This window comes from Acinonyx jubatus, chromosome B3, assembly GCF_027475565.1.
Source record: "Acinonyx jubatus isolate Ajub_Pintada_27869175 chromosome B3, VMU_Ajub_asm_v1.0, whole genome shotgun sequence".
NCBI lineage: Eukaryota > Metazoa > Chordata > Mammalia > Carnivora > Felidae > Acinonyx > Acinonyx jubatus.
This window is the reverse complement of record NC_069386.1, coordinates 132,171,805-132,460,162: the sequence shown is the minus strand read 5'-3', so window position 1 is coordinate 132,460,162 and position 288,358 is coordinate 132,171,805. Positions and strand designations below refer to the sequence as shown.

General features: G+C 39.7%; 4 protein-coding genes and 1 pseudogene across 18 annotated transcripts; 4 read left to right on the top strand and 1 right to left on the bottom strand.

Moving 5' to 3' along the window:
* Positions 1 to 16,250: 16,250 nt before the first annotated feature.
* TC2N (tandem C2 domains, nuclear) lies at positions 16,251 to 60,967 on the top strand. 8 transcript variants are annotated; one of them, XM_053224845.1, is made up of 13 exons: positions 16,285 to 16,383; positions 22,606 to 22,738; positions 30,205 to 30,327; positions 31,691 to 31,924; positions 38,533 to 38,700; positions 40,274 to 40,365; positions 41,569 to 41,644; positions 42,410 to 42,510; positions 42,891 to 43,007; positions 46,911 to 47,102; positions 53,448 to 53,562; positions 55,832 to 56,031; positions 57,947 to 60,967. In XM_053224845.1, exons 3-13 carry the CDS (start codon positions 30,261 to 30,263, stop codon positions 58,055 to 58,057), a joined length of 1,473 nt encoding a protein of 490 aa, XP_053080820.1. In that variant the 5' UTR covers positions 16,285 to 16,383; positions 22,606 to 22,738; positions 30,205 to 30,260; the 3' UTR covers positions 58,058 to 60,967. The 8 variants fall into 8 exon arrangements, with proteins under 8 accessions (XP_026922241.1, XP_053080820.1, XP_053080823.1 ...); XM_053224848.1 differs by lacking the exons at positions 16,285 to 16,383; positions 22,606 to 22,738 and adding exons at positions 17,174 to 18,966; positions 20,988 to 21,083; XM_027066440.2 differs by lacking the exon at positions 22,606 to 22,738 and having other exon boundaries at positions 16,251 to 16,383.
* On the top strand, positions 43,138 to 46,622 carry LOC128316103 (40S ribosomal protein S3a-like; annotated as a pseudogene).
* A 33,157-nt stretch (positions 60,968 to 94,124) lies between the features above and the next one.
* On the top strand, positions 94,125 to 201,326 carry CATSPERB (cation channel sperm associated auxiliary subunit beta). Of its 7 annotated transcripts, XM_053224840.1 has the most exons (28): positions 94,125 to 94,370; positions 98,266 to 98,344; positions 100,982 to 101,070; positions 101,618 to 101,716; positions 103,513 to 103,653; positions 108,411 to 108,471; positions 119,475 to 119,570; positions 123,914 to 124,063; positions 128,948 to 129,043; positions 129,181 to 129,299; positions 131,096 to 131,128; positions 135,130 to 135,196; positions 135,467 to 135,513; positions 136,143 to 136,295; positions 137,833 to 137,985; positions 145,186 to 145,330; positions 157,671 to 157,825; positions 160,223 to 160,377; positions 171,686 to 171,876; positions 174,072 to 174,410; positions 179,437 to 179,576; positions 182,142 to 182,339; positions 183,157 to 183,267; positions 187,296 to 187,406; positions 188,742 to 188,877; positions 190,403 to 190,503; positions 191,187 to 191,261; positions 200,575 to 201,326. In XM_053224840.1, the coding sequence occupies exons 2-28, from the start codon at positions 98,266 to 98,268 to the stop codon at positions 200,776 to 200,778; spliced, it is 3,444 nt and encodes a 1,147-aa protein (XP_053080815.1). In that variant the 5' UTR covers positions 94,125 to 94,370; the 3' UTR covers positions 200,779 to 201,326. The 7 variants fall into 7 exon arrangements, with proteins under 7 accessions (XP_053080815.1, XP_014941773.2, XP_053080818.1 ...); XM_015086287.3 differs by lacking the exon at positions 101,618 to 101,716; XM_053224841.1 differs by lacking the exons at positions 94,125 to 94,370; positions 98,266 to 98,344 and adding an exon at positions 98,636 to 99,699.
* A 38,252-nt stretch (positions 201,327 to 239,578) lies between these two features.
* On the bottom strand, positions 239,579 to 249,070 carry LOC106987922 (translation initiation factor IF-2-like). The gene is made up of 5 exons (XM_053225106.1): positions 248,934 to 249,070; positions 247,953 to 248,873; positions 242,802 to 246,321; positions 241,090 to 241,236; positions 239,579 to 240,846 (listed from the first exon to the last, which is right to left on the bottom strand). Exons 1-3 carry the CDS (start codon positions 249,068 to 249,070, stop codon positions 246,303 to 246,305), a joined length of 1,077 nt encoding a protein of 358 aa, XP_053081081.1. The 3' UTR covers positions 239,579 to 240,846; positions 241,090 to 241,236; positions 242,802 to 246,302.
* Positions 248,383 to 286,077, top strand: PPP4R3A (protein phosphatase 4 regulatory subunit 3A). 2 transcript variants are annotated; one of them, XM_027066436.2, is made up of 15 exons: positions 248,383 to 249,367; positions 260,109 to 260,164; positions 263,475 to 263,573; positions 266,959 to 267,576; positions 271,423 to 271,500; positions 271,582 to 271,698; positions 272,134 to 272,250; positions 274,104 to 274,235; positions 274,337 to 274,439; positions 276,103 to 276,261; positions 281,474 to 281,643; positions 282,774 to 282,916; positions 283,496 to 283,686; positions 284,067 to 284,293; positions 285,348 to 286,077. In XM_027066436.2, the coding sequence occupies exons 1-15, from the start codon at positions 249,226 to 249,228 to the stop codon at positions 285,456 to 285,458; spliced, it is 2,463 nt and encodes an 820-aa protein (XP_026922237.1). In that variant the 5' UTR covers positions 248,383 to 249,225; the 3' UTR covers positions 285,459 to 286,077. The 2 variants fall into 2 exon arrangements, with proteins under 2 accessions (XP_026922237.1, XP_026922236.1); XM_027066435.2 differs by having other exon boundaries at positions 272,134 to 272,289.
* The last annotated feature ends 2,281 nt before the right edge of the window (positions 286,078 to 288,358 follow it).

Genomic DNA, 288,358 nt, shown 5'->3' with positions numbered 1-288,358 from the left:
GAAATGATTTTTAATATCTAAGAGCTCTGCAAAGCCAGGCTGGACTCTGGGCAATTGCATCATTTCATCAACCTTTTGATCACAGGTTTTTCTTTTTTTTAAAAAAAATTTTTTTTTCAACGTTTATTTATTTTTGGGACAGAGAGAGACAGAGCATGAACGGGGGAGGGGCAGAGAGAGAGGGAGACACAGAATCGGAAACAGGCTCCAGGCTCTGAGCCATCAGCCCAGAGCCTGATGCGGGGCTCGAACTCACGGGACCACGAGATCGTGACCTGGCTGAAGTCGGACGCTTAACCGACTGCGCCACCCAGGTGCCCCGATCACAGGTTTTTCATGTGTGTATGTGTATGCATGTGTGTGTGTGTGTATGTGTGTGTGTGCATGTGTGTGTGTGTATGTGCATGCGTGCATGTGTCTGTATAATTTTTTTAAACAATCCAAGCAAACATTTCAAGGAGAGGAAGCATAAACTCTTTTTTAAATGTTTATTTATTTTTTTAAATTTACTTTGAGAGAGAGAGAGAAAGTACAAGCAGGGGAGGGGCAGAGAGAGAGGGAGGGAGAGAGAGAGAATCCCAAGGAGGCTCTACACTCAGCACAGAGCCCAACTTGGGGCTTGATCCCATGACCACAAGGTCACAACCTGAGATGAAATCAAAAGTTGGTTGCTTAACCTGGGCCACCCATGCACCCCAGAGCACAAACTCTTTAGTTTTGACTCATTTTCAGTTTATTTTGGTTGCTCTATGCAGAAATGTTCAAAAAGTTCCTTTTCTAATCCTGATGTTGACTCTTACTTGTAACCACACAGCTGGGTCTGCCATTTGATCACCCAACCCTGTATTGATGAGTCTCGGGGTTCAGAATGCCATCATACATGATAATATCCTGCATCTACTGGGGGCTGACTGTGCCAATCGCTGTGCTGTGTCTTTGCTCGTGTTGTATCATTCAACCCTCACACCCATCACCTTCACACCTACTACTTTGGTCCCAGCCACCCTCCTGTCTTGCTTCCATTATAATTAGTTGACTATCTAGTCTTTCTGCTTCCACCGTTTCCTCCCGGCTCCCTGCCATCTCTTCTCAACCCAATAGCTGGGGTGATCCAAATAAAAGTTAAATCTTTTAATGTCATTCCTCTACCCCCAAACCGTTCAATGTCTTCTCAGCCTATTCAGAATAAAAGCAAATGTCTTTTTGATGGCCCATGCTATCTCTCTCGCCCCAAACCTTACCCTATGCTCCTCTGTCCCTAATTTCCCCTTCTCCCTCTCTTTCTCTTATTCTAGTTGCTGTGGCCCTCTTACAGCTCCTCAGATATGCCAGGCAAGTTTCTTCTGGATGGCTCAATAGAGCAGTAGAAGTTCAAGCACGCATATAATATTACGTCTATTAAGGAAAGTGGAAGATAATTTGTTTCAAACAGTTAACAACAGGTTGGTGATGTACTGGTGGAAATTTCAAAAATAAGTTCAGCAGAGGTTAAAGCACACATAATATTATGCCTATTTAAGGTAGGAAAGTGGGAGATAATTTGTTTCAATTAACAATAAGTTAGTGATCTACTGGTGGGATTTAAAAAAAATATCTAAAGCCCATGAGAATTCACATTTTTTCAACAATCTTTGTTATAGGAAATTTGGCCAAAGGCAAGTGTCCCTTATAAATACAAAAAATTAAAATTAGTGGGGCAAAGCATTTTTGTCCCAACAGCATACACTTAGTTTTGGAGGACTGTTCATTTCACCTACTGTGCAATGTTAAGGGTTGGGAGCTTTAAGTTATGGGCATTTAGTACCTGCAACTAACATACTGAACCAATGAATGAGCAATGATACCCAAAAACTAAGGCTCTCTTAAATAGCCGGAAAATAAATCATTTTGGGAGATGTGTTTCAGATCATTCAGAACACACTTTTTAAAGCACTGAAACTTTGAAATAATTGTAGTCATTCTGATGGATCTTAAAAATAAAATATTGTCCACTTTCTTGTCTTGGTAGCCAGACTATGCCATATGGGAAGTTTTACTTGATGATGATTCAGGATTATCATTATAAACATTGGTGGCTACACTCCGCTGCATTATAATATTGGTGTATAAGTCAGTTTGTCCATACCTTGAATGGTCCCAGGCAATGGTGCTTCTTAAATCCCCATGTCTTCCTTGTATAATTAAAAAAATTTTTTTTTCAATGTTTATTTATTTTTGGGACAGAGAGAGACAGAGCATGAACGGGGGAGGGGCAGAGAGAGAGGGAAACACAGAATCGGAAACAGGCTCCAGGCTCTGAGCCATCAGCCCAGAGCCTGACGCGGGGCTCGAACTCATGGACCGCGAGATCGTGACCTGGCTGAAGTTGGACGCTTAACCGACTGCGCCACCCAGGCGCCCCACTCCTTGCATAATTTTATAATAGGCATGTCGGAAGGGAAAAAGGAGTCACAAATGGGCAATTTCCATCCTGAGAGTTTTGTGGGAGACTTAGCTGTGTTGGTGCTTCAGAGGGAGAGGTGAGCTTTATGTGCTAATCATAAGCAAAAGGGCCTTGGATCCTTTTAACAACCATTTTCTTCACCATCATTTCCGTCTTGATGCTTCTGCAACACCATCCAGCAGCTCCAAAGCATTGGCCACATTTAGAACTGGGGACCAGAGACACTTTGACACACTGCCTGGACCAAAAAGAGGGAGAATAACCAAAGGGAGGGTGGGGGCGTACCGGACACAAGTTCCCTTCACTTCACATCTAGTTTATAGGAAACTTATATAGGAAGGTACAAAATTGTCGTTCAGCCCAAAGATCAACTTAACCTGCCAACATACATCTTTAAAAAAAATTTTTTTTAATGTTTTTTATTTATTTTTGAGACAGAGAGAGGCAGAGCATGAGCAAGGGAGGGGAAGAGAGAGAGGGAGACACAGAATCCAAAGCAGGCTCCAGGCTCTGAGCTGTCAGCACAGAGCCTGATGTGGGGCTCGAACTCACAGACCGTGAGATCATGACCTGAGCCAAAGTTGGATGCTTAACTGACTGAGCCACCCAGGCGCCCTGCCAACATACATCTTTATACATATACTCCACCATTGCAACATGGTCTTAATCACTTTAATTCACACTTAAATAGTGCTTTGGTGTACAAAATGCTTTGTATTTTTTTCTTTCCCTCATCGAATATTTGTTCAGTATCTACACCACTGTCCCAATACTTTCTGGTAGACATTAGGAGTACAAGGACAAATATGGCCTGTCCCTCCCCATTTTCTTCTTTTGAGCATCATAATGACCCTGAGAGGTTGCTAGGGCAAAGACTATTATCCCCACTTTGCAGGAAAGAGATTGAGGCTCAGGTTCTCGCACTGTCACAAAAAAGTACAAGAGCCAGAAATTAAACTCGGGTATTCCGCCTGTAAACCCCATGTTTTTTCCAGTACGTTATGCCTTAAACCAATACTGAGAGGCGAGCATCATGCAAAGCAAATGAAAATGTATGCGCATCACAACCGAATGAAAATGCCAAAGACTCAGTTCCAAAGAATCTTGTAAGGACCTAGTTTTTGGAGAATTCCCGTTAAGTGTCTCGTGTTCAAGTGACAGAAACCAAACATGTGTTAACTTAGGCAAAGATGTAATTTGTGGGTTTATAACTGGTGTGGCTTATGTATTAGAACAGTGGTAAAAACAGGGTGAATCTTCCCTAAGGACTGAATGCAACCAAGAAATCTAGTGCAGACTGAATTCAACCAAGAAACCTCCTATACCACTTTTGCTTCTCTTGGCATATCTCCTTTATTTTCCTTTATTGTATATTGACTTCTCTCTTGGAGATATGGCCCCCAAAGGGTCTTCCATCACCAAAACAGAGGACTGACTGCTCTTTTCTGGTTACAGTTTGAAAAAAAATATCCTAGACAAAGATTCTGATGGACGTTCCTTGGGTTTAGGTGCCTTCTCATGAGCCAATCAACTCTGATTGGGGGGGGGGTGGTGAAATCATGGGAAAATATAGCAGCTGCTGCTGGAAGTCCACGTTTGGAGTAGAGGACAGGGTGTAGAGGACCAAAGGGACAGGAAGAGAGATGTTTGTCTGGAACAATTGATCTCTCAAGATTGGTTCTGGGGAATTCATTCTATCCCCCTCATCTGAATTGAAGAAAAAAGGTCTGATTGTCCATGTCAGCCATTATAGAAACATGAGGGAGGTCAATTTAGGGTAACGTTTACATAATCTCAAATCTCAGAGCAAAGGGGAAGAAAACATTCGGTGGTAAATGATCAGATTGGGGAAACAGTGACTTGGAAGTTCAACCTACCTTTGCACTTCCTTTCAATGATCTGTGGTTGTGCAACAGACCTTTCCAAGATGTAGAGGCTTAAAACAACAATGTTTTATCATTATTTAGCTCCTAAACACAATATGGGCAGGGTTCAGTGGGGAAGGCTCATCTCTGCTCCATAAGGTGTCAGTGGGGGTAGCTCAACCAGGAACTGAAGGATCCACTTCCAAGGTGGCTCACACACATAGCTGGAAAGTTGGTGCTGGCTCTGTTGGATCAGAGGGTCCTGGCCCTTGGTTCTTTTTATGTGGGCATCTCCATGTGGGTTTCTCTGCAAACTGCTTTGGCTTCCTCAGAGCAAAGGTGGCTGGATTCCAAGAACAAGCACCCAAAGACAGCCAAATAGAAGTTGTACTGCCTTTTATGACCTAGCCTTAGATGTCCTATTTCGTTATTTCCACATTCTGTAATTGACGAAGTATTCTCTTGGTCAACCAGTCACTATGGTTAGCCTACATAAAGGACAGGGGACATAGAACCCAACCTTTGAGAGGAGTTTCAAAGAACTATGAACATGATTTAAGTCACCACACAAGTTAATACATTTCCTTACTTTTATGACTACTTCAGTTGGGTTTTTTTGTTACTGGTGGCCAAAAGTATCCTCATTGATACGGTTAGTGTCATCTCAGCTGTTGACAGTAGAGTGTCCTAAATTCACAGCTTCCAAGCACAATGCCAATTGTAGCATGGTTTCCAATAATTTGTTACTAGTAATTTAATAACAAGGTTTCAAAACTTTTTATGATTTTTTTTTCTGTTTGCAAATCAGAGCAGAATCAAGCTGACCACTATAATAGCAGAACCGTCATATATTTTAATTCTATTAGACTTCTCTGAATGGGTAATTAAGGGATAGAATCAGAACAAGGATATGGTACATAGGAGCATTATTCTAGGTTGAGGGCCATTGGCCTGGATGCCTCTTTTAGTAAGAGTGAGAAGAAACTCTGGGGTGCCTGGGTGGCTCAGTTGGTTAGGGCGTCTGACTTCAGCTCAGGGCATGATCTCACGGTTCATGGGTTCGAGCCCTACGTCAGTATCTGTGCTGACAGCTTGGAGTCTGGAGCCTGCTTTGGGTTCTGTGTCTCCCTCTCTCTCTGCTCCTCCCCCACTTGCACTCTGTCTGTCTCTGTCTTTCTCAAAAATAAATAAAACATCAAAAAATTAAAAAAAAGAGAGAGACGAAACTCTATATAGTCTGTGTGCTTAGGGTCAAATTCTTTTTCTTCTCCATTATGCTGCAGCTAAGCTAGTGGGGTTAAAGACTTGTGATCACATTTTATATTCTCTATCTAATTCTTTTGGCCTTTCTGTGGGCAAGAAAAAGAATGAAGACATTCTTCTCGGTCATCTGCATTGTCCTGCCCCGCGATGAACCCTAACAAAGCAAATAATGTTTAAGTGTCCATTGTGTTCTTAGCACTTGGCTAGGCATTGCAGGTATAAGGATAAGATGTGGTTCTCTAGGAAACTAGAAAGTGAAAGGCATTTGGAGAGCAAGAGGAAGCAACTTAAAATTAAACCAGGTGCATAAGCCAGCCTTGTAAAGAAAAGGAGAGTGAGTAAGAGCTGAGCACTTCTTGGATTTTAGGGTGCTTCCTGCCCAGGTATAGCAGCAGATCATGTGATTCTCCCTTCCCTGCTGCCTCTGACTGAGCCAAGGTCAACATCTGACCCAGAGTGCCCAACTGTGTGCTGGGAAGACCGGCCAGCAGCCTGTGCCTTGTGTCTGGAAAGTCTGAGCTGAGCCCATCAGATTGCTGGAATCTGAAGGGAGCCGCAGTGTCTTCTTTTGGGCGGTAGGCCCTAAGCTCAAAGTTCTAGCAGATTTGCCACCAAGGCATGCAGCATGGACTCCGGTGCAGGCTGCAGCTCTGAGGGGTCAGAGACCCCAAGAAGCGGGTTGGGGTGTGCAGGCATGCAGAAAGAAGCAGACTCTGGGAGATGAGGGGCCACAGGGTGTCTGGACATCCTTGGGTTCTGCTCTTCCTGGGGCTCACTTGTCAAGATTCCTGAAAAAGTATGTTCCCTTCGTTTCCTTGCCCAGAGTGCCATGCTCTGTCTTTTACTTGAACTAATTTGAGTGGGTTTCTGTTCCTTGTAACCATCGGAGCTCTGTCTAGAACAAGTCAAGAATTCGTAGAAGAGATGGCCATTTCAATGGGCCTTGAGTTATGAATTGGATTTATGTAAACATAACTCCTATGTCTGGACTTTCCAGTTTGCTGACCGAGCCTGTGATTTAATGAAAGGAGCTTGACCTTTAAAGTCATACACACACAGCCTTAAGGTCAAATCCTGACTCCCTCATCACTTCCTTGTGATCTTGGAAAAGTTACTCATCTATAAAGTTTAGACAATAATCCCCACTCTGCAGGGTTGTTGGAAGAATTAAAAATAAGTCTATTCATATGTGTGTGTGTGTGTGTGTGTGTGTGTATACACACACACACACATACATACCATTAACAGTGCTTGGCATGTCAGCAGAGAATGGCAGCTATTATCATTCCAAATGTATTTGGATGGGAGAAGGGAAGTAATTTTTAACCCCGTTCTCAGTAATGCAAAGTGGTTTTGATTGAGGCATTTTATGTTTTTCAACTTTTTCTTGAGTTTATTTATTTATTTTGAGAGAGACAGCTTGAGTGGGGGAGGGGCAGAGGGAGAGAGAGAGAGAGAGAGAGAGAGAGAGAGAGAGAGAGAGAATCCCAAGGAGGCGCTCCGTGCTGTTAGCACAGAGCCCGAAGCCGGGCTTGAACCCACAGACCGTGAGATCGTGACCTGAGCTGAAACCAAGAGTCAGATGCTTAACCCACCGAGCCACCCAGGCGCCCTACATTTCTTCACATTTTTAAGTGGCTTTGTACGCTGGGGGCAAGTGTGTGGGCATGTGGGCATGTGTGTCTGTTTGGCAAGGATATTGTTTGTTCCCCTTGCCTTCTTTCCCACTGAAGTTGTATCCACTATGTTCTCCGACTAGTTATTGTTATTAATCAGGCTTGCGGTATGAGACGAACAGCGGTGATGAGTTGGTCAGGCTTCCAAGCAAGCTCATGTTTTGCAGGAAATGCCAAATTGTTTCCTGAGGGGATGTTTTTTAGGAATGGAAGGGTATGCTTCATTGGCCCTCACAGACCCCGTGCTGTCCCCGGAGTGCTGTCACCTCCCAGGGTGATACAATAGCTCTTTAAAAGCCAGTGTGCAGAGCTGCTGTCCAGTTTTGCTGGAAGTGTGTTTGCGTTGTTGTTTTTCTTTTTTCTTCTGGTAAATGAGGCTCAAGTAGGAAATGGATTGCAGACCTCCCACATTTCCTCAAGAAAGATCCCAACTTCATCCGTCCCCTCATAAACTAGAAGGGTGGGGGAAGCTAACAACAGGCAGGGAGTCATGGAGGGGAAAGGAATGCCCGAGAAAATAGGACTGAAAGTGTTTTGAAGACACTCCTTCCCCAACCGATGCCTCTAATTAATAAAAAGATCAATGCGTACTTCAAACTAACAAATTAAGACGCAATTGTCGTAAGAATACGTCTTTGGATATTTGGCTCACCTGCCAACCACATTTATTCGTGAATTCTTATGGAGCAGTTTTAAAGAGAAGGAAAGAAAGTCTTGGCATCCTAAACTGCCTGGGGATTTTTCTGGGCGTATGAGTTTTCCTCAAATTCTGATGAAAGCAAAAATCACAAATAATAGCCTTCAAATTTTATTTCAGATAGTGAGTTTGAGTTGCATTTGTAAACAACCACTAATATTCAGATGTAGTCGTCCAAAGAGTTTTTAAATCTTTCTCTTTTCTGCTGTGACACATATTTTGATTCCATATCTGACCAAAAGGATAGAAAATTGTTAAACAGAATTTTACTGAAGGTTATGAGGCTGAATCCTCTGATTTACCGTTGGCCCAACGGGAGCCCCCTAGTGGCACGAGAGGGGGTCTGGGCACACTGGTCTGGAGCTCTCCTCCACCTCACCACAGAAAATCATGGTTGGAGGGTGTGTCAGGAAACCATTGCCCTGCGATGGTCCCAACACGCCAAGGCATGAAATGACAATCATCTATTGTTTCTCATGTGTCTGCTGGTCAGCTGGAGATTAGCTCATCTCGTCTGGGTTTATCTGGAATGACTCTCATTCCATGTCTCTCATCCTCATTGGACCACCTGGCTTGGCCCAGGCAGAATCTTCTCATGGCTTTGGCAGAAGCACAAAGGGCAAGTGGCAACATACAAGGCCTTTTCAGCTAAGCGCTGACATGTAACACTCTTGGTCCTATATCACTCTATTGGCCAGAGTGAGCCGAATGGCTGAACCCATAATCAAGGGCTAGGCAAATCTAGTCCACTCCTTGAGTGGAAGGAAATTCAAAGTCATGGCCAAGAGTATGGGTACAGTGAGGGATGAAGGGCTGGTGCCAATACTGTAAACGGTCACAGAGAAGAAGTTCTATGACTACTCTTGGTGAGTGAAACCATACTGCTCGCCTGCAACTGTGACATGCTAGTCTGTTCTGTGGCAGTGATGATGGCTATCATAACTTGGTGCTTTTAAGCCCTCAGTATTTCTCCTAATTTCTCTAATTTTGGTTCCACGTGTCTCCCTGGGCAACCCTCTGATTATCACTCAGCTTCCTATATGGTTGTTTCTGTAGGGTATAGTATAATGTTTGGACCATGAGCTAGAAGCATCTGGGACCCATAGCTATGGTTTGTCTCATGTTCTGTTCACAGACAGGCCCTATTAATATTGGTAGAATCTATTGTCTACCTCAGTCCCTAGGGAGCTTGGCTGAGCCTTCTTCTTCAACAGAGTTTCACTTAAAATGCTAATCGTGAAAAGACACAAGTTTCTAAGCTTGCAAAGTCAAAAGTCAGTTTCCATACTCCAGTGAAGTCATTCTGTGAAGCCAGTGAGCAACTAAATAACTACCCTCTCTTGGGGAGACCCCTGTTGGTGTATGATTCTACCCAAATATTTGTAGTTCCTACTTATAATACCAGGACTTTTTCTTTCACAGGGGAAGGGAAGAAAAGTATAACCCATGTAATCATCCTGTTGGGCAGCCAAGGACACGCCTGGCGAATGAGAGGGCTCCAGCCAGGGAAGCAGAAGCACTAAAGTGTTACTGATACAAGAATAGGATCTTACAGAGTTATGGGAGAAACTTGGGGGAATAAAGGTCTGGAAGTGGGGTTGAAGAATCAAAGCCTAAACGGCCCCCTATGAGGTACTGGTGCAGGTGAACGTACTGGCTCAGAATTTGCATCTAGGAAACTGGGCACACCTGGCTGCACAAGCAGACTCCACAGAAGAACTGTGGAAAAATCTAGGGATAGCTCTCAGCTCTGTAGGTCTTCGGCCAGGCTTTGGAGGACGGCCTGGGAGGACTGGCTGTGGAAGCTGACAGCATCTCTGTTGGTCTGCCACTGTAATCTTGGGGGGTCTTCCAAGAGGAATAGCTCTGTTTCATTTATACCTTCCAGATCTTGTCCACATTCCTCTTGCGCTCAGTCTAACATAGAGCCATACATAGGGAAAGAAATTTTGGGAGATGTAGTTACAGCTTAAGCAAGTTGACACAGTTTAAGCCATTGTACATGGGAGTCCAGAAGAATGCAGACACATTTACTTTAGGTTTGAATCATTTCTTCCAATCCGTACAAAGTTCACAGGAAGTAGGAATTTAGATGTTTCTCTCCTTCATTAAGGGAGTCTGGGGGCATTTGTTCTGGAATCCTGGGGCAGTTCCACATGATGTGCTCCACGCGTCTTTCATTCTCTTTAGACCAGCTTCCCAGTCTGGGTGAGTTGATGAGGTGGTTGGTAGAAAATCCTCCTTTTTTTTTTTTTTCCTGAATCCTCTCTTCTTTTCCTCTTTTATAACCTTCCTTTGATTCCAGCGGTGCTATTGCCTCTTGTCCTAGGGGCTGAATAATTTTCATTTAGGCTTCCGTGAAACTGTCAGCCTCTTGGTGCTCTGAAGCTTCATTGATTAATGGGGCTTGGAGAAGGAGGAGGATGGTGATGTGTTGGGGAAGGGCTTTGGGGCGAGGGCACTGGGAAAAGAGGACTTCATCATGCTAGGTCTCTTGGTGGAGCATCTATGACCAGCCATTTTCCCACTGTTCCCTAGCTTTGGTGGGTACTAGTTATCCAGGAAAGAAGAGGATGGGGGAAGGAAAAGAAAAAAAAAAAAGAAGCTCACTCCATCGCAAACAGTCCTGGTTTATTCATCACGTGTCCTGGAGATCAGTAGACAAACTCCCTGGTGGGATCCTCAAGAGCCTTCAGAGCCAACTTCTCACACTTAGTTTCTATCTCTCAATATACAGTTGACCCTTGAACAAGGCAGGGTTAGGGATAGGACACATTGGGCAGTCAAACATCTGGGTGTAACTTCTTTTTAATGTTTATTCATTTTTGAGAGAGAGAGAGAGTAGCAGAGGGGCAGAGAGAGAGGGAGAGAGAGAATCCCAAGCAGGCTCTGTGCTGTTAGCGCAGAGCCTGAGGCGGGGCTTGATGTTATTAATGGTGAGATCATACCTGAGCCGAAATCAAGAGTTGGATGCTTAACTGACTGAGCCACCCAGGCACCCCTGGGTATAACTTTTGTCTCCCCAAAACCTTAGCTGCTAATAGCTGTTGACTGGACGCCTAACTGACAACAAAACCAGTCAATTCACATGTATTTTGTATATTATATGTATTATATGCTGTACTCTTACAATGAAGTAAGTTGGAGGGAAAAAATGTTACTAAAAATCATGAGGGAGAAAAGATACATTTACAGCACTGTACTGTACCAAATTCACGTGTAAGTGGACCCAGGCAATTCAAAACTGTGTTGTTCAAAGTCAACTATATTCTCTGAGTGACACCAGACCTCCTGAAGCTCACTCAGGGAAATTCTTCAACGTGCAGGAAAGAGATTCACAAGGGCTGCTGAGTGATGGTGACTCTATGCCAGTTTTCAGGTCAAGTTGTCAGCATTCTGATCAGGTGGCCACCCAAAAGAGAGCACAAAGAGCTGTGCATTCATAAAGATATTTATTTGTCCAATTGGGACAAACTTAAAGTCTGTGGCCTTAATACCTTTGAAAAATTTTCATGTTCCGTGTCTCCCATGCAATGGTTAGAGCAGGAGACAACATTTTCTGGTGTCTTATGTAATCTATATGCCATCATTTCTGACAGTGTTAATCAGGGTAAGTAAAGATACCTGCTTGGTGGGGGTGGGGGGGAGCAGAATCCCTAAATGTTAGGAGTTCACACCATAAAGTTTATTTTTCACTCCCATCACAATCCCGTCAAGATTAGCGGGTGGTGGGGAGAGCTTTGTTCTGTGAAGTCAATCAGGGACCTGGCCTCCCATCTGGTCACATTTTCAGCTTCAGCAACGGTCTAAGGTGGTCAGGGAGAGAGTGGGGAGAAGGCTCACCAGTTCTTAATTATCTAGACCCAGAAGTAAAACTCTACCTCTGCTCAAATTCTATGGGTGAGAACTGGCCCCATGTGAAGGGGAAAGGACAAAGTAATTCAGCTTTGTGTTCAGGAAAAGGAAAGGAAGTTTGGTGAGCATTCATGGCTCTGCTGAAATGTCACTTTCCCTCTGAAGCAAGTGCTTAGGATTGTTCCTGATGTACCACTGGTACTCAAGAATGTTAGTTGAACAAGTACATAAATGAATGAATGAATGAATAAATGAATGAATGAATGAATATGTACAGGCTTCTGCTTTTCTAAGGCAGAAAATGAGAAGAAAATAATTTGGGGGGAAGCAGAAATCTGTCTGCCACCTCCATTTTATTCATATGGCTATTTGTATTTGTGGTATTACTTCACGAGCACTCTAGGAATTCATATTCTTTTAAAGACTTTTTTTCTCATTCATTCAACAAATATTTGAAGGGCTTCTATGGGTCAGGTGCTAGGCTCAGGAAGTTATAATTCCTGTCTATTTGGTAACTCACGTAGGATGAGGTTAGTAGGAGGAGGGCAAAGAAGCCAACAATCACAATGATCGTGTAGGTGCCATGATCGAAATACGGATGGCTGGTGGTGGGAATGCTGGGGTTAGGCACCTAATTCGCTCTGGGATGGCTGTTACGGCGTTTCATCTTCCAGAAGGGGTGATACGAACGTGAATGAATAAACGTGAATTTGCCAACTGAGACCCATACAATAGAGGTAAGGGAAACAGTAGTGCAAATTTGGCAATTGAGGGAACAACAGTTGGTTCAGAAAGTCAAAAATATACCCCAAAATGGGTAGTGGAGGGGAGGCTGAAGGGGTAGGACTGGACTGAGTCATTCATCATTTATAAACTGCACTAAATGCAGGATGAATGAAAAGGGATTGGGACAGGGATGAGGTGATTTCTCTCTCAAATGAAAGAATATGAGTAGGAAAATCTAAGCAGCAATGTTATCCACACCAACCTGGTTATATTTTTCTCCTCAGATCTGCTTCAAAGAGTATAAGACATTAAACATTAACATTTAACATTAAAACTAAGCCAACAAAAGCCACTCAGAATGTTGCAAGAACCATCACTTTATGGGGAGAGTTTAAAACACAAGGGCACAGAGAAAGGTACACAGTATCCTTTATTCCTATCTTGCCTCTGGAACAGGAAGGAGGCCCATTTCGAGGAAAACAAAGGACACGGTTTCATTGTTTTCAAAGAACTATCTTTGTCAACAGAAGTGTTCTTTTAAGGACACCTTTTTAGATGGAAGGTGGAAGGAAAGAACATTTCAGGGAATGCTTTCTCTTGGGACTTTGGTATCAGCGAGGAGGTTGGTAAGATTGTTCAGGTAGGGACCCAAGGGCTCAGTCCAGTTAATAAGTATTACTAAGCATTCACTCATTCTTTTTTCCTTCAGCACATCTGAGCGACACTTTTATGCCCTGCATTATGATGTCAGTTGCTGCAGGAGAGTAAAGGATAGGTGAAGGTCCCTCGCCTTGAGAACTAACACGTGCAGCTAGAGGTTTCTAGCCAAGGATGTGCTCTATTGAAGGGTGTGAGATGTTAGAAAATAAATATCGGTCTCTTAGGAGTGCCTGGGTGGCTCAGTGGGTTGAGCATCTGACTTTGGCTCAGGTCATGATCTCGTGGTTCATGGTTCATGAGTTGGAGCCCCACATCGGGCTCTGTGCCAACACCTCAGAGCCTGGAGCCTGCTTCAGATTCTGTGTCTCCCTCTCTCTCTGCCCCTCCCCTGCTCGCACTCTGTCTCTCTCTCTTTCTCTTTCTCAAAAATAAAAAAAATATGTATCTATATCTATATCTATATCTATCTATAGACATATCTATCTATCTATCTATCTATCTATCTATCTATCTACCGTATTGGTCTCTGCCCCAGGTTCCTGGCTCAGGAAATCCTAAAATCCTTGTAAATTTCCAAGTAATAAGAGCACTAGGTGACTCTGTGTGGGCTCCTGGATGAGGAATGGTCACCAGAAAGACCATGATTAAAAACTTGCCAGAGGGGAAAGTGGCTGGAAGTGGGGCTAATACGTGATCATGCCTATGTGAGGAAGCCTCCATAAAATCCCAATAGTGCAGGGTTTGAAGCCCTTCCAGGTTGGCAAACACATCCACACTGGAAGGATGATGCACCCCAACTCCACGGGGACCCTTCCAGACCTTGCTCTATGTATCTCTCTTCATCTGGCTGTTCACCTGCATCCTTTATCATATCCTGTAATAAACTGGTAAAACTAAGCATTTCCCTGTGTTCTGTAAGCTGCTCTAACAAATTACTTGAACCCAAGGTGGGGGGCGGTTCATTGGAAACTTTGACCTATAGCTGGTTGGTCCGAAGCACAGGTGATAACCTGGCATGTGATGTGGGGGTGGGGTGGGGTGGGGGTGCCGGAAGACAGTCTTGTGGAATTGAACGCTTCACCTGTGGGATCTGATGCTCTCTCCAGGAAAGTGATGTCAGAATTGAGTTGAATTGTGGGACATGTATCTGATGTTGCAGAGAATTACTTGGTGTGGGGGGAAAACCTCCACATATTTAGTGACCAGAAATGTTGGAAATGAAATGTTTTATATGAGGAGTAAAGGAGATACACGGGCAAGAGATAATGCAGGAGGAAAGAACTGGGTTTTCCCCTACAACAGGTGGGAAACTGAGTTTTTCTAATACAAAGTGTCAGAGAAAATATACATATTCTCTCTCTCATTTGACCTATAAATAGAGCACATCATGTGTGTATATACACACGCACACATTTTATATAATATATATTTAAGAGCCTTGGAGTCTGAAGTCCAGAGTCGGTCTTGACTCTATACTCAGGCAACCACCATTTGTTTGACTCTCAATATTTTCAACTGTAAAACAAGGATAATAACAGTCACATTGTAATTGTGAGGGTCGAATGAGATGACTCATGTGAAAGCTTTGTGTAAACAGTACAGAACTTTGCAAACATTTGTAATAGAGAAATGATTGAAGGTGAATGTACGAGGACTTTTAAGCAGTGTTTATCAAAGTGTGTGAGTTGAAACACTAATTCCCCAGGATGGCAACAGGCATCTCTCAGAAAGAGAGTTGTGTGGTGTGTAAGGGAGGCGAAATTTTACTGCCACCCTTTTAGGGTTTCTGGCTGGGACTGAGAATTAAATTGGCATAGATGAACAGGAGTGAAGCATACAGCTCTTTCACATGGACACAGCAGCCCTTATGGGAGAATGAAGATCCAAAGAAGCAGTTAGAGATGAACATTATATACTAAGTTGAACAAAGGGTGCTAAATAATGGAAAAGGGGCTTGAGCTGGGGCAGACAATGGTGAAGGGACTAGGAAGATCAGGGTTAGTTTCACAAGGTTTGTGGGTATAGACTTCCTTTATCCTCTACTCCCTGGTGATAAGAATGTTTCTTGCCTCCCAGTATAGGGAAGACATCTTTCACTCCGGAGTTTCATCTTCCACTTTCAGGAAGAAAAAAGAGGGTCAGAGTGATCTTCTTGTATCTGCTGTTGTTCAAGTGCCTTTAACTTAAAAGAACCCTTATGTCAAAGTGGCATATTTTGGCCTACCATCCTTCAAGTCAAATAAAGTTGGGAACTACAGGATGATACAAAGCAAAACACAGTTCTTAAGCGTGTTAAGTGCCCGTGACTCTCAAGGAGGGTAATTATACTGTGTCTGTTTCCCAGATTAATTTGATCTTGGGATCTAGCCCCCCCTCCACCTGCACTCCAGCATCTGTAGGGCCTGGAGATGAGCAGAACCCACTTACCCCCTTTGGGACAGACTGCTCCTTGGGAAGAAAAGGCTGACCTTTACTTCAATTCGTACTTCCTCAGCCTTTCAAAAGCTGAGCCATTCATCAACAGGTAATCTAGGAATCCACTCAACAACTTTCCAGGAACTGGGCTGAGACTCCCACCGTGGGAGGCATAAAAGAAAAGGGCGAGCCCACTCCTTGCCAAGGTGCTAGAGTGGATTGTAGCATAATATGGGGGCCCGGGCACTGTAGTAGACACCTTCCAACAGACCTATTGCTAGCGAGGTGGTAGTAGCTGTGAAGCCACAAAAGTGAAGAGAAGCGGGCTGATCCTTAAAGAATTTAAAATTAGGGTGTAAAGTCAGGTGACGCTACAAGGCAGCTAAGAAAAGCTTCTTCCGTTTCCAAGGGTGCAGCCACACCTCTGGCAAGAAAGACTGCTCCTCCGTCCCCTCTACATAAAAGTTCATCAGGCCCCAAACGTTCCCTCTGTCCCTAGGTTAGTTTTTATCTCCCTTCTGACCCCTCCAGGCACTCCAAAGACCTCTCCGGAGGGGCCCAGGGCCGCGGCTGGGAGAGGCGGGGAGGGAGGGGCCGAGCGCGCAGACTCGCGCGCTCAGGTACCGGCCGGGCGGCCCCGCCCCGCCCGTCGGCGCGCACCTCTGGAGGGGCGGGGCGGACTTGGAGGGACCGGGGGCGGGGTCTCGGGGCGCGGCCGCACGAGGTGACCCCGGGCCCGGCTCCCGCGGGAGGCCACGGCGGAGCGCCCGCTGGCTGCAGGAGGTAACCGGCCTCGGCCGCGCGGCGCCGTCTCAGCGCGGCGTGGAGCGGGGGGCGCCCGGGAGCGGCGCGTGGAGACCCCGCGCGGGGCGGCCGGGCGGCACGTCTCGGGCGGGGAGGGGGCCTTGGGCTCAGGTGCGCCGTGGGGCCGCTCCCGGGCGCGCAGCGTGGCGCGGGCCTCGAGCGGCCGCTGTCGGGGGCCTCCGGGGGTGGGGGACGCGGTGTGAGAGCGGCCCCTGCCCCAGCCGCCCGGGGCTTGCGGATGTGTACGGTTTTTCGTCTCCTTTCACTCTTTAGAAACGTCGCCTTGCTTGGGGGCTGGGGGTGCGGGGGGGGGGGGCGGTTTCCCGAGTCTCTCGGGGACACCTGCTTTCCGGAGCCCTCGGGGAGGTCTGAGGTCCCCGGACAGCCGAGCTCACCGTGGCCTGGGCGGGGAGGGGCTCAGTGACTCGGGGGTGGGGGGCGAGGCCAGGCCCCTGCCCTGCCCGGGTCCGCTCACTGGGACGCCCGGACGGGAGGGAAGGGTCCCCGGCCCGCACCCTGCACCCCGCTCTCTGCCCGGTACAGGTGGCCTCTGGGCAAAGAGGGAAGCGAACTTCCTTTGCCTGGAGAGTCCGGTAAGAACACATTAGCGGAGTGTCTTTAATCTGTGACGTTTCTGAAACTTGTAGAAGCAGAGAAGGGGTATTAAAATGTCACTTCCCTATGGTTTTTGCAAAACAGGAATTATACACCCAGCTTGATTTTAGATTTGGCTTCTGTCCCTTACAGTTTTTCTTCTTCTTCTTTGCTGTGGTTTCCTTTAAATAAAGGAAAGTAGGATGGCTGATTTGTGGGGTATATTGCACACAGGTAGGCGTCCAGGGATAGGCAAGATAGTTGCCAAGCCAAAAACACCGATTCCTTTAGAATACTAAAAAATACAGCATGTAAAAGGATTGCGTTGGTTTTTAGAATATTACTAATCTTCTCACTCCAGGTAGGCATGTAGTAGAATTTTGTCTTCTGATTAATACTGCAAAAAGTAGCCTGGAAAATACGAAGAGTTAACAACAACACCGTCTATTTACTAATTTGATATTTTGGTATGTAACTTCATTGTGGTGAAAACTGCTTCTTCTGGAAGGACATGTTAATATTGCTTGCCTTTGAGAGCTGGGATTGGAGGAGATTTGCCTTTTATCTCTTGTGTTTTGTAGTTTTGGTTACTATGAGTTACCTTCATAACTGGAGGAAAGTCTTTATAAAAATTTGTGTTTCTTTAAACCCTTCAAGAAAAATATTTCAAAAGTATCTCTTGTATTTTATTGGCTCCACTTGAATTATAATTGTATTCACGCATAAAGCTAACAGACTGAGAGATTAATTCAGGCTGAGAGAAAAGCAGTGAGATTCTTGGAGACCATCTGGCAGACCTGTCTAGTATTGGGATTTTCTGAAGTCAGGATAAGAGTTGTAAATGTTGGAAGCATCATGGATTTGTGTAGTTAGTCCCGTGAGAGTGGAAGAAATCTTCCAGTAAGAACAAGAAAAGAAGACCAAGCATGGGAAACCAACATTGAAGTGCTGTATAGAGACAGCCATGGAGAGTGAGGAGGAGAATTCAGGAAAGAAGGAGGAAAATCTAGCAGATAATGGTGCTTAGAAGCCGGGAGAGGAAAGAGTTTTAATCAGGAGGGAAATCTATCTCAGTCAAATGAGTCAGAAGGATATAGAAGATAGGCGCTGATTAAATGTCTCTTGGCTTTGGTAGTCAGGATAGGAGGAGGTCATTGACCTCAGCAAACACAATATAAGTAAAATGATAATGATAGAAGCCAAATATGAATGAATTTGAGGAGTAAATAGAGAATGAAGAAATAAAGATAAGGAGTGTAGAGTCCTTATTTTGAGAGACAAAGATTAGAAGAAGTTACAGGGTGGTAGAGGGGAGTTTATGGTCCGTTTGGAAAGAATATAAGGACAGTCGAATACCTTTATGTTAAAGTGCATCTCACAGCATTGTTCCCCTCTTGTGGTTAAGTAGCAGAAGCTGAGAGCAAGTAGCTGAGCAGACTGAATAGAACTATTGTGAGAAAGATTTTCATCATCCCTCATTCAAATGATCGCGATCTTAGTGGTATTTTGGTCTCTTGGGGTCTGGTGTTATCTGTGTTAAAGTCACACTTTCACAAACTGTGTTGGATTGTATTTCACCTGAGTTCCAGTACTGTGATACTCCCAGCTTGCATTAAAGTCATGTGATTCCTCTTATATATTTCAGTGATTCTTCTAAATCTCTTATGTGGAAATCAGACGTCTTTACTAAATCGGAATCCATGAGGCATGTACCAAGGGCTTTGCTTCAGTTATTACCATGCATTCAAGGGAAAATGCCCTTAACGTGAAAATTTCTTTACAATGAGTGTCACTTCAGTCATCATTGAAGTTTAATTTTTTTCATTGCCGTTCAGACAAGTAGTTTTATGTATATTTACCTGGGGAATATGCAAATAATCGCTACAATGGAAAAGGCCAATAACCAAATGTTGCAAAGGATATGGAGCACCTGGAACGCTCATTCTCTGCTGATGGAAGTGTAAATTGGTAAAGCATTTTGGAAAACCTGTCAGTGTCAAGTGAAGTGTGACATATGCATAAAGTGTGTTCAAACCTGACAAAATCCTAGAAAATGCAAAGTAGCCTAAAGTAACAGACAACAGAGGATGGGTGCAAAGGAAAAGGACTGGAAAGGGGTGTGAGGAAACTTTTGGGAATGGTGAGTGTGTTCACTTTCTTTTTTTTTTGTTTATTTATTTTGAGAGAGAGAATGGAGATGGGGGTGGGGAGAAGGGCAGAAAGAGAGAATCCCAAGCAGGCCCCGCACAGGGCTCGATCTCCTGAACAGTGAGATCATGACCTGAGCCGAAATCAAGAGTTGGGTGCTTAACCGACTGAGCCACCCAGGCACCCCTTCATTTTCTTGGTTGTAAAGATGCTTTCACCAGTGTATACATATGTTTGACTCATGTAATTATACATGCCTGGGTGGCTCAGTCGGTTGAGCTTCCGACTTCGGCTCAGGTCATGATCTCACGGTCTGTGAGTTTGAGCCCCGAGTCGGGCTCTGTGCTGACAGATCAGAGCCTGGAGCCTGCTTTGGATTCTGTGTCTCCCTCTCTCTCTGCCCCAACCCCTCTCGTGCTCTGTCTCTCTCTGTCAAAAGTAAATAAACATAATAAAAACCTTTTTAAATGTGTATAATTTACTGTAAGTACCTCAATAAAGCTGTAAAAAAATAAATAAAAATAGTGGAAGATGGGGTGCCTGGGTGGCTCAGTCGGTTAAGCATCCAACTTCGGCTCAGATCATGATCTCGCGATTTGTGGGTTGGAGCCCCGCATCCGGCTCTGTGCTGACATCTCAGAGCCTGGAGCCTGCTTCAGATTCTGTCTCTCTCTTTCTGCCCCTCCCCTGCTTGTGCTCTGTGTCTCTCTCAAAAATAAATAAACATTTAAAAAAATTTTTAAATAGTAGAAAAAGATATGCTAAATATATTTTTTCTTTTAAATACTGTAGTTATCTCAGGGTGATGGGATTATTGATAATTTTTATTTTCTTCATATAGTTTTCTGTAATTTTCATGTTTTCAACCACAGCCATGCATTTACTTAATTTTTAAATGAGAAATTATTTCATATGTACAAAATAGTACTTTTCACACAGCTATAGATTTAGAGAATACAAATAAAATAAATGCCCCTGTACTCCTATCATGCTTTAGAAATAATACTTATTGGGGCACCTGGCTGGCTCAGTCAGTTTGGTGTCTGACTCTGGCTCAGGTCATGATCTCACAGTCCATGAGTTCGAGCCCCACATCGGGCTCTGTGCTAACAGCTCAGAGCCTGGACCCTGCTTTGGATTCTCTGTCTCCTCTCTCTGCCCCTTCCCCACTCACACTCTGTCTCTGTCTCTGTCTCTGTCTCTCAAAAATAAACATGAAAAAAAATTTAAAAGAAACAACACTTATGAATATTTTCAAAGCCCTGACTGTGTCTCTCTCTTTCCATGCTGCTACTTTTTTTTGGTATATTATATTTATGAGATTCATTGATGTTGCTATGTTACAGTTCATGTACTTTTTATTGCTCTATATCATTCCATTGTATGACTTTACTGCTGTTTATCCGTTTTCCTGTTAATGGATATTTAGGGACATTTTCCATTTTCTTTTTTTTTTTTTTTTTAATTTAATTTTCACTCTTTGCCACTAAGAGCTGTTTTGTTATGGCCATTCTAACGCATGTCTCTTTGCCCAGAAGTAGAGTTGTGGATCTTCAGTTTTGCTAGAACATACTGAATTTTTCTTTTTCTTGAGAGAGAATGTCAGTGTGAGTGAGGGAGGGGCAGAGAGAGAGAGAGGGAGAGAGAGAGGGACTCCCAAGCAGGCTCTACTCTGGCAGTGTGGTCTATCTGCACTGCCAGACCCGGGGATCTGTCTCACAAATGGTGAGTTCATGACCTGAGCTGAAACCAAGAGTCAGACGTTTAACCGACTGAGCCACCCAGGTGCCCCCATACTGAATTGTTTTGCAAAGTGGTTATACCAGTTTATACTTCCACAGGCAGTGTGTTCAATGTTCACTTTGTTCCCTTCCTCAACATTTGAGACGTTTGTACAACATTTGTAATGATCTGAATTGTTTCTTTTCGACAATCTGGTGGGTGAGAAATGGTCCTCCATTGAAGGTTGAATTTTACATTTCCTTAATTACTGATGGTGTCAGATGTTCCACAATTCTGTTATGTCTATGTCTTTTGCCTATTTTTTTGACTTAAAAAAATCTCCTTCTAGAAGTTGTATTTATTTATTTATGGTACTGAGTCTTATTGGTTATGCATGTGGGAAATATCTTCTCCCCAGCAAGTGGCTTGTCTTTTACTTTATATGGTTTTTGATAGATGTATTCCATAGTTTAGAGTACTTGAGTGTTTCAGACTTTGTCTTTATGGTGTATGCTTTTGGCATCTTTTTGTTTTTAAGCTTTGGCTTTTTTTTTTTAATGTTTATTTGTTTATTTTGAGAGAGAGAAAGTGTGTGTGCGCCTGTGAGTGGGAGAGAGGCAGAGAGACAGTGAGCGAGCGAGCGAGAGAGAATATCCCAGGCAGGCTCTACACTCAGTGCAAAGCCCCAAGCAGGGCTCAATCTCACGACTTTGAGATCATGACCTGAGCCGAAATCCAGAGTCAGACACTTAACCAACTGAGTCACCCAGGTGCCCCTTGGCATCTTGCTTAACACATTTTTCTCTTCCTTGAGGTTAGAAAGATGTAGTCTTATATTTTCTTCTGAAAGCTTTAAAATAGTATTGCCTTTTGTATTTACGTCTTTAATCCATATGTGATTGGTTTTTGTGTCATATGAAGTGGGGGTCCAGTTCCATTTTATTTTCCAGACGGGTAATCAGTTTTTCCTAGCATCATTTATTGAACACTCTGGTTTTCCTCCTACAGATCTATACGCATCATATGCCAAGTTTCCATATATGTGTGCATATGTTTTTGGGCTAATCTTTCTTTGGTCTCTTTGTGTATTCTTGCTGCAATCATATTTACTTTAATTGTGTAAAGAGCCTTGATACCTAAGAGAAGGAGTCACCTACTTACAATTCTTTTAAAACTAGACTCCCCCTCAAATTAATTTTTTTTCTAAAGTAAACTTTCAATGGAATATATTTTAAATCTTAAATATCTACTGTAATCAGCTGAAGTCACAAGGAATACTGAAGCTACTTTAATGTAGACTATATCAGGCTTTTTGTTTTTGCAGATCCTGTCCTAACTCATTAGAGTTCATTCTAACTTGAAAAGTAAATAGAGAATTTTCATTTTGGGAATATAGTTAAGATTTGGAAAATCTTTCACACTGAAAATAGCTAAGAATGCTGTAGTGCAATTTTTAAAAAAGGTACTTACGAATTAATATGCCAAAATCAAAGAGAAAGCTGAAAATCAGAGACTAAAGGAGCCCTTAATTCTTATTTGCTCTGAGTGCATTTGCTAAACTGGGGAGACTTGATTAGACTTGATTAAGAATTTGGTGGATTTGCAGGACAGGAGGCGTAGTTAGAAGTCAGCCTAGGGCTCGTTCAAGATAAGCTAACAGGAGACTCTCTGCCTCTAGTTCTGGAAATCCCAAAGGTCTGTGGCCTCAAGGACTAAAACTCACTCTACCTCTTTTAGGGAACCACAAGGACAGTTGCCTTGACGCCAAGTAAAACAGGAGAAGAAAACGTGTCCTTGGAAAGTTGTAACCATGGATGGTGGTAGAGAGGTGGTTCACATCACCTTGGTGGTCCCCCCAAAATTCCAAGATGTAATTTTTTTAATATCTTATTTTTCTTTAGATACAATTCACATACCATAAAATTCACCCTTTTGAAGTGTACACTTCAGTGGTTTTTCATATATTCACAAAGTTGTACAACCGTCATCACTAATTCTAGACCATTTTTTCCCCCGGAAAGAAACCTGTACCCATTAGCAGTCACTTCTCATTTCCCCCTTTTCCCCCAATCTCTGGAAATCACTAATGTGCTTTCTATTTCTATGGATTTGCTTATTCTGGGAATTTCATGTAAATGAAATTATACAATACGTGGCCTTTTGTGTCTTGCCTTTTTCACTTAGCGTGTTTTCAAGATTTATCTGTTTGGTAACATGAATCTGTACTTGATTCGTTTTATTTTTTTTTATTATTTATTTATTTATTAAAAAAATTTTTTTTTAATGTTTATTTATTTTTGAGACAGAGAGAGACAGAGCATGAACGGGGGAGGGTCAGAGAGAGGAAGACACAGAATCTGAAACAGGCTCCAGGCTCTGAGCTGTCAGCACAGAGCCCGACGCGGGGCTCGAACTCACGGACCGCGAGATCATGACCTGGGCCAAAGTCGGCCGCTTAACCGACTGAGCCACCCAGGCGCCCCAGTACTCGATTCGTTTTAATGGCTGAATAAGATTCTACCATATTTTGTTTTTGTATTTCTGTTTGTTAGTTGATGGACATTTGGGTTGTATCCGCTTTTTGGCTATTATGAATAATGCTGCCGTGAGCATTTGTGTACAATTTTTGTATGGAAATATAGTTTTCATTCTCATAGCTGTTACCTACGGAGTGGAATTCTTGGGTCATATGGTAATTCCATGGAGGAACTCCCGAACCATTTCCCAAAGCAGCCGCACTAGTTTTTATTCTCACCAATAATCTTTGAGGGTTCCGGTTTCTCTAGATCTTTGTCAACACTTGTTTTTGTCTGTCTTTTTGGTTATAGCCGTCCTCAATGTATGTGGATTGGTATCTCGTGGCTTTGATTTGCATTTCCCATTACTGCTGATGTTAAACACCTTTTCATGTTGTTTATTGGTCATTTATCTGTCATATTTCTTTAGAGAGTCTATTCACATCCATTGCCCATTTTTAAATTGGGTTATATGTCAATGTATGAATTTAAAATAATATGGTAAACAAATGCAGATATTCTCTGTGGCAATGTATTTTTATCTTTGTCTCTAAAAAGTTCTGCGAATAAAGTTTCAAAGTCACTGAATAATTTGTCAAAGATAACCAAGTGCACAGGAAATAAGACAGCCTGAACAAGAGTCAGCAGAAACAACAGATAATAAGAAGTAAACTTACAAAAGCTTACATATTGGAATTACTACTTATGGATTATTAAAATAACTAGGATGGGCTCAGGGCACCTGGGTGGCTCAATCAGTTAAGCATCCGACTCCTGATTTTTCACTCAGGTCATGATCTCAGTCATGGGATCAAGCCCCGCGTCAGGCTTTATGCTGGTAGCACGGAGCCTGCTTGGGATTCTTTCTCTCCCTCTGCCCCTCTATCCCGCTTGCCCTCTCTCTCAAAAAACAAACGAACAAAACTATGATAGGCTATATTTAATGAAGTAAAATACAAGTCCTTCCTTTTTTCCAGCTGCTTTTGAAATTTCCTCTTTATCAACTGGCTTTGAGCCATGTTATTGTGATGTGTCTTGGCATAGTTTCCTTCATACTTTCTATGCTTAGTGTTTGTTGAGGTTCTTAGATCTGTGGTTGGTAGTTATCAAATGTGAAAATTTTGGGTATTATTTCTTCAAATATTTTTTCTGCCTCCCCCCATCTCCTTCATGGATTTCAATTACACATTTATTAGGCTGCTGGAAATTATCTCATGGGTCACAGATGTTCTTTTTATTTTGTCTTTGTTCTTTTTTCTCTTTGTTTCATTTTGGGTAGTTTCTGTACCTGTGCCTTTAAGTTCTTTAATCTTTTCTTTTGCAATATCTCATCTGCTATTAATCCCATCCAGTGTATCTTCTACCTCAGATACTATAATTTTCATTTTTAGAAGTTGCATCTTTTTTGTATCTATCATGTGACTTCTTAACTTTTTGAACATACAGTGTCAGAAATGTTTTAAAGTCTAACTGTCCATGTATTTCTGTGTGGTTCCAGTTGGTTGATTTTTCTCAGTGTTTTTTTTTGTTTTTTTTTTTTTCCTTTTTGCATGTTTGGTCATTTTTTTATTGGATGCCAGATATTGTGAATTTTACCTTGTGTGCTGGATGTTTTTAGATTTTTAGAAGTATTTTTTGCTTTGGGACATATTTGTTTATTTTGAAAGAGAGAGAAAACCAGTGGGGGTAGGACAGGAAGAGAGGGGGACAGAGGATCTGAAGCAGGCTCTGTGCTGACAGCAGATGCAGGGCTCGAACTCATGAACCATGAGATCATGACATGAGCTAAAGTCCTCAGGTGTTTAGCCAGCTGAGCCACCCAGGTACCCCAGGACATAGTTTTTTTTGAAAATGGTTTGATCCTTTTGAGTCTTGCTTTTTAAATTTGTTGGTTGGAAAGCAGACTAGCATTTAGTTAGGGCTATTTATTACCCCACGGAGGCAAGACCCTTCTAAGTATTCTACCCAATGTCCTGTGAATTATGAGGTTATCCCAGTTTGGTTGGTGGGAACAGACATGAGTCCTGACCTTGGCGAGAGATGGTATGGTTTTTGTAATCTTTTCTGGTGGTCTTTGCCCAGTCTTGTGCGATTTGCTTGTGTGCATGCTCTGAGCAGTGCCCTGCTGAATCCTGGGGGGTAGGGGGAGGCTTTGCTGAGGTCTGTGGTTGTCTCTGTGTGTACCTCTCTACTCTCCAGTAGTCTGTCATGCAAACTCTATCTGCGTTCTTTTTCTTTTTAAGTTTTTATTTACTTTTGAGAGAGAGAGAGAGAGAGAGAGAGGGAATGAACACATGAACTGGGGAGGGGTAGAGAGAGATGGAAAGAGAGAATCCCAAGCAGGCTCCATGCTATCCACGCAGAGCCCAATGCAGAGCTTGATCTCATGAATCATGAGATCGTGACCTCAGCCGAAAGCAAGAGTCAGAAGCTTAACTGACTGAGCCACCCAGGTGCCCCATCTATCTGCCTTATTCATATTCACATAAAGTTGTTTTCTTTTCTGCATCCCTCCCCCATAGTCCCCAGTTCATTTTGGATGACTCAAGGCCATCAACTTTGAGGACCTTTGAGAAGCAGTAATGGTTTTTAACCAGTCCTCCCACATTCCTTTCATGATTAATGTAAAGTATTTGCAGGCTGGCTGGGGGTTAGAAATGTGGTTTGATGAGTTCATTAGGAGTTTTTATATGAGGTAGTTATACTTTGTTCCCTTGTTGATCAACTATATATTTGCTGAGTTCCTCCTATGTTCCCAGTATCATATAAGGTGCTGAGTGATAAGTAGAAAGTAAGTATAATATTGTTTCTGAAAAGTTTATATTTTAGAAGGGGAGAGAGAACAAGTATTATAAATGTCAAGAAAATATATATACATATATATATATTTTAAGTTCACTGGATGTTTAGAAATGAGAGAATTCAGTATGACCTGAGTGGTCAAGGAATATATCCTTTAAACTAGGGCTAGGGGCACCTGGGTGGCTCAGTTGGTTAAGCGTCTGACTTCAGCTCAGGTCATGATCTCCCAGCTTGTGGGTTCGAGCTCCGCATTGGGCTCTGTGCTGACAGCTCAGAGCCTGGATCCTGCTTTGGATTCTCTGTCTCCCCGCCTCTCTCTGCCCCTCCCCCACTCATACTCTGTCCCTTTCTCTCTCTCTCTCATAAATAAACGTTAAAATGTTTGTTTTTTTTTAACTAGGGCTAAAAAAGGGATTTTGAAAATGTATCAATTTTTAAAACAAATCAGTTACAAGATATAATGGAAGAAAAGATGCCTTTGCTGATAGCCAAACAGATCTTAAAGGCATACACTTAACAAGAAAAGTTCTACATTTATATGAGAAAAACTACAAAAACTCTTCAAAATACAAACACAGGGCACCTGGGTGGCTCAGTCAGTTAAGCGTCCATCTTCGGCTCAGGTCACGATCTCACAGTCCGTGAGTTCGAGCCCCGCGTCGGGCTCTGTGCTGACAGCTCAGAGCCTTTAGCCCGTTTCAGATTCTGTGTCTCCCTCTCTCTCTCCCCCTCCCCTGTTCATGCTCTGTCTCTCTCTGTCTCAAAAAAATAAATAAACGTTAAAAAAAAAAAAATTCCAAAATACAAACACAGACTAGAACAAATGTTCTGGGTAGGCATGCACAACATCTTAAGAATGTCAGTTTTTTATCTAAAATCATTTATAAATATAACAGAATCCCAACAAAAGTACCATTAGATTTTTCCTCCTGGGGCTGGACAGATTATAAAGTTCATTAGTAAGAACAGACAAGCAAGGAAAGCTGGGAAAACCTTGAAATTAAAGAGCAGTAAGGTTGAGGGGGCCTGCCCTGCTGCATATGAGAGCATATTACTGTAGGCCATTATCATTTTATTTATTTTTTATTAATTTTTTAATGTTTATTTTTGAGAGGGGGGAGGGGCAGAGAGAGAGAGGAAGACACAGAATCTGAAGCAGGCTCCGGGCTCTGAGCTGTTGGGCACAGAGCCCGACACTGGGCTCAAACTCATGGACCATGAGATCATGAGGTGAGCTGAAGTTGGACATTTAACCACCTGAGCCACCCAGGTGCTCCTGCACTTTAAAATGTGTTACAGGAAAAGACAGTCCAGTTGAAGAGAATAGAAAATATATAAATATCTCAATTATATGTGGAAATTTAGTCTATAATAAAGGCAGCATTCTAAAATCATTGGAGAAAATACAGAATTTTAAATAAATGGTGTTTGTGATACTGGAGTAGCCAACTGGGAAAGGTAGGATTGAATCTACTTCTCATACTGTATGTACACTGGGGTGTTAATATAGAAAGTAACACCATACTAAGTATTAGAAAAGACCATGGGTAAAGTCTTTTATGACCTATGTATGAGGAAAAGTTTCCTGTGAGTCCAAATCCAGAAACAAAGAGGGAAAACATAGGTAACCATAACTACGTGTATGTGTATTCACACATTCATGTATGTTTTTATGTGTGTATATATATACACACACATGCCCCCCCACGCACCCTGCCCCCCCCCCCCCCCCACAAGGCAGGAAATACCTCAAAAAGACAATGACAGACTGGAAGAATGTTTGCCACTTATATCATGGACAACGCATTAATCTCTCAATTATATAAAAATCCTCTAAAACTGAGGCAGGAAAGGACCAATAGCTTTATAGAAAGATGGGCAAAAAAGGTAATGAACAACGAGTTCATAGAAACAAATACAGATTAGCCTTATATGAAAAGGTGCCCAACCTCACGTAAAAGAGATGCTAATTAAAACAACACAAGATATCATTTCTTTCCTATCAGATTGGCATTTTAACAAATACTTTGTTGGTGTCTGTATTTGGAAGCTGGAGCTAGAGTATTGCATTAAGAATTTGCAGATTATGGCCTGCTGAATGGGGAGGTACGAGCCACCCGCAGGGGTCTGCAGGTAGTTAGTTCCCTCATCATCTGAGCTCCCACTTTGAGGAAATGAAAACCCCCCGGGGTCGTTTTGATCGAAGGCACAGTGTCAGTACACCCACACAAAGGAAGTAAAGTCAGCAGATGTATTACTTACAGATCCCAGAAACGGAAGTGGGAAGGTAGAGATGAATTAAGATTTGCTGTGAGTTGATAACTCTTTCATCTGGGTGATAGGGATTTTCTTACATCATTTTATCATCTTTTGTATACATTGGAATTTCCTATGAAAAATGTACAGAGTTTAAGTAGGCATAAATGAAGAGAGTGCATTTGGAATAAAGTCCGTGAGCCCAAGGTGGGCAATTGGACATAAAGTTCTTAATACAAACTTAAGTTCCTGGTAAATTTAAAACAGACTCCCAGGGCGCTTGGCTGCCTCAGTCGATACAGCATAGTACTCTTGATCTTGGGGTTATAAATTCAAGTCCACACTGGGTGTAGATATTACTTAAAAATAAATCTTAAAAAAAATAAGACAGACTCCTTTTATTTCCATCTTATGTTATATGTGACTTAGTTAGCTGGTAACTCTGTGTGTGTGTGTGTGTGTGGGTGTGGGTGGGTGTAATACAGTGTTTATTTTTATTTTTTATGGCAATCACCTTTTATTTTTTTTCTTTGCTTCTCTTTATTTTTTTTAATATATGAAATTTATTGTCAAATTGGTTTCCATACAACACCCAGTGCTCATCCCCAAAGGTGCCCTCCTCAATACCCATCACCCACCCTCCCCTCCCTCCTACCCCCCATCAACCCTCAGTTTGTTCTCAGTTTTTAAGAGTCTCTTATGCTTTGGCTCTCTCCCGCTCTAACCTCTTTTTTTTTTTTTTCCCTTCCCCTCCCCCATGGGTTTCTGTTAAGTTTCTCAGGATCCACATAAGAGTGAAACCATATGGTCTCTGTCTTTCTCTGTATGGCTTATTTCACTTAGCATCACACTCTCCAGTTCCATCCACGTTGCTACAAAGGGCCATATTTCATTCTTTCTCATTGCCACGTAGTACTCCATTGTGTATATAAACCACAATTTCTTTATCCATTCATCAGTTGGTGGACATTTAGGCTCTTTCCACAATTTGGCTATTGTTGAGAGTGCTGCTATAACATTGGGGTACAAGTGCCCCTATGCATCAATACTCCTCTATTCCTTGGGTAAATTCCTAGCAGTGCTACTGCTGGGTCATAGGGTAGGTCTATTTTTAATTTTTTGAAGAACCTCCACACTTTTCCAGAGTGGCTGCACTAGTTTGCATTTCCACCAACAATGCAAGAGAGTTCCTGTTTCTCCACATCCTCTCCAGCACCTATAGTCTCCTGATTTGTTCATTTTGGCCACTCTGACCGGCGTGAGGTGATATCTGAGTGTGGTTTTGATTTGTAATACAGTGTTTAAGATATATTTTTCTGTTGGTGTAATTCTAAATGTTAAACCAACTTATAAAGTATGAAGTTGTATATTGGCTCCATTTATAGGACCTTTGGATTACTAAAAGAATTGATTTGGAGGAAGTGAAAATTTTTCTCAAACTTTTTATGAGTGCCATATTTTCTTGCAAATTTTGCTTGGGCATTGATTTGGCAAAAAAGAAGGCTGAGAGTGGAATTTTCCCTTTTTTTCAGGTTTAACATTGGGATTTTTCATCTAGTGATTTTTGAGTATCTCATTTTAATAACTTATAAGAAGCCTAGCTTATACAAAATTATATATAAGATAAAAAATCTATCTTCCTTGAAACATTTTTGCTTTGTATTCCTCATTACATCTTAGAAAGACAGATAATATGATTTATTTAGTGATACCTAATGCATTAAGCCTGATCATGTTAACTTGTTTTCTGTTCTGCCAACAGATTGATACTAAAATTGGAAGTTTGTATCAATTGCTGACTGTTAGAAATTGTATGTAATGGCAACAGAATTTCTAAAGAGCTGCTGTAGAGGATGTTTCTATGGTGAAACAGAAAAGCACAATTGTGAGTTTGGCTTCTTTTTACATCAACAAACATTTATTTAATATCTTTTTTAAATGTGGCATTTTGTAATATAAAGATAAATGAGAAATATTTCCTGACATCATGGGGGAAGCAGACATAAATGTAAGGCACACCAGGTAAGTAATAAGGTACCCTGGGGCATAAGAGACAGAGAGAAATTCAACCCGGCGGACACCCTGGGACATGACCACTGAGAAGATGGCATTCGGCATGGGAGTCTGAAGAGGACTTCAGCAACTGCGTGGGAAGAAGAAAGTCAGAGAAGGTGAAGATTGGACACGAGGATTAGTAGGTGGATGAAATTGCACAGGCAAAGGCAGGGAGAGAAGAGAACTGTTGAGTGTTTGGGGACAGTATACTCCGGCAAATGTTTTAATTCGAGTAAAGATAGTTCTAGTTGATGACAATGCATTAAAAAACGCCTTTCACAAATGAATGACTAACGGAGAAGAGACCCATTATTTCATCAAGACCCCATATTTATGAAGGACTTCTGGAGATTTCCCTTTCTATTTAATGGTCTCTTCATTTTCTTCAGAGTTATGGCTGGAACTTTATTTGTCTTTGGCTTTTTCTTGTGTTTCATTGTCTGGAGCATAGCTCCCTAGTATATTTGAATAGGAAGGCTTCTTTTTGCATTAAAACATTTCACAAATTCCTACACAGTAGTAGTTGGACTTTCATCCAGTCAACAGACAATACCGTTCATACATAAAGATGAACTCTGGGTGTCCCTTACCTCCCCAGCCTAAGTCACCAGCTTAGGAAACACATATAATTTGAGACCAAGGACAAAATAGGTCACAGAAGCTAATACAGGGAGAGTTGCTAGTGTATTAGGGTAAAAATACATTTTATTTTGTGATTCAGTAAAGATTTTTGGAGACTTGGGTGACCTTTAGCTTCTTTTCGGAATTGCTTTATATATTTAAGACTGATATTAACCACTAGTACTGACAACAAGAATTGCTTCGTTGGCAGTATTTTTAAATGCCTGGCTTTTACTTGAAAGTATTGTGGAATTAACTACAAAATAAACTTATTTTCCATCTGTGAACTCTTTTTGTGGGAATGAGTTTCTTTAAAAACTGCTTTTACCATTATGATAAGTTAATATACTTTGGCAATGGTATGCTAATTTTGCAAATATTGCCTGGACAGAATTAATGTAGATTCCAGAAGTGCTTGATAGGACCTAGAAGTGGTAGTTTTTCTATCAGCAGTTTCTTCTAGGAGATTAAGTAAGTGCAAAAGCATGATAACTTTAGATTATTATATATAACTCTACATTCATATTTGTGATTTTTCTTTTTCTTTTCTTTTTTTCTTCTTTTATATGTAGTTTCCACAGAAAGAGACTTTAAAGCAGCAGTCTCAGAATGTCAGAATACCACTGTCTGTGTACCTCCATTGACTTCTGTCTCCGTAAAGCCTCAGGTTGGCTGTACTGAGGATTATTTACTTTCCAAATTACCGTCTGATGGCAAAGAGGTACCATTTGTGGTGCCCAGGTTTAAGTTATCTTATATTCAGCCCAGGGTACAAGGAACTCCTTCACATCTGGAAGAACTGGAAGGTAAACCATAAATGGCAGGATTTAAAAATCAACATGTAGCATTTAAATGCTATTGTTTCTGTTACTTTGTTCTTTCATATGTTTAAAGATATAAAATCCTTTTATATATAAATTTTATATTTTGTTTCTTATATGTTTTGCTCTTTCTGTAAAGGAACTTAATGTATAATATTTTTGAAAGATCTCATTATGAAATCTGATCACATTCAACACATCTGTGTATAGATGTATCCTTTTTGAAAGGAATCATGTAATATCTCAGTTATCTTTAACACGTCTGGAAAGAAAATGAGGAATTTGTTTTTATTTGATCAGTAAATATAGAAAGCATTCTTAAATTTTTTTTGTTTGAGGATAGTTCTTATTTTCTATCTTCTAAAATGTGGTGTAAAGAGGAGAAAGGAAGCAATGGAGTAGTCTTTCTTCACCACTACACTACATGACCCAGTCTCAATAGCCACTTGAATGAAATAGTCATTGTGTAGATTTTGGTTGATGTTGTTAGAGGCCAAGAGAGTAATGGTAAGAAGAAACAACATGTAACTCTTGTATTTTAAAAATAATTTGCTTCAGTCCATTGAAACACTCTCACAGTGTCCCCCCCCCCCACCTCAAAGTTTTATTATGAAACATTTCAAACACACAGAAAAGTTGAAAGACTATAATGGTGAATGTCCACCACATAGAATCATAGAATTAATCATAGAATTAATATTTTACCAAAATTAATCACACGTCTGTCTATTGATTCTTCTATCCATTATTAATCCTCTTTGGGGCATGGGTGAAGAACACATTTCAAAGTAAATTGCAGACATTAATATACTTCTAAATACTTAAGCATATATGTAATTTATTAGAGTTCAGTATCTGTTTATAGTTTTCTTCTTTTGATATAAATGTTATACATAATGGACTACCTAAGTTTTAAGTTTGTATTTGTTGAGTTTGGTTAAACGCATGTAACAGTGTAATCCAGACTCCTGCCAAAATCTAGAATATTTTTCCAAATAGTCTTTTCTGCCCCATCCTTCTTCTCTTCTTTTTAAAAAAATTTTTTGACATCTATCCATTTTTGGGAGACAGAGACAGAGCATGAGCAGAGGACAGGCAGAGAGAGGGAGATACAGAATCTGAATCAGGCTCCAGGCTCTGAGCTGTCAGCACAGAGCCCGATGTGGGGCTTGAATCCACAAACCGTGAGATCATGACCTGAGCCAAAGTCAGACACTTAACCGATTGAGCCACCCAGGCACCTCCCATCCTTTTTCTCTTCTCATTTTGGGATTCCAGTTAGACACATGTTGGACCTTTTTATATTGTTTTATGTGCCTCTGAGACTTTTTTTTTTTTTTTTTTTTTTGCTGTTCAACTTTTTTCCCCCTCTGTCAAGATTGGGTATTATTGACTGTCAAGTTCACTCTTTCCTCTGTCATCTCCATGTAGCTGTTAAGCTCATCCAGTTAATTTTTATTTTAGACATTATATTTTTCAGTTGTTGAATTTACATTTAGTTCTTCTTTTGTAGATTCTATTCTTTTGCTGTGATTTCATTTTCTTTTTTTTTTTCATTATTGTGAGCTTATTTTCTCTTATGTCTTTGGACTCTAGCATCTTTGCTAATTCTAACATCTGAGTCACTTAGGTGTGGATTCTGTGCTTTTCTTTTTTGAAAGTGGGTCAACTTTTCATGTTTCATTGTGTATGGAGTAATTTTGGATTATATTCTGGATGTGGGGTGTTTTGTTGTAGACACTTTAGAATCATATTCCTCTGAGAAGGTTTTTTTTTTTTAACAGGTGATTAACTTAGACTATACTGCAAATTCTGGGTCTTTGGTGGCAACTCTTAGCTCATATTATATTACTCTGAGAGGGGTTTTTTATTTATTCATTTATTTATTTAATTTTTTTTTAATTAAAAAAATTTTTTTTAATGTTTATTTATTTTTGAGACAGAGAGAGACAGCATGAACGGGGGAGGGTCAGGGAGAGAGGGAGACACAGAATCTGAAACAGGCTCCAGGCTCTGAGCCATCAGCACAGAGCCTGACGCGGGGCTTGAACTCACGAACCGTGAGACCTGAGCCGAAGTCGGACGCTTAACCGACTGAGCCACCCAGGTGCCCCGAGGGTTTTTTTTTTTAAACAGGTGATTAACTTAGACTATGCTGCAAATTCTGGGTCTTTGGTGGCAGCTCTTAGCTTAGTTTTTGTGTCTTTTCTTAAATTGTTAAATTTTTGTTTTTTAATGTTTTATTTTATTTTTTGAGAGGCAGAGCCAGAATGAGCAGGGGAAGGGCAGAGAGAGAGAGGGAGACAGAATCAGAAGCAGGCTCCAGGCTCTGAGTTGTCAGTACAGAGCCCGATGTGGGGCTTGAACCCACGAATGCAAGATCATGACTTGAGCCAAAGTCAGATGCTCAACTGACCGAGCCACCCAGGCGCCCCATGTATCCTTAGTTGGGGTCCGTCCCATATATGTGTGGCTCAGGGATCAGCCAGATATTTGAGCAGACTGTATTCACAGAATTTGGAGCTTTCTCCTTTCCAAGATTCCCACCTTGCTTTCTAGCAGCTGTGGTTGCTCTGAACTCCGCCCTCTGGTTCTTCAGGCCAGAAAGAGTGTGGATTTTTCTGTTGGAGTTTATCCGCCCTGTGCAGCACCAACTTTGGCTTGCCCTCAGGCTAATAGTCATTAAAACAGGCGGCCCTGTTCCCTTTCTTCCAAGAGTCAGTGCTCTCCAGAATCTGCACTGCTTTTGATCACTGTCCAGTCCCTTCAGGGTTTTTGTTCATTTTGTTTTTGGTCTACAGTGTACTGTTGTTATCTATAGGAGAGTTGGGTTTGGTAGGAGTGATCTTTTTTCCTTCCTTCGTTCCTTCGTTTTTTCCTTCCTTCCTTCCTTCTTTCCTTCCTTCCTTCCTTCCATCCATCCATCCATCCATCCTTTCTTTTTTTCTTTTAGAGAAACAAGGAAAGAGGAACCGTGTGCCTGGCCCACCACCTTGTTTTACACATATCAGTAGTATCTCTCACAAACAGTGTTTAAAAGCTTTGTGTCACAGGATACCTTGATAATTGGTCTTTCTCCTTTTCTTGTGCTTGTTAACAGCATTGAGATTAAGCCATACAAACAGTTTTGTAATCTGTTTTATTCCTATCACACATTGTGAACATGTTTTCATACTCATTGCTTTTTAATGGCCCCATAGTATTAAATCTATAGATGTCCCATAATTTGTTTAATAAATTTTGTCTTCTTAAAACATTTAGGGTATTTTATGTATTATTTTCATAATAAAAATGAGAAATACCTACCTAGCAATATGTGATAATTTTTCTTTTGTTTTTTCATTAAATCACTAGAAAACAGATTGCTTTTTGGTTTGAATGAGTGGGAAATTGGTTTACACTTAAATTATAGGCTCAGTGAAGATGTGGTAAAGCCATCTGATTTTTATTATATTGGAGAGAAAATCATTAGAGTCAAGAAAGTATTCTTGGTGCCTAATTATAGAAATCAGACATGCGCAGGTTGTATGTGTATGTGCCTGTGAATGATGGGTTGACAAGGAAATTTTGAGAAGACAGGACAGAGCACTGTCAGTAATGACTAAAATTATGTTTCAAGTATTCGAAATGTGTTTTGTTTCATTTCTTACTTACTGATGTGTCTGATGACAACCATAGGTTACTGCTTTGTAACCCAGAGATCCCATCGTTCACATCTTACTGGGCTTGCTCTATCTCATATCTACCTATCCATTAAGAGAATGTGTTTTGAATAAATATTGAAATTTTAAATAGAGCTTTTGAGAGGTGTAAAGTAAATGTTACTTTGAATTTAGTTTTATATTTATAGCACTGTGGTTCTGTAAATTGAGAGACATTCCTTTTGAGCTTTAAAAATAATAACACTGTATACTGTTTGAGAGGAAAATTGGAATTCTGTAAAGGAAAAATGAAATCAGAATATTCTTTTTTAGGTATAGCCCATAAAGGTAGTGAGTCATTTTTGGTACTACTACTCCTGACAGCATATTCTTGTTACCATAAACAGACTTGTAGCAGTGTTTGTGTGCTGAATGATTTAAGGGTTAGCTTATAAGGTGCACAGGCTCCTTAACAAAGCTCTCTGGCATCAGAACCCCCTCTTGGCGCCCCTCTGCCTATGTATTATGCTTGGATTGCACACATAGCTATTTGAACTGGGGTGAGGATAAGATCTCACCTCATAACCCCATATTTTATTTTTCTTTTCTGAACTCAGTGTGAAGCCACCTGTTTTATTGTTTAGCTCAATTCAGAAAATATTGGTTTATACTCTGGGTTCTATTTTAAATGGGACAAAAAGAATGAAAAGATGGCAATAATTTAAACTCTTAAAAACTTTATGCCTCTGTGTTATTTCCAGTGTGATTCTTAACTTTGAAAGGAACTTGATCTATTGTTTTACCCTTTTTAAATTGTGAAATATGCACATGTAGAAAAAAGGAACAACAGAAATATGTAACTCAGTGATTTACTCCAATGCAGGACATGTGTATGGTCACCACTCGAGTAAACAAATACGCACTGGCAGCAACCTAGATATAGTCTTTTGTTTATGATAGGTCCTTTCATTCAGCATTATTTTTGTGAGCTTCACTCAAATTGTTGTCAGTAGCTTCAGTTTTAGTATCTGTACAGGAAATACATTTATTTTCATTTATTATAAATGGCGTGGTATAGTGTTTCTGCATAGCATACAAAAGGTCTTTTTATGTAGTCTATATAGACTACTGTTCATTTTACTGTTAATGGGCATTTGAGTTTTTTCCAGTTTTTGGCCATGACGGATAATAATGCCTCTGAGAGTTATTGTACTCGTCTGTTGGTGCACATGTGCGGGCATTCAGTGGTGTGTATGTCCCCAAATGGCACTGCCATTTCATAGGGCATACGTCTCCCTCAGTCTTGGTGGAAATTGCCAAACTGTTTTCCATAGTGATTGCCTCCGTTTATATTCCCTCCGGCAGGAGTGCGATCTTGTCAACGCTTGCTTTTATCAGGCTTTTTAGTTGTAACCCATGCTGGTGAGTTTGTAGTGGAATCTCACTGGAGTTTTCATTTGCGTGTCTACCCCATGACTAATGAAATCGAGCACTCACTCATGGTATTGGCTATTTGGATGGCTTCTCTTCTGAAGTGCCTGCTTGAGGCTTGCAGCCAATTTCTGTTTGGGCTTGCCTTTTTCTTATTGATTTGTGGGAGTTCCTTATACATTCTGGATATAAGCCCTTTGTTGGTTATATGTGTTGCACGTAACTTTTCCCACTCTATGGGTGACCATTTCACTCTCTTCAATGGTCTCAAAAAATGGAAAATTTCAATTTTTAATTTAGTCCAGTTTATTAAAAAATGTTTTTTATAATACTTCTGTGTTGCATTTAAGAAGTTCTTGCCTGCCCTAAGGCTGTGTAAACTTTCTTATAAATTGACTGAAATGTAGACGTTTTATTGGTTTGCCTTTAGCATTTAATTTAGATCTGCAGTCCACATGCAATTAATATTTTATGAATTTTTTTTAGTTGGGATAAGGTTGTTTTTTTCTTCTGTATCAATATCCAATTGTCTTAGCACCTTTTAGTGAAAAGACTGTTCTTTCTGCATTCTTATCCAGTGCTGCATTGATTGTAAATCTAATGTCCATAAAAAAGTGTCTCTTTCTGGTCCTCTGTTCTGTTCAGTCTTATTTTATTGTGTACCAGTGTTCTGTTCTTAAAACTCAGTAGCACAGATCTTTCCATCTTGTTTTACTTCTTAAGGTGGATTTCGTTTTTTTGTTTGTTTTTGTTTGGTTATCCTAGGCCCTTTGTGTTTCCATGTAAATATTTTCTAATAATCTTTTTGTTGATTTCTAACTTTATTGTATCGTGGTTAGAGAGCACACTCTGTGATTTCTGCCCTTCCAAAGAATTGCTCTGCATATCTCAGCATGTGGTCAGTTTTTATAAATGTTTTGTGTCTTCATCAAAAAACGATCTTCTTTTTACTTGAAAGATGTTCTTTATGCAAGTAGAAAAATAAAAGGAAACTCAGGGATGCCTGGATGGCTCAGTTGATCGAGTGTCCAACTTAGGCTCAGCTCATGCTTTCACGGTTCGTGGGTTCGAGCCCCGCGTCAGGCTCTGTGCTGACAGCTGGGAGCCTGGAGCCTGCTTTGGATTCTGTGTTTCCCTCTCTCTCTGCCCCTCCCCTGTTCATGCTCTGTCTCTCAAAAATCAACAAACGTTAAAAAAAAAAAAAAAAAAGAAAAGAAAAGGGAAACTCAGATTAAAAAAATACAGGAAAATACAGGATTGTGTATAGGGCAAAGAGAAATGCCGCAGCACAAGAGAGAAATTACCAGACTGTCTTGAGAGCAGGTTTCATGGCTGATCCCTGGCAGGATGCTCCATGCAGAGCACAGTAAATAAACATGTGCAGATTCTATTTTATATCTCAAGCACATGTGATTTAGTGTTACTTGAGGAAAATTTTTTTCTTCCTCTTGCGTTGGATACGCCAGCTGTTAGTTAATAACTTCAAGAAAAGGGTAAAACTGTAGAAACACTTACTTTCAGGATCTGCCAGAGCATCTTTTGGAGATCGAAAGGTAGAACTTTCCAGTTCATCCCAGCACGGAGCCAGCTACGATGTATACAACCCATGCTATAGGTATCAGCACATTTCACCTGATTTGATCCGGCGCCTTCCTCCACGTTCAGAAGCAGCGAGACTATATGGATCAGGTATGAAAATTTTTTGTGTTTTTTCTTTGTAGAATGTAGGAATCAAATAAATGTAGAAATCAAATGTAGAAATGTAGAAATCAAATAAAGTCTAAGACCCTGGAAGAGATGATTCTCATGATGAAGAACAAAAAATAAGATAGAGAAAAGCAAGGCTTCAGAAGTGATATGAAAAACATTATGGCTTCTCTGTGGTATTCTATCTGATGTAAAAATTGAAAGATTAATGAATTATGTGTATTGAGAGTTCCAAGTTCCATTTTCTTTGTCCTTTTCTGACAAGTTTCATTTTCAGATTATTTCTGTATTTTATACATCATCTGCCTATTCAGAAATTCTACAACAGGTATTTATTAGCTTTTTCTTTCCTGCTCTGTTCAGTGAAAATGATAAATTTACAAACTCATGATGAGATGACAAATGTAAAGAAAGAAAATAGAAAATGCCCAAATAAGGAGTGCCTGGGTGGCTCAGCCGGTTAAGCATCTGACTTCGGCTCAGGTCATGATCTCATGGTTTGTGAGTTCGAGTCCCACGTCGGTCTTTGTGCTGACAGCTCAGAGCCTGGAGCCTGCTTCAGATTCTGTGTCTCCCTCTCTCTGCTCCTCTCCTGCTCACTCACTCTCTCTCAAAAGTAAATAAATGTTAAAAAATTAAAAAAAACAAAGTGCCTAAATGATTATAGAATTTTCTCGGTTTAATATTTGAGGACTGTATCAATTTTAGACTGGTATAAATGTACATATCTGATTCATAAAATCCTGTTTTTCAAGACTTTAATGTTATATATAGCTACCTCAACAACTGAATTCAGGGTGAGGTACTGGAAACAAAGCAGAAGTATTTATTTAAATACTTATTTCAGCACTGTGTTAGAATACACAGTATACAGAGTTCCATTCTTTAAGAATCTCCTAATTTAGGAGAGAAGCTAGAAATATAGACTAGAAATATAGGAGCACATGGAATTCAGTATTTTTTTTTAATGTAATAAGTACTCATTAAATAGTTGAATTGCATTTAGCACAGAGGACCTACGTTCTCTTATATCATTCCTATGGGATATAGAATTGAGTAATGAAGCAAAAAGAATGAATATTTCCTGCTTGATAGTTGATGTGGATGTGAAAATGTATTGTTTGATTTATATTGGTTTCTGTTTGGAACAAAAGTAAAATAATTGTAAAAAGTTTAAAATTTTATTAGAAGAGGTTTTTTTTTTTTTTCTCATGTTTATTTTGAGAGAGAGAGAGAGTGGGTGTGTGCACGCACGTGGGGGCGGGGCAGAGAGAGAGGGAGAGAGAGAATCCCAGCAGGCTCTGTGCTGTCAGTGCAGAGCCCAACTTGGGGCTCCATCTCAGGAACTATGAGATCGTGACCTGAGCCCAAATCAAGAATCAGATGCCTAACCGACTGAGCCACCCAGGTGCCCCGAGAAGACTATTATCTCTTAAATCAATTGCATTAATATTCATGATAGATAGAACTAAACAGAGATTTAGTTCATGGTGAATAAGTAAAATTCCAATGTTTCTTCTTTAATGTAAAGACATTTTTCCATGTCCATTCGTAGTTTGTGATTTAAGGACCAGCAAACTTCCCAGTTCCCCTGGGCTAAGCAAGTCTATGTTTGATCTTACAAGTTCATCCCAGCGGTTCATCCAGGTGAATTACTTATATAAATGTATACAATAATTTATTTTCAAGCTAAAAACTCAGAAATGTGTGAATTACATTAGAAACAACATGTATAAATCTTTTGTAGATAAATCTATGGTAATATCTGAAGAGTTAACACTTGGCATTTCCCGTGTATATTATTTCAGGAAGCTCTCAGCTGAATGGTAAAAGGCAGTAGTTTTTTTGTTTTTTTGTTTTCTTTTTAATGAATCTTACATCTCTTGGTGTACACTCAGGCATTCTTGAAGGCAGTTGGAATTTAAAATGGTCTGGTTCAAAGTGCTTATTCATTTAACCTTCCTTGTTGATCGTAACTACCTAGTAAATAAAAAATACTATTTCTATTCAGACATAGGGCCTAATTAACATTAACACAGCATCCTCCTGTTTTTTAAATGGAATAACTTTTCGATGTTTAAAAAAGTTTCTTCTAAAAATATAAGTAAATTGTAATCATTAAAAACTGGAAGATAGAGTTAAGCAAAGTGAAAAGACAAATCACCTATATTCCTGTAACTGAGAATAAAAGCGCGATGAAAATATTGTTGCATATACTTGCAGGCTTTTTTTCCATGTAAATGTATATGCATACATTTTATTCAAATGGAAGTGTATTCTAAATAATCCTTAGCATCCTCAGTGGAGTTAATATTTTACAGAATTAATTCTTCATAACATCAACTTTTTAATGTGTATCAGAATTGGTTGGAGAACTTGTTAAAATACAGATTGCCAGGCCTCACCCCCAGAGCTTTTGAGTAGCCCTGCACTGGGGCCGGAGTTTGTATTGCTAACAAATTCCTGGATGATGTTGATGTTGGTGGTTCAGAGGGACTGTGCTTTCATAACCACTACCTTGCAAGTTTTTAAGTAACAGGGCACTTCCAGATATATTCTTATTTTTACTTGTACTTTCAAGTATGAACGCAAACGGTGATCTCTTCCTCCTTATTATAAAACCAAACCCCAGACAGCAAAGGCTTTCCCCATGTATGATCTAGTAAGCTCTTTAAGACTTTCCTGTTAACACACACACAAAGCTTTTCTTCCTCTCTACTATCTGACCAGTGACACTGTTGATGGTTAGCATGCAGTTTGATGCTGGGGGTGTGGGGAAGTTGGGGCATAAGTTTCAGATCGTTGAACTTTGCTGTGTGACATCTGACTAGAGGCCAATTTTATCTGTAGAGACATGATTCCCTGTCCAGTGTGCCTAGCAGCTCTTCTTCCAGGAAGAACTCCCAGGGGAGTAACAGAAGCCTGGGTAAGGAGTAAAGTACCTTCTTTTTATATTCTGAGGGGAATGAATTCTACCGAGTCGTAATTTGAACATATATTTGCTAAAGTAAAAAAGGACAACTCTAGATGGTTATATCCATGTTACCGGCATATGAATACTCAGATTAGATGGCCCACTTCTTGTGTTTGGGCATGAATGCATCTTTAAAAAAGGCATAGCAGTTGCACACCTCTTGTTTGTTTGATATAAAGTATACTAGTGAAGGAACTTCTGGCAGCATATAGGATTAAAGCCATATCATTGTTTTGTGGGAAAGTTTATCTTAGTTTTAACTTAAATCTCTCACGCTATACTTGGGTTAAGTTCTTAAGCCAGGCACTTTTGACAGCAGGCCTTCCCCTGCTATAAAACGTTGATGTGTCATTTTTGTCTTATTAAAGTGGCAACTTAAAAGAGTAATTTTGCCATTTTTCAGTTGTACTCTTAAAATTGGATTGTATTGGGGCGCCTGGGTGGCTCAGTCGGTTGAGCGCCCGACTTCAGCTCAGGTCATGATCTCGTGGTCCGTGAGTTTGAGCCTTGTGTCGGGCTCTGTGCTGATAGCTCGGAGCCTGGAGCTTACTTCGGATTCTGTGTCTCCTTCTCTGTCTGCCCTTCCCCTGCTCATGCTCTGCCTCTCTCTGTCTCAATAATAAATAAAAACATTAAAAAAATTGGATTGTATCAAAGCATGATTGGATTAGAAGGATTGCATAACATTTCAAATGTCCCTGTCCTTTTACAATTCAGATACAATTACTCTGTCAGGAGATGAAAGAGATTTTGGGAGATTGAATGTGAAAGTGTTTTATAATTCTTCAGTAGAGCAGATCTGGATCACAGTTTTACAGGTAAGTTAACTTAGTTAATACCAACTTTGCTTACAAAACTGAATATTTTCACTATAAGCATCTACTGTTTCTCTCTCTGGGGAATGTGACAATACTTTTTTGGAATTTAGGATTCTGTAACATTTTGCATAAAACTGTATTTAATAAAGACTAAAGAAAATAAATCTGTAGGTATGATGGAATTATGGTTTTAACCTCAAGAAGGAGATTGATATGATGTCTAGAACATTAAATGTCAAATTATTTCAATGTAGATGAAATGAGAGCTCAGTAGATTAGTTTACTTTTATAGTTTGTATTTAAGTCATTAACTCAAGAAATATATCAAATATTTGTATTGTCAGAGTCCTTTATAAAATCTGTACTTTTAATTTTTTTAGTGCAAAGATTTAAGTTGGCCTTCTAGTTGTGGAGACACTCCTACTATTTCTATAAAAGGAATACTAACATTGCCCAAACCAGTGCATTTCAAATCTTCAGCAAAGGAAGGCTCTAATGTAAGTGGCTGTTTTTGTTTGAATTTCTTTTTATGGGTTTTTTTTCCATATTTGTTACTATAAACCACTTAAAGAATTGGCATAAGAAAGTGTTTTTTTGGGGGAAATTGCAAATTATATACCTCTTGCTTTTTAAAGACAATTTTGAGCCTTAAAAATATTTGATACTTCAGTGCCCAATATTAAGATGTATTTAAAAAGAAAATCTTTCTTTTTTTTTAAGTTTATTTAATTTGAGAGAGAGTGAGAGAGTGAGCTGGAGAGGGGCAGAGAGAGAGAGAGAGAGAGAGAGAGAGAATCCCACGCTGCTCCACACTGCCAGTGCAGAGCCAGATGTGGGACTTGAATTCCCAAACCGCATGATCATGACCTGAGCTGAAATCTAGAGTTGGACGCTTAATTGACTGAGCCACCCAGGCACCCCTAAAAAGAAAATCTTAATCATTAAAGTATGTACAAGATAAACAATATCTAAGAAGATTGTTTTTCTTGTATGAAAGGAAAATGAATGTCTGTATTTTTATCGTCCCTCCTCCTACCCCGCTTTGGCTTTGTGAAATAATTGCTTGATTGCAATAAATTTCTTTTAAATACTTCCAGCTATTATAACTGGAAGACTTATCCTGACTTAGGTTTTATAGATTTCAGATTTCACATTAGTTTAAATACATCTTCATTTTTGTCTCCTGATACATGTTGAGAGGTTAGTGTTTTTCCATGCAAATGAAAGGTGTTTTCTGTAAGTACATATAATTTAAAAATAAGGTTTCTCAAATGACTAATACCATGAAAAAATTTACTCTCACTAGTAATTATAGAAATATGAATTTAAATTGCATATTGCTTTCTCTCTTTTTTTCTTTCCTTATTAAAATGAAGAAAAAAATTCATAAATACTCTAGAATATAGAACTTTCTGGAAATTATTTTGACAAAACACATTGAAACCTTGAAATATTTATGTGCTTTTACATAGTAATTCTACTTGGAATGTGTTCCATGGAAGGAGTTTAAAAGGCAAATAAAAAATGTGTCAAGTATCCTTGGCAGTTTTGTTCATAGGGGAAAAGTTGGAAACTATCTACATGTCTTAATAGGGGATTGGTTGAGAAAATTCATGGTATATATACCATGTGTATTAGTTTCCTCTGGTTGCTGTAACAAAGTACCACAAACTGGATGGCTTAGAGCAACGGAATTTTCTCTCCCACAGTTTTAGAGTAAGTCTGAAATCAAGATGTCATTAGTGTTGGTTCTTTCCTTCAGCAGTGAGGGAAAATCTGTTCCATGCCACTCTCCAAGCCCCTGGTAATGGTTAGCAGTCTGAGTCATTCCTTGACTTTATTTCATGCTTCCATCTTCCCATGGCATTTTCCTTCTGTCACTGTGTCTTCATGTGGCCGCCTTCTTACGAGGACTCTAGTCCTAGTAGATTGGCAGTCCACCTACTCCTGGATGACCTCACCTTAACGTCACTAGCTACATCTTCAAAGACCCTATTTCCAAATAAGGTCACATTCTGAGTTACTGGGGGTTAGAACTTCAGCATATCTTTTGGAGGCCAAATTTAAACCATAACACTGTGTGATAGAATACTGGGCAGCTGTAGAAGATTTTTAGGTAGAATTTTTGAGGACATGGAAAAATGCTCTTAAGTAAAAAGACAGTAATCAAAGTTGGTTTATATGTATTAGTATCTCACACTGAAAATATGCCTTTTAGAAAGTCTAGATGGAAATAAATTTTAATTGGTTATGATGCTGACACTCAAAATGAATCCTTCCTGAATTAAACAATTTCACTTTCTGATTTTCAAATGAAACTGTGAGTTAACTTAGGAAAAGTTAGGAAAAATTGTTCTTATATTAAAGTTGGCATGGGATCTTACTTTTAAGATTTATTACTATTTATCAACTTGTTTACCTCTATTATAGCAAAATGTGAAGTCAGCCAACACACTTATTACTTCATGTGTAATCTCATTGCATCTCAATTTAAAAATTAAACATTTTATGTATACTTTATTGTTGGTGTGGTCCTGTGGTTGAGACTCTGAGAGAAAAAGATAGCTCTGGTGGCTGGGAGGCTCTCAGAAACAATTTTGACTATACAGACATAAGCAATTACAATAAAAGTGAAAATTTGGGCACTGTATCTAAGATACTGATTTTAGTTACCCAGATCAGATATCTTGTCTTTTCAAAAGGAAAAAAAAAAAAAAACAACAAAAACTCCTTTTCAAACGAAAGCATTAAAGATGGGAAGAAGGAAGTGTATAGCGAAAATCAGTCTAGTGTCAAGAAGATGTTAGAATAACAAAATATTAAAAGTAACAAAAAGAACATTTGGGAAGATATTCTGAGCATGAAAAACACTGACTTGCTGCCTGGACTGGATGCTAATGAGAGAAGATAGGACTTTTTAAGGAGATTGATTTTCAGATTGGAGAGAGTGGAGCAAACATCACTAAAAGAGAAATCAAATCCCAAGGTAGGTGGGAAGAACATTAGAAAAAGAATAGAAATAATTTAGGTCTCTTAATGTGAATGGATAGATTTGGGGTACTTCCTGAGAGAGCACATGTGAGATTCTTGAACCACTTACTGTTGAAAAATTGCGGTGGATAGCAGGAATGAGGCCCCAGAACCAAAGATGGAAAACAAACCCAGTTTTCAAAAAGGAGAAAAGCTATATTCTGCTAAAGTTGGTGTTGATATTGACCTGAATCCCTTAGTAATTAAAAGGATAATTTGTGACTTCTGCCCTTTTGGCTCCCTGAGCAGCGCCATGGCGGTAGGCAAGAACAAGTGTCTTATGGAAGGTAGCAAAAAGGGAGCCAAGAAGAAAGTGGTTGATCCATTTTCAAAGAATGGTATGATGTAAAAGCACCAGCAATCTTTAATAGAACAAATATTGGAAAAACACTAGTCATGAGAACTCAAGGAAGCAAAATCACATGATGGCCTTAAGGGTCGTGTGTTTGAAGTGAGCCTTGTTGATCTGCAGAATGATGAAGTTCCATTTAGGAAATTCAAGCTAATTACTGAAGATGTTCAGGGAAAAAACTGCCTGACTAATTTCCATGGCATGGATCTTACCTGGGACAAAATGTGCTCCATGGTCAAAAAATGGCAGACTGATGATTGAAGCTCACGTTGATGTCAGGACTACCAATGGGTATTTGCTTCGTCTCTTTTGTGTCGGTTTTACTAAAAAACACAACAATCAGATTCGGAAGACCTCTTATGCTCAGGACCAACAGGCCTGCCAAATTCGGAAAAAGATGATGGAAATCATGACCCGAGAGTTGCAGACAAGTGACTTGAAACAAGTGGTCAATAAATTGATTCCAGACAGCATCAGAAAAGACATAGAGAAGGCTTGTCAGTCTATTTATCCACTCCCTGATGTCTTTGTTAGAAAAGTAAAAATGCTGAAGAAGCCCAAGCTTGAATTGGGAAAGCTCATGGAGCTTCATGGTGAAGGTACTAGTTCTGGAAAAGCTACTGGGGATGCTAAAGTTGTGCTAAAGTTGAACGAGCTGATGGATATGAACCACCAGTCCAAGAATCTGTTTAAAATTCAGACATTTAATGGTGACAAATAAAAAATCTTATTTGGGATGTTTTAAATAGATAGATAGATAGATAGATAGATAGATAGATAGATAGATAGATAATTTGTGACATTTAGAAAGGCAGTATCCAGGATAAATTCTGGAAAAACAACTCATGGTCATTGTCATCTTAATTTACACTGAAAGATATTTTTTTGTTGTAAAAAATTAGATCTTCCTTTCCTAGATTACAAAATGTTATTTTCATTTCTTTGGTATTGCCATATCATCTCTTTTTCTGTCCTTTTATTTATATATTTTATATTATTTTCCTGCATTTTTTTTTAGAGTATTGAATTTATGGAAACTTTTGTATTTGCTATTAAACTCCAAAGTCTACAAACCGTAAGGCTTGTATTTAAGATTCAAACCCAGACACCCAGGAAGAAAACCATTGGAGAATGCTCACTGTCACTCAGAGCTCTTAGCACACAGGAGATGGATTACTCTTTGGATATAACGCCACCTTCAAAAATTTCTGTAAGTGATAGTAGTATCACTATAAAAGTGTTTTATACTTTAAGAATTATTTTGTGGATGACCTTCTGTTGGAGTATAACTTGAACACTCTAGAATATATTAGAGGATCGGGAAGGCTCTCAAGAAGCAATAATAATAGTAATAATAATGATGTCATTGTTTAATAAGGCTTTTTACATAAGTGATAAAAGGTTAACAGAGACCCTTTGCTTTCTCCATTGAAAAATAACCTTAGGGTTACCTTCTCCTAGGACATTTTTATTAATGTTTCATGTTTTATACTTCAGGAAAATAATCCTGAAGTTAGGAATCATTTTATTAAATTTTTAAAAATTTCTTTTATAGCTGATAATTTAGGAAGAGCAAGAAAGAAAGTTGGGAATCATAAATTCCAAATTCAAACAAGATTGCCTTAAAAAAAAAAATTCTGTTGGGGCACCTGGGTGGCGTTGGTTAAGCATCTGACTCTTGATCTCAACTCAGGTCTTGATCTCAGGTCATGAGTTTGAGCCCAGCACTGGACTCCAGGCTGGGTGTGAAGCCTACTTAAAAAAAAAAAAAAAAAAAAAAGAGTGCCTTAAAAGAGATTAGGAAAGTGATTTTAATCATGAGCAAGCTCAATATCTATCCATAAATTGGGTAGAATGGAGGTTCTTAACAGCTAGTTTGTCTGTTTTTGTAAAGAACTTGATTATCTGTAGTGCTGATTGATTTTTGAGACCTGATAATTTGTTTCTCTCAACTAGCCAGCTGAACACTATCTTAAAATTGTTTAGAAATCCCTAATAATTTACTTATATAGTTTCTATGTCAGGATAACAGTTATAGAAATTTTTTAATCTTTAAATCTTTATAAGCTTTTATAAGGTCAAGCCTGTATGTAATTTTAAATTTATATAGGATTTATATTTTACCTGCCTTCAAAAATACTTAATGTGACTTAAAGTGGTTCTTATCCTGGCTACACATTAAATCAGAATTTGGTGGGGGGTGGAGAGGGTGGGGGGAGATGGGAGGTGGGAGGCCAGAATCATCTATAGTTTTTTTTTTCTATAATTTATTTATTTTTTATAATTTACATCCAAGTTAGCATAGAGTGCAACAGTGTGTTCATGAGTAGATTCCTTAATGCCTCTTACCCATTTAGCCCATCCCCCCTCCCATAACCCCTCTAGCAACCCTCTGTTTGTTCTCTGTATTTAAGAGTCTCTTGTTTTGTCCCCCTCCCTGTGTTTATGTTATTTTTGCTTCCCTATGTTCATCTGTTTTATATCTTAAAGTCCTCATGTAAGTGAAGTCATATGATATTTGTCTTTCTCTGAATAATTTTGCTTAGCATAATACCCTCTAGTTCCATCCACATAGTTGCAAAGGGAAAGATTTCATTCTTCTTGATTGCCGAGTAATACTCCATTGTATTTGTATCCCACATCTTCCTTATCCATTCATCCATCGATGGACATTTAGACTCTTTTCATACTTTGGCTATTGTTGATGGTGCTGCTATAAACATTGGGGTGCGTGTGTCCCTTCAAAACACATACCTGTATCTCTTGGATAAATACCTAGTAGTGCAATTGCTGGGTCATAGGGTAGTTCTATTTTTAATTTTTTGAGGAACCTCCATACTGTTTTCTAGAGTGGCTGCACCAGTTTGCATTCCCACCAGCAGTGCAAAAGAGATCCTCTTTCTCCGCATCCTCACCAACATCTGTTGTTGCCTGAGTTGTTAATGTTAGCCATTCTGACAGGTGTGAGGTAGTATCTCGTTGTGGTTTTGATTTGTATTTCCCTGATGATGAGTGATGTTGAGCGTTTTTTCATGTGTCGCTTGGCCATCTGGATGTCTTCTATGGAGAAGTGTCTATTCATGTCTTTTGCCCATTTCTTCACTGGATTATTTTTTTGGGGGGGGGTGTTGAGTTTGGTGAGTTCTGTATAAATTTTGGATACTAACTCTTTATCTGATAACGTCATTTGCAAGTATCTTCTCCCATTCTGTCAGTTGCCTTTTAATTTTGCTTATTGTTTCCTTCACTGTGCAGAAGCTTTTTATTTTGATGAAGAAGCATCTGTAGTTTTTAGAAGCTTCCCAGGTGATTCTACTCTGCACTCTGGCTTGAGAACCAGCGAATTAGAAGGGAATCAAAGTAGAGATTAAAAAATAAAAAAGGATTTCTATAACTGATCAAGAAGTGAAATTTTTAGATAGATCTTTCTTGTCTATTATTTTCTGTCTCCATCTCCAATGTGTTCTCTGTATGGTATTTATTACAACTTAGAATTCAGTTACTTGGTCTAAACAAAACAAGGCTCAAGCTTCCATCCGTTTTCTTTATGTTTTACTGTGTTCTTAGCAAGGGCCTAATTATATTCTTGGCATTGACCGTTGGTACGTAGGTAGGAATGAAAGAATAAATGATTAAACGGAAGCATGCTATATTAGATTATTTTTATATTCTGTTTAAATGTAGGAAATTTGCTTTGTAACTGTGACAAGGAGTTTGTCACTTGCATCTTTGAAACTAGGTTTGGTAGACCTTAAGCTGCAACCGTAGTTTACAGAAGGCACAAAATATATTATTCAAATGGATAATTCATTTACTAAAACTTTAAAGACAGAGTATATCAGAAGATAACTCAGCAAAGGTATTTTCTGGAGAATTGAGTTGTTATAATCTTATCTGCCTTGGAGAATCTGAGTGAATGATTTTGGCTAAGTTTCTACCAAATTACTTCATGTTTTAGAGGTCTTGCAACAATTGTGTATCTGTTGTGTGTTAGGTCCTAGGGGTACAAAAAGATTGATGGCCTGAAAGAAGAACTTAGGGGCTATATGGGACCAGTGGGTTTATATTAGTGTGAATGTTTCAGATTATTGGCCAATGCAAAAATAGTATGCTTTGTTTCCTGTGTCGAGGAGGGAAATTGATATTCTAGTTGACAGAGCCGGACTTTCACACCCATCCTCCACGGTGACAATTATGCCACCACACACAGCAGAACTTTCATGTAGAGCTAACGTCTTAGTAGAGAGTTCTTGACCCTGACAAATAGTAACGTATTTATTTGAGAACCCAAGTCTCTGTGTTGAATAATGCGGAAAAGATGAGATTTTTATTTACAGAGCCTTACATACAACTGATGTGGTGTTAGGTGATTTAATGCTCACACTCAAATCTATGAGCTTTCTGCTCTCGGTATCCCTACTGAGGGCACCGACACACGAAAGCACTTGCATGATTTCCTCCAGCCAGTAGTTGGCGAGCCAGGATTCGAACAGAAGCATTGATTCCAGGACCAGCTCTACCATATGTCACTTCCCCCCAAGAAGATATTCTCAGAGATCACCAGATCATGGTTTTCTCTAACTATGCTTTTCACTTTCAACAACGATTCAAGGAAGGCTTGGAAAGTTTTCTTTTCTTTAAAAAAGGATCCATGTTGCAGGATTAGAGATCACGTATCTTCCATAGTTTTGTGCCCATTAAAAATGCACTTTATACGTGCTAATTGATTGGAATTTTATTTTATTTTATTATTTTTTAAAAGTTTATTTATTTTGGGAGAGAGAGAGCATGCACAGTGTGCACGAGCTGGGGAGAGGCACAGAGAGAGAGCGACAGAGAGAATCCTAAGCAAGTCCTGTGCTGTCAGCTCAGAGCCTGACGCCATCCTCAGTCCCACAAACTGAGATCACGACCTGAGCCGAAGTCAAGAGTTGGACACTTAACTGACTGAGCCACCCAGGTGCCCTGATTGGAATTTTAATTTTTTGGTTATAGGGACATTGAAAACCACTTTGAATAGTTTTTCACGATCTGAATTAATATCCTGGAACATAATAAATAAGTTGAATTCAGAAATGACACTGGCAAATTAGAAATAGCAAACCTTTGCCAAGTGCTGCTTTGTTTTGTGAGAGTGAGCTCTACAAGTGTGTAACACTAAGGGAAGTTTTGCCACCTTTAGGTGTTTTCATAAGTGTTGTTACATTGTGGACACAGAACCATAATAACAAAAAAATTTTACCCATAGTTTCCTTGGTGTTTTGTAAATAATAAATAGCTGTCTTTGTTTTTTTAATGTTTATTTATTTATTTTGAGAGAGCACCAGCAGGGGAGGGGCAGCGAGAGAGGGAGAGGGAGAGTCCCAAGCAGGCTCTGCACTGTCAGCACAGAGTCTGACATGGGGCTCCATCTCACAGTTGGAAGATCATGACCTGGGCCAAACTCCGGAGTCGTGCTCTCAACCGACCGAGCCACCGAGCACCCCAAGTAACTGTATTTAATCTATTTTTTTAAATGCCAAGAACAGCAGCATTTTTTTAAATAAGAAAGAGCTCCATTTTATATATGGCTACCAAAAAAGATTTATTAATCCATTCTTAAACTCTGATTACAAAAGCAAAAATAGTACTTTCACTTTTTTATTAGAATTCAGCATTTGTTGCCAAAATAGACAAGTTTGATCATCATTTTAGACTTTTCAAGGGGGAGTCTAACCTTGACAGTTGAGTTTATACTTTAAAGTGGTTCACTTTTCACTGCCTCGCTCTCGATTTATGTCATGACCAATTTAATTTTAAAATTTTTATTTATTTATTTATTAAATATAATTTATTGTCAGATTGGTTCCATACCACACCCAGTGCTCACCCCAATAGGTACCCTCCTCAATGCCCATCACCCACTTTCCCCTCTCCCCCACCCCCAGAAGCCCTCTTAAATCCAGGTATAATTGGCATACAGTGTTATATTAGCTTCAGGTATACACCATAATGATTCAGTGATTCTGTACATTACTCTGTGTTTACCACAGTAAGTGTAGTTACCATCTGTCACATGCAGTGCTATTATAGTATTCCTGACTATATTCCCTATGCTATACTTTTCATCTCCATGACTTCTTTATTTTATAACTGGAAGTTTGTACCTCTTAATCCCCTTTATCTACTTCACCCATCCCCTCACTCACCTCTCTCCTGGCAACCACCAGTTGGTTCTCTGTATGTGAAAGTCTGTTTGTTTGTTTTGTTTTTTAGGTTCCACATATGAGTATCATCATGCAATATTTGTCTGTATCTTATTTCACTAAGCATGATACCCTCTGGGTCCATCCACGTTGTAGCACATGGCAAGATCTCATTCTTTTTTATGGCTGAGTAATATTCCACTGTGTGTGTGTGTGTGTGTGTGTATGTGTGTGTGTGTGTGTGTGTGTGTGTGTGTGTAGACACACGTACAGATCTTTTTAATCCTGGCATGAGCAATTTTAAAATGCCGAATCCTGTTTTGAAGGAAACGCCCATGATTCAGTCGATGGCAGATACATGAAAAGGTTCTTTTTCAGTGAGTTATGTGCTGATGGTTGGGGAATACTTGGTAATTATCAAATACAAATCTCTTCATCAAGTGTCATTCAGCCATTCTGTAGCTTTGTTGGAATCCATACTCACAAAGATTTTTGTGCCTGTCTGTGCTGGGCCCCAGGGAGGTCTGTTAACCTGATGTTCTTTCTTCTCAACATGTGAACAGTAGTATTTTTCTGTTTGGATGACTTTATGTTTCTCTCCTTGATTTTTTACTCCAAGGACCTTGAAATCCACATAAGTAGGCTGGCTTGTGTTCCATCTCACGGATTACTAACTTTCTTCTTTAGTCAGTGCTATAGAAGAGCACATTTTAACTTTTTCCCCTCTGAGTCTCCTTCATTTCATTGTTTGCCTCAGGTTTTCTTTGACCTTTTCCTTATTATTTACTGCCTCCATCTCTTTCATTAGCTTCCTTTTTGCCAACTTTCTTGGCTGGCTCTCATTCAGCATAGTAATTCAGCTCTTAACCTACACATTTATTCCTTGTAGTAATCCTTTGTCTTCAAATCTTCTAATCTGGGTAGCATCTACTGCTGTGTCTATAGTCAGAAAAAATAATGGTGATTCTCATATATGAAGCTTTTCATTATAGTTTATGTATTCTTAAAAACAATTCAAATGACTAAGTGTTTTGAAAGTGGCCTTTTTTGGTGTTTATTTCATGGACATTTTCTTTACAAAAACTGCTGGAGAATTTCATTTGTTTTCAATTTGAAATATCTTTTGGCCTCCCTGGTTTTGAAGGATCAAGTATGTAGGTTTAACTTGGCTTTTCAGAATCCGTGAAAGTGAGTACCTCATATTTACAGAATCCATGCATTTATCCTAACCATATTTTCTATCATAATTTTGTGTGTCAATAAAAAGCATCGCTTTCAAAACTTAAAATTGTACCTCTTTGCTTTTGAATTTTTGAAATATCTCCAAAACTTTATTCTTAATTATCAAATGGCACTTTTTTGATACCTAGGTTTGCCATGCAGAACTTGAATTGGGGACTTGTTTTCAAGCAGTAAATAGCAGAATTCAGTTACAGATTCTCGAGGCACAGTACCTTCCAAGCTGTTCATCACCTCTCACTTTGAGTAAGTATATCTGTGGTTCAAAGTGAAATCTTCAGAAAATATTAGTCAAAGCTAGTTTTTCCTATATTTCTTAACAATGGAAATTAAAATCATACTTTTGTTATTTAACTTAAATACTTACCTTTTAACTTAAAATACTTTATTGGATTTCAGATTTTAGCCATGTGTCTACTCCATAGTCTCTTAGATTTTTATCCATTTGATGCTATTCCTTATTTGGGTCATTAGTTTATATAGGTTGAGTGTCCAGAGGACTGTCAGATATATTTCACCAGCTTAGATAATTTATCTTTTCTCTAGGTCTATGCCCATTGTTGAGTATTCTGCTAACTAGAAACTTAATTCAAAAAACCCCAAGAAAATATCACACATAAACCTTGAAACACTTTTCCTTCCCTGTGCCTTTGGGCACCAGAAGGGGCTCTGATGTTTTGGTTGCGTAGGCCTGGTTTATATGGCTGTTCCTAGAGCTGGAGGTGTGAAGTCAGTCCTCCCTAAGGGCTAAGAGTGGGGTAAAAGTGCTCCTTCATTCGGCTACAAGAAGAGAAGATCCCTGCAGGTGGGCAAAAAGCAGTGGATGTCTGAAAATAAACGCACGCGACCATTCAGCTCAGGAAGTTAAGAAAAAAACAGCAAATACAAAGGAAAGTAGAGGTAAGGAATTGAAGGTAAAGCCAAAGTTGATAGATACAGAGACAACAGCAAAAGACATAATCAATAAAGCCAAAAACTTTTTCTTCGAAAAGGTCAGTAAAATAGACAAACCTACAGTAAATTGGATCGAGCAAAAAATAAAGAAAACAGGCACAAGGAAGAAGATAACATTTCAAATTTGAAGGTGGTTCAATAATAAATAAGACAACGCCATTTATAACTATATCAATTCATTTGAACATCTCTGTAAAATAATTGATTTTTGGAGAAGAAAATTGTTGAAATTCACTGCAAAAGAGGGAGAGCATCTGAATAAAATGATAACCATGTGTAGGTAGTTAAAGAATTTCCTCTAATAAAAGCACCAGGCCAAGATGATTTTACTGGTGGATTCCACCAAACTTTCAGGGAACATTTAATTCCTATTTTATATAAGCTGTTCCAAAGCATGAGAAGCGATGGAAAAAGTAACTTTATGAGGTTAGCATATTCTCGATATCAAAACAGAAAGGATAGTGCACACAAAAAATAGCTATAGACTGTTACCACTTATGTAGATAGATGGAAAAATCATAAAATAAAAATAAGCAAATAAAATCTAACGTGGTATTAAAAGAATAAATTACCAGGGCTACATAGGGTTAATTTTCTAGGAAATAAGGACATCAGTAGAAATCCACAGATGGAATTTATTTATGACATTAATAGGGTCTTTCTTTGATCAAAACTGCTATCAGGATTATCATAATCTCCATGTTGGAAATCTGATGGTCCGTCTAGGTCCTCACTTGGCAGCTCCCTTTTTTCTGGAAGTTCCCTCCTCACTCTCTTGCTGCCCTGGCCACCTCAGCTGTATCCCATGACTACTCAAACTAGTCAGACTGCCCTCTCTGCCTGAGCTGTAGGGACCACGTGTCAGTGAGACGGGGGAGACGGGGGAGACGGGGGAGTATGCTTAGGGGAAAAGTTATATAAACCTGAATTTTACCCAGTGCAGTTCCCATCTGTAAAAGCTGACTCTCCTCCAATTTCTTCCTGCTTTTGGTCAAACTTTAGTGGCTTGTGCACTTGTTTTTTATATTTTTTTCCCCAGAATTTATAATTTTAATCTATGGGAAGGTTAGTTTCTACAACTATTCTGCCATTACTGGAAGCTCTCTATCTCCATTTATTTAAAGAGTAAATTTTCTCTAGTGGGTGTGTGTTTAACCTCAGGAGTCTCGAGCAAAGAATTTTATCTGTGTAAAACCGTGAACTAAATTCCTCCAGCTGTCCAAAGAGTTGGCCCCTCTCTTTTGTATAATACTTTTCAGTGTGTGCTGCCCTATTGCTGACTGTCATGTATGCCTCCAGTTTCCAGTCTTTAATGGCATTCAGGTTAGAGAAAGATTAGATTCATTGGAGGTTGCTGTAGTTTTTTGTAAAGCGTGATGAGAACTATAAAGTTTACTAGAGATGTTTTCCGTTATGCCAAGAGCTCGTCAGATCTTTTTTTTTTTCGTCAGATCTTGAGAAGCGGCTTATCTGTATTTTCACACCAAATATAACATATAGATATGTATCTTTTATGACATTTAAAATAAAATTTTACATATCAAAATTTCTTATTGTTTAGGTTTTTTTGTGAAGGTGGCAATGTTTAGTTCAGGAGAGTTGATTTATAAGAAGAAGACACGCTTACTGAAGGCCTCCAGTGGCAGAGTAAAGTGGGGAGAAACTATGATTTTTCCACTCAGACAGAATGAAAAAGAAATTATTTTTCTCATTAAGCTTTACAGTCGGAGCTCTGTAAGAAGACGACACTTTGTGGGGCAGGTTAGTAGGGATTTTTTATCTTGAATTCTTTGCTTGCACTTTTGTATGCTCAAAGCAGTTAGTCATCAAAGGGAATACGGGATAAAATTGAAGTTGAATAGAGTAAAATTCTTCAGCATCATAAAATTTAATGTTGCCACAAAAATGAAATCTTGTCACACTTTGCTTTAATACAAATAGTTGGAATTTCTGAGTAATCAGGCTTCTTATCTTGAAATAAGTCTATTTCTGAGCTTCTCAGCTGTAAACACTATAAGAAAGGTCAGTTTTTCAGTACTGTTGAGTTTGACGCTAAGTATTTAAATCAAATTTTGTAAGGCTGGAGATATCCAACTTTCTTCTTTCTGTGCCCTGTTCGATTTAATGTTTAACTCTGTATGCTATTAACTGAATAATGTTAGATTTGAATTTGAAAACATTAGTGTTAGCAGTGGTTGTGGTGGTATTTAGATAGTTAGTATTGGTGTCTAGATTAATCTATTTAAAAATTTTTAGTCATCTGTGTAAGACAACAGAACACTTGCTTACTTGCCAATCCTATAGGGACTTGTTTCCTTTGTAGTTTCCAAAAGTAGCTCATTATCTTTTATCTTAATTATGATTGTTTGGCTTGAATTTAAATTCCAAAATCTACATTACTGGTTTAAAGGCTTCTGTCTGCTTGATAACAAGATGTTATTAGCAGCCTATGTGAAATCCTTAAATTATATGTGAATTTTCAAAGATTGATAATAACTTTTTGACCCACTTCTTCATGTGTTTTACCTAAAACATTTATTTAAAAAATTACAGTTTTGTCGTTCTTCATTTATTCCTATTTGGGAAAGAGTTTGGACTCAAAAACTCATAGGTAGCATACTTTTCAAAGCCGTGAGGCCCATGAAGTTGATTCAGTTAAGGCTTCCTATCTCACTAAGCCTCAGCGATCATGTAGGAATGGAATGGGAGATTTCAGGTGATTTTCAGCATAACGTTTTTGGTGATTCCATTTTCTTGGTTGAGAGTCCAGTTAAGAATAATAATTCTGGAAGGGTTCTGGCTGTCCATCTGTTCCCTCTGGCTTCTCTGGTGTCCTTAGTAGCCATCATGATGGGGTAGCCAAATGTGGACTCAAGGTCTCCCCACCCTTACATCAGCCAGAGCATGCTGGCGTTATCTGATTCATATCATATATTAAGGTTCTTTGTAAGATTTTATATGAAGGTAAAGTTCTTCAGATCAGGAAATTAAGGGGGAAAGGTTGAAAATCAGTGGTCTGCTCCAGTTTCTTTATTTAAAAGAATTAGAAACTCCGTCTCACAGAAGTTAATTCCAAAGTAGCGGCACTTGGTAGTGCTAAAGCTGAGGTGAGAATTCAGGCTTTGGGTTCCTTGCCCACCTTGCCTCTGTGGTATGTAACCAGTGTGATGTCTTACATTTGCATAATGCTTTGCAATTTTCTCAAATTCATTCATGTCTATTACCTAAAGTTAGTTTAGATTTCAATTAAAATCACAGCTTTATCTAATGTAAAAGGTGCTTAAAATGGACATTTCTTACCAGTGTAACTTAAATCATGATTAGTCTCCATTAATCCTCACAGAAGTGTTTCAAATGATCAGGATCAATTGTAAATTGAGCTCCTAGGCTTATTGAATAACAAAAGATACTAATTACTGTTTTGGGAGAAATGATTTTTATAATCTTTCATGTTGAATTTTTAAATTGGATTGATTCATATAAAACAGTCTGCAGGGTGACTAGGTTAAGTATTTTAACATTTACGTTTCAAATAGAAATCAAACAAAATTTTGGAAAAATGGAAAGATGTTTAATTGAAAGTACGTGAACCAAACTTCCACTCGTCTTTCATCCATAAGAGTTCTTAGCAGTTTGAATTCAGACTCTGTTAAATGGTTGTGCTGTTCCTTTCTAGATTTGGATAAGCGAAGACAGTAATAACACTGAAGCAGTGAATCAGTGGAAAGAAACCATTACAAATCCAGAAAAGGTTGTTATCAAGTGGCACAGATTAAATCCATCTTGAAGACTTCACACATTAATTTGATGAAGAATTTGACATTCTTTTAGAAGACTTAGGATTCCAATTTGCTACCAATGAAAAGAGACAAATCAATACATTTCTCAGTTTATTTATGGAGGTCATAATTGTAATGTGTAATGGATCTTATAGAAAATTAAATTTGATTAAAGAAAATGGGATGACTTATATCTGATATCCAAAATAGAGGGGATGTTTTAAAACTATGCCAAAATAGACAGTGAAATAAAGAGTAGTATTTCTAGGGCAACTAAATAAATTATAAAATCAATGAGAATTTCAACCATAGGTGGTGATTGCTATCTTACATTTACGGGTTTTTTGAAAGCTTTCCCTAGATATTTAAAATCTAGTATATCAAGTCTCTGTTAGTACTGTTAGACATGTAGAAGACTTTACTGCTGACTGTTTCAGTGCCAGTCATTCTTGATTAGATCTTGACTCCACTGCTTACCTCCTGCTACCTCTCTTCTCTCAGAAAACAAATATGAATCATCGAACCACTTCAGCTCTTAGGTATTCGGGGAAGAGTTGTGCCCTAGGTTTCTTACTTCTTACCCATAAGGCGTCACATTGCCACTGTATAAATTATTTATCTCCGAGAAACTTCAAATATAGAACGCTATGTTTTGGCAAGAATAAACGAAAACACCAGAAGGTTGAAGTTTAATTGGAAACCTTGTGTGTACACATTTTGCTGTGTTTTCCTCCCTCAAATATTTTACCTTTTGTTTTAATTGGAGTTGGAATAAGATTATCCTCCATATAGCTCCTCCTAATTAGCAGAACTAAATGAGCTTAATTAGCAAGTTCAATATTTTATGATAATTATTTCCCTTTTTTTAGTGCTTATATATATCTCTATAGATATAGAGATATATAGATATAGATATAGATATATGAACTACTTGTTCTATAATCCACAGTGCTATTTTCCCATGTTTTTTAGGAAACTGTACGTGATAGCATTATATAGCACATATTTTCTATTGCAGTTTCTCTCAGGAACTCACTAGAAGTCAGTATGTGGGCCTAATTTCAGGTTAGTCAGCTATGCAAACTATGCCCCAAAAGAATAGCTGCTTGGAGAAACAGATAATGCCTTCCTTGATCTTGGCAAGTCTGACTTTAGTTTTGCTAATGAGTAGACCAACTGCTCTGTGGTCATGGTCTTCCATTTTTCTTTCTCTCTTACCTTGTCCACACATGCCAGGAGGTAGATGGTGATATTTTAGACCAGAAGATACTTTGGTATAGCTTTAGAATACCCTCTTCATTCTAGTTCTTATGTTCTGTATGTCTCATTAAGATTTTCTCAAGTAAACCCTTAATTCCTTTTTTCCTAGGCATCATCTCCACAAGCTACAAAATATGCCTAATTTACACGTTCTTTGCTTCTATTCCCTAGAGTTTATGTTATACTGGTGGTGTTGCCAGTGTGCATTTGGAAATAATTTTCTGAGATTTGTGAACAATGAAATATTGGTCAGTACTCACGTGAACTTTCAAGAGAAATCACCTTGACTGTAGTGTTTTACATCTTTGAGACAAATGACTTTATTTTTTTAGAGCAGTTTTAGGTTCACTGCAAAATTGGCAGGAAGGTACAGAGAGTTCCCAGGTACCCCAGACCCCCACATACACACACCTTGCTCATCATCAACATAGCCCACCAGAATGATACATTTGCTAAAATCAGTGAACCTACATTGGCATAGTGTTATCACCCAAATTTAGGGTTCGCTCCTGGTATTGTCCATTCTGTGAGTTTTGACAAGTGCAGAAGGTCGTATAGTCACCACTGTAGTATCATACAGAGTAGCCTCACTGCCTTAAAAATCCTCTGCAAATACACCTATTTTAATAGCCACCAAATAGGTATTTTGGCTTTTGGACAATAAATAACAGACTTTATTGGTTTTTTTTTTAATCTAGAATTTAATTTGAGCAGTTTTTTTGTGTTCTATTAATGCTTCCAATTCCTAAATTTGTTATATGTAGTCATGTATTTAACTCAATTTAAATTATTTAATGTTTAATGTTTTGCAATACGTATACAATGTATAATTTCAGAGAAAGTGTGATTTTTTGGTTTCTTGCATGTCTTAGAATCATAGGTAAATAAAAAAAATTTAAAAAAAAAATCTTTTCACTTAAAAGACCTTTCAGTTAGAGTAGTATTAACACAACTAAGTTCCCAAATATTTTAATTAGTTTTAGTTAAGCCTTTTTCTGGTGCGAGAGGTACCGAATACAGATGATATTCTGGTTGTCTTTGAAGCTTTACATGAAATATGAAAAGAAACACACTTTTTTGTTAATAGCTACTCAAATTATGAGAAAAAACATTAGCTGGTAATAAAAACATGAGATAGTAAGCAAAAATCACTTGTCTTTGTTTTTACTCGGGTATTTCTTGACCTTTACCCACTTATCACAAGGACAAGGGAATCAAAATGGTGCTAGATGACCAGAGAAAGCCATGGAAGGGTTCACACTGATAGCTGATAGTTTATACAATGCTAATCCCTAACACTGTGCTTATTTATGTATAAGCTTTCAGATTGATACAATTAGGTAGCTACAGCCCATGTCAAAATACAACATCACTCTTCAGCTTTCATTTGGTTTTGCATGACTTTTTCTTTTAGCAGACCTCCTAGGGAAATTATCACTGAAGTATATCAGTTCCAGCATTTACCAGACCGTTAAGAAGAAACCAATGGCATTTTGAACATATGTAATTATGAGCTGAAAATAAGCTAAAGTGAACTTCTGCTTAAATCTAGTTATGTGAATTTCTGTGATACTATTGTACTGAAACCATATTTCCCAAAATTTCCCCCCAAATTGTTACTGTTTGTTTAATAAAATAATTGTTTATTTTTGAAGGATTTTAGAAATTTTCAGTAAATTTCACTATTTTATATCATGATGGCAGTATTTCAAAAGATACGTTATTTCCTTTTGGTATTTGATGGGGTATATTGAGGGAAGTACCAGATAAAATATCTCTCTGTATACTGTATTAGGGTTTTTTCAGAGAAACAGAACCAACAAGGTGTAAATATACATTTTTAAAAATATATATTTTTTTAATTATGAGAAGTTGGCTCATGTATTATGGAAGCTAAGAAATCCCACGATCTGTCATACAGGCTGGAGACCCAAAAAGGCCAACAGCATAATTCAGTCTGAACCTGAAGGCTTGGGAACCAGTGGAATCAATGGTATGAATCCCAGTATGAGGGCAGGAGAATATGAGATGCTCAGCAGTGAGGCAGGAAAAAAGGGATCAATTCCTTCTTCATCTCCCTTTATTTTATTCAGGTTCTCAGCAGACCAAAAGATGCCCACCCACATTGGGCAGGGAAATTTTCCCAGCCCAGTGATGCAAATGCTAATCCTGTCCAGAAGCATCCTCTCAGACACACCTAGATATAACATGTAATCTGGGCACCCCTGGCCAGTCAGGTTGACACATAAAATTAACAGACATCTACTTGTGTTCTCTTGGTGGGTCAGCTGAAATTACTGTTCAACAATTTCAAATGCTTGAAGTTTTGGCTGAAACATTGAGTTGAGGAAAGAATTATGAAAAGTGAGTATATATGAAGTACCATGTCCATTTTGAAATAGAGGTTTAATATTTTAAAAGATATTAGAAGAGTTAGTGTTACCCTCCAGAATTGGGTATTTTGGGGGTAAATTGTCTGAAGATGAATGCTGCCTGCATTTTTAGTCCTTTCCTGGTGGGATTTCTTTAACTTGGCAATTGCTGATTTTTAAATTTTTTTCATGTATGGAAGATCTGATGTCTAAAATAACTATTTTATTAGTTAAAACTGGTAAGTAAATTAAATTATATAATGATAACTATATTAACTATCTAACTATATTAAGCCATAGGACTCTGATAACAGCAGCAGATGTCCAGAAAGTTCCGTATGTCTTCTCGGATGACTGAGAGGTATCTGATTCCATACTGAGCTAAATCACTGAGTAAGATAGATGATGATGTTTATTTAGTATTGATTTTCATATTGTCGTGCCATGGAATTTGTTTTCTGAGTCACCATTCTTTAGTTTCTGAGGCAGGAGAATGATAAAAAAATATCTGCCCTTCATGATAGGACTAGATTTATTTAAAAAAAAATTTTTTTTAACGTTTATTTATTTTTGAGACAGAGAGAGACAGAGCATGAACGGGGGAGGGGCAGAGAGAGAGAGGGAGACACAGAATCTGAAGCAGGCTCCAGGCTCTGAGCCATCAGCCCAGAGCCCAACGCGGGGCTCGAACTCATGGACCGCGAGATCGTGACCTGAGCTGAAGTCGGACCCTTAACCGACTGAGCCACCCAGGCGTCCCAGGACTAGATTTATTTTAACAGATTTTGTTGACTGTGGCTCTTGCTGTCTTTTAATTTAATTTCTCAGTCTTTAGTATTTCTTGATTATACAGTATATGGAGACTTGATCTTGAAACAACTAAATTTTTAAATGAGCCATTTTGTGCACTTCATAACTGTAAAAATGTCTATATGTTACCTTTTGCAAAGAACTGTTGTAGGTGCTTTTAGGGGTAGAGGTGGCTAAGCCATCACTCTTTACTCTGGGGTTTTATATTTTAGTAGGGGAATAAAATAGCATAAAGCAGAATTGTAGTAAAAAGCAGGATTAGAGGTATGGTCAAAATGCTTTAGGGGCTCAAATAAAGAAAATCAAATCAGCTGAAGGAATTAGGAGCATCTCTGATTTTTTTTTTTCTTTTTTTTAACACACATAGCCCCCACACACAACATGGGGCTTGAACTCACAACCCTGAGATCAAGAGTCACATGCTCCACATGCTAAGCCAGCCAGGTGCCCTTCTCCCTCCTGGAAACCATGTCTTCCCTTAGTTTTCATGTTATTATGCTCTGTTTGCTGTCTTATTAGCCTTCTAGCCTTTTCTTTCTTCTCCGTTGGCTCATCTTTGTGCACTTTAAACACTGGGACTTCTTTAGGACTCAGTCCTAGACCATTTTCTCTTCTCACTCCACTTTGCCCCTCAGGGCAATCTCTTCTATTTTCATGGCTTCAACTGCTATTTACTGGCCAAAGGCTGCCAAATATAAATTAAAAAAAATTTTTGAACGAGAGAGAGAGAGAATCCCAAGCAGTCTTTATGCTCAGTGTGCGCTCCATCCCACAACCCTGGGATCGTGACCTGAGCCGAAACCAATAGTCGAGCACTTAACTGACTGCACCCCAAGGCTGCCAAATTTATATCTCTACCCTAGTTTGCTAATGAGCTCCACTATCATTTGGCTGATACGGACATCCTGTCTCGAACATATCCCAAGCGAAACTTTGGATTTCCCATTCTCCCACAATCTGGCCTGCACTGTTCTTAATAAAAGGAGCCTGGAGCCACCTTGGAGCTTCTCTGTCTTTCATTTCCCGCACTCAAATCAGTCACCCTAGTCAGTAGCATACGTGCTACGGAGATCTTGAATCCACCTGCTTTTCCGTCCCGACTGTAAATTCCCTAGTCAAACCCAGCATCGCCTCCCACCTGTAAGTTCTATTCTCACCCCCTAATTGGTTTCCTGCCTCCCTCTGTTTTCCCTCCAAACCATTCTCCACGCAGTGGCCAGGGTGATAATTTTTTAAATACAGATATGATTGTCACTCCTTAGTTCCTATTGCTTTTGGTGTGAAGTCCAAAATGTTTAAGTCTACAAGGCCCTGCGTTATCTGAGCTCTGCCTTTGACTCCAGCCCCATCTTTCCCACTGATCTGCTTTCAGTTCTTGGAAGGCAATACGCCCCTCGCTTCTTCAGCATCTTCACACATGCCATTTCATCTAAGTGTAGTAGTCGTCCTTTTCACCCTTCCCTTTGCTAAATCCCTTGTTTAGGTGCTCACTTAAATATCTGTTCCTCAGACGTCTTTGCCTTCTCATCTTAGGCAATGTTAGAGGCTATTTTCGGATGTAATTTTCTTTTATTGATTTTATCATAGTTGTCATTAAATAATTACACGATTTTTGTTCAATGTATCTTCTACCCTGCAGTTTCCATGAAAGTTTTCATGTTTACTGCTGCATTCCTGAGGCCAGCATCGTACCTGGCACATAGGAAGTACATATCTGTTTACTCATCCACTTAACTGATAGGCAGTGGTCTGAGTGTTTGGGATACAGCAGTGGACAAACAGAAGAAAAATGAATGAACACATTGAGTCATGTCTTATTGCACAATAGAGTGGGCTTAAAGACTAATATCATCTTGTGGAGAGAGATAATGCTGGATTATTTAGCAAATTTACTTTTAAAATTCATTGACGCATTTCTTAATTATAGAAAAGAGGAACATGATAGCCTCACACTATGAGTTCTGGCCTAGGAAAAAAAATTCTGAAATTCTCAGCAGTGTTTAAAACCTATGATTCTATTCAGTAACACTTAATTGTAAATTTTGTAGATTGCTGAGATAGTAATCACATTTTACCTTATTATTGCATGACAACAGCTTCATGTATGTCATTACCAAGCACAAAAAGTATATTAATTTGTCTAAAACATTTGTTTTTTTGCAGTTAAGTTTGCTTCCTGTATAAAATAGGAAGGTTACTTAGATTGTATCCAGCTTTGAACATTTCCTGTGAGATGTAAATAACCTCTTTAAATTAGCAGCCCAAACAGGATCCGTATGACTTCCGTAGAATAGGTGAGTAGAAGATTGGTTTGTTGACAGTTCTAGTCCTGGAGGATAGAATGAGAGATTTGGAGGCCTACTGTGTTAGAATTTGGGGAAGAGACTCAAGCAAGATGCTGTCTGAGAAGCAAGCCTAACCCCGTGTATGTCTCAGTGGTAAGGACGTGTCCTCAACAGGTAATGAGTCTGGAGATGAGGCAGGTGGGGAGGATTGCTGAGGAATGTTTTCTCATTCATAATGGAAAAGGAGCCCCGGGAAGGAGGACTGACAGTCACCAGAAGGAAGAGAGGCCTCGAGGAGGAAGGAAAGCCTGTGGAGAGCAGTGAAGGATAGAGGTGGGAAGGTAAGGATGTGGTTATATGAGGTGCCTATATGCTTCCTGATACTGTGTCTTCTTTCTTTTTATAGAAGACACTTGTAATTCAGATTCCCTTCAGTATGCAGAATTGTTACACTGTCCCTTCCTCTCCTCCTTTCCTCCATCCTGTTCCTGCCCCTCATTCCTCCCTCTCTTCCCCTCCCTGCCATTTACCAAAACCCGTGCTCAGTTTTCACTTTCTTTCTAGAAAATCTGAAAACGAGTTTGGCCTAAGATAGTAAAGTCATTGACTCTGACTTCTAGTAGAGTCTTCCAGGGTAAATGCCCATCATCCTGGAACACAGGGATATTTATTCAACAACTAACTATTGAGTAACTACATTGTGCCACTCATTTTAGGTGCTGGGAATACACCCAACACGCAACACCTCCACTCCCACCACCGAGCTTCTATTCAAGCAGATGTGTCAGAACATACAGAATATTTCCATATAGAATTTGATGGATTTCATGCAACGGGCAAGCAAATAGAAGATCAGAAAATCTGTTCCTGGTCTTTCCTTCTGTATGACTGCTTCATATACTAATCGTCCTAATTTAAATTCCTCCTGTCTTAGTTTATTTCAAATACTCATGTTCATAATATATTGATGAGTTACTATGTAGGGTTTTTTACAAAAGTACATTTTTTAAAATATTTATTTTTGAGACAGCGCAAGCAGGGGAGGGACAGAAAGGGGGGAGAGAGGATCGGAAGCAGGCTTTGCGCTGACAGGCTGACCGCAGCAAGCTCGATGTGGGGGCTCGAACTCACAAACTGCGAGATCGTGACCTGAGCCAAAGTCGGACGCTCAACCGACTTGAGTCACCCAGGTACCCCTAAAAAAAATACATTTTAAAATGCTATTTTCCTTAAGTTACTCTGAGCTAAAACAGGACATACTGAGATGTCAAGTGACCGTCTGAAAAAGAAGAAACTCAGAATTCTTAACCCAGGCAAGTATTGTGATTATTTTAAGAAAAACCCACTTGTAAATAAATTTTTATCTGTGTTGCTTTTGTGTTTGGGTTTTCTTGGCTTTAAAAGACAGCAGAGATGAAGTTTATTTTCTAAATGTGATTTTGTTTTTATTGAGTTTAGACAAAAAGAGGCAACAGACATCTTTGTATTTTCTGCATTTACTTCCTGTGTGTGTGTGTATTCATATTTATAAACCTCACTGTAGTCCCATGTCAGTCCTTTTCTGTGTTGTAAGGCTGGGGGTAAAAGGAAAAAAGGCAAAAGGTATCAAAAACATTTTCTTAAAATGTTAAAACTAGATTGTTTAATAACTAAGTATAGTTTCTTCTCTGGGACACTGAAAAAAGGACTTGAGTCTTTTCTAAAAACATTTCATTTCTTTTTTTCTTAAAGAAATTTTTATTGTTTTGAAGCCTATGGGCAAGGCAGCAGGAAGGGTGGACTGAGATAGTGGGCTTTTGCAGGGAAACGGTGACATCAGGGGTCCAGAAAACTGCATCAGGTGGTGGGATTTGGCTTATGGGGTGCATGTGTGTCTGTCTGTGCACTCTGCACATGTGTCCATTATCTTGTAGAATTAGAAAAACGACATCTGTTTTCTTGAAAGGAATGGGAATAGATGATTCCAACAGGACTGGGAGAGTGAGGGAAACATTATGACAGATTTGATCTACGGTCCAGTTTGTTTCTTTTCCCAGTCCAGAAAAAAATAAACTTGAGAAATAACAAAGGGAAAAGTTTTCCCTTTCCTAGTCCAGAAGAAAGTAAGTTGCAGAAACAACAAAACAGGAAAATGTTTGGAATGATGCCTCTGTTTATTTGGCTTAGAGAGTGTGGTTCCGAGAGGCAGGAGTTGCTCATTGAGTCTAGTGTTCTAGTTCTGCTGTGTGGGTAATAAATAGTATATCCTATTCCTGGCTCCTTCTTGAAAGCTGAAAGAGTTAAAACGGTCTTATTTTTTTTCCCCTAATGATATTACCTGGGTATATGAAACAAGATAATGGTTTTTGGCTTTTTTTTTCTTCCCCCACGTGCCTGAGGGTGTGACACACTTCCGTCACTAACAATGAGTCACAGTGGCAATAATTTGCACCAGCTTGTGAATCTTGAAGGAAGTCCTCTGGGTGATTTCTTGAGTTATTGAAGTCAATAGACCATGGTGAAATTCACACACATACCTAGACTTTGTAGTTTTCTGATTTTTCTTTGTGTGTGTGTGTGTGTGTGTGTGTGTGTGTGTGTGTGGTAAAATAGACATAATATTTACCATCTTAACCATTTGTAAGTGTAGAGTTTATTAGTATGAAGTATATTCATATGTTCTGCAGCCATCGTCACCATCCATCTCCATAACCCTTTCCATCTTGTAAAACCCATGCTCTGTACTCTTTAAATTACTCCTATTTCTCTACCTCTCCCCCAGCGCCTGGCAACCACCTTCTACTTTCTGCCTCTAGGATTTTGACTGTTCTAGGTCTCTCATGTAAGTGGAATCCTATAGTGTGTATCCTTTTGTGACTGGATTATTTTACTTAGCATAATATCCTTAAGGTTTGTCCATGTTGTAGCACATGTCAGTATTTTCTTTCCTTTTTTTAAAAAAATTTTTTTTTCAACATTTATTTATTTTTGGGACCGAGAGAGACAGAGCATGAACGGGGGAGGGGCAGAGAGAGAGGGAGACACAGAATCGGAAACAGGCTCCAGGCTCTGAGCCATCAGCCCAGAGCCTGACGCGGGGCTCGAACTCACGGAACGCGAGATCGTGACCTGGCTGAAGTCGGACGCTCAACCGACTGTGCCACCCAGGCGCCCCTCTTTTTTTTTTTAAATATGAAATTTATTGTCAAATTGGTTTCCATACAATACCCAGTGCTCATCCCAACAGGTTCCCACCTCAGTACCCATCACCCACCCTCATCAGGGGCACACGTCAGTATTTTCTTCCTTATTATGGCTGAATAATATTCTATTACATGTATATACCATACTTTGCTTATTCATTCATCCCATAGGGTATATTTGGGTTGGTTATATATTTCAGCTATTGTGCATCATGCTGATATAAACATGGGTGTGCAAATATTTCTTTGAGATTCTACTTTCAATTCTTTTGTGTATATATTGGCAAGTGGAATTGCTGGATCCTATGGTAATTCCATTTTTGATTTTTTGAGGAACCACCATACTATTTCCATAGCTGCTAAACCATTTTACGTTCCTATCAATAGGGTGGGAACAATAAAGCTTCCAATTTCTCCACATCCTTACCAACACTTGTTATTTTCTGTTTTGTTTTGTTGATCATAGTTTTGTTTTGTATAAGGTGATATCTCATTGTAGTTTTGATTTGCATTTCCCTGATGATCAGTGATATTGAGCATCTTTTCCTGTGCTTATTGGCCATTCGTATTTCTTTTTGGAGAAATGCCTATTCAAGTCTTTTGCCCATTTTTGAATTGGGCTTTGTTTGTTTGTTTTTTATTCAGTTTTAGGAGTTTTCTATATGTTCTGGTTATTAATCCCCTACCAGATACATGGTTTGCAAATATATTCTTTCATTTTGTGGACTGCCTTTTACTATGCTGATACTGTCTTTAGATATACAAAAATTTTAAATTTTTATTAAGTCCTATTTCTCTGTTTTTACCTCTGTTGCCTGGGCCTCTGGTGTCATATCCAAGAAACATTGACAAATCCCAAGTTATGTAATTTTATCTTTAGGCAGTTCAGACATTAAAATGTAATTTATCCTTTTGAATGTTTCAAAGTCCTTATTCCTTATTAATATTATTATGTAGATATTTTTTAAGTCCTGTGGCTTAATGAGGAATGTGGAAAATAAATTCATATATTTTATTTTTAAAATCAAGATGTTGGAAGGTTAATCTTTTGGACTTTGGGCCACATTTGAGAAAAATTGATTTAATTACTTTTTTCCTTTAAAAAGTAGAAAAACTTTTTTCAAGACCTTGTGTCATTGAAGTAGATAAAGACAGTAGATAAATGTGGTTGTTGCTGAAGAAGGGAGGTGGAAATAAGGGGAGACCAGCACTGCTCAGGACAGCTTCACCTGAGTGAAGTCTCTGAGTGGAGCGTCTGGGCCCTCAGCTTTACAGGGCTTGAATTTTCATTCCATCAGAACACTAATAAATTCGGGCAGTTGGCTAATGAAACTTTCCAAAGGCCAATGTACGAAGTACAATACCAGTTTACTAATTTACAAAGGAAACCTAGTCCCTTCTGTTAACAGAAATATTTACGTCTGCCTTCACAATCGATGACGAGTTGAATTTTGGAAGCTAGATGATTGGGCGGAGAGCACGAAGTCAAAGCAAAGGGACATGGATTGTATTACCCAGGCTCTGGCATGGCCGGTCTAGCATTGTGCCCCTAACAGGAGACTGCTGAAGAGCCTTAACTTCCGATGTCTTTGTTTAACGCCTTTCTCCTGGAGGGCACAGGACTCGCACACTTCATTCTGCCTCTTCGGCTTTCTGGTTTGCGATAGATCATTCTAATCATCCGTACCTATTCAGAGTCTCTGGCTAGGCAAGTTTTCACTCACTTGATGAGGTTTCAGCTTGCTGCTAAATTATAATCCCCTTTGATGGCGCCTCCCAGACACAGGTCCTCTGAAGTGCAGCTTTACGAATTCCCCTCACATTTTGGTAATATTTAAACGTATGTCCAAAGTCTCCAGGTTTGTAATTTCTGTTTTATTAGTAGTGTTTGAAGTATTTGACGCGGTTGATTACTCCCCACTTACAAAAACACTTTTCTTCATTTTTGAGAAACTTTTTTTTCCCCCCATGTATTCCTGCATTTGTGGGAGTAGCTGTAAGCACTCTATGAGATAGGAAGGAAAATATGGCCCTGTCATCCACAGGGTAAGGAAATTCGACGGGGTTTGCATTGTGCTTGTTTGAGAGCCTTCCTAGCGCAAGGAGGGGAAGAGAAATTGATCAATGCAGAATTCCTCTCTGGCTTGTCAACAAACATCTCCAGTCGTCATCGTCCTCGTGGGAAGCTGCATCCCAAGAATATGGCATTTTGAGATTTGGATGACTGGAGCTCACATCATACAGCTCCAATAATGATCTGTTTCCCAAAGATAACAGGGAAAACGTTGTTATGAAACACCTGACTCGTCTTTGTGTGCTTCTCACAGTCCAGCAAGATTTCCATTTTTATTACCAGGTCATTTGAAAGTGCTCAAAGTGTACTTTTGATACCATTTGTCGTCTCAGTTTACTTATCTGGAAGTGACAGTGTTCTGCTGTTTTTCTGCCTGAGGAAGAAAATGATGAGAAACAGGTTTGTCACTCCAAGTATGGTGTAGAGCTGTTTTGAAAGAAATTAGTCTTATATTGGTATCATGTTTTCAAGATTGACTGAAATTCCTTTACTGTTACAGTAATTCTCTGCAAGTTTCAGAAGTAGAGTTTCCTTATTATGAGAACATTAATTCATAATATAAAACTCTAAATTTTATATTTAAAAAATATAAATTAGTGGGTTGCCTGGGTGGCTCAGTCGGTTAAGTGTCTGACTTTGAAAGCTCAGGTCATGATCTCACAGTTTATGAGTTTGAGCCCCACGTCAGGCTCTGTGCTGACAGCTCAGAGCCTGGAGCCTGCTTTGGATTCTGTGTCTCCTCTCTCTGCCCGTCCCCTGCTCATGCTGTGTGTGTGTCTCTCTCTCTCTCAAAAATAAATAAACTTTAAAAAATATATATAAATTGGTTTATATGTTCATAAATTTTAAAGAAAGACTCCTTCAGTCAATGCTGCCTTTCCCGCTTCTGTGGGGTGGTGGTACTGAAAGTTATCTGCGAGCAATTTATCTTCTGCATTATTAGCCCACATGGCAGGTTGTCACCAGCCACTTGGCATATTACCACGGTGTTTGCTAGAGAAGTTACAGGTTCTTACAGCTACAGCTGCTGAGGAGTGTGCTAACTCTAAGGTTAACCTTTATGCTTGCTGTCTTTAGGATATGGCCACAATTACAGGAACCATCAATAATGTTTTTGGAGGGGAGGAGAGTTACTATAGTGTACTTACAAAACACAGCTGAAAGTTTACGTTTATGGAAAGGACTGTTATCTGCTAAGATTCCAAAGAATTTTGTCATGGAGGTGGGGTAAAAATGAGGAAACACTTACTTAGCTCCCAAGCATGGAGAAAAAACATCGCTTGTCACCAAGCTTATTGGTTTTAAGTGTAATCGTTCCATTTGAAGAGGTTAATGTCCATAAGAAAAGAAAATGTTAAATTATACACACATGAGAAATAGTTTATCTTATATAGATAAGTGACTTTCAAATTAACCAAAGTATACTGAGCGTCTATCATATGTGGGATCCAGAGAAGACTGTATCTCTATTTTTTTTTCAGTTTTACAATTAAAGCTATTTGCCAGTCATTTAAAATGTTTAATTTTTAACTTATTCAGCATGTGTTTATACGCTGCCTCCCACACATGTCTAGGGGAATGAGGTGGGAAGGCTCAGCTGTGTTTTGTGTAACAGAAGGATCATTAATGGTTGGAGAGCTTCCAAATTGAATCTGACTCAAGTTAAATAGCAACAGTTAATAATAACCAAGAGAGATTAGTTGCATGCCAGAAGTCTCTTAAAATAGGCTGTCCTGGGAAAAAGAGAAGTAATTTGATAATATGTAAATCCCATCTTCTTTGGGAATGCTTATTTCTCATTTTCTCAGGACACAGTATAAGAGACAGACTCTGATCACATCTCAGTTCCTGGTATCGTTAGCTCAGATCTTGGACTTTATATATGGGTGCCTCATCTACAGTCTTGCCCTTTGGGGCCATGCTCATGGTGCTTTCCATTGCCTTCCTTTTTCTTCCTTTCTTGCCTTCCTTTTCTCCACCTCACTACCCAATTCTATGTGTTGTGAGAGTCTCAGAATCACTTTTTCTAGGAAACCTTCTGTATTAGGGTTCTCTGGAGAAACAGAATCAATGGGGGTATATCTATATCTATATATATGTATATGTATACACACATATATCCCATATGTATAATTCCTTATTATATATAAGGAATATATAAGGAGTATATTACTCTATATTGTATGTATAATATATAATACGGAATTAGCTCACAGATCTGCAGTGTAGGCTGGCAGGCTCAAGACCTGGGAGAGCAGATGGTGCAGTTTTGGTCCAAAGACCAGTGGGCAGAGATCCAGGAGAGCCAGTGCTACAGATGAAGTCCAAAGGCAGTATGCTGGAGAATTCTGTCTTGCTCTGGGAGGCTGATCTTTTCATTCTATTCAGGCCTTCGGTTGATTGGATGAAACCCACCCACATTACAGAGGGCAATCAATCCTCTTTACCAAAATGCACCAATTTAAATGTTAACCTCAAGGAAAACACCTTCCATGTTGACACATAAAATCCGCCGTTACACCTTGCCTCTTCTCAGGCTGGCCCCAGTTTGGGCGGGGGCCCTGGATGCCTGAATTAATGTTGTCAGTGCTGTGCTTGTGCTTTTGAAGAAACCCTTAGCAATAGCTTATTTTATAAAGTTAAGAAATCGTAGCGTTTATGGTTTGAAGTTATACTGAATGTTCTAGATGTGATCTCACTGGCTCATAGCACTTGCCACAAGATTATTCTCTTCTGTGGTCTGGCTGCTATACTTCTGTTCATGTGACCCAGGGTTTTATTCATTTCCCCCCATTTTGTCACTGTTTGAATTTGCGATTAAACCACTAGTTCTTTTTCTCTATATGAACTGTCATTAGACCAATTTGCTTCCTCTCCTTCCTGTCCTGTTTTTCAGTACTTGATGGCATTTAACATTAAGTATAGATTTCACATTATAATTCCTATCTTAAAATATTATGATTTAGCCCATCTGGTTGATTTTAGAACCATGGAACCATAGAGGCAAAATGAACATTTCTGTAGCAAAAAATTGGGATCCAAAGTCAATGTTGCATAGATTTCTTTAGCTAATTAGTGCCAAAGCTAAATCAAGGATACATATTTACTGGTGTCTAGTCCAGTGATTCAACAGACATCAAGTACCTGTTATATCTCCAGGTAATGTGTTAAATTTTGGTTAATGTGCTGTATTTTGGTTAAAATAATTTTAGAATATATAACAACTTTATAACATAAGTCACTGTCCATTTTAGTTACAGAGAAGGAAATAATGAGGGATCAGTTTTTATTCAAGCCTATGTCTTTGTATAATTCAAAATTCAATCGTTTTGTTATATCTTTGCCTTAGTTGTTAAAATTCTTTTCTTTTTCTTGTTTTCTTTTTATTTATTTATTTTGAGAGAGAGAGAAAGAGAGAGAGAGAACGAGCAGGGGAGGGTCAGAGAGAGGGAGAGACAGAATCCCAAGCAGGCTCCGCACTGTCAGTGAGGAGCCCGATGCGGGGCTTGAACTCATGAACCGTGAGATCATGATCTGAGCTGAGATCAAGACTCAGGCACTTAACTGATTGACCCAGGTGCCCATGTTGTTAAAATTCTTAAAGCATCCAAGGTAGATATGTTGCTCTACTGTCTGTTACAAGGAGCTGTTGACTTTAATAAGTATGCTTTAAGTATCATTTACTTAACAATAATTTAATCAAATAGAGATCTACCTAGTTGAATTACATTACTTCCCTTCTCTGTCCTTTATTTTTAAAAAACTTTAAGTAGACTGCATGCCCAACTTGAGGCTTGAATACATGACCCTGAGATCAAGAGCTACATACTCTACCGACTGAGCCAGCCAAGGACACCCCCCCCTCCCCGCCCCGTCTCTTCTTTTTCAATAATGAAATGAGGCTATTTGGATATGATTGGACAGGAGACATACCTTACCATGACGTTGTGCTTTGCCTTTTTGTTTCCACATCAAATAAGGGTTGACATGTCAAACTGTGAAGAAGTCAAGAGAAACTTGTTTTCAGGTTTATTACTGTTTCTTAAATACTACAAGTGGCAGCAAAATAGCCTCCATTTGAATCAGTACCCTCAGTCGCCCCACACTTCCAAGAATAAGTGCATTTTACTTAAACGTATTGGAGAATTTGAAGTTGAATCTCAATAAGTGTTACTTCCTTTCTCTTTGGTTATACACAGTGTCCCCAAGAGATGAAAGGCATAACATGGATTTTTTAAAAATGCCATTTAGGTTTTTTTTTTTTTAATGTTTATTCATTTTTGAGAGACAGAGTGCGAGTGGGGGAGGGGCAGAGAGAGAGGGAGACACAGAATCGGAAGCAGGCTGCATGCTCTGAGCTGTCAGCACAGGGCCTGACGCGGGGCTCGAACTCATGAACCATGAGATCGTGACCTGAGCCAAAGTCAGACACTTAACCAACTGAGCCACCTGGGAGCCCCTAGGTTTTTTTAATTTTGCACTTAGTAACTGTAAGCAGTGTGAACACAGCTTAAAATATTTGCTTTTCTGCTGACTAAAACATGGGCAGTTGTATTATTGAGAGCAAATGCTCAGCTTTGAGATCTTAGATCTGAAAAGTCAAAACTGTATTTCTGTTAAACATGTTTTGGTTTAACGATTGACAGCAGGTAGTTGAAGTGCCGTGTGGTGTGAGTTGTGGTAGTTAGTATCCAGGCCCTTCTCCTAATAAGAGGATTTACCAAAGAACCAGAGAGAGGACAATATGCCTCTCTTTGCCCAGTTCCTGCTGAGTCAGACTTGGATGAAGTATGGGGTACAGGCCGTCCATTTCTGGAGCCAGATGAAAACTTTTGGCCTTCATTCCAATTGTCACCCTGCCTTTCAACTGGTAGCCACTAGTCTTTGATTAAAAAAATTTTTTTAAGCCCCTTAGAAGGTTTTCTGATGCACAGCCCAATCTATCATTATCAAAGATGAGAGGGAATTCATTATGTCAGACCTACTTCAAAAACTATAAGTTTGGTTTTAAATCACTTTCAAAGAAATCAATAATCCAGGAATGAATGTTTTCATTTTAGCCTACCTATTATGGTTACCAGAACAGGGCGCCTATCTGATAATGAAACTGAGAAACCTTTTCATTCCTGGAATTTCCTGTTGGGAGTGTAGAGTTTTCTAAGCAATATGTACCACTGGCTAGTTACACAATATGTTGGATTTTACTGCCAGCTCTTTGTTTAAAAAGGGCGTGAGAGGTTTGGCCCAACAGGAATGTGAAGTCAAAGTTAACTATGACGTCATCTTACTGCTTGTCACTTGAATGAACCGGATTCGTAAGTAAATACATATATATTAAAATTTTTTATCAGCTCTGATGAATCAGTTATAAAATAATTAGCTTTCCCTAGCACTTCCCTGCATATGATTTGGGGAAACTTTTTCTTTTTCACTCCAGGAACGTGTTGAGAGGGGGGAAAAAACGTGGCCCCCAAAGTTGCATCCACAGGTTAAGGGACATGTAAGGGAGGTTTCTTCGGTGATTGTAGCAGAGAGGAATGTGCACTCATAGAGTATTTACATCCCCAGACGTGGCTGGAGGTTGATTCTTCATAGTCCTGTCCAACTTGCTGAGCTTCAGGCCCCTATTCTCCTGTCTCTATGTGCACAGGTGCTTTGTCTGCCACAAAACATTTCAAGTTCTGTTTAGAATAAGAATCTTACACAGAAAAGTGTCTACAGTTTGTGCTGCTTTTAGAGGTGTATTTAGAGACCATGCTAGAGAGTCTCCTTCAATAACACATCGCCTCATTTAATAATTGTAACCATGAGGAATTCCTTAGGTTAATACCTAACATCTCTATAAGGCAGGGTTTCTCAACCCCGGCACTACTGATATTTTGGTCTGGAGAATTCTTCTTCTTTTTTTTTTTAAGTTTATTTATTTATTTTGAGAGAGAGAGCAGAGAGAGGGGGAGAGAGAAAATACCAAGCAGGCTCCACATCATCAGCACAGAGCCTGATGCGGGTCTGGAGCCCTATGTGGGTCTCGATCCCATGAACTATGAAATCATGACCTCTGAGTCATGCCCTCTGAGTCTGTTGCTCTAATGACTGAACCACCCAGGTGCCCCTGAGCTGGAGAGTTCTATGTTGGGGGTAGGTGGGACTTGGGGGGCTGACCCATACATTGTAGGATGTTTAGGAGTGCCTCTGGTCTCCATTTGCTAGATATGCCCCTGCCCCAGTTAAGACAACTGGAAATGTCTCCAAACATTACCAAGTGTTCCCTGGGGGGACGGGAGGGGGGGGGGGAGGGGGAGAATTTCCCCTGTTTAAGAGCCACTGTCCTGAGGCAAAATAGAATGTTAGAGAAAAGATCTTAGCAATTATCCAGCTCTTATTTTCTCATTTTCCATATGGCTACGATTTACTTAAGATCTCATGACTCCTTAGTCCCAGAGATGACTGGGGTTTCCTGACTTTGCAGTATCTTTTCCTACCATACCCTCCTTCCTTGGTTTGGGTTTAAGATATTCTGACGCCCTGCTTATGGGCTTGTCCAACCACATGGCTTCTGTTAGGGCATAGCCACCATTTCGTAACCTGTTCCATACAGTGTGCACAAAATCTGTAGTTACCCTTAAGTATCCGCTTGTACAATTGTTGTAGTTTTTTTCCTCTCAAGCAGCAACTCTGAAACGTGGATTTACAAGTGGTTTATTAGCAAGTGTTCTCAGGAAAACTTGGTAGAGCAGTGGGGAAGGGGACAGGGAACAGAAGGAAAGCAAATGAGGATACAATAGCAGACAGACTTCCAAGGAGGTAATTTCAGCTCAGGCTGACAGGAGAGCTCTGAAGAGAGTGGATATAGATCTTATCTCAGAATTTTCCAGATCAGGCACAAAAGACCTGAAGTATCTACACTTCCCTCCCCATCAGTCATTGTTTACGGTGGAGTTTCTTAATCTGGACACCGTTGCCATTTTGGGGCTAGTTCCTTGTTCTTTGTTGCAGGAGGCTGTCCTGTGCACTCTGGGTGTTCAGCGGTTTCCCTGGCTCCTGCCTGCTCGATGCCAGTGATCTCCCAAGCCCCCCCCCCCTCCCCCCGACCAGTAATCACAACCAAAAATGCCTCTAGACATTTTCACCCCCGGAGGTCAAAATACCCCCCAGTTGAGAACCACCGGTTTAACAGTTGCCCCTGGGGAGGTCTGAGTTCCCAGGATCTTCACGTGATCAGACAAAGACACAGGTGGAGGCTGTGGGGCGGGGGGGAGTACAGCAGGAGCCAGCGTGCCGGAGAGGTTAGTGAGTCCCAGTGGGTGTGCGTACAGCACTGACATCTCCAGTTACGCGTATATGAACTCCGTAAATTTCTCCTCCGCTGCAGGAGCAGTAGGAAGGATCTGATACGAAGGCCCCGTTTTCCTTTAAGGGCACATACTGGAGTGACTCCGACAGGTGTGAGTGGCCTCGCAGCAGGTGCCATGTCAGCAGTACTAGGATCACCCTGCCATGGCCAGCACACACCCGAGCTGCTCCTCCACCTGGGCTCATCTTAATCTCTGTGGAGTTGCTTTGATCAGAAATATGATCTGAGAAAGAGTGCGATAACTTGGAACCATTCCTGCAAGATTAGGGTTTCTGGCTTTTGTTTGCTGCATCATCACACAAAATCACCATGTTTTGGCTGTAATCTTGGACCTATTTTCTTATTTCCCTTCCTCCTGGTCATCTATTCATTTCTTCAGCAAGTGTTTCTTGAGTGCCTAATACATGCCCAGTACTTTGCTAGGAATACAAGAGGAGACAAAAGACATATGGTCCCTGCTTTCAGTCTGGTAGAGGGGAAAGATAGGAAATAAGTTGTGGTTCCAAGAGCAGGCTTGTCTGAAGATGGCCATGAGGCCTCACTCTTGGTTTTCTAGCCAATGAGAACTGGGGGCTCCTCTTCTCCCGGAAGGAGGGCTGTGCACAATTCTTACGGAGCTGGTGGCTTTGTCTTCCCCGTGGAAGTGATTGCAACTTTGCAGGGAAGCTGGCTGCCAAAGTCCGACTGCCTGGCACCAAGTGGTTTGCTCATTCCTCTAATGTGAAGGCTCTATAAACAGGGGCTCGTTGTCTTCCTATGAGAAGCAAAGCACAGTAGTATGGTGGTTCCCGTAGGAAGAGGGTAAGATACTCATATCTTCTAAACACTGAGAAAGTTAATCCTGTGAAGACCTAGGGGAAGAAACTTCTAGGCAGAATATGGAAAATTTTTGAGGTGGAGAAGAGCTTGATATATTTGAGGAATTTGAAGAAGGCCAATTTGGGTGCACAGAGCATGGTGATTGAGGGAGGGAAGGAAGGAAGAGGCATGAAACAAAGGTGGGGTTCAAAATACAGGTGGAATCCGGTCATAATAAACGGCCTCGTTGGCCATGGTTAGGAAATCAAGTGGAAAGTGGAAAGGGGTGGAGAGAGAACTGAGATCAACTTTGGAGGCACAATCAGCTGGACTAGTTGGCCAACAGGATGGAAAGGAGAGAGGGAGAGTCCAGGATGATTCCTGAACATTTGACCCATGCTGCTAGAGGTGCTAAGACCAGGGTGGGGGGAAAATGCTGGGAGGAGCAGGTTTGTAGGACAGGATGCAAACTGCCATTTTTGTTATGTCATGTTTAAAATGTGAACCATCTGTGTAGAGATCGAAGTGGGCAGCTGAATACATACCAGTTAGAAGTTCAGAGACAAGGTATAGGCTAGAAATGTAAATTTGGGGGTCATCAGCATACATGTGATATTTAAAGCTAAGAGCCTGACCAGGTTTGCCAAAGGAATGAGTGTAGACAGAGAGGAGTACCAGGGACTAGTACTGAGGTTCTCGGGTATGGAGAGGACACAGAGATGAGGAGGAACCAGGAAAAGATACTCAGATGATGGGCTATCTCCAGTGCCTTTGGTTAACATAAAAAAAATTACAACTGGGCGTTGGAAGGAGAAAAGGAACACCATGAACCATTCTTTCTGTTCAGTCTTGGAACCACAAGGAAAGTTATAGATCATGAACACCTCCTCGGGTGATAGAATTGTATATGTTATCCAGTTATAGAGGGTCATCCAAATGATACAGAAAATGATTCCGTTTTTCAACCTTTTCATAGAAATGAAAATACGACGTTTGAGAATTCTCAGAAACCTTCCCCATGCCTTCAGGATGAGCTTTGCACTTCTCGTACGTACCCATCACACATATCCTTGTCACCACATTGATATGCAGGATGGTAAGATGGGAAGAACCATCATGAGTTCACATGCTGTTCCTTCTGCCCTCCGCACCCACCCCGTAAGTGTACAACTCTGAATACCAAAGGCCCTTCTCAGCTTTTAGTTTAGGTGTCATCTTAAGAGGTATTCCCTCAAGGGAACATAACCCCTACACCCTATTCTCTATTATAGCCTACAACTACTCATGATCTCTTATTAATATATTCAATCCTTTGCTAATTTTCGTCTGTCTCCTCCACTGGGTTATAAATTCCATGTATGCAAAGACATGGCAGGCAGTATGCTATCCCAGTCTGCACGTACATGATAAATATTTTTTGAATGAATGAGTAGTGATTATGAAAAATTTTTGAAAATTGACAATAAGCAGTGATGTAAAGAGTTCTTTTTCCTTTCTCTTGCTACACAAATGTCTGTATCTTACCATTTGTAATTTTTTTTCATTATAACTTTTTGGTGTCTGGGTATGTGACAATGCCTGCCCCCACACCCAACTTTTCTCCATTTCTGTTAATTTCTTGAGCTTTATACTATGTCTGCCTAGTCTTCTGCGTACCGCTATATATATCTGCTTTTCACCACCTGTAGGTCTGTGCTCACTCTTCACCTTTTAAAATAATCTTGCCCTTTAATAACCATATTCTTCCAGCCTCCTTCTTGCCTGACCTCAGCTTGCTGCTTTGTTTGTACTTCTGGTGCTTACCTCCAACCTGCCCACCTTATTCCATATCACTGGCTCCAAATCGGCTTCCAGTTTACAGGTACATTTCTGGGCCTATGCTCTTGTTGGGAGCCCCCAGGCATTGCACTGATTTGAAGACCTTAGGGAGGGGGACTTGAGAGCTGGGCCCTGCAGTGACTGGTGATGGGATAATCAGCTGTTACTTGGCTGGTATGCCTGTGCTCTTCCACAGATAATTTACCCCTGCTTTTCTTGGAGGCATAAGACTTTGGCACAAGCAGAAGGATTTGCCCTGGAACTTCTCCACTCTATGGATGTCTGCCTAAGGTTTTTCATTTTCAGAGGCCTTCAGCTGTGATTTTTCCAATAAGATCTCTTGCTTGAATTATGTCTCTGCCTCAGTACAATCTTAGTTATTTAAAAAATCTTAAATAAAACAATCTGCCTTAGTTATGGTCTTATCCTGTTGGTTTTTACTTTCTACCATAATGGTCTGATACTATTTTTAAAGGTTCTGCCTGTAGTAGACATTGTCAAATATGTGGTGTTGCCCAGAACCCTCTGTTCCTGTGTTTGGGGTGTCCTTACATAGGTGTCTTGGTGTGAAATGGAACCCAAATCCCACATAGTTGGTATCTCAGCCTTCACCTTGGGCCCATGCATATGACCTAGGTGTGATCAGTCAGGCACATGGACTTTGAAACTGGAGCCTGTGTGGATAAGAAGCAGGGCAGTGGTGAATCTCAGCAACATCCAGTTTTAGAGGAAGTACCTTGTGTCCAGTTCCAGTGAGGGTTGTGTGGTAAACAGTAGGTGGTCAGTGGTTTGGGCTGTAGCTACAGCCATGTGCTCATGGATTCTTCTATGGCATGATATTTGGCTATGATCTTGGCTCCTGTGAGCCTTTCCAGCAATTATGCAGGGCCAACAGTGTCCTTTCAGTTGACTCCTATTTAGAAATCAGCCACAGTTAGTTACATCTAAGAATTCTACCTATTTTCTTTACTGATTTCTCTTTATATCATTCCTTCTTGTGCCTCTGATCATCTTTCTGGGGTCCTTTTCTTTCTTAAAGTGCATACTTTAAATTTTTTTAATGTTTATTTTTGAGAGACAGAGAACAGAGCTTGAGCGGGGGAAGGGCAGACAGAGAGGGAGACACAGAATCTGAAGCAGGCTCCAGGCTCTGAGCTGTCAGCACAGAGCCCGACGCAGAGCTCAAACTCATGAACCATGAGATCATGACATGAGCCAAAGTTGGATGCTCAACGGACTGAGCCACCTAGGTGCCCCATGAAGTGCATTCTTTAAAAGTTCCCTTAGTGTGGAGTTCCTGATGGTACAATTGACTTGAGCAATACAGGAATTGGGGGCACTGATCCACTGTGCAGTTGGAAGTTTGTGTATAACTTTTACCTCCCCCACAACTTAACTATAATAGCCTACTGTTGGAACGGATGCCTAACTGATAATATAAACAGTTGAATAGCATACATTTTGTATGTTTGTATGTATTCTATACCATATTCTTAGTAAGTTAGAGAAAAGAAATGTTACCAATAAAATTATAAGAAAAAAAACATTTATAATATTGTACTGTATAAAAAGAATCCCCATAGGGGTGCCTGGGTTACTCAGTCAGTTAAGCGTCTGACTTCAGCTCAGGTCATGATCTCGTGGTTCTTGAGTTCGAACCCCACATCAGGCTCTGTGCTGACAGCTCAGAGCCTGGAGACTGCTTCACATTCTGTGTTTCCCTTTCTCTCTGCCCCTTCCCCACTTGCGCGCGCACTCTCTCTCTCTGTCTCAAAAATAAGTAAGTATTAAAAAAAAAAAAGAAAGAATCCCTATATAGGTGGACCTGTGCAATTTAAACCCATATTGTTCAATGTCAACTGTTAAGTGCTGTTTTTATCTACAAATGACTATTTTGCTCTCATCCTTGAAAGATAGTTTTTCTGGGTATTTTTCTCAACACTTTGAAGGTATTTTTCCATGGCTTCCTGGCCTTAATTATCACTAAAAAAAGTCAGTTGTCTTTCTAATGGTTTCTTTGTAGGTGGTGTCTTTTTTCACCTCCTTTTGCATTCTTCTTTTTAAGAACTGAAGATCAAACTGAGAAGGTCTAGAAATTACTAGAAATCTATTTCCCAGCAAATCTCCTAACAGTCATCCTGTTTTAGTCTGAATATCAACTCTAAGAGCCAAAAAATCCTGCCCCATCTGTAAAATTGGTTCAGTTTTTCTTTCACTGTGATTCTGTCACTTCTTCTCCCTCATACCTTCTTTGGATTCCATTTTTTAGGGTTTATTGTAACCCTCAGAAGTTTTACACTACCACCACCGTCCCACATAGCTGCTGACTCTCCATCAAGCCCTTCCCCTCTCTTAGAGTCTAGATTTAAAATCAGTAAGCAAAAATTATGGAAACAGTCCAAGTGTCCATCATCTGATGAGTGGGTAAAGAAGATGTAGTATATATACACAATGGAATATTACTCAGCTATAAAAAGAGAATGAAATCTTGCCATTTTTAGTGACACAGATGGAGCTAGAGAGTATAATGCTAAGTGAAATAAGTCCGTCAGAGAAAGACAAATACCATATGATTTCACTCCTACGTGAAATTTAAGAAACAAAAAACAGATGACCAAAGGAAAAACAAATAGAGAAAGAGACAAACAAAAGTTCAGACTCTTCACTATAGAGAACAAACTTCTGGTTACCAGAATGGAGGTGAGTTAGGGGGATGGGTTAAATAGGAGATGGGGATTAAGGAGGGCCCTTGTGATGAGCATCGGACGTTGTATGGAAGTGTTGAATTACTATTTGTACACCTGAAACTAATGTTACACTTTATGTTAACTGACTGGAATTTAAATAAGAACTTAAAAAATAATAAAATAGAATCAGTAGGCGAGGATGTAATGAACTGAGGTAAACTGAGCCCATCCAAGTTGAATGATGTTAACAGATCGGCAACTGTAGAATCAAACAAGCATAAGCTGTTGAAGGCTAACCAAAGCATCGTGCTCGATAAAGAAGCACTCCCATTCAATCAGGAATGACATAAGGATGAATTCATCATAACTATCTTTGTTCTCAAGGTATTGGCCATTGCAATTAGGCTGAAGTAGAAATAAATGGTAAAAAACAAACATTTTGGTTTTTTTAATGTTCGTTTATTTTGAGAGAGAGAATCCCAAGCAAACTCCACACTGTCAGCACAGAGCCTAAGGTGAGGCTTGAACTTACAAACTGTGAGATCATGACCTGAGCCAAAATCAAGAGTTGGATGCTTAACTGACTGAGCCACCCAGGCTCCCCACAAGAAACATTTTAAAAGGAAAGAGATTAAACCAATATTTGTAGACCCTGGGATTCAACTGAAAGGCTAAATGGTGGGATGATTCAGTAAGGTCACCAAGACAAAAAGCATATAAATAGAAATTTATATATTCAAACAACAACCAGTTAGAAGTAATGATGGAAGAAATGATCCCACTGCATAGATTTGAAAAAGATAAAAAGAAAGGTATAGACTTAGCATGAAACATGAAGAATCTTTCTGAAGAAAATTATAAGACACCATGGCAAGAACATCAACAAAAAAAGACATTTAGATAGGAAAATTTAATGTCTTCATAGTATTCTCCTTCAGTCAGTCCGACTGACATCAACAGGATATTCTGGTTTTTGTTTTTTGCTTGGACAAACTGATTCCAGAAATCACATGGACAAAGAAGTAACAATTACCAGGAAAATTTTGAAAGGAGAAAATTAATGAAAGGGTACTAACTATACTAAAAATAACATATTCTACAGTAATAATAAACTACTGGCACATGAATGAATCAATAATTCAAAGGAACAGACTAGAAGACCCAGAAACAGACCTGAAGATACGCAGCAATTAAATGAAAGTCTCATTTCAAAACAGTGGAGAAGAAAGGGATTATTCAGTAAATTGTGTTGGGACAACTGAGTAGCCATCTGAAAAGAAAAAAAAAAGTTGGATCTCTACTGCAGAGATTATACCAAAATGATTTCCAGATGAATCCAAGAAGTCACATTAAAAAAAATGAAACCGTGAATTACCAGAAGATAAACAAGAAAATCCACTTATTTAACTACAGGAAGGAAGGAAGGGAGGGAGGGAGGGAGGGAGGAAAAGGAAGGAAAGGAAATCGCATAACCATAAAAAGAAGTCTAATGAGAAAGGACACAAAGTGGGGCTATTTTGTAATTTACCTCATTGACAAAGGGCTAATTCCCTTAACATGTAAAATCATTAAGAAAAAAAAATCAGTCCAGAAAAAAATGGGTAAAACCTAGGACAGTTAAGAAAAAAAGGCAGAATTTAATATGAGAAATGCGAATGCAGTGACAATACGATATTTTCCGCAGCATGACGGCACTTGGTTGGTGAGGAGGTGGAGATACCGTGTTCGTGCTGGGCTGGAGCGTGTTTCCACAACAGCTGTGATGGGCAGTTGGGAGACAGCAAAGTTCTAGGAGCACGTTTCCTTTAACTCAGCAATTTCACTCTCAGAAATTTATCTCAGAGCTATATTCACATATGTGTGAAATGACATATGGACAGGAATATTCTTTTGTAAGTTTTTAAACTTATTTTGAGAGAGAGAGAGTATAAGCAGGGGAGGGGTAGGGAGAGAGGGAGAGAGAGAATCCCAAGCAGGCTCTGAGTCATCAGCACAGAGCCCAACACGGGGCTAGAACTCACGAATTGCAAGATCATAACCTGAATTGAAACCAAGAGTCAGACGCTTAACTGACTGAGCCACCCAGGCGCTCCAGGAATATTCTTTGTAACTGAGAAAAGATTGGCAATGAGCGACATGTCTATCAACGGTGGCTGTTTATATAAAGTATGGGACATGCGCACAATAGAGTAAGAGGCAGCCACTAGGAAAAAATGGGACAGCTACAAGGAAAGAGCTCCAAGATTTAATATATATATTAAAAAGTAACACAGATAACAATGACCACAGGAATAAGAATCCAGGGAATCTGACTTTAGGGTTCCTAGTCTTTACTAATATATATTGTCCCCAGTGTGGAGGAGAATGTTTACTCTTTTTTAAAAAATTTCTTTTAATGTTTATTTATTTTTGAGAGAGAGAGAGAGAGAGAGAGAGCCAGAGAGAGAGGGAGACACAGAATCCGAAGCAGGCTGCACAGAGCCCGATGCGGGGCTCGAACTCACAAACCATGAGATCATGACCTGAGCCGAAGTCGGACGCTTAACTGACTGAGCCACCCAGGTGCCCCGAGAATGTTCACTCTTTAAAAGCTGCCCAAATGTTCACTTTCTTTTATTTGAAGATACACAAACATGTGGTAACAAAGTAGTCCTGAAACACTGATGACAAAAAGGACAATTTCAGGCCCAGTCAGTTCTTGTCTTAACCCTCCTTTCCAGGGGCATCATCTTTAACAGTGTGTGTGTCCTTCCAATGATTACCCCGCACAGCCTTATAAAATATGCTAATCCTTCTATTTCTCGATTTGCCAAAGTATGCTTTGTCAGTGAGTTCAGTTTAAATGGTGGAACCAATAAATAGCATTTATTACGACTGTATCATAGTCCAACCAGAGAAGCAGAATGAGTAGGAGATTATATCTAGCTATCCAGCTATCCAGGTATCAATCTAGCTATCTACATATCTATGTGTAAATAGACATACATACCTATGTGTCCATACACACACACTAGTTTGTTTGCTGTTTTATGAAAGATACGAGTAATGTGCCTATAATATCGGCAAGCTGTCTTCTGAGCATACTTTATCCTTCCTTCCTCCCTTCCTTCCTTCCTTCCTCCCTTCCTTCCTTCCTTCCTCCCTCCCTCCCTCCCTTCCTCCCTCCCTCCCTCCCTTCCTCCCTTCCTCCCTTCCTTCCTCCCTTCCTCCCTTCCTTCCTCCCTTCCTTCCTTCCTTCCTCCCTCCCTCCCTTCCTTCCTTCCTCCCTTCCTCCCTTCCTCCCTTTCTCCCTTCCTTCCTCCCTTCCTCCCTTCCTTCCTCCCTCCCTTCCTCCCTTCCTCCCTCCCTTCCTCCCTTCCTTCCTTCCTTCCTCCCTTCCTCCCTTCCTTCCTCCCTTCCTTCCTTCCTCCCTTCCTCCCTTCCTCCCTTCCTTCTTCCCTTCCTCCCTCCCTTCCTCCCTTCCTTCCTCCCTTTCTCCCTTCCTCCCTTCCTCCCTTCCTCCCTTCCTTCTTCCCTTCCTCCCTCCCTTCCTCCCTTCCTTCCTTCCTCCCTTCCTCCCTCCCTTCCTCCCTTCCTTCCTTCCTTCCTTCCTTCCTTCCTTCCTTCCTTCCTTCCTTTCCAGCAGGAGTCCTCTGTCATCCTTTTCCAGTGTAGACTGTGCACCCTCCACGCTTGCTGCCCGCTCATCATCCCAGGACCTACCTTTCACTATTCTTCTGGATTACTCCAATTCTTTCTGGATCCCATGTCTTTTGTTTTGCTCGAGTACGTCTGCAAGCAACTTCTAAGAATGACACATGGGATATAAATTTCTAAGTCCTCACTGTATCTGTTAGATACTGCATTAGAAATAGACTCACCGCATAATCAAAAAGGAATTTATTTGAAGGATAATGGGGTGCTCACAGACTCCAGGAGACTCAGCCTTAGAAAAAGATAAAGGTCAGGCAGGTCCAGGGAAGGTCACAGCAAAAAGTGCTCATCTATATTGCTTGCAACCTACCTCAAGAATGGATTCCCATTGTCAGTCTTGTTCTGCTCTGATTCCCAGTCCAGGAAAGGAGCACTTGTTTTTTCTGGTGCGTGGGTCACATACTTGCCACTTGACTATGAAAAGGTGAATCTTGATCAGTGGTGCCATTGGACTACACGGAGAGGTTGAGTCCCCAAAAGTGAAAAAACAAAAACTGTTATTAACAAAGAGTGGTGGAATAGATGTTGAACGAAATGTGTTCATTAAACTCTGCTTGAGTAAAATGTCTTTTTTTAAGTTTATTTATTTATTTATTTATTTTGATAGAGAGAGAGAGAGAGAGTGAGCAGGGGAGAGGCAGAGAAAGAGGGAGACAGAGAATGCCAAGCAGGGTCCATGCTGTCAGCACAGAGCCCAATGGCAGGGCTCGAACTCACAAACTGTGAGATCATGACCTGAGCTGAAACCAAGAGTCAGACTCTTGACCAACTGAACCACCCAGGCTCCCCAAGTAAAAATGTCTTGAAATGTCTTTATTCTGTTCTCATGCTTTCTTATGTGATGGGTTATAGAATTCTAGGTTGAAAAATCATTTATTTTTTCTGTAGGACCTTGAAGGCATTGTTCTGTTTCTTCTATCATCCAGTACTGTTGATAGGACTTATGTCAGCGTGATTCTTATCCTTTTAGTGGGAATTTCTCTCAAGGTTTTTAAATAAAAACTCCAATGGCCGACAAAAATCCAACTGCCTCTGGAGATGCTTTCTTGGGGCCATCTTGTTAAACCACCCAATTTTCAGGCGACTCTTTCTAAGGAAGCATAAACAGTTATTGGTATCAAAGGATGCTGTGATCTTTGGATTTGAATTTCAACCAACCCTTCACGTCTCTCTAATAGGGCCCAGTAATAGAACAGAAGTCGATGAGAGACCAGCATGCACTCAGAGTCCAGATTCTTATCTAATGCAGATAAGTTCAAGTATGCCAGATTCTTCCTCCACCTTCAGTCTCCATGATGCGCTCACCAGGGATTGCCCCAACTGGATGGCAGGCGGCTGGCTGAGGACCACCTGAGTCTCCAGCCAGAGGCAGGTGTGAGCTAGGCTGGAGGGGAGCCAAGGGTGGGACGGGCTGGGGCAGGGAGGAGGAAGCAGGGGCTGCTCTCCAGAAGTTTATAAGCATCTTTATCCTTGTTCTGAAATTTCATCAACTGGGATCAGATATGAGCCTGATTTCATTTCTCACGTTGACATTTCAGTCTGTATACTTGTGTCTTTGTTTTGCTTTGAGAAGGTGTTGAATTTTCTTTGCCCATTGTCTATATTAATACTTTTTCTCCAATGATTTTACCATTTAAAAAAATTCCTCTGTTCTCTTGATAGTTTTCATCCCTCTTCTCTATGACCCTTATGATAGTTGTGATCAAAACTGTTTTCCGCTGGACACCTTGAGACTTATCTTTATTTCTGAGATTATTTTGTCTTTTTCTTCCATTTCCTGAGTTTGGTCAACTCTGACTTCACATCTTCCTGATTTTTTTCTCTGTTTCTATTCTTGGTTATTTCACACTAATCATTCAAGGTAATTTTTGTTTTAATGTGCAGATTCTTAATTTTAACACTTTAATTCAGATTAGAGGGTTCTGTTGAAGTTTCCTCTCCTTTGTACTTTTTGTTTGTTGCTTTAGGCAGGGAGAATATTTTTTTTTAATTTTTTTAACATTCATTTATTTTTGAGAGACAGAGCATGAGTCAGGGAGGGGCAGAGAGAGGGAGACACAGAATCTGAAGCAGGCTTCAGGCTCTGAGCTGTCAGCACAGAGCCCAACGCGGGGCTCGAACTCACAAACTGCGAAATGGTGACCTGAGCTGCAGTCGAATGCTTAACCGACTGAGCCCCCCCAGGCGTCCCTGAGAATATTTTCAACTGCTGAAATGTTTCACTTCTCATGATCTGTCTTCTAATAGCTTTGTCTGATGTTCCCGCCACTTTGTGTTCATTTTCAAACATATTTTATCTGGACAAGCCTCAAGGAGGGGGCGGAAGTTGACTGTCTAGCTAGGTTTCTGAATTCAAAGCACCTTCTGTTCCTTTAGTGAAGTTCGTTTGTGAAGTAGATGCAAACTTTTTGAGGTAGAGTCAGTGGGTTTTCCAATTTTGTGGTTCTCGTCTATCTCTGTAAGACCTTCAATTTCTACGGCTTTCTTTTTTCTCTTCACCATCTAACATCTGTGAGATTCCTCCACCTTCCACGGCATCTTACCTCTTCTTCAGAATGCTGCTCTCCTAAAACTGCAGGAGAACTTTCAAGCCAGTGCTCTAACCTGCCAGTTCTCAAAGCTGGTCTTTGTATGTCCTCTCTCAGGTGGGGGATTCCACAAGAGAGATTCTCTGTCTTCCACCTCTGCAAACTCGTGCTGTTCTCTCTTCTTTTCTTTACAGTCTCTCCCTGACCTATATGTGACATAGACTCTGGAGTCAGTTCTTCTGGTTCTAGAAATTGCTTTCTCTACTTATATGCAAATTGAAAGTGTTATTAATCTCTGTTTCCTGGTTGCTCTAGGATTGTTTTATTGATTCCTCTTATTTGTGTGACTTTTAGGGAGAATATATGGGGAAATTCAACTGTAAGTAGCCACCATTTACCTTCCATAATGTTTTGTACTTATCAGTTTGTTCATTTGTTTGTTTTGTACAGGTTTTATTTTTACGTAATCTCTACACCTAACATGGGGCTTGAATTTCCAACCCCAAGATCCAGAGTCACATGGTCTACTGACTGAGCCAGCCAGGTGCCCCTTCATTTATTTTTAAGAAGTCTCCCCTAGCCCCCAGATTATGGTTTAAACATACCATTTCTCAGTAAAAGAATCACAATTCCGTACAGAAATGACTGATTCCCTGCCTGGGACAGGAAATGTATAAGGTGAGCCTGGAATATCTTGTCCTATAAGGAAGGAAAGAAGGAAGGAAGCTATCAGAGATCACTAGAGTCCTTTCAAGAAGACCAGAGCCAACTTTCAGACAACACCTGCCCAAAATTGCACACTTTCAGCAACAATGAGGATAATAACTAATGGATAGCAACACTCAAATATTTAAATAGAAACCTATTGGGGTGCCTGGGTGGCTCAGTCAGTTGAGTGTCCGACTTTGGCTCACTCAGGTCATGATCTCACAGTTAGTGCGTTCGAGCCCCATGTCAGGCTCTGTGCTGACAGCTCAGAGCCTGGAGCCTGCTTCGGATTCTGTGTCTCCCTCTTTCTCTGCCCCTCCCCTGCTTGTACTCTGTGTGTCGCTTTCTCTCTCAAAAACTAAACATTAAAAATTTTTTTAAATCTAAAAAATAAATAGAAACCTATGAGTTCGTAACGATACTAAAAAACAAACCTTATTGGTTGCTTCTATGAGGATTCTAGAGAATCAAGTCGCTATTTTCAAACTGGTAAGCGAAAGAACGAAGCATTTATTTTGCCTTTACTTAGGAACTATACTCTGAGTAACCAGATAACTGTTGAAGGAAAGTTGATCTTTATAAACGTATTCCAGCAAATAAATGAAGAATAAATGATAAAATATCACCATATTGCAGCCTCTAATGAATTTAACAGGTGTAGGAAAGAAATGACAGCTGCTATGTCATGAAAAGAGAGACAGCCAGACTTTATGTGCCTCCTGTTGAAAGTATCTAAAAACACCTATGAAGTGTTCCTGCCAAAAAAAATTAAACCTGAATCTGACCAAGCCTCTAAATCAACTTAACAACTTACAGGACAAATGAGATAGACTTATGGTAGAAAAAGATACCATGGTGATGCCATCAGCGAAATCCAGACTGTGAGAGACACATTAGCAGTAGCGAGTTCTTCAACTAATAAGTTGCAAGGAGAAAGAGAAAAAAATGATAGGGGAGAGGTAGGGAAGTTACCTGTAGATTGAAAAACTTCAAGGATAATGGCTAAAATGAACAACTCAGGAAACAACAGATGTTGGTGAGGATGCAGAGAAAGGGGAATCCTCTTACACTGTTGGTGGGAATGCAATCTGGTGCAGCCAGTCTGGAAAACAGTATGGATGTTCCTCCAAAAGTTAAAAATACAACTATCCTATGATCCAGCAATTGCACTACTAAGTGTTTATCCAAAGCATACAAAAATACTGATTTGAAGGGACACATTCCCTGATGTTTATAAGCAACATTATCAACAATAGCCAAATTATGGAAAGAGCCCAAATGTTCATGGACTGATGAATAGATTAAGAAGATAGATATAGATATATACACACACACATATGATGGAATATTGCTCAGCCATAAAAAATAATGAAATCTTGCCATTTGCAGTGACGTCAATGGACTAGACAGTATTATGCTAAGTGAAATAAGTCAGAGAAAGACAAATACTATATGATTTCACTCAATGTGGATTTTAAGAAACAAAACAGATGAATATGGTGGGGGTGAGGTGGAAAGAGAGAGGCAAACCAGAAAACAGACTCTTAACTCTACAGAACAAACCGAGGGTTGCTGGTAGAAGGCAGGTGGGTGGGGAGATGGGTTAAATGGGTGATGGGTACTAAGGTGGGTACTTGAGATGAGCATTGAGTATTGTCTGGAAGCGATGAATCATAAATTCTCCTGTAGCTAATATTGCACTGTATGTTAACTAACTGGAATTCAAATAAGAACTTGAAAAAGGAAAAAAAAACTTCAAAGCTATATCAATTAATTGCAAAGTATGAACCTCATTGGATTTTTATTCATACAAAGTATAACCAATTTTAAGCACGAGACAGCTGGGAAATAGGTACTATCACTGGATAGACATTCCAGGACTCATTCTTAGCTTTAGGAATGAAATGGTATCATGGCTTTAATTAAAAAGTAATTTTCCAGGGCGCCTGGGTGGCTCAGTCGGTTGAGCGGCCGACTTTGGCTCAGGTCATGATCTCGCAGTCTGTGAGTTCAAGCCCCGCGTCTGGCTCTGTGCTGACAGCTCAGAGCCTGGAGCCTGTTTCGGATTCTGTGTCTCCCTCTCTCTGACCCTCCCCCGTTCATGCTCTGTCTCTCTCTGTCTCAAAAATAAATAAACGTTAAAAAAAATTAAAAAAAATAATTTTCCCTAAGGAATATATACTGAACTATATATGGATGTTTAAGATATCTTCAGGATAATCCTGGAGAAGAAAAATGAATGGGTAGGTGTATCGATGAAACAGGACTAAAGCTGGGTGATGGATGCAAAGAGCCTAATAATACCATTCTTCCTGCTTTTTCTAATGTTTGAAATATCCCATAATAAAACATTTTTTAAAACTGGGAGAGAACTGTTAATCTGGGGTGATCAAAATGTCCTTGTTATTTTATTCTTTGAACTTTCTGAGTCTTTATAAGTTTTCTTATATAGAAAGTATGAGCAAAGTATGTCTCTGATTGGAATGGACTTTGAAACCATGAAGCAACGGAAATGACCAGAAAGGAAAATACAGATAAATTCGATTGCATCACATTTGAATTACTGTACATCCAAGCTCATCATAAACAAAATTGTGACAAATTGGGTTTAATATTCACAGTAAATATTGCAAGGGACTGTTTTACCATTTCATAAGCAAAACACTAAAATTCCAGTAGGACATGGTCAAGAAGGCTTCTAATTTATAGAAGAAAAAATGGCTAATAAGCATATTGTAAATTTTCAGCTGCACCAATACTAAAACAAGAAAAACGGTGAGATACTTTTTTTGGCTTGTTATAGACTGTATCTCATTCTCAGTGCTGCATTTTCTGGAAAGCAATTTGCCAACATGTATCAGGAGTCTTCAACATATTCATAGCCTATGAAAACCTTTCAAATGTTGGGACAGATTTTTGTTTAAGACTGTTTATTACCACATTATTCATAACAGGAAAACACTGAAAGCAGCTGAATGTCTTACGTTTAAATAATTTGCGTGTAGTTATTTTAGATATGTAATTGTGAAAACTTCTGAAAAAACACTTGAATTACACGAGAAAATAATCAGAATAACAATGACTGAAAGCTATATACAGAAGGATCCTACATGAAATGTATAAATGTGTAGGGAAAAGACTGACTAAATTTGTCAGAATGTTAGCAGTGGTTCTATCTGACCATTGGTTTATAGGTAAATTTCCCTATACCTGTTTATATTTTTCAAGTTTTGCATTATGAGCACTTTTATAGTCAGAAAAAATCCCCTCGCCCCCCAAAAAAAAGTCAAAGTCATTCATCTGTCTTTCAATTAGCCCTTTCCCTGGTTCTCAACCCTCCTAACTGGATACCCAGCCTGACTTGTGTTCCAGGGGGAAGAACATCTCTCATTGCACTGTTAACAGAGAAATGATCTGCCATGGGAGTTGTTTGGTCCTCATTTGCATCAAAGTTAATTCATCAGTAACTCTGAAGCAGATCCTTGTCTTCTAGGGGAAGGAAAACACTACTCAAATTGGGAGGAAGCATCACATGGGGGCAAATGAAGAAGGGAAACAAAGGTGTGGCTGGGGGAAAAGAGGGCCATGTCACCTGCTGCTTCATAATTTTCTTGAGAGCCCTCATTGTGCGCCTTCAACACTGCTCAGGCATTCCTATTTTGATGCAGTGTGGGCAAGCAGCAACCACAGTGTTGCCACAGAGACTGAAAATACAAAACCCTCGTCACCTTCCGTAGTCAGAAACCAGCAGCAAAAAGGAGTCCCAGGTTTCTGATAACTAACTTCTTGTTACAGAAGAAACGTTTTGTTGAGTTCTCCTCGTTATTTCAGATTGAAGAGTAACTTTCTTCTTTAGGTCAGTGGGAAAGGTAAGAGAAAGGTGTTTCTTATACAGGCTCTTCCAGGAATAGATTAAACTAGCGGGTTCTACCTGGCCATGGAAAAGGATGTCTGAAGGAGGGCATGAGTGTAAAACTGGTTTTATTATCCTTTCTAAAAAAATTGCTAGTCCCAGTGACCATTCATGACTTGTCGGGATAGTTAGTAAATCAGAGAGGTCAGTCTGGCCTCAGTAGCCAAAGGCACCCTAAGTGGATATAATCAGCAAGACCAAGGCCATTCACAGAACCATGAGTCTGGAGAACAGCTTGGTATCTCACTTGGTTTTGCTGATTCCCAGGCATACACAGCTCATTCCCATCTTTGTGCTTTGTGTATTTACTTATCTTGTTTACCCCATCAACAAGGTCATCTCTCCTTTTCTAAAAGTCCTGATATTTCTTTAAGACATAGTTATGAAGCTCTCTTTGACAGATTTTCTTCTCTTAAACCTCATTGTATGTAGTTAGCATTTCCTTTTATCATTCATGCTTTTCCCCAGTCACTCAGTAGTCCCATGATGATTTATAGACTTTGAGAATAGTCATTTGTAGGTTTCTGAACCTTCCTGGGTGGAACATGGTAGGTTTGGCGAAACTCCACCTCTTAAAATTTTTAAAGAAGATGACCTTTGGTTCTCTGAAAGAGGCAGTTAATTGGAAATTCCAACTGCCTAGCCTTTAGATTTTCCAAGCCCACTTCCGTACTTGGTAGCAGCTGATTGGCTGTTACTAAAGTTAAGTGGACCATTAAACCAGTAAACTGAAAATTTGGACCCAGTCTTCTTTCTGAGCCTGAATGGAAGAAAGCTCGGGAAAACACAACAAAGAAAGGGGCAAGTAATCAGGCATCTACTCTTAGAAGGCAGTCACGGTAAGAAATAGTAAAATGAGAGCCCTACTATAGTTCACACTGATAACGTAATCACTCTTCTATAACGGAGTGACTTAAAATGAATCAGATGGTGGAAAATGCAACTTCATTCTTTAGGACAATTCCCAGTGTTTATTTGGCGCCGGAGAATAGAAAATACCCAGCTTTGTGACTTACATCTGACCATTAGATAAAGCTCATAATAGTTAGATGGGATTGAAAACTGGAGGTAATTTAAGGGCTGAAAGAGTGAGTCGGGAGTGGGATGAAGACAAAGAAATTGCTTCCGGACATCAAGACATGGATTCAGAGCTGGTGTTTATCCATTGTGTAGCCTGTGTAAAGCAGCTGCTGAAAGCCTAAAGTGCATCATTCATTCAGTTCTCACAACAACCCTGCGAAGTGGCTGTTATACCTGGTTTACTGAATTGAAGAAGTTAAGTAACTTTCCAAAGATCAGACATCCCAAACGGGCAGAGCTGATCTGAAGTCAACGTCGGTGCTTTTTCTGTAGCCATAAGATGGTGGTTGAAAGAAGGTAGGACTAAATTGAAGAAAGTTGTAATACTGAAGAAGGAGGAAAGGAGACTAATGAACGTATGGAACAGAATCTCGGTGGGCACATGTAGCAGTTTCAGTAAGAGGTCAAATCTAATCTTGTACTTAATAGCTTTCTGTTTTTAAATTCTCGTTTTGTGGCATCTCTGTGTGCTGACTAAATCTTTTGAATCAGGAGGTCTTGGTTCTATGCCCAACATGTTACTAGCTAGTAATGAGCTTTAGACATGTAACTTCATGTCTCATATGTTAACTCTAAAATACATTGCATCTCTAAGTGTAAAAAAGAATAAATATGGGCTGAATTACTAGCACAAGGGAACATGCAGCTACTAGCAAAGTCACGGAGGGCCCAGAGGTCCTTCCTTAGCTGTCTCTCTCTTCAATTATGCTCTCTTGGCTTTCCTTTCCTTAATGAAAGCACTTAAAAGCCTTTCAAAGTAGGTTTTTAGTTCTTTGGTCAAAGATAGATACAACCAAATCCACTCAAATGAAATTAGAGAACTTTTAAAAAAAATTTTTTTTCTACGTTTTTTATTTATTTTTGGGACAGAGAGAGACAGAGCATGAACGGGGGAGGGGCAGAGAGAGAGGGAGACACAGAATCGGAAACAGGCTCCAGGCTCTGAGCCATCAGCCCAGAGCCCGACGCGGGGCTCGAACTCACGGACCGCGAGATCGTGACCTGGCTGAAGTCGGACGCTTAACCGACTGCGCCACCCAGGCGCCCCGAGAGAACTTTTTATATTTATTTGAGAGAACTGAACTGGGACAAGTCTGAGGATAACGTAATAACCGCATCTGTCTGGAGCCCCGGGGCATAATAGATTTCAGTCAGTTTTTTAAGGAGGAGAAAAACGAATGGGTTCTGGTACTGGTGTTATGTCATTTAATGTGAATATTGAGCAAAATAATACAAGATTTTCCTGGCAAAGGCACTATTTTCTTTTTCTTTTTTTTTTTTTTTTTTGTTTATTTTATTTTTTTTTTTTTTGAGAGAGAGCAAGAGAGAGAGCGGGAGGGGCAGAGGGAGAGGGAGAGGGAGAATCCCAAGCAATCTCCATGCTGTCAGTGTAGAGCCTGACACGGGGCTCAAATCCAGGAACTGTGAGATCATGATCTGAGACGAAACCAAGAGTCAGCCGCTGAAATGATGGAGCCGCCCAGGTGACCCTAAGGCACTATTTTCAAAGTGACTGTGATGACTTCTCCATTTAATGTTAAATTCATTCCTACACCAAAAATATAATCGCACATAGCACCATGCTGATACAGTTTCACCATGCTGAATAACTTTTCAGGGTTGTGTGAATTAGGCAACTGACTGTCCTAGATGCACTACATGATTAAAAAAAAATAATGTCCATAAGGAGTCAATATGTAGTTTAAGAGACAATCGGTGTGTGTCTTATATAAATGGTACATCTGTGGTTTTTAACCTGTGCTGGACTTCAAAACTGTGATCCACTGTTTTTTAATGCAACCTTGAGTTCCACCTCTGCAGGGTTTCTTCTGTGATTAAATTGATTATGGGGCGCCTGGGTGGTTCAGTTGGTTAAGGGTCTGACTTTGGCTCAGGTCATGATCTCACAGTCCGTGAGTTCGAGCCCCACATCGGGCTCTATGGTGACAGCTCAGAGCCTGGAGCTTGCTTCAGATTCTGTGTCTCCCTCTCTCTCTCTGCCCCTCCCCTGCTTGCTCTGTCTCAAAAATAAATGAATATTTAAAATTTTTAAAAAAAGATTACAATTGTAAGCAAATTCAGAGCAACTGGGTATCTGAAAAGATTTTCTTTGGCTGGAGGTGAGCTGCACTAAAACTTAACAACAAAATGTTTCTGGACAAAGAGAGTGAGAGAAGAGAAACAGAAGGACACTAATTCATCTGTTTTGTGTCAGTTTGTGAAAACAAGTTGTTTTCTCAGATGACCAAAAAAAAAAAAAAAAAACCACTTAAAAAAACCCACAGTTCTCCCCAACCATGTGATAAAGATGATGAATTTAAAAATCCAATGAATGTTTGAATGTTATATTGTTGATTAAATGTATTGAATCAAGCAAACCAATTTTAAGGGAGGAAAAACATCAGTGAAATTTAATTTACTCAGCAGATGTCAGGAACCACACAGGATCTGGATTATGCTTTACCTGCATCTGGCAAGTCAATCTGTTACTGTTTCTTGGATGCTGGCAAAAAACACAAGACTCCTAGGTCAGAGACAAAGGACTTCATCACTAACAGCAAAAGCAGTAGCCAGAGTGTCAGCATGATGTTCACTCCCAGTCTCCATGCCCCCCAAATCCCATGGAGTAGATATCCATCATGGAAGCTGTATTAGCATACTAAGGTTACAGTAACAAAATGCCACACACTAGTTGGCTTAAACAATAGAAGTGACTCACACTTCTGAAGGCTTAATGTCTAAGTTCAAGGTGTTAGCTGGGTTGGTTCCTTCTGAGGGCCAAGAAGGAAGGATCTGTTCCAGGCTTCTCTCCTTGGTCATCTTTTCCCTGTGTCTTCACATCATCTTCCCTTTGTGCATATCTATGTCCAAATTTCCTCTTCTTATAAGGACACTAGTCACACTGGATCAGGGCCCACCCTAATGATTTCACTTTAACTTAATCACTCTTGTATAAAGACCCTATCTCCAGCTACAACTGCATTCTGAAGCCCTAGGGGTTAGGGCTTCAACATATAAGTTTTTAGGGGACACATTTCAGCCCATCACAGATGCTTGCTTACACACATAGTGGGGTATATTACAGGAGGAGAAGACTGAGCCTGGGAGATTCACCATGGAAACAAGCCTGCTCTTGCCCAAGGGGGATGTTACCTTGTTCTTCAAGGATTCTTGCCACAAACACGACTCTGAGAAAAGGCCTGGGTAAAGAGGGGCCAGGGCTTTGTGGTGTTGGCACACGGGGGCGGGGGGACATACAGGGATGCTCAGGGCTCGTGTGCATTCTCTCTCTCAAGAGCAGTGCAGTCAAAATATCAGATAAGGTACAGCTCTGCCTTCTCAGAGTCTTTATCAAGTCAGGCTCTGTTTTATACAGCTGTAGAATTGATCACACCTCTCCAACAGTTATCTACATTGAAGAAAAACCAGAGCCCCAGCTCTTTAGTTTGTGGTAATTATAAATATCTTTAATACCAACAAGGAAGTAAATGTAGAGCTTAGTCAACTGTTAACATTGTTTTGTCACAAAAAGGGAAATATTTTTAACTTAAAAGGAATAGATGATTTCTTTACTATGTAGTTGTTTATAGAAAAAGGAACTAAAAAGTACGTTCAGAGCAACTGAATAGAAATAATTCTCATTTCTTTTGATAGATGGAATTGCCACTTTTATATATTATAATTTTACTTTTGACCATATTTGACCTTTCATCAGGAATAATATATAATAAAGGTAAGTTTCAGACTCTCTTACTCTCTATTTTCTCGTAGGAGTTTTCCTTTCCATCCCTTCCTTGTTAACAGTTAAAATACTTTCTTGGTACTTCTCTTTACCTTACCTCTCAGTTTTTTTCAGGTATTATTTGTTGTACTCTTGTCTAGCGATTTCTAATAATATTGTGAATCTATTGTTATTAAGTTGTGTACATAGAGACCTTTATTATAGTGTTTCATCATTTATAAGTCATAGAATATTAAAGTTTGAGGAGCACTTTATTTTATTTTTTTTAATTAAAAAAAATTTTTTTAACGTTTATTTATTTTTGAGACAGAGAGAGACAGAGCATGAATGGGGGAGGGGCAGAGAGAGAGGGAGACACAGAATCGGAAGCAGGCTCCAGGCTCTGAGCCATCAGCCCAGAGCCCGACGCGGGGCTCGAACTCACGGACGGCAAGATCGTGACCTGAGCTGAAGTCAGAGCCTTAACTGACTGAGCTACCCAGGCGCCCCTATTTTTTTAATTAAAAACATTTTTTTAAGTTTATTTATTTATTCTGAGAGAGAGAGAGAGAGAGAGAACGAGCAGGGGAGGGACAGAGAGAGAGAGAGAATCCCAAGCAGGCTCTGCACTAACAGTGTGTAGCCTGATGCAGGGCTTGAACTCATGAACCAGTGAGATGACCTGAGCCAAGACAAGAGTTGGACGCTTACAACTGAGCTATCCAGGCGCCCCTAAGGAGCATTTTATATTTGAAAAGTTGTTCATTATTTAAATAGATTTTTTTCATTCTTCCTACATGAACGGTTGCCTGTGGTATGAATTATAAACTGCCTCATAAAGCGAACAGATTGAGACTGAAGATAATTTTCTGAAACTAATACATGGATTAAATCACTCAGTAGGACTTTTATGGTGGAAATGCTTTGTAAAAGGAATGAACCAATCCACCTCCACTTGTGCAGATTGTTTAGATTCTCTAGCATTTTGGACTGGATCTGCTAGAACATAGTAGATGCTTGATTCAAAAAAAAAAAAAAAAAATTGTTGACCAAACAATGAAGAGGGGGATTCAGTCTGTCTTCTGTTCACAGGTCTGTTGCAGAATTGCTTGAGTTCTAGGATGACCCAGGACCAGTTCCTAGGTCCTTCTGGAGAATATGTAACACACGTATGGGTATACTCTAAGGCTGGAGAGTCACAGGCCAACTTCTAAGATTTCAGAGAAGGGAGAGTTGACTTCCACCTGAGTCGGGGGGTGGTCAGGGAAGGCTTTGAACAAAAGAGAGAAATCAATCCAGGCCCCCAAAATGAGTAATCTCTATCTATGCATGCATGGGGAAGAGTATTTTACAAAGACAACATCAGGGTAAGTGATGGTAAAGTCATGGCGGTAGGTAATCATATAATGTGAGGGGAGAAGTGTGTAGCTTCGTTTGGCTAGAATGAAGGGTTAGGAAAAGTAAAATACTCTGGAAAGGTAGGAAATCGGCTCATGTCAATGAGATACTGGAATGCCAAGCTGGGATTTGGGCTTTAGTCTAAATTCCTTGTGATGGAGGTTGTCAGAATGGATAAAAACACATGATCCAACTCTGCTGTCTACAAGAGATTCACTTTATTATTTTTTTTTCAATATATGAAATTTATTGTCAAATTGGTTTCCATACAACACCCAGTGCTCATCCCCAAAGGTGCCCTCCTCAATACCCATCACCCACCCTCCCCTCCCTCCCACCCCCCATCAACCCTCAGTTTGTTCTCAGTTTTTAAGAGTCTCTTATGCTTTGGCTCTCTCCCACTCTAACCTCTTTTTTTCTTTTTTTCCTTCCCCTCCTCCATGGGTTTCTGTTAAGTTTCTCAGGATCCACATAAGAGTGAAAACATATGGTATCTGTCTTTCAAAGAGATTCACTTTAGATCAAGATAAGGAGAAGGGATCTTCCTCCCACCCCCGCCCTTTTTGGGGGAGGAGTCACCTATCTGTGGCTCTCTATTAAAATACAAATTCTGCCTTCTGTCCCTTTTCTGTGCTCCCCAAAGACTTGAAGAGTCAAGAACTATTTAATATTTACATGGCAGATTTTCCAGCTTTGTTTTATTGTTGATCTTTACTTTTGTACCATTGTGGCTGGAAAATATACTTGGTATGATTTCAGTCTTACTAGATTTGTAGTATGTGTGATGTCTCTTTTAGTGTGATTTAACCAGGGGATTCTTCTGTGTGTACTTGGGGATAATGTGTATTCTATTTTTCTTGGATTGAATGTTATATATAATATACATTATATATAACACATATATATAACATATGTGCATGTGTGTATATATATTATATATTCTGAAGAGTGCTTCAAGTTATATATATATGCATGTGTGTGTGTACATATATGTTTTTTTATGTATTCTGAAGAATGCTTCAAGTAAAAAGTGTTCTTGTTGATTTTGCATCTGGATAATGAAATTTGTTGAAAATTTTAAAAATTAAAAAAAAAAAACCAACCCTGGTTTTTGGCCACTTCTAAATTTAAAATATACAACTATAATTCTTACCCCCTTAAAATTATTTTGTCAGTTTAAAAAATACGATTCTTTTCATGGAAATCCTTCTATCAGCGACCTAAATTATGTGTATTCTTGTTGTTATTTAGGTGATATAGAGAAACACTTTGCTTGTGCCAGTGAAGGGATCCCCCCAAAGAATGAAATAATCAAGCTGTACCTTTCTTCCAATGACTTGGTAAGATCCATTAATAATATGTGACAACCTCTCACATTCTTTTTAGCTCCACGTGTAAAACCACTAACACTGTACGTTTTCAAATACCTTCGACTATGTTCAGACTTGGGGAGGTAAAATTCTACGTAAATAATAATCTTTTCTATTCCATTCCATTTGTATCAAGTGAAATATTGCATTTAGCCATTGAACATCCTGGGTTGTTTTTTCTTTTTCTTTTTTTTAAGATAACTTCTCCTTCCCTTTTTATTTATTTTTTTAAGTTTATTTTGAGAGAGGGAGAGAGAGAGAGAGAGAGAGAAAGAGAGAAAACATGAGCAGGGGAGGGGCAGAGAGAGAGAGAGAGAGAGAGAGACATTCTCAAGCAGACTCTGCACCATTGGCACAGAGCCCAACTCGGGACTTGAACTCATGAACTGTTAGATCACAAGCTGACCCAAAATCAAAAGCTGGATGCTTAGCTGACTGAATGGCTCCCTCCTTCCCTTTTTAAAAGGTTGGCTGTAATGATTTTTATTTTTTATAGATCTGATTTGTTCTTTTGAAGTTTGACAGATACAGCCTGTTAGAGAAATTTACTTCACATGACCTAGAGAAAGAATCTTTCTCTTTTAGAACAAGTACCACATTGCAGATGCCATTTGGGGTAAGGGATCATTTGATTTCTTCATTTCATATAATGGCATTTAAACACACACACACACACACCAAAATAAGATAGCCATGCAGCAAATGCTAACAAAAACCTAAGTTAAGAAAAAATGTACAGATTGTTTGAAAGTCTATGATAAATATAACACCCCACAAGGACAAATACATTTTTCCCAAAGTCTTTTTTGACTTAGTTCCCAGTTCTTTCCTGATATGCCAGACATATATTTAAGTCTTTTATTCACAACTGTTGCGAAGGGCATGCCCCCTTGAGTCAAAAATGCCTTTCCTCTTTGTGATTACTTATGGGGCAAAAAATGGATGTTAGAGGAAGAAAAACGTTCAGAGCTGGGGTCAAATCTTGGAGTTATACACAGACATACATGGTCTGTCATGCCCTGGAGCAGGTTACCTAACCCCTCTAATCCCTAGTTTTGTCCTCTTAAAAAAGAACTTAATTATCACCTACTTTTTAGAGAGTTGTCATATAGTAGTTCTAGAATATATTAGTAGAAGTAAAACCTAACATTTATAAAATGTTTATATGTGTCAGGCATTTTTCAAAGCGTTTTATGTTCATTACAACCTTTAATCTTCTGTAAGATGAGTACTTAAGTAGAGGAGTACTGGACCTACCCTCTTAGGTTCTGTACCTGGAGCCTGTAAAATAAATGGACAAAAGACAGATTAACAGGAGAAAAACCGAGACTTTACTGACACATGCAGTATGTATAGCCACAGGAGAACTCAGTGGTGAGTAATTCAAAAGGGTGGTTAGAATTTGGGGCTTATATGCCATCTTAACAAAGGGCAATAAATTGTAAATCAGTGACAAGACAGGGAAAAGGTGTTTGTCTTCATCTGTCTTCCAATCTCCATTAGAACCTAAGTTCCTTGAGAGCAGGGCTTTTTGTCTGTTTTGAGCAGTTCTGCTTCCCCAGCCCCTACAACACTGCCTGATTTGTGGTAAGAGCTCAGAAAACGTTTTTGGAATGAATATGTTTCCCTATTTTGTAGATAGGGAAACTGAAACTCAGGCAACTTGCCCAAAGTGGTCTTAACTATTAGGAGAACTAAATGAGGTGAAGTTGTTAGCATCTATCTCGTGTTGGTTTTCATTTGTGATTGCTGCATTTTCTTTTTTTTTTTTATTATGTTATTTTACTTATTTTTGAGAGAGAGAGAGCAGGGGAGGGGCAGAGAGAAAGGGGACAATAGGATCCGAAGTGGGCTCCATGCTGACAGCAGAGAGCCTGATGTGGGGCTCGAACTCACAAACTGTGAGATCATGGCCTGAGCTGAAGTCAGATGCTTAACTGACTGAACCACCCAGTGCCCCAGTTGCTGCATTTTCATATACCTTCTCAAAACTGAGAAACAGCAATAAAAATACACTAAAATGAGTTTTCCTTTATACATTTGCTCCTTGTAAAATTTAAACACAAAATAATGATTTTAATAAAACAGGGATTTCTACATGTGATGGGCATGTGGCTTTGATTCTATATTTATTAAATGTAATAACTTTATGTCCATTCTTTTTACGGAAAAGATTACCATATGGTTGAGGTTTCAACCTATTATGACACTAGTGTGATAGGTTACTAAGTTCTAGAAGTGTGCTTTTTCAAAATAGATTTTTTTTTTCCTGGTTAGAGACGAAAATTACTACAGATAGACGTCTTTAGCAGCATAGACAATTCATAGATTACCTCTCATTTTTAAATTAATGTGGGAGATGCTTCTCGCCATCAAATTGTCATTACTTTCCACCCCTTCTCTTTCCTACAGAAAATCCAGTGTTTTTTACTATCTGAAAGTGGGCATACTTCGCAGGAATTTCTAGGTGTGTTCACATCAGGAGGACTTGCTCCCAGCTTGGAAATTATAAACAGTACATATACAGGCATCTTCCACTTTAACTTAACTTTGGTAATGACACTTTATTTTATTCTTTATATTATTAATGGGAAGCATACTCTCTCTTGTAGGATGTGTTTTTTTTTTAATTGCTAGCCCATAAGATCACATTTATATATGTTTTAAACCTAACAGTACAGTGTTACATGTTTTCCTTTAAACAATTTTTAAGAAATTAAAGAAAAAATACATTTTTTTTTTTACTATTTACCTATGTATTAATGATTCCCACCACTCTTCATTTTTTTGCAGAGATATAAGTTTGGGCTATTTCTTCAGCCCAAAGAATTATTATCATTTCTTTTCTTTAATATTTTATTTTATTTTATTAATTTTTTCAGAGAAAATGGTTTATTCCTTGTCTCATTCAAAATATTCAGGCCAGCACTTTCCTTTGGGTAGCAAATAAATTTGTAAATTCTGGACATCCCTTCCCACATCATTACAAATATATTTGAAGTGTTTATTTATTTTTTTAATTTTTTAAAATTTAAATCCAAGTTAGTTAACATAAAGTGTAATGATGATTTCAGGAATAGAATTTAGTGATTCATCACTTACATATAACATCCAGTGCTCCTCCCAACAAGTGCCCTTCTTTTTTTTTATTACAATTTTTTTAATGTTTATTTTTTTTTGAGAGAGAAAGCGTACGAGCAGGGGAGGGGCAGAGAGAGAGGGAGACACAGAATCCGAAGCAGGTTCCAGGCCCTGAGCTGTCAGGACAGAGCCTGAGGTGGGGCTCAAACTCACGAACTGCGAGATCATGACCTGAGCTGAAGTCGGAGGCTCAAATGACTGAGCCACCCAGGCACCCCGTAAAAAGTGCCCTCCCTAATTCCCATCACCCATTTAGCCCCTCCCTGCACCCAACACCTCACCAGCAACCCTCAGTTTGTTCTCTGTAATTAAGAGTCTCTTATGGTTTGTCTCCCTCTCTGTTTTTATCTTATTTTTGCTTCCCTTCTTCTATATTCATCTATTTTGTTTCTTAAATTCCACATATGAGTGAAATCATATGATAGCTGTCTTTCTCTGACTGATTTATTTTGCCTAGCATAACACATTCTAGTTCCATCCACATTATTGCAAATGGCAAGATTTCATTCTTTTTTTATCGCCAAGTAATATTCCATCGGGTCTGTATACAACATCTTCTTTACCCATTCATCAGTCATGGGCATTTGGGCTCTTTCCATAATTTGGCTATTGTCAATTGTGCTGCTATAAACATTGGGGTGCACGTGCCCCTTCAAATCAGCATTTTGTTGCCTTTGGATAAATACCTAGTAGTGCAATTGCTGGGTCGTAGGGTAGTGGCTGCACCAGTTTGCATTCCCACCAGCCGTGCAAAAGGGCTCTCCTTCTCTGCATCCTTGCCAATATCTGTTGTTTCCTGAGTTGTTAATTTTAGCCACTCTGACCGACGTGAGGTGGTATCTCATTGTGGTTTTGATTTGTGTTTCCCTGATGATGAGTGATGTGTGTGTTAGCCATCTGGATGTCTTCTTTGGAAAAATGTCTATTCATGTCTTATGCTTGTCTCTTCACTAGATTATTTGCTTTTTGGGGAGTTGAGGCATCATTTCTTACAGTACAGGTCTATGGGCAGTGAATTCTCCAGGAGTTTCATCCCCTTGAAAATGTCTTCATTCCCCCTCATTTTTTCGGGGATAACAACTTTATTAAGATATAATTGCATACCATACAATTCACCTATTTAAAGTGCACAATTAATGGGGCGCCTGGGTGGCTCAGTCGGTTGAGCATCCGACTTCGGCTCAGGTCATGATCTCACAGTCTGTGGGTTCGAGCCCCGCGTCGGGCTCTGTACTGACAGCTCAGAACCTGGAGCCTGCTTCTGATTCTGTGTCTCCCTCTCTCTCTGCCCCTCCCCTGTTCATGCTGTCTCTCTCTGTCTCAAAAATAAATAAACATTAAAAAAAAATTAAAAAAAATAAAGTGCACAATTAAATGGTGTGTAGTATATTCAGAGAGTGTGCAAAAATCACTACTGTCTAATTTTATAACTTCTTCATCACCACAGAAGGACAGCCCATCCCTGTGAACTCCCCAGCACACCCTCTGCTCTTCAGATGCAGGGAACCACTAAACTACACCCATCTATTGTAGATTTCGCTTCTTCTGAACATCTCATGTAAACGAAATCATACAACATTTAGTTCTTTGTGACTGGCTTCTGTCAGTTAGTGTAACGTCTCCAAGCTTCATCCATGTGGTAGGATGTGTCCTACTTCATTTCTTTTTTAACTTAAATTCAAGTTAGTTAACAAACAGTGTAGTCTTGACTTCAGGAGTAGAACCTAGTGGTTCATCTCTTACATATGACACCCAGTGCTCATCCAGAAAAGTGCCCTCCTTAATGCCCATCACCCATTTAACCCACCCCCTCACCCACCTCCCCTCCAGCAACCCTCAGTTTGTTCTCTGTACTTAAGAGTCTCTTATGGTTGTCTTCCCTCTCTGTTTTTATCTTATTTTTCCTTCCCTTTCCCTATGTTCCACTGTTGAGTTTCTCAGATTCCACATAGGAGTGACATCATATGATATTTATCTTTCTCTGACTGACTTATTTCGCTTAGCATAATACCCTCTAGTTCCATCCACGTTGTTGCAAATGGCAAGATCTCATTCTTTTTCATCGCCCAGTAGTATTCCATTGTGTGTATGTATATGTACATATATATATGTATATATACATATATATGTATGTATGTGTACATGTATATACATATACATATATATGTATGTGCATATGTGTATACATACACATACATATGTATATACACATATATGTATATACATATGTATGTGTATGTATATTTACATGTATGTATGTATATATGCATATACATATATATGTGTATGTGTGTATATATACATATATGTGTATATATATGTATACATATATATGTATATATACATATATGTATATATATGTATACATATATATGTGTATATATGTATATATACACATATATATATATATATACCACATCTTCTTTATTTGTCCCCTATATGTAATGTGTCATTTTTCTCTGGATGCTTTTAAGATTTTCTCTTTGTATTGACTCTGATTGGGTTTCTATGGGCTTCTTGGATTATAAATTTACCAAATTTGTGAAGTCTTCAGCTACTATTTCTCTGAAAAAATATGTTCTGCTCCTTTGTCTGTTTTCTTCATGAGATTCTAATTATGTGCATTATCTCACAGATATCTAAGGCTCTGTTCATGTTTCTCTAATCATTTCCCCCATTTTTCAGAATGGATAATTTTAACTGCTGTATCTCTAAGTTTACTGATTCTTTCTTTTATCATCTCCAATCTGCTCATCTACTAAATATTTTATTTCAGTTATTATACTTTGCAGCCTCATTATTTTCATCTGGTCTTATTGTTATTATTTTTCACTCATGTGCTAGGATTCCCTATCCATTCTTTCACTAGGACATTTTCTTTAAGCCTATATACATTAAAAAAATTTTATGTTAGAGAGCCAGCACTGGCAGGGGAGAGAGGCAGAGAGAGAGAAAAAGAGAAAGAGAGAGAGACAGAACCTTAAGCAGGCTTTATGCTCAGTGCGTAGCAGGACATGAGACTCGATCCCACACCCGGGGTCATGACCTGAGGCAAAATCAAGAGTTGGATGCTTAACTGACTTAGCCACTCAGGCACTTCTAGCCTATGTACATATTAGTAATAGCTGCTTTGAAGTCTTCATCTACTCTCTGGACTCACTCTGGGTCAGTTTGTCATCTAACTTTTTTTTTTTTAATCAGTTAGATGTTTCTGTTTCTTTTCATGTCTTGTTATTTTGGTTGAAACTGGACATTTAAGATAATAAGCTGTAGCAGCTCTGGATTCTGTTATGTTCTTATGAGAATTTGCTGGGCTCTTTTGTTGTTGTTGTAGTGTAAAAGATTCTTTCTTGTCTGGACACAAACTGTAAACTGTCTTAGCTATGGTTTCAGCAGCTGCTATCTTTGCTCAGGTTTTAAGCTTCCATGGCTGACTTTTTAAAAATGTTATTTAATGTTTATTTATTTTTGAGAGAGGGAGAGGAACAGAGTGTGAGCTAGGGAGGGACAGAGAGAGAGGGAGACACAGAATCTGAAGCAGGCTCCAGGCTCTGAGCTGTCAGCACAGAGCCCGACGTGGGGCTTGAACCCATGAACCGTGAGATCGTGACCTGGGCCGAAGTTGGATGCTTAACTGACTAAGCCACCCAGATTCCCCAGGGCTGATTATTTTAACAAGGACTTCATGAGTCTCCTCTGCACTTGTCTTGCCCCAGGGCGCAAGAAGAGTTTATATTTAACTCTTAGCTCACCACTCTTGCAGTTCCCTTGTTCATGGGATTTTCCTTTTCAATTTCCCAGTTCTCTTTTAACACCAAGTTCTGTCCTCTGACCCATCAAGCCAGTAATGCCCCAGTTTTGTGCTACCTGAGCGTGGTTGCATGGTATTCCACTTTATGGCTATACTGTTTGACATCCCTATTAAGATTTTAGTTATTTCCAATCTCTACTATTACAAGTAATGCCAAAAAATATCCTTGGATATATTTTATTTCACACATATGTGAGTATAATGTAGGAGAATTCCTAACAGTGAAATTGCTGAGTAAAAGGTATATGCATTAGATGCTCTTGTTTAATTTCATTTTTAAAGATAAGGTTGAATATGCAAAATAAGTATGGCCACGAACATTGTAAAACACTGTGTTCTGATGTCTTCTTTATTCAAGTTCAGTGATCGACTTTACTGGTTGATTGAAATTCCCAGAGAAAACATTACGAAAAATACAGGTAAGAGTGATCTGAATCAATTCTTTTACTCATGGGTCTGGATTGCCAAATTTAGCAAATAAAAAATTATTTATTGTATTAAAAATTATTTGCTATTCCATATGATGTCTCATGTAGTATTTCAGACATACTTACTAAAAATCATTGTACTTTATCTAAAATTAAAATTTAACCTGGGTTCCTGTATTTTATCTGGCAATTCTATTATAGATAGATTGGTTTGACACACATAACATTTATATTGTTCTTCATTTAAATAAATTCATTTTCTAGAACTCAAAAACTATAGCATCAAGAAATTCATGTGCCAATAGGTTACCTGAAAATAGACTGCAATATGTAATGAATTATTCACTATGGAGTCTTCTATTAAATGTTACATGGCAGCATAAATAGCTTTATATCCTACTGCAAATACTCAGATGGAAAAGGAGGAAAGTATCTTGAGCTGGTAGACTGAGCTAGTAGATCTTGAGGCATGAGATACATTTAATGAGATAGATTAAAAATGATGGAGGGTAAATTGTTTTAATATGGCAGGGGAAAGAAGCAGAAACCAACTTGGCTTCACTGAAGGAAAAATAAGACATTTGTTTTTGTCATGGAACCAAATAAAAATGCAACCAGGTTACAGGAAGGAATTAGTACTAATAAATGGACAGTCATCAAGACCCCATAGACTGCTTTCCTCCTATTTCTCTTTTCTATATTTTCTGTAAATCTACATTTGTTTCTCTCTCTCTGTCTCTGTGCAGACTATCTTCCTAAACATGCCTCATTGCTAGTCAATTTTTTAAGTATATATTTCTTAGGGACCAACCCAATTCCAAATTCCCAGAGGAGTATCTTTAATCAACAAGTGTTGTTCCAGCATCCACCTATGTATCAATCAAATAGTCATGAGGGACCAGGACAATGGGAATCCTATAGACCAACCCCTTTAGGTACAGGAGTAATTAAAGGACATATGAAATTGTGTGTCCTTCAGGGTAAAAGTGAGAGTTCATTAGATAAATGATAGAAAAGATTCCAAATAGGGAAGTGTCAAAGCAAAAGTCTGTAAAAGAAGTCCCAGTGCTGTAATATCTGATATGGTTCATATTGGCATTTTTATCCTTTATTCATCTCAATTTTTTCCAAATTAATCTATTGAAAGCTTGGTGGGTTTTTTTGTTTTTCAAGGAATTCATCCAGGATATCATACTTTCTTTCTATACTCTCATCAGTATAAGGATGGATCATTCTAGCTCCTTGGCATAATATTGATACTACTTTGAGAACTGAAAAAGTGAAGATCACTCGTTATTTTTGCTTCTTCTATTTACAAACTTTAGTTTCAGAAATGCAGTGATTCTAGGGTGACCCAGAGAGGAACAAAGGCAAGCTGAGAGCTTGAGTATTTTATGGAAAGACACCAAATGAGCTCTGCCACAACTCCCAGGACCGAGTAAAAGAAATATATTTGAGTGCATAATTTAATAGGAGAGGATGGTCTAATTAGTAATATGCTAGAAATTGGGGGAAAAAAGTATTCAGGGGAAAGGAGATCATACTTTCTCATTCATTTTTTTCTTCCTTAATCATATCTTATTTCCTGTCCTGCCATGAATTGGAGTATTATGTAAACATAACATCTTGGGAAGGGTAGTTGAGGTCACATCAACCACCAAGGTAGCAAAATAGTCATCATAGTAATGGTGGAGCTAGCAGGTAACATTGACTGAATCCTTGTATTTCATCACTACTGTAAACACTCTACTTATATTAACTCATTTATCCCTATATGGTAGGTCCCGTTATGATGTCCATTTTCAAATGATTTAACTGAGGCCCATGGAGCCGTAGGGAGATGTAGTGATAGCTAGAGAGTGCTGGAGGCAGCCTGAAGTTTGAACAGCGTATAACTATTGAAAGTCAAAAGAGTTGCTCTTTGATTTACACTTCATAATTTGTCCATTTTTTCCCTTTGAAAATGAGGTATAATTTACATTCAGTAATATGTACCCTCTTTAGCGTCCAGGTCTAGAAGTTTACACAAATGTATACAGTTGTGTAATCACTACAGTCAAGATGCAGAACTGATCCATGACCCAGTAAAATTACCCCACCTGTAGTCGACCTCTCCCTGCTGCCCAAGCCCCAGCAACCACAGATCTGTTTACCCTTCCTATCATTTTGCCTATTCTAGAGTCGTATAAATGGAATCACAGAATACGTAGCCTTTTGAATCTGGCTTCCTTCACTTAGCGTAATTCATTTGAGATTCATCTGTGTTGCAATTTCTTCAAATTTCCTTACTGGATAGGATTCCATTGTATGGATGTACCATAGTTAATTTTATTGAAGGGCATTTGTATTTTTCCAGTTTGGGGCAATTTTGGGAAGAGCTGCTACAAGCATTCTCATACAAGTTCTCTTATGAACATAAACTTTTATTGCACTTAGCTAATATCGACTAGTAGGATCACCGTGTTATGTGGCAAATGTAAGTTGAACTTTATAAGAAATTGTCAAACTGTTTTCCAAAGTAGCTGTATCATTTTTCATTCTCACCAGCAGGTTATCTGACTCCATATATAAGAGCGCGTGTGTGTGTATAATTTTATCCATTCTAATAGGTGTGTAGTGGCATTTAATAATAGTTTTAATTTGCATTTCCCTAATAATAATGACATTGAACATTTTTTGTGCTTATATTGCCATTTGAATTACCTATGCAGATCTTTTGCAAGTTTGTTGTAGATTTTGGATACAAATCCCTTACCAGATATATGACTTACAAATACTTTTTCCCAGGCTGTGGCTTATATTTTTCATCTCTTAAGAATATCTCTCAGGTCACCTGGGTGGCTCAGTTGGTTGAACATCCAACTTGATTTTGTCTTAGGTTGTGATCCTAGGATCATGGGATACAGCCCCACATCGGGCTCCCCACTGAGTATAGAGCCTGCTTGAGATTCTCTCTCTCTCTCTCTCTCTCTCTCTCTCTCTCTCTCTCTGCCCTTCTCTCCCCCACTCATGCTCACTCACTCTCTCGCTCAAATATATATATATATATATATATATATATATATATATATATACACACAAACATATATATACACACACATATATATATACACACACATATATATATATACACACATACATATATGTATCTTTAAGATATGTATATATACATATCTTTAAGATATATTAAATATCAGAGTTTTTAATTTTGGTGAAGTCTAATTTATCAGTTTTTTATTTTATGGATTGCACTTTTGGCATCACAGCTAAGTCAAATTCACAAAGATGTTCTCCTGTGTTTACTTCTAGAGTTTTGTGGTTCCAGGTTTTGTATTGAGGTCTATGACTCAATTTGAGCTAATTTTTGTATGTTATATGGACTGAGGTTAATGGTGGGGGAATATGGATATCCAGTTATTCCGGCACCACTGTTGTAAAAACTCTTTGTCTCCATTGTATTACTATTTCTGGGTTCCCTGTCTTTTCACAAATACCAATTGTCTCGATTACTTCAGCTTTATAAATAATAAGCTTATAATAAGTAATATTAATCCTTCAACTTTGATCTTCTTTTTCAAAATTGTTTTGGTTAGTATACTTCTTTTATCTTTATAAATTTTAGAATAAACTTATTTAGTTCTATTTGAAAACTCCTGTGGTTTTAAAATGTTGGATAGCATTAAATCTATAGAGAGAATTGACATCTTACCAGTGGACACTGTATACCTCTCCATTTATTTATATCCTCTTTGAACTACTTCATCAGGGCTTTGTGGTTTTCAGCATAGAGATCTTACACATTAAAAAAATTATAACTAAATATTTCATGGCTTTGGTATAGTATAAGTGGTTATTTTTATTTTATTTTATTTATTTTATTTTATTATTTTTTAAATATGAAATTTATTGTCAAATTGGTTTCCATACAACACCCAGTGCTCATCCCAACAGGTGCCCTCCTCAATGCCCATCACCCCAAGGGGTTATTGTTAATATTTGAATTTCCAGCTGTTGACTGCTGCTATGTAGAAATATGATTGATTTTGTAGACTGACCAAGTGCCTTGCAATCTTGTTAAAGTCACTTATTGGATCAAGTAGCCTTTTGTATATTCTTTGATTTTTCTATGTGGAAAAACAGATATAATTTTATTTCTTCCTTTCCAATATGTATTCATTTTATTTCTTTTTCTTTCCTTATTGTAAAGGCAGGACCTCCAGGACCATGTTGAATAAGAATAGTAAAAGGACATCTAGGCATCGTTTCCAACTTTAGGAGGGAAACATTCAATATCTCAACATTATGTATTATGTTAGGTATTTTGTAGATACCCTTTATCATGTTAAGGAAGTTCTCTTCTTTATTTGCTGCGTTTTTGTGGTGAATTGGTGTTGCGTTTTGTTAATGCTCTTCTGCATCTGTTGAGAAAATAAAGATTTTCTTGTTTAGTATGTTGATATGATAGATTTCCTTGATTCATTTTTGAATTTTGCACTAGCCTTGTAATCCTAGGATAAACAACTCTTGGTCATGATGTATTATCCTTTTTATATATTGTTGGACTCATTTGGCTAGTAGGTTCTTGTGGTTATCAGTCTAGAGTTTTATTTTCTCCTAATGTCTTCATCTCCATTTGGTATCCAATAAAGCTATCACTATACAATGAATTGCTTTGTTGTTGTGGATGCTGCTGATGAACGCCAGGGTGGTGCTCAACTTTAAGTGAAAAAGGACAGACAATGCAAGGCTTTGGGGAAGAGTCCGGGTAGCCCAGCACAGCTGGTAACATTCAGGAGTTCTTATGGAGCCTCAGATGCTTTAGAGTCTTTATCACCCTGGGGAATGTCTTCATGAGGCCCTACAGGATCAAGCTTTTTGGCTCTTGAGCCCCAGATACGGAACTAGAAACACACCTGCCCAGATGCTGTGTCTCCATCCCTCCATTCCTGATGACTTCAAGAATGTTTTTGACTGGGAAACCAGTGACCTTCCCAGAAAGCCCAAGCTCATGGTGGGTTGGAAAATATTTGCCAAGAGGCACAAGGCTTCCTAGCCACATTATTCTTCTTTCAAAGATATTTTCACTTTGGTCTCTGAATTAAAATGCTTTCTACTTAAGGATTTTCAGAAGGCTTAACTAAGGGGCTGTGATACCATTGCATTCCCCATAGATAAAAGAACCTGTCTAAATCATTTTATTGCATTGGAAGTCAAGCTTTCACTAGAAACCTGTTTCTGGATATTTCTTGGTTTATTTTATTTTATTTTTTTTCTTGGTTTATTTTTAATAGTTGCCCTTTTGGTTCAAATTATACAGATTTTTAAAAATCCTTTTTATCCAGGAATCTGGGCAGAAAGGTTGGCTTTTAAGTTTTGATGCATGCTCTTTATTGGACATCGTTTATGAATAGTGAACAGGTTCATTGTTGCTGGGTCAGACAGCAGTGCTGGGACCAGCAAGGGGCCCTGTGTCCAAATCCCCCCACCCCTCCCTCTCCGGATGGGCTCTGCTTGGCAACTTGGTGCAGCTGAGGTCATCTCCTGGACTTTAAGGGTGAAGATTCCCATGGAAACAGATGTAGAACAGTCAAGTCAGCAGGGGCAGGTGAGATTGCCAAGAAATTCCACCTGGTCTTGAAGCCCTCTGTTATGTTAAATAAAGTAACTTTGGGGGCTATTGGTTGTAAAATTACCACAGCAATGGTGATACTATAACCAAGTTCTGAAAGCTTGGGTTTCTGGGTCTGCTTTTCAAGAGGGTGACTTCAAGGTTGAAAAAACACGCGCCTCATTCTAGAAACACGGCACTTTGCATAGAAGTTTCTTTGAAAGGGAGTCCTGGTTTAATTGCCAAAATGAAATGCAGGTGGTCACTGCCTGAAATCCCACAGTGCTGTGTGTTTGTTTGTTGGGGTTTTTGAAATCTCGGCCTGCAGGTAAACCTGATGGGAAGCAAAAGTAAGTACATAGGCTGTTAGAACTCAATAACACTGAACATAAAGCTGACTTCTAAGAACAGAGATAAACAAATACATACACACATAAAATGAGGAAGAGTCTCTCCTATATTATGGAAGGAATTTTGTAGTACTGATATTCTCTTTTCATTAAATGTTTGGTGAGCTTCTCCAGGCCAGTGAAGATATCCGGGTCTGGAGTTTTCTTTGTGAGAAAGCTTTTAACCACAAATTCAGTTTCCTTAATAGATGTGGGAACATTCGCATCTTCTAGCTTTTCTCAAGTGTGTTTTGGCAGTTTGCATCTTTGTAGGAACTTTTCCGTTTCATCTACATTTTTGAATTTATGACACAGCGAGTAGAACAGACAGTCCCCAGTGAGGTTCCCTGTTTCACCTCTAATATGAGTTATTTGCACCTTTTTTTCTTCTTGATTAATCTGGCAGTTTCCTCAATTTTATAGACCCTTGCAAATAAACATCTTTTGATTTCACTGATTAAGAATATTAGTTTTTGGGGGGTTTTGTTTTGTTTGATTTTTTTGGCCTTCATTTCATTGAACCTCACTCTTTATCTTATTCTTCTATTTGCTTTTGGTTTAATTTGCCCCCTTTTCCCTAGTTTCTTAATTTGGGAACCTTTAGATTAGGGGTCGGCAAACTACACTTTTGGCCCGCAGCCTGTGTTTGTACACAGAGTTTTATTGGTACACAGCCATGTTCATCAATTTATGTGTTTGCTGGGGCTGCTTTTGTATTACTGTGGCAGAATTAGTGTTGTGACAGAGACCATATGGCCCACAAAGCCCAAAATATTTACTATTTGAGTCTGTATAAGGCCTTTACTGTCTTTCAACCCGAGCTTCAGATCATTGATTTGAGGTATTTCTTTTATCCAATATAAATCTTTTACTGCTATATATTTCTCTCTAGCACTGCTTTCGCTGCGTCTCGTAAATTTCGATGTGGTGTGTTTTCATTTTCTCTCAGTTAGAAATACTTTCTCATTTGCCCTCCTGCTTTCTCTTTGACCTGTGATTATTAGAAGTACATTGTAAGATGTCCAGATACTTGGAGATTTTCCAGATATCTTTCTGTTATCTATTTTTTCCAGATTAATTCTGTGTTCTGAGAACATATTTCATATGATAATTTGTTAAGATGTCCGGTATGGCTCGTTTGGGGAATCTTGCATGCACACGTGAAAAAAATCTTCTGCTATTCTCAGCTGGAATGCTCTATAAATGTTGGTTAGGTCAGTTGGTTTGATAGCATTCGGCTTTTCTATATTCGTACTGATTTTTGTCAGTTACTGAGAGAGGAGTTTTGAAATATCCAGGTATAATTGTGGATTTTTGGATTTCTTTTTTCAGTTTTATCAGCCTTTTATTCATGTACTTTGAAGCGCTTGTTAAGCATGTACACACTTGGAGTTGTTGCAGCTTTTTAGTGAATTGATCCCTTTATCATATGCATTGCTGCTCTTTATTCCTGATATTACCTTGATCTGAAATCGTCTTTGTCAGGTATTGATACAGCCACTACAGCTGTCTGTGAATTAATATTTGCATAATGTATCTTTCTTTTTTTCATTCTCTTGCCTGTTTTTCCCAAGGCAACCATTAGAACACATTGGCCAACAGAATGAAAGCGCACAAATGAATTTTAAAATAAAATCAAGGCGTCAGTAAGTAAGATCAAACACAAAAGTACTGATGCCTGCCACCGAGAATCCAATCAGATGGAGGAAGGCAGAAATTTAAATCAGAGAGCAGAGCATGTGAGGAGGGAATTAACCATGGCACAACAAGAGAGGATGAAAAATTGCTCAGGTTACTAGTGTAATGGAGGAACTGGAGCTGTAGGAAGGACTCCATGGAAAACAACCAGCTAGTCTAGCAAAAGTAAACATTCAAGCACTGGAATAGCTATGGTGCTATCCCATAGCTATCCCATAGTGATGGGATACCATCCCCTTGGTCACTTATCTAGTGGACACATCTTCTTTACCCAAAGTAACTAGGGTTTTAACAGCCAGATATCCCTCTTTTCTATAACTCTTAATGCAGTTCTACTGTTGTTCTCACTGAATTCTTGAATAGCGTGTGAGACCCATGCGAGGGCACATCAACCACTTGACTAGGTTTGTGTGGAGCTTTGTCATTGAACCTCTTCAACTTCCAGTTCTGGACCTACCAGCTAGCCCTGCATTGCATGGCTTCTTGGCTGTTTCATATACATCTTTCACTACATTAACCACATTGCAGGTGGGATTATTTGCTGTGTGTTTAGGATGAGCGGGATTAGTATTACCACCAGAAGTGTGTGCTGGTTAATAAACATGTGGGAAGAGATGCAGTTGCTATAAATCCAACCTAATTTGATTTATAATAGATAATAATTGGATGTTACTGTTAATAAAGAATTCAATCCAGAGGCGCTTGGGTGGCTCAATCGGTTAAGCATCCAACTTCCGCTCAGGTCATGATCTTGCAGTTCCTGAGTTCCAGCCCCATGCAGGGCTCTGTGCTGACAGCTCAGAGGCTGGAGCCTGCTTCCAATTCTAGGTCTTCCTTTTTCTCTGCCTCTCCTCTGCTCTTGTTCTGCCCCTCTCTCTCTCTCTCTCTGCCTCTCTCTCTGTCTCTGTCTCTCTCAAAAATAAATAAACATTTACAAAAAAATTTTTTAAAAAGAATTAAATCCACACTTTTCCTTATATTCAATCACTCCATGTGCCATTATAGGAACCATACCATTTCTGTCTTTAGTCAGAACTTGTAAAGAGTTATCCAAGACGTGTGGATCCCCAGGGCTCTTCATATTTTAAAAGTCAAAGATGGTTATGTACATACCAACTCTGAACCAGTCCCACGGAGGGCCAGTTAAGTCATACATCCAGAGATTGACTTCTCTGGGTCAGCCAGTCACGTGGGAAGCTCCTTTTGTAGAAACATACATGATGTTTTCTCACACCATTATCTTTCTCAAAGTTCAGGAATTGCTTGATGGAAAATAGTGACAGCAAGAAGCACAAATATCATCTGATCTATTTGGGCACACTAGCTACTTCAGCAGCCACTGCACAGACCCAACTAGATGCCTGGGTGTACATGAAAACCCATTCAGCTGTCATTTGGGTCAGGCATGTTTTTCACAAGTGCACCCTGGTTTTAGCCTCAGCCTTGGCCCATGTCACAAGAGCTCCCAGGCTGCGTTCACCACCCATGGCTTCCCCATCAATGCTTTTATATTTATATTTTTATATATACTTTTATATTTAAAGTGGATTTCTTATAGATAGCATATTCAGTCTTGATTTTTACATCTTGTCTGGAAATCTTTTGACTGGTATTTTTAGATCATTTACGTTTAATGTAATTGTTGATATGGTTGTTTTGAAATTTATCATCAGGGTATTTTCTATTCCTTCTCTTCTGTTTTCTTTTTTCTCTCATGAACCAGTAAATTTTAATATTAGTTACTTAATAGTTAATTTAATAACTAATATTTAATATTAGTTATTAATTTCATCCACTACAACAGAATCATAAGCCCTGTCCCCAGCTAAATCTGCCCCTACCACCCCCCTTTAAAAGATAAGCCCCTGGGATCTGGGCCCCAGTGGGGTAAGTGTCCCTCATGTGAGAGAAGTTGTAATTCTGAAGAAAATGACCACCAGAGTAGGAAGAGCTTTTAGCCCAAAGGGAAGCCAGAGGGCACAAGTCCAGCCACCCTCAGGGACCAGGAGCCTGTCCCAGGCAGACAGAAATTTTTGCATGGGATGAGGCTCTGTGCTGAGCCTGAGGTACTGGTGAATGGACTTGCCTGTGAGAACAGAAACTCAATAGTGAAAGCCACAGGGGGAAGAAGTGGCCGGCATTCGTGTGGCCAGTGTGTGACTCTGTCCCTCCCCCACAGGAGGAGGGGGCGGGTGTCTGTGGTGGCCAGACCCTGAGCTCGTGAGTGGATCCGCAGCCAGGAAGGGAACCAAGAAAGGGCCAGTGGGCAGGAAAGGGGGAAACAGGATGTGCAGACCACTAGCCGGGGGAAAGTACACTGTGTGAGGCAGAAAGTTCCATCCCTGCCCCTCCACACTCCCTCCACGCTGACAGTGTGGAGCCTGATGTGGGGCTCAGACCCATGAACCATGAGATCATGACCTGAGCCAAAGTCAGACATTTAATTGACTGAGCCACCCAGATACCCCTCTTCTGTTTTACTTTTCTTTCTCTGTCTTCATTTATATTAATTATGTTTTATTCTATTTATCTCTACTATTGGCTTATTATTTATACCTTAAATTATTTTTTTGTGTGTTGGCCCTAGGGGTTACACCATATATATATATATATATATATATATATATATATATATATATTCTTTATGTGTATATATGTGTATATATATGTATATATGTATACATATGTATATATGTATATATATGTGTATATATATGTATATATGTGTGTATATATATACACACATATATACATATATATATAAAGTTTATTTTGAGAAAGAGCGAATTGGGGAGGGAAAGAGAGAAAGGGGGAGAGAGAGAATCCCAAGCAGGCTCAGCACTGTCTGTGCAGAGCCCGACGCAGGGCTCAAACCCACAAATTGTGAGGTCATGACCTGAGCCAAAGTTGGATGCTTAACCAACCGAGCCACCCAGGTGCCCCTACACTATATATTTTAATTAATCATGGTCTGCTTTAAAATAATAGTATACCACTTCACATGAAGTGTCATCATTTGCTTTTTACCAAGCCACAACAGCTCTTATAGAAAAATTATGATCTAAAATATTATCTGGATTTATGGTTGTGGTAGTAAGACCATTTCATAATTCTTTTTTTTAATTTATTTAATCATCAAAATGTCTGTAGGAAAAGCATGGGAAACCTTATATTTAAATGCAGTCAAAGCGATTGGGAAATGAATAATAATGTTGTTGGTCGTGTGTATATAGCCTTAAATTTCACCAACTTGGCACACACAAAAAATAGCTAATTATTTGCCTTTTGTTTTCAAACAGATATTGCAGCTGTAGAAGAATGGTTAGTAAGGATCACATTACAACACGGATTACATATTTATACTACTGAAGGAACACTATTGGATAATGTCCGAGGTAAATGCCAACAGATAAAAGTAAAATGGCATTCATAATATTCTTTCAACAAATGTTGTAACCTACTATATGCCAGACTCCGTGCTAAGTTCTAGCGATAAAAAAGAGAGAGATGATCATTACCCTTGAGGGGCTCCCACTCTGATGAGGAAAACAAATAATTAAATACACCTCTAATGGTTAATAGAGGTCTGCAAAGAGTGCTATAGAAATATGGAAATATATCTTTTTTCTATAATCATATGGAGGTCATGATAAATAATGGCTTTATAAAGTTAGTTTTTGCACATTCTATGAACATGTTACAAAAGATAGTGTTCATTGCATTTCAGTTTCCTTTATGATGACCATCAGCAAAAATATTTGCTCATTCTTTGTAGGAACATTTACATTTTTTTCATGAAAAATTGGTTCTTTTAAGGTTATGAACACTGAGTGATATAACTGTCTAGGCTTCTCTTTTCCAGTTGTCTGACTTATAGTCCAATTTTTGATCATCCATAGCATTAAATTGTATTTTTTTAAGTCCTCATTCCTGGATCTTATATTTATCTTTACTTTCCTCACCTTCCCTTTTTTTAAAAATTTAAATTGCAGTTATTTAACATACAGTGTAATATTAGTTTCAGGTGCTTTTTACTTTTATTCTTTACTCCCACTCTGATGGTGCTATGTAGAACGCAGAATAAAGATAAATAAATAATACATCTTATGGAAAGTAGTAGCTTTAGGAGAGTGGGTAGCTTTAAGAAAAGTGATGATGTCCCACCCAACCTTATGTCAATTAAAATCTGACCTCTAAGGGTGCCTGGATAACTCAGTGGATTAAGCATCTGACTCTTGATTTTGGCTCAGGTCATGATCTCATGGTTCATGGGTTCAAGCCCCACTTCAGGTTCTGTGATTACAGTGCAGAGCCTTCTTGGGATTCTTTCTCTCTCCCTCTCTCTCTGCCTCTCCCCCCCACCCCAAATAAATAAATAAACATAAAATAAAATAAAATCTGAGCTCTAGAAGTGGAGCCAGCCATCTGTAACTAAAAAAGAAAAAAAGAAAAAAAAATCCCCCCAGGTGATTCTGACGTGCAGAGGATTGAGAACTGGTCTAGAACAAAGGTTGCATGTGTGCAAAAGACAGATCTATTTAATGTAGCATTATTTGTAATAGAAATGAGAAACAACTTAAATGTCCATCAGTAGGGGAAAAGACAGATACCTGTAGAATTTTCTGTTAAAATGAAGGAAATAGACCCATATATATCATCAAGAACAGAACTCAAAAGCATTGAATGAAAATTCAAGTTTCAGAATAGAATAGGAGAACATTTACTCAAAATTTAGAAAACACATAACAATGCTATGTACCATTCATGGGTACATATATATTGTAGTAAAAATGTAAAAACATGGGATTAGAATCCTACACAGCAATTTCATGATAGTGGTTGCATTTGGGGAAAATTTGGAAATGGGGCCACAAAGGGAGCAGAGATATCTTCAATCATTCTATATTCTTTTATTTCTTTAACCAAAATTAAAATACCTGAAAAATGACAAAATGTTGTGCTTTATTATTTTGTCATAGCATCCAGGTTTTTAAAAAATAGTCAATTATTGGGGCGCCTGGGTGGCTCAGTCGGTTAAGCGTCTGACTTTGGCTCAGGTCATGATCTCGTGGTTCTTGAGTTTGGGCCCCGTGTCAGGCTCCGTGCTGACAGTTCAGAGCCTGGAGCCTGCTTCAGATTCCGTGTCTCCCTCTCTCTCTGCCCCTCCCCCACTGACGCTCTGTCTCTCAAAAATAATAAACATTAAAAAAAATTTTTTAATAGTTATTCAATAGTAATTGCAAGCCTTTGAGATGGATATTTTGAAGTCCTGTGCTAGCTACCTTTAAGTACTGAAGTAACAGTCCATAATTATTTCAGTTTTCAAAATATTTTTGAAATCTGAATCACAACACATTGAAATGCACCCAGGTTATTATCTACTTCATTTAAATGTTAGCATATACTTAATTTAGAATGTATAGAGGTAACGTGGTAGCAAAGAGTTCTACAAATGAGTTGTTCTTAAAGGTTCCAGATGCAGAAATGAGATTCATGTGTTTGAGGAACAGAAAGGAGGCCTGTGATGTGGAAGCAGAGTAAACGACAGGCAGAGCGGCTTATAATACGTTTGGAGAGGCCAGCAGGGAGCATGGTAATAAGTGCAGGTGTTATTCTAAGGAAGAGCCTTTGGAGCGTTTGAAGCTGGAGAGTGATACATTCTGACTCATGCTTTCTAAGTGGGTCACCTTGGCTGCTGTGTGAAGACACTCAGAGAAGGATGGCAAAAATGGCATAGAGGAGATTGGTTGACAGCTGTTGCCCTGGTCCACCTGGGAGGTGGTCCGGGGAACATGGGCCGGGGGGTGGAGATGGTGAGAAATAAGAATCTTTAGAATGTGTTTCGGAAGTAGAGCTGGTAGGAGTTCCTTCCTGGTGGATGAGGGATAAGGCAGACAGAGGAATCAGAATGAATCCTAGATTTCTTATTGAGCAATCAAATGGGTGATGGTCTCATTTACTGAAATGCTGGAGACATGGGGAGAAAGCATTGAGAAGGGGCAATTAAGAGTTAAAGTTAGGGTTAGAGTAGGAACTCTTTATTCACTACTAACTCCAATCCACCCCCTAGACCCCTCCACTAACACTGTTCCTAATCACAATCCCTGGTTCCCTTTCATAAGGGTCCCTTTTCTGTCTCCTCCTTGACTTCTCAATAGTAGGCAAGACTTATAACCACTCCCTCATTCTTAAAACATTTAAAATACAGTATCTGACTCTAGGGAGCTTGTACATCGAGGTGTTTTCATTTTGATGTGATCCTGTCCCAGCAACAAGGTCCAGTCTCTCTGTCCTGTAAGATCTGGTTATTAATTGCCTGCACAGACATGCTGTCACCCTGGCGAGTCAGCTGCCATACCCCAAATGCCTTTGAATTTCAGAGTGAATAACATTGGTTTATAAATTCGATCTCTTTCTGGTCTAAGCTACACTGTATCAACCCACATGGAAATCTACCTCCATTTCTTGCTTTTGCAGGAAGTGAAAAATGTATCACTTAAAGTCTTTGGGCTTTGCCGCAGATTTGAGGGAAATGGTAAAGATCTACATTGTAGAAATGTAAACAGCTAAAGAATCAATTATTAAATATCTCCTTATTTTATTTTTTTTAATGTTTTTTTCATTTTTGACAGAGAGAGAGACAGAGCATGAGTGGGGGAGGGGCAGAGAGAGAGGGAGATACAGAATCCGAAGCAGGCTCCAGGCTCTGAGCTGTCAGCACAGAGCCCAACGCAGGGCTTGAACCCACAAACCGCGAGATCATAACCTGAGCCAAAGTCGGACACTCAACCGACTGAGCCACCCAGGCGCCCCTAGATACTTCTTTTTAAAAATCCCTTGGCTGTTTTTGAAATTCAGACAGCAGTATTCTGTCAAATTGCCCTGGCTTGCTTTTTGTACTCCCTTTTCTCATTTTTTCAGAAGAAAAAAAAATTCCCCTATTTTCTTATCATTAAAATTTGACTTCATCCAGCCCCAATGCTTTGCATATCCAAGAATAGCTTGCCAGGTTGAGGGGTGGAACCTGTACCCCTCTCATTGGTTTTTCCTTGTAATCCCAGCCCAGCTTCTGTGTCTCTTCCGGAAATCCCCCAGTGTCTCAGCCCCTAATGATACCTTTCCCCATCTACTGGTATTCTGGATTTATTCCCATTGTTCTATATCTGCTGCCGTTTCTGTGGAGTCGGAGGAAGAGAACAAAAAGTAAATGTGTGGTGTGGGCTTTTGAAGCAGAAGATGTTCTCTATCGTAAGTGTCCTATGACCCAGCAATTCCATTTCTAGGGAGAGATCCTGCGGCCAGTCCTCGTCCCCAAAGGTGACCAAAGCAGGGTCTGCCATCACACACGTTCTTCTGCAGTGTGACTGTGCCAGGCCCCCATGAAGGGCACTTAGCCTTCATTCCTTCTACTCTGGAAAATAAGAATCAACCTTTTTTTTTTTTAGCTGATGAAGGGTGAGGTAATACACCTGCTTTTTGGAAAATGAAATAGGCCCTCTACATAGTGCTTTGAAAATCCTTAAACGGGGCACTTGTGATGAGCACCAGGTGTTGTGTGTAGGTGTTGAATCGCTAAATTCTACACCTGAAACGAATATTACCCTGTTTGTTAACTAATTGGAATTTAAATAAAAACTTGGGGGAAATTAAAAATAAAAAAACCTTTAAAGGAAAGCAGTAACGTCCCTATTCAAGCCTGCAGCCACGATTTATAAACACCTAAATTTGATTTCCACAGAACCTATTCTTCAGGGAGATCTCGGGGCCATAATGACAAAAAATGATATCAGCAAAGTGTATCAGCACGTGATGGATCTCAAAGTGGCAAAATGCCCCTGTGCTAACGATGTAGCGTTACTTGGCTTCATTTTGAATGAAACCTACAACGGTAAGTCCGTTGGCTGTGTTGAAAGTTAGATGTGGGTTTTGTGTTTTATAACAGCAGTGTTTAACTGGCAGTGCAAGTTAGACTCAACGGAGTCAAAACGTTTCCTAAAAATACCTGCGAATTTACTCTTTGTCACTTCCCCTTGTCAACTTGCAAGTGTGATCAACTACTTTTACTCTGTGACTTTTGGTCATGTTCATCGTGACTGTAGTGTCTCTCCTAATTTCACTTACCCCCTGATTTCTATTAATATGTTATTTCCTCTCAGAGGTGACTCCTTGTGTAAAATGGGAATCATGTTCTAAGGCATCATAACATTACTTCATTTATTATGTAGGTGCTTTTAGATTCCTACTGTAGTATTTAAAAGCATCCTACTCTGTTTCAACTTTTTTTTTAATGTTTATTTTTGAGAGAGAGAGAGAGAGAGAGAGAGAGAGAGAGAGAATGAGTGGGGAAGGGGCAGAAGGAGAGGGAGACACAGAATCCGAAGCAGGCTCTGAGCTGTCAGCACAGACCCTGACGTGGGGCTTGAACTCACGAGCTGTGAGATCATGACATGAGCTGAAGTCGGACACTTAACCGACTGAGCCACCCAGGCACCCCATCATTTCAACTTCTAATGTATTATGATAGTTGTTTTTCCTAGATCATCGGTGACCTTCTAGTCCCCAAACCCAATGAATGAAAAGGAAAATAAAAGAATTAAAAGAAACAAAATATTATTACTCACAAATAATATGGGCACCCTAAAATCCAAACTAAAATCCCCGAATCCAACTCACCATCCATGTGGATGACCGACGTAATACTCAACGGCCAGACGTCGTTTCCTCCAATGATCTTCCCCCATCGCACTTCTGTGGCCATACTCTGGACCTCATCATCTCCCCTAATGTTGGTACCTGTGGAGTCTCTACCATGAGCAACTCACACTGTCCACGCCCCCTCCCCTCACGTTCTTACCACCTCTTCTAGTGCTCCCACTCCGGTGCTCCTTCGATTTCACTGAGACTTCGGTGTCTTGTCCCTACCACCTTCTCCACTTCCCAACACCCTTGGTTTTCTCTCTCCCCTCCCCCATAATTTGCATAGCCCACCCTTACAGATCCTTCTGTAGCTTCCCTGCCCTGCTCTGTCTTCCATTCCCCGAGCAGTGCCAACTCCGGTTAAAACCACCTCTAGTCCTGCCCTGAGACAGCGGAATGTTGCTAGAGAAGACGCGGCACGCCAGTCTCCCTTTCGCATTCCACCGACCGCTCTCACTTTAAATTCCCGATCCCAAGTCTCAAGTGGGCCCTCAGCACCACCCAGAAACCCTGTCCCTCTTCGCTGGTATGTTTATTTTCCGATCCCGCCAAGTGGCCTTATCTCACACCTCTTCCCACACCTCAAACCCTCCACGTCACCCCCTTCCCCTTTCCACTCTCAGCTGTGCCTTTATCTAATATTTCATATAGAAAACCAAGATCGACCACAAGGCACTCCTTCGTCGCTGCACCTGCAAACCTGCCGTTCTACCCGCTTTGGTGCTTGTGAGCCTTGCCTTCTCGCCTGTTGCGTTGCGAGAAGCATCTCTGCCCAGACTCCACCTGTCGGAGGCCACCACCCCCAACCCTTGTGTTCTGGATCCCGTTCCCTGCGACCATCTGAAGCACCTTGCTCCTGCTGCCTCTCTGCTGCAAATGCCACCTTTCCCTCTGCATCGTCTGCTCTCTCTCCTCGCTGGATTGGGTCCATTGGCGTACAGACAAACCCTCCTTTGTTTGGGAGCATCCTAGCTGTTTTTCTGTTCTCCTTCAAAGCAAAATTTGGGCAAAGAACTTATTGTAGATGGTGCTCCGTTGTCCCACCTCCCGCTTTGTCTTCATTCCTCTAGAGATGAGTGTTTGGTACCCGCCAGTCTTGTGAAACTTTCTTCCCAAGACCATTCCTGATTTCCATATTGTCAGTTCCAGCCACCCGTTCTTCTTCTTTTTTTTAATGTTTATTTTTTATTTTTACTTTTTTACATTTATTTATTTTTGAGAAACAGAGTGAGACAAAGGGTGAGCGGAGGAGGGGCAGAGAGAGAAGGAGACACAGAATCCGAAGCAGGCTCCAGGCTCTGAGCTGTCAGCACAGAGCCCGACGCCAGGCTCGAACCACAAACCGTGAGATCATGACCCGAGCCAAAGTCAGACGCTCAACTGACTGAGCCACCCAGGTGCCCCAATGTTTGTTTATTTATAAGAGAGAAAGAGAGCACAAGCACAGAGCTTGACACGGGGTTCAAACTCACGAGCCATGAGATCATGGCCTGAGCTGAAGCTGGACACTTAACCAACTGAGCCACCCAGGCGTCTCCAGCCGCCAATTCTTTATCCTCATTCTACTTTCCTTCCCAGCAGCACTGGACACAGCTGGCCACTCTGTCTTCAAAACACTTTATCCTCTTGGCTTTCTCGGTATCGCCTTTGATTGCTTTTATCTGACCACATTGGTCATTCCTTACTTTTCCAGACAGACTCCTCTTCGGTGTGTCCCCTCAAGTAGTTGTCAAACTCAGGGCTTTGTCCTTGACTCTCCTTCCTTAGGGAGCCACGTCTCTCTCTTTGAAAAACTTAACCCAGTCCTATGGTTTAAGTGCCGTCTCCAGGCCAGTGATTCTCAGACCTATATTTCTGGTGCTGAGCGCTCCGTGGAGACCAAACTCCTCTATGCAATTGTCTATAGTTTACATTTCCTCCTGATGTCTACTGAGCATCTCAAATACAGTAACTCTGATCCAGAACTCTTGACTCATCTCCCTCTGAAATCTGTTCTTCTCCAGTATTCCTTATCCCAATTCATGTGGAGTTGCTCCAAGCTAAAGTCTAGAACACATTCTTGACTGCCCTTACTCTCATGACATTCCAGGATGGTGCCATACCCAGTGTGTATCCCCAGTGTGACCGCTTCTTTCCTCTGCTAAAGTCTTAAGTCAATGTTGGTTTTCCACGAGACCAATTCATAGCTTCTTAAGTGGTCTCCCTATTTGTATTCTTGCCCCAGTACAACCCATCTTCCATACAGCCACCAGAGTGGTCTTCTCAAGTATAAACCAAATCACATCACTTCCCTGCCTCAGACATGCAGAGGCTTCCCTTATGGCCAGTAGAATAAAATCCAAACTCTTCACAATGGTCCACATCAGCTTCTGTAACCCTGGAGTACAGTCGTGGTCGTTTGTTATACAGAGTGGCTTTGTAACTTAATTTGAGCCTCAAAGTATTAACCAGAACAAGACATTTGTTTTCCTACTTCCCCTTCTATTGAATATTTCTAAACTTTGCAGGGCCCTGGTCATGTGATATCATACTGGACACCAATGATCATCCCTACTTAGAATATAGGATAGTGTTATCTGTGGAACGAGACTTAGAGCTCAGAATGGCAACACACGTCATTAGCTTTTTCTCTCTCTGGAAAAAGTATATGGTGACAACACTTTCTGCTACATCTTTCCCTACACAGAAAACAGCTGAGAGTGGAAATATACACTTCACCACATGAGTGGTCCTACATTCGTCTTTGGGAAACAGAGCACATGCGTTAGATCATCAACCGTCTTCAGGCTCTCCCACCTCAATAATTATGCCTGTTGACTAGATTTCAGGTTAATATTCCACATTTAAAGCAAAAGACTCTCAACACTCCTAGGTATGGCCAAAGAAAAGTGAGATCAAAGTATTTGCAGTGTGTTCTGTCTTCTTTTACGAGGTTCTCATGAGGCATAAGCAAATACTTTTCTATTTTTTTTTAAAAATCACAAATAGTAACGTAAATCAAACATAGTTTCTTCCTCTTGGAATTTTAACTTCCTTCCTGGAGTTGTAAAACTATTGACTAAGATTGTATTTCTGAACTAGGAATGTACTTATGCTTACAAAAATGCCATCAGGGAAGAAAAAAACCCTCTTCCTCTACTCTCTTATGTCTAGTGAATGAGGGCTGTGAATTAAATTAACAAAGGCAGATTATCAGGAAAAAAAGGCACACATTTTAAATTAATATTTGCATTCACAGGAGCACCTGGGTGGCTCAGTTGGTTAAGCAACCGACTTTGGCTCAGGTCATGATCTCGCGGTTCACAAGTTTGAGCCCCGTGTCGGGGGTCTGTGCTGACAACTCAGAGCCTGGAGCCTGCTTCAGATTCTGTTGTCTCCCTCTCTTTCTTCCCCTCCCCCCTCACACTCTGTCTGTCTCTTTCTCTCTGTCTCTCTCAAAAATAAACATTAAAAAATATTTACATCCACAGAGTTAACTTAAAAGCAGTGAAGCTCAAATAAGTGGTTAAACTTGGGGGCATATATACCGTTTTAACGAAAGAAGGTTGGGCTTCGGGGGATGATAAAGTATGGGGAAGAGACTAGGAAAGATGTGAGGGGATTAATGAAAGAGAAGGGCTGTTCTGGTAAAGTATGTTTATGCAAACTTAGCATCGACTTCTCTTCCATCTCTGGTGAGAAGAGAGCTCCATGCTCTGCTTGTAGCCAGGTAAGGGGAGGGCAGAGGTCTCTTCCTGAATCTGTTGATTCTCAGTTGCCTTCAGCTCAAAGGAATCCTTAACCAGAGTGGCATATTTTGGGGGACATATTCTGATCCCCTTCGATATAAAACAGAATCCTTAAAATTTAAATCAGACAGTTGGCTAAAATCCTATGTTAACCTGAAGTCGCTTCATCTTTCCAATGCTTAGGAAGTGAGATACTAGCTGAGGGGAGGCGAGCTGAGGCAGGGCAGAGATTGGTCTGGAAGGTGGGGCAGAGGTCAGTTCTGGCTGTGGCAGTCTGGGAACCATAGAAGTGGGTTACTCTCTTTGTAACGTTATCTGAACTGAATCTTCCTTTTTTCTCCTGTTAGGTATTTACATAGGCCTCAGTTTTTCTGGATTTTGGAATTACAGTGATACCACGTGGTATAACCTGACAGATACGATCTATTCCCAAGTTGGAGAAGGTAATTCCTCTAATGGTGACTTCATCTTCAGGATCCCATACATAGCAATACTTGATCAGTATGAATGAAATGAAATGTCTGTGCTGAGGAGCTCACCTTTTCCTTCCTTTTTAACCTGGTGTGATTTCTCCCCTTAGAACACACAAAGCTTTCAGTGGTGGATATGGTTTTAACCAATCACTTTTTAGTTATCCTCACCTCTCTGGGTCTTTTTGTAAGTGGAGATCTCCGTTATCCATCATCCTCTGTCTTAACGGTATGTGAATTGCTTTTAAATACGTTCCTAGTTCGGGGCTCCTGGGTGGCTCAGTCGGTTGAGCGTCCGACTTCGGCTCAGATCACGATCTCGCGGTCCGTGAGTTCGAGCCCCGCGTCAGGCTCTAGGCTGATGGCTCGGAGCCTGGAGCCTGCTTCGGATTCTGTGTCTCCTCCTCTCTCTGCCCCTCCCCTGCTCATGCTCTGTCTCTTAATAATAAATAAACGTTAAAAAAAATAAATAAATACATCCCTAGTTCAGAAATACAATCGTAGTCATTAATTTAAAAACTGTAAGAGGAAAATTAAAAATTCCAAGTGGAAGAAACTATGTTTAATTTACTTTACCATTTGTGACTTAAAAAAAAATAATAGAAGAAGTATTTGCTAATGCCTCATGAGAACCTAGTAAAAGAAGATATAATACACTCCAAATACTTTGATCTCACCTTTTATCTACATAAAGTAGACATACTTGATACTTGAGCTATGTGTGGTGTGTCTTAGAATTTAAATGCTTCTTCCTTTTAGAAAATGTAAAAGCAGAATACAATGGCTTTTTCCCTTGCCTCATAGTGTTGACCATATCCTTTGGAAATGGTGCTAATTTTATTGCCACACAAGTTTATGTTTTAAACATGCACATATAGAAGATTATTTATCTATTTATAGCTATGTATGTTCCCCAAATACTTTATGGTAATTTGTACAGCTAAATATAGTATTACAAATGAGCATGAGTCAAAAAGTTAGCACTGGGATTGAGTGGAGGGGCATATACATTTTGGTGAGGATACACAATACATATACCATGAAATTCTCAAACATGTCAATAAACATCTCTCAAAAACTACCACAACAGAAATAAGAGCAGTGATAGAGATTTTGAAACAGTGGAAAAAAAGATGAGAGAGTATAGAAGGGGTGATTGCTTTGGTTGAGAAGCAGGTATTTCTTACATGTGGGGATTATGAATATTCACAGCCTTCCCTCCTTCCTCACCATTTCTGAGGAAGTACCATTTGTTGCTCAAACAACCAACAGATCTGACCTTTTATGTGCTTACCATGGAATTGTTGGAGACTTGAAGAAGCCGGGCACAGTGACTTAACAGTCCAAAACATGGAGGATTGGGCACAGGTTGTACAGTGAGGGCTGGCCCTGGGTGAGGCAGGAGAAACAGGGGACCATGGAGAAAATAATATGTTAAGGGATTTCCTAATCCCAGTGGGTGGCAGATTTAGTACCTTTCTGTACCCTTCTAAACTCTTCCGTTTAAATCATTACGTGATTTAAAAAACAAAAACAGGGGCGCCTGGGTGGCGCAGTCGGTTAAGCGTCCGACTTCAGCTCAGGTCACGATCTTGCGGTCCGTGAGTTCGAGCCCCGCGTCGGGCTCTGGGCTGATGGCTCAGAGCCTGGAGCCTGCTTCTGATTCTGTGTCTCCTTCTCTCTCTGCCCCTCCCCCATTCATGCTCTGTCTCTGTCTCAAAAATAAATAAACGTTAAAAAAAAAAATTAAAAACAAAAACAAAAAAAACTCAGATCCTTTCTGTAATTAAGTCCAAGTACAAATAAATCAATAAAACAGTGAAACAAAGCAAAGACCAGAGAGGAAATCTCCAGGATATTATTTAAACTATGTTAGAGGCTGGTTTTAATGGGTGACACTCCTAACTGCTGGGATACAAAAGCATCATTTCCTTTAGTATAATTCAAATTGCTGTGTTTTGTTATGCCTCCTGATATGCAAGCAAAAATTAAAGTGTTGTCCTTGTGTTTTTTTTTTTCTTGTAGTTTTCAAGGGCAGACTTTTGTGGTTTCGAAAGGGTAAGAAGCTTAAATTTTCCAGGGGTTGGTTAGAAGAGGAGTGTTTCCTTGATGGCCCGAGGGATGAGGCACAAGATTAAGAATTCACAACACAGATCATTCCTGTTACTATGATATTATTTCCAGTTTGAACTTAAAGAAACTTACTTCCAGCAGACATTAAGCAATGACCTCCTTCCCTTTCAAAGGAAGAAGTGTATCTGCTTGTTTCATTGGCCTCCCCTCCCCCACTTCTTCGCATGTTCTCTCCAGAACTGTTGTGGTTGTTCAGGTGTATTCTGCACAAGGGCACCCCCTTGAAAAGAGAGTTGGGGCTGAAATTTGGCTAACACTTTTCTCCCCAGTCCATCTACCCCCCCCCACCCCCTTGTGGGTCTCTGCCTGCCTGGAGAAAGGGGCACCTCCAGTTTTCACAAAAGTGCCATTTAAGCCAGCCACAGCTCCGCTGCTGGCCTGTGAAGGGTGGGGTGGGGAAGGGATTCCATCCGTCTTTTCTCTCCTCTGTTATTACAAAGTCAAGTTTTGTGATTCAAGTAGGTCATTCCCATCAACATAAGCATGCTTGAGTTTGGAGCCCACCACAAAATTATGAGGATTCCTAGCCTATTGCCATGGCCCGTCCCCCTTCCATCCTCATGCAGGCCTGTGGGCACACACCCAGCTGTGCACGCACACACGCATACACACACACACACACACACTCACTTGCTCTCACCACCTAGAAGGAAGGAGCACTTATGTCTCAGGACGCAAATGCAACAGATTCCTGCCACACTAAGTGGAGGAAATGTAAAGCAGAAACCCAGGGAGGCCCGATGGGCAACACTGATGTACATTAGAAAGAACAGGGGGAAGTACCTGCCAAAATAGAATTCCGTACCCGGCACAACTCTGTCACTCAAGAACGAGCCGGAAGGAAAGAAAGTTGCACAGATAAGACATTAGCAGAGCTTACTACCCAGAAACCCCCACGAAGGAGTGGAATACCAGAAACAGTGACAGACCTAAAACGTATGCTCTAAACTCTAACAGAGGAAGGAACTTCATCTGTGAGCTCCACTCTGGGATCCGCGTCCAGCACGGTGCCTGCCACAAAGTAGGCACTTAGTAAATACTTGTTCCAAGAATGGAATTGGCGTAAAAAAAAAATTTACAGTTCCAAATTTTGTGTTTAATACTTGGGCGGAACCAAAACTCCAGATACTACAAGGAGGAAGGGAGATGATTTTCAGCGGATGACCAGCCTATTGTGAGACCGTCGTTTGGTGGGAGAATCAATATGGGGAATCATTTTGGAATTTGATAGAAAAACGTACTCAGTTCAACACAAACCATACAGTTTAAGGGATAATTACCCGAAAAGAAAAGGAAATATGGCCTAAAGCTTCCAACCCACCAGAAGAAGGGAAGAAGATTAAGGACTAATCCATCAGTTCCCACAAAAAGCAAGAAAGGAGGAAAACAGGTGCAAAGATAGAAGAATGGAAAACCAACCATAAAGTGAGATGCTAGAAATCAATCCAAATATGTCAGCTAAAATTGAATCATACAAGAAGCAATAGAATAAAGAGACAGAGGGGACTATACCCTGAGCTCTTTTCCTTACCCCTCGGCTCCCACTAACTTTCATCTCCAGTCCACCTGGCTGTCAACTCAGCAGTATTGGGGATGCTGGACAGCTGGACTCCAAGCCTGAGCTCTGAGGAACCCCTCAAGCTTTGGGGAGCCCCACTGAGGAGGCCTGGCATGTCTTTCCTCTCATGGGTCAGGTGAGAACAAGGCATTTGGCAACTGCAGGCAGACGGCTAGAAGGTGGAGGCTCCTGGAGAGCGCTTGGCTTGCAGAAATCCAGGAGCCCCCAGAGAAGGTTTCAGTCAACCTTGTGAGAGTGGCTGGCCTCCTGGAGAAAAAAAGCCCAGTGGGAAGGCTGTTTTCTCCCTGTGCCTGAGGTGAGCAGGGTGAAGGAGATGGAAGCAGAGAAGCTTCTTTCTGGTTCTGAGGTGAGGGGGAAGGGCAGCCCAGAGGTGGAGAGACCACTTGGCCTTCTGTTACTTCACAGTCTGAGATGCTTCCCAAACCAGACTTGAGTGCTCCCTTCAAAATACGTCTAAGCCAGCTCAGCAGGCGGAGAGCACAAAAGATCATTAGAATCAGACCATACAGCAGAGTTGCTGATGGAGAAAGTGATAAATGAAGAAGAACAACAAAATGAATCGACTCATTTAACAATTATCCAATGAGCGTCTATTCTATGGCTACTGTTCTTGGCACTGAGATATTAGCGAGAAGGAAAGACCACCAACACCTATTAGCTTAGAGTTTCAAGTGCCACATGAAAGTACTTTCTGGGATTAAATACCACACTTTAATTAAAGTGTCTAATTAAAAAATAGGATGAATTGGGGCACCTGAGTGGCTCCATTGGTTAAGCATCCGACTCTTGATTTTTGGCTCAAGTCGTTAACTCACGGTTGGTGAGTTCAAGCCCCACCTTGGGCTCTGCACTGACAGCATGGAGCCTGCTTGGCATCCTCTCTCCCTCTGTCTCTGCTCCTTCTCTGCTTGTGCTCTCTCTCAAAATAAATCAGTAAACATTGTTTTTTGTAATGGAAAAAATTGAAGGATAGAATAGCCACTGTTTAGATGCAGATAAGCAGTGCTGAAGATGAAGAGGAAGAAACTTCTCAAACCAGGGAAGATGGGTAAAAATCACGGGGCAAAGATAGGCCTTTGAGGATAATCCAAGTCTAAGAGGTGAGAGAAGTTTGGGGAGGAATAAAAAAGGAACAGATAGAAGACAGGCAATAATAACACAAATAGCAGAAGAAAATTACACCAAAATTAAGAAAGATCCAAGGCTATCTATTGAAAAAAACCACTATATCCTGGAAGAATTGAAAAAGATGTATGCTTGGGCATATCCTAATAATATTTCCGAATTTGACGATTAAGGGGAAAACACTACAACTTTCCAAACAGAAGAAACAAATGCAAAATATACCTCACTGGCATTAGAGTTCACTTATACAGCAGTAGAAGCTGGAAAACAGTAAAATACACATCTACAGACTATCAAGACAGAGGGACCACAATTCAAAAATCCTTTTTCCAGTCAAGAGATTATTCATCTTTCCAATTAAGAAAGAGTTTGGAAAGTGTATCACCCAGTTATTCCAGCTAAGGAAAATACTCAGGAGCGAACTTTAACAAAATAAACCAGTGAGCACAGATGTTGGGGAGATAAAGAGAACAGGAAACAGTGATGAGCAGTGCTTAGCTGTTTCTCTCGTTTTACCTAATATCTATGTTTTCTGTCTGTGTAAATCAAAATGGAGTGCTTGACGAAGATCTTGAAACAGAGAGAACGTGTTGCAAGGGAAATTAGAATTTCCAACATCTAAAAATGACTATTTTCAAACAGTAATACATTCCCATAATTAAAAACCAAAACAGTTACATAAAGATCTACATTAAAAAGTCCCATTTGCTCCTTTGTATATACTCTCCCTGTCCCCTACATCTTTTAGATTTTCGGTGACATACATTTATTTATTTATTTGTTTGTTTGTTTATTTTATTTAAAGATTTAATTTTTAAGTAATCTCTACCCCCAGTGTGGGGCTCGAACCTAACAACCGAGAGAGCAAAAGTCCCACACTCTACCAGCTGAGCCAGCCAGGTGCCCCCTCAGTGACTTTTAAATGTAAATTTAAATAATTATGAATACAAACTCTCCTCACTTGCTCCCACTATATCCTAAATACGAACATATCTGTTGTTTTCACTTAGCCACATGTCAGGGGGGAAATGCCATATTAGTACGTGTACTAATTGTTGTTTCTTGCCCAACCATTTCCTTTGTTGACATAGAATTTTTCTCCATGTATTTGCCTCACACTCCTGAGCTATCAAACTTTAGAAGTTTTCATTAGGTTTTTCTCTTTTTATATCCTAAGTCTCCCTACTGCCTAAATGATATTTTTATTTCTTCTTTTATGTAGGTTGACTATGTCAAAGGAAAATTGTGGTATAATGAAAAATGTTTTGCCAACAGAGAACACTTTGAAGGTAAATTGAGAAGAGATATTAACAGGCTTTTTTCAACATAGATGGAGTATACAGATGAAATAAAATGACATAAGATAAAAATAGAATAAAACAGAAAAGTAGGTTTATTTTATATAAGTTAATGGCCTAAAACTGAGGGGGGAGGGAAATTAAATCTGAAAGAGGCAGGCCCTGTTATAAGTGAAAAAAAATATTGTATTTGAATGTACTTAATGATACATTTAAAACTGTAGATGCTGCTTTTAATTTCTGTACCTTTGTATTTTATAGTTGATTATGTTACTATCACCTTTGAGAGAAACAGGACCCTGAGTGAGGTATGTTCTTAAATATTTTAAAAGGTAAGAAATTTTAGGGGTGCCTGGGTGGCTCAGTCGGTTGGGCGTCCAACTTCGGCTCAGGTCATGATCTCACGGTTCGTGGGTTTGAGCCCCGCATCGGGCTCTGTGCTAACAGCTCGGAGCCTGGAGCCTGCTTCGGATTCTGTGTCTCCCTCTCTCTCTGCCCCGCCCCCACCTGTGCTTTGTCTCTCTATCAAAAATAAATAAAATGTAAAAAAAAAAAACAAAAAAAAGGTAAGGAATTTTATTTCTTGGATTATTATTAATCTAAAACAACGGCAGTTCTACAGACTGAAGGACTTCATCCCTCTTCGTGCCCAGTTGTGTTTCTACTTGGGTTTAACGGTACTTACCTAGTTACGTTAAATCTGGAACTACACAGTAGTTCTCGAAAAACAATTCATGCCAGAAAGAGAGGCTTCGCAGTGTTTTCTGGACTTCCCTCCCCCCCCCCCCCAGAAGAGAAGCACAGACAGCAAAGATTTATCACTATTATTTGTGGTTGATCAGGAGAACACAGTGGCTCACTAGTGTATCTGCTTACGAGAACTAATTAGAACTTACATTTTAAAAATGGCATTAACTTTTCCTTTCTCTTTTTGTAGTCGAGCTCTTGTTTTTACAGCAAAGAACCACTCCGTCAATGGTTACCTTGCTTACCTCACATTTTAAAAGGAAGGAAAACTATCACTTCAGCTCTGGCAACGTTTCTTGTTGACCAAGAGCACAGTGCTGGAGTCTACCTCTTCTCCAACCAGGTAAGTGTTACGGCCCCGGGAGGTTACTCTTGATGACACAACAGGGAAAATGTACCCTTGCAAATTTATCTCCAAGTTCTTGTTATCTTTGGCAGTAGGAGTGGCTATAATTAACCACCACAAAATTATTTATGGTTGATAGTATAGTTTAAGGCACATTGGGGGTTTCTTGCCTCTGCTTTACCGTTCAGTTTGATGAAAACAGAAAATACGATGGTGTCTGCATAGTGATTCTTCTTCACTTCTTCTGCAGGAGAATATAAGCTGAGCTTGGTCTATATAAGGTTAAGGTTCCATAAATTGATTCGTTTAAATGAACAAAAACTGGGGCGCCTGGGTGGTTCAGTCGGTTAAGCGTCTGACCTCAGCGCAGGTCATGATCTTGTGGTTCATGAGTTCGAGCCCCATGTCGGGCTCTGAGCTGGTAGCTCAGAGCCTGGAGCCTGCTTTGGATTCTGGGTCTCCCTCTATCTCTGCCTCTTCCCCCACTCTCTCTCTCTCAAAAATAAATAGAGAGTAAAAAAAAAAAAAATTAAAATGAGCAAAAAATGGGACTAGCCCTACCCTTATAATTTTAGTGGAGAAAAAATAATTTTCTTCTACCCTCTTAAGTTCAGTTCTTGAGGCCCTGCAAATTAAACTGATAAAAGACACATAACAGGAGAAGAGAAAACAATCGATTTATGCATGCAGTGTACATACATGTGGTTGAAAATCAGTGATGAGAAACTCAAAAAGGTGGTTCAAATTTGGGGATTATATACCATCTTAATAGTTTAAGGGGGCAGGCGAGAAAGGCGCTTAAGGGAAAACAAGTGAAAAGATAACAAGAGAACAAACAGGAGATAAGAAAGTTTGTGATAATGTTTGCTCACACAGGTTTGAGTGGTTTTCCCATCTCAGGGCCATAAAACTCCTCTGGAGGAGGGATTTGGGGTGGGTTTTATTTGTGTTCTCCCTTCTGGAAGTAGATCTGCTCTGAAGAGGAATTAATGATAGTTTTATTTCCCAGAAGTTGCTGCTTTTAGTCAGAGAAGGGAAGGCTTTTTTTCCTGCATCTGTTGAATCTTAAATGTCTACAGCTTAACGATGATCTCTATACCACAGTGGCATATCTTGGGGTACACTTTCTGACCCCCTTCAATGCCACGATCCAAGTAGAGTTGTAAGGTGACCCAGGCACCCACGCTTTAAGGTAGGGTGCCATGACACTTGTAAGCATGGGCGTTGGCATCGGTCTATTTGAGCAACAGCTCTATGATAAACTTCCCCATGCCATTTATTATAGAAGCTTGGACAAATTATTTAATCTTCTAAACCTCATGCTCAACATCTATGAAATGGGCATATGAGGCAGGGAGAGGCAGAGCAAAGACACATCGATGGTTGCCACTGCTTTCAGTTCTCTTCTGCGCTAATGGACGTGTCCCCGTCTTAATCAAAATCCAAGTAACAGGAAACACAAAAAATTGTAACATCGTCTAGTAATATAAATGGTAAAATTCTTATGGTTTGTTCATGCTTAATCTATTTCTAGAAAACCACCACTGTCTCTGTGAGCACCCTAAAAAATAACAAACCAGGATTAAAACCAAAATTTCCACTTTTCGTATTTCCTTCATCATTCTCGTCTCCTGTGGGAATGGTATTCCATCCGCGAAGCCATTTTCTGTATGCTTATGGTGATCAGGTGAGTACACATGACATTTCACGCTCTAGGGTAGGTGTAAATCATTGTCTTGTTCTATGCTGAGTGGTTATACGTCAAGTAAAAAACAGCATCGTTCTGATGATCAGGGAGATAGAAGGCCCAATGAAGAGAACATGAGAGCAGAGGAATTAGGAGAGTGAATACAAACAAATCCTTTGCAAAGTTTTGCTGAAAAGTAGAGCAGTAAAATGCAGCAATGGTAGCAGGAGGAAGGGAGGTCAAGAGAAGCGGGAGAGGGGCACCTGGGTGGCTCAGTTGGTTAAGCGTCCAACTTGGGCTCAGGTCATGATGTCACAGTTTGTAGGTTCGACCCCCACCCCCCGCCCCCAACCCGTCAGGCTCTATGCTGACAGCTCTGAGGCTGGAGCCTGCTTCAGATTCTTTGTCTCCCTCCCTCCGCCCCTCCCCTACTTGTGCTCTGTCTGTGTTTCTCAAAAATAAACATTAAAAAAAAATTTAAAAAGAGAGAGAAGAGGAAGAGACAGAAGGAATTAGGCTATGCGGATGGGAATTATTCAGTAGAGAGGGAAAGACTGGTGATGTGGGTGAGAGAGGGAAAAGTTGCTGGAGCGACATGTCTAAATACAGTACCAGGAAGAAGGGAGGGCTTTTGGATTCCAGAGCCGGTAAGTGGGTAGATGTGGTAATGGAAGGGGGTGGAAATTTATCTTTTACTTTCTCCACAAAAACCAAAGTTATTGTTTGAGCATGAGGGTGGAGGAGCGTTGGGGGTTTGAGGAAAGAGACAACAGAGAGAGATAGTTGCCTACGAGAGCGGGAGAGTGGATTGACGGATGAGAGAAGGCAGTACAGTTGCTTGGGCTTTGTGCTCATGGATTCCAAGTGCGATCAGTTCAGCATTATTGTATGTTCTTCTCTGTGGTCAGTTGTGGGGGGTCCACACACATCGGAGAAGACAGAGAGTTGTATTTAACCACAGTTGGAGTTTTATCAAGAGGTGATTAGGAAGTAAAAGAGTGTGCAGAAGGAAATGCAGTGAGACAAAAAAAAATTAAGAATTCAAAGGCATGAGTAATAAAATGTAAACAAACTATTTACTTGCAGAAGATCTGATTGCCTATGTAGAAAACTTAAAAGGTACATACACATTATTAAAAAGAGGAAAAGAGTTAAACAGTGGAAGGGAAAGTCAGTTTCATTTCTGCTCATGATCAGCAAATTTGAAAGCATAATTTTTTAAAGTTTATTTATTTTGAAAGAGAGAGAGTGAGCATGAGCAGGGAAGGGTAGACAGAGAGAGAGAGAGAGAGAGAGAGAGAGAGAGGGAATCCCAAGCAGGCTCCACACTGTTAGCACAGAGGTAGACGCAGGGCTCAAACTCACAAACCATGAGATCATGACCTGAGCCGAAATCCAGAGTTGGATGCTTAACTGCACTGAGCCACCCAGGCACCCCTGAAAGCATAATTTTTAAGACCTTATTTACAACAGCAAAAACAAAACAAAGCAAAACTACACACACACAAATTTTAAAGTATGTAGGAATAAATCTAAGAAAAGATTTCTGAGACTTATATGTAGAATATTATAAGCTTTATTGAAGGACATTTAAAACTTTAAGAAGAAACAGATAAAAACATACTTGTAAATAGGAAAACTTATAATATCATTTCTTCCTTAAATTAATCTGTAGATCTAATACAACTTTAATTAAAATCTCAAGGCTTGTTGTGGAGTTTAAGTTAATTCTAAAGCATGTATAGTGTATGTCAACTCTACCTCAGTATAAAAAAATTTTTTTAAATAAAGCCCCCAAAAAAGTATATATGGAAAAACGAAAGACCAAGAATAACCAAGACACTTCTTTTTTTTGTTTGTTTTTTGAGTTTATTTATTTATTTTGAGAGCAAGAGAGAGCCCAAGCAGGGGAAGGGCGGCGGAGGTGGGGGGGGGGGGGCACGCAGGGTGGGAGAGAGAGAGAAAATCCCAAGCAGGCTCTGCACTGTCAGGACAGAGCCTGAAGTGGGGCTTGATCCCATGAACCATGAAATCATGAGCCCAAATCAAGAGTCAAACACTTAACCAACTGAGCCACCCAGGCACCCAAGATGCATCCAAAAAAGAATAAAGATGAGGGATTTGTACTACCAGATATTAACAGTTTTTAAAAAGTTTTCATAATTATAATGTGTTTTGACCCAGGAACAGACCAACTGACCAATGGAATGAAATAGAAAGCAAATAGACCCATTCATATCTAGAATGTTGATCGAGGCCAAAAATAGCATCACAGCTGAGGGGAAAATAAAAGATTGCTTAAAATAGGGTGGGAAGCATTGGTTACATATGGAAAATGTTGCCACAGACATCAAGTCCAACTCCTGATGGATTAATAATTTAAATATAAAAACTTTTACAGGAAAATATAAGTAAATGCCTTTCTGACATCAGGATAGGGAAAGCATCTTAAAACAAGACATAAAAAAACAGTGACCATTAAAAAAGATAGCATCACTTCCATTAAAAAGAATTCTGGTTCTGCAAGATGGCAGATTTAGAATCTTTGGGCCCTTGTTCTCCCATAGACACAGTGAGTTAGCTACAAAATACAGATCAGAGTACCTTTGCAAGAACTCTAGAGACCAGTTGATTAGCTACAGCACCCAGACCAACATAAAACCAAAAAGGGATTCTAACAAAAGGGGTAGGAAAATTTGCCCATCTGTGCCCCACCCCCAACCACCTTAGCATGGCACAACCAGGAGGAAACCTCCCACACAAGGGAACTTCCCTTGGGATAAAAACAAAAGAGTGGGCCTTGCATCCAGCATTCTGGCTTGTCTGAGGGAGGCTCAAGGGACTGGTTTCAGTCTTGCCTAACCCAGAGCACTGATGGAACTGGCAGAATTTTTTGGAAACTGCTGTAAAGGAGGTGGAGTAGCATTGCCAAGATGGCGGAGCAGGAAGCATCAGACGTCCCTTTCCCCCCAGAGACACCAATATAACAATATACAGACCACAATACCTTTGAAAGAACTCCAGAATCCATTTGAGAAGCTACAGCATCCAGACCAACCGAAAGCCCAAGAGATTCCAACAAAAGGGATAGGAAGACTTACAGCATTTTCCATACCAATCCATGCCTCTCCTTCTATTTGACTTAATGCAGCACCACTTGGAGGAAGCCCCCCCCTCCGGGGATCCTCCCTCAGGATGGAAACAAAATAATTAGCTGTGTGTCCAACATTCTGGCCAGACTGGGGAATCTGTGTCACCTAACTCAGAGCACTGATGGAATTGGCAGCCTTGTTCGGAAACTGTTGAAAACAGATATGACCTCTGCAGCACTTTAAAGCTGCAATTCTACAGGCACATGCCAGGAGCAGCAAGAGCTTATGGGTGTCTGGAAGGAGAGGGATAAACTGCTTAGGCAACTTGAAACAACTAAAAACACAGCACAAGCCAGAGAAAACACATCCTTGGAAGAGACTGCAGAAGTCCTAGAGCCTCTAGCTGGTCTAATTGGTAAAGGTCTGCATGAAGCCAGTCCATAAACAGTGGGAGAAGTGGTTGTGTAATCAAATGCCCAAGTCTCAAAACAATAGCATCACAAGGCATGCAAAGAAACAGGGAAACATGGCCCAATCAAAGGAACAGAATAAAACCCCAGGAAATGACCGTAAAGAAATGCAGACTTATGAGCTGCCTGACAAAGAATTTTAAACAACTGTCATAAAGATGTTCAACGAACTAGAAGTGAGCACGGCTAGACAACTAAAAGAAATAAAGAAAATAATGAACTAATGGAGAATATAAAAAATAGATAGGCACCATAAAAAAGGTCAAACAGAAGTTCTAGAGCTGCAACATACAATAACCGAGCTGAAATACTCACTAGAGGAGTGGACGTTAGACTTACTATTTGAAATCATCGAGTCAGAGAAGCAAAAAGCAAAAAAGAATGAAGAAAAGTGAAGAGAGTCTCAGAGACTTACAAGGACTATCAAACAGACCTATCTATGCACTATGGGAATTACAGAAGGAGAAGAAAGAGAGGAAGAACTTATTTAAAGAAGTAATGACTGGAATTTTCCAAAGCTGAGGAAAGAAATGGATGTACAAATCAAAGAAGCTTAAAGAATTCCAATCGGGATGAATCCAAAAAGACCAACACTGAGACATAATCGAAATGTCAAAAGTCAACAAAGAATCTTGAAAGCAATGAGAAAAAAGTGGCTCATTATATACATTGGAACTTCCGTAAGATTATCAGTGGATTTCTCAGCAGAATCCTTGCAAGCCAGAAGTGAGTGGGATAATACATTCAAAGTGCTGAGAGAAAAAAAATGTCAATCAAGAATACTACATTTGGCAAACTGTCATTCAAAATTGAAGGAGAAATTAAGATTTTCCAGGAAAACTAAAGATGAGGGAGTTCATTACAACTAGACCTGTCAGGAAGGAAGGAAGGAAGGAAGGAAGGAAGGAAGGAAGGAAGGAAAAGAGGGAAAGAAATTACTGAAGAGCCTCCTTCAAGGTGAAAATAGAGGATGCTAGATAACATCAAGAAGTCACATGAAAATTTAAAAGTTTTCCAATAATGTAAATACATGGACAAATTTAGTACTTGCACTGTAATTTTGGTGCATAAATTCACTTTTAATTCTCGTATAGAACTTAAATGAGAAAATCATTTTTTAAAATTATAATCCTATGTTAATAAATATATAAAAAGATGTAATTTGTGACATCATTGACATAAAGTGGGAAGGCAGTGCTATGTAAGAGGAGCTTTTGCCCACAATGAAGTGAAGTTTTTATCAGATTTAAAAGAATGCTATAACTTTAAGATGTTTTATTGCAATGGTTACCACAAAGAAAAAAATGTATAGGATATATGCACAAGAAAATAAGGGAATCAAAGAATGTCACTACAGATAATCAGTGAAATGCTAAAGAAAGCAGTAAGAGAGGAAAAGAGGAGGAACAGAAGCTACAAGACGCACAAAAACACAAACCAAATGGCAATAGTAAGTCCTTCCGTATCAGTAATTACTTTAGGTGTAAATGGATTAAATTCCCCAGTCAAAAGACAAACATAAGCTGAATCTATAAAAACAAAAAACATTGAGAAAAACTCTCAGGATGCAACCATGTTCTGTCTACAAGAAAATCACTTTAGATCTAAGCACACCCATAACCTGAAGGTAAAAGGATTGAAAAAAAATATTCCATCAAATAGTTACCAAAAGAGAGCAGGGTTGGCTATACTAATACCATACAAAATAAACTGTTAGTCAAAAAGTGTTGGAAGAGACAAAGAAGGACATTATATAAGAATAAAAGTTCAATTCACCAAGAAGATCTAACAATTATAAATATTTATGCCCCAAGCCATCAGAGCTCCTAAATATAATGAAGCAAACTTTAAAAGAATTGAAGGGAGAAACAGCAATGTAACAGTAGGAGCCTTCAATACCCCGCTTTCAATAATGGATAGAAAAACCAGACAGAAGATAAGTAAGAACACAGAAGACTTGAACCACACTGTAGACCAATTAGACCTAACAGACATAATCAGATGACTCTACCTGACAACAGCAGAATATAAATGCTTCTCAAAAGACACAGAGAACTCTTTAGGACAGAACATAAGCAAGGCCACAAAAAAGTCTCAACACATTTAAAGTGACTGAAACTATACCGTGTTTTTTTCTGATCATAATGGAACAAAACCAGAAATCTAGAGTAGAAAGAAAACTGGAAAATCCACAAGTATATGGGAATTAAAACAGCACGTTTTTAAACAACCAGTGAGTCATAGATGTCGTCAGAAGGAAAATTAGAAAATATCTTAAGAAAATTAAAATGAAGGAGCGCCTGGGTCATGGTTAAGCATCCGACTTCGGCTCAGGTCATGACCTTTTGGTTCGTGAGTTCAAGCCCCACGTCGGGCTCTGTGCTGACAGCTCAGAGCCTGGAGCCTCCTTCAGATTCTGTCTGTCTGTCTCTCTCTCTCTCTCTCTCTCTGCCTCTCTCTCACTAGAACTCTCTCTCTCTCTCAAAAATAAATAAAAACATCTTAAAAAATGTTAAAATGAAAATGAAAACAAAACACACCAAATTTATGGGACGCCCCGATAGCAATACTAACAGGAAAGATTATAGCTACAAACACACACATTAATAAGGAAGAAAAATCTCAAATCAACAACCTGACTTTACATCTTAGGGAACTATAAAAAAGAACAAATCAAACCCAAAGTCAATAGATGGAAGGAAATAATAAAAATTAGAACAGAGATAAAGGCAATAGAGAATACAAAAATAATAGGAAAAATCAACAAAACTAAGAGTTGGTTCTTTGAAAGTTGAAAGGCCAACAAAATTGATCAACCCTTAGCTATATTAACTAAGAAAAAAGAGAGGAGTCTGGGAAGGGATAGAGGAGACCACAATTATCTAAGATAAGGTATAAAAGGAAAATTATTTGGACGGTGGTCAAAGAGACTTCAGCTGCATTTACAACATGTTAAATTTAAGAAAAGCCTATTTTCAGGTATAACTTGTCATTAAAATTCATTTTTAAGAAGAACTTTAAAAACCTGAAATCTTCATGTGAATAAGACTTAGGCGATTAAAAAAGGTACCAGGCAGGATTCATCCAATACAGGATCTGATTTATCTTCAAGCAACCCGTAACTGAAAGATGAGGGGATAGAGACACTCACGTGCTATGGTGGAGTATACGTGAGGATTTACCAAGGTCCCAGGACCACTCTTGCAAGTGTCCGGGGCCTCTTCCACACAAAACATGTTCCCGCCTGGAACATGAAAGTCTCATGTCAGTATGAGGTGAGCTCGCTCCTTCCTATCCAAGTACACCCAACATTTCATCCTTTTAGAATCAAAGGGACCCCACTTGGGAGATGACGGGATACCTTCATTCTCTTACACATTCACCACGCACACTGTGTAGACCTGTGACTCGGCCACATACACTGTCATCCAGGCCCTAGGAAAGAACCAGAGCGTTGATGAAGTGGGTAAGGAGTCTGTACGTATGTGCGTACATGCGTGCGTGCGATGGATGGCGTGGGAACATGGGGAAGGCCATGCTGTAGGACTCTGCTTACCTAGGAAGATAAGGCTGATAGGCGAATGCTGACGGTCAGATGGCAGCCTCTTCAGTGAGCTCGTATCTTTTTATTTCCTTAGGTATGGTTTTCGATCGACGGCGGCAACACTTTCGAATTTTTAGCGGACTTTCATGATGATATCATAAAGAACACTTACCATAGTTTTTATACTTCAGATATTACTTTTGTTTCCCAAAGTGGAAATGTTTACTTGACGAAAGCAGGTGAGGAATTCACTTTAATTGGCGTAAGCACTACATGTGAGTCAGGGATTAGAAGATACGTGAAAAAATTCTGCCGTTTTAATCAACTAATCTTAAGGTCTCAAACCTGTTAGGGGTGACGGATTTTTTAAAAATATTTTTATTGTGGCAAAATACACATAACATGAAGTTGACCGTGTTGCTCATTTTTAAAGTATACAGTTTGATGATATTAAGTACATTCAAAACGATCTGCCATCAGCGCGGTCCATCTCCAGAACTCTTTCCATCTTATAAAACTAACACTCTGTATCCCTTAAAAAATAAATCCTAATTTCCCCCTGCCCCCAGCCCAGCAACTCCCATTCTGCTTTCTGTGTCTATGATTTTGACGACTCTAGGCCCCTCATATAAGTGGAAGCTTCCAGTGTTTGCCCTTTTGTGACTGGCTTATTTCACTTAGTATAATGTCTTCAAGATTCATCCGTGTTGTAGCAGGTGTCAGAATTTTCTTCATTTGTCAGACTAAAGAACATCCCACTGTATGTATATACCACATTTTGCCTATCTGTTCATTCCATCAGGGGACCTTTGTGTTGCTTCCATGTTTTAGCTATTTTGAATAGCACTGCTATGAGCATAGGTATACAAATACCTCTTTGAAACCCTGCTTTCAATTATTTTGGGTGTCCGCCCAGAAGTGGACTTGCTGAATCATATGGTAATTCTATTTTTAAGTTTTTGAGAAATTGCAATTCTCTTTTCCATAGTAGCTATGCCATTTTACATTCCCACTGCCAGCATAAAAGAGTTCTAATTCCTCTGCATCCTTGTCAACACTTGTTATTTTCTGTTGTTGTTGTTGTTGATAGTGGTCATTCTAATGGGTGTAAGGTAGTATCTCATAGTTTTGATTTGCATTTTCCTAATGATTGATCATCTTTTCTTGTTCTTATTGGCCATTTATGTATCTTCTTGGGAGAAATTTCCATTAAAGTCCTTTGCCAATTTATTAATCAGATTACTTGTTTTTTATTGCTGAGTTGTAGAAGTTCTCCATATATTCTGGATATTAATCCCTTATGAAACATTTGCAAACATTTTTTCCCATTCTGTGGGTTGCCCTTAGTCTCCTTGGTTATGTTAATTCCTAAGGATTTTATTCTTTTTTTATGATATTATAAATGGAATTTTTTTCCTAATTCCCTTTTCTGATTATTCATTGTTAGTATATTGAAATACAACTGATTTTTAGGTATTGATTTTATATTGTGCTACTTTGCTGAATTTGTTTATTGATTTTATATTGTGCTACTTTGCTGAATTTGTTTATTATAACTTTTTTTTTGTAGAATTGTTGGGGGTTCAACATATAGGATCATATCACTGTGAACAGAGATCACTTTACTTCTTCCTTTGTGATTTAGATGCTTTGTATTTTTTTTTCTGGCCTAATTGTTCTGGCTAGAACTTCTAGTGCTGTGTTGAATAGAAGTAGTGAAAGCAGACATTCTTGTCTCATTCCTGATCTTAGAAGAAGAGCTTTCAGTCTTTCACTATTGAGTATCATGCTCACTGTGGATTTCTCATAAATGGCTTTTATTATATTGAGATAATCTTTTATTCCTAGTCTAATGTTTTTATCATGAAAAGATTGGAACACAGATCCCAATATTTGGAGGACAGGGATCTTTTTGCCCACCCTGGCTCCTATAAACTGCCCCAGGAATATGTGCACAGCTGCCTGCCAGGTGGCTTGAGTAGAGGATGGGTAAATACTGCCAAAGGCTGACATTAACCATAATTTACCATCCAAGCCTTACTCCGGAAGTTGCAAGCCTTCAATAGACTCCAGCATTCCAAAGTAATTACATCAGATATACTCTGCCAGTGCAATTGTTGTCAGCCGACAGATTCCTGGGACTTCCTACTCTACAGTCTTCCCAGAATCCTCCAGGGGGTGATAGAGTTTTAGGATCTACTAAAGTAGGACCCTATGAACAGCCCTAAAGAGGGGGACCCTGGAACATCATGCTAAGCTCTCATTTACAATTTCTGTGATGTTTTACTTTCTCAATAGACAATAATATACTCCCACTTACTGAGCTACATTTGTCTTAGCACAAATGCTTAGCGTTTAACATTCACAGCGTCCCAGCTGACGTAGGTAATGTTAGCCTACTTTTTCAAATTGATGCAACTCAAATCACATGATTTGTAAGAGGTGGCATTGTATAAATGGTATATGACTCTCAAGCTACTTTAATTTTGTGATTTTGTTGAACAAGCTCACATAGCTCCTCTCTGTTTATTGTGCAGCAAAAGAAACAGTTATGGACAGATGCCCAATCTTTTCCAAATCAGTTGAATTTTGTTAACCAGTCTTGGAGCCTAGAATGATAAAGGAACATGGTTCTCTGTTCAGGTCTACATCTCTATGATCTGCATTCTCATTTTATTTTGTTATTCAATTACTAGGTCTTTGAGATCTTGTTTTGTTGAATCTATTAACTTATTAAGGTCTTTTGATGCAAAATATGGGGGATATTTTACCTTATCTTAAGACAGGCTTCGTCTCAACTGGATTCTTTATATCTTTTAAATGCTATAGTACCTTCCTTCTCCGCGTTTTCATTCCTCTTCCCCTCTGCTCTTCCCCACCTCCCTCTTTTCCCCTTTTCCCTCACTATGTCTTCTCCTCCTTCTATCTCCGATCCTCCTTTATTTCTAATTCATCACAAAAGTGTGTAGCACCAGTCAGATCTTCTATTTGCTCTAATATAATGTAGGTGAGTTATTCTTGAAACCTGTTTGCTTCACCTCATCAAGGTAGCACTTGAACTTGTTCTGCTAGGACAGTGCCTTGGAAGGTGGTAAACCTGGCTACACTCAAGAGGGTTTGATTTTTTCCTTTGAGAACCATCTTATCCATTGTCAACTTCTCTCTTGTTAGGAGAATATTCCTGAGAGTCCTCAGGATTTTGTTGATTTATCTTCCCTCTCTCAGTATTACCTAAAAGGGCTGGGTGTAGAGTGGTGTGACCTGTTACATCAGAATTTTCTTTCTTCCCTTAGCACTTTCTTTTGTATGTTTTGACATATCGTTCTTTTTCCTATTTTGATTGTTGCTGGTGGTTTAGTTTTTGTCTGTTACTTATTTTTGTGGCAAAATATACCTAGCACAAAATTTAGCATTTTAACCGTGTTAAATGAGCCATGTTCATCAACGAACTGACATGAAGTACATTCACGTTGTTGGGCACCATCAACACCATCCATCTCCCACCAGATCTTTTCCATCTTCCCGAACTAAAATCCTGTACCCACTAAACAATAAGTCCCCATTTTTCCTTCCCCCGAGCCTCAGGCCACTACCTTTGTTCCTGTGAATTTGACTACTCTAGGGACCTCAGATAAGTGGAATCATACACTTTTTGTCCTTTTGTGACTGGCTTATTTCTCTTATCTTCAGGTCTTTTTTTTTTTTTTTAATATTTGTTTATTTTTGAATGAGAGAGAGAGCGCGCACACAAGCGAGGGAGGGGCAGAGAGAGGGAAGACAGAGGATCCAGAGCAGGCTCTGCGCTGACAGAAGCAAGACTGATGTGGGGCTCGAACTTACAAACCCAGAGATCCTGACCTGAGCCGGAGCTGGGCAGTCAACCAACTGACCCACGCAGGCACCCCCATGTCTTGAGGTTTTTACTCATGTTCTAGCAGGTTATTAGTATTCTATTCCTCTTTATGATCGAATAATATTCCATTTTATGGATATGGCACATTTTGTTTAATGGGACATTTGAGTTGATGGACATTTGATGTTTAAACACTTTTTAGCTCTTATGAATCACGCTTTTATGAACATTTATGTTCAAATTTTTGTGTAGAAACATGCTTTCAGTTCCCTTGGGTACGTGTGTAGGAGTCTAACAGCTGGGTCATACGGTAACTCTGTGTTTACAGTTTGAGGAGATGCCAAACTCTGTACTGTTTCACATTCCCACCAGCAATGCGTGAGATTTATTTTTCCACACCCACACCAACACTTATTATTTATTGTCTGTCTTCTTTATTTTAATTACTTGAGTGAGAAAATGTATCTCATTGTGGTTTTGATTTGCGTTTCACTAATGACTAATGATGTTAAGCAGCTTTCCACGTTTTTGGTGGCCATTTGTACGTCTTTGGAGAAATGTCTGATCAAATCCTTTACCCATCTTAAAGTTGGGTTAATTGTCTTTTTATTGTTGAGTTGTAAGCGAACTTTATATATTTTGGATATTTGTCCCTTAACAGATACATGATTTGGATGCGTTTTCTCTCATTCTGGGTTATCTTTTTGACTTGTTGATGGTGACTTTTGATTCACAAACATTTTTAATTTTGATGAAGTTCAATTTGTCTATTTTTCCTTTTGTTGTTTGCACTTTAGGTGTCATCTCTAAGGAAACAACCATTGCCTAATCCGAGGTCATAAAGATTTACTCCCATGTTTTCTTTAAAGGGGATTATAGTTTTCATACATACGTGTTGGTCCATTTTGTTAGGTGTTCATAAGACGATGAAGCTATCCATTGAATAAAAAATAAAACTGAAATTCAATCAATAACTTCATAGGCAAGGAGATTTGCCTTCAGAAATACAGTCTTCCCAAACAGTGATCCAGTAGCACTTTTGTAGATTATTGGGTAAATTTGGAATTGGGGCTAAACTTAGAGATAACTGATCAGGTCTAACCACAGTGAGAGAAACATTGATTATTCCCAAGATAAGAGTGAGGCTGGATTCACTGTTGTTGTTTGTTTTTAACAAGTCAGCATTCTTTACTGTTTAGTTTCCAACCAGTTTCTTCCGGTCTCTGATATGATGTTAAGCAATAGGCCTTCTGAAGCTTTCTGCTATAACTTCAAAAAGCAAGGTTTCTTCGACCTCAGTATTGTGTCCTCAATGCACACCACCAGAATTCAGTGTCACCATCATAGAATCTCCTTATTGGTTCTTCCTTACTCAACGATGAGGAGAGACCACAGAATTCTGATTCTGTTTCTCCAGGACTATACCACTGCGTTTATGTATTCTATATCCAATTTTTTTCCAGCTCATTTTTAAACTTTTATTCAATTTCTGTTGGTATCAGGTTCATCTTCTTGGTGTATTTGCTGCTCTATTCGTTGAGACAGCAATTGTGACATAGCATTTCAGAATCGAATGATCAGCCATCACAGGATTATGAAATAAATGAAAATGGCTATGAGTAATATTAGGAGGGGTTGGAAAGTAGAGTGAGATGTGGAATACTTCCAGTATTCCAGAAAGCTCCCTCACGCTACTTTCCCATCAGTATACCTTTAAGGGTTGCCATTATTCTGACTTCTAATACCATAGATTAGTTTTATCTGATTTTGGACTTCACATAAATACAATTATGCATATATATTTTTTTTCTCAGCCAACATTATGACCGTGATATTCCTCCACACTGATGCAGCAATTTGTTCTTTTTCACCGCTGTGTAGTCTTCCACTGTCTGAATACCATATCTCTTCCACTTCTAGTAGGTATTTGAATTGTTTCCATTGGGTGCTGATTATAAATAGAGAAGCCATGAACATTTTTGTACTAGTCTTTTTCTGGACAGAGCTTTCGTTTCTGTTTGGCATATACCTAGGAATAGAATTGCTGCACCGTAAAGTGTATGTTTATTTGGCTTTTTGTGGAAAAAAATGTTAAGTACTATCAACGTTTCTCCAAAGTAATTGCATCAATCTATTATCCCATGAGCAACATGGAGGAATTCTCCTTGCTCCTCCTCCTCTCCAGCACTCAGGCTGTTAGTCTTTTAAATAGGAAGCCATTGTGATCAGTATGTCACCATATCTGCTGAAGATTTGCTTTGCATGAGTAATAATGTTTAGCACATTTTCGTATGTTCATTGACCAATTTTTGTATATTTTTGGTAAGTTATCTCAAGCCTCTTTGTAATCTAGTTTTATTGGAATGACCTTTTTGATTGATTGCTCTGAATTTTTAATGTATTATGGACATGAGTCCTCTTTTTAGAAATATGACTTACAAACATCTTTTTCCAACCAATGGCTTATCTTTTCTCTTCTCTTTTTTCTTATTTTATTTTGTATTTTTTTAATGTTTATTTATTTTGGAGACAGAGCAGGAGCGGGGGAGACACAGAATCCGCAGCAGGCTCCAGGCTCTGAGCTGTCAGCACAGAGTCCGACACGGGGCTCAAACCCACGAACTGCGAGATCGTGACCTGAGCCGAAGTCGGACGCTTAACCAACTGAGCCACCCAGGCGCCCCTCTGTTCTCTTTATGGTGTCCTGTGAGGGGCAAAATTATTGGTTTTTAAAAGTTCAGCTTATCGGGGCACCTGGCTGGCTCAGTCAGTTAAGCATCCAACTGTGGCACAGGTCATGATCTCACGGTTCATAAGTTCGAGCCCCGTGTCAGGCTCTGTGCGGACAGCTCGGAGCCTGGAGCCCGCTTCGGATTCTGTGTCTCCCTCTCTCTCTGTCCTTCCCCCGCTCACGCTCTGTCTCTCTCAAAAATAAACATGAAAAAAAATTTTTTTTTAAGTTCAGCTTATCCATCTTTTCTTGTATGGCAAGTACTTGTTCTTATATCCTGTTTGAGAAATCTTTGCCTATGCCAAAGTTATGAAGATCCCTTCCTGTTTCCTTCTAGCAGATTGTCCTAGGTTGGTTGTATAGGTCTACGTGACATTTCTATTTTCGTGTGCGGTATGAAGTGAGGTTCTTTTCTCCCCATAAAGCTGTCAGGTTTTCTACTATGGCCTTGAGCTGAATACTCAAGGTCATGAGTTGTCGTTGTTGTTTGTAAGCTCTTTGGTATATCCATAAAGTCGTACCACCCTACCGTCTTCGTGAAAATCTTTGAAAAAAATCTTCGTAGTTGTCATCGTTGTTAGGTACAGCAACCGCATTTGATCATTTAAAGTGCAGCCGTCCACAGACACGCCATCCCCTGCCACAACAGTAATACTTTGAGTAACTGTGATGCCCTTGCTTGCTGTGGATTGCCAGCGTCACAATAACTACCAGGCATAGAGGTCATCTGTGCATTCCTTGAATATGTGAGCGACTCCGTCCCAGAATCCAGCCTGGATATTCTATTTTCCATGGACATTTCTAGTAAAAATACTGTGCCACTTCTAGCCCTGGCAGCAAATATAATTCCACTCGAGTGTTTCACCTGAAGAGCCTTTATCAGGAGACGATTTTCAGAGCAGTGGACAGAGCTAAAGGAACCAACAATGACACTGAAGTACCCAGAGACTAGCAATGGGAGAAAACCATTACAGTCCTCGGATTTAAGAGGTAATGCAAATAGGGGCGCCTGTTAAGCATCCGACTCTTGATTTCAACTCAGGTCATAAGATTGAGCCCCACAATGGGCTCTGCACTGACATCGGGGAACCTGCTTGGGATTCTCTCTCTCCCTCTCTCTCTGCCCCTCCCCGACCTGCGTGTGTGTGTGCATACTCGCTCTCTCCCTCTCTCTCTCAAAATAAACAAACATTTTGGGGCGCCTGGATGGCTCAGTCGGTGAAGCATCCGACTTCAACTCAGGTCATGATCTCACAACTGGTGAGTTTGAGCCCCATGTCAGGCTACACGCTGACAGCTCAGAGCCTGGAGCCTGCTTCGGATTCTGTGTCTCCCACTCTCTCTGCCCCTCCCCCACTCACGCTATTTCTCTCTCTCTCAAAAACAAATAAACATTTAAATAAACATTTTAAAACAGAGGTAATGCAAATAAATAGATGATAAATAGACAGATAGATAGTAGATAGGTAATAGCATCACCCAAGCCCAGTCAAAGCTGGGATGGAAGAGGGGCTGTCCTATAAGAGGAATAGTGTTGGAGGCTCAAAGCTACTGCCAGAACTGTATCACTGAAGTAGGGAGAAAGGCAGGGAAAAACTACCTAGACTTTTCTCTCCTTCCCTTGTTCTTCTCTCCTGCTAGTGCCAAACCCAATCAGAAGCCTTCTGGAAACAGAGCACAAGTATTGCAGTTCGTAGAGGTCAGCCTTCCAGTGTAGCAAACAGGGAAGAGGAAGTCTAAGGATGTATCTGGAGGAAAAGGCAAACAGAGAATCAACAGCGCATATTATGAAATAAAAATTGAAATAGGCTAAATAAGATTACTTTGCAAGCAGTAAAAACAACACCTAAGAAAATGGAACTAAATTGTCAATATAAATGATGAACTATGACAAAATATAGATAGAAACTAAAGAAACATGTCTTGGGAATGCAAGCTGGTGCAGCCACTCTGGAAAACAGTATGGAGGTTCCTCAAAAAACTAAAAATAGAACTACCCTATGACCCAGCAATTGCACTACTAGGCATTTATCCACGGGATACAGGTGTGCTGTTTCGAAGGGACACATGCACCCCCATGTTTATAGCAGCACTATCAACAATAGCCAAAGTATGGAAAGAGCCCAAATGTCCATCGGTGGATGAATGGTTAAAAAAGATGTGGTATATATACAACGGAGTATTACTCGGCAATCAAAAAGAAAGAAGTCTTGCCATTTGCAACTACGTGGAGGGAGCTGGTGGGTATTATGATAAATGAAATTAGTCAGAGAAAGACAAAAATCATATGAGCTCACTCACATGAGGACTTTAAGAGACAAAACAGATGAACATAAGGGAAAGGAAACAAAAATACTATAAAAACAGGGAGGGGGACAAAACAGAAAAGACTCAAAAATATGGAGAACAAACTGAGGGTTACTGGAGGGGTTGTGGGAGGAGGGATGGGCTAAATGGGGAAGGGGCACTAAGGAATCTACTCCTGAAATCATTGTTGCACTGGATGCTAACTCATTTGGATGTAAATTTTAAAAAATAAAATAAATAAATAAATAAAATAAATAAATAAAGAGACATGTCTACATGGAATAAAAAAAAATAAGTGGAAAGCATCTAAAATGATAAATACAGATGCTTGAGAAACAAAGTTGTAGGAATTTCCAGTGAAGAACGGAGGCGGTGTCTCTGTTTCTCTATATCTACAGTTCCTGGCACATCCCCTCCGATACGAGTGGACAGATGGGTGAATGAATAAATACTGAAAATAGAAAACAATACAGGAAACCAAAAGTGACAATAAGATTTTTTTTTTAACTAAAAGCGAAGCACTTCTGAATTATTTGAAATAGAAAATGTAAATCAACTTTAAAGGCACAGAAAAATCAAGTCAGCCTTGGATTTTTTTCTGCTGCCACGATGAAAGGCACATATTCTTCAACAGAACTTTCAGAGAAAAATAATATTACCTAAGAATTTGGAGCCAACTAACTTCACCAGTAATTCACATGCAAAGCCAACAGAAGAATGTTGTAAAACCTATGTTGAGTCAAAGCTGGGGTTCATTGATCATAAGATGACTTTGTTCTGTTACCACAAAGAAAAACTTCCAATTAAACCTTAACACCCTGTTTTAACAGTGTTCCTGAGTGATGCTTGGATTACCGTGACATTATTGCCTTACTTGGTATGTGATAGGGTAATCGTTTTGAGTGGTATTTCACTAGCGAAAGATAATGTAATGTCATCTCCTGTGGGATTCTTCCTTCCTTTTTTTTTTTTTAAAGAATTTCTTTAATGTTTACTTATTTTTGAGAGAGACAGAGACAGAGTCCAAGTGGGGGAGGGGCAGAGAGGGAGACACAGAATCCGGAGCAGGTTCAACGCTCCAGCGCCGGATGCGGGGCTCAAACGCATGGACCACGAGGTCATGACCTGAGCCAAAGTCAGAGGCTTAACCGACTGAGCCACCCAGGCGCCCCGGATTCTTTCTTTCTTAGGTTCTATGAGACACTTGGTGTCGTACAAGAAAATGTGACATTGTGGTGATTCTTCCAGTGTCGCTTACTGATAAATATATACCCTGCTTTGTTTTCTTCTCTTACTGCGCCCATAACAATTTTGTTTCAGTGCCAAATTATAATGTAATATTATTGAAGGCATCTTAAGCATCGGTAAAATTCAACAATATTATACCAGTGTTTCAGGAAACTTGAAGTGATGGGCAATATAAAAAGCTGGCACAAAGTACATGCCTGTGTGGCCAGATGACCACTGTACTTTGAGTGCCACCTGGTGGGAAATGATTGTAAGACACAGCAATTACGAAAGTGATCTCAATCAAAATGTTAAAATGTGAAGAAAGTGTATCTTATGTTTATAGATGAAATATGGCCTAGTGAACCTTAGCAACTGTAATATTTAATTTTGTGTCAACTTGACTGGGCTAAGGGGTGTTCATATTTTTTTAAATTATTTTTTAAATTCTTTATTTTTGAGAGAGAGAGAGAGACAGACAGAGAGACAGAGACAGAGAGGAGACACAGCATCCAAAGCAGGCTCCAGGCTCTGAGCTGTCAGCACAGAGCCTGAAGCGGGACTTGAACTCCCCAACTGTGAGATCATGACCTGAGCTGAAGTCAGACACTTAACCAACTAAGCCACCCAGGCACCCCAAGGAGTGCCCAGATTAAACTATGTCTGAATGTGACTGTGAGGGTGTTTCTTGAGGAGATTAGCATTTGAACCAGCAGGCTCTATAAAGCAGACTGTCCTACCCAGTGTGGGTGGGTGGGCCTCATCCAATCCATTGGAGGCCTGAGTGGAACGAAAGGGTGAAGGAAAATGGAATCCCCTCCTTTGCTTCCTGCCTGCCTGTGAACTGGGACGTGAGCCCTCTCCTGTCCTTGGCCTAGGACTGAAACCAGGGGCCTCTCTGGTTTTCAGTCCTCATGTCTTTGTCCTCTGACTGGGAGTTATGCCATCTGATCCCCTGGTTCCCAGGCCCTTGCTTCTGTAGCTTACAGCCGATCACAGCAGTTCTCAGCCTCCAAAATTGTATGAGCTAATTCCTCAGTAAACCTCTGCCCATATCATATCCACTTGTGCGGGGCGACAGAGGTGGAATTGGCGAGAAAAGGTTGGCTTCTATATGCATCTTGAAGCAAGAGTCAGTAGGATTTGCTGATGGCCTCGATACAGGCTGTGAGAGGAAGAGGAGAATTAAGAATGACACCACGGGAGGTGCCTGGGTGGCTCAGTTGATTAAGCGTCCGACTTCGGCTCAGGTCTCGATCTCGCGGTCCGTGAGTTCAAGCCCCGCATCGGGCTCTGTGCTGACAGCCCAGAGCCTGGAGCCTGCTTCGGATTCTGTGTCTCCCTCTCTCTCTGCCCCTCCCCTGCTCACACTCTGTCTCTCTGTGTCTCTCAATAATAAATACACGTTAAAACAAAAAAGAAAGAAAGAAAGAAAGAATGATACCACGGTTTTGGATTGAGCAAAAGGAGGAGTGCAGTTGGTGTTATGGAGAGGAGGAAGGCTGAGGGTGGAGGAGTTTGCCTGGGGGTCGGGAGTCCAGTCTGGGATGAGTTTGGTTTGAGATGCCTGACCGCCATGGATCTGGAACGCTCAGTAGGCGGCCAGATATACAAATCTGGAGTTCAGGGAAGAGAATGGGATGAGAAGTTTACATCTGGGAATCATCTGCAAAAAGATGGATTTAGTGGCACCGGGGTGGCTCGGTCAATTAAGTGTCCCACCCTTGCTCTCGGCTCAGGTCTTGATCTCAAGTTCTACGCCCCGTGTTGGGCTATGTGCTGGGTGTGAAGCCTACTTAAAAAAAGAAAAAAAAAAAAAAAGGATTTAAAATCCTAAAACTGGGTGAGATCTCCAGAGATAGAGAAGACATCTAAAAATTGAGCCCTGGGGCACGCCAACATTCAGGGATTGTGGGAGGCAGCTCTCTCTCTCTCTCTCTCTCTCTCTCTCTCTCTCTCTGGACCAGTGTCCGTTCAGTTAGGTGAATGCTTTGCTACTACCAGATTACTGCCAGGACTGCCCATCATGTTTCTCTAAAGGCACGAGAGAAACACAGGACACCAAATTTGGTTCAACCTATTCATCGTAGGATAGCTAATGACTCAGGGGTCTCTGCAGAGAATTCTCCTGGCATCAGGAAGAGGAACCACCACCAGGGGGAGCTCACTTCTCTTTCTCCAGATCTCTCCTGTGACCCTCACTCTGGCCTTCACCTACTTCGGGGAACAGGTTCTGTAATGAAATGGAGCCCCGAAAGGACTTTTGAGGGACTTAACCAAGACCAACATGTATTTTACTAATTGTGGAGTCTCAAAGCCTTACTTCCACCCCTTAGTTTAAGTGAAGGGTTTTTTAGTTTTTTGGGGTTTTTTTTTTGTTTGTTTTTTACAAGGTATGGTATTAAAACGTCTCCAGTTGTATTATATCGACATCAAGAGACTTCTGTTTCTTTCCTCGTAGGATTAAGAAGATATAGTAAAATCGGATCTATTAATGACGATATCTTCACATTATACTACGACCACATGGGTTTCATACATAAACTGACTCCAGACCATTTTGAAGCTGGTGGGTCATTTGCAGCCTTTGGAAATTCTAAAGGTATTTTTGGACAGGTTAGTGATATAATGCATTGAAACTGTTCACCTTGCTTTAAGAATACATATACCACATTCCACACACAGAATTGTGGGAAAACAGGAAGGTATTTTCCTTGGGACAAACTCGTATTAATGCACTTTGCTCCGTTAGACTACAGGAAAAGCCTCCGGATAGCAGAGAACATCTCCAAAACCTTCTTCCCAGTCCCTTTCAGGGTTATATAGATTTAACTCCACCCAGACTATCTTCAGAGCAACATGTCCAGATATTCTAAGCTTATTACTTAGACCTATTACTTCCAACCCAGGGTCACGATAGGTTTGGTTTTCTACCTCGCAAGAAATATGAGCAAGAAATATGAGTTCCATTTTTCCCAGTGGTTTACCTTTCCTCTTTCATATTAACCCTGCCCCTTCATTTTTTTTTCCTTTTCTGATGCTAATATAGGACTTCCTCACAGGTGACAGTGCAAAGAGTTGTTCTAATAATTTTAATGTATAATGTGCCACTTGTGATGGTGCATGTGCCTAAGAACTCATCACTGGGCACACGGTCATGAAATGAACTTTCCTGAGTGTATCAGCAAAGAACAAGGTTTTTGTGTTCACTGGGGCTTAACAAAACCTCCCCTTCGGCCTAAAGGAAATGGAATAAAGGCCGACTCTAGTTTCAACAGATCACTGCAAACTACCAGGGCAAGACTGGGGCCGAAAGGTTGTTGTCTTTGCTTTCCCTGTCCGAGATATTCCTAGAGAGGGCGGCGGGAACTTCCCTGTGACTGTAAAATGCCGCCATATGACTTTCTGTGCAGTTGCCAGTCTGCCGTGTGGGCTCTGCATAGACACAAATCAAATGACATGAGGGGAGGGTGGAACTTGCCAAAAAAGTAGATTCCACAGTTTTTCACTAACTTCACAATTTGTAGGAAATGTCTTAGTTCTCTTATGTGAAAGTTTACAGTCTTAAAATCAAAAGCCAATAAATAGGGTTTTTTTTTTTTTTTTTTTTAACTCACCTCTCTCCCCCAGACAAGCTGTACGTGCATCCTCCCGGGATAAAAATCACCACTGGCTTTTTCGTGGCTCTATGTCCCGAGCACTGCTCTGCTCTCTTAAATCTTTGTAACAGCTACTTATCCTCATTTTACTGATGAGGAAAATGAGGCAGAGCAAGGCTGAATAACCTACCCCAAATCACACACACCACTGACATCTACCCAGACACAGCAGGTCCCAGGCCCCGCGTGTTGCCTTTCATTGAACTTGTACACACTTTTCATAGGGTGGTCTTGTCACTCCCAAGCTAGAATGGCATTAGGAATTCTAAAATTGTTTTTAATCTTTATTTGTTTTTTTTGAGAGAGAGAGTTGGGGAGGGGAAGACAGAGAGAGAGGGAGACACAGAATGTGAAGCAGGCTCCAGGCTCCGAGCCATCAGGACAGAACCTGATGTAGGGCTTGAACTCACAAACTTCAAGATGACCTGAGCCAAAGTCAGATGCTTAACTGACTGAGCCACCCAGGCACCCCGTGGTGTTTGGAACTCTAAAGCACTCTCAGCCTTTCGAGAGCCCTTAAGACACTGATTCTGTCTCATGTCTATTCTCCTGGTGTCTGTTTCCCACTCTCTCCCCTCTTCAGTGGGTTCCCAAGTTTAAGACACTAGGGGGACAAGACATGACAGAAAATGGGTCTTGGAGGCACTGTTGAATGGCCGCACCCCCAACCAGTCTGCACTACCTACCACCCCCACTCCCCATGTCATAACAACGAGGTCAAACCACAACACCCCCTTCGGGATGGTCCTCAAAGTTCCCCAAGCTGGACAGGATCAGGATCAGAGTAGAGTGTGTTGGAAAGACACTACGGGTCAGAAATTGGGGCAGCGGTGCTGGCGTGGACTATAGGGAAAGGCTTGTGAAACAGAAGAAATGAGAAAGGCTATAGCACAGGAGAGGGGGGGTTGTGGGGTCAGCCGTGGGGTCACTGGCATGCAGCGGTGGGAGCAGCGGCTTTCAAGTGAGGAGCCGTATGCCACAGCCCCTTCCTGTAAAAAAACAAAAACAAAAAACAACTCCAGTAAGAACCGAGCTCCAAAATCTGCCCCTCCAGACCCCTCACACACAATGGAAGACATGCCTCGGTGCATTCTTCCACTCCAGCTCCTGCCAAGGTCACAGGAATCCCAAACTGAATCTTACTCCCCAGAATTTGCCTCCGCACCAGGAGAAGATATTATCCCTGGCACACGCGTGGATATTCAAACAGAACATGTTGAAATATTACTCCTACTGATGAACAAAAACGGTCCTGTTTTGACCTGAACTGGAAACAAATCTCATATTTGCATTTTGCCCTAATTGAAGTATAAAGTAGTTTAGACGCACTGTTTTCTTTTTTTTTCTACTCCAGCCTCCTGACATGGGCTTCGAAACTGCACTCGCGCCACAGTTTATCACTTTAAAAGAAGTGGTTTTTTTTGCGTACGTCCCCACAAACGAACCTCAGGAAAGTAGATACACCAAGAAATTCAGCAACATCCACTTGGGAAAAGTGATACACTCCAGGTAGGGACTGATTTGCCTCACACGTATTTAGATTTCACACTGGTTTCTAAACGCTAAATTTTTTGAGTCGTGTTCTTAGCTGTACCAGATGGAGTGTATCTTTTTCCGATACCTCAGGAGCCCACATACGTTGGTAGATTCCAAGGTGCCTTGACTGAGGCCCCAAGTTCAGAAACACAGGATTGATCACGTCAGCACCTTCAGTATCAAAGATTTCGTCTTCGAGTAATCAAAGATGGCCTGGGCTACACTGGATACTGCTTGTCTATACTGCTCACTTACCTGGCATTTCTCACATGTACTAAGGACAAACACATCTAGCAAAGCGAAGGTCATCTTGCACAAAATTCCGCACGGCAGGGTATGTGGTATTCTTAGCCACGCTTACTTCTAAGATAACAGCAAGAGCCCAGGACCTTTAAAGCTACCTTTAGGGCTAAAAACCGTCTTTGAAGACCACTATGAATTTTACAACCCCCCAAATCTAACAACCAGAAAAGGAACAATTTCAGATGACCAGAAGAAACTCACCCTACTCCAAACAGGTGTCTCCACCAGATTGAAATCTGTTTACTATATTTGTATCGGGATATCGGTTTGCACCTTGTCGCGTAGCCAACAACTTCATGTGCCTTGGGGCAGCTCACACAGAGATGGAGGTAAAGACTGAAATTGGAAAGGATGGAACAAATGCTGGTAGCAGTCCCCCTATCCCACACAAGGATGGTAGAACTTTCTGTGTCGAAGAAAAGTACCTGGGATTTTGTGTGTGTGACATTTCCAAGCCACTTAGTCTTTTTTTTTTTTTTTTATGTGTGTGTGTGTGTGTGTGTGTGCATGTGTGTGTGTTTAGAGAGAGAGAGCATGCAAGAGCATGAGCAGGGGAGGGGCAGAGAGGAGAGGGAGACACAGAATCCGACGCAGGCTCCAGGCTCTGAGCTGTCCACACAGAGCCCGACGCGGGGCTCAAACTCATGGGCTGCGAGATCATGACCTGAGCTGAAGTCGGACGCTTAACCAGCTGAGCCACCCAGGTGCCCACCACTTAGTGTACATAGGCACGTCCTTGTAGAAAACATACAGAATCACTTTTTAAAAGACTGACATATGATTAATATAATCTCAATGTTAATATTAGTGTTTTACATCCTAGTAATTTAAAAAAGCATATGATCCTCTTAAGGATCCAAATACAAGTTTCCCCTCACTATCCAAAAGTAGAGTGTTCCTGTGAAACTTTTTGGAAGCCAAACTGGCGTAAAGACGCAATTACCCTTAATTTTTATGGAAAAATTTCTGAGCATTCCCAGACCCCAAAAATAACCTCCGTTAGGCTTTTTCTGATGCCTTACGACATATCTTGCTAACGGATGCACAAAATGAATGGAGATAAACCACAGCTGCTCACACAGGTCAACCCTCTGGCATCTTGGTGCAGAGAATGCTGCGTGCGGTTCGAGGGGGAGGAGTTCGGCGGGACCTTCTTGCTGCTGGGGATGTGCGCTGCCCCTATGAGGGCTCAGCTCACTGCAAAACCAAAGCTGGATTCTGTTTTCACTTTTTGCCTCTTCTCGTGGAAGTGGGCATCCTCTTGGGATTTCTTTCAGTTAGGGAAAACAAGGGCTAATGTTGGTCTTTCCTAAAAGTGGCGCGGTGCAAGGTGAACTCTGGAAAAGTGAAGGTGCCTGTATTTAAAAATCAGAACAGCACATTCTGGGGTCAGATTCTAACTTTGCTCTACTGGTGCGGAAACGAGGGAATGGGCATCTCCAAGACAGGAAATGCGAGAAAAGAGCCAGGATCAGAGAACTAGAAGAAAGCCAAGCTTCAGCTGGACTGGTCAAGGATTTGGGACCCAAGGTTCCAAAGTTAGCAATCGGTCAAGGCAGATTCTAGGTATTCAGGGGCTGGAGCAGGGTGAGCCCTTCATTCATTTTCCCACAAACAATTGCTTAAAACCTACTATGTGCAAGGCACTCTGGATACCATAGAGCAGTGAAGACGACATTCGAACCCACGCACATCTTGAACTCACGTCATTGACAGCAGAAGAGCATGGGCCATCAAGAGAGTGTTTTCCTGAGGGTTGAGCCCTTATTGGAGGATGTTGGAAGGTTGCTCGGGGGCGGTGATGCTTATGATGGGAACAGAAGAATGCGGATGAAGAGAGGGGTGGGGGGAAGTTTCCAGACTGAGAGGACAACACGTAGAAGGCCCCCAGGCCAATGGGAACATGGTGTGTGTTTGAGAAACCAGAGGAAAACCAGAGTGACTTCAGTGTTGTGAAAGGAGGAGAAAAGTCACTCAAGACCGTGGAGCCAGGTTGGGTGGGGCCTTCTGAGTCCCGCGGGGATGGGGTTGGGGGGTTAGATGTCATTCCAGGTGAAGGAGAGGCATTGAAGTCTTCTAATTATGTGAGTAACTGGATAGATAGATGTGAAATTTGCTCACTGCATAAGCTGGAGAGACCACCTTTAATTTTCCTCTTACTGTCCTTCAAGCCCCTCTGTGGACTTCCCTCCGTTCTATCTCTAGATGAATATCAGGCAAGTCCCATAGCTTTTCTCTTCGAGGGCAGGTGAATATTTCCTTGGTCTAAAAATGTCTAAGTCAGTCTAAGAATCACGTGACTCTCTTCTTGTCCAGTGTTTTAGGAGAGGTCAAATTCTTACCCAATTTAAATTTGTTTCCCAGCCCCTGTTTGGGCCTGACCTGGACTGGGGAGCTGGGGGAGGTGGGGTATTGCTCATTCTTACTATTTTTCAGCTTCTAGTATCTTCTTCCCTTGAAGCTTATGGTTTCTAGCCCTTCCAGAGTTCGGGGGAGAGAAAGCAGGGGAAATAAAGGGGGAAGAGGCCCTCCTGATGGAGAGGCCCTCCTCCAGAGTCCTTTGGAAGGGACAAGGCCACTACTCCACCTGTCCACCCTGCTGGTTCCCTCCACCCCTTGGGCAATCCCCCTGGGAAGGTCTCCTTTCTTCCCCACCCCAACACTAGGCCTGGTCCCCCAGAGATCAGCATCGTCTTGATTTCTGCGTGAACATTGACACATTTTTTTCTTTATGGCTTTAACATGTACCCATGCATCAAAACATACTATTTAGTTTTGCTAAATGTATTATTCTTCTGTGACTTGCCTTTTCCATACAGCGATATGCTTTTTAAATTCCTCGGTATGGATGCATCTGTAATTCACTCACATTAATACACCACGATCTATTTGGCAACTCTCCTGTGTTTTTGTGTAATAGTCTTAGTTTGGCTTTTCATTTTTAAGTGTTTAGTCTATCTAGAACCAATGTGTGTCATGTGAAGTAGGAACTGATTTCTTTCTTTTTTTATATATATATAACCAGCCATCTGTAGAAGTCACTCTTTCCCCCCACTGATGTGGGCTCCCCCCACCCTGCAACATGTGATGAGTCCTTGTGTGAGGGAGTCTGTTTCTGTCTCTCTTCTGCTTCACTGGAGTATTCATGTTCCCTTTGTCACAGTGACTAAAACTCTGTGTAACAACCCCTCCTGGTTTTTCTTGGCCTTTGTCCTTGCTTTAAAATTTTTTTTCAATGTTTATTTATTTTTGAGAGACAGAGAGTGAGTAAGGAAGGGGCAGAGAGAGAAAGGGAGACACAGAATTCAAAGCAGGCTCCAGGCTCTGAGCTGTCAGCACAGAGCCCGACACAGGGCTTGAACCCACGAACCGCGAGATCATGACCTGAGCCAAAGTCGGACGCCCAACCAACTGAGCCACCCAGGTGCCCCGTCCTTGCATTTAAATGTTACATTCACCTTGTCAGGTTCCATTAAGGGAGGGGGAAAAAAACCACCAAAAAACAATAATCTGTTAATAGAAATTACCTCTTGCAGCCAAATTCTGCCTGGTATCTGAGATTCAATCTTGGGTGGAAATTTCCGGCTCTTCTCCTCACAGTGAGATAATGCTTTAAAATTTTTTTTTAATGTTTATTTTTGAGAAAGAGCACGTGCAAGCAGGGGAGGGGCAGAGAGAGAGGGAGACACAGAATCCCAAGCAGGCTCTGTGCTGTCAGTGCAGAGCCCGATGTGGGGCTTGAACTCACAGACCACAAGACTGAGCCAAAGTCAGATGCTTAACCAACTGAGCCATCCAGGCGCCCCAAGAGACATTCATTTTATGGACAATCAATGTGACACTGGATAAGAATGCAAAAAGAACAGTCTAGTCTTTTCACTAAAAGGTGCTAAGACAGCGGCCTGAGCTGAAATCAAGAGTTGGATGCTTAACCACCTGTACCACCCAGGCACCCCTAGATAATTCTACCAGAACTGTAGACACAAGACAGCTTCCTGACCCTCTATGATGGGTCGAGCGCTATTATTTTATACTTCTCTCATCCTGATGTGTCTTTGCCTGCGCCCCATGGCTTTTGCTTCCTGTCTCCCAGTAGCTTCAAGCTTTTGCTACATAGGGGGACAGAGGGAGGGGAGGAGGGAGGGAAGCAGGGCTTCAGTGCCAGCACCCTCCAACCACCCTTCCCAGCACTGATCACTTCTTTGGAGGCCAGTGTGCAAAAGTGGTTAATATCTTGCCTCCCATGGCTTGAAGGTTTTGCTTCCTATGAAAGAAAGTTCAAGAAAGTGGGTGATGCTTGATGCCTGTTTCCTCCCATCCTCCATGCTGCCTGGACCACCACCAGGGGGTCTCTCTGGTCTATTGCCCTGCCCCTGTCTTTCTCATGAGCCTCTGGGAAAGCCCATGGGAAGGAAGTAACTTGTGAGTTCAAAGGGGACACCCCTTTGAAAGGTACCCTAACTTCTCCAAACTCATAATGCGAGCATATACTCGGGCTTCCTTTTTTTTTTTTTTAACAATTTTAGCCAATTCTTACTTGCTTGTGTTGTGGCCAACACTGGGTCTCTCCCTCCCAAGCTCTTCTTTTGGTAAGTCTCTTCCTGTGTTCAGACTCTCCTTGGAATGGCTTATTCCCCTGGATTTAATGTTAGTTGGTCATGTTAGTTGGTGACCTTAGTTCTCTAATGGACTTATGGAGAGTGATGACTGTGCTTTATTTCCTTTGTTTTCTTGTTGGATTGATCTTTCTTCCTCTAAAGCAAAATCAGAAGTCTTATAACTAGGGGTGCCTGAGTGACTCAGTTGATTGTGTGTCTGACTCTTGATTTCAGCTCAGGTCATGATCTCACAGGTTTGTGGGATCGAGCCCCACATTGGGTTCTGCTCTGAGTATGGAGCCTGCTTAAGATTCTCTCTCTAACTCTGCCCCCTCCCCTGCTCACATACTCCTTCCCTCCCTTTCTCTCTCTCTCTCTCAAAAAAAAAAAAAAAAAAAAAAAAACCCACTGATTTCTTACCTCTCCCAGAACAGTAGAGCTTAATTACCCCCAACAGCAAACCCTAGACACTTGAGTAAAAGAGACTCGAGTGGAGAAGGGGAGAAACAGCTTTGGTAGTCAAGGTGTCTGCCTGGCCATTGGTCATTGACTTCAGAGGCAACGAGGGTCATTTTTTCTCATTAAGAAACTTCACTCTTTTTTTAAATTTTTTTAATGTTTTATTTATTTTCAAGACAGAGAGAGACAGAGCATGAGTGGGGATGGGGCAGAGAGAGAGGGAGACACAGAATCCGAAGCAGGATCCAGGCTCTGAGCTTGTCGGCACAGAGTCCAACGCGGGGCTCGAACTTATAGACCGTGAGATCATGACCTGAGCCGAAGTCAGAAGCTCAAGCAACTGAGCCACATGGGAGCCCCTAAGAAACTTTACTCTTTAGAGAAGTTTTGGGTCCATAGCAAAACTGAACAGGAAGTAGAGAGTTCTCATACATCCACCCTCCATACCCACATACACAATCTTCCCCACTGTCAATGTCTTGCACTATGGTGGTACACTTATTACCTACATTGACATACCATCATCACCCAAAGTCCATAGTTTATATTATGGTTCACTCTCAGTGTTCTATATTCTGTGGGTTTTGACAAATGTATGACATGGACCCACCTTATGGTACCATACAGAGGAGTTTCACTGCCTTAAAAATCCCCTGTGCTCTGCCTATTCATCCCTCACTCCCAGATAACCCCTAGCAATCACTGGTCTCTTCTCTGTCTTCATAGTCTCGTCTTTCCCAGAATGTCATACAGTTGGAGTCATTACAGTATGTTGGAATCATAAAATATACAGCCTTTTCTGGTTGGTTTCTTTCACTTAGTGAAAGGCATTTAACTTTCCTTTGTGTCTCTCCGTGCCTTGAGAGCTCATTTCTTCCTAGTGGTGAATAATATTCCATTGTCTGGATGCACCACAGTTTATTTATCCACTCACCTGCTGAAGGACATCTTGGTTGCTTCTAAGTTTTTGGCAATTATGAACAAAAGCTCTTATAAACATCCTTGTTTAGATTTTTGTGTGAGCTTAAGTTTTCAACTCACTTGGATCAATACCAAGAAATGTGATTGCTGGATCACGTGGTAATATGTTTAGTTTTATAAGTAGCTGCCAAACTGTCTTCCAAAGTGTCAGTACCATTCGGCACTGCCCCCAGCAATGAATGGGAGTTCCTGTTGCTCCATGTTGTTGCAGGCATTCAGTGTTGTCAATGTTTTGTATATTGGCCATTCTAATAGGTGTGGTGGTATCTCATCATTGTTTTAATTTGGATTTCCTGATGATGTATGATGTGGAGCATCCTTTCATATGCTTATCTGCCATCTGTATATCTTCTATGGTGAGGTGTCTGTTCAGTTCATTTGCCCATTTTTAAATTGGGTTGATTTTTTTATTACTGAGTTTTAAGAGTTCTTTATATTGTAGGGGATCAGAACATGCCACCCCAAAATATTCCAGTTTGGCATGAGGATTGTTTTCAGCTGAAGACAATTGAGAAGAAGCAGATACAAGAAAAAAAAAAATCTCTGACTTAAAACCCAAGTTGCCCCTTTAATAAAATGCACGTAAGGACACTGTGACTCGTAGGGATAGGCATTTCAAGGCATCACACAACTGATAAATGAAAGAGCTTTTATTTCTCCTCTGGTCTTCTAATGAAGAGCATAGATTTTTATCATTTTCCTGAATTCTCATCTTACAAAAAGAAAAAAGAACAAAGAAAAACAGTGAAGCAATTAAGCTCGTGCGTGTGCGCACAAACACACAAAGAAAAAAAAAATCTCTGCCCTCTCCCTCCCCACCAGGAAAGGCAAGATGATTCCTAATCTCCAGAGACTCTTTTAAGCCCAGAGGCCAGAGTGGAATCTACATAACCAATCTTACTAAACAAGACTTCTCTTTCCTTAGTTTCCCTCAGAGGCATATTTACTTTTCCAGTTTGGCACTCCTGAAAGCCTAAACCGCTTTTCCCTTGCCTTGTCGCTTTTCAGAGAATTTACTGTTCTTTGTTAAAATGCTTTGTAAGCCTCAGGTTCTAACCACCCCTTTGAGTTCCTCATCACTGAAGTTTCTCTAGTGTGTAAACATGACACACAGGTTAATAAACTCTATTTGTTGGACGACGCCAGGTAGCTCAGTTGGTTAAGCATCCAACTCTTGGTTTCAGCTCAGGTCATGTTCTCACAGTTTGTGAAGCCCCTCGGTGGGGTCCGTGCTCACAGTGCTTGGGATTCCCTCTCTCTCTCTGCTTGGGATTCCCTCTCTCTCTCTCTCTCTCTCTCTGCCCCTCCCCCACTTGCTTTCTATCCCTCTCTAAATAAATAAATAGATAGATAGATAGATAAATAAACATTAGAAAAATAAACTCTATTTGTTTTCTTCTTGTAATCTGTCTTTTGTCAGTTTAATTTCCAGGCCCTCAGGTTCAGAATTTAGGGAGGTAGAGGAAAAAAAAAAAAAAAGAAAAAAAGGCTTTTTTCCTTCTCTACAGTTCATTTTGGGTAACAGTCCTTTATCAGGTGTGTCTTCTGCAATATTTTCCCCCGGTCTGTGGTTTGTCTTCTAATTCTCTTGACAGTGTCTTTCACAGAACAGATGTTTTTAATTTTAATAAAGTATGGCTTATCAATGTTTTCTTTCATGGATCATAACTTCAGTGTTATATCTAAAAAGTCATCCCCATACCCAAGGTCATGTAGATTTTTCTCCTATGTTAATCTTGTATGAGTTCTATGGTTTTGCATTTTATATTTAAGTCTGTGATCCATTTCAAGTTAATTTTTGCGAAGAGTGTAAAGTCTGTGTCTAGATTTTTTTTTTCTTTTGCATGTGGATGTTTCAAGTTAACATTTTTTAAATGGATTTTTTTCCTTGACTGTAAAGTACTTGCTCCTTGAAAATTTCTTAGGAGTCAGATAAACATGAAGAAGCAAATTAGGATCACAACTGTAAACATTTTGATGAGATAGCAATTAATCCTTTTAAATATGCATTTTTAATTTTTTGCTTACCATTTTTCACCTTGCTTCTTTCATCTATTCTTTGTTTCTTTTCTTCCAAGATTTTATTTAAATTCAAGTTAGTTAACATCCAGTGTAGTATTGTTTTCAGGAATAGAATTTAGTGATTCATCGCTTACATACAACACCCAGTGCTCATCACAACAAGTGTGCTCCTTAATGCCCAACACCCATCTAGCCCGTCTCCCCACCCACCTCCCTCCATCAACCGTCAGTTGGGTCTCTACTGTTAAGAGAGTCTTATGGTTTTCCTCCCTCTCTGTTTTTATCTTATTTTATTTTTCCTTCCCTTCCCATATGTTCATCTGTTTTCTTTCTTAAGTTCCACGTACGAGTGAAATCACTCTGATGAACTTGTTTCATTTAGCATAATACACTCTAGCTCCATGCCATTGCAAATGGCAAGATTTTATTCTTTTTGATGACTAATAGTTCACTGTATATGTATCCATATATCTATATCTATGTGTCTGTATCTACATCTATATCTGTATCGTATCTTCTTTATCCATTCATCAGCTTGTGGACATTTGGGCTCTTTCCATCATTTGGCTATTGTTGATAATGCTGCTATAAACACTGGGGTGCCTGTACCCCTTTGCATCAGTATTTTTGTATCCTTTAGATAAATACCTAGTAGTGTAATTGCTGGGTCATAGAGTAGTTCTATCTCTAACTTTCTGAGGAACCTCTAAACTGTTTTCCAGAGTGGCTGTACCAGTTTACATTCCCATCAACAGTGCAAGAGTGTTCCCCTTTCTCCACATCCTCGCCAACATCTGTTGTTTCCTGAGTTGTTAATTTTAACCACTCCACCTGGTGTGAGGTGGTATCTCATTGTGGTTTGGATTTGTATTTCCCTGGTAATGAGTGATGTTGAGCATTTTTTTCATGTGTGTGTTAGCCACCTGGATGTCTTCTTTGGAAAAGGGTCTATTCATGTCTTCTGCCCATTTCTTAACTGGATTTGGTGGGGGGGTGAGGGGGTGTTGAGTTTGGTAAGTTCTTTATAGATTTTGGATACTAGCCCTTTATCCAATATGTCATTTGCAAATACTTTCTCCCATACCGTAGTCTGCCTTTTAGTTTTGTTGATTGTTGCCTTCTCTGTGCACATGGTTTTTATCTTCATGAAGTCCCAGTAGTTCATTTTTGCTTTTGTTTCCTTTGCCTCCGGAGATGTGTATAGTAAGAAGTTGCTGTGGCTGAGGTCAAAGAAGTTGCTGCCTGTGTTCTTCTCTAGGATTTTGATGGTTTCCTGTCTTACATTTAGGTCTTTCAACCAGTTTGAATTTATGTTGTATATGGTGTACCAAAGTGATACAGTTTCATTCTTCTGCATGTCGCTGTCCTGTTTTCCCAACACCATTTGTTGAAGAGACTGTCTTTTTTCCACTGGATATTCTTTCCTGTTTTGTCAAAGATGAGTTGACCATACAATTGTGGGTCCACTTCCCGGTCCTCTACTCTGTTCCATTGATCTATGTATCTGTTTTTGGGCCAGTACCATACTCTTGATGATTACAGCTTTGTAATACAGCTTGACGTTTGGAATTGTGATGACTCTCACTTTGCTTTTCTTTTTCAACATTAGTTTGGCTATTTGGAGTCTTTTGTGGTTCCATACAAATTTTAGGATTGTTCTATCTCTGAAAAAATGCTGGTGTTATTTTGATACAGGTTGCATTGAATGTGTAGACTGCTTTGGTTGTATAGACATTTTAACAATATTTGTTCTTCTGATCTGAAAGACTACACCAAAAAAATTGCTAGAATGATACATGAATTCAACCAAGTCGTAGGATATAAAAATCAACGTACAGAAATCTGTTGCATTTCTATGCACCAATAATGAAGCAGCGGAAAGAGAAATCACGGAATCAATCCCATTTATAATTGCACCAAAAGCAGTAAGATACCAAGGAATAAACCTGACCAAAGAAGTAAAAGATCTATACTCTGAAAACTTTAAAACACTTATGAAAGAAATCGAGGACACAAAGAAACGGAAAAACATTCCACGCTCACGGATCACATTACTTCTTTCATTTAGACATTAGAACATGACCACTTTCCTTATAGAAGGAAAAACGCTTTCTAAATACGATTTTAATAGTTACATCTATTCTAACTAGATCATGTATTATCATTTACTTAATTCTCTGATTGTCGGTATTTCTTATTTCTAACTTTCATCATAATGCCATGATGAACATCTTTGTGTGGAAAGCTTTTTTTCTTTTTCTGTGTTTCAAGTTATTGCCTTAGGATAGAGCCCTGTCAGTAGACTTATGGAATCATAGAGGGGAAATAATGATAGAGCCCTTCATGCACAATGTCAGTCTGCTTTCTGGGAAGCTTGTACCAATTTACAAACCATCAGTAGTGGATGAGTGCCTATCTCCACTCAATTCTTGCCACTCCTGAACCCTGTCATTTAAAAATCTTTGCTGGGGCACGTGGGTGGCTCAGACAGTAGTTAAGCCTCCGACTTTAGCTCAGGTCACGATCTCCCGGTTTGTGAGTTCGAGGCCCGCGCGGGGCTCTGTGCTGACAGCTCAGAGCCTGGAGCCTGCTTCGGATTCTATGTCTTCTCCTGTCTCTGCCCCTCCCCCGCTCATGCTCTGTGTCTCTCTGTCTCTCAATAATAAACAAACATTAACTAACTAACTAAATAAATAAATAAATAATAAAAATCTTTGCTAATCTCTGATGGGTGAAAAACTGTATCTAGTTGCAGTGGTTGAGATTTCATTGATTGCTAGTGAGGTTGAATAAATGATAATCAAATACTCATTTGTTAGCCATTTTTGATATATTTCTAAATCATATTTTCACACACTTGCTCATTTAAACCACTGTTTTATCCAGATGGGTTTGATATTTGTTGCTTTGGTCTTTAGGAAAACTGGAACAGCTTATATAAGAGAGATACTACAACATAACCTTACTGAAGGATTTTTGTCCTCTGTTATTGTGGAAGTGATAGACCCTTTTGGAATAGAAGAAGTGAACGAGAGCTCTTGTTTGTCTAGTTCCCTTTCCATTACTCAAACTGGCAATGTCACCTATAAACTTACTCTTCAACCGCAAAGTAAGTGTAATAATATAGCACATCTCTGATAGCTTTAAAAAAAAAAGACGAAGAATTATCTTTTTAGGAGGATTGTTCATGCTTACTTATAAAACAGTATATTTCAAAATTTTGTCCAGTTGACAATCTGCTGAAGTCTACATACTCAGGTTCCTGGAGGAAGTTTTGGTTTCTAATATAACAAACCCTAACTGTAACTTCATTAATATTTCACCAATACTAGTGCCTGTCTTTTATGCCTGTAATGTTATTGATTTCATCATAAGCAGTATTCAGGAGAAGTAAAAAAACAAAACAAAACAAAACAAAAAAACGGAAATCCAAAAAAAACATTGTTCATGTAGATTTTGCCCTTTGCCCTACATACTAAAATAATTTTTTTCAACGTTTTTATTTATTTTTGGGACAGAGAGAGACAGAGCATGAACGGGGGAGGGGCAGAGAGAGAGGGAGACACAGAATCGGAAACAGGCTCCAGGCTCTGAGCCATCAGCCCAGAGCCTGACGCGGGGCTCGAACTCCCGGACCGCGAGATCGTGACCTGGCTGAAGTCGGACGCTTAACCGACTGCGCCACCCAGGCGCCCCTTTACTAAAATAATTTTAAATCACTGTTATGTAGGGTAATTCTTTTCAAAGGATTATACGTGATAGATACAAAGCCAAAGTTAGTATAGTTTACTGTAAGGATTTGGATTTTATTGTGAGTAAATGGGGGAGCCATTGGAGGGTTTCATGCAGAAAGTAACACGACTGGACTTAGATTTTGACATGTTCACTTTGGTTCCCGTGTTGAGAATATACTGCGTAGGTGATGGAGAGAGGTTAAGAAGGAAAGGACAAGAGAAATCAGTTTCGAAGTTGAAGTAATCAGGTGAGAGATTATATTAAATTGAAGATGCCTGTTACTCATCCAAGTGGGGAAATGAGGTTCACATTTAGGAAGACAAATGTGGAGTTCAGGAAAGGCATCTGGACTGGAGAGAGAAATTTGAGCCATCGGTACATGTATGATAGTTGATGCTATGCGACCAGATGACGTCGCCCACAAGATGAGTGTAAATACGGAAAGAAAAGGCCTAAGATGCAATCCCTAACATTCCGACAAGTCAGGAAAGGAGACTGGATGGTCTGCTCAAAGAAGAACTAAGAGAAACTGTCTCTCAGAAGCCAGGTGAGGAAGGTCTTTCAAGAAGGAGGTCAGGTCAGAAGAGGAAGGAAAACTGACCAGCAGATCTGTATGAAAGTTACTGACAAAAGCTTTTGTTGGGTGCAGTAGTATAGATGAAAGTCTGGTTGGATTAGATTCTAAACATTAGGAAAGGAGAGGAATTGAAGACAGTGAATGCAGGCAACCGTCTCGAGGAATTTTTTATAAGGGGAGGAGAGAGATTATGTGGCAGTTGAAAGAAAGCTGGGAAAGGATTTTTGTTGGTTTGTTTTAAGTGGGAGAAAATTAGAGCATGTGTACATGATAAAGAGAGCTATGAGGGTCTCTTCTGACCGCTTTATTTTTTCAGAATGAGGAGAATATTGGTGGTGGTGGTATGTTTCATGACCTATCAAAGACATTTGATTGTGATGACTCCCCTTCCTTGAAACAGCCTTCTTTTGGCTCCCTGCACATCCTCTCTGATGGATTTTCTCCACTGATTTCTTCTTTATCTGCTTGGTGAAATCTTTCTCCCTTTCCATTCCTTATATGGTGGTGTTCCTCACGGTCCTTCCCTAAAGTCTAGTTTCTTTTAAATCTTCATGCTTTTTCTGAACAATTACTCATCTACTCAGCAAATATTTGTTGAGCACCTTCTGTGTAATAGGCACACGTTTAGGTACTGGGGAATCACTGGGTATGTTATCCTTCTCTTGTGAAGATTGTAAATTATTAAGGTTCTTGGCATTTCTATAGTAATCAGCTTTTTTGTCATTACTTAGCCCTATGTGGGTATTTTTTTTTCTGATAAGGATTTTATAGAACTAGTTTCATAATAAAGTTAAAGTATAGGTTTGTGCTTGACATATTTGTGATATAGTTTCTACAAAATAATTTGAATTCTGACCTCAAAATCTGGCCAGCGTGTTCTCTGGTTAAGACCATAGTTTAAAAACTCAAATTGTGTTTTCATCAGTTACGTCCACCAGTGTGCTTGGAGAACATTTGCTATTTTATTTTATAATAAATGATTCCTGTTTTAGCCTCAGGTACCATTTCTTCATTTCAAGATCTGGATGTGGAGAAGACCGTGGTGATTCCTGGTTACAGCAGCTTCATGATCATAAGCATTTTAGATGATAAGAATGCCTTGGCTATTGCTACCATGCCTGCAAAAGTACTCAACAATATGACCGTCCCCAAAGACTCCTGGTTCTTATACAACTTTGGGCACAGGAATGGACGAATGTGGAAAATATATGCAAAACCATGTAATTACTGGTTTCAACAACATGATGATTCCCTATCCCTCAATGTCCTGAAATACATTGATCTGGGGAAGTCTCATACTTTAAAAGTTAAGGTCATACCTAATACAAAAGGTAAGCTTATTTGTATTGGGAAGCATCAAAAGGAGATGTTGTTGTTTTTCTGGAATATATGCTCTTTGATAGTATTTCCTTTATCTTTGGCTTATGTAGTAACTGGCATTCTGCTAATCACAGTATGAGCTGCTAATGACTGAATGCTTACTGTGTGCGAGGCTCTGTACTAAATTATTTTTGTGTATTTTTACTACTTACAACAACTCTAAAAGGCTAGATTTTAATTCTCATATACAGATGAGGAAAGTGAGTTAAGTTACCAGCCCAAATTTACACAGGATTTTAGTTTAGATTTTTTCTGTCCTCTGAAAAGAAAATCTTTTAGTTACTTTGGTGTTGTTGTAATTATTTCAAGTATTTATTTTAAGCCCCCAAAAAGCCTTTTAAAATAGAATTCTATACTTTTCCCTATTTTTCCATGACATTTACTTATTATAAAAGTAATATTAAACTTCCTAAAGATGATGGAGAAATGGCATACTAGAAAAATAAAATAAAAATTTTAGTAAAAAGCTGAGCTAGAAAGAGAGGAGGAAAGATGGAAGGAAGGGAGCAAAAGAGAAAAAAAATCTTGTCGCCAGAAATGAAGAGGGAACTCAAAGCCAAATAAATTAGCTACTTTGTGGCTCCCTGAAGGATGTGAGACTCAGATATAGGCCATATAGACAGAGGGATGGATTTTAATGCCCAAGCATTAGCAGAATATGCTTTGTGGTAGGAGGTTGGAACCAAGACCATTAAGTAAAGCTGAGAGCTTAAATCATGAAGAGGGGATTGTGAAAACTTTACCAACAAACCAAAGAGGGAGCTCGGGAGGTTATCGTCTCCACAAGACTCAAAGTGGAAAAAAAGGATCTCCTGTAAAAACGCCAGCTCCTTAAAAACCCCAAACTCCAAGACTGTACAATCCCCAGAGACTACACACCAGTTGCAGGAATCCCAAGCTAGGAAATAATTATAAGACCTGGGCTCCAGCATAGGCAAGCTTCGTAGGAATACTTTCATGACCCGGGGAACATAGACTTCCGTGGAAAAATCAATATCCATTGAACATGAATTGAGGAAAAGAATCTTGTTTTATTTTCTTAATGTTTATCTTATTATTTATTTTGAGAGGGAGAGAGAATGTGCAGGAGAGGGGCAGAGAGAGGAGGAGAGAAAGAATTCCAAGCAGGACTCGATCCCACAACCGTGAGATCATGACCTGAACCACTTAACCCACCCAGGCGTCCCAAGGACAAGAATTTTAAAACATGTAAGAAAATGACCTAAATGTAAAAGTCTGCAGGCTCTCTCCAAGAACTTGATATTTAGTCTCTAAGAAGTTGAGGTAATAGAAAAATCAGAAAGACACAATAAAACAAGTACATGTAAAACTCTCGAAGAGACAAAAGAAGACCTGAACCATGATGAAAGGACAAAATGCTACTTTTAAAAGGGCTCATTTTGAAAAGCAGAACCAAATACAATTTATACAAATGAAAATTACAGCCTTCGAGAAAAAATGGAGGACATCTATTTCTGTTTCAATCAATATTGTGGACTTAAATTTTGTGGAAAGCTTCCTCTTGAAACCCTTAGAATCCTCTCATTGATTATATGACTCATTGTCCATATTTCCTTCAAGTAATTTTAGAGTTTTAATTTTATAGTTTTAACTTTCCAAGTCTTTAATTGATCTAGATTTTGCTTTGGTATATCGTAGGTGGTTAGCTGGTTGTTCGAATATCACTTCTTGAACAGTGTGTCCTTTCTTAACTGATTTCAAATACAACTTTATCTTGTAAACAATTTACCTATCACTTGGACCATTCTGGATATTTAAAACTCTGTTCCTTTGTTATCTCTTTGTATTCGGGCACAAATCCTACAGCGTTCTAATTATTGCAGCTTTAAAATATACCAAATTTGTTGTTGAATTATATAGTTTTACTTGTTCAGTTTGATGGAAGCCAATAGTAATCAGCAAATCAACTCAATTGCCTCTTTGTGAAGAAAAGCCTAGTGCATGCTATACAAAGTGTGGGTGTCTTGACGAGCCACATCAGCAGCATCTGGGTACTTGTACAAAGTACAGAGTCTTTTGTGGTTCCACACAAATTTTAGGGTTTTTTGTTCTATTTCTGTGAAAACCCCTATTTTGTCAAATGCTTTTTCTGCATTTATTGAGATGATCAATGATTTTACCCTTCATTCTGTTAATGTTACACATCACATTAAAGTCCCTGAATAGTAAAGCAGTCTTTGGAGAGAACAAAGCTAGGGGGCACCTGGGTGACTCGGTTAAGTGTCTGACTCTTTCGGCTCAGGTCATGATCTCACGGTTTATGGGTTCAAGCCCCATATCGGGCTCTTTACTGACAGCGTGGAGCATGCTTGGGACTCTCTCTCTGTCTCTCTCTCTCTCTCTGCCCTTCCCTTGCTCTCTCTCTCTCAAAATAAATAACAAACAATTTTTTAAAAAAAGAAAGAACAAAGCTGGAGGCATCACACTCCATGATTTCAAACTACATTACAACACTATATTAATCAAAACATATGGTCCTGGCATAAAAGCAGACACACAGGCCAATGGAGAAGAATAGAAAGCCCAGAAATAAACCCATACATATATGGTTAACTAATCTTTGACAAGGGAGGCAAGAACACACAGTGGGATCTATCCTCTGGTAGATCCAGTGTTGGGAAAACTGGATCATCATATCCAAAAGAATGAAACTGGACCCCTATCTTATACCCCTCACAAAAATTAATGAAATGGAATAAAGACTTAAATGTTAAGATCTGAAGCCATAAAACTCCAGAAGAAAAGATAGGGTGAAAGATCCTTGACATTGGTCTTGGCAATGACTTGGATATGACACAAAATTCAAGGGCAGCAAAAACAGCAGTAAACAAGTGGGACTACATCAAACTGAAAAGCTTCTGCACAGCAAAAGAAACCATAAGCAAAATGAAAAGACAACCTACAGAGTGGGTGAAAATATTTGCAAACCGTATGTGCAATAAGGGGTTGGGTAATACTTACAATACATAAGGAACTCATACAACTCAATAGCAAAAACAAACAAAACCCTACAAATAATGCAATTAAAAAAATAGGCAAAGAACCTGAATAGACATTTTTCAAGGAAGGCATATGAATGACCAACAGATAACGTGAAAAGGTGCTCACCATCACAAATCATTAGGAAAATGCAAATCAAGACCACACTGAGATATCACCTCACACCTGTTAGAATGACTAGTATCATAACGCCAAGAGCTAGCAAGGACGGCTGAAGATACGGAGAAAAGGGAACGCTCATGCACTGTTGGTGGGAATGTAAACTGGAACAGACACTATGGAAAACAGTATGGGAGTTCCTAAAAAATTAGAAATAGAACTATGATATGATCCAGCAATCGCACTTCTGGGTGTCTATCTGAAGGAGATGTAATCAGTGTCTCAAAGAGATATCTGCAGTCCCATATTCATTGTGGCATTACAATAGCCAAGCTGCGGAAACAACCTGAGTGTCGGTTGATGGATGAATGGATAAAGAAGACATGATGTGTGTGTGTGTGTAATGAATATGGATGATATGCTAAGTGAAATCAGCCACATAGGGATAGACAAGTGCTGTGTTATCTCACTCAGGTGTGGAGTCTAATTTTTAAAAAGTCTAACTCACAGAAATTGAGAGTAGAATGCTGGTTGCCAGGGGTTCAGGAGTAAAAAGAAATGGACAGATGTCAGTAGATACTTCTCACTGTAAAGTGAGTCATCGTAAAGTAAGTAAGTTCTGGGGATGTAATATATGACATGGTGACTATAGTTAATAGTACTGCATTATATCCTTGAAATTTTCTAAGAGTAGATCTCATATGTTCTCACCACACACACAAAGTAACTGTGAGGTGGTGGGTGTGTAATTAACTTATTGTGATGATCATTTGACAGTGTCTATGTATATGTATACACACACACACACACACACACATATATACATGAAATCATCATATTATACGCTTTAAATATATCCAGTTTTCTTTGTCAGTTATACGTGAATAAAGCTGAGGGGGGTGCGGAACTTCAGTGCCCTCCACAGACCCCGCTAAATCAGAATCTGCGTGTTAACAGAATACCCGATGATAGTTTAGGAAGCACTGGCCAGATCGCTCTGGTTTAAGGGAAACTGTTGCAGATGAAACTTCAGGCTAATCATTTCCTACTTCTCAGCCCTTTCTGATTAGTAAGGATGGAAGTTAGACTACTTGCTCTGCTAAATCTCTTTTTCTGTTAAATTTCTCAGTATGGAGTGATTGCAAGGCAGAGACTGGCCTGACGATGTGCCGCGTTAACTGCCTAGTTTTGTCTTGGCAACGGTGGCCGACAGCTCTTTTAACTGAGCATGTATCCTTCAGTTTCTTCCCTGAGCCATCCAGTTCATTGTGACCGGTACTGTCCAAGTGACCTTTCCATGCATTTGAGAACTTGGCTGAAGAACGAGAAGTGGAGGGGAGCAATATTTCTTTGAGAAGATATTTGCAAAGTTGATTTTTTCTAAGAACCATCAAAGTTAACTCTACATAAATTCCTAACTATATTTGTGGCCATTATGCATCCTTCATAACGGACTCTGCAGATGTTCTAGAATCCTGATTAGCCAGTCATTATGAAATTGTTTAAAATTTTCATGATTATGCAGCCCTTGGGTTGCTCAGTTGGTTAAGCGTCCAACTTTTGATTTCGGCTCAGGTCATGACCTCGCGGTTCATGAGTTAGAGCCTCACATGGGGCTCTGCACTGACAGTGCAGAGCCTGCTTGGGATTCATTCCCTCTCTCTCTCTCTCTCAATAAATATTTAAAAAAATAAATAAAAAATAAATATTTCATGATTTAATTTTTTCTTTTTTATTAATTTCCAGAAGAATTTTACCTGGAGAGATAGATATAAATGTAGATACAGATATTTTAGTATAGTTGACACCCAGTGATTTAATTTTAACTAATTTTAAACTCTGGCCTTGTTTCCATAGGTGTTCGAACACTTGAAATACCACTACTGAATGTCATTGTTGGAAACCCAAATTTGTTAGAAGTTAAAACTGAAGGCTCTTTCGATGATACTGATAGTTATGTAATGAAAATTTCTGCAGCTAGCAAAGCTTTACGTCAAGTAAGATTTTAGTTACAAAAAAAAAATCTATTAATTATGGAAAACTTAGAGTATAAACTAAGAGAAAGAAGAGAAAATCACACATAACCCTATCTATCAAGAATGACTAAGCACTTTTAACATTTGGGAATTAACCAAAGGCATCGTAGCATTACAGAACAGAGGTTGAATGAGTTTTGGAGAAGACTGGCTGGTATAGATCTTCTGGTACTGTCTGTGAACTTGGGAAGGTCACTTTACCATGGCTCAGTATCCTCATCTAGAAAATGGAGATGGTAATGATAATACCTACCTCATAGGGTTGTTTTTGAGAATTAAATGTGATAATTCAAGTAGGACATCTAAAACAATGTCTAGGGGCACCTGGGTGGCTCAGTCGGTTGGACTTCTGTTCATGACCTCGTGGTTCACAAATTTGAGCCCCACATTGGGCTCTGTGCTGACAGCTCAGAGCCTGGAGCCTGCTTCGGATTCTGTGTCTCCCTCTCTCTCTCTGCCTGTCTCTCTCTCTCTCTCTCTCTCTCTCTCTGTCTCTCAGAAATAAACATTAAAAAAATTTTTTTTAAATAATGTCTGGCATGTAGAAAATCCTCAGTCACTATAAACGAACCGTATTTTTCTTTTCTTTTTTTCCCTAAAACTGGGAGAGCTTTGTACATACACTTTGAACATCTTGCCCCTTCCATTTAACTATATGCTTTAATCCTTTTGAGTTGCTAAATATTTTTCTACATATTTCAAAGTTGTTTTTATCATGAAGGTTTTTGGATGCAGAAACAAGTAGAATTTCCATGTACTTAATACTCAAACAGTAGTCAAGACATTGCTACTTTTGTTTTATCATCACCCCTTCCCCCCGCTCTTTGGTTTTTGGTTTATCGTCTGAGATATTTCAGAATGAAAGCAAACATCATGCCATTTCACTTCTTACATGATTCAATACACGTGTATAAAAAATATGTGACTATCTCTCACATAACTATTATCATGCCATTGTTTTTCCTAAAACTTTTTAAACAATTTTTTGGCATCCTATAAAACCTAGTCCATAATCAAATTTCCCCAATTTTCTTAAAAATATTTTTATCATTGTTTTGTTTGAATTTGGATCCAAACAAGATTCACACAGCACGTAATTATTTTTCTCTGAAGTGTCTTTTGTTTGAAGGTAGGTACCAGTCCATTTTCTTCCCTTGTCATTGAGTCGTAGAAATCAGATGAGTTGTGTTATAGAATGTCCAACATTTTGGATTTTTTTTGTTTGCTTCCTTGTCTCTTATTTAACTTGCATGTCTCCCAACCCTAACCATATTCTCTTTAATGGTAGAACAAACCGTGTTTAGATTCTGGTCCAATGTATTTTGGTAAAACTTTTTAAAAATACATCACGTTTAATGGGTACAGAGTACGGGGACAGAGGTACAGTCTACAACATCACTACAGTTATTAGTATTTCTAGATTTTTAAAATTCCAAAAAGACTTTAAAATTTCAAACGGAATATAGCTAATTTTGTTGAATATTCAACAAAATGTGTTCAAACACACATATTGTGCTTAAATTCCTACTAAAAACATATCTTTGTGAGCTACAGCAATTGCTACATGTATATCTTCTTTTCAAAATGAATACCAGTGGAAGTTATTTTATTCACATCATCCAAGCAAATCTCCAGATGTTCATGAGGGAAGGGGGGGAAGCATCATCAGTCTGAGTAGGGTGTAATAATGGAGTTTATTTCATAAGCTTTCTCATTTCCAGTGTTGCCCACAGCTGTTAGATTGCAATGTACTTCTTCCTGGAAAAGAAAGTGTTTTCTGTCATGATTTATTCTCAAACAATCTTTATGGTCAAACATATCTCTCTATTTCTATTTTCACTCATTTCTTTTCAGATATTCTTAAATTTTTTTAATGTTTATTATTTTTGAGAGAGAGACCACGAGCAGGGAGGGGCAGAGAGAGAAAGAGATGGGAGACACAGAATCTGAAACAGGCTCCAGGCTCTGAGCTGTCCGCACAGATCCCAATGCGAGGCTCAAATTCACAAACAGATCATTGACCTGAGCCCCAGTCGGACATTGAACGGACTGACCACCCAGGCGCCCCTCTCTTTGTATATTCTTTCATTGGTCACTGTGTTAGTTTACTTGGGTTGTCATAACAAAATACCACAGACTAGGAGTCTTAAACCACAGAAATTCATTTTCTCACGGGTGTGGGGGCTGGAATTCCCAGATCAAGATGTCAGCAGGGTTGGTTTCTTCTGAGGCCTCACGCCCTGGCTTGTAGACAGCCGTCTTTTCCTCGCGTCTTTACGCTGTCTCACCTCTGCGTGTGTCTGTGTTCAAATTTCCTCTTGTTATAAAGACAGCCATTATATCGAATTAGGGTGCACCCTGATGATCTCAGTTTAACTTAATCCCCTCTGTGAAGGCCCTGTCTCTAAATAACAGCCACGTTCTGAGACACTGGGAGTTAGGGCTTCAACATACAAATTTTGAGTGAACACACTTGAGCCTGTAACAGTTACTTTAAGTAATCTTCATTTACTTGGATATTTCCAGGGTTCAACCTCATTGGCGTTAGTTGTCTGGGGAGCATCTACTGAGTGCTTTGTCACAACAGTCGTGCCAACATTGAAAAACAGCTGTAGTTATCTCAAATCCATGCATCATATTCCGAGTAAACCTATCCCACTGGAAGACTGGACTAGTGGCATTCACAAAGACAGTCAGGGGTTCAATATGATCAAAACTTTGCCGGTAAGAAACCCAAGCACATTGTCGTAAGGGTGCCCATGACACACTACTTTTGTGTGATTGGCTGGCCATCGTGTCTGAACGTTTCTTTCCTAAGATACTCAAAACACTGGTTATTTTTCAAACTTCTTGTCATTTTGAGGATGTGATTATTATTTATTTCTAAAATATAAGAACTTCCTGAAATAATGATTTTTCTTGGTAACTCAGCGCCACCATTTTAAAAATCACTTTATGCTATATTATGGTGGCATAATCTCAGGGATTTTGTAATATACAGTGATTTGTCATTATGTTGACCTGTCCCGGGCTGATAGTTTACTGGTTCCATTGTGATGTAGTTACAGTTTTCATTTGTGCCTTGTCAGTATCTGTGACACCTTAAAAAAAATAAAAAATAAATAAAAATATATATATATATAATTATTATTCTTTGCTAACTATTACTTTTAATTTTCTCTGTGACAAAAAAGCAAATAACCAAACTTGAAGGTTTATTTACTAAAGACATCACTAAGACTTTTTATAAAGTGTTGAAACTTTATTGCATTTGCTTCATGGTAGCTATTTTATCTACTAACATTTTTTTCACTTATTTACAAGTTGCAAACAGTTCTATTACCATGGGTTGAGGTTGTCGAAATTCCAGAAGAATAAGGTGTAAGGAGTGCAGGGGAAGTAGAAATGGACTCTAATACCTGGAACTAAAAATTTAAAAAAAAAATTGCTTTGAATGTTTTTATGGAAAAGCAAGATTTTTAAGTTAAAGACTTAGTAAATAACAATGAATTACCTGTTTTCTTTGCTTGGTCACTTACAGGTCAACTACCGGCCTCCATCTAATATGGGGATTGCCATTCCCCTCACAGATAATTTTTACCATGCAGACCCTAGCAAACCCATACCGAGAAATCTATTTCCTAAGTCAAAGGTAAATAATTTTTCACATTTAAACCAGTACTTATTTGAATTCGAGAAATCATTCAGCGAAATTACAGATGGCCCTAGCTGCAGGGATTAAATGAGAAGGTGTATTCTAAACAATGTTCTACCTGCCCTGATATGTCAGCACTGTTATTATTACTACGACTCCTGCCCTCTTCCTCTTCCTCCTCCTTTAGCCCCGTCTCCTCTCACTGCTATTTCTAAAGGTGGTTTTGGAGCCAAGAAGTCTAAGTGGACCCCTTTCTCCTGACTGTTCCCTGGTTCCCATCTGGATTTCCAAGGGGATACATGGCGTGAGAGTATCTTTTCTCAAAGGAAAGGAGCCCCAGGCCCATTTCATGTCCAGCCTAGTGAAGTGAAGGGTTGTCCTTGAGGAAAGAAGACCGTTTGGTCCAACACAGGCACATTTAAAGTGCTGCCAAGGTTCTTCCTAGAGAACAACCACACTCTCTGGAGTGTGGACTGAACACGGTGGGAAGAACAGAGAGAAACCAATAGGTTCCGAGGAAGAGTACGTGATGGGCAACGCACCTACCTGCCTGTAGATGTGCACAGACATCCACATCCATTCCATATCCGCACGCACTGTGTATGTGCACGCACACATACACAAAGACATAAAATGGTTCTTTCTCTTGTTCAGAACTCTCTCTTGTCACCCCATGTCATTGGGAATAAAAGCCAAATTCTCACAGCGGTCTATCAGGTCCTTCGTGATTTGGCCTTGGCATTGCATCTGACCTGATTTCCCCCAGGGTTAATCTGCTCTAGCCACACTGGCCTCCACGTGGTTCTTCAGATATGCCAGACATATTCCCAACTCAGGGCCTTTGCAGCTGAAAAAATTCCTGTCTGGGATGCTCTTCTGCCAGAGAGCACATGGCACACTCTGTCACTGTCCTCAGGTCTTTGCTTCAATGCCACCATCATTGTGAGGCCTGCCTTGACCATTCTATTTAGAATTGGAAACTCCACTTCCGTTGTTACCCACTCCTTGTCCCCCTTCTCTCCCTTATTGTTCTTCATTGCACTTATTATAATTTTACGGATTTTGCTCATTTGTTTTAGTTATCATGATTCATAAAAAGATAAGCTGGATAAGTCAGGGTTGTTGCTGTTGATTTGAAATCTTCTCCTCTGCTGCCTCTTTAGTTCCCAGAACAGTGCCAGACGTAAAGAGTGCTTTAAGACTGTTGGACAAACTAATAATACACATTTGTGCAAATATTATTACACACGTAACACAGGGGGAGGTTGACTTTTGGTTGAATCTTGCATTTTGGTGTAAGAAGCTCCGTTCCAGGCAATGACCAGCTATAATACTGAGTTCTGCTTTGATTCCCCCTTTTTTTCCCCAAAGATAAACCCTGTTGTGTCACTAGAACCAAGCTTCCACTACTGAAATATGATTTTACTACACTTACGTGGAAATCCTTAATTTGTTTGGATTTTCAAGATTCTCTTGGGAGTTGAATAGTAACTGTATCTAATTTACAGCTAAGTCAGTAATTTTTTAGTGTACTTTTTATGCAGTCGACACATGTTAATTTCTTTTTTTTTTAATTTTTTTTTAATGTTTATTTTTGAGACAGAGAGAGACAGAGCATGAACGGGGGAGGGGCAGAGAGAGAGGGAGACACAGAATCGGAAGCAGGCTCCAGGCTCTGGTCCATCAGCCCAGAGCCCGACGCGGGGCTCGAACTCACGGACCGTGAGATCATGACCTGAGCCAAAGTCGGACGCTTAACCGACTGAGCCACCCAGGCGCCCCAACACACACACATGTTAATTTCAACATTTCTAGTGCTATCAACTACTGTACAAACAGATGTTCTCTGAGGATACAGCAACAAACAAGACAAACAGATACCTTTATAGATCTTTCCTGTAATGGGGGAGGATAGGAGTTAAACAAAAAAGTTGTACAAATTAAATACTGTTTCTGTATGTATGGCCGTGCATAACCCGAAGCAGAATTATCTAGGCATATTTCTGCAATGCAGCTTTCTCAATTGTCCCTCGCAGCTACTGAATCAGAAACTACGGGTGCAGTCCTGAAATTTGCATTAAAAAAACCTCTCCTAGTTAATCCTTACCCTTACATTTAAGACGGCCAAGTAGTAGAAATAGACACAAAACACACAAGATGACTGTGGATCAGGGGCATATAATCTAGTCCAAGGGAGTCAGACTGAAAGAGGAGTAGGGTGAGCCAACAAAGGAAGAGCAAGGCAGGGTGTAGAAGAGGGTAAGGGAGAGACAGAGAGCATCCCAGGAGAGGCGGTGTTGTCACAAGGGCAGTCATGGCAAAGAGCTCCATGAGTCAGGAGAACCGGGAGGCATGGAGCGCAGTGAGTGTGTCTGTGTAAAACAGAGAATACACATTCCGTTCAGTCTGCGTGGAACATTCATACAAAGTGATGGCTTATTTTGTAATAAAGTCTTAATGAATTCCAAAAAGGCTTAATATGGTCCGCATTCTATAACTTTAATTCAAATTAAAGAAATGCAAAACAATGCCAAAAGAAAATAGTACGTGCAGACACACATATATCTTTAATTCACTCACCCCTAAATCTGTCTAGTGTGACTTGTGAAAAATCCTAAGTAAAATATTACCAGCAAGTCAAATGCAGGAATACACTAACACCGTAGTGTATCGGGAGACTGTAGAGTTTCTCCAGTGTGAGCAAGTTTGAGCGTAGGAAAACATTAAAATAACATACTGTATAAATGGATTGAAGTAAAACTAATCTCAACAGAAGCCATAAAACATATTTGATACAATGTAACATTCATTTCTGAATAAGTTTATGTAAACCAGAAATAGAAGTGATACCACCCAATGCAATAAAATCGGTGAGAAGTCCTTAGCAAACATATAAAATTCAATATTAAAGCATGAATGCTTCAATGCTTCTATTTTATTTTGTTCTGTAGGGTCAACCTAAGCCAACACAACAAAAAAATAAATAAAGTGTAAATATTGTAAAGAGACAAAACTCACCATTTCCACATATAATTACTTACTTAGAAATATGGAAGAAACCACTGGTGAACTATTAAAATGAATAATAATTATCACTAATGTAGTCCAATGGATATCAGATCACAAAGAAAGATCAGTAATGTTCCTATATATCTGTACTAATTAATTGGAAGTAATAATGAAAAACAACCCACACTTCATCTGCATACAATAAAAGATGTAGAATTTAATCTAAAATTATGTGTAAGGCAGGTATGAAAAACATTGTATGATTTAGGTGAAGCACATAAAAAACACCTAATAAATTGAGAGAAGTCTCATGTTCTTGATGGGAAGGTTCACCATTAAAAAGCTCAGTTCTCTCCAGAGTAATTGCACTGCATTCAGTGCAAATACAATCAAAACCCACCAGGGTATGTTTGAGGGAACACGGTGGGCTTATTCTAAAGCTCATAGTGAAAAGAAAATTTGTATTAATAAATAATCTCAAGGGGCTCCTGGGTGGCTCAGTCGGGTAAGTGTCCAACTGCAGCTCTGGTCATGATCTTGTAGTTCGTGGGTTCAAGCCCCGTGTGAGCCTCTGGGCTGTCAGCTCAGAGCCTGGAGCCTGCTTTGGATTCTGTGTCTCCCTCTCTCTTTGCCCCTTCCTCACTCATGCTTGCTCTCTCTCTCTCTCCCTCTTTCTCTCTCTCCAAAATAAACATTAAAAATAAAATAATAATAATAATCTGAAGAACAGAAAATGGATTTGTCTTCCTCTATATAAAAAGTAATTAAAATAATATAGTATTACGCAAAGTAAGCAGATAGAAGGAAGTAGTAAAGATTAGAGTGGAGGTGAATAAAAAAGAGAATTGAAGAAAGGTGGAGAGAATCAACTTTTACTTCATTATTAATGGATATTTTTGCCCTCTTAACTTCTCAGGGATTTTATGCATTCAGGGAACAAACATTTATTGAACATTTACTCAGTTGGCAGAAAGCCTGCCGCAAAAAAACCAAGTCAACCTGTATTCTATTTGCAGAAATCTGGTAAATTCAAACAGTGTGCTAACGCGTCTACTCGGGAAGAGTGTAATTGCACAAATGACCAGAAATTTTCACATGCTGTTGCTTTCTCAGACTGCAGAGAAAAGGTAAGCTAATTTTTAATTACCCGAAGACAAAATACTTTCATATCAATAAAGATTTTGAAATGTGCAGTTTGATTAAACCTGAGTGTTAAGACAAAGAAACGTCTCATTGTGACACAGAATTAAATAGGACACAGAGCTAGAAAGATCTGGATTTAAATGTGCCTAAGCCAGTTAATTAACCACTCTATAAGATACAAGAATACCCGCCCTACCCCGTCCATTTCACAAGATTCTTACGAAGATACGCACACAGGCACGTATCTGTATGAAAACAATTTGTGACCTGTCCTACGCTACACTAGATTATGGTGAACATTGATTCACTAAAAAAAAAATGTGTACATGAGTGTCAGTGCTGGGAATATGGGAGATCAAGTCCTTGTAATCAAGGAGTTTGGTCTGGTAACAGCCACAAAATAGAAGACAGTATAGTATATTGGTTAAGAGAAGGGTTCTGTGTCAAATGTTTTATTCTGTTAGCCTCAAGACATCCAAGAGTGTATCAAATGGATATTGATGTTTGCAATAGGTGAGTTAAATGTCCACTTAGTATAGCTTTCAAGTAGATCTATTTCAAGGCCTTGTAAGACTATATAATAGCATTATAGACTCTCCATCTCTGTCTTCTATCTATCTATCTATCTATCTATAGCATTATATTAAATGATTTGATTTTTATAAAATCTTTGATATAAAGATAAAATCACTGAATACCATGTTGGGCGTAGACTTAGCATTCAGTGAATTGTGAGGAGTGTCACATATACCCCTGCAACTCTCCCCTCACTGAATTACAATGTATCTCTTGAACATTTGCTGACTGCCAAACGCTGCTCTACGCATTCTTCGTGATTTGTCTCCAATTCAGGGCACTGACAAGCCAGGTAATTTGCCAAAGATCACCTTGCTGATACATGGAAGAGTTAGATTTCAGCTCTGACTCCAGAGCCTGAGCTTAAAGAGTGTGGCTGAAAGATCATGGCTGGCTGGGAGAGAGGTGTGAGAGAGGTGGCCAAGAGCCACCTCATGCAGTGCCGTTTGAGATGTGGGTTAGCCAAAAAGGTTTGAATACTATCATAGAAAATTTCTGAAAAAGACCAATAGAAAGTCATGAATTTTGTTACCACAATGTTTGTGTATTACTTTTGGAGTTCACGTTAATTCTGCTGTAAGACACCGTGTTTTTCACGCCCTGAGAAGGCAGAAGCCCTGAGAGGCACATGTCCCTTAGAATGGCCAAGCTCTTGGAGAATGTATCTATTCACTCTTTACCAGGAAATGAAATTAGTCCTGAATTGTCCAAATTGACATTCATTCTGACAATTTGCATTTTAGGTTCCTCGTTTTAAGTTTCCAGTTACACAATATCCAATTTCTTTGGAAATTTACAGTGAGGATGGACATATCCCAGTGGAAATGCCGTATCTGGTTACCGTGACTGAAGTGAACAGGAGGGAAAATTGGAAACTAAGTAGGATTTGCTTTCTTCTATAATTATTTTGTCTTATAAGTAATGTTGTTATTACCTAGGTAAGCGGCTTATAAAACCAGTTTACAACAACCAATAGTTCTTTGGAAAAGAATTTGAGTCCGTTGGCAACTTGCGGTTTACTGTCCTCCTTGTCTCCCACGTATTTCATTATTACTTTCGGTGCCCTGGATTTCGTGGCATAACAGCATTTTTGAAGAATTTGAACTGTAAAACATTTGAAAGCCATTTTGTAGATGAGTAGCAAAAACGATTGATTGAATTTGTGCTACACGTTGGTCTAGTGTCTCTTTCGAATGGTTTCGCTGTGTTACAGAGAAGGTTCTAAAAGATGTGGCCAGATAGCCTATAGAATCTACTCTCTAATACGAGCAAAGTTTTTTCAAAATTCTATGGTAAAATAATTTAAAAGATGCAGAAATTTTTTTAAACAAGAAAAATCAGGGGCACCTGGCTGGCTTAGTCAGTAGGGCACGCAACTCTTGATCTCAGGGTTGTAAGTTTAAGCCCCATGTTGGGTATAGAGATTACTTGAAAGTAAAATTGTAAAAAAATAAAATTAAATTAAAATTAAATTTACCACAATTCATTGTTACCTCGAATATACAACTTTTTCCTGCACATTTTGTTTATAAATACTTTGAGGCAATCTCCCACTCGATCAGTAAGTAGACAGACAAATAGATTGATAGATAGAATTAAATGAAATTTTGGCCAGTTATTAATGTTACCAAATATCCAGACACTGGGTGTTCAGTGAGTCTTACTCTGCCCAGTATATGCATTCTTGAAATGAAAAATCTAGCAAAGAAAACTACTATTTCACTTTACTAACATCCCCATTTTCTGTGGTATGCTGGAGCCTAATGTTGCCAGCTTTTGAGCATCAATTGTTAAATATTCAAGCGTTTTGTGTACTGGTTGTTAAGCCATTAGTAGCTGGAGATTAGCCATGGTGAGGCTATTTATACCATGGAAATTGGCAAATGCTGCTATCAAAGCTTTCTCCTCCCTTAGATCCCATGTACCATTATACCACTACAATTTCTAATCCCCACAACATATATCTGGTTTTAGAAAGAATTACAAGAAAAGCAAGAACACCTGATCGTTTCTTTTAGAAAAGATTAAGTGATCCTGTTGTGAAAGTTTTCCGCCACCTTATCGAAAATCATTTACCAACCACTAAGGTTGCATTATCTCACTGCCAAAGATATAAAGTATGTACAGGTTAGAACTTGTCATAAGCATGGGGTTGGAAGAAAAGGGCAGCCTGAATGAAGTGGTCAAAGGGCTTGTCCTTCTTGACAATGTCCTTGAGAAGATGCATTGTTGGCCTCATTTCCCTAAGTACATTTTCTATAAAGTCAAGCAGAACTGAAAGTCTGGGATAACTTAGCCGTGTTACGGAGTAAATTCCTTCATTGTACCTTGATGTACGTAGTAAATTTTATGCAAAATGTGCAAACAGCATAATGTGCTTAAAATATACCTCATGTACTTTTAGAACACAGTGTACCAGAGAATGTAAAAAAATTGAAAGATTACTTAGAACCACGTCTTGATGCTCCAGTGTATAATCCTTTAGGCCTCAACTTAAGTATAAAGGTGAGTTGACAGCATTTTTGTTTTTCCTGTTTTGAGTTCACAAAGAACATGTGTCTAAACTAAGATTGGTTTACGTTTTAAAGTATAGCTGTCCGTCAGTAGCAGAAACTGTATCTTTAAGATATATGGAAAAGTGTTTATTTTTCCTCCATTTCTCTTGACATCAGTATTTCAAAAGGTATCTGAAAGTTAAATTGAACACTTTACTAGTTTTTGAGCTGATAGGCAACACTAATAGGTTATTTTTCAAGGTAGAGCAGAAACGTTATTTCCAAAATTTAGGAGGTAAATGAGTTTTCTTGTGTGTACGTTTGGATGTATACAGGTATGTCTTCATAGCCGCCCATAAGAACACATGAAATTGATATAATCTAGGTAATTATAAAAGTCAGTAACAATTAGTGAACGTATCAAAACCATGAATATGATGATTAGCCCAAATTACTCATCAAGTCCGTGTTAGGTTTTGTGTCTCTGTTTCTTCATTCTAAAAAGAGGTATCACCTGTTTGTCCTCCTCCCTCCGTTCTAATTTTGATACATGAAGTAGATGTGCAAAAGCCTTAGGAAGGGGATCGGATTTTTCTATGCATCATCTGTAGGGAAAGTGGCCACAGTGTGTATTTTAGCTTGAAGGAATATACGTGTCCATGCTGCCAATGACCAGGTGTGTTTTTTCCACAGGGCTCTGAACTTTTTCACTTCAGAGTGTCTGTTGTTCCGGGCGTCACTTTTTGCAACTTAGTTGAAGAATTTCAGGTATAGTAAATGCACAAGGTACTGATGGGACGATGGCTGGGGAAGTAACATGACAAATGTCAGTGCAAGAGACACTAAAGAGAAAAAAAACAAACAGCATAATTTGTGTGATACACAAGGCTTGGAGACCAGAGATCCTGAAGAATGGGGATGACATTGTCAGTAATGGTGAAGGCAGAGTGCGTGACAGGTATAGGACCCAGCAATGCTGGGAAAATTTTAATAAGTGCTTGTATTTGTTTTTATTCTCTCTCCATCTTCCATATTTAACTCAGTTTTCAGACTTTTACCGCACTTCCTCTCACGGCATCTCCCCAGAGGAACACAGGTCTATAACACTCAAGTTTCCATTATGATCTTCCCTTTGATTATCATTGTTGTGATGATAGTCTTAATACGCCTAAAGCTGTCAGGATCCAAAAGTATTTGGAACCAAAATCAGTGCCCCTTAGGGGGCAGGGAATGAGAATTTGAGTTAATTGATTAATGACTCATTCATTATCGAATAGTGATACCACATTATCAAAAATAAAATATCTCTCTCTCTCTCTCCCTCTTTCCCCACCCCTCTCCTTTTTCTTTTTTTTTTTCAATATATGAAATTTATTGTCAAATTGGTTTCCATACAACACCCAGTGCTCATCCCAAAAGGTGCCTTCCTCAATACCCATCACCCACCCTCCCCTCCTTCCCACCCCCCATCAACCCTCAGTTTGTTCTCAGTTTTTAAGAGTCTCTTATGCTCTGGCTCTCTCCCACTCTAACCTCTTTTTTTTTTTTTCTGTCCCCTCCCCCATGGGTTTCTGTTAAGTTTCTCAGGATCCACATAAGAGTGAAAACATATGGTATCTGTCTTTCTCTGTATGGCTTTTTCACTTAGCATCACACTCTCCAGTTCCATCCACGTTGCTACAAAAGGCCATATTTCATTTTTTCTCATTGCCACGTAGTATTCCATTGTGTATATAAACCACAATTTCTTTATCCATTCATCAGTTGATGGACATTTAGGCTCTTTCCATCATTTGGCTATTGTTGAGAGTGCTGCTATAAACATTGGGGTACAAGTGCCCCTATGCATCAGTACTCCTGGATCCCTTGGGTAAATTCCTAGCAGTGCTATTGCTGGGTCATAGGGTAGGTCTATTTTTAATTTTTTGAGGAACCTCCACACTGTTTTCCAGAGTGGCTGCACCAATTTGCATTCCCACCAACAGTGCAAGAGGGTTCCCGTTTCTCCACATCCTCTCCAGCATCTATAGTCTCCTGATTTGTTCATTTTGGCCACTCTGACTGGCGTGAGGTGATATCTGAGTGTGGTTTTGATTTGTATTTCCCTGATAAGGAGCGACGTTGAGCATCTTTTCATGTGCCTGTTGGCCATCCGGATGTCTTCTTTAGAGAAGTGTCTGTTCATGGTTTCTGCCCATTTCTTCATTGGATTATTTGTTTCTCGGGTGTGGAGTTTGGTGAGCGCTTTATAGATTTTGGATACTAGCCCTTTGTCCGATATGTCATTTGCAAATATCTTTTCCCATTCCGTTGGTTGCCTTTTAGTTTTGTTGGTTGTTTCCTTTGCTGTGCAGAAGCTTTTTATCTTCATAAGGTCCCAGTAATTCATTTTTGCTTTTAATTCCCTTGCCTTTGGGGATGTGTCGAGTAAGAGATTGCTACGGCTGAGGTCAGAGAGGTCTTTTCCTGCTTTCTCCTCTAGGGTTTTGATGGTTTCCTGTCTCACATTCAGGTCCTTTATCCATTTTGAGTTTATTTTTGTGAATGGTGTGAGAAAGTGGTCGAGTTTCAACCTTCTGCATGTTGCTGTCCAGTTCTCCCAGCACCATTTGTTAAAGAGACTGTCTTTTTTCCATTGGATGTTCTTTCCTGCTTTGTCAAAGATGAGTTGGCCATACGTTTGTGGGTCTAGTTCTGGGGTTTCTATTCTATTCCATTGGTCTATATGTCTGTTTTTGTGCCAATACCATGCTGTCTTGATGATGACAGCTTTGTAGTAGAGGCTAAAGTCTGGGATTGTGATGCCTCCTGCTTTGGTCTTCTTCTTCAAAATTACTTTGGCTATTCGGGGCCTTTTGTGGTTCCCTATGAATTTTAGGATTGCTTGTTCTAGTGTCGAGAAGAATGCTGGTGCAATTTTGATTGGGATTGCATTGAATGTGGAAATAGCTTTGGGTAGTATTGACCTTTTGACAATATTTATTCTTCCAATCCATGAGCAGGGAATGTCTTTCCATTTCTTTATATCTTCTTCAATTACCTTCATAAGCTTTCTATAGTTTTCCCTCTCCTTTTTCTATCCTGACCCTGCCTTAAGGCCAGCCCCAGTAATGAGTCCACACTGCTGCAGATGTATGTTAACTGACTCTAATTTAAATAAAACCTTAAGAACTCAAATAAAATAAAATTGGCAAAAATACAGTAATTCAAAACAAAAAAATAGAAGCATAGCAAAGGCTTCAAAATAAAAATGCAATATACACACCACCTAAGTTCTAGAGTAACCCCTGAGCAACATAGAAACCAGGAACACATACTAGCTTAGCAAAGGTTTTGAGAACTAAACTGACAATGGAGCCACCACAGAAAGTAAAGCAGAACCCAGGGTCTGAACTCGACCAGTGTGTCCAAATACTAAAACAAACAAAACACCCAACAGGGGCACCTGGGTGGCTCAGTTGGTTAAGCGGCTGACTCTTGATTTTGGCTCAGGTCATGATCTCACTTGTGAGTTCAAGCCCCGCATCAGACTCTGTGTTGACAGTGCAGAGGCTGCTTAAGATTCTCTCTCTCCCTCTTTCTCTGCCCCTCCCCTGTTCACGCTGTCTCTGTCTCTCGAAATAAATAAATGAACTTAAAAAAACACTTTCCAAAGAATTTTTAACAGGACTCAGAGTCTCACAACATAACTATATGTTTTTAATATTTATTTTGAGAGAGAGAGAGACAGACAGACAGAGCACAAACAGGGGAGGGGCAGAAAGAGAGAAAAACACAGACTCTGAAGTAGGCTCCAGGCTCTGAGCTGTTAGCACAGAGCCCGACGCGGGGCTCAAACCCACAAACCATGAGACCATGACCTGAGCTGAAGTCAGCTGCTTAAGCGACCAAGCCACCCAGTTGTCTCCCACAACATAAATATCTTAAATGTCCAGGATAAAATCTAAAATTACTCACTATGCCAATAACTAAGAAAATATAATCCTCAAAAGACAATCAGCACTGGACAGCAAAATGAAATAATTACACGTTATTATTTTTTTAAGTTTATTTATTTATTTTTGAGAGAGAGAGGGAGAGAGGGAGGGGCAGAGAGAGAGGGAGAGGGAGAATCCAAAGCAATCTCCATGCTGTCAGCATAGAGCCTGATGTGGGGCTCAAACCCATGAACTGTGAGATCACGATCTGAGCCAACACCAAGAGTCAGACGCTTAACTGACTGAGCTACCCAGGCGCCTCCAGACAGATGTTTTAAACCAGCCATGATAACCAGCTTCCATGGGGTAAAGGTAAACACTTGAAATGGCTGAAAAGGGAATGGAAGAAATTCTCAGTAGAGAAATGGAAGCTGTAAAAAAGAACCACATGGAAATTTTAGAACTGAAAAATACAGTATTTAAAACTTAACAATCACTTGATAGACTCAGTGGCAGAACAAATATGGCAGAGAAAACAAAATCAGTGAATTTGAAAATAAATCAGTAGAAATCCACCCTGAAGAAAAAAGACTTTACAAAGAATGGCCTCCTTTCTGCCCACGAACGCCACTGAGGAAGCATCGTGAAAGTCTCCCTCCCACCGCCATCATGTCTAAGTCAGAGTCTCCCAAAAAGCCTGAGCAGCTGTGGAAGCTTTTCATCAGAGCTTTGAGCTTTGAAACACCCGATGAGAGTCTGAAGAGCCATTTTGAGCAATGGGGAATTCTCACAGACTCTGTAGGGATGAGGGCTCCCAACACCAAGTGCTCCAGAGGCTTTGGGTTTGTCACGTAAGCCACTGTGGAAGTCGTGGATGCCCCCATGAATGCAGGGCCACACAAGATGGGCGGAAGTGTTGTGGAACCAAGAGGGCGGTCTCCAGGGAAGATTCTCAAAGACCTGGTGCCCACTTACCTGTCAAAAAGATTTGTGTCAGTGGCCTTGAAGAAGACACTGAAGAACATCATCTAAGAGATTCCTTCCAACAGTATGGGGAAATGGAAGTGATTGAAATCATGACGGACCGAGGCAGTGGCAAAAAGAGAAGCTTTCCTTTTGTCCCGTTTGATGACCATAACTCTGTAGACCAGATCGTCATTCAAAAATACCATGTTGTGAGTGCGAAGTAAGGAGAGCCCTATCTGAGCAACAGACAGCGAGCGCTTCATCCGGCCAAAGAGATCCAAGTGGTTCCGGAAACTTTGGTGGTGGTCGTGGAGGTGGTTTTGGTGGGAATGACAACTTTGGTGTTGACAGGTTTGTGAGCTCAGCCACGCAGAGCATGGCAGGGCCTAGCTGCTACAGAGAAGACATGTTTTAGACAATACTCATGTGTATGGGCCAAAAACTTGAGGACTGTGTTTGTGATTAATTGTATCACAGGTTCTTTTATTTTTGGTTCTGTGGAAAGTGTAAAGCATCCCAACAAAGGGTTTTTATGTCGATTTTTTTTTTTTTTGCACCCATGCTGTTGATTGCTGAATGTAATAGTCTGATCATGATGCTGAATAATGTGTCTTTAAAAAAAAAAAAAAAAAAAGAATGGCCTCGGGAACCTATGTGATGACATCAAAAGGTGTGACCTTTATGTCACCAGAGTCAGTGAAGGATGGGAAAAAGGGATTGATGCAGGAAAAGAAGAAAGAGGAGAAGCGGGGGGAGGGGAGGAGGGGGGAGGAGGAGGAGGAGGAGGAGGAGGAGAAAGAGGAGAAATAAAGCCTGAAAATGTCCCAAATTTGGTGGAGACATAAATTTATATATTCAAGAAGCTTAATGAATCCAGACCAAAAGAGATCCTGTCTAAACACATCATAATCAAACTACTAAAAATCAAAGACAAAGAAAAAAAATCTTGAAAGCAGCCAAAAAAACAAACAGACAAACAGAAAACATGTAAGTGGACAATAATTTGAATTACTGCTGATTTTTTTTCAGAAACCTTAGAAGCTAGAAGAAAGTTGTCCAACACCTTTAACATATGGGGGACAGGGGTAGTTGGGGAAGGAAGGGGGGCCAATCCAGAATTCTATATCTAGTCCTTCAGGAATGAAAGAAATACAAAAGCATTCCCAGATGAAGGAAAATTAGGATAAGCCACTGTCAGCAGAAACTCTCTTTAAAAAAAAAAATGTATAAAGAAGTTCTTCACGCTGGAAAGAAACGTCAACAGAAGGAAACAAAGCTTCAGGAATGAAAGAGGGACCAAAAAAAAAAAATGAATGAAAGAAAAAGAGGGGGGTGCCTGGGTGTCTCAGTCAGTTAAGCGTCCAACTTCAGCTCAGGTCACGATCTCACGGTTTGTGGGTTCGAGCCCCACATTGGGATCTGTGCTGACAGCTTGGAGCCTGGAGCCAGCTTCAGATTCTGTTTCCCCTCTCCCCCACTCACACTCTGTCTCTCTCTCTCTCTCTCTCAAAAAATAAACAGTAAAAAAAAATTTTTTTTTAAGAAAAAGAGGAAATGATTGCATAGTTAATAAAAAGAATCAGGGCAGCTTGGTGGCTCTGTTGCTTAAGTGTCCGATTCTTAATTTGGGCTCAGGTCATGATCGCAGGGTTGTGGCATTGAGCCCTGTATCAGGCTCTGTCGTGAGTGTAGAGCCTACTTAAGATTCTCTCTTTCTCTCTCCCTCTGCCCCTCCCCTGCTTGTGTTCTCTCTCCCTTTCTTCCTCTCTCTCTCAAAATAAAATAAAGAAAGAATCATTAAGAAACAATAGAAAAAAGAGCGTAAAATTTCTTGGGACTGTTGAAACCTGCTTTTCAAGTATCCCGAAGCAACGGATTTTTGTGCACCATAAAGGACATTATTGGGAGAAATGAAAAAATTTGAACATCTGTAGATTAGATAACAGCATTGTCTCAGTGTTAATTCCTTGATTTCGGTAATTACAATGTGGCCATTTAAGTGAATTCTTTGTGTTTAAGAAATGCAAATTGAAGTATTTTGGCAGTAAAGAGACATTGTGTCCAGAATATACTCCTTTATGATTCTGGGGCTTAACCTTTTTTGAGACATGGTGTGGAATATTTGGATAGTCAAAGAAGATTGGAAGGGAAACATTTGAGGAAAAACTGTTTTCAAGAACTTTAGAGGAGGCGGTTTTGCTGGAGAATACAGAATTCAGAGGTGATACAGGTGCCTAGTCTCAAAAAATAACGGATGGCTTAACTGAACAAGTGAAACTTTTATAGTGTCTGGCGAGATGACTCAAATTTTATTTTAGGTAAAAATGGGTAAGGAAGGGATTCTGGGTAGAGGGAACAGCAGCCTCAAAGACAGATAAGGGAACATATAAAACTTACCTCTTGAGTAGCTTATAGACATTTAGATGGAACTCAAGGTTATGTATAAGAACATGGGTAGGTTAGGGTCAAATTGTGGGAGACCTCAAATGTCGTAAAGAGAGCTTTAGAACATTCCTATTAGCAATAAGAAGATATTAAACATTTTCGAAGAAAGGTGTTTGGGGATGGACACAAGGTCTATAGGAGCCCAGTCAGAGTCAGAGTGAATCAAGGTTTACAGCAGCCCAGTCAGAGTGAATCACAGGATTTTTGTTCCAAGCGCTGGGACATGTATTTGCTCTTTCTTGATGATATCGAACAAAAAACTTGTAGCCCCAGGAGCTGCTGCTGTCACCCATGAGGGCTGTGGGGACTGAGAGGGGAGATACCCAACACCGAGGAAGCAGAACAGAAAGATGGAAACAAACCCCAAACGGACTATGATTATAGTAACTTGTATCCTCTGGCTGTAACTTCTGCATAGAAAAGAAAATTCGCTTTTGCAATTACAGGTAGCGTATAAACTGTCTCTCTCATTGGCCACAAACATATTAGATCTCTCTTTTTTTTTTTTTGAATGGAAAATTGAGGGTTCTTTTTTTTCTAAGTTTATTCCGTGAGAGAGAAAGCACACGAGACCATGAGCTGTGTAGCAGCAGAGAGAGAGAGAGGGAGAGGGAGAATCCCAAGCAGGCTCCATGCTGTCAGCACAGAGCCCAACCCAGGGCTCTATCCCATGAACCATGAGATGACAATCTGAACCAAAATCAAGAGTCAGACGCCCAACCAACTGAGGCACGCAGGCACCCCAGATTAGATCTTTCTTAACAAAGCTAATTATCCAAACTCTTCTGATGGTCCAGCTTAAAAGGAAGATTTTGGTTTTTAATTTTTTTTAACGTTTATTTATTTTTGAGACAGAGAGAGACAGAGCATGAGCAGGGGAGGGGCAGAGAGAGAGGGAGACACAGAATCCGAGGCAGGCTCCAGGCTCCGGGCCATCAGCACAGAGCCCAACACGGGGCTCAAACTCATCAACCGCGAGATCATGACCTGAGCTGAAGTCGGACGCTCAACCGACTGAGCCACCCAGGCGCCCCTAAAAGGAAGATTTTTGTTTTCTTACAGTACCGTTTGGAAGACCACAAGTAGAATATCCATTCAGCATCTAACATTTTCTACCAAATTCCCAATAATTCCAGTACCAACTGAACACATACCATTGGCTCTAAAGTACAACAGGAGATGGTTAGGCCAGCTGAGCCATTATTGCAAGGATAAGTATCTGCCCAGATGGGAAAGAATGGTTTCTCGCTGCTCTCCACATCACTCAGCCGGGTCCACCTTTTAAATTCTGCAGCTTACAACATCCCAGTTCCAGTAACAGTTCCCTATGGTCAAAATTCTTTTGGTTGCAAATAAAGCAACTTCACTTAAAAAAAATAAAAGTGTTTTATGGACAGATTGGTGTCCTACCAAGATGAATCTGGCAATGTTATTATGTCAACCTGGATTGACAGGGTGGAAAGGAGGTTAAGTGGTTGGTTTGTACAAGGTGAGTCGATAGAGCTCACAATAGCAGGATCGAAAATGGAATGGAATAAGTGAAAAATAAATAAATAAATAAATAAATAAGAAGGGGCACCTGGGTGGCTCAGTCGGTTAGGCGGCCGACTTCGGCTCAGGTCATGATCTCGAGGTCTATGAGTTCGAGCCCCATGTCGGGCTCTGTGCTGACAGCTCGGAGCCTGGAGCCTGCTTCAGATTCTGTATCTCCCTCTCTCTGACCCTCCCCTGTTCATGCTCTGTCTCTCCCTGTCTCAAAAATAAATAAGACATTAAAAAAAAAAAAAAGGAATGGAATAAGTGAAGCTGAGAGAAATTGTAAAAGAATTGATGGCATAAGAGGGCTGTTTCTAAGGAAAGGCATACCTCCTTAGGTCACTAGGAGGGAGGTGGTAGTAACTTTAATTTGAGCTGTATCCTAAAACAGCGTATTGATCCTTTTTCTTATCCTTGGCATTTTCCCACGTTTGCCACTGTCTTACTTCCACTCATCCCTTCTTTCTTCTACCTCAAAATATGATCTTGCTTCCTGCCTCACAGACAAAACCCAAGTCACCGGGCTCAAACCACCTCACTCTCTGTCCCCACTTCTACATTTAACATAAACGGTGCCCATTCTTGACTCAAGTCCCAGAGAAGAAGATGCCTCTGTGTCTCTCTGTTAACAATCCTGTCTCTCTTCTAGGAATTTATTTTTATTAGTTATCCATTCAGGTGTAGGAAGCATTTTGAATATACGGAAGTTTCCCTATGTTAACACCCAAAGGATTTTCTAAAGAGATGATGGCTTGAAAGAGCACATACTGATTCCCCTCCTGGGAATGCCCATTCTTCTTCTCCTCTTCTGTGGACCCAATTATTCTTCAAGATCCAGCTCAGAAAGCTCCACCCCTAGTCACCCTAGGCAGTTAGTCATTCCCTACCTGTTTTCCCAAAGCACGCTGTCCATTCCTCTATAACTGAACACAGAACTTTTCCCCGCCCTATCCTGCCTACCGCCGCCATTAAAGACCGATGATAAAGGTATAGGATGGTAAATACAATTCTTATCCTGTATTGTGTGCAAATCATTTCTTGCCAGATTGTCAAGTGACTGTCTCTGGGCTTTGTGGATGCCGAATATCTGCATGTAGCTGAGCAGAAGCTTGCTAAATTGGTTAATAATACCTCTGCTGTTGGGGAAATCATATGAAGTTCAGTGTTTCGAATGACTAGATTCAGAAAGCTAACGGACTTTGCTTTTTCCATTGCAGATTTATGTTGATGAAGTACCATTGCCATTTCCAGGACACACACTTATTGCTGTGGCCACAGCTGTAGTGCTGGGGGCATTGATTTTTATAACATTTATGCTTCAAATACGTAACATCCACCCAGGTGATATGTTCCAAAACTTTATGACAACAAACAAAGTGAACTTATCAAATCTCAGCATCAATCAGCTGCCTTATAGATGAAAATCTGAATAGTGAGCAAACAATAATCACAATTCTCTCTTTATTTCCTGTTTTTATTAGACAATTCCTAGAACAATATGTTTAAATGTGAATATAAAAATGAGATAAAATGCTATTACCATTCGACTCATTATAACTCAAATTGCTATTTGTCAGTGTGTTTACCATTCTGTTTTCCTATTTTAAATACATGAAAATTTATTTATTTATTTGTTTATTTATTTATTTAATTTAATCCTTACACCCAATGTAAGGCTCAAGCTCACAACCCCAAGATCAAGAGTCACGTGCTCTTCTGCTGAGCCAGCCAGGTGCCCCTACGTATACGGAAAATTTCTTTTTTTATTTTTTAACGTTTATTGATTTTTTAAGAGACAGAGAGAGACAGAGCACTAGTGGGGTAGGGGCAGAAAGAGAGGGAAACACAGAATCCGAAGCAGGCTCCAGGCTCTGAGCTGTCAGCACAGAGCCCGACGCGGGGCTCGAACTCACAGACCGTGAGATCATGACCTGAGCCAAAGTCGGACACAACCGACTGAGCCACCCAGGTGCCCCCACAAATTTCTTATGTTAACCCTTACATAGAAGACTTTCCTTGAGGTTTTTAGAAAACTGTAAAATGACAACCATCTCTGTGTGGAATGAGTTTTCCATATGTTTTAGCTTTTATTGACCGGAGCCCATTCTGTGGGAGCAGAACGCCTGCGCCTTGCTCTGTTCACAAAAGAGTATAAGCAGAACGCAGTCCTGCCAGGGAAAGGCAGGTGCAGAGGACACCCATCCACAGGTGTACTATCAGAACCTCCTAGGAATTAAAGATGAAGCCATTTGAAGCAACTTCAAAACCAGACGGTAGTACCTAAAAAGAGGGAGATGTGACCCCCATTATGGGGGTGTTGGAAGAACACTGTGTGTGCAAGGTATTGGTTTACAAACCCACGTGCAGAAATCCAAGAGATGTACCTCTGCGTGCTCTCTCAGAGCACCTGCTCCCAAATAGTCAGAAGATGGCCAATACATTCTGAGATCAGGCTACACTCTCTTGGAAAAGCTCAGGAGAGGCAGCACACTGCTCTGACAACGTAAGGAAAAGGTAAACATCTGGTTCAGGAGAGCCCAGCTCTGAGAGCTATAAACTGTGGCCGTGCCTGTATATCGGGAAAGGTCTCTTGAGGTGGCAGTGAGCAAGGTGACTCCAAGGATCAGACTCGAGAATAACCTGTTTCTAGATTTTTCTGATTGGAAAATTCTGAATACATTCAACAGGGCTTTACTATTCTCATGGGGGGGGGGGGGCGGGGAGTGCAGGGATTGCCCCATTCCTCGTGTTGGAATATAAAGTGGCAGGGATGGAAGAACACCATGGCAGCATATAAGGCATTCAAAGCAAATGGGCAGGCACAATCACTGTGTAATAAAGATTAACGTCTTTTTCAAGAGCAAAAGGCAGCATGCTTACTGCCTGTTATCAAAGAGTCAAGTTCCCTAAGTTCAGGGTTCCTTTCACATAACGTAACTCATTACATGGGTAGATGTCACCCCACCCTCTTTGTGTTACCCTGAGACTCAGGTGAAAAATGTGGTGCCCAAACGATGATAATCTGGCTAATGCTATTGCTGAAGGTGATAAATAGTCCTTTGTTCTGTCCCGGGAGTCTTGTATCTTCACCCAGCACCCAGAACTACCTTGTAACTTTGCAAGTGGGATAAAACCTCAGAGCCTTCAAAGTGATTGACACAAACAGGACTTAAATTTGTTCGTAGGTTTGCTATATCATGAGAATAGAGTAACCAGATCTGTACTGCAGCCTGTATTGGGCTAGACGCCACTCAAAGCTGTCCACTTTTTGAACCAAAATGAATTAGAGCAGAATATTCTAAACATTATGTGTTATGTGCTGCTTCACATTTCCCAAATAACCTACCAGGCACTGTTTGCCCTCCTTAGTGGTGGGGATGGAAGGTGCCCTCGCCTGCCCTTTACTTTGGATTGAGAGGCCCCCACAGGCTCCGGAATACTGAATTAGCCCAGACTTTGCCAAAGTGTATTCTTGCTGAGTTTGATTTTCTTCTCCATCACACATGTATCCTATCAAGATATCTTAAGAACTTGCTTCTACATACCTCTCAGAGCCATGAAACATAATATTCTATAGCCTAGTGAGGTGGTCCACTCACTCCCCACTAGCCTGGGGAGCAGAGTCAAAGGGGGCAGAACAGTAAAGGTATATTGCTGCCCTGCCAGGGGGAAGGCCTGCACTTGAAATAGAGCAATATTCCAAGTACCAGGCCCTTCACTGGTTGTCTCTGTACCGTGATTACTGTGCCTACTCTGCTGTCATTGTAATGACCATGCAGGACATGGTCATCTAGCACCTCCCATCTCCATCAATACCAGGATCCAGCTCTCACTGCAGCACCACCCACCCCCATCCAATCCTACTATACAATATGGCAGGTAAGAGCTTGGGCTCCAGAGTAGGAACATCTGGGTGGGAATGCTGTCTTTGCCACTTTCTAGCTGCGTCCTCTTGAGGAAACTATTTCTGTGTCTTGGTTTCTTTGTCAGTGTGATAATGTTACTTACCTCATTGGATTATTTGGGAATTAAAGGAGATAATACACAAAGTGTATTAGAACAGAGCCTGGCACCTAGGAAGTGCTGTGGACGTGTTAGCTACCCAAAGAGAAGGTCAGGGAGCATGCCTTGAAAGATTCAAATACTTTCCTTATCAATCCACTCCTAATGACACCAAAAAGAAAAAAAAAAAAAAAAAAAGGAGAGAGACTTCCAGGTGTCATCAGTCTGAATTCCTCTCCACGGGCCAGGCGCTCTATAGCCTTTTAGTGTCCTGACATAATGCAGATAGTGGGTCAGATTTGCATTAGTTCATCCAGTCCCTTAGAAGCCCAGCTAGCAGCCTCAGCTAGCATACTGACTACAGTATCGCTATGACAATAAATTGAGAATAATCAGTACTATATTCTTCAGTCTTTGGTCGAACATCTCCAAACTCTTGGCCCATAAACATTTCCCTAGAGTTTTGACAATAAAATCAGCACATTTCTATACCTGCAATTCCGTGATGTAACTCTTCTGTTGAACACCGTCCTGTTTATTTTGAGTCAGAACCCAGCATTCAATAAAGAGTCGGGCACAAGAAAGATTTTGAGATTCAGCCTACAAGAGAGGCCCATCTGGAAGCCACAAAGGTTTCACTGAAGGAAGAATTTAGACAGTATTTGGTTGGCTGAGCATATTGGATTCTAAAGGAGCAGCGACCCTCACACCTCAGCTCTCCATGGTTCATGACAACAAACATGTATTTCTTGCTCACTGGTCTGTGGATAGGCTGTGGTGCTTCGCCTCGAAGCAGGTCTGCCCTGCATATCTGTGGTTCTGGAACACAGGCTAAAGGGCAAGGGCCAACCTGCCAGCTCTTCTCACAGCACAGGACCAGACACAAGAGACCAGCCAACCCATCTAAACTACTTAAAACAAGAAGTACGCATTATGTTTGCTCACATTCTGTTAGCCAGATCAAACCACGTGGCCAAGCCCAACAAGACAGGCATGTCCATTACTTTCATTCTAAACATCAAGTTTTAAGATCCCTCTCTTATCTGATTGCTGCTTTTATCTATTGCTGTGCAACCAACTCCACAGTTTAGTGACTTAAAACAATAACCATTACATTTGCTCAAGATGGTGTCGTCTGAACTGGACTTAGTTGAATTGTTGTGCTGGTCTTGCCAGTGGTGATGTCTGAGCTGCTTTCTCTCTCCGTGGAGTCTCAGGGCCTCTCCTTTTCAAGAGACCTGTCCACATGGCCTCTCTTTGTGGATTCTCTACCAGGATAGCCAGACCTCTTTTGTGGCAGCCCAGGGCTCCTAAAGGTGCAAAAGGAGAAGCTTGGGCCACCTACTGGCACAACATCATCCATGTTCTATTGGCTAAAGAAAGTCACCAGGCTAGCCCAGATTCAAGGGAAGAGGACTATGCCCGATCATGAATATTGAGAGATGAGGTTTTTTGAAGGCCACCAATGAAACAGACCACCAGAAACCACCCTCCTTAACAAGTCTAGGCTCCTTCATGTGCTGGGAGTGAAACATCTAAGATGGCTTCCTAACTCACATGCCTGGCTCTTCAGGTGGTCTGGCCAGAACAGCTAGAAGCTGGCCAGGCACCTGCCTCTCCACATGGCCTCTCCATGGAGCTAGCTTAGGCTTACTCACACACTTGTGGAATCGTGGTAGTTGGATTTCTTGCATGGCAGCTGGCTTCCCCCCAGAATACAAAAGTAGGAGCTACCAGATTTTCTTCAATACTTGGACTTCAAAGTCTCACAAGGTCACTTCTGCTTCATTTTAATGGTCAAGGTAGTCCCATGGCCATCCCAGATTCAAAGGGAGGAGGAATAGACTCCACCTCTTTTGTGTGGCAACATGGCACGGCCAAGAGCCTGTGGGTCTGGTGGGATTGTTGCAGTCGTCTTTGGAAATATAAGATGCCATTTTGATGTTCATCAAAGAAATATACCTGGTCTCTGAACACAGCTGGAAATCCCTAAACTCATTTCTGAACCAGGTTTTCATCACCTCAGCTTTTGACCATGTGTAATGAGAGCTTCATTCAGAAGGGTCACAAAGCAGTCTGGCCAAGACTATCTTACATATACCACTACTTTTGGGATAGTCTCTCTGTACTGTCAGAAGCAACCATCCATTCCTCTTTCAGTAAGTCAGCGAGTATCAGGGCACCTGGGTGGCACAGTCAGTTAAGCGTCCGACTTTGGCTCAGGTCATGATCTCATGGCTCATGGGTTCCAACCCCACGTTGGGCTCTGTGCTGAGAGCTCAGAGCCTGGAGTCTGCTTCAGATGCTGTGTCTCCCTCTCTCTCTGCCCCTCCCCTGTTTGCACTTTCTCTCTCTCTCAAAAATAAACATTAAACAAATTTTTAAAAATTTTTAAAAAGCAAGTCAGCTAATATCTATCCTGCTCCCCCAGGATGGGGGTGTGACACCCCCATCTCATGTCACACCCAGGGGACTCAGGACCCTGCACTGACCCAGGCAGCTTCAGGTTACAGCAGCAGGGGGTTCCTGGTGAGACCTTTTCACACACTGCTGTTGTGTGACTAAGCTCCCACACATCGAGCCACACACAACTACAACTTCTATCTCAGGTCTCCAATTCAAGTAAAAAATCCTTGGCAGGAATCAGGCTAAAGGAGTCTCAATGAGATGGTTATCCCAAGATCAACCAGCTGTGGTCACGTGACAGGGACATGAAACTCAGCCTAGCCCTTCTGTTCACTGGGGTCATCCCAAGAAGACAAAAATTATTATTATATAACTTTGTCTCATTTAATATATTTTGTCTGGAACTCAAACTTGTGGAATTTTATTTTGATTTCTCCTCTTTTTTTTTAAGTTTAGAGAAACATGTATTTATATGCAAGTTAAATTCATCCTTTTTGGTATACAGCTCTAAGAATTTTGACAAATGTATGTGAACATCCATGTAAACACAATCACAATCAAGATCTGGGGCGCCTGGGTGGGCTTGCTGTTGTCAGCACCGGGCCTGCCTCTGTTTCCCTCTCTCTCTGCCCCTCCCCCGCTCAGGCGCGGTCTCTCAAAAATAAATGGTAAAAAAAAAAAAAAGAGAGATCCAGAACTTTCCCATCACTCCAAAAAACTTTCTCCTGACCTTTTGTAGATAACACCTCTCCCACTCTTACTGCCTGGGAGCTGTGGGTCTGTTTTTGGCTCTACAGTTTTTTCTTTTCCAGAATGTCATATAAGTGGAATCATCTGGTATATAACCTTATAAGTTTGGCTTCTTTCTCATAGCAGAATGCAGTTGGAATTTGTCTATATTGTGTATATCACTACTTTGTTTCTTTTTATTTCGGAGTGGCATTCTATTGTATGGATGAACCATAGTTTGTTAAACTGTTTACCGATGAGAGCATATTTTGGTCAATTCTAGTTCTTGGCAAATAGGAATAAATGTGCAACGAACATTTGTATACAGGGTTTGGTATGATTTCAACAAAAAATATGGGATTTTGATTGAGATTGTGTTGAGTCAATAGTTAGATTAGGGGAGAATTAATTTTTTTTTTTTTTTTTTTTGAGAGAAAGAAAGCATGTGTATACACTGGAGCAGGAGCGGAGTAGAGGGAGAGGGAGAGAGAAGATTCCAAGCAGGTTCCATGCTCAGCACAGAACCGGACACTGGGCTCTATCTCACAACCCTGATATCATGACCTGAGCCAAAATCAAGAGACAGACACTTAACTGACTCTGCCACCCAGATGCCCCCAGAGGAATTGAAATCTTAACCATACTGAGTGATTCACCTCCTGAATGTGCTACCTCTCTCCACTTATTTATATCTTCCTTCATTTCTCTTATCGGCCTTTTGTAGTTTTCAGCATATAGGACTTGCATACAATTTAAGAGACTAAGTATATCATGGTTTTGGTGCCATTGTAAAAGGTACTATTGTTTTAGTTTCAATTTCTATTCTCTATGAGAAGAAGAAATATATATATAAACCAGTCAAAAAATATACAGGATCCATATGCTGACAATTATAAACAATGATGAAATAAGTCAAAGAAGATCTAAGTAAACAGAACAGATATAGTGTGTTAAATCTATGAATTAAAAACTCAATATTGTTATGATGTCAGCTCTCCCCAATTTGATCAGCAGGTTAAATGCAGTTCCAATCATAACCCCACAAATTTTTTATAGATATAGACAAGCTGATTCTAAAATTTATATGGAAAGGCAAAGGAACTAGATTAGCCAGAACGATTCTAACAAGAAGGACAAATTCGGATGTTCGTGCTGTCGGATTCCAAGACTTGCTATGATTCTACAGTCTTTGAAGGAAGGTGGTGTTGGGGAAAAGATAGATATATCAATTAAGGGAACAGAATGGAAAGCCTTTCCAGTAAATGGTGCTTGGACAACTAGATGTCCATATGCAAAAAAAACCCTCAACACATACTCCCAAACTTATACAAAAATTAACTCAAAATTATCATAGAAAAAAACTTCTGGAAAAAAAAGTAGGAGAAAATTTGCATGACCTTGAGTCTGCTGATGAGTTTTTAGATACGATACAAATGCACCATCTATAAAAAAATAAATAATGACCTGTGCTTTTTGAAATTAGTTAACTATTGCACCGCAAAAGACATTATTAAGAAAATGAAAAGACAGGGGCGCCTGGGTGGCTCAGTCGGTTGGGCGTCCGACTTCGGCTCAGGTCACGATCTCATGGTCCGTGAGTTCGAGCCCCGCTTCAGGCTCTGGGCTGATGGCTCAGAGCCTGGAGCCTGCTTCCGATTCTGTGTCTCCCTCTCTCTGACCCTCCCCCATTCATGCTCTGTCTCTCTCTGTCTCAAAAATAAATAAATGTTAAAAAAAAAATTAAAAAAAGAAAATGAAAAGACAAACCAGACTGGAAGAAAATATTTGCAAGTCACATATCCAGTGAATGCAGAGGGGTGTCTGGGTGGCTTAGTGGGTTAAGCATCCAGCTCTTGGTTTCAGCTCAGGTCATGATCTCACGGTTTTTGAGTTCAAGCCCTGCATCAGGCTCTGTGCTGGCAGCGTGGAGCTTGCTTGGAATTCTCTCTCTCCCTCTCTCTCTGCCCCTCCCCTGCTCTCTTTCTCTGTCTCTCTCTCAAAATAAATATACTTAAAAAAAAAAACTTGTATGCAGAATACATAAAGAACTCTTTAAACAAGAAGAAAATGAGCAGCCTCTAAAATGGGCGAAAGATCAGAATAGACACTTGCCAGAAGAAGTTATACATATGGCAAATAAACATTAATAGAACATGGTGGTTGTGGGGCACGTGGGTGGCTCAGCTGGTTAAGCATCTGACTCTTAATTTTGGCTCAGGTCATGATCTCACTGTTCGTGAGTTTGAGCCCAGTATCAGGGTCTGTGATGACAAGTGCAGAGTCCGCTTGGGATTGTCTCTCTCTCTTTCCTTTTCTCTCTTCTCCCCACTCGTGCTCACATGTTCACTTGCTCTCCTTCTCAAAATAAAGAAATAAAAATTAAACAAACAAAAAGAATTTGGCAGTTGAGCGGCAGAGGAGGAAGCACCGTGATGATGTCAAATACTGGTGTGGTTGCAAAGTCATGGTAACTCTTAATCATTGCTGGTGGGAATGCAGAACAGTACAGCCACTTTGGAAAACAATTTGTTAGTTTTACTAAAGGTAAACATACACATACCCTTTGACCCAGTAATCCCACTCCTAGAAATTAATCCAAGTAAATTGAAGGCTTGTGTTCACACAAAACCTGAATGTAAATGTTTATAACAGCCTTATTCATGATTCCCAAAAGTAGATTCAACCAAGCTATCCTTCAGCTGGTGTACTGATAAACAACCTGTTTAGAGAATACTATTCACTGATAAAAAGGAATAGACTGAGTTTTGTTTGTTTTTTTAGAGAGAGAGAGAGAGAGAGAGAGAGCATGAGCAGTGGAGAGGGGCAGAGGGACAGAGAGAGAGAATCTTAAGCAGGTTCCACATTCAGCATGGATCCCGACACAGGGTTTGATCCTACCACCCTAGGATCATGACCTGAGTCAAAATCAAGAGCCATATGCTCAACTGACAGAGCCACCCAGGTGCCCCCGAAGGAAAGGACTGTTAATTGGGGTGCCAAGGTGGCTCAGTGAATTAAGCGTCCAACTCTGGATTTTGGTTTAGGTCATGATCTCATGGTTCCTTGGGTTTGAGTCCCGCATCCAGCTCTGCACTGACAGTGCAGAACCTGCTGGGGATTCTCTCTCTCCCTCTTGCTTTGCTCCTCCCCCCCTCAAAATAAATAAGTAAATTTAAAAAAAAAAGGAATGGACTGTTAATTGATGCAACAACATAGAGGAATCTTACATGTATTTGGCTAAGTAAAAGAACCCAAACCCAAAAGACTATATTGGCACTTTCATATGATTCTACTTCCACAACATTCTGGAAAAGGCAAAACTATGGGAGCAGAAAACAGATTGGTGGCTGCCAGACATTGGGGGAAGTTGGAGAGGTAGACCACAAAGGGGTCATAGTTGGATTTGTTTAGCATCGTGGAACTGTCTATGGTCCTGTTGTGGTGGATACATGACTCTACATTTATCAAAATTCTTGGAAATGTATATACCACGAAGAGTGAAGTTGACTCTATGCCATTAAAAAAAAAAATCATCCAGGAGGTTGAGACATCTCAGAATGGAATGCACTTTGTAACAAATGAATCTAACTGTATTGCAAATGTCTGATATGACCTTAATGAGATGGGTGAAGGAAAAGGAGGTGACCTGAGTAATTTGGGAAAAGAAGCGTCTTGACTAGGTACTGTAAGGCTAAAGACAACATGAACAGGAGGTACTGTACTTTAGTTGTTAAATTTGTTTCTTAAAGGGGTACAGATTGGAAATTCTGAAACTACTTAATGCATATTCTAGGGTGGAGCAAATAAGTAAATAAAGTGTAGATTATAGGCTCCAGGTTTCTCACTGTGAGAGAAAGAAATTGCGAAGAAATAAAGGAGGAGCCCCTGGGTGGCTCAATCCATTAAGCCTCTGACTCTCGATTTCAGCGCTGGTCATGATCTCAGGGTTGGTGAGATCGAGCCCCGTGCTGGGCTGCATGCTGGGCATGAGGCCTAGCTTAAGATTCTCTCTCTTCTCTCCCTCTGCCCCTGCCCCATTCATGTTCTCTCTCCAAAAAAATAAAAATAAAAAATAAAAACAAAGAAGCAAAGGGAGAGAAGCTAGAATGAGCCCTGAGATGCTAGATTAAAGTGAGAGACACTAGTATAAACTCAGGTTTTTTTCTTTTAATTTCATTTAGTTTGAATTCCAAGATAGTTAACATACAGTGTTATATTAGTTTCAGGTGTACAACATAGTGATTCAACAATTTTATACGTACATACTCTGTGCTCATCATAAGTGAGCTCTTCACCCCCTCACCTGTTTCCCCCATCCCCCACCCACCACCCCTCTGGTAACCATCAGTTTGTTCTCTATAGTTAAGAGTCTGATTCTTGGGGGCGCCTGGGTGGCTCAGTCGGTTAACCCACCAGACTCTTGATTTCAGCTCAGGTCATGATCTCACGGTTTGTGCATTTAAGCCCCACATCGGGCTCTGCACTGACAGTGTGGAGCCTGTTTGGGATTCTCTCTCCCCACCCCTCCCCCACTCTTTTTCTCTCAAAATAAATAAATAAACTTTAAAAAATTAAAAAAAGAAAAAAATCCATATTACTACTAGCTAGAGACAACTAGTTTTAACTTAACATATGCAGTATGTGCGTATACGCATTTGACTTAAATGGTATTATGGTGCAAATCTCATTCTCTTTCTTTCTTTATTGCTCAAGATTTTGTTTGGACTAGTCTGTTGCTTCTAACTGGTGCATAAGAATTCGTATTTTAAATGTGCATTCACCACATTCTAGGTATCCATTCCCTTAATGATCAAACCTAGATTTGCCTCCAACTTCGCAATCCATAAACACCACCACAGCAAGCATCCCATTATATGCCACCTTAAGGGCAGAGGGGTATCTGTCCCACCCCCAGACACACACATCTGGACGCTGATTCCTCTTTGCTGAGTCAACGGGAATTTGCATTCTTAATCCACTATGTACCTCCAAATGATTATTTCTAGAATGTCCTAACCAGTTTCTACTTGCATCAAAACTTCCAGAGTTCCCCTGTACCCGAACACGTAGTAGCATACATCTATTTTATTTTTGTCCTTCTGGTGTAACATAGTTTTAAAATGTATTTGCCAGATTACTAATAAGTTTGAGCACCTCTTCATATAGTTGCTAGCCATTCACTGCCTTTTGGTGTACTTTGCTCAGTTTTCTGTTGAGTATCATTATTTTCTCTGCGATTTGCTTGAGCAGATATCAAGTGGTTTTCACGACTTTGATCATAATCAACAGGAAGAATATATTTAATACTATAACCAATGCATATATATTATCTATAATATATATCATATTAGTATATGTAAAGATTATATATGAATATATTAATTATAATATGTATTGATTATATGAACAATATGTAATTGTATATTAAGTCTATGTAAGTAATTTTGATTAATTATATGTTACTATGCATTAATATATATGTATGTGTAAATATTATATTCTCCATACACACTATGTATATATATGTATATATTTTATTTATTTTTTATTTTTTTAATGTTTATTTATTTTTGAGAGGGAGACAGAGCATGAGCTGGGAGGGGCAGAGAGAGAGGGAGACACAGAATCTGAAACAGGCTCCAGGCTCTGAGCTGAGCTCTGAGCACAGAGCCCAACGTGGGGCTCAAACCCGAAAACCATGAGATCATGACCTGAGCTGAAGTTGGCCACTTAACCGACTGAGACACCCAGGTGCCCCAGTGTATATATGTATATTTTAATTTGCATTTTATTTACATAATCTAAACAAAAAGTTGATGAGTATATTCCCCTAATACTTACTATGATCTCTGATATTCTCCATTCCATTCTACTTTATTTTTTTTTTCAACTTTTTTTTTTTTTTGGGGGGACAGAGAGAGGCAGAGCATGAACAGGGGAGGGGCAGAGAGAGAGGGAGACACAGAATCGGAAACAGGCTCCAGGCTCCGAGCCATCAGCCTAGAGCCTGACGCAGGGCTCGAACTCACGGACCGCGAGATCGTGACCTGGCTGAAGTCGGACGCTTAACCGACTGCGCCACCCAGGCGCCCCTAATTCTACTTTATTTTTAAAAAAAATTTTAAGTTTATTTAGTTTGAAAGACAGTGAGCAAGCTGGTGAGGGGCAAGAGAGGGAGAGAGAGACAATCCCAAGCAGGGTCCACACTGCCAGTGTGGAGTCCGATGTGGTGCTTGGGCTCACAAACCAGGAGATCATGACCTGAGCCGAAATCTAGAGTTGAATGCTTAACTGAACCACCAGGTGCTCCTCTACTTCATTTAAAAACAAACAAACAATGTTTGTTTATTTATTTATAATTTTTTTTAAATTTACATCCAAGTTAGTTAGCATATAGTGCAACAATGATTTCAGGAGGAGATTCCTTAATGCCCCTTACCCATTTAGCCCATCCCCTCTCCCACATCCCCTCCAGTAACCCTCTGTTTGTTCTCTATATTTAAGAGTCTCTTATGGTTTGTCTCTGTCTCTGTTTTTATATTATTTTTGCTTCCCTTCCCTTATGTTCATCTGTTTTGTATCTTAAATTCCTTATATGAGTGAAGTAATGATATTTGTCTTTCTCTAATTTCACTTAGCATAATACATTCTAGTTCCATCCACGTAGTTGCAAATGGCAAGATTTCATTCTTTTTGATTGCCGAGTAATACTCCATTGCGCATATATATATATATATATATATATATATATATATTACCACATCTTCTTTATTCATTCATCCATCAATAGACGTTTGGGCTCTTTCCATGCTTTGGCTATTGTTGATAGTGCTGCTATAAACATGGGGGTGCATGTGTCCCTTCGAAACAGTACACCTGTATCCCTTGGATAAATGCCTAGTAGTGCAATTGCTGGGTCATAGGGTAGTTCTATTTTCAGTTTTTTGAGGAACTTCCATACTGTTTTCCAGAGTGACTGCACCAGCTTGCATTCCCACCAACAATGCAAAAGAGATCCTCTTTCTCCACATCCTCACCAACATCTGTTGTTGCCTCAGTTGCTCATGTTAGCCATTCTGACAGGTGTGAGGTTGTATCTCATTGTGGTTTTGATTTGTATTTCCCTGATGATGAGTGATGTTGAGCGTTTTTTCATGTGTCGGTTGGCCATCGGGATGTCTTCCTTGGAGAAGTGTCTATTCATGTCTTTTGCCCATGTCTTCACTGGATTATTTGTTTTTTGGTGTTGAGTTTGATAAGTTCTTTATAGATGTTGGATACTAGCCCTTTATCTGATATGTCATTTGCAGATATCTTCTCCCATTCTGTTGGTTGCCTTTTAGTTTTTCTGATTGTTTCCTTCGCTGTGCAGAGGCTTTTTATTTTGATGAGGTCCCAGTAGTTCATTTTTGCTTTTGTTTCCCTTGCCTCCGGAGATGTGTTGAGTAAGAAGTTGCTGCGGCCAAGATCAAGGAGGTTTTTGCCTGCTTTCTCCTCGAGGATTTTGATGGCTTCCTGTCTTACATTTAGGTCTTTCATCCATTTTGAGTTTATTTTTGTGTATGGGGTAAGAAAGTGGTCCAGGTTCATTCTTCTGCATGTTGCTGTCCAGTTTTCCCAGCACCACTTGGTGAAGAGACTGTCTTTGTCAAAGATTAGTTGGCCATACGTTTGTGGGTCCATTTCTGGGTTCTCTATTCTGTTCCATTGATCTAAGTGTCTGTTTTTGTGCCAGTGCCATTCTGTCTTGATGGTTACCGCTTTGTAATACAGCTTGAAGTCCAGGATTGTGATGAGTCCAGCTTTGGTTTTCTATTTCAGGATTGCTTTGGCTATTCGGGGTCTTTTCTGGTTCCATACAAATTTTAGGATTGTTTGTTCTAGCTCTGTGAAGAATGCTGGTGTTATCTTGATAGGGATTGCAATGTTTATTTACTTTTGAGAATGAGAGAGAGACAGAGACAGAGTATGAGCAGGGGAGGGGTAGAGAGAGAGAGGGAGACAAAGAATCTGAAGCAGGCTCCAGGCTCTGAGCTGTCAGCACAGAGCCCAATGTGGCGCTCGAACTCTCAAACCTTGAGATCATGACCTGGGCTGAAGTCAGAGGCTTAAGCCACCCACGTGCCCCTACCTCATTGTTTTTAATGCTGATTGCAATCACTACACTGAATTTATCACCCAATAATGGTCTACAAATGATCAATTGATGTAATTCCTACTCAGTCTGTCATGTCTCTGTTTTGCCAATGGGTAACATTGTTTATCAGAAAGTTTTAATTTTGATGGACTCAAATTCGTCCATTATTTGAGTCTTGGTTAGGAAGTTTCCCTCCACTTCTAGTTCACATAGATATTTTCTTACATTTTCTTTAATTTGCTTTATAATTTTAACTTTTGAATTTAGGATTTCAGTCTGAGACACCCCCCCTTTGTTTAATAAAAAATGGAGACTTAACTTTATTTTATTTTTCTCCATGGAGTGAGCTAATTTCCCCAATACCATCAATTAAACAAAAAAATTTTTTGCCACTCTTTTGTGGTACCTTATTTATCATAGCAGGGTGTTTTTGTCTTTAGACTTTTGTAAGGAGGAGTAAACAAGTTGCAGATGGGGTGATTTATAGTTGGGCTTGTTTTTCAAGCAGGAGAAGTTTCAGTCAGTTACATGAACAGGAAATGTTTTTCTCTGTGGTTAGTTAGTTTCAGGGGACAGCTTTGATCTTAGCCAATCAATCATGAGACGAAGAATGGGGAATTGGAGGATCAGTGTCTGGCCTTGTCAGCAGGTTCAGGCAAAGGGGAAAGGTCTGTGTTTGGCCTTGTCAGTGCCCCCTCTTGTGCAAGAAAGACATCATTTGTCTCAGAACACTCTTAGGGGTTAGAGTCATTTCTGCGGGGTCTTGGTCAAGGCTCAGTGAAACTGTCCATGGAGTCAGCAGTTCCTTGTTGGCGCTCTCCTTGGAGCACTGGCTGAACCATCTGTTGAGCTCTGATGGTGGTCCAGAGCTGAGAAGGGGTTTTGGAAGCAAGGCATTTAGTTGGGAATATAATTGTAGGAAAGAGGAGACAAGTGACGGAAGCTGTGTTAAGAAGCACAACGAGGACTCGAAGCCAGTGGGAACCCATCTAGTGGATTCAGACAAATTGGTGTGAGAGGTCCTTTGATAATGGGTCAGGACCATGGTTGCCATGCAAAGACATTTCTTGGTTAGCATCTTAAGTGTCCTTGCTTATGATGTGGAGGTCAGAGAGGTTGAGGGGGAACAAATGTGCAACACCGGGGGACTTGAGTCTTTATGGGTAGATGAGGAGTAGAGAAAGAAATGGCAAGGAGGGCTGAACTGAAAAGGAAAGGGAAGGCATGACTCACGGAAGTCCTGGAACTAATGGGGGATAGACAAATGGAAGAATAATGAGAAGGAGATGAAGGAGGAATATGAAGGAGACCAGATCGGAGGGTCTGAGGTACTCATGTTCCAGAGTCATGGGCAGAAGCTGGCCCCACTGTGATGTCGTCTACTTGTTCCAAAGCTAGTGGGAAAGTAGTCTGTCTCCTGTCATTATCTGCTTCTGACAGCTCTCAAAAGAGCCTCAGTTTAAAGTCTCCTGTTGGGGTGAATTTCCCCAACTTCAAAATAAGACTGGTGTGGTTTTTAAAATTTTTGTAAATATTTATTTACTTTTGAGAGAGAGAGAGAGAGAGAGAGAGAGAGAGAGAGAGAGAACGAGTGGGGGAGGGGCAGAGAGAGAGGGAGACACAGCATCTGAAGCAGGTTCCAGGCTCTGAGCTGGCAGCCCAGAGCCCAATGCGGGGCTCGAACTCACCGCGAGATCGTGACCTGAGCTGAAGTTGGACGCTTAACCGACTGAGCCACCCAGGTGCCCCTAGAATGATGTTTTTTACATTGTGAAACATGAACCCAAAGTTGTACTCCTTACAGTTTTACAGAAGTCAGTGGTTAGGAAGGCAGTACGGTTGACACGGGTTTGAATTGTGCAGGTCCTCTTACACACAGATTTTTTTCAACAAATACAGTCCAGTACTTCAAATGTATTTTCTCTTCATTATGATTTGCTTAATAACAGTTTCTTTAGCTTTCTTTATTGTAAGTATACAGTATATAATACATATAACATACAAAATATGTATTAATTGGCTATATTATCAGTAAGACTTCCAGTCAATATTAGGCTATTAGTCATTAAGTTATTTGGGAATCAAAAGTTCCCCCAAGGATTTCTGACAGTGCAGGGGGTCAAGGCCCATACCCTCTGCATTGTTCATGAGTCAACTGTATTGGTCTTCCTAAGATTGGGTTCAACATTGGTCTTTTGGTGATATTTCTTCCAGAAGCCCTTTAACCTAAAGATAAGGGCTGAAGTCAGATGTCTGGGGGAAAGACAGACTTGAACTACTGGTAATAAATAAGAGTATATTGAGTAAGACCTTGGCAGTATTTGAGATTATCAGATTGGGGGTGCCTGGGTGGCTTAGTCAGTTAAGTGTCCGACTTTGGCTCAGGTCATGATCTCACATTTCGTGAGTTCAAGTGCTGTGGACAGCTTGGAGCCTGGAGACTGCTTTGAATTCTGTGTCTCCCTCTCTCTGCCCCTCCCCTGCTCTCTCTCTCTCTCTCTCTCTCTCTCTCTCTCTCTCTCAAATATAAATAAACATTTAAAAAATTTTAAAGAATATCAGATTGGATCAGATTTGAATCTTCTATGGTACAAAAAAAGTAAGGAATCTTCACTGGCTTTCCTGTAATTATTTCATAAAAGGATAATCAGTGTTGAGAGGAGAATGAAAATCAAAGGGTCAACAAGGTTGATGGCAAGACCTTGGGCTAAGTCAGGTTGAGTTCTTCAGAGTTGGACTGGTTTAAGTGTAAGAGCACCATTGGCCCATTCTGGTTTTGGTGGATTGAGGGTGATACGGACCATGCAATTTTTGTAAGATGGAAGAACACATTGAGTATCTTGAATAACTTGAGCAATGAGATGAGTTCCTCTATCTCTGGAGAGGAACAAAAGGATTCCCCAAGTGGGGAAAATCCTTTCTAGCAGTGAGTTAGCTAGAGCTGTGGCAGTAGCCTATTTGCAGGGAAAAGCTTCCAACCATCCTTTTTCAAATGCAGACTATAGTTAGAACATATTTGTATCCATGAGACTTTGGGAGTTTAATCAATTCCATTTTCCAGTGGAGAAAGGGACCTGGGGAGCTGGCTATCATCCTTGCTCTACCTTTACATTTTTACCAGGACTATGGTTCTGGAAGATGGGACAAATTAAGTAAGGTTCCCTGTTCAATATGAGGGCTGAAGTGTCCTCATCATTTTTGGAGGAGACCCATTTGTAGAGGAGACCCTTAAGATTTCCACTATCACAATATACGATATTATGAAGGGTGTGGACCAGTATGGAAACTGTTCATGAATAAGAGGAAAGTACCTGACCACTGGGTCTAAAATGAGGTTAAAGAGCCAAAAAGGCTGATAGCTTGTTGTGTGCTTGAGTGAGGATGCTTTCATGTTTGTAAATAGAATAGGATAATGAGTTTTAATTTTAAGTGGTAGTGAAATAAAGCAGAGCTTCAGTCAACCCCTGAAGTATGACAGTCCATGGGTATTGGTGATCTGTACATGTGAAAGTAAAAAAAAAAAAATTGTACTTGGGGTGAAGAGGTATATTGGAAAAAGCAGAATATAAGTCAGTGACTATGAAATGAGTAGTGTGTGGGATAGAGGCCAGAACAGTGTGGAATTAGCAGCTGGAGGAAACCTGAGTTTGACTATTCTGTTTCTTGTTCATGAGTCTTATGGGGTCCAGTATCTGTTGGCAGTAAGTCTCTTTACTGGGAGTATAGAGGTATTACAGGGACTGCCTTAAATTATAAGTTGAAAACCATGGAAGGATTCTGCTTTTAGAGGATCTTACTGTAATCTTGGAAGTAGCATGGGCTGGTTTATTTCTACTTTGAGAGATTCAGCCTCCCGGATTTGGCCTATAAGTGGAGGGAGCAAGTTCAAGGGGAGTCAGGTATCTTAGTTAACATAGCTAGTACTTGTCTTAGTCTATTCAGGCTGCTATAACAGTATCAGGCACTGGGTGGCTTATAAACAGCAGAAGTTTATTTCTCATAGTTCTGGAGGCTAAGTGCAAGAACCACTTCACTTGGCACCACTTCAACAGCCATCATGATGGCAAGGGTCAAGAGAGCTCTTCTGCAGTCTCTTCTATTAGGGCACTAATCCCATTCAAAAAGGCCCCACCCTCATGACCTAGTCACCTCCCAAACACCCCACCTCCTAACACCATCACATTGGGAGTTAGTTTTCAACACATGAATCTGTGTGGGACAGAAACATTCAGCCTGTAGCATCACTTAAGGGAATCCAAAGGGTTTTGACTCGAACAAGAAGTTATATGATGCATGAGAGTCATTGAAAGGCAAGGATAATAGGCATGGAGTCAGGGACTTGAGGGTGAGGTCATAGAGAGGGCAAAGACTGATATTCCAATTGGAGAGTAAATATCTTCTCAGAAGGTTTACTGGGCAGTGGGCTAAGCAGAAGGCTGTGCTGTAATGAGGGGTCTTTGTGAGACAGAGAGATGCTTAAATAAAGGCAAATCATGTGGCAGATTATCTAGTCTTGCCTCAGGTATGGCTTGTATACTCCAGGGGATGGTGGTGGGGAAAAAAGAGATGCTGGTTGTGGAATGTGTTGTTCCTGTGCCCACTGGGAAGGTGGTGGGATCATTATTTCCCCTTCCACACTGAGAGTCACTTGTGGAGACAAGGGGGAGGGTCTCTCAGGGAAAAGTCACTCTTCTATTTGTTTTAAGGTCAGGTGACTCAAGTCTGAGATCCCCCCTTTTTTTAAATAAGATTTACAAGTATCCCTATGTGTGGTTGCTGTGGAAGGAATAGATCGCCCTGGTTTCTTTCTAACTCTTTCAGTTGTGAAGCAACAAAACCAAACAGAAAGAGAATTCAAACCAAGAATCAAAGTCAAACCCTAATAAAGATCAAATGTATATCAAAATTAAAAGTACAGTGACATATCATGGTACTTTTCTTTTAGTTTTTTTAATTAAATTTTTGATTTTAATTCCAATATAATTAACAGGGTTATATTAGTTTCAGGTGTACAAAATAAGTGATTCAACAAAAACTCTATGCATTGCTCAGTATTCATCACAACAGGTGCACTCCTTAATCCTTATCACCCCCCCATTTTACCTATCCCCCCCCCACCTCCCTTGTGGAAACCATCGGTTTGTTCTCAAGAGTCTGTTTCTTGGTTTGTCTCTCTTTTTTTCCTTTGTTTGTTTTGTTTCTTAAGTTCCACAAATGAGCGAAATAATATTTGTCTTTCTCTGACTTAGCATTATACTCTCTATGTCTATCTATGTTATTGCAAATGGAAAGATTACATTTTTATGGCTGAATAATATTCCATTGTATATATATACCACATCTTCTTTATCCCATTCATCTAGTGATGGATACTTGGGCTGCATCCATAATTTGGCTATTGTAAATAATGCTGCAATAAATATAGGAGTGCATGTACCCTTTCAAATTAGTGTTTTTGTATTTGGGGGGTAAATCACACCCAGCAGTGCAATTATTAGATCATAGGGTTCTATTTTTAATTTTTTGAGAAACCTCCATGCTTTTTTCCACAGTGGCTGCACCAGTTTGCATTCCCACCCACAGCGCATGAGGCTTCTCTCTTCCCCGCATCCTCGCCAACACCTGTTGTTCCACTATACAACCATTAGAATGGCTCCGTTTCAAGACTGATCATACCACGTGTTGGAGGTACAGGTCATACAGTGGTTGTACAGCCACTTTGGAAGACAGTTTTATCATTTCTTAGAAAGTTAAACTTCTGCTGACCATATTCCTATGTACTTTCCCAAGAGAAATGAAAGTACATGTCCATACAAAGACTTCTACCCAAATGTTCATGGCAACTTTACTTAGACTAGCCTGAAACTAGAAACAACACAAATATCCATCAATAAGTGAATGGATAAACAAATTGGGCTATGACCACACAATGGAATACTGCTCAGCAAGAAAAGGGAATGAACTATGGGTACAACCACAACAGGGATGAACCCCAAATCATTATGCTGAGCAAAAGAAACCAAAGAGAATACACATTGTATACAAACCAATCTATTGCAACAGAAAGCAGATCAGTGGTTGGCTGGGGGTGGGGTGAAGCAGTGGGAGGGGCATTGGGGACACTTTAGCAGGGGATGGATATTTTCATTATCTTGATTGTGGTGATGTTTTTTACTGGCATACACATTTGTCAAAAATTACCAAATTATACACTTTATATATGTGTCTTTTATTATATTTCAATTACATCTCAATAAAGCTAATAAAAATTAAAAATGGAAACATGAAGACAATATAACCACAAATCCTGGCAAGATTAAAAGATGTATGATATCTCCAAGGGCAACAGGACAGAAAAAGCAAATTTAAAAAGCTGGAAGAGGGGCACCTGGGTGGCTCAGTCGGTTGAGTGTTCGACTTAGGCTCAGGTCATGATCTCACAGTTTGTGAGTTTGAGCCCCACGTCAGGCTCTGTGCTGACAGCTCAGAACCTGGAGCCTGCTTGGGATTCTGTGTCTCCCTCTCTCTCTGCCCCTCCCCCACTCAGGCTCTGTGTCTCTCTCTCAAAAAATAAACATTTTTTTTAAAAAGGAAAAAAGAAAACAAAATAAAAACCTGGAAGAATGCATTCTTCCCTAACAAATTCTAAGTTACCAAAATGAACCTAAGAAGTGATGGAAACTTTGCATAAACCAATTATCATTAAAGAGACTGGAAAAGGTATTAAGCAACTGCCACTGAAATAAAACCAGAATCAGATTAACAGCTGAGATTTGTCACCTACACAGAATAGATCATTCCAATAGTATTTGAATGTTTCCTTGCCATAAAAAAAGTGGAAACTCCCCCACTTATTTTTCTTTTTTTTTCATTTTTTTTAACGTTTATTTATTTTTGAGACAGAGAGAGACAGAGCATGAACAGGGGAGGGTCAGAGAGAGAGGGAGACACAGAATCTGAAACAGGCTCCAGGCTCTGAGCTGTCAGCACAGACCCCGACGCGGGGCTCCAACCCACGGACCGCGAGATCATGACCTGAGCCGAAGTCGGACGCTTAACCGACTGAGCCACCCAGGTGCGCCCCCCAATTCTTTTTCTAAAGTTTATGTACCTTTAATGGTAAAAATGATCAGTGATTCCAAATAAAATATTAGTGAATCGAATCCAGCAGTGCAGTTAAGTACACAATACAGCATGACCAAGTCGTATAGTCCAAGGGTGCAAGGACAATTCAGGGTCAGGAAGCTAAGCAATATAGTTCATTTCAAATGCATCAGTAAGTTAAAAGAGAAAAATTAAATAATCATATAATTTAATCCTTAAAAGGTACTTGATAAAATTTGGTAGCTCTTCTTTTTATAACATAGGAATAGTTACGAAAACATCAATAGCAAATGATATCTTTAAGTGACAAAACACTGAAGTGACATCAGTGAAAATCAAGAACATGACCAAACATTTGTGGAACAAAGGTACCCCAAGTCCCCTTCCATGGTACCCCTTCTTGAATGTACGCGTCATGTGTCCAGGGATTTTGCTTTATCCCCCCAGGTATCCTCAGCCCCTAGGACACTGCTTGACTCTCAGCAAACGTTCAATGAACATTGGTCAAATGATCAAAACCATTAGGAACAAGGCAGGACAACCTGCTACTATAACATTCCACGTCGTCTTGGAAGTTATAACAGGAACACTAGGACCAAGAAATAAGGTACTGGCATAACACTGGAAAAGGAAAGATAAAAACCATCTATTTGTTGCTGGCATTATTTTATAACCAGGAAGGCCAAGAGATTCTCATGAGAAGAATGCATTAGAACCAATAAAATTCCTTGGGGCGCCTGGATGGCTCAGTCGGTTATGCATCCCAACTTCAGCTCAGGTCATAATCTTGCAGCTCACGAGTTCGAGCCCCACATCAGGCTCTGTGCTGACGGCTCGGAGCCTGGAGCCTACTTTGGATTCTGTGTTTCCCTCTCTCTTCCCCTCCCCCCTCGTGCTCTGTCTCTCTCTCTCTCTCTCTCTCTCTGATAAATAAACATTAACAAAATTTGTAAAAAATCAATAAAATTCATGAAGTTCATAAAATGGCTTATAAGTTAAATGTACAAAATAACCATTCTCTATTTTAATTTCCTAGAAAAATAAATGGGGGTATTTTTCCCATTCATAATAGCAACAAAATCTGTTAAGTACTTGGAAGTAAACGTAACAAGATTAGAACCTATATGAATAACACTATAAAAATCTTTTTGAAAGCCATAAAATAAGATTTGAGCAAAAGGAAAGACACATCATGTTCTTGACTGGGAAAAAATACAAAAATGTCAATCCTTTAACCCGTCATTAGAATAGATAAATAGATCAGTAAAATGTATTGTCCCTAATATGAATATAGTAGTATTCATATTGACAAAGGTATTATTTCAAATATGTGGAAAATAGTGGATTTTTTAATTAAATGGTGCTGGCACAACGGGCTAGTCGCCTGGATGAAAATACAGTTGAAGGCCTATCTTAGCACCGTATATAAAAATAAATTCTAGAGGCACCTGACTGGCTGAGTCAGTTAATCGTCTGACTCTTGATCCCGGCACAGGTCATAATCCACAGTTCATGAGACTGAGCCCTGCATCAGGCTCTGCACTGACAACACAGAACCTGCTTGAGATTCTCTCTCCATCTCTCTCTCTCTCTCTCTCTCTCTCTGCCCCTCTCCCGCTCATGCACTCTCTCTCAAAATAAATAAACAAACTTAAAAAAATAAATTCTATATGGATTGAAGCATAAACATCTTTCAAGAAAATACAAAATATCACATGTATAATCTAGGACAGGGAAGACTGTGGACAAAACTGGAAATCCAAGAGCTATAAAGGAAAGGTGAGCATTTGGACTATATAGAAATTAAAATCACGTTTTGGAAAAAATACTATAATCGAAGTCTGTATATTATAACAACTTTAGAATCATCAGGGAAACACAGATCAAAACTCCAATGAGCTACCACCTCACACCTGTCAGAATGGCTAAAAGCAACAATACAAAAAACAACAGGTGTTGGCAAGGATGTGGAGAAAGGGGACCCTCTTGCCCTGCTGGTGGGAATGGAAGCTGGTGCAGCCACTCTGGAAAACAGTGTGGAAGCTCCTCATAAAAGCTAAAAATAGAACTACTCTACAATCCAGCAATTGCACTACTAGATACGTATCCAAAGAAGACAAAATACTAATTCAAAGGGATACATACACCTCAATGTTTATAGCAGCATTATCTTCAAGCCAAATGACGAAAACGTCCCAAGTGTCTATCAACTGATGAGTGGATAAAGAAGTGGCATATATATATGAATGTGCATGCCAGAACCTTGCCATCCATTCTTTGGATGGAGCTAGAAAATATAATGCTAAGTGAAACAAGTTAGACAGACACATACCATATGATTTCACTCGTATGTGGAATTTAAGAAACAAAACAAGCAAAGGGGGAAAAAGAGAGAGGCAAACCAAGAAATAGACTCTTAGCCATAGAGAACAAACTGATGGTTACCAGAGGGGAGGTGGGTGGGAGGATGTGTGAAATAGGGGATGGGGAGTAAGGAGGGCACTTGTGATGAGCACCAGGTGTCGTAGGGAAGTATTGAATCACTATTTGTACACCTGAAACTAATATTACACTGTACGTTCACTAACTGGAATGTACATAAAAACTTTTAAAAAATAACAAACTTAGAAGATATTTTAAAAACAGAGAACAAATTATTTATGATCCCTAAATATAGAAAGAGCTCTTACATTTCAGCAAAAAATGGATTAGGTAGCCCAATGAAAAAGTAGATTGTTCACAGACAGGCAAATCCAAAAGACAACAAACACGAAAAACTGCTCCAATTTGATGATACTCAGGGAAGTTCAAATTAAGATAACAATGAAATGATCCTTTTACTAGCGGCCTGGTAGCATCTATTCCTTATAGGGATATCAGAATATTCTCAGATATTTCTGGTACAAATGTTAGCATCAGACTTTCTGGAAAATGATCTGACAGAAGCCACCAGTCCCTTTCCTGGGGACCTAGCCCATAGAAATAAGAGAGAATATATATTCTATGAACTTTATTGTAGCATTGTTTATACTAGCAAAAATAAGTACAAAGTGAATGTTTACCAATAGAAAATAGATACATGCCCCAAACCATGGAGTATTATACAGCCTTTATAAAGACTGAATTAGGGATATACTGGGTGACTTGGATGAACTTCCATGAGATATAAAAAGCAAGACGGAGATAAGGGTGTTTAATTCTACTTTTATAAGACAATATATGTTTGTGGATATATGTTTATTTTGTATGTGATTAAACATGAGGAAAAGACAGGATGATATCAATTAAGTCATTTACATAAATTCCCCTGGTGCATGGTATGAAAGTAGGGAAGGATGTAAAGGAGAAGAAGGAGAATGAGAAGGGAAACAACCAAAAAGCTAAAGAAAAAACACTGCATCAAAAAAAAAAGTGTATATGTATTTTTGTAAAATTATAAGTGGGTGTTTTTGCAGTTTTACGTACGGTTGATTCTTCTTTCTTGAAGATTCTATATTTTCCAGTTTGCCTATTTACTAAAATTTATTTGTAACTCCAAATCGATCAACAGAAACACACATTAAAACAAGGTTATGGTCAGTTGACAAAAATGTGGTGACCAGAGGCTCACAGGAACCTAAGCCTGTGTTTCATTAGAAGCGATGATGCACTATTCACTAATTCAGGGTTTGCAGTGACCTTGGAGAATGTAACTACCACATATAATGAGAACTGACTGTGTTTAGTACCCATTTTTTAAAAGATGAGGTAAGGGAGAAATTATCTTATATTTTCCATGCTAAAATACTTGAGTGTTCTTAACTGTATTTATATTATTCACATTAAATCTTACTAAATCTGATTAGTTCTGGGAGTTTGCTGATTTCTTTGCTAATTTCTGAGTTCCTTGATTTCATACAATGATGTCACATTTTAGTCTCATCATTTCCAATAAGTACTTCTTTGTACTTTCTCTTTATATATTGTCAATGCCTTTCAAACAACAGAAAAAAGGGTGAAAAATGAGGTTCCTTGTAATATCGCTGAGTTAAAAAAGAATAACTTTGGAGCGCAGGTCACAAACTCAATGTCTGTGGGGCCAGGCATGTCATTTTGCACAATCAAGTGTCCCAGAAGCACCCCCTTGTGGAAGCTTCATTACAAACATTGCAATTTTCAGTGTTTGCAACTAATTCAGAATTTTTTAATACAGTGTGTGAGCCAGATACAGTCGAAAGTCTGCCAGTTTATGGCATCTTTGACTTTTTTAAAAAGTTTTTAAATGTTTTTGAATGTTAATAACTCTGTTCCACAGCAGCTGCTGGTATATTGTATTTACCATTTATTCAAGTGTTAGTGGAAAATCTAAATGTGCTTAAAATAAAAATGACAAATTATACGGATGATACTGATAAGCTACACAGTAGAAATAATAGCTTCTAGTAAGCTCCACCATTAGAAGCATGTCTGCTTGATTCACAACCCAATATTGAAAAGAAAAAAATTATTAATCACTTTAGAAAGAAAAAAATGGCTTTGGTAAAGATCTTAGATTACTTTGATTAAATAATCTAAGTTCTAATCTAATGTTCTTAGCAAAAGAAAAACACGTTAGATAGATAAACAAATGAATTAAGGAATTTCAAAAGGGATATAAAACAACACCACCTAGAGGAATTTTCATCCTTTTTAATTAAGTCTGCTGAATTTCTGGAACTTCTTTTTCTTGGGAACAAATGTTTTTAAACTGCTCTACTGACTCATCTGCATATGGTTACCTATTGTAGCTACAAGGCACTTACTGATTCTTCTAATAGTCAGAAACTTAAGGGCTTACAGGGGCCAGGCACGGATAAAAAAGCAGGACAAGTGAGCACTGACAGGTGTGTATGCTCTCTCTAGATGTAGTTTCTACTCTGTGTCACCTACCCGTTGTTGTCCCATGGTAATGTGAGCAATGTGGCCAGATTTCCCAATCCCTGAAGAGAAGTCAGAAGTCCAGATTTTTTATGTAAAATTTCCCAATTTTTAAACTATGCAGGCAAGTGTCATAGGTCAGCGAACTGGATCTAACCCTTAGATTAGTAGTTTGCAACCCCTGGTTAAAGGATCAAAAGGTTAAGCAGGCAGAAATCAGAAGCATGTTGATTATTAGAATTTTAACTGACACTGGTGGCCCCCTAGGGCATTGGACCATAATCTCTGTTCTTTATCTCCTTCTCCTCCCTTTAGAAATGTAAAGATATTTTGAATTTCAAAGCTCTTTGTCAAGCATTCTCACATATAATTTATCAAAAGAGCCAACACGCTCTTGATGTTTGTTCTATTATTTAATGTTTTAAAACTCAAGAAGTCAATTCCATTAGGAAATATCAAAAAGCTGACTCCCAAATTCAAAAAGATCATGTTGAACTTCTGGGTCAAAAGAGTTGGTGGAGGGTATAAAGGGATGACCACTCTAATAAGAAACATCTCCACCTTCCGGCTCCTAGACGAAATGCAACAGAAAATAGTATTGGGAGCCAGTTAGTGCCTAACTGGTTACATGAAAAGTTCTGAGTCGGGCCGCCCTGGGTGGCTCAGTCAGTTGGGCCTCTGACTTTGACTCAGGTCACGATCTGGCGATGTGCGGGTTTGAGCCCCGTGTCGGGCTCTGTGCTGACAGCTCAGAGCCTACAGCCTGCTTTGGATTCTGTGTCTCCCTCTCTCTGCCCCTCCCCTGTTCATGCTCTGTCTCTCTCTGTCTCGCAAAAATAAATAAGCATGAAAAAAAAAAGTTCTGAGGACAGCCACAAACATTTGAGTTGCTCTGGCAACCTATTATACAGGAGGCTTGTCAGTGTATCCTGAATGGGATCCAGTTCTGGAGTGATCATTGCTAGAGTTTCAGAGATAACATGCCCGGTTTCCGTGCAACTTTATTTCTGTACGGAAAACATAGTGTACCTGTAATGACTCTCTAGACATAGTTTTTGGTAACTGGATATGATAGGAAGATATATCAGTCAGGGTTTAAGAAGACACTTAGGGAAGGTGGAAGGATGAGGAAAGTATAAAGAATAACTAAGTCACTTTACAATTTTTTTTAATGTTTATTTATCTTTGAGAGAGAGAGAGAGGGAGAGAGAGAATCCCAAGCAGGCTCTGCACTGTCAGTGCAGAGCCCAATGTGGGGCTCGAACTCACAATTTGTGAGATCATGTCCTGAGCCGAAATCAAGAGTCGGGTGCTTAACCGACTGAGCCACCCAGGCACCCCAAGACAATTTACAATTTGACCAGAGCAGCCCTGATCATGTCATGCAAATTATCTTGTAAATCTTTTAAGCATGTCTTTCATTAGTTCCCAACTCTGTTAAAAAGAAGATAAAGGATAAAGGATACCCAAGTACTATTGCATGCTTGTAATCCTATAAATTTTTTTCAGTGTAACCTGCATTCTTCAGGACAATTTGAGAGGTTTTGGTTTGAAGATTATCTAGTTCAGGCCACCTGGGTGGCTCAGTCAGTTAAGCGTCTGACTTCGGTTCGGGTCATGATGTGGCAGTTTGTTGGGCTCTGTGCTGACAGCTTAGAGCCTGGAGCCTCCCTCTCTCTGCCCCTCCCCCACTCACACTCTGTCTCTGTCTCTCTCTCAAAAATAAACATTAAAATAAAATAAAATAATCTAGTTCAAGTAGAATCCCAATAGTGAATACCTGGTAGGTAATGACACTGTCATACTGGGTCCATATTCTGTTTAAAAAGTAAATCTGTTGCTAAACCATATGGGAGGGTGATACAAACTTTTTTTTTTAACCTTTATAATAAAGACTTGACATTCCCTCTATACATCATGTTAACAAGCAATTTTAAACCATGGTTTTTAAAAAAATAACAGGGAATGGGGGCCTCTGGGTGGCTCAGTCAGCTAAGCATCTGACTTCGGCTCAGGTCATGATCTCGCCACTCGTGAGTTCGAGCCCTGTGTCGGGCTCTCTGCTGTCAGCACGGAGCCTGCTTCGTTCCTTTCCCCCTCTCCCTCTGCTCCTCCCCAGTTCATGCTTTCAGCCTCAAAAATAAATAGAAACATGAAAAAAAAAATAAAAAAAACCCAGGATATACTTAACACTCCTCGATATATTATCATATGCTCTTAATAAAAGGGACTCTTTAGAAGTATTGTATCCGTTATTTGAAGAGGAAAAACAATACATCTTTTTGATGAATAGCTTCCTGTGGTAGAAAGAACATTGAATTCAGGGTCCAGAGCCCCACCTTCAAGCTTTAAGCTTCAAACTCCATCTTTTCTCTTGCCAGCTATGAGAAGCTTGGGTGAGTCCTAATTCTCTCAACCTCATTTTTCTCCTCACTAAAATGAGAGGCTTGGATTTCATGATTTCTGGAGTTCAATCCCACTGCAACCACCTTTAATCGCATTTATTTTTATTCTGAAGAGTGCTTCCTAGATATTGTTTGGCTAATTGATGAAAACTGTAAAATAAAATACCAATCATTTTTTAGCAGAAGACACATAGGATATGAAATTGTGAAAACCCCTTTAAATACAGAATTATCCTATGAACCATCATATCCCCAGAAAAGTTAAAGTACGATAGTCTTAGGAGGAATCCCGTGCTTTACATACAATTTAAATTCCTCTTCAGAAGCCACAAAATATTCAAAACTTTTTTTTTAAGGTTTGTTTATTTCATTTTGGGAGGGGGGTGGGGGGCAGAGAGAGGGAGAGAGAAAATCCCAAACAGGCTCAGTCCGAGCTATCAGCCAGGAGTCTAAGACAGGGCTCAAACTCACCCACTGTGAGATCATGACCTACCTGAGCCAAAAACAAGAGTTGGCCTCTTAACTGACTAAGCCACCCAGACACTCCAGAAATTACAATATTTTCAGATAATCTTTCCAGATGCAAAATTTAAAATTAAATATGGGAAATACAGGCTTCCAGTTATAGAACAGTAAGTCACGGGAATAAAAGGCACGGGTTGGGAATACAGTCAATGATCCTGTAATAGTGTTGTATGGTGGCAGATGGTAGCCACACTTGTGAGCAGAGCATAACATACAGATTGAATCACTATGTTGTACACCTGCAGCTAATAGAATGTTTTGTGTCAACTACAATTTATTTTGCTCAGGCAAGGGTTTTTTTTTAATATGAGATCTTACAAAATACGCCAACCAAGAAGCAAGAACATGCAAAATAAGATCAGGATTAGGTACAGCTGTGAGTAACAGCAACTTCAAGTAACCATGATTTAAACAACAGGGAAATTTGTCTTTCACATAAAAGCCTATAATTAGCAGTCTAGGGCCAGTAGGGTGGCTTGACTCTCTGATGTTCTTAGAGATCCAGGCTTTCCGTAATTCTTTTTCTCCCTAGCTTTATCGAGGTATATTTGACAAATAAAATTTTCTATATTCAAAGTACACAACTCAATGACTGATACATTGTGAAATGACAACCACAATCAAGTTAATTAATGCATCCATCATCTTACAGTTACTTTTTTTGGGGGGGGGGATATTGAGAACACTTGATATCTACTTTCTTAGTGAATTTCAAGTATATAATACATTATTATTAACTATACTTACTTTGTTGTGCATTAGACCCTCAGAACTTACTCATTTTATAAATGTAAGTTTGTACCTTTGGACCAATATCTCTCCATTTTCCCCACCTCCCAGCCCCTGGTAATCACCATTCTATTCTCTTCTATGAGTTTGACTTAAAAAAAAAAAAAGTGGAATATACTATATTTGTCTTTGTCTGGCTTTGTTTGTTTGTTTGGTTTTATATTTATTTGTTTATTTTTCCAAATTTTTATTTAAATTCTAGTTTAACATACAGTGCAATATTGGTTTCAGGAGTAGAATTTAGTGATTTAGCACTTACATATAACACCCAGTGCTCAACACAAGTGTTCTCTTTAATACCTGTCACCCATTTAGCCCATCCCCCCCCCACCTCCCCTCCAGCAACCCTCAGCTTGTTCTCTGTAGGTAAGAGTCTTCTATGGTTTACTTCCCTTTATCCTCCTTCCCCTATGTTCATCTGTTTTGTTTCCAAAATTCCACATATAAGTGAAATCATATGGTATCTGTCTTTCTCTGACTTCTTCTGCTTAGCATTTTACTCTTTGGTTCCATCTATGTCCTTGCAAATGGCAAGATTTCATTATTTTTGAAGACTGAGTAATATTCCCTCATATATATACCACATAACTATATTTCAATTTTTTGAAGAATTCAACTTAAAATTTATTTAAAAAATTTTTAAGTTAAACTAAATATGAAAATGTTCAAATATGCAAACAGTTGCTGAATGTAAATTCCTATCATTCATAGGCTACTGAAAGGATGACAACTTCTGAACACATTTGTTCTCTCTATACATGTTAGGTTTCTCATTTAGGTTGGTCAGTGAGTTGGTGTTTGCATAGTGTGGCTGTAGAATTTAAATTGCCGAATGACATGTTGATATTTTAACAAATTGTATTTATAAAATGGGGTTTATAGAGACAGCAGTTAATGTTAGCATGCAAATTCCAGTTAATCAGTATTTTGTTTGATCTTAACAGTCTGCTCATGTTTAGCACGTAACATCCTTTTTCCTAAAAAAAGAGAATGACTTCATCTTTTTCATTAGAAACAGTTCAAAAGATAGCCTTACAGTAAAAATCTTTTATATTGAACTTTCTGCTCTTTGGTTGGCATTAAATGTGTATTAGGACTTTTTCCCAGGGTTCAACATCAGGTGATGGTATCACCTGCACGCTTTGTACCAACAGGTGTCTGAAACTTGAAAGGATCTTTAGTTCCACTAAAACTTTGTATTTCATTTTCAGGTATTCTGTTCCTTTAAATGATTGGGATAGTGGAGCACACCAAGACTCTAATGGTTTCAACATAACAACCACACTGCTGATAGGAATTTAAGTAAATTAGAGTCAAGTAAACAATGTGTATTAGTGATGTAAATACCAGGCCATTCTAATCTAGTTCCTTTCTTTTGAGATGCTTAAAATGCTTTATGACTATTTTCTGTATTATATATTACATGTATATTATTATATATTATATGTTATATGTTAATGTACTATTATTAGAGAGACTACATGTTTATATTTATATTATATTTATTTATATCTATATCTATATCTATATCTATATCTATATCTATATCTATATCTATATCTATATCTATATCTATATCTATATCTATATCTATATCATCTATCTATATTTATAGACAGAGGGAAAGAGAGAGACTTTGTAAGACGCTCAATTTAGCCAGGCAGAAATAATGATAAAACAGGGGCGCCCAGATGGCTCAGTCAGTTAAGCATCTGACTTCGGCTCAGGTCATGATCTCGTGGTCTGTGAGTTTGAGCCCCGCATCGGTCTCTGTGCTGACAGCTCAGAGCCTGGAGCCTGCTTTGGATTCTGTGTCTCCCCCTCTCTCTGCCCCTCCCATGCTCATGCTCTGTCTCTCTCTGTCTCTCAATAATAAATAAATGTTAAAAAAATAATGATAGGGGAGCCTGGGTGGCTCAGTCGGTTAAGCAGCCGACTTCAGCTCAGGTCGTGATCTCACGGTCCGTGGGTTCGAGCCCCGCATCGGGCTCTGTGCTGACAGCTCAGAGCCTGGAGCCTGTTTCGGATTCTGTGTCTCCCTCTCTCTGACCCTCCCCTGTTCATGCTCTGTCTCTCCCTGTCTCAAAAATAAATTAAAAAAAAAAGTTAAAAAAAATTAAAAAAAATGATAAAACAATATTCAAATGAACTTTCTAATGACTATTATACATTTTAACAAGGTGTTACCACCCAAATAGCTATACCTAATTTTATTTCCCATCATATCACCTGTAATGGGTTCAATGGTGGTCCTTAAAAAGATATATCCATGTCCTAATCCCTGGAACCTGCGAATGTTCCTTTACTTGGAAAAGAAGCCCACAGATGTAGTTCAGTTAAGGGTTCTGAGATGGGAAGATTATCCCAGGTTATCTGAATGAGACTTAAATGCCATCACAAGTGTCTTTGTAAGAAGAAGCAGAGGGAGATCTGATACATACAGAAGAGGAGGAAGCAATGTGACCATGGCGGCAGAGGTTGGAGTAATGTGGCCACGAGCCAAGGAACACCTGCAGCCACCAGAAGCTAGAAAAGGCAAACAACAGATTCTCTCCCCTAGTGCCTCTGGAAGGGAGCACCACTCTGCTGGCACCGTGATTTTGGACTTCTCGCCTCCAGAACTGTAAGAGACGGATTTCTGGTTTAAGCCCGTTTGTAGTGATTTGTTATGGCAGTTCCAAGAAACTAATACCTTACATTAGTTACGCTACTTTCAGATGTGTTTCTAGGATGCCAACTGCTTTTCAATTTTCTAATCTTCCGTAGTTGCTTATGTCTATATGTCTTAATGATAGAAATTTAAAAGAACATTGAAGAAAGGACTATTATATTCTGGGTTCAATGATTATTTAATCTGTGACAACAAATTGTAATATTTCAGATCTTATCAAATGAGGTTTCAAGTATGCATTGTTCCTTCAGACCCCTTTATTTAACTATGTAGAATGTGGTAGCTATTGAGAATTTTGTATCTACTAAGAAAAAAAAGATACCATATGTCATCCTATCATGGAAAGCTGATTTATTTGGTGAAAATAACTAAAATTGGTGAGTAAACATCTGTAAGTATCTTAACGCAACCTGTGATAATACAGTCAGAAATTATAAGGCCAAAAGTGAAGAGAACCCAATTCCCCAGGAGAGAAGGACGGAATCAAAGTCCAGGACATTAGGAGGAAGCGTTATTGGAGAAGACAGACCAGAAGTAGAACACCCCTCACAGAACTATAGCCAGTGTTCAAGTCACCTGGTTTGGCAAAGGTATTTTTAGCCTTAAACTTGCTTTAACATGATTCTTAATTGGTAGTGACCCAGGGACCTGGCAAAGGCAAATGAAACTCTTCTTTGAAGTAAAGTACCTCCATTCTTGGCCTCGAGTTATATCTACAAATAATTTTCTTTTTTTTTTTTTCTTTCTTTCTTTTTTTTTTTTGGCGAATTTATTTATTTATTTATTTATTTATTTATTTATTTATTTATTTATTTATTTATTTTATATGAAATTTATTGTCAAGTTGGTTTCCATACAACATCCAGTGCTCATCCCAACAGGTGCCCTCCTCAATGCCCATCACCCACGTTCCCCTCCCTCCCACCCCCATCAACCCTCAGTTTATTCTCACTTTTTAAGAGTCTCTTATGGTTTGGCTCCCTCCCTCTCTAACTTTCTTTTTTTCTTCCCTTCCCCTCCCCCATGGTCTTCTGTTAAGTTGCTCAGGATCCACATAAGAGTGAAAATATATGGTATCTGTGTTTCTCTGTATGACTTATTTCACTTAGCATAACACTCTCCAGTGCCATCCACATTGCTACAAAAGGGCATATTTCATTCTTTCTCATTGCCAAGTAATATTCCATTGTGTATATAAACCACAACTTCTTTATCCATTCATCAGTGATGGCCATTTAGGCTCTTTCCATAATTTGGCTATTGTTGAAAGTGCTGCTATAAACATTGGGGTACAAGTGCCCCTATGCATCATCACTCCTGTATCCCTTGGGTAAATTCCTAGCAGTGCTATTGCTGGATCATAGGGTAGATCTATTTTAAATTTTTTGATGAACCTCCACACTGTTTTCCAGAGTGGCTGCAGCCACTCTGGAATACAAATAATTTTCAAATACAATGCCCAAATGGTAGCCCAAGAATATCAGGAACCCCCAGAAATCAGACTCTGAGCAAGAGAAGGCAGAAACAGACCTGCAAACCCTTCAGGCTTTGAAGACATCAGGCACAAGCTATGAGACAGCTGTGCAAGCTAAGTTTACATAAATAAGAACCAAGGTTGGAAATATTTCTAGGGAAAGAGAGGGTTAGTTAACTGGATCACAGGTTGTTATAACAAAACAATCCAGATAAAAAGTAAAGGATGTCAGGGCACCTGGTTGGCTTAGTCGGTTAAGCGTCTGACTCATTAAATGAGCTCATAAAATGATCATGACCTGAGCCTGGTTTTGGCTCAGGCAATGATCTCACAGTTCGTGAGTTCAAACCCTGTGTTGGGCTCTACACTGACAGCTCAGAGCCTGCTTGGGATTCTCTCTCTCCTTTTCTCTCTCTTCCCCTCCCACCACTCACTGTGTCTCTCTCTCAAAATAAATAAATAAACTTAGGAAAAATAACAAAGGATGTCAGACTAGATTTGAGAGAAAAACTGTGGAAAATACAAAAGATAGGGTAGATTTAGAAGAGACAGTAAGAGACCGTCAGATGGAGTCCCCCAAAGGGAGGATAGGAGGGCAGGGGTGACTCTTAATTTTGGCTCAGGTCGTGATCCCAGGGTCGTGGGATGGAGTTTTGCATTGGGCTCTGTGCTAAGTGTGGAGCCTGCTTGAGATTCTCTCTCTCCCTCGCTCTCCCTATCTCTCTCTCCCTTTCTCCTTCTGCCCCTCTCCAGCTCGTGCTCTCTCTCACTCTAAAATTTAAAAAAAAGAGGGTAGAAGGCAATACTTGAAGAATCATGGTTGAGAATGTCATACAGGTGATGAAAAACAGCACGTTAGCCAACTGTATATAGTGGTTACACTGGTTGTTTGCTTCATACTAATAGTTTTATTTATTAAAATGTTTGAGATAATTAGAGCTTCACATGCAGTTGTAAGAAATAATACAGAGGAATCCAGCATAACTTTGAATCCACTTTCCTCCAAGGAGATAACTTGCAAACTATATATGGTACAATATTCCAATCAGGATACTAGCATGGATACAGTCAAGATACACAAAGACAATGTTTCCATCACCACAAGGATACCTGCTGTTGCTATTTTATAACCACACCCACCTCCTTAAGCCCTGGCAACCACGAATCTATTCTCCATTTCAATCACTTTATCATTTCAAGAATGGTCCATAAATGAGATCCTAGAGTATGCAACCTTTTGGGATTGGCTTTTTTCACCCAGCATAGTTCTCTGGCTATTCATCCAGGTTGTTGCATTGCTTTTTATTGATGAATGCCATTCCATGGTGTGGATGTCCGGTATCTTGTTTTACCATTCACCCATAAAAGAACATCAGGGTTATTTCCAGTTTAGGGCTATTACAAAGAAATTGCTATAAATATTTGTGTACAGGTTTTTATGTGAATGTAAGTCTTCAGTCTCTACAACAGATGTCCAGGAGTGCAATTGCTGGGGCTCATAATTCGTTTTCCTTTAAGAAAATAACAAACTGTTCTCCACTGGTATTATGAGTGGTCCAATTTCTCTGCATCCTTACCAGCATTTGGTGTTGTCACTACTGTTTCATTTTAGCTATTAAGTGTATAGAGACATCTGATTGTAGATTTAATGTGCATTTCCCTAATGGCTAATGATGGTGACCATCTCGTGTGTATTTCCCGTCTGTACATCCTCTTTGGTAAAATGTCTGCTCATATCTTTGGTCATTTTCTAATTGGATTGTGTGTGGGTTTTTTTGTTGTTGTTTTGTTGTTTTGAATGCTCTTTTTATGAAAAAATATTTTGTCTGACATTATGGTTTGCAAGTAAATTCTCCTAGTCTCTATCTTTTCATCTAGAATCTATCATCAAGGAAGTTTCTATTTTTGATGAAGTCCTTTTTATCAACTTTTTTGATAAAATTGGAGTCCAAGAATTTTTTCCTTCTTCTAGTTCCCAAGGAATTTCTCTCTCTCTTTTTTTTTTTTTTTTTTTTTTTTTTTTTTTGGTAAATGGGTTATAGTTTTACATTTTACATTTAAAGGCAAGGTCCAGGGGCACCTGGGTGGCTCAGTCGGTTAAGCGTCCGACTTCGGCTCGGGTCATGATCTCGCGGTCCGTGAGTTCGAGCCCCGCATCGGGCTTTGTGCTGACAGCTCAGAGCCTGGAGCCTGCTTCGGATTCTGTGTCTCCCTCTCTCTCTGACCCTCCCCTGTTCATGCTCTGTCTCTCTCTGTCTCAAAAATAAATAAAAACATTTAAAAAAATTAAAAAAATAAAATAAAAAATAAAAAAATATAAAAATAAAGGCAAGGTCCATTTTTAGTTAATGTTGTATAAGGTGTAAAAATTAGATCAAGTTTCTTTTGTGTATGTGTGTGCCTATGGATGTCCTAATGATCCAGCATCATTTGTTGCAAAGGTTCTCTTGCTTCCATCAAATTAATTTTTGTACTTTTGTAAAAAAAAAAAAAAAAAAAAAAAAAAAAAAAAATTCAGTTGGACATGTTTACATAGGTCTATTTTCTGCGTTTATATTCTGATTAATCTCTATGTGTATCCCTTTACCAATACCAATCTTGATTACTGTGGCTGAATGCAGTAGGCTGAATGGTGGCTCCCAAAAAGACAAGATCACATCCTAACCCCCAGAACCCACAAATGTCCCCTTATACAGCAAAAGGGTAATATTACATTATATGACAAAAGAGGTCATTAAGTTAAGGATCTTGACAGGAAGTTTCCAGTGAAACATCTGGGCCTGAAGATTTCTTTCGGGGGAGATTTTTAATTACAAATGCATAGGGTTAACAACGCTAGGGCTATTCAAATGATCTATTTTGTATTAGGTAAGTTGGGGTAGTTTGTGTTTTTCAAGGAATTGGTCTATTTCATCTCAGCTGTCAGATTTATGTGTATAGAGCAGTTGATAGTATTCCCTTCTTACCCTTTTGATGCCTGCAGGGTCTGTAATGATATCCCATTTCATTCCTCACGTGGACCATTTGTCTTTTTTCTCCTCTGTCAGTCTTTGTAGAGGTTTGTCAATTTTATTGATCTTTTCAAAGAATCGTCTCTTTTTTTAATTGACTTCCTCTATTATTTTTGCTTCCAATTTCATTGATTTCTGCTCTAACCTCTATTCCTTCCTCTTTCCTGTATGCTGTGGATCTATTTTGCTCTTCTTTTCCTAGGTCTTGAGGTGAAAGGTTAGGTGATTATCTGAGAATTTTCCTCTTTTCTAACCAATGCATAACTATAAATTCTCCCTCCACTCTGCCTTAGCTGTGTCCTACAAATTGTAACATGCTATTAAAATTTGTATTTTAGTTTTCATTCAGCTCATTTTTATTGTTAAAATAATGTATTTTTATTGTTCTTCAGCTAATTTTTTTTTTAATTTCCCTTGAGACTTCCTCTTTAATACATGGGCTATATATACATATGTTGTCTAGTCTCCATTTGCTAGGGACATACCTGTTCTCTTTTTGCTACAGATTTCTAGTTTGAGTCTATTGTGATTGCAGAACACACTCTGTATGATTTCTATTCTTTTATTTTTTAAAAATGTTTACTTTTTTATAATTTTGTTTTTATTATTACATTTCTTTATTTTTGAGAGGCAGAGAGAGACAGAGCATCAGTGGGGGAGGGGAAGAGAGAGAGGGAGACACAGAATCTGAAGCAGGCTCCAGGCTCTAAGCCATCAGCCCAGAGCCCGATGCGGGGCTCAAACCCACGAACTGTGAGATCATGACCTGAGCCGAAGTTGGATCCTTAACCACCTCAGCCACCCAGGCGCCCTGATTTCTATTCTTTTAAATTTATTGAGGTTTGTTTTAGGGCCCAGGATATGATCTACCTAGGTATATTTTGTGGGCACTTGAAAAGAAAGTTTATTGTGCTTTGTTGGGTGGAATTCTATAAATGTTGATTGGATCCTGTGGTTGATGCTGTTGTTGAAGTTCCTCGACAACGTTGCTGATTTTCTGTCCACTTGCTCTATCAATTTTCAGAGGGTGTTGAAGTTTCCAGTTGTAGTTGTGGAACTGTTTATTTTTCCTTTCAGTTCTATCCACACATTCTGAAGCTCTGTTGTTTGGGTCATATACATTTAGGATTACTATGTCTTGATGGATTGACCTTTTATTATTAAATCAAGTCCTTCTCTGTGTCTGGAAATTTTCTTTGTTCTGAGTCTTCTCTTTCTGATCTGTAGCTCTGCAGCTTTCTTGTGGTTGTCTGCATGATACTTTTTTTTTTCTATCCTTTTACTCTGTCTACATTAAAAAAATTTTTTTTTTAATGTTTATTTATTTTTTAGAGAGAGACAGAACGTGAGTGGGGAAGGAGCAGAGACAGAAGGAGATACAGATTCTGAAGCAGGCTCCAGGCTCTGAGCTGTCAGCACAGAGCCTGTTGCAGGGCTCGAACTCATGAACCATGAGATCATGACCTGAGCTGAAGACGGACGCTTACCGACCGAGCCACCCAGGAACCCAACATTGTTATATTTAAAGGGAGTTTCTTGTAAATGACATATGCTTGGGCTGTTTTTAACCCACTCTGTCAATCCGTGTCTTTTAATTGGTGTATTTAGACCATTTATATTTTATAATTATTGGTATGTTGGGGCTTAAGTCTGCTATTTCATTTTTGGTGCTTAGCTGTTTTCTTTTTCCCACTATTCTATGGGGTTACTTGAGTAGTTTTTAGAATTCCATTTTGATTTATCTGTAGTGTTTTAAGTGTGTTTCTTTGTATGGCTTTTTAGTGTCTGCTCTGTGTGTGTTTGTGTGTGTGTATATGTATATACATACACAAGAATGTGTGTGCATATATATGTACATATGCAAGTATGTATATACATAAATATAAATAAATTATATATATATATATATATATATATATATATATATATATATATATGTAGTCTTATCATAGTTGACCAATGTCATCATTTTACCAGTTCAAGAAAAGTGTGGAAAGTTTGCCTATATCCCTTTACCCTGTTGCATATATTTATGTTAGGTATTTCTTCCTTATACATTAAGATACACATCAGACAGTGTTATGATCTTTTTTTCAACAACCAAATGTACTTTAGAAAACTCAGTATGAGAAGGGAAGCCAGTTGTATTTATCCATATTTTTGCTTACCACGTTCTTTTTTTCTCATGTTCCAAGATTTCTTTTATTGTTTCCTTTTTCCTTGGAGAATCTCATTTAGTCATTTTCTTAAGGTAATTTTCCACCAACAGATTGCCTCTGTGTTCCTTCACCTGGGAATGCTTTGATTTCTCCTTCACTCATGAGGAATATTTCCCCTGGGTATAGGATTCTGGATTAACAATTCTTTCAGCACGTGAAAAATGTTGTGCCATTTCCCTCTGGCCTCTGGTTTCTGATGAGACATTTGCTGTCATTCAAATTGTTTCCCCCTATAGTTAAGGTGCTTCTCCCTGCTTTCAATACTTCTTTAGTTTTCAGAAGCTTGCCTATAATGCAAATGGTGCTGTTTCTCTAGGTTTACTGTTTGGAGTAGACTCAGTTTTTTGAATCTGTAGGTTTATGGATTTTGCCATATTGTAGGAGTTTTCAGCCATTATTTCCTTGGGTACTTTTTCAGCCCGGTCTTCTTTCTACCTGTCTTTTGAGTCTCCAATAACATGAATGTTGGATCTTCGTGAAGACCCACAGGTCTCTGAGGCTCTGCTCATTTTTTTTTTCCAGCCTATTCTCTCTATTGCTCAGATTGAGTAATTTCTATTGTTCTGTCTCCAAGGTCATGGATTCTCTCCTCTGTCTCCTAGATGCTGCTACTGGGCTCATCCATTGAGTTTTTTATTTTAGTTTTTCACTATATTTTTTTATTTCTCAAAATTTCTAATTGCTTCTTCTATTTCTTTGCTGAGACTTTCTGTTTTTTCACTTGTTTCAAGTGTATTCATAGTTGCTAGTTGAAACATTTTTATGATGAATGCTTCATAATCTCTGCCAGGTAACTCTAACATCTCTGCCATCTCAGTGTTGGCATCTGTTGAGTGTATTTTTTCATTCTATTTGGGCTCTGCCTGGTTCTTGATAGGACAATGATTTTTTAATGGAATCAGGACATTTTAGATAATATGTTATGAGACTCTGGATCTTACTTAAACCCTGTATGGCTTTTTCTGACCCCACTCCAGCCAGGGAAGGGAGTGCTGCCTCATTACTGCCAGGTGGGGGTGAAAGTGCAGGTTTGCACTTGGCCTTCTTGACTTCCAAGCTGAGACGCTCCTCATGACTGCTGGGAGAGAATGGGAGTTCCAGCACCCCCACTGATAACTTCCCTGTTTGGGAAAGAAAAGAGTAATTGAAATCCACTCCTACCCCTCTCTACTCACTGACACTGCCTTAAAGCCAAGAATTTGTCATTTCTTGCCTAACTTGGGACAGTTAATTTATAAATGGACCCTTCTGCTTTGATGTCACTTCTCTTTAATTCTTCCTCCACAATGCTTCCAGAGGGATCTTGAAAAAGCATAAATCCAGTTATCACATTCCCCTACTTTTAAAATACTTTCATGGGGTACCTGGGCGGCTCAGGCGGTTAAGTGTCAGACTCTTGATCTCAGCTCAGGTCACGATCTCATGGTTCATGAGTTCAAGCCTCACATCAGGTTCCTTCTGATGGCATGGAGACTGCTTGGGATTCTATCTCTCCTTCTCTCTGTCTCTCTCTCTCTCTCTCAAAATAAATAAATAAAAAAAATCCTTTCATGAATCCCTGTACCCTCCAGAATAAAATCCAAAACAAAGAGAAGCCTTCAGGATGTGGTCCCTACCAAATTCTAGCACCATCTCGCTCTACTATAGCCCCCTGCACCCCAGCCACATCAAACTACTTGTCCCTGACAGAACTGAAGGAAAAAGAGGACAAAAGAAAAAATACCACAATCACTTTCTCCTCTTATTTCTTCCCTCAATAATCTCCTGCCATTCCTCCTACTGACTGAACCCAACCGGAAACAATGAGCCACAGGGCAAGAGAGTCTGGGTGAAACCCTCCATGGGGATCAGTACCCAAGCCACAGACCCAGGGAAGGCAGTCAGGTGAAGAATAACTAGCACATTTGACTTCAAGCCAGGGTAAGTCCTAGAGTGGCTATAAACCAAAGATTTTATCTTGCCAAATGCCATTCTCATCCCCTAAGATCCTGAAATTTTCTGACAAGCGTTCATCAGTGTGTGAGTACTAGCATCCCAGACCTCAATTCAAATAATATTAAATGTGTTCTACAAAATTCCATTTTTATTTTATGGTTAGAGCCATGGACAGAGTGCTTTGCTCTCTATGGTTTCAAAATTCTTCATAGTTCAAAAAGGAATTAGATAATTATACCCAGGGTCAGAATCTGGTGAGTGGTATAATACGGATGGTTAAATACATGCCCAACTATTCTCACTGACCAAAACATCTTTTCATCCCACTTACAATAGCCATTTCTTAGGATGTGAAATGTTTTTATGATTTTCAGGCGGAAAAAAGAGTTCTTTTTTAGCAGAATGACTTAAATCTACCCAATGGGTTTTAAACAAATTGATATGTTTGCCATTATGTATAGTTATAAGCTTCATAATTGCTGCTAGAATCTGTAAGCAGAGGAACTTGTACTATATGCTTTGGATACCATTAAGCAAATATAAAAAATAGATTTTAAAAATAACTTTTAATATTTAAAAAGAATATGAAGTATTTACACTCTCAATAAATTCGAAAGCCAGATTTTTAGACTGGATTCACCCAGGTGTGACCTAATAGCCTCCACAGTTGTGTGTCATGTGCTTTTCTCCCTTCCCTCCCCAGGGCCTCTCCAGTGCTGTAGCGTGGGGGTGCCATGAGAAACCACTCCAAGTCCAACCGTGCATAACTCAGAAGTGAACACGGTTGGCGAACTTTTGACTAGGGACATGGGAGCTATGGATAAATGCCCCATTTCACCCACCAGATTAATGGTTCATGGAACCAAAGAAATCTTCATCCGCGGCGGTGGCGATGTTTGGGGAACACCTCCCCATATTGGTGCCTCCTGCCTTTTACCCCTCTTCCTTGCTTTTCTTCACATTCTCCAGCCGAATACTGATTTTCAAGTCTTTGTCTCAGGCTCTGCTTTCTGAGGTACCTTAGCCAGGACACCTCAACTTCAACTTCAACTTCAGTTTTCTCCTTTCCCACATTAATCTGGCAAGCTTGTGTTCTTTGTTTTAATCAGTCCTGCTCAGAGCTTGTGAAAGGAACACTGACCTTTAACTGTCTCTCAGAGAAAACACAGTGTTCTCGTAGTCACTGATAGAAAGAAGGTTCTGCCCTCATTTTTTATCATCATCTCCCCCTTCTTTTTTCCCCCTTTGATCCAACTTCAGATAGAAAGAATAAGTGAAAGTTAAGTTTAATGAAACAAAATTTTCAAGGCCAGTTTTGTAAAATAAAATAAAATAAAAAACACCAAAACAGAGATTTTCAGTATTATAAAATATCCATACAGTTCCTATAAGGTTGATTTAATAAGATCTGATCTATATTTCCCAAATCAAATTTTGGAACCAGAGTCAGATATTTGAATCTAGACTGTGTCCTTGTATCTGCTTAAGAGTTCTACAAGGAACCTATCAGAAGAAAGGTTTTTAAAAATGAAAAACAATTTAAATTCCATCTATTCCACCCCTGGAAAGTGTACTGCTACATTTCTTTGTGATTAGAATAAATTACCCAAGCAAACCTATGCTCTTGTTACTACTGCTATGTAACAAAATGACCTAATGCTATGTAACAAATGACCTCAGTGGCTTACTGTGGCCATTTTATTTTGCTCTCGATTTTACACGTCGGGAATTGGGGAAGGGTTTAGCTGGGTAGTTCTCGTCTGAAGGTTGCTGTGTGGTTGTAGTCAGATGGTTGTGCCGCTGTCATCCAAGAGCTCAACGGGGCCATGGCTGTCTAAGATGAAGCATTCACAAGGCTAGCAGCAGTTGACATTGTCTGTCAACTGGGAGTTCAGCCAAGACTGTCTACCAGAGCGGCGACATTCAGCCTAGTAAGAGAGGGGAGCTTCTCACCTGATGGCACAGAAAGCATTCCGAGAAAACCAGGCAGAAAGCACTCCAGAAAACCGTTGCCCCGCCTCCAACGTCACACAGCGTCGCTTCTGCTTCGTTTTACTGATTACAAACAGGTCACCAAGACCAGCCTAGATTTTAAAGGAGGAGACAAAGACTCCGTTTCTAGTGGGGAAAAATGTCAAAGAACTTGAGGGCAAGTTTTTAAACGATGTTAGATGATGTTTACTCGTGGAGTTCTAAGGAAAGAGATTGCATTCATGACCAATCATACAAGGGAAGTTTCAGAGGCCAAGATAGGGTATAGATGAAAGGACTGGTTCATCTCTCTTCTTAATAGACCTCAGAACCTCAAAAGACCTGGGCACTGCATTCCAGGATGCTTCTCCCAACCTTCTCTCCCTCTTCCTTCGCTCAGGATTAGACGCATGCCTCTCCCAGCCATTCTGGCTATTTCCTTTCAAATAGGTGTTTCCTCGAATAAAATCCTTACATGTTAATGAGTTGAGTTATGAGTTAATGAGTTGAGTTGAGTTGAGATGAGATGCGTTCTCTTTTCGAAAAAAGAGAATCTCTTTTTGTATTGCAAACCTACAGACAGAAATCAGAATTCTTAAGAAAGATCAGAGAAAGAACAAAGTGAAAGTTGTATTTAAAACCTTCTCATCCTGGGGGGCGCCTGGGTGGCTCAGTAGGTGAAACATCCGATTTCGGCTCGGGTCATGATCTTGCATTTTGTGGGTTCAAGTCCTACAACGGGCTCTCTGCTGTCAGCACGAAGTCCACTTCAGATCCTCTGTCCCCCTCTCTCTCTGCCCCTCCCCTGCTCAAGCACACACTCTTTCTCTCTCTCAAAAATACACATTAAAAAAAAACAAACCTCATTCTGTAGAAAAGCTTTAGCAAAGATTATAAAAGTCAAATACATTAAGTACATATCAACTCTCAATATATAATTCAGCAGGCCTCAACATAATCATAAGTAAATTTTTGTTTTCTCATTCCTAGTTAAAATCTCGTATCGTGGATAAATCAAGACTTATCCCTTTTACATTTAAAGACTTACTGCATCTAAGAGCTGAATTTAGCACTAGTCTGGGTCCTCCAAAAAGCACACACCAAGAGCAGATTAACATGTAAGGATTTTACTTAAGGAAACACCTATTTGAAAGGAAATAGAGAGACAGAATGGCTGGGAGAGGCATCTAATCCTGAGTGAAGTAAGAGGGAGAGAAGGTTGGGAGAAGCATCCTGGAATGTTGTGCACCCTAAGGAAGGTTTGGCAAAGCTGGTCAGGGAGTCCTTGAGCCAAAGTCAGCCTATAGAAGAGATGTCTCCCAGGACAACTGCCTTAGTATCCTGCTGCATCCAGTCATTGGTGGGGAGCACCCTGTGGGAGGTATGCTGTACCTAAGCACCGTGATAAATTTCAGAGTGCAGCAGCTGGGGTCTTTGGTGAATTTTGTTCCTTGTAAAAAGAGGTCTGCAAAGGCATGTTCTCCTGACTGCCACATTGGCCATCACCTGAATAATGCACACAGCTAGAGCTATTCAAACACCTAGCAAGCAGCAGAAAGGGGCTGTCCATTTGTAAGCACACAAAGCATTTCCCCTGAGGGAAATGTACAAAACTAAGAAAGCATGTGTGCACTGAAATTCCCCATGGTTAATTCCAATACCCATCTCCTCTTTCTCTTTATTGCTCTAAATATTTCCTTTGACCATTCCTTAGGAATCCTTGCTTTTACTTCTGGGTGCTTGGGCTGTCATGCATGAGGGCTTGGGAGACAAGTGGGAGACTGTGCAGCATGCACACTGAAAGAAGTCTCTGGGTTCTCCGTTGCCCTGCAAACTAATATAAATGCTGATGCTAATTAACGCTGCTACTTTCTGCTAGTGCCTGGGAGTGTTTTTCACAGGGCTCTGAGCAGTTGAATATCAACAATTTCTGGACTTACTTTGTGTAACTTAGTTGGAAAATTTCAGGTGCAACAAATCCTAGGGTGATGACCAAGGAAATAAAATAGCAGAATCAAATCCAGGGGATATGAAAGAGAAGTAAGTTAGCAGGCCCTGGTGAGGGACTCCGTACAAAGGTGAAAAAAACGTGAAAATGACTCACATTTTTACCTGAAGTATTAGAAAATGGTTGTGGACTAAATTGTTGCAGACAGCTCATTTCAAATCTTCATTAAGTACCTATGCATCTCAACCAAATAAAGCACTCTTTGACACCAGTCTCGAAAAAGGTGAGAGAGGAGACTTATTTGTCAGAAGTGGTAGAGAAAAAGGAAAGGATACACGGGCATGAGTCACCTCCCCACCTCCCCAACCTGATTTCCCTCCCCTAGATCGAAAGCAGTTTCAGGAACTGGGTTGTCTCTCTCAAGACAGATATGCCTGGTGAGAGACAGGACGCTAATGGCCCATTTCAGACCATGATTTAGTCATTGTAGACCTGTTTTCAGGTGCTGGGCTTGTTCTTAGCTGGGAAGTTGGCTTGGCTACAAAAGAATCCACTTAAGGAGCACGTTGTATGCCACAGCAGCACCCACCTCCTGAGTAGAGACACCAATGTTAGTTACCCTGTTGCGTTCCACAGGTCACCTCCCAGTAACACCTATCCATTATGGCAAGGTCTGATTTTCACTGGTGCCCTCAGAAGGGAGAAGAGCTTTCTTTCAACGGCTCAAGTTCTTTCTCTTAACCTAGAATGGGGAAAAATACAAATAGTAGAAATAAAAACATATTGGCTGGCTAGATTGTACTTAACTCGGACAAATCACCACCAGTTATAATATACAGCATGTTTTAGGAGGGAGGTGAGAGTGAAGGCAGTGAGACCAGCTGATTTTCCCACAAATTATTTCATGTTTGGTTTGAGGATCGAGTAAATAATAATACAAATACATGTAATGACGTCTTACTGCATCCAAAGTGGACAAAATTGCTGTCATGCCCTGATGCTTGAAATTACAGCATTTTACATTTTAGAGAAAACTGCCTTGTTTTTATCATTTTCCACTTTTGTTTGCAAATAAAAGTCTGCAGCTGTTCTTTGTAAGCGTGTCTTTGTATTTGACTGGGAGGTGGGAGGGAGGAAAGGTCCCAACTTCTGATTTTAAATTTTTTTTCAACGTTTATTTATTTTTGGGACAGAGAGAGACAGAGCATGAACGGGGGAGGGGCAGAGAGAGAGGGAGACACAGAATCGGAAGCAGGCTCCAGGCTCCGAGCCATCAGCCCAGAGCCTGACGCGGGGCTCGAACTCACGGACCGCGAGATCGTGACCTGGCTGAAGTCGGACGCTTAACCCACTGCGCCACCCAGGCGCCCCCAACTTCTGATTTTAAAACAGAAAATCCCACATCCTGGGGAACTCCTCAGCACTGGTCATGCTGTCAGGGCCTCTTTCTGAATGTAGATGGGTGTAACACGAACTGCATTGCAGGTCTGAGATGAGATTATTGGTGATGTAAGCAGCTGAACCTGCGTTAACAGTGGCCACTAGACACAGGTGGCTACTGAGCACTTAAAACGTGGCTTACCCGGGAATGAGGAACTGAATTTTAAGCTTTATTTCATTTTAATTGAATTTTACATTTAAAAATTGATAGTTGTTTTTGGAAAATCATTTTTGAAATAACTTGAGCATGTGAATCTACTTTTTCAGTTGTAAATTTAATGAACGTTAAATGCCGATTAGGTATTTGCGATGAAAATTTGCCTTCCAAGTAGACATTTACACCATGAGCAAGCCACACCTCGCATCTTGAACTTAGTTCGGGAAAAAAAAGGTAAAATGTCATGAATTTCGTATGAGTATTTTGAAGAGACTGCATTCAATAAAACACATTAAAATAAATTTCAGCAGTTTCTTTGTACTTTTTCAAAAAGCGGCTGCTGTAAAATTTTAAATTACAAGGGGTTCATTTTATTTCTAGTGGACAGCAATGACCTAGACGGCCTGGCAAATAGGAAAAGCCCCCCAAACGGCGGCTTTTACTATCATGAGCGTTAAGAATTTGGAACGAGAATCTGATTCCTTTGTGAAGATTAGCAGTGTTTAACATCTAACGTTGGGAGTTACTCATCCCGATTACATTGTATCGTATCCGTATCTGGTTTCGTAAACCCTTCACGATTTTTTTTTTTTTTCTTGGCAACATGGAGGACTAGAAAAGAACAGTTCTGATGAAGACTAAAGGAATGGCGGGAGTAGTGGGAATGTAAGGGGAGGTTTTAGACTTGTCACTTCGGGTCTGGCGCCAGCCGTCCCGTTTCTGGATTAGCCACACCAGTGCGTGCCCCATGGCGGCTCCCAAGACCTGCGACTGACCTCGCCGTGCAAACCTGCGGCCTTTCCCGGAAGCTTTTCAGCTTCTCCCCAAAGGAGAAACGCCTGGAGTCCGCGAGGCTCCGGCGCCTCCCGGACCCTGCGCTCCGGGAGCCGAGGCCGGGAGAGGACACTCGCGGAGGCGGACACGCCGCGACGGGGCCCCGGGGCGACGCGGCCCGGCGCCTGCCTGCAGGCCAGGCAGGGACAGCAGCTGCTGGACGGTGAGCCACCGGGGAAGGCGGCCGCACTCGGAGCCCGAGACGCCAGGCGCGCGGCGGGCACACAGCGGGCAGGCGCGCCGAGGCCGGAGGCGAGTTCCACGCCCCTTTCGAATCCCCGAGCGGGGTTGATGACGAACACAGGGCGCGACGGCGCACACACCGCCCCGCGCTCGCACGACGGTGCGTGCAGGGAGCGCGAGGGAGCCCCGGGCCGTCACCGGCGCGACCAGCGTTCCGCCTCCTCCGCTCCCTGCGCTCCCGCCACCTCGGCAACTCGGCGCCCGCCTCCCGCCTCCGTCCGCGGCCTCCGCCGCAGCGAGGCTCCCGGCCTCGCTCCTGTCTCTTTAAATGGTGGGGCCAACGGGCCGCCCCTGCAGCTGCTGCCTGGGTGGCCCCGCGCGCCGCTATTGAGGGGCGAACCAAGATGGCGGCGGCTTTGGCTTCGTGAGGAAGACGGAAGAGGCGGTGGCAGCGGCGAAGGGAGAGGGACTTCCAGGAGCCAGGAGCGCTCGTGCGCTTGGGGGCTCTCGTAGTCTCCCGCGCGGTGGTAGCAGTTGTAACAGGAGCAGGCACCCCTCGGCTGGGGACATCTGAAGCAGGGGAGCGGAGCGGAGCCACTGGCTGCGGTGGCAGGGCCAGGTATAAGGAAGGAAAACATGGCGGCGGCGGCCTGAGGAGGCGGCGGCGGCGCGGGAAGCGGCTTCGCGGAGATCATGGCGGAGGCGGGAGCAGGGCAGTGACCGGCGCCTCGAGTTCCTACCGCATCGGGGCGGGAGGCTGCGAAGCGCTGCGCGCCCCTGTCGGGGCGGCCGGGCTCGCCGGGCCTGGACAATAGCGCCGAGGAGTCGGAGGCGAGGAAAGGCCGGGGCCCAGAGCTCGGGCCCGGGAGCGGGCCATGCGGGCGGCCCCGCGGCCCCGCAGCGGCCAGCGGCGGCAGTGAGGCTCGGGCGTCCTCCGCTTGCGGGCGTCCTCCTGCCTTGGCTCCCGCCTGTCCCGGCCCCCCTTCCTGGGCGACGCCAGCGGGGCCTCTGCCCCGGCCCCCGGGCGGCACGATGACCGACACCCGGCGGCGGGTGAAGGTTTACACGCTCAACGAGGACCGGCAGTGGGACGACCGGGGCACCGGGCATGTTTCGTCGGGCTACGTGGAGCGGCTGAAGGGCATGTCCCTGCTTGTCAGGGCCGAGAGCGATGGTAAGTGAAGCCCTTTGCGGCGGGACCCTTGCTTCCCCTCCCTCACCCCACCCCGGCCCTGGGCCACCTCCCTGGTTGGTTGGGGCTAATGCGAGAACGGAGGGGGCGACTGGGGCTGGGGGCGGCTGCCGCCCTCGGGGAGGACGGGCCACTAGCACCCCAGTCCTCCCGGAGCTAGCTGCACGGGGAGCGCTCGAAATGTCTTTTTTCCTCCCAGCGCTTGGTAGCACTTGCGGGGACGAGGGGAGCCCAGCACGCTTGAACTGTGCTGCCTGGGCGTGTGGAGAGGTCGGGGGCCTAAGATCGGGAGCCCGGACTGTTCTTTTGCACTAGAGTGACCTTGAGAAAGGCACTGATTAATCCGATCTTCTGCCTTAGTTCACTCATCTGTAAAGCAGGCGTGAAACTTTCTCGGAGCGAAGAAAGTTCTTAGGTGTTTCAGTCTTTGGAGAACGTTTTGCTGTGCCCTTTTTTTTTTTTTTTTTTTAACTTTTTCTGCTACAGTTTTTTGATCGTGTTGCACGATGGCAACACTGGTTCCTGAATCTGGCAACTCTGCATTCGGCAGAGAAAATGCTGCTTTGCCGTGAGAAGATCGATTTGTGTTCCCCCAGTGTTGTCTTTTCCACAAATACAGATTTTTGTGTATTGTTTGTGTAAACTTCTTGTAAGCTTGGAATAATTTTATACGAGCTGTTTTTGTTTGTTTTTGATTGCTTAAATGTATATTCATTATCTGGTTCAATTAACAGGTGGGGAGAAATTGGCCAGTAACTTTAAAACCTTTTGAATCTGCCTTAGTGCCTGTGCTTCACATGTTTTGAAATAGCCCTCCAGGTTCAAAGACCCAGTTGTTTGAAAATAAGTGTTTCACCTTTTTCAAGACTTACTTTATTTAGGGATTGCCACTTCTCTCTGTGGCATAGCTTGGGTTTCACTTAAAATGTTCACGTCAGGTGAAAGTGTTTTCAAATTGTTTCTCCCGAATTTGAAAACTTGTCTTGTTACATTAGTCTATAATTTCACTCTAGCTATTTGTTAGGATTGTAGTTGTTCTGTATCAGAATTATTACAAACTCGTTTCAAGGAATTTTAATTGGACTTTCAACCCTGAACTCCCCATGCCATGAAAAACAAACAAGACTCACCCTTCTGTAATTGAACACTCAAGGGACATCGATTTTCAATTTGATTTGAAAAATTGTAATTTGGAGTTATATTGGCCACAGGTTATCTTTATAAGGCTACCCAGAATAGCCTAATTGGAGAGATTATTTCCTTTGGGAGGGATTTAAAGGATTTTGAATACATTGGGAATATTTTTCTGAGGCCTCTTATTTGCCTCTTAAAAATACAAGTTTGAATGTGTTAGCATGCTTTTGTGTGACTATCACATAGTCACCACTACTCTAACATCTCCTCCTTTGCATGTTTGGAAAACTTTTTACATAATGAGTTGAAAGAATGGGCTTTGTAGGTTCAGTTAACTTCCAAATGAAACTGTGGGTAGATTTGAGGTCAATTCTTTGAAATCTCATAACTTAAAATAACATGTTTAACATTCACATCATGTATTTAATTGGACTCATTATGCAGAGTGTTTTGTTTAAAGTATTAAGTGTTATGTTTTAATGTCCTAATCCTAGGGAATCCTCCTGTTCTAATGTACTGATGTAGGGATCTGGTTGTTTCCCATTTTTATTTTTACCTCTTTGGAAATACCCCCTAAACTCCCTTCCTCCCTTTGGAAAGCTTGGAACTCTGCAATAAAACAGGTTGAATGGCAAAAACAAAATGGTTTTAATTTTTATCCATTAGTTTTATTTATTTTTATTTATTGATAGAGAAAAAGCTGAACTAAATATAACTGATGTGCCTTTGTTAAATTTAAGATAAAGGAAAACTAAATCCAAAGAGTGGGTTTAGAAAATTCCAGCACACTTATGGAATAATGTCGTAAATAATCTCTAGTTTGGGGGCACCTGGGTGGCTCAGTCAGTTAAGCATCCCACTCTTGATTTCGGCTCAGGTCATGATGTCACAGTTTGTGGGATCGAGCCTTGCACCAGGCTTTGCACTGATAGTGCTTAGCCTGTTTGGGATTCTCTCTCTCCCTCTCTGCCCTCCCCAACTTGCGCGTGCTCTATCTCAAAAATAAATAAATATTAAAAAAAACCAATTTAAATAATCCCTAGTTTGGTTAATGTTTTTTCTAATAGGAAAACTCCAAGTAGGATTCAGAGTAAAAATTTATTGAGTACCTGCTATGTGCCAGAGACTGTTTACTTGTGTCATCTGGTGTAGGTACTATTATTAGCTATAGTTTGCAGATGGGGAAACTGAGGCTCAGACAGCTAGCCTGTGGCTTGAGACTGTTATTATTTAATTATCATTAACTGTTTATAGTGTGTTTTAAATTCCCATTATTGCTGTCTACTTGCATTTGCTGCTTTATACTTACAGACTCAAAGCTTATTTCAGAGAACATAAAAAAATTTTTAGCCTAAAGATATTTAAAATTATAGTTTATCTTCACGCCAGATGGAAGTTTTTATATGGACTGCTAATTTGGGTCATCCATTATTGTGTGCTTCTCCCATTCTCCATTATAGGATAATTGAGAATCTCTGTATTTATTGTGGTGAACAAAATGGAAAGTATTTCTGATTTTCCATAAAATGAGCCTTTTATCTTGTTAGAGGCCTTTATACACTACACCGAAAATCAGGAAGGCCACTTCTGAATGGAAGTACTTGTGGCCTCTCTGTTGACAGGGTGCATCTTTGTGTGTAAGTATGTGCCTTTCCCCTCTGAACTGAGTGGCTTGGCAAATCTGTAGGCCACCTTGCCTTGGAGGAAGGGATGTCCTGCAAGCTATCGAGCCCATTTTTTTAGGGGTTCCTTATTCGTTAGTTCGTACTGGTAAAATACTTTGTACGAACACAACCCTTTCTTTAATGAAGATAGATTACTTCATTTCTCAGGTACCTGCAAAATTCCATCTAACAATAAAAATTACTTGGTATTGTGTTTTTTTTTTTCTTCTTTCAACTTCTGCTGTACCTGTTAAGTTGCTTGAAGTGAAGGTTAATAATGTCATCCCTTACCTTGCCCTCTCAGTTTATTATTTCAGATCATTCTAACGTCTTATTGTGGCTTTTACCACTTCCATCTTCCAGTTTTAGAATTGATAAAAGAATTTGGAATTTCTCCACACAGTGAAGGATGTCTTTTTTACATAAAATCATATCCATGTTCTTTTTTTCTGGATTACTTGCCAAGCATCAAGAATAGTGTTCTTACATTTGGTTTTTACCTTAAGTTATATTAAGTAATTTTTACATCTCAAAATAGTTTCCCCTATTGTCTGACTTACCTATTTCAGAGTTTAGAAGGTTAAATTTTCAGTATTACTTGGGGCATGAAGAAAATGAGACGGGGAAGTGTTTTTGTCGAGGCAGAACTGCTACTGTGGCGAAAACTAGAATCCTGTACGTCTGCCTCTTGTAGAACGTGGTAGTAGGTAGTGGCTCACCCCCACTATAATTAGAAAAGGAGGTCAGAACACTTTAGGTGGAAAGCCTGTTTTGTTTTGTTTGGGCTGTTGTGGTGATTTGAACAGAGATAGTAACAGCATTTTTTTTTCTCTCATAAATTAGTAAGTAGTATAGAATCTTGTGTACAGTTGGCATTCCAGATTTAGCTGCTAAGGAGAGCTCGGTATCAGTAGTGGGAGAAAGATTTCACTTTGAAAAGTCCATTTAAAGCCCCCTGTTTTTTTTTTTCTTATGTAGACCTACTTTTGTAGAAAATCAGTAGGCCTAGGGTGAGCAAACCCTTATTTATCATCTGTTGTGGGTGGTAACTTCGACAGTTTGAAGTCCATCAGCTAGGTCGGGTATAGGTGATCGGGCTGGAGTGTAGTGAAAGTTTGACATAGGCGTGGAACCTCTTAATGTAATGCCACCATTTTTTCCCCCAGGCTTCATTTCAGTTTTTAAACGCTGTGTGTAACTTGAGCCACAAAATCAGGAGAGAGGGACTTGGAACACAGAATTGCTATAGGTTTAAAGTGTATGCTGCTGTCCTACCCAGATGATATTTTGGACTTGAAATAACTCATTTTTGATGGTGTTTTATTTCCTCTAATGAAGCACAGTACTTAAGCTCCTGCCCTTAGTTTTGAGCATTAAGGACAGTATACCAGAGATGAGTAGATGTTAAACTGCTTACCGTGGAGTGACAGCTGGACCTGTTCATTCTGAAATCTTTAATTTATCCAAATCTAAACTGTTTCTTTTCTTTTTAAAAATTTTTTTAATGTTTATTTATTTTTGAGAGAGACAGAGACAGAATGCGAGGTGGTTAGGGGCAGAGAGAGGGAGACACAGAATCCGAAGCAGGCTTCAGGCTCTGAGCTGTCAGCACAGAGCCCAACGCGGGGCTCGAACTCACGAGCTGTGAGATCATGACCTGAGCCAAAGTTGGACACTCAACCGACTGAGCCACCCAGGCGCCCCTAAACTGTTTAACAACCTGAACTTCATTCGTTGGTTGATACTGAAAATAGAACCATAAAAGTTATAGAAACTGTAACATCTCATTTCTCCAGTGAAAGGAAATGCTATCTTCTAATCAAGTGAACTTTCTAGCTAAATAACACTGTATCAGAAGATTAAAAATCTTAACAGTTTTCTTGGAGTGTTTTCTAAGTATTATTTGCTACAGTATTTTTCTTAAGCAATATAAACCTGTTGATTAATCTTTCATTGTAATATGTTTCTGGATCATTGTTATTACTAATTTTTCTGCTATTCAGCAGCACAGTGATGCCAGTGAAATGATATTTTGACCATGCTTTAAAAAAAACAAGTACTGAGTGCTGGTTATGTAGTAGATGCTGGGGTTGGCACTTGAAATTTTTGGTTAATACAACAACCCTAGGGATATCATTTTTTCTAACCATAAGTCTTGCTCTAGTGACTCTTTGATTAAATAGTTTAGTTCTGTGGTCTTTTTTTCCTGCACTCAGCCAGAAATCTAGATTTTTTTTTAATGTTAAGTCTTTGCGTTTTAAAACATTTTCATGAATTCAGTGTATGACTGTGTGTTAGACTACAACCCAAACAGGCTGTCTGCTGGCTGGATCCAGGCGGCAGGCACTAGTTGTAGGTTCTCTGATTCAGACACTTTTGGAATGATGCTTCACTGGTGTGCTACCAACTACTTCTCATCCCACTCCCTGGAGGTATTTGTTTTGATTGAGGTGTGTTGGGAATTGGCAGCAGGATACAAGAATAGATTCAAGGATACATTTCATTTTACAGGAGGAACAAAGATGTCATGAAGCAGGGAGGTAAAGTTTTTAATGACCTCAAATCATCTATACTCATTGTTGTACTAAATGTTTTATTGTCCATCATTCTTGCTTATCTATGTTTGACAACTTCTACTTACAGTTGTCTTGGTGATGTTCTGAGTGGCATTTTCCCTCCTGTACCATTGTTCCCCTGTTTCCTGAGTGTACAGACCTCCTTTTTGTCTATATAATTAGGGCATCTATGTTAAGATACACAGATCTGTCATCTAAAAGCATAGTAAATCATTGTATATGTTTAATTCCTGCAAGTATACTGTTGCTGGCATAGAGTAGCATTTCTGTAACTTTCTTCCCCAGGAGATCTTTATACTGTTAGAACTTGGGATCCCCCAAAACTTTTGTTTTATGTGGGTTGTATCTACTGATATTTGCCATATTAGAATTTAAAACTAAGACTTTAAAAAGCTTTTCTTAAGTCAGAATTTAGTGAGAAGAGTGTCCCTTGTTTGGTAGTTTTACAAATCTCTTTAGTGTCTGTTTTAATTTCTTAACCTGCTTCTGCATTCAATCTTTTGCAATATCAGTGTCAACACTGAGAAAAATAAGGGTGAAAAAGGTAAATAATATTTTAGTCATATTATGAAAATAGTTTTGATTTTCCAGACTCCTTGAGGTCCCCCACTTTGAGGACAGCTGGCATAGAGATTGTTTCTAGGTTTTTACCATTACGGATGCTGCTAGTGACCCATTTGTTCGTATACTTGGCACTGTGTGAACATGTAGGCTAATTTCCAGAACTGTTAGACCAAAGAGTAGTATGTGTTTAAAAGTCTTTTAGATACAGATAAAGTGACCCTCCCCAAAAGTTGTGCTGGTTGTCAGTCTTGGTATTAGTAAAAAAAGAATTAATTTTTTTTTTTTTTTTAAGAAGTCTGTGTGCAAATATGGACTCGTAGGCCTATCAGAGCTTCTTTGACATAGACTCCGACAAGCATTTGCTGTGTAGGAATACACTTTAGCTCACCTGAGGGTGTTTGATTTTGCTACTGGTCTGAATGATAGATTCTGCAGTGACAAACTGAATTCCATGTATTGATGCATTCCTTTTAGTTTGATCATGGTCTTGATTTTTCTTTGTGTCCAGTATATCCTTGCCAACTGGCTTTTCTCAAGTCTTTGATATTGGGGTTTGCTGTGTAGGCTTGTCTTTCTCTAGTCTGTGTGACAGAGTGTCTTTGTCAGACGAGGAGGAGGTGTCATGGAGAGGGTGAGAGTGAATTCTTCTTGGGGGATAAGGCATCTTTTATTGGAGAGGATGGGTATGTTTCTCAAATGAAGTTTGGGTGGGGACTCTTGCATATGTGCTTCAGTTATTAAGCTAACATTGGACCTACCTGGTATCAAAAGCATGTGTTCTCCTTAATGAGAACCAACTCTACCTCCTGCAATGTTGCTTGAGGTCTGCTGCTACGGATCATCTTCCTCATTTCTCCCCTGTTGTCTCTGCTACCATGATAAATGCCTCTCACCTACAGTTGAACTCTATATCCCCAGCCATACCCATATATTACTAGGATGAAATGGCTATTCCGGGTACTGTAGCTATAGCAACTGAGACAAGTAAACTTGGGAGAAAGGATTGTGTTGATGCGTATTAACACTCGACTGGTTCTTTTTCAGTTAATTGGAGAAGTGCTCATAACTTGATCTAGTAGAAACTAAGAGATAGCGGAAGGGAACCTACCTAATAGATAGCCTAGATGTAAAACTAGAAATATGTCTTTGTTATTATCTTAGCCCCCAAACTAAAAGGCAGTTTCCATGCTTCATCCTCTGCAGCCTACTTACTGCTTTCTTAGGGAGCATGGTATTTGGGGACCAGAGCTGGACTTCCTAAGGTGGTATATTAGGTCAAAGCCATGGGATGTGACTGAAAATGTGTTTCAGAAGATACTTCACTTGAACATCTTGAGCGGCCCAGAAAAAAGAAAAACTTGCCAACATCAGAAGCTTCTAGTTATGTGCTTATTCTTGCTTTAGCTAGGGCTTTTGGAGGGAACACTTGAATTTGTGGTTTTTCCTTTCTAATTACCCATAACCCTGTAATTTTATGGAGAGAGAGTTTTGAAGCAAATGCAAAAGGAGTTGGTACCTGAAAAATAATAGTTGTACCACTACCACTTTTTGTTCTTAGAGCGGCCAGGTCAGGTGTGTGTTTTTCTTTTCTTTTTCTTTTTCTTTTTCTTTTTCTTTTTCTTTTTCTTTTTCTTTTTCTTTTTCTTTTTCCTTTTCTTTTCTTTTCTTTTCTTTCTATTGAAGTATAGTTGACACACTGTTACAGGTGTGGTTTTCGAAAGCACAATTGGAAGTGATAACTCCACCCCTCTGTTTACCCCTACTCTTGAACCTTTTAAAAAACTTTTCAAGTGTAATACATCAAAAAGGCACATAGATCGTAAGTATTCCGCCTGATGAATTTTTGCAAAATAACCAGCACTCTGGAAGCCTGTCCCTTCTCAGTCACTATCTCCACCTGTGTATGAACACCACAGGTTAATTTTTGCTAGTCTTTAAATTTTATGTAAATAGAATTATATGGTAGATATTTATAAGATTCACATATTTGGTTCACTCATTAACACTGCTATGTGGTATTCTACCAAATGAGTATTTACACTTTTTCAAAAACATTGTTCACATGCCATATAATTCACCCATTCAGAGTGTATAATTCAGTATTTTTCAGTATATTCACAGTATTATGCAACCATCACCACAATCTAATTTTAGAATATTTTGTCCTCTCTGAAAGAAATCGTGTAACCATTAGAAGTCACTACCTATTCACTCCCCTTTCCTCCCCAGCCCTAAACAATCACTAACCTACACCTCTTTCTCTGATTTGTACACTCTGTACATTTCATATAAATACAGTCATAGAATATAGGCCTTTATGATTGGCTTCTTTCACTTGTAATGTTTTCAGGTTTTATCCATGTTATGGCGTTTTTGTTTTTGTTTTTTTTGTATAGCTGAATAGTATTTATGCATTAGTTTTTGGACATTTGGATTGTTTCCACTTTTTTGCTGTTATGAAAAAGTGCTGCTAAGAAACTACATGTACACATATTTGTGTGACCGTACATATGTTTTCATTTCTCTTGGGTATATACCTAGGAGTGGAATTGCTGGTAACTCTAGCAATTGAGGAACTGCCAAACTGTTTTACAAACTGGATGCCTTTTTACATACCTCAAGCAAAATGTATGAGGGATCCAATTTCTCCACATGGTTGGCAACACTGTCTTTGATTATAGGCATCCTAGCAGGTGTTAAATGGTCTTATTTGTGGTTTTTATTTGCATCTCTTTAATGACTAATGATGTTGAGTATCTTTTCTTATGTTCATGGTCCGTTTGTATATCTTTGGAGAAATGTCAGTTCAGATTTATTGACCAAAATTGGGTTGTCTTTTTATTATTTAAGTTGTCAGAGTTCTGTATAAAAATCCCTTAATCAGATATATGATTTCAGTGATTTTTCCCCACTCTATGGGTTGTCTTTTCACATTCTTGGTGGTGGTATTTGTAGCACAGGTTTTGATTTTGATACTATCCAATTATCATTGATCAATGATGTCCAATTTTTTCTTTTGGGTAGATCATGCTTTTATTGCAGCTTAACTTTTTTTTTTTTTTTTTTTGGTTCATTTATTTTGAGAGAGAGTCCACATGAAAGTAGGGGAGGGGCAGAGAGAGAGAGAATCCCAAGCAGTTCCTGTATCGTCAGCAGAGCTTGACACGGGGCTCAAGCCCACGAACCATGAAATCAAGACCTGAGCTAAATTTGGACACTTAAATGACTGAGCCACTGGCGCCCCTGTGCAGTTTAACATTTATTCATTCATTCATTTAAAGGTTTGTTTATTTTGAAAGAGAGAGAGAGACACAGAATCAAAAGTAGGCTCTGAGTCAGCACAGAGCCTGATGCGGGACTTGAACCCATGGACCGCGAGATCATGACCTGAGCCAAAAAGTCAGATGCTTAACCAACAGTACCACCCAGGCGCCCCTAATTTTAAAGAGGCATTACTTATTTTGGTTGTAAGACACAAGACCTCTTGGATCTTTAATCCAGTTTCAGTCTGTTATTTATGTAGTTTTTTGAAGATGGATTGTTTTTGAGGATGTGATAGGTATTTCAAGTAGGTTTTGGGAATGTATTTTCTGCTAGAAACCACGTTTTGAGTATAATTGTATGCCACAACTCATCTATAAAAAGTTAAGTTTGATCCATAATGTACCTGAATACTCTGATTTCACTGGGAAATGACAGATTGCAATTTCTGTTCTAGTATTTACAGGAAACAGTGGAGGAATATTTACAAAGATAGTTGAAGGCTTTTAATAATGTTGACTCTAGACATTCATGTCCTTGCTGCTTTTTCGTGTTATGAATGCAACACTAGACAACTTCTAATTACAAAATTTAAAAGTCCAATAATTGTGCATAAAGAAAATTGAAGCACGGGGAAATTTATCAAAGTTTATTTTTTAAGGGGGGTCTGGGTGGCTCAGTTGGTTAAGTGTCTGGAGCCTACTTCGGATTCAGTGTGTCCCTGTCTCTCTTCCCCTCCCCTACTCATTTTCTCTCTCTCTCTCTCTCTCTCTCAAAAATAAATATTTTTTTTTTTTAAGTTTACTTCTGAGATAGAGTGTGCAGAGAGCAGGGGACAAACGGAGAGAGAAAGAATCTTCGACAGGCAGCACAGAGCCCGACGTGGGGCTCGAACCCACGAACCGTGAGATCATTACCTGAGCTGAAGTCAGACACTCAACCGACTGAGCCACCCAGGCGCCCCAACAAAGTACTAGTTATTTCCTGAATATCGCAAGTCTTATGATATGGCCAGGGGGGAAAAATACAGAAATGTGCAAATTAAAATTAGTTTACTATCAGAAAACAATTGATTATTTGAAGATGGAGAAGTGTGGCAATTCTGGAACAGAAGTAAGAGACTTTCTGAAGGTGAAGCATAATGTGGGGATGTACTGGGGAAATGGATCGTATCCAAGTCCTGTTGTGTTTCAGAGATTTAAACCCAGGTCATCCTGCTACGTGCTGTGCCATGTCACTACTCTGTGCTGCCCGTAAGGTGTTAGATTTCTTTTACCACCCATTCCTCACTCTTGAGATAATTGTGTTCTTCTTGTTAAAAGTAAACATAATATATCAAGTATTTGTTGGGTTACAAGTTTTATTATATTTAAAATTGTTTTTAAAACACCGTTTCCTTAACTGAAGTTACATTTATATCAAGTGTTCAGGAAAGGAAATGTGTGTGTATGTGATGGAATGTAATTGTGCTGCTTTGCAATCACATAATGGAATGTTTTGTTTTGTTTTTCTTTTGTTTCCCAGGTTCTCTGCTTTTAGAGTCCAAAATAAATCCTAACACCGCATATCAGAAACAACAGGTAAAAATGTGAAGATGTTATGTTTTACCTTGTATGTTATCCTCTCAGTTTGGTGATTAAATGAAAATTCACCATTACTTGCAATGAGAAATTCAAAACAGGTTACAACATACTTTCCTAGTCTAATTCTAAAATGTGATTTCAACCAATCTCTGTATAAAGCAATCATTTTATTTTAAATTAAAAAAAATACTTCAAGTTAAACTTAGTTTATATTTCAGATATTCTAGCAACTAAGATTTAATTCTCAAAAGTTAAAACTAAAACAGTATAGTTTTCTGGTTTCTCCCTAAAGAAAAAAGTGGCTACTGATATAATCAGCTATTAACACAACGAAATGGTAGAAACTGCTTTCTTTGCTGTTGTAGATGCTAGTGCAGAAGGGATATTTCTGTCCCTATACAGCAATCCAGTGTAGGTAAGAGTCTGATTTCTTACATAGCCTGAATAGGACCTTATGGTAGTATAACAGTGATGCAGTTTGTTAAGACAACTTTGAGTTTCAGTATGCTCTTTCTTGTATCCTTCAGAGAGCAAGTTATACCTGAAAGTAAATCTTTCTCTATTTGGTACCTAGTAGTAGCACTGTCATCAAAGGGTATTTATTCAGAAAACACACACACACACACACACACACACACACACACTGAGTGCTGTACAAAGCCAGTAAAAGCAGTATCAGTCCCCGCATTACCCTGAAGGTATAGATATAAAATAATTTAGACTAAAGGCTATTACCAATGCATTCATATGTGTATATTACTTTATAAATATATTAATCTATAAATAAATTGTAAAGTGCTTTGCTTCATCACTGACTATTAAAATACTACTAGAGGAAAGTTAGTGTTGGCTTTACTTTGCACATTAGATCCCTAAAGATTGTGACTTGGTTGAGGTCACACAGAGAGTATATGGGAAAGCTGATATTAACTCCTAAATCTGTTTAGTGGTGATGTATTTGTCCAACAAACATTTGGTACAGTTGAAATATTTTCTTGATAGTCTAATGTTCTGCTAACACTGTTGCATTTAGTGGTCTTAAGAAAACCATTAAGAACCATTAAGATTGGTTGATTGGAGTGGCTGGAGACTAGAGTATTTGCCATTGCTATTCTATCCCTAAATACATAAATTAGTGTTTTGAGGTTTTAGCTAGTTGAAGAGGAAAAGTCATCTGAAGAAAAAGGAAAGATCAAGTCTATTTTGAGGATGAATGAAGAGCTCCATATGTCTTAACCTGTAGGTTAATGTTGGATGATAAAAAAGATGATTTTAGGCTCTTTAAGGAAAACAGAAGAGCAATTCCTAAAAATTTTCAAACTTCTAAATTTGTCAAATGGACAGTTAAGAGCATATGTCTAACTGTGCACTGATATTTTTTGAAGGTTATTTCTGTATTTTTATTTAACTTTATTTTTTATTTTTTAAAATTTACATCCAAATTAGTATATAGTGAAGCAATGATTTCAGTAGATTCCTTAATGCCCCTTACCCATTTAGCCCATCCCCCCTCCCACAACCCCTCCAGCAGCCCTCAGTTCTCCATATTTATGAGTCTCTTTTGTCCTGTTTTGTCTCTTAAAGTCCTCATATGAGTGAAGTCATATGATTTTTGTCTTTCTCTGACTAATTTCACTTAACATAATACCCTCCAGTTCCATCCACGTGGTTGCAAATGGCTAGCTGTGCACTGATTTAAGCCTGTAGATGAATCTGAATTTACATTGTACCAGAGTAATTGCTTATGGTTGTATTAAATCTGTCTTATTACTAATGTGATCATTGGTTTTAGGTTTGTTCCAGTAGGTGTTATATTATCAGCAATTTTCATAACAGTATGTATTCTACCTATTTTAAAGATGAAGCAGACTCTAGGGGGTTTCCCAACTGACTAATTTCTGGTGTGTTGATCTTACAATGTTAATATAAATTATTTTGAGTTTGAACTGCTGCTCAGTCACTGTGGAACAGATGCGTGCCTGGTATCTATGATCTCTAGAAGTTCTTGAGGACAGTAAAAAGGAGTCTTTGAGCTGTTTTTTAAAATTTTGAATAAAAATTGTGGATTTATTCTATTAGTAATACTGCACAGCCTATTCAGATGATCATTTATTTACTTCTGGTTGGCATCACTGTAGTTCAGCGAGAGACTACTGGTCCTCATGATGGACAGTTACATAATTGACTGAAAGGAATTAATATGCCAGTTAGGAGACAAATTTTTAATCAGGGGATCCATCTGTGTACAATAAGGGGTATCTTTGATAGGGAAAAGTATTAGAAGCTTCCTCCATGTAGACATATCTTTTAAGTTACCTTAAAGATGGACTAGCCATGTTTCCTTCTTAATACAGGAACCTTTTATCATTCTGGTAGATGCTCACCTAGCCTTTGCTTGGCTCCTTGCAGTTATTTCTTAGATTGAATTATGTTTTCTTTATGTTGTACTCACATCCTCCTAATTCTGACTTCTCCTAATTCTTTTCTTTGGACCAGCCTGAAAAAAAATGCTATATGGTAGCTGTTCCATTAGGCTTCTTTTTGAATGTAATTCTCCTTGGTACCATTCAAAATTTCATATATGGGTCACAAACCTCTCTCAGTTGGAGGGCTTATTTTTGAAATAGTTGATGACTCCGGAACAGTGTATATGCTTATTACTGTCAGTAAGTTTGAAAAGATATCTTAGACCCTGTAAACATTTTTACTATTCATTAAACTTATTACCATTAAATAAAAGCCTGTCCAAGTAGGAGCAAAGGAGTTGTGGGTGGTAGGAGCATCTTGCTTTTTGAAATACAGCACTTCGGTGAAGGTTAAAAAACTTTCTGCCCAGATAAGTGCTCACATATTACAGATTTAGCCAGTAATTTCATGGGCTTCAGGTGCCCCAGGTAAAGAACATCCAATGTTGACAATAGAGAGATGAGAGAAGGAATTTTATTAATCCCATCCTCCTAACGTGCCCTAATTAATGAATGCTCAGGCTTCCTGTCTGGGCATTGTGACTAGAGCATGTAGAAATGTAACTAGTGTGCAGGCAAAGGATTGATACAGTGTTTAGGTATGTATCTTTTAGTACATTTAGATTGGTCGCTATGTAGTACTTTTTATTTATTTGTTAACTTCTCCTTAAGGAAAACATTGTCATTTTATAGGCAGGTATACAGAGGCTTGGCAATTACCAGTATGGATGTTGCTGAGTACTGTTCACGCGCATTTCCTTGTTGCTTTGTTTATTTAAGCCTTATACTTTAAAGTAGTTTGTGATAATTGATACTAATCAGACTTTTTTTTTTCTCTCAAGGATACTTTGATTGTGTGGTCTGAAGCAGAAAATTATGACTTGGCCCTTAGCTTTCAAGAAAAAGCTGGATGTGATGAAATTTGGGAGAAAATATGTCAGGTAATTTTAGGAAACTAGAAAGTTAACGTGCTCTCTGAGTATATTGTTTTTTGCTGCGCTTTTAGCTAATGCCCAAGATTTTAAATAGCATTTCATATTTCTTAAATTCACTGTTGTCTGTGAAAAGCTTGATTTATAGGCAAGTGCAATTTATCTACCTCAATCTGTGCTGAACTCCACACTTTCATATCCAGCTCTTTGAGAGCTCCTCCATGAGTGTTCACTAGTGTCTCATTTAATAGTTCAGAACCGAACATAATCTCATCTGAATCTGTTCATTCTCCCATTTCCCTCATCTCAGTAAATGCCATCCAGTTGCTGAAACCAGAAACTTGTGGGTCATATTTATCCTTCCTTCATCACTTAACATCCATTCAGTCCTTCAATTACAAATTTTAAATTCGTTCACTTTATTTTCACTGCTATCACAATTTACTAAGCCACTGTCATTTCTTGCCTTGTTTATTGCTTTCACCCTGACTGGTGTTCGCAAATCCACCACAGCTAGAAGGATCTTTTTAAAAATGCCAATCTGATCTCACTTTGTTCAGTAACTTCTAGTAGTTCTTGACTATCTGTTCCACCTCATCTTGCGTGTTCTCAGTTGATTCTGGAATTTCCTAGTGACTCTGGTACCTCTGGTCACATGATCTCCACCGTCTTGTCGGGTATGCATTTGTCATGCACTCTGTTTTGCATTTATTATATGCCAAAGCCACTGGCTCTTGTTATAGACTCATTTAAACGATTGCATCCTAAGGACAGTTTCTCAGTCTCCACATTTATTTTAATTGGAGAATAATCTTTAGCAGGTTCTTTAATTTATTGGTTCTCAAAGTGTGGTCGTCAGACCAGCAGCGTGACCTGAGAACAGATAGAAATGCAAATTCTGAGACCCCCACCCTGAGACCTACTGAATCGGAAGTTCTGTGAGTAGGTCCTAGTAATTGTATTTGAATTACATTTGAACAAGCCTTCCAGGTCACATTTTCTCTGTAAAGGGCGGGATAGTAAATATTTCAGGCCTTGTTGGCCATGCAGTTTAACAGCCATTCAACCCTCCTGTTGTAAAATGAAAGTAGCCACACATGATGCATACCTAACGAGCGTGGTTCTCTGATAATAAGATTTATTTACAAAAATTGGTGGTGGGCCATGTTTGGCTATCATTTGTCAGTTCCTGTTTTAGGTGATTCTCAATGCCCCCTGAAGTTTGAGAGCCATCGCTTTAATAAAACTGCAGTGTCCTTGAGGCACAGTGTTTCCTTATTTGCAGAATTTATTTCTGCTTGATCGCCTATTCAGCTGTGTTCTTCACATATTAACGTGACCAACAAACTGTCCCTTTTTGCTAATGTGTGAAAGACTGACATTTATATCTGAATTCCTTTTTCTTCATTCTTGTTCTTTGCTTTCTTTCCCATATGTTTTTCATAGCACTTGCCTCCAGATTTTGTCCTGTGTGTAGTAGTTCTCCCATAGAGAGAGGAGATTGAAGAGCTCAGTATACTAAGGGCACCCATTGCTCAGACAGACCTTGTTCTCCTTCACTTTTCTGAGTTGAACAAGCTCACCCTGGACACAGTCTATTAGGGCCAGTACTCACGTCTGGGACTCCATGTGTTGCTGTCATGACAGGCTTTAATAAATTTAATAAATTGCCTTTAATAAATTGTCACATCCTCACTATACGTATCCTTAGGCTGTAATTCTTCATTTACACTTGGGCCATAGGTAGTAGTATTTGTATACTTTCCTAGGACTCACTGGCTATTTTATGATTTTCTGATCTTCCCCTTCAACTTGTGCATACTTTAGATTCAAATTGTTGTTTCTCAGTCACAGTCTTTCATGATCCTGTCTGTACTTCTTAATTTCTAGATCCTAGCTCTAAGGAATGCATTACCTTTTGCTCTTTTGAGATCTTAACATGTTTTTCTTACTCTTGAACTCTGCTCGTTTCTTGATCTAGAAACAGCAAAAAGTCTCCCCCATTTTCTAGTATCCTCCTTGATAGTAGATACTAGGTTTGTATATATCTCTTCTTCCTTACACTTTTCATGGCCTCCACATTCTCATTTTCATTTCATTTCTAAGACTTATCCTTTCTCTTAAGGAAGACTTGTAGCTTATTCTCCCTTTCTTCTGTTTTCATTCTTCATTACTTCTTCTCCGAAAGTAAGACTGAAACGTATTTGTCAAATCATTACAATTCCACCTTGATTCCCTGAGTAGATCAGATTCCAAGAAGATCCTAACCACGGGCCTTTTTGATTCCCTTCATATTTGCAGATAAACTCAAGATAGCATTGTCATTACAGTAAGGGTTTTTGTCCCTTTACATTTGGCTTTTTAATCAAATGCTACTGTATTTCTATAGGTAAAGGCATAGCCTGAGTATCAGGAATCTAAAGCTGTATTGAGAGTTTATGTAGTTAACAAATCCAAAGCCAACTTGAGACTATGGCTGGTACAACCCGTGAATGTGCCTAGTTGCCTTTCAGTGGTTGTTGCCCACTGGGTTAAGGTCAAGATGATATCAACTTGGAGCATAATTTCAAAACCTACTCCAGGCCTTCTCCCCTTCCAGTATCCATTAACAGTCTCTCTTAACCGTGCTAAGCAATTTCAGTTTCTTGGCCGTTTCATATAAGGTCTAAGTTTTCCATGCCTTTATCATTCAACTTGGCCTGTTGGGCTGCTAAATTTAGTGACAGTGTCTCAAATTATAGGGCTAAGATAGCAAAACTTATTTTATTTCAAAATAAGTCTATGCCCTTTGGTAAAAATATCCTTTTACCTTAAAATGTATTTAATTGTGAACCCTGAGAGCCCATATATTGACATTAAGTTGGGGCTTACAACACTTTTCGGGCTTCTTGGAAGGGATCATGAAACCTATAGATTTGGGTGAATAGAAAGGAAAACTTCCATGGTTTCGTTACTTTTAGTAGATAATCTTGGGGACTCTTCTTTACTGTGCTCTACTACGTGTATGTTACAGTTGCCTTTTATAAATAGTTTCACTTTTGTGTAAATATGCTTGTTTCCCATAGTTTTTCTTAACTGATATTTTGGGGCCACCACCCAGCACTCATATCATATCACTGACCCACTTTGGTCCAAAGCCAGTTTGCACATGTCATTGGCCCTTGCTTTCAGGAATTGATATTAAAATTTTCCTTGTAGCTTATAATTAATTACATGTTTTCTGTGATCACAATATTATGATGTTTGATATTTATTTGAATTTTACTTAAACTTTGGTGGCTCTCCTGGCACACAGTGCTAGGATTCTTAAAACATCTCTTGTATTCATCTAAGAATATCATTTAGATTTGCTTGATTATATTCTATGACAGCCATCGTAAATCTTATTTAATAGGTTCAAGGAAAGGACCCTTCAGTGGATATCACTCAGGATCTCGTAGATGAATCTGAAGAGGAGCGTTTTGATGATATGTCATCACCGGGTTTAGAATTGCCATCTTGTGAATTAAGTCGCCTTGAGGAAATTGCAGAACTTGTGGCATCATCTTTACCTTCCCCCCTGCGTCGTGAAAAACTTGCACTAGCACTGGAAAATGAGGGTTATATTAAAAAGCTCTTAGAGCTTTTTCATGTGTGTGAGGATTTGGAAAATATTGAAGGACTGCACCACTTGTATGAAATTATCAAAGGCATCTTCCTCTTGAATCGAACTGCTCTTTTCGAAGTTATGTTTTCTGAGGAATGTATAATGGACGTCATTGGATGCTTAGAATATGATCCTGCTTTATCACAACCACGAAAACACAGGGAATTTCTAACAAAAACAGCCAAGTTTAAGGAAGTGATTCCCATATCTGATCCTGAGCTGAAACAAAAAATTCATCAGACATACAGAGTTCAGTACATCCAAGATATGGTTCTACCTACCCCTTCAGTCTTTGAAGAAAATATGTTATCAACACTTCACTCCTTTATCTTTTTCAATAAGGTAGAAATTGTTGGTATGTTACAGGTGAGTTAGATCATTTTATTTTCCTACTTACAGAGATACTTCTTGATTGATACCGTTTAAACTGTTAATTGATTTAGCAGAAGTAATTTATTGTTCCTTGTAAATACCTAAATTGAGTTTTGATTTTTGTCTGAAGGTATGTATGTTGGTGTTATTAGAAGAGACTATAATATTTAATACTGTGGGACCAGAGGGGTGTTATGTTTACGTCAGGGAAGGTAAATGTGATAAAGAAGTCTAGCTTGAAGAAGTTAAGGGAATGGTCTTAATGAAATGGTTGAATGTAGAATTAACTGAAGAATATAAGTTCTGTAGAATTGGTAACACTGCCAGGTAATTATATATAAAGGGACCCAGTTTTTAGGGTCAAGGGAATACAGATGTTGGCAAATTATACTTGCGCGTCTCCTTAGCAAAGGGCATGCATGCTTCTTTATTAGACGAGTAGGGGGAAGTTGGATGTGGATATGAGTTACAGCTCCACCTGTCACTTAATAGCTATGTGACTTGGGCAACTTTCTTAACCTCCTGAAGCTTCGGTTTCCTGATCGGAAGGATGGTGATATTAGTATCTACCCTGTAAAGTCATGTGACGATAAAAGATCATGCATGAACGTGATGTAAGCCTTTTGAGCATTATTTTAAAGTATCTATTAATATTTGCCTTATTAAACCCCAAATTTTCTTTTTACAGTATCCCCAGTCTCTCAGGTCTGGTGTTTTAGGGGTGCTTGTATCAGAATTGCCTAGGGTGTAATGTTTCCTGGATTCTGCACAAAGCACAGAAATCAAAATCTATGAGAGCTAGCCAGCAATCCACATTTGTAACACCTTCAAGGTCCAAAAACTTCTCAGGATATTATTCTATAGTGTAGGAATTAGTCTAGTCTAACCGAGATAAATCTTTGCGCTATGCGCAAAGTTCTATGATTTGTGCACCTGCCATGTTTTTTGTTTCTTTGATGCCCATGATATTGTAAGAATAACAGACAGATGATATGACTTGAAAGATACAAGACTTTACCTCAGATCTACAAATAATTGAAACCTGGTTTTGTTAAAGGAGGCAAATAAATGTCGGTAAGAGCTGCTTGATAGGACATGTTATGAATAAAGTAGTGAGTTTAATTTTTATGGTTGTTCCTTTTTAGAATATTGATGTATTTTCAGGGTTCTTGCCTTTGTCACCTTAAACAAAACTATAAGTTCAAATAAAAAAGTCTTTTTTTTTTTCCCATTTTTATTTATTTTTGAGAGACAGAGCACAAGTGGGGAGGGGCAGAGAGAGAAGGAGACAGAATCCAAAGTTTAGGCTCTAGGCTCTGAACTGTCAGCACAGAATCCGATGCGGGGCTCGAACTCACAAACTGTGAGATCATGACCTGAGCCAAAGTTGGACGCTTAACCGACTGAGCCACCCAGGCGCCCCAAATAGAAAAGTCATTTTACCAACACTGCTGTCCTGGAGCTGGGAATAATTCCAGTTCATGTTGACGGATTTGACTTGTTCTCCATTCTTTTTAAGAGAGACATTTAAACAAATAATACAGTCAATACAGTGAAGGACAATAGTAATCTCTGTACCGTGTATTGGGATTGATAAAGAACAGGGAGAAGGTTCCAGTACCAATTTCTATTTGTTCTTTGATAAGCATCTAGTTTTTACTGGAGCCTCTGTTCTGGTTTCCTTGATAGTCCTGAGTGCTTCTGGTCTTTTCCTTTAGCTCCACGTGATTCTCATTTTGTTATGCAGGGATTTGTCACTTCTGTGTTTTCTTGGTCTTCATACCTGTGAGATGCCAGTTTTACTCATGAAGTATGAGTAATTTGAAGTTATTGAGTCTGTTTCCCTACAGTATGCTTTGCAAAATCTTGGCTGCCAATGCTGTAGTTTTGTTTCTCATGATGCGGGCCACTTAGATCCAAAGTGCTGGTACAAAGGAAAGAATTTTACAAATTTTGAAAAGGGATGATTGAGATATAATTTAAACCAGGTTCTACCCACCGTATGTACACAATCATACTCTCCCCTTACTCTTAACTGCTCTGTGTAACATTATTAAATATTTAAAAAAAAATTTTTTTTTTTAACATTTATTCATTTTTAAGAGAGCATGAGCGGGGAAGGGGCAGAGAGAGGGAGACACAGAATCCGAAACGGGCTCCAGGCTCTGAGCTGTCAGCACGGAGCCCTGACGCAGGGCTCGAACTCACAAACTGCGAGATCCTGACCTGAGTCAAAGTCGGACGCTCAACCAACTGAGCCACCCAGGCACCCCATATTAAACATTTTTTTTTTTTTTAACATTCTTATTCTCTGAACTTCTGTATCCCCAAATAGAGCAATTCAGAGAATCTTTTTCAATCATTTGATTTCCACTTGGTGGGATATGTTATATCTGGGATGTGTCTTGAATTTGGGTGCCACTTGAGGTATGGTCTGTTTGTATATTTTAGAAAAAGTAAAGGTAGGATTAACCAATTTAATATCACGGAAAATGTTTCCTGAGCACGTACAACAGAGACTATGGAGTTTATGATCTAGTGGGAGATTACATACACACATATGCATATATCTATACATACGTACTAAGTATATATTTTTAACTTAGGCATGTCTGTAGGGCTGAAGTAGTGGTTGAATCTAACACTAGCTGAGGTAGTATGGAATTAAAGTATAACAAAAATTTTTATATCAATACAGATATTCTAAGTTTATTTTGAGGGAGACAGAGACAGCATGAGGGGTAGAGATAAAGAGAGAATCCCAAGCAGGCTCTGTGCTGCTAGCTATGGAGCCCAATGTGGGGCTCAAACCCACAAACCATGAGATCATGACCTGAGGTGAAACCAAGAATTGGACGCTTAACTGAGCCACCCCAGTGCCCCAAAGTATAATAAAATCTTAGTGAAAAATAGTGATGGAGGGGCGCCTGGGTGGCTCAGTCGGTTAAGCATCCAGCTTCAGCTCAGGTCATGATCTCGTGGTTTGTGGGTTCGAGCCCTGCATCAGGCTCTGTGCTGATAGCTCAGAGCCTGGAGCCTGCTTCGGATATTGTGTCTCCCTCTCTCTCACTGTTTCTCCCCTGCTCACAACACTGTCTCTCTCACAAAAATAAATAAAGCTTTAAAAAAATTTTGTTTTTAAAATACATTTTTAAAATGTTTTATTTTTGAGAGAGAGCGAGCATGGGAGTGTGAGCAGGGGAGGGGCAAAGAGGGAGGGATAGGATCTGAAGTGGTCTCTGTGCTGACAGCAGAGAGCCGACATGGGCTTGAACCCACAGACCATAGGATCATGAGCTGAATGAAGATGGAATGCTCAACCACGTGAACCACCCAGGCACCCCAAAGGAAGCTTTTCTTAATTTTTACCTTCATTTGAGAGGTTGTAGAACCTTACCTTCTAAAGGTAAGGTTTTAAAATCCTATGTAAATGAGGGGGTTGCGAACTATAGCCCATATCCTTTTTTATAAGTCAAGTTTTATTTGAACACAGCCACGCTCATTTACATATTGTTTACGGCTGTTTCTTACTATAACAACAGAGTTAAATGATTGTGGCAGGGACCATATGGTCCACAAAGCCTAAAAATATGCACATGGTGGCCCTTAAATAGGCTTAGGAAATTAAAGCCTTGCCCAAATACAAAGAATAATTTTTCTTTTTAAATCCCCAGTTTCTCCTTTAATAGTTTGGTTTTTCCTTCTCTCTTTTTAAAGAGTACCATTACCAATACCATCTTTCCTTTTTCCAGTTATTGAGTTTGTACCTTCTATAGTATCTGAAAATTATGTTTTAATATACTCTTACCATTAGCATAAATTTGTCCTTTGATTTAACAGGAAGATGAAAAATTTCTGACAGATTTGTTTGCACAACTAACAGATGAAGCAACAGATGAGGAAAAGAGACAGGAATTGGTAAGAAATTTGATACTTATGAAAGGCACAAAACTAAAACAACAGATCTTTTATATTCACTTGTCCTTTTCCTTCTTTTAGGTTAACTTTTTAAAAGAATTTTGTGCATTTTCCCAAACACTTCAACCTCAAAACAGAGATGCTTTTTTCAAGACTTTGTCAAACATGGGCATATTACCAGCTTTAGAAGTCATCCTTGTAAGTTTGTTTCTGTTTGTATTTAATTTCCATTATATTTTTAATCCACAAAGATAATATATTTTTATGTTACATGCAATTATTTGGTTATAGCCAAGGTTTAATATTAGCTGTGTATTATTACATACAGTAAAAACTATGAAATTCTAGTGTTAGAGAAGAGTCCTTAAACCTTACTGAAAGAATACTCAGGAATTTTCCATATTTTTAATAATAAATTGTTACATTTGCAGCCCGTTGAAATGTGACAGAAGAAAAGTAAACAGGAATAAAAGAAAGTATAACTTTATCCACAGAACAGGTTCTCCGTGACAAATTACCTTGACCTCTTTCTTACTGCATTGTTTTCTTATAATTTGTTAGGTTTTGGGTTTACGTAGCTGTAAGTTCCATATTTTTATAATTCCAGGAGAAATAAGTGCTTTTTATCTGCAGGGCATGGATGATACACAGGTGCGAAGCGCTGCCACTGATATATTCTCATACTTGGTTGAATATAATCCATCCATGGTACGAGAGTTTGTCATGCAGGAGGCACAACAGAATGATGATGTAAGTAAGAAGTTAACAGAGCAAAAAATAACCAACAAGGTAAATATTATTTGCGCTAACAGTAAGTATTTGTACATGGGGAGCTGTAACTGTATTTATTATTCATTTTTAAAGATTCAAATAGCTAATATTTGGGAAAAGTGTAGCCATAATACACATGGCTTTTTCTTCCCCTAAATTGGCTCCTTAATTTAGAAATTGTGTCTTACAGCAATTATTTGTTAATGCTCACCTTAAGTTTCTTTTTAAATTTTTGAGATCACATTTCTTAATTCTGTCATTAACTTGATATGCTATCTTATTTGAATCATTAATCAATAAATTGTTCTTCTGTATGTGGAATTATAAGTAACTTCCCTAGGAAAACATTGGCTTTGTTAGGGATAGATTCTCAAAAACACCAGGAGTGAAGAAAGGAAGCACAGTCCCTTGGAAAAGTATTTAGGGTACTTTCTTTACTGCCTGACCATTAGGGAACGAGCTGTGGCCTTGTTTACTCGCTCTCTCCTATACACACACACACACACACACACACACACGTCAATTTTAAAGTGAGAGAATCCGTAGTGTGAAGCGTGCTCCTGGAGTGTGCTATATGGCGTATGCAGCAGCCCCAAATGTGTGTGCTCTTCTGTTTTATTCTTACATATTTGATCCAATGATTCTGAATTTTTTTTCTTCCTGCTCCCATAAAATTTTAGAAGTGACTTCTAAAAATAAACTAATATGTTTTGCCCTCAACTGCATCTTGAAAGGGGAGGGAGGCATTTAGGGAAAAAAAAATCTATGCAGAATTCTTGCATTTTTTACAAATTGAGAAAATAGATTTTACTTTTTAAAAAAGTCTTAAATAAAATGTCAGAATGAAGTGGAATGCCTAGTAATTTTCTGTATTTAAGGGTTGGTCTTTTTGTTTGTTTGTTTTTTAATCGTAGTACCAGGGTAAGTGTAGAAAAGTACCAGTTTGGACTGTTAAATGTTATGTCACATTTTTCTTTAATAAGTAGTCCTATCCAGAAAACCAAAATACCTGTATTATTAAAAATAAAGGCTATTCTTGTTGTCCCTGAAACTCACTAGTTGCACATACATTAATTTAGTATGTCACTTTCATGCAGTAGGCCTCTTAATTCCCAATTTCGATCTTTATGTCCATCCTACTGCTGAATATACAGGCAAGAGCAGAGATTTCCTCACTGAATCCCTCTCTGTTTTTATTTTACTCCTTGGGCTAGAACTGCAGTCATAGAGCTTCAGGAAAACTAGCAATCAGTTTTCATTGACATTGGGAATCATTATAATACATTTGTTCTCTATGCTATCTAAATACCATAATCTTATTTCTTCTAACTTCACACATTTAGGTACCAACTAAATTTATTTTTAATGGAAATTTTGTATCATTTCCATAAATGGAGAACACCTACAGATATCATTTGCCATAAGTAGAAAGAATCTATAGAAATGCAGTGAAAATAGAACAATGCTGTAAATTCTAGCTAAATATTCTTACTATGAAACTGAAAGCCCATTAGCTTTTTTCAGAAGGGAAATTTTGTTATCAAGAAGTACAAAGCTCTACTGGCACCAAATGAACTTTGTGTTTGCCTTAATCAAAGGGATTTAAAGATCAGAGAGAAAGAAAGAGACTTTCTTTTCTGTACTACTTAGTGTAAATGTGCCTATAGCGTGCTTGAGGGAAACACTGCCATATATCCTGTTAAAGAAGTTAGTCATTTCTTTTGTTTGCAGTTAACAAGGCAGCTAGTATAATGCTGTAACGTGTCATAGTGTGTGCTTTTACAGTCTCACTCATAGTAAGTGATCCTTATTGTATGTACTTTTCTCACCAGGATATTTTGCTCATCAACCTCATTATAGAACATATGATTTGTGATACAGACCCTGAACTTGGAGGAGCAGTCCAACTTATGGGCCTGCTTCGAACTTTAGTTGACCCAGAGAACATGTTAGCTACTGCCAATGTAAGCCACAGGCATTTTTCTCGTTTTCATACTAGTATATTGTTTATTGCTGGTAGGAACCAATGCCGTTAAAGTTCATGGAAGTGTTTTTGATTCCTTAGAAAACAGAGAAGACTGAGTTTCTGGGTTTCTTTTATAAGCACTGTATGCATGTCCTCACTGCTCCTTTACTGGCAAATACAACAGAAGACAAACCCAGCAAAGGTAAGATAATGCAGGTTGGTAGTGAAGTTCTTTGTTCTTGAATTCTGAAATTCAGAGTTGATGTAGAGTAATAGTCTTTAAAAGTTCAAGCCATTTGGATACATTTTCAAAAAAGGTGCTCAAGGTAAAATTTCTTTAAAAGTGCTATAATTGAAGACAATAAAACGTAATAGGAGATAATTGTTGCTTTCAGAATTTTAAAAGTTTTTAAGGCAATATTCATATTTTTTTTTATTTACATAGGTTAAAAAAATAGAAGGAAGTAGTTATGAAAAAAGTAATTTTGTTATTTGCACTCCAGATGTGCAGAGCAAGGCTGTGCTCACTATTAAACTCTTTCTTTCCATTGGGGATTATTCATATACTGATGACTCATTATTTCTGCATTTCATTCCTTTAGCTTGCGTGTGTGTATTTCAGAGAGTAGGTTTTTTTTATTTTTTATTTTTTAATGTTTGTTTATTTTTGAGAGAGAGACAGAGAGCATTGAGCAGGGGAGGGGCAGAGAGACAGGGAGACACAGAATTGGAAGCAGGCTCTAGGCTGTGAGCTGTCAGCACAGAGCCCGACGCGAGGCTCGAACCCACAAGCTGTGAGATCATGACGTGAGCCAAAGTCGGACACTCAACTGACTGAGCCACCCAGGTGCCCCCAGAGAGTAGTTTTAGGATGTTCAAGGGAAATCCTTTATTGATGTTTCGAGAAGATGATTTTGTTCTCGATGAATTATCAGTACAATATAACTTACATACCACTTACAAAATAAATATTAAATTTAGTTTTTTGTGACTCTAGGATTAAGTCTGGGAACCATGATAATTCATTTTTCTGTCTACTTTATTTGTACTAGGTAAAGCTTAAGGCTTTTTTCCAAACACATTTATTTAGTTCTTTAAACATTTATTAAAAACCTGTTGTGTGGAAGGCACTGTGCTATATATAATCTTTAGGGGCTAAATGGGGGAAATGAAAAAAGTAAGTAAAATACTTCCAGAAGCTTTCTGCCTGGTGAGGAAGAAAGATAAGCCAATGATTATAACTCTGTGGATTCATCCTGTGTAATAAAGGAGCCACAAAACATAGTGGAATCATAGGAGCAGAGAGAATAATTCCACCAAAGACCAGATGGTATCTTTCAAGCCCTCCTGTGCCATGTGTACTGTCCATCTTATGAGGGATGTGTTAAGACATGGTAGAGCATTCTTGCACCTTGGAATAAAGCAGATCTAATAGATTCATGTCTCATCTCTGCCTTGCTGTTCATACTTGGGTTTTGTGAAACAAATTCCTCTTACAGTTGCTGAAGAAAATGTAAAGCACAGTTCTTGGCACATGGTAGGATAGGAATCCATTGTTTGTTCCCTTTTCCTTAACTTGAAATTTGGGGTTTGGGCACCTGGGTGGCTCAGTTGGTTAAGCATCTGACTTGATTTCAGCTCAGATCACAATCTCAGCGGTTTGTGAGGTCAAGCCCCGTGTTGAGTTCTGTGCTGACAGCTGGAAGCCTGCTTGGGATTCTCTACCCCCACCCCCCGCCAAGTAAATAAACATATAAAAAATACAATTTTGGATTGATAGGATTTTACTTGATTGGAATTTAGATACTTACATTTGGAAAGGAAAAGAATATTAGTCATTAAATATAATTGTGTTTTGTTTTTAGATGATTTTCAGACTGCCCAGTTGTTGGCACTTGTACTGGAGTTGTTAACATTTTGTGTGGAGCACCATACCTACCACATAAAGAACTACATTATTAATAAGGACATCCTCCGGAGAGTGCTAGTTCTTATGGCCTCAAAGCATGCTTTCTTGGCATTATGTAAGTGTTACTTCTGGTAGAATTATTTATTATTGATATATTATCATGTTGTTGGTACCTTTGGGTCTTAACTGCCTAAGAAAAGATCATGGATTTCAGGTCAAGAGACCTACATTCTAATAGGAAACTACACTGATTATATAATTTCACCACATTTTGAGATGATTTTCCTCATTTGCATATTTCTCAGTTATATAAGCAGAGGGGTTGGTGTGCATCTACAAAATTAATATTAAAGTATTCCATTATTAAAATGGCACCTTAGATCATTTTACCTCCGTAACTTTTTTAGGACTGCATTACTAATTATAAATTAGGCATTCCTGGGTCTCACACTAAATCATGAAGAATATTTTTGTAATTTGGAAATTTATAGCTAACAGCACTGACTTCCTAAAACACATTCCAAGTTACAAAATGCCCAGCACAAATGTCTGTAGATGGTCCATTCATTGACTGCACAAATACTTTTTTCTCATGTTTATTTCTATTTGACAATATAACATTTTTTTGAACATATAATTTATTGTCAGATTAGCTAACATACAGTGTATATACCGTGATTCATCACTTTACATACAACAACCAGTGCCGGACAGTATAACATTTTATTACCTCTGACAATTCAGAGCAAGAGGGGCAGACTTCAGAGGTGACCAGATCCAGGCTGTGGTCTATTTTTGCACAACTTACAAGCTGAAAAGTGGTTTTCATGTTTTTTAAAGGGTTGTTAAAAAAAAAAAAAACAAAACGCTACAGATGCCATACATATGTGGCTTAATAAAGCCTAAAATGTGGACTTGTAAACCTTTATGGGAAAAGTTTGTCAGCTCTCTTAGAGCAACACATGGATTGTTCTTAGTTGTACACGTTTTTCAAAACTTAACTGTGTTAAGGCCCTATTTGTTGAAATAAAACATGTTTCAGAATTGTAAATAGGTTATTTGAGAATGTACTTGATCATGTAGCAGCCAGCCTTTGGTAAGTTGACAGACCAATGTGGGGGTACCTTAGAGGCTCGATAAAATATCTGCTGGTAATTTGTCTTTTGGTTTTTATGGGTAAGTTTGGTTGTTTTGTCATTGTTTAAAGGCATCACAGTCATTCACTAATTGAAGGCCTGAATATATGTATATACATGTATATCCATTTTTTGCTATTTTTTTTAACTTCTTTTACAATTTTTTTACTTAATGGATTTTTAAAATATCCTTAACATTATAAGAACATTATTTTTATAAGGATGTGTCTGATGTTGATTTGCTCTACAATATTTTATCTTTAAAGTAGTAAGTAGAAGTAGATTTCCTTCTAAAAACATTAAACATTTTTATCAGGGTAACCGCTAGTTGACTTAGTTTTTCGGGCCAATGTACACACAGCAGTATGGACTGAGACTACACGTAGTCATAGTATATTTTCATTTTCCAACTTTCAGATATTTAGTAAAATTAGTTTCTATTGATTGTCCAGAAACTTTGAAGCTACCCTTGGTAAACTTTTTCAGCCAAAAGTAACTCGGAGCATGTGTGGCATTAATCTAGACTGCTAAGAACAACAAAAAAATAAATCGGACAACAAAAAAAACAAATGCATTATCTCAGTCCTGCCTTACTAATGTACTATCCATGAGCTCAGCATTTGCAAAAGAAGGGCTTTTTAAACTCATTCACTTTCCTTCTATACCAACCACAGCAAAAGTGAGAGCCCCCTGACTAAATTGAGAGTGAATTCATAATGAACACTTCTTTCGTGTTAAAATAGAAGGTTTTGTTCAAGTGCGGGGAAAGGCAGTTTAGGACAGAATGGAAAAACTAAATAAATGAGTATGTTGATCATTTATTTCAATAAATGTATCAAGTACCTACTATCCTATTTTGTCAGTACTAAGCTCTGCATTTTAGACATTTGTCATCTGTGAGATCAAGGTGAGTCTTAAAATTAATGGCATGTTGTTGTGAATGATAGTTTGGTTGGTTTGGTTTTCTTAGAGTAGAAAAAGTTTCTTGTAATCAGTGGCATCTTAGACTTGATGAAGTATGCTAAATACCTGGTACAAAGAAAATGAAGATGATTAAGACCTGGACTCAGCTGTCAAAGGGATCAGAGTTCATTAGGAGATAGTCCTGTAAAAATCAAAATACAATGCCCTAAGTACTATATTGAGGTGTGTTTGGAAGCATAGTGGAAAGAATTTATTCTCCACGAATGAGTCAGATCAGGAAAATTTTGCAAAAGAGGTAAACTGGGTTGTATTGGTCATGGGAGAATGTGACATGCTTGGTTGAATACACAGCTAATGTGCAGATGTGGGGAAAGTGTGACATGTTAATGGTTTGGTGTAGGTAGAACACATGAGTCCAGTGGGAGAGTGGCAGGAGAGGGATAAAAAAAGGCTTTTGGTTCGCAGTTCTTGATCTCATTGTTTTGCTTGCAGTATCATCAAGAAAAGGTCTCAAAATTTAATGAGAACGAGGAAGAGATTTCATTTCAGGGAAGGTTTATATTGTAGGAAAGCCTTAGTTATGCTTCATTCTTCGCATTTTCCAAACGGAGTTAGCATTAAACCTAACTTACTCTCAAATTATTCTCCGTGTGGCTGTCTTCCCAGATTGAGAACATGAGTAGTTTCTGGAAGAGGATGCCAGTCATAAGGAATAAGCACTCTAGGACTGGCTGTAGAGTACAGAGTAGGAGTTTTTGATCGAGGATTTCTTAAAGAACGAAGTATAAATTTGAGGAGATGTAGAACATTTTCAGTCTGCTAACATCACATTGAAAGAAAACGTTAGGTACAGTGTTCGTTATAAGTGAATTTAGACGCCAGATTATAAGGACAGCAGGTAACGAATGAGTGGTTAAATGTAAACAAGTTGGGAACTTCACCGAACTTGCCTTTTTTTTTTAAATATCCGCTGCTTACTAGAAGGCTTTTATCCTAAAGCCAACAAATCGGTTCTGTAGGGGAGACCAGCAGTCCTTTCACAATGTACGCCTTTATAGGTTAGATATGTACATAGAGCAGTTTTATCCGTCTTATTTCCTTGGTTTTTCAGGGTTCATGTCTAGTTTTTTTGTTAAAGATGTGGACATCTATAAAAGGAATGAAATAAAAATGTTACTGTAGATGCTTTATTTGGCCATCATTAGTTACATATGAGGCAAGAAGTCTCAACTTGTGACACGAAATCTCCCGTTGTGTGAGGTAAAGAGGAATGACTTTAGAGATGATTGAAACGAAGCACCAGAGATTCCTGGAATGTTGATAAAGTTTAGAGGGAAGCATGGAAGCAGAGTGCACTTTACATCGAAAGTCCTCCAGTTATGCCGCTGTGGCCTCTCCCAGAAGCTTTCTCTAATTTACTCTGAGCAACTTGACTTGATAGAACTCACTGGTAAATTTTTGAAAGCAACCTTTATTCAACAGCAAGTAGTGGTTGGATACTCTTGATGCAGGTTTGCTTTTGGGGAAGACTTTGAGTGGACGTGACCCACTTCTGGATATAAATAAATGAGGGCAAATGGAAAGGAGGAACAAAGCAAAGACCAGTAGAACCATCTTCCATCTACACCAGCAGTTTCTGGACAGAACTGCTCTTGAGGAAATAGTGGTCCCACTGCACGCCTCGGTCTTAGTGAATTCTAGGAAGGGAGTTTCTTACCAATTACTTAGGAACTGCACGCAGACCACAGGGTGCAGCTAGTGTGTGTTATGGTAGGACACAAGTCTCCACAAAGCCTGCAGAGTTCAGAGTGCTGATTCTTGAAACAATAGCTCGTGCCTTAATTACTAAAAACTGAACATCTGGCCTGAGCTCCAATGGATTCTTTTTTATTCTGACAGATGGAACTGCCTCACTAAGTTCCTTTGTCAAGTGACATCACAAAAAAACCAAACTCTAAAATCACTGTTTTGGGAAAATAAACCCTTGTTAGGCTTGACTTAACACACAGGTGCCTCTTACTGTTTAAAATGTCTTAATTTCACCATACTTTTGTATTTGAAAATAATTCAGTAGTTGAAAAAAAATGCCATTACTCTTCTATACATTATTTTGAAATTCCCTGCCCAGAGTGTCACTTTAGAAAGAGACACTCTTCAATAAGTTGCATTGTTAATTAAGGCAGTTTATAACCAGCTTGTACCTAAATGGGCATTCACTTGTGGACCTCTTTTCTGCCAACTAAAGAAAAATTGAGCTGCTTTACTCCTCTGCCTTCCCACCCAGAAACCGTGTCAGCATGGTTGCCTGGCTACCTGCTCATGAAGGACTTGATTAATAACAAATTGGCAATTTAACGAGCCACTTCCATGATCTCCAAAGAAACCAAAATACAAACACAATAATTAATCTTGCCAACCGAAGACGATGTGACTGCATGAAGTGAGTATGCTTTTTTGAACTGTTTACAATAACTGGGGCATTAACTTACTGATAAACTCCATTTAGGTAAAGAGGGTTTGTCTAGCTGTCTGAGTATATTTGGATCTTGATGAATGGTGACTTAAGTAACTCCCCATACCTCAAGATGTAAATATACCTTTTAATCTGTAAGTTAAAGCCTAATTAATTGTAAAAAGGAAAATTAGGAAAAAAAGTTAAAAAGCATACTCGCTGCAATAAGCCTAGAGGACCACGTTTTAAAAGCAACATTCTCTAAATTTATTTCAAAATTATGGGAAGGCAAGTTATGGGTCATGCAGAGTTTTGTGGGTTTATAGTAGTGCTCCTGACACATTGACAGATCAGCCATCGTAAACCCAGAACTCTGATGCAGAATAGTAAGAGTGTCCAAAAATAATGAATATCAAATTATACGTGGATTGCCCTAATAAAACAATGGTTTTTCTGTTGTTTTCAAGGTGACTGTAGAAGGACATATTTAGAATTTTCTCATCTTTAGTATAAAGCTTAATTCATTTGTCAGCCCTGTTTTAGCTCTTATTTTAGATGTGAAGTACATTTTGGTCATTAGTAGGTTCCAGAATTTTTCCACTCTCTGAGACTTGTGTTCTATCATGACATACACTATTTCCAGAATACATTTTTCTGGTAACCCTTTTGTGATCCCTGTTCCTTAGGTACATACTTCTGGAAGCGGTAACCTAACACTGCACGAAGAATTATTTATTACACAGGTTTTTTTGTTTTTTAATCTAAAATATGGAAGTGGGGTATATAATTTGAACAACGATGCCTCTGTGTTTCAGGTGCTCTTCGTTTTAAGAGAAAGATTATTGGATTAAAAGATGAGTTTTACAACCGCTACATAATGAAAAGTTTTTTGTTCGAACCAGTTGTCAAAGCGTTTCTCAACAACGGATCCCGCTACAATCTGATGAACTCTGCCATTATAGAGATGTTTGAATTTATTAGAGTGGTAGGTTCTGTATTTTCCAGTTAGAATTTTGGTTTTAATTGAGAATACTGAATATGCATTATTGATATTGTGGCTTGAGATTATACTTGGAGAAAATTTTAAAAAGAAAACCCACGTAACCAGAAGCTTGTAAGGGATTCAGTTCAAAGTAATACAGTCTCTCAGCAGCTGTGAATCCTTTACAGGATAGTTTGACGACTGATTTAACACTGTCATGGTAATCATTTTAAGAAAGTAGAATTAACAAAAACCACATCAAAACTTTGAGGGCTTCTGAATTGTGACTTTTCCCTGTATACTTTCAAAGAACAATTTCAGGGGTGCCTGGGTGGCTCAGTTGGTTAAGTGCCGACGTCAGCTCAGGTCATGATCTCACAGTTTGTGGGTTTGAGCCCCACGTCGGACTCTGTGCTGACAGCTCAGAGCCTGGGAGCCTGCTTCGGATTCTGTGTTTGCCTCCCTCTCTGCCCCTCATCCACTCGTGCTCTGTTTCTCAAAAATAAACGTTAAAAAAAATTTAAAGAATAATTTCATTACAGACTTCTGAATCTTTAGTAATAGAGTAGGCTAGTGGTTCTCAAACAGTGTGTTAGAATTATCTGTGACATGCTTTAAAATTATGGTGAAACATACATAATGTGAATTTGCTTTTTTAAAAAAAATATTTGAGCATGTGTGCAGCTCATGACCTGAGTTGAAACCAAGTCAGGTGCTTGACCAACTGAGCCGCTCAGAAACCCCCAAAATTTGCCTTTTTAAAAAGTGTACAATTCATCGGCATTAAGTGCGCTCACACTGTTGCGCAACCATCACCACCATCTGTCTCTAGCACTTTTCTGTGATGTGCTGATCCCACCCCACACTTACTTAAATTTAAGAACCATCTGGGGTGGGACCTGGGCATTTACTTTGGGAAGACCCGTTAATTCTGAGATACACCAAAAATCAGAGACACTTTGGTACGTAGCATAGCCAATTATGCCCATTTTCAGCATTTGATTAAGACTGGCTTATAATTTTATGAAGTTCATCTGTTTGGGGCAGGTTACTGAATTCTCTACAATTAAGCCTCCTCTCAGCAAAAGTAACATTTTCCTATTGTATGTTTTCATTATAATTCTTTTCTGTAGGAAGATATAAAATCATTAACTGCTCATGTAATTGAAAATTACTGGAAAGCGCTGGAAGACGTAGATTATGTACAGACATTTAAAGGATTAAAACTGAGATTTGAACAACAAAGAGAAAGGCAAGATAATCCCAAACTTGACAGGTAAATTACTACATTTTTTAATCTATTCATTCAAGTTTGACGGTGGTGCCTCTTTCTGGCCTGGCTGGGGGAGGGAGGGATGGGATAAGCAGGAGTTGTAGTTTTCTGCAATGGCCAACGTGAATGTTGTCCTGAAGGTGTAGGTGGATATTGGCTTGGTCTTGGACTCTTCTTTAGGCATTTATCAGACTAGATAGTGAAAAAGAAAACCCAACACTTATGTGGCAGTGGGGCTTCACTGATTTGCTTTGAATTACTTTGTTACCAGTTACTTAAGAAATCTCGTATATTTTTCTAAATGCCTGAATTCACACAATTACGGTAGATTTTAAAATCCATGAATTAGGATTAATTCCTGATGTTAACAAGTTTAATAACTGATCCATAATACTAGAGATGGTGGACTTTTTCAATCATATATGAAAAATCTGGTTGGGTAGAGTCTGGTTCTTCATTAGCCTGTGTATAAATCTGTTCTCTCCTTGCTCTGTTAAGACGGTCTAATTCGGAGCACCACTTTGAAGACTGTCTAAAGGAGTCTGTGGAGGAGTCGGTTTACTTTCTTCTCTTTACTCGTAGCATGCGGTCCATTTTGAGGAATCACAGGTATCGAAGAGACGCCAGAACACTAGAAGACGAAGAGGAGATGTGGTTTAACACTGATGAGGATGACATGGAAGATGGTGAAGCTGTCGTGTCTCCATCTGACAAAACTAAAAACGATGATGATATTATGGATCCAATAAGTAAATTCATGGAAAGGAAGAAATGTATGTTGAAAAGCTGGGCAAAAATGACAGCTTTCCCACCCTGGTTTCTTTCTTTCTTGAGAAAACGAGTATCTACTTTGTGTCGTGACCTAGATTTCAAAGACTTAGTTGCTTTACAGAATGTGACTTAATGGCTGGGGGTGAAAGCATGGACTAAATTTTCTTAATTTGACTTGACTTAGGAGAACTAGATTATTTCGGGAAGGGTGGAAACACTGGATACAGAAGGAAGGTTTCATCCCTTCTCAGTAGCGTGTTGAACATGTGTTTTCCCCCAGCAAAGGAGTAAGCTAGGAAATTGTGTTTAGTACCACCTCATTTGGGGGGATTAAAAAAAGACAAGTATGGGTGACAACTATTGACAATATTCTTATTTTTAGTAAAAGAAAGTGAGGAAAAAGAGGTGCTTCTGAAAACGAATCTTTCTGGTCGGCAGAGCCCAAGTTTCAAGCTTTCCCTCTCTAGTGGAACAAAAACTAATCTCACCAGCCAGTCACCTGCAGCAAATCTGCCTGGTTCGCCGGGATCCCCGGGATCCCCAGGATCTCCAGGCTCTCCTGGATCTGTCCCTAAAAGTACATCTCAGACGGCAGCTATTACTACCAAGGTACATTTTGACTTCCAGGCCTTTCTCATTTAATCTAGTTCAACAGTAACTGTGACTGAGATTTCCTTTGGGTACTGTCTTTTGGAACTGATCAAACCTTTCTGAACTAGAGGGAATAAATAATCCTCCCACTACTACCTGAATGTATGCAGAACTTCAGCAATTTCTGAAAGTTTTTTATGACCAATACCAAAGTCTGAATAAATTATTTTGGTGGTTTGCGTTTTAGAACTCCGGTTCAGATTTGTTTCAAAACATACACAAAATTTTAAAGTTATTCTTTATCACCTTTCCCAATTAACACCCAGATAAAGACTTGTGTGGAAGAAAAATAAATACCTGGACATTCCCAACACTGTTTTTCCAAGCAAGGTTTATAAAAAAGAATTAACCATCATCTCTTTTCATATAAGAAAGGACCAAAATTTTAACACCAAAAATGTGGACAAGACATAATCTTAGGATAAAAACCTATTCCCTGGGTCACCTTATGCTGCCCAGGACTAGCAGACTGGGCATTTGGAATTCGCTGATCTAAATCGGGAATACAGTGCCCCACCCACAGTTGTTCTTTCTTTGACAATTGCACAAGACCCCTAAGGGCTAAGAAGTGAATTTGAGAGATGCTGAAGTGAAGGGACCACAGAGCAGTGGGACTTCTTCCACAGCCTCCTAAATAGAGCTGCAGTGGTTTCTGGTGAAGGCACGGGTCTAAAAGGAAGCTGGAAGGAAAGGCAGACTCCCTTTCCTAACTTCTAATGGTCTGCCCTCCTGGTCTGTTGATCTTCTGTAGTTTGTTAATGCACTATTAAATTTTAAAACATTTTTTCAATTCAGTAATTACTGATTCCATCTCCTGGGTGATTTGTTAGGATTATAGACTAAAAATTTTATTACGGAAAACTTAGGGAAAATACAGTGAATTTCAGTTGCATCCAATCTCGCGTAACCACACAGTAATATTGGGAGGGGGGAATCTGTATCCTTTATCTAGACTTAAAATATGTGCTGGAAATGTAGTTTAAAAAAAAAAATAAACCTTATTTCTGAACAGGGAGGCCTCGTGGGTCTGGTAGATTATCCTGATGATGATGAAGACGATGATGAGGATGAAGACAAGGAAGACACGCTACCGTTGTCAAAGAAAGCAAAGTTTGAGTCCTAATAATGGCAACTGCCTCTGATCAGTACCTGTTGAGAAAACTGGTTCTCTACCCCTCCCCCCTACAAAATCCATAACAAAGCAGTGGTCTCTTGTGAATGACTGATCCAGATCAGCCTCCCACACTTGACTTCTGCTCATCAAGTGCCAATTCAATGGAGCAGGAGGAGGGGATATTATACATTTAGGGGAAAGACTTAAGCCTTTGAGCTCTCCAGCTTGGACCACACATTGCCCTTTTCTCAGGGAAGGAAATGGAAACAAAAAGCCAACAGGGCAGGGGTTTTGTAAGTGGAACTCTGGATTGACTGGTCAGTTGCTACAATCAGAATATGCTTTCTCGGACCACGTTTGAGACTCAGAAGAATAGGCTCTTGTGCCCTGATTCTTCACTAGTTAAGAATGCCAGCAGTTTCTTTGTATAAAGAGACCTGCCTTTAAAATCATATATTCTGAGCATTTTAGTCAAGCTACAACAGGTTTGGAAAACCTCTTCGGGGGAGGGGCGAATATAAAGTTTCCTCTTTTTTATCTGTTCCCTTTGCCCTTCAAACTGCAGATTTTTTTTTTTTTTTAAAGTGGGGCTTTGTCCCTACTTGATTAAAGATTGAGTGGAATTCTAGATGTGGTCATTTGTGTCATAATTTTTTGGTTTCATTTTGTTTTTGATTTTTTTCTCCCCTGAGTGTATGCTTAGTTGTTGAGTATATATATTTGGGACCATTAAAACTTTTTTTGATGTAATATAACCTAACGTTGTGCTGGTACCTGTTTTACCATGTGTAATTTTTGTTCTACATCACAGTTCTTAATTTGTTTAGAGTTTTATGAAAGATGGTATAGTTTTTATTGACAAAAACAAAGTAATCTTACAACTATGTGCATACAAAAGCAATACTATTTTGTGACTAAATATTTTATATTAAAATTTACATCAGCAACTGTCTTGAGAATTCAGGGAAATAGAGTGGAATTTAAAATTTCAACCATTTTGTTAAACCTAGAAACGTGAAATTAGTATTCCAAAGAGATTCTGAAATTTCGTATCTTGGGAAAATGACGGTACATTAAATCTAAATTGAGGCTGGATGATTTAAAAATAACATATTTGACTTTTGAATAATAAAAAAAGTGAAGAGTAAGAGAAATTGTATTAGTTGTATGTTTCTTTTCTTTTTTTTTTTTTTTTTAACTACTCCCTTTGGAATACCAGCTGGAGTTGTAAGTGGTGGTCCCTAAATAAATACGTGGCCAAAGGACCATCAGCTATCACCTTAGTGCAACAGTATTTTTAAATAGGTTCCTTTTATTGTCGTAGGTGTTAAAATTCTTTTAAGGAAGTGACATCACATACCCTCACTTTTTTTTTTTTAATAAGCTTTTAGAACTTAAGAATGGGTTTACAAATGTGAATAAAAATCCATATCCAGGAAATGATACTATTTTAAGTATCATACTTTTAACTGAGTTAATCTCACAAGCACTGTGTGCTTCTACTCTTTTGCTTAGTCCTCAGTAAATTCTAACATGTGGTACCAAAAACAAGGTTATATTTAATAGTTGGAAAGAAGACCAGGAAGTGATAACTTGTTACAGTCATGAAACAAGTTTTATTGTTGGCTGTTTTTTTAAACAAATTTTGGGTGCATAATTAACTATAAGCATTTAAGTGTATTTCACTACAGTCTAGAGACACTTCTGAGACTCCAGTTCTGGCTATTAATAATTAAAGTTAATCAAGTTACCTTGTCAATAAAGCGAAGAAAGATCTTAAGTTTAATTATATTACGTCTTCCTTTGTTACCTAGCAAGTCCCATGTTTGTGCCTTAACCGTACAGTTTAAACTCACTGCTGGTTGGGCTCCTGGAACACAACTTGTCTTGGTGTTCTCACAGCTCCTGAGTAGAGGGGAGGAGCGCCCCATGCTTTCATAAATTCTGGTCCAGTAGTTAAATTAACTATTGGCCCTTAACAGGTAAGAGATACCCCCTCATTGATGGATAGTTGCATTTTCTCAGTTATTAGCAATTACAGGTACTGAAGCAGAAAACTGACACCAACTGCTATAATAGAAATTAGTTCTAAAACAGCTGGTCACTTTGCAGAGGGAAACTTAGCAATAAATTGCGAGAAGGACAACACTTGAATTGACAGGTCCACCTGACTCAAGCCTGTACTGTTGAATAGATACGGTCTTGAAAACAGATGTAAATATAATGGTGTGAAGTTAGAAATTCTTATTTTCCATTTTAATGATACCTACTGGCTCTTTTGCTCATTTTGCAGTGCTTAAAATGAAAAACAAAAATTGCATTTCTGTGGGGTGATTTCCCAACAACTTCTGAAAAACACAATTACCTGCATGAAACACCTTGATATCCTGTCTGGTCCAGAAATGCCACCCTGGCTTTTTTTTTTTTTTTTTTTTTTTTTAAATAGAATTGAAGCCTGATAGTTTTTTCCCTGACTATACTCAAATCTTGCACATGATTTTCTCTGGAAGTCAGTTTTTGTGAATTTGGAAATGAAGGAGAGAAGCATGGAACGGGGGACACATTCCTCCTACTTTTGTCCTTAAGCAGTAGTCTTTGTAAAGTTACCAAGATTAGAATAGCAAGCGGTTGATATTAGAAGATCTCTTTAAGTGGAAAACTTTTCAGTTTCTCAACAGAGTTTTGGTATTTATCATAACTGTTTAAACAGCACGGTCAAAATCACTTTTGGAGGAAAATTTAGGACTTTCAAAATTCTTATATACAAGGTTATATTAACTTTTTCTGCCATAATATCCATTTTGAGCAAGAGGATTATAAAAACAAATTTGTATGGGCTGGATTATTGTCTGCTGTTATACTGGGACACTCAGAGAACATGGGGAAATGGGGAAATAGTATATTGTGAT

What these genes read in the sequence shown, in the direction of transcription:
- TC2N (XM_027066440.2), top strand. Translation starts at nt 30,261, where the DNA reads ATGGCAACAGAATTTCTAAAGAGCTGCTGTAGAGGATGTTTCTATGGT. An exon ending in ACATCTGGAAGAACTGGAAG is followed by an intron (nt 31,925 to 38,532) that starts GTAAACCATAAA and finishes ACTTACTTTCAG; the next exon opens with GATCTGCCAGAGCATCTTTT. An exon ending in TTCATCACCTCTCACTTTGA is followed by an intron (nt 53,563 to 55,831) that starts GTAAGTATATCT and finishes CTTATTGTTTAG; the next exon opens with GTTTTTTTGTGAAGGTGGCA.
- CATSPERB (XM_053224840.1), top strand. Translation starts at nt 98,266, where the DNA reads ATGGAATTGCCACTTTTATATATTATAATTTTACTTTTGACCATATTT. An exon ending in TTTGAATGAAACCTACAACG is followed by an intron (nt 124,064 to 128,947) that starts GTAAGTCCGTTG and finishes TTCTCCTGTTAG; the next exon opens with GTATTTACATAGGCCTCAGT. An exon ending in CTAAAGGTATTTTTGGACAG is followed by an intron (nt 157,826 to 160,222) that starts GTTAGTGATATA and finishes TTTCTACTCCAG; the next exon opens with CCTCCTGACATGGGCTTCGA.
- LOC106987922 (XM_053225106.1), bottom strand. Translation starts at nt 249,070, where the DNA reads ATGGCCCGCTCCCGGGCCCGAGCTCTGGGCCCCGGCCTTTCCTCGCCT. An exon ending in CAGCCTCCCGCCCCGATGCG is followed by an intron (nt 248,874 to 248,933) that starts GTAGGAACTCGA and finishes ATCTCCGCGAAG; the next exon opens with CCGCTTCCCGCGCCGCCGCC.
- PPP4R3A (XM_027066435.2), top strand. Translation starts at nt 249,226, where the DNA reads ATGACCGACACCCGGCGGCGGGTGAAGGTTTACACGCTCAACGAGGAC. An exon ending in AGGAAAAGAGACAGGAATTG is followed by an intron (nt 271,501 to 271,581) that starts GTAAGAAATTTG and finishes TCCTTCTTTTAG; the next exon opens with GTTAACTTTTTAAAAGAATT. An exon ending in GATAATCCCAAACTTGACAG is followed by an intron (nt 282,917 to 283,495) that starts GTAAATTACTAC and finishes CTTTACTCGTAG; the next exon opens with CATGCGGTCCATTTTGAGGA.